The 217,204-nt window shown below is 46.8% G+C and overlaps 9 protein-coding genes and 1 long non-coding RNA gene across 29 annotated transcripts; 4 read left to right on the plus strand and 6 right to left on the minus strand.

Annotated features, from left to right (window-relative positions):
• Positions 1–2,002: 2,002 nt before the first annotated feature.
• Positions 2,003–10,642, minus strand: LOC118217562. The gene is made up of 6 exons (XR_004763224.1): positions 10,618–10,642; positions 7,238–7,423; positions 6,675–6,771; positions 6,338–6,399; positions 3,586–3,796; positions 2,003–2,726 (listed from the first exon to the last, which is right to left on the minus strand). It is a non-coding gene; the product is annotated as an uncharacterized LOC118217562 (long non-coding RNA).
• Positions 10,643–16,670: 6,028 nt separating this feature from the next.
• On the minus strand, positions 16,671–37,919 carry pkdcca (protein kinase domain containing, cytoplasmic a). The gene is made up of 7 exons (XM_035399432.1): positions 37,143–37,919; positions 28,285–28,407; positions 24,493–24,761; positions 24,234–24,313; positions 23,072–23,179; positions 18,010–18,183; positions 16,671–17,131 (listed from the first exon to the last, which is right to left on the minus strand). Exons 1-7 carry the CDS (start codon positions 37,917–37,919, stop codon positions 17,046–17,048), a joined length of 1,617 nt encoding a protein of 538 aa, XP_035255323.1. The 3' UTR covers positions 16,671–17,045.
• Positions 37,920–89,342: 51,423 nt separating this feature from the next.
• On the minus strand, positions 89,343–103,164 carry LOC118218179 (BRD4-interacting chromatin-remodeling complex-associated protein-like). 2 transcript variants are annotated; one of them, XM_035400640.1, is made up of 13 exons: positions 102,953–103,164; positions 99,379–99,427; positions 98,830–98,875; positions 98,490–98,538; positions 97,189–97,254; positions 95,569–97,092; positions 95,272–95,353; positions 94,998–95,077; positions 94,805–94,854; positions 94,402–94,547; positions 94,211–94,305; positions 93,913–94,015; positions 89,343–92,737 (listed from the first exon to the last, which is right to left on the minus strand). In XM_035400640.1, the coding sequence occupies exons 3-13, from the start codon at positions 98,868–98,870 to the stop codon at positions 92,250–92,252; spliced, it is 2,724 nt and encodes a 907-aa protein (XP_035256531.1). In that variant the 5' UTR covers positions 98,871–98,875; positions 99,379–99,427; positions 102,953–103,164; the 3' UTR covers positions 89,343–92,249. The 2 variants fall into 2 exon arrangements, with proteins under 2 accessions (XP_035256531.1, XP_035256532.1); XM_035400641.1 differs by lacking the exon at positions 102,953–103,164 and adding an exon at positions 101,643–102,937.
• A 3,161-nt stretch (positions 103,165–106,325) lies between these two features.
• Positions 106,326–107,936, plus strand: LOC118218496 (tubulin-specific chaperone C-like). The gene has a single exon (XM_035401183.1). The coding sequence runs from the start codon at positions 106,450–106,452 to the stop codon at positions 107,518–107,520; it is 1,071 nt and encodes a 356-aa protein (XP_035257074.1). The 5' UTR covers positions 106,326–106,449; the 3' UTR covers positions 107,521–107,936.
• Positions 107,937–108,202: 266 nt separating this feature from the next.
• prph2b (peripherin 2b (retinal degeneration, slow)) lies at positions 108,203–116,985 on the plus strand. The gene is made up of 3 exons (XM_035401184.1): positions 108,203–111,088; positions 113,252–113,498; positions 115,392–116,985. Exons 1-3 carry the CDS (start codon positions 110,508–110,510, stop codon positions 115,599–115,601), a joined length of 1,038 nt encoding a protein of 345 aa, XP_035257075.1. The 5' UTR covers positions 108,203–110,507; the 3' UTR covers positions 115,602–116,985.
• A 3,566-nt stretch (positions 116,986–120,551) lies between these two features.
• ubr2 (ubiquitin protein ligase E3 component n-recognin 2) lies at positions 120,552–151,438 on the minus strand. 3 transcript variants are annotated; one of them, XM_035399864.1, is made up of 47 exons: positions 151,289–151,438; positions 146,644–146,903; positions 145,716–145,794; positions 144,365–144,475; positions 143,335–143,465; positions 142,794–142,932; positions 142,231–142,293; positions 141,383–141,503; positions 141,013–141,120; positions 140,828–140,916; positions 139,965–140,063; positions 139,246–139,409; positions 138,549–138,648; positions 138,060–138,188; positions 137,549–137,732; positions 137,194–137,255; positions 136,895–137,005; positions 136,683–136,748; positions 136,477–136,599; positions 136,253–136,316; positions 135,899–136,023; positions 135,461–135,513; positions 135,265–135,367; positions 134,834–134,882; positions 133,719–133,873; positions 131,779–131,881; positions 131,373–131,482; positions 130,681–130,761; positions 130,398–130,579; positions 129,512–129,711; positions 128,861–128,954; positions 128,328–128,486; positions 126,751–126,842; positions 126,535–126,613; positions 125,531–125,679; positions 125,308–125,363; positions 124,925–125,021; positions 124,768–124,835; positions 124,393–124,528; positions 124,191–124,287; positions 123,973–124,103; positions 123,655–123,763; positions 122,921–122,977; positions 122,559–122,636; positions 122,240–122,410; positions 121,737–121,838; positions 120,552–121,417 (listed from the first exon to the last, which is right to left on the minus strand). In XM_035399864.1, the coding sequence occupies exons 1-47, from the start codon at positions 151,376–151,378 to the stop codon at positions 121,276–121,278; spliced, it is 5,271 nt and encodes a 1,756-aa protein (XP_035255755.1). In that variant the 5' UTR covers positions 151,379–151,438; the 3' UTR covers positions 120,552–121,275. The 3 variants fall into 3 exon arrangements, with proteins under 3 accessions (XP_035255755.1, XP_035255756.1, XP_035255754.1); XM_035399865.1 differs by having other exon boundaries at positions 123,655–123,766; positions 130,353–130,579; XM_035399863.1 differs by lacking the exons at positions 120,552–121,417; positions 121,737–121,838; positions 122,240–122,410; ... (13 more) ...; positions 128,861–128,954; positions 129,512–129,711 and adding an exon at positions 129,955–130,172 and having other exon boundaries at positions 130,285–130,579.
• A 5-nt stretch (positions 151,439–151,443) lies between these two features.
• Positions 151,444–159,089, plus strand: si:ch211-250c4.5 (coiled-coil domain-containing protein 110). 7 transcript variants are annotated; one of them, XM_035399870.1, is made up of 5 exons: positions 151,444–151,717; positions 152,375–153,269; positions 155,088–155,211; positions 156,046–158,030; positions 158,546–159,089. In XM_035399870.1, the coding sequence occupies exons 4-5, from the start codon at positions 156,143–156,145 to the stop codon at positions 158,602–158,604; spliced, it is 1,947 nt and encodes a 648-aa protein (XP_035255761.1). In that variant the 5' UTR covers positions 151,444–151,717; positions 152,375–153,269; positions 155,088–155,211; positions 156,046–156,142; the 3' UTR covers positions 158,605–159,089. The 7 variants fall into 7 exon arrangements, with proteins under 7 accessions (XP_035255761.1, XP_035255764.1, XP_035255763.1 ...); XM_035399873.1 differs by having other exon boundaries at positions 153,108–153,269; XM_035399872.1 differs by lacking the exon at positions 151,444–151,717 and having other exon boundaries at positions 152,108–152,472; positions 152,951–153,269.
• A 1,205-nt stretch (positions 159,090–160,294) lies between these two features.
• Positions 160,295–170,904, minus strand: hells (helicase, lymphoid specific). 3 transcript variants are annotated; one of them, XM_035399868.1, is made up of 23 exons: positions 170,545–170,904; positions 169,847–169,947; positions 169,602–169,756; positions 169,312–169,434; positions 169,148–169,201; positions 168,878–168,902; positions 168,699–168,760; positions 168,519–168,560; positions 167,853–168,074; positions 167,258–167,440; positions 166,636–166,779; positions 166,037–166,233; positions 165,356–165,452; positions 165,000–165,164; positions 164,696–164,853; positions 164,025–164,169; positions 163,611–163,694; positions 163,008–163,127; positions 162,674–162,790; positions 162,304–162,463; positions 161,653–161,752; positions 161,430–161,503; positions 160,295–161,022 (listed from the first exon to the last, which is right to left on the minus strand). In XM_035399868.1, the coding sequence occupies exons 1-23, from the start codon at positions 170,550–170,552 to the stop codon at positions 160,934–160,936; spliced, it is 2,625 nt and encodes an 874-aa protein (XP_035255759.1). In that variant the 5' UTR covers positions 170,553–170,904; the 3' UTR covers positions 160,295–160,933. The 3 variants fall into 3 exon arrangements, with proteins under 3 accessions (XP_035255759.1, XP_035255757.1, XP_035255758.1); XM_035399866.1 differs by having other exon boundaries at positions 168,878–168,905; positions 170,545–170,903; XM_035399867.1 differs by having other exon boundaries at positions 164,025–164,166; positions 168,878–168,905; positions 170,545–170,902.
• A 4,262-nt stretch (positions 170,905–175,166) lies between these two features.
• On the minus strand, positions 175,167–181,624 carry egln1a (egl-9 family hypoxia-inducible factor 1a). 3 transcript variants are annotated; one of them, XM_035399502.1, is made up of 5 exons: positions 180,423–181,613; positions 178,113–178,232; positions 176,388–176,524; positions 176,232–176,299; positions 175,167–175,890 (listed from the first exon to the last, which is right to left on the minus strand). In XM_035399502.1, exons 1-5 carry the CDS (start codon positions 181,104–181,106, stop codon positions 175,832–175,834), a joined length of 1,068 nt encoding a protein of 355 aa, XP_035255393.1. In that variant the 5' UTR covers positions 181,107–181,613; the 3' UTR covers positions 175,167–175,831. The 3 variants fall into 3 exon arrangements, 2 of the variants coding, with proteins under 2 accessions (XP_035255393.1, XP_035255394.1); XR_004763231.1 differs by lacking the exons at positions 175,167–175,890; positions 176,232–176,299 and adding an exon at positions 176,791–177,001 and having other exon boundaries at positions 176,390–176,524; positions 180,423–181,624; XM_035399503.1 differs by lacking the exons at positions 175,167–175,890; positions 176,232–176,299 and having other exon boundaries at positions 176,394–177,001; positions 180,423–181,624.
• A 1,799-nt stretch (positions 181,625–183,423) lies between these two features.
• Positions 183,424–211,973, plus strand: disc1 (DISC1 scaffold protein). Of its 7 annotated transcripts, none has more exons than XR_004763381.1 (14): positions 183,424–184,179; positions 188,074–189,002; positions 189,596–189,665; positions 192,720–192,876; positions 193,104–193,221; positions 193,799–194,022; positions 194,794–194,848; positions 195,333–195,435; positions 196,364–196,552; positions 204,245–204,305; positions 205,145–205,370; positions 206,199–206,241; positions 206,865–206,903; positions 209,063–209,146. XR_004763381.1 is itself a non-coding variant. In XM_035400650.1 (14 exons), the coding sequence occupies exons 1-14, from the start codon at positions 184,086–184,088 to the stop codon at positions 210,452–210,454; spliced, it is 2,532 nt and encodes an 843-aa protein (XP_035256541.1). In that variant the 5' UTR covers positions 183,428–184,085; the 3' UTR covers positions 210,455–211,973. The 7 variants fall into 7 exon arrangements, 6 of the variants coding, with proteins under 6 accessions (XP_035256541.1, XP_035256542.1, XP_035256539.1 ...); XM_035400650.1 differs by lacking the exon at positions 206,199–206,241 and adding an exon at positions 210,311–211,973 and having other exon boundaries at positions 183,428–184,179; positions 209,063–209,185; XM_035400651.1 differs by lacking the exon at positions 206,199–206,241 and adding an exon at positions 210,309–211,973 and having other exon boundaries at positions 183,430–184,179; positions 194,794–194,821; positions 209,063–209,189.
• Positions 211,974–217,204: the final 5,231 nt, after the last annotated feature.

The following is a 217,204-nucleotide window of genomic DNA, read 5'->3' on the forward strand; positions in this document are numbered from 1 at the left end:
GTAGCAGACTGTGGGCCCGTATTGAGCCGTTCCTGTTGGGATGGGAGAACTGGCCGTGCCGGTCTCTCCAGCGCCGTAAATCACGCACCGCCCTCCCGCTCCGGGACGCGGAGGACCTCTCAGCGCGCACTTTCCAGCGGCCATCCCTCACACTCCCCCTCCACCGTTTCTTACCGCACACTTTCAGACCGACCGCTCTCTCCAAAAAAAGAGGTCACTGTGATTGGCTGGGCCCTCAAGAATTAGTTCAGCCAGACCGTCCTGTCTAGAACCTTCTCTCTAGAGAACACCGCAGCTGCGTTTCAACAGATTACGTCCTGAGAGTTTGGGACTTGTAATATAGCAACAGTGACAATGCGACTGAAAGAAGGCAATAAGGTACTGTCAGCTGACACCATTGTCCTAGCTGGCCCTCACAGTCATTTCTGAATCTTTTTTTTCCGCACATGCTTGAACTTTAAGATCACACCTTTGAGTCACCCCTGTGTTATTTCTGGCTCGTTCTCCCAGCAGGCTTTGCAAATTTGCACCAGCACTGATGTCAGTGACGTCCCTGTCAATGTTTAACGCTCTTAACTCACAGAGTGCCCCGCAGTTATCCTGGAGCAGGTCTGGCATACAGGAGCCCCCACACCACAGGCTGCTAACAAGCCCGGTCTGAAAGGGGGTGGGGGGGGGGGGGGGGGAGCTGGCAGTCCACTCGATTTCACCAAAGGTAGCAACTAACAGCGCTGCAGATGTCCGTGTAATCTCAGATGGGGGGTGAGGAGGGGGGTGAAGGGGTGGGGGGGGGGGGTGGGGGGGGGGTTGGTGAATGCCTCTCACATAGCCTGAGCGCTTAACAGGACAGAAAGCTAGATGAGGTTAAACAGATGTCTCCTGAAAAAAAAAAAACACTCTGCACCACCCTGCACCTCGGCCCTGCTCGTATGACAGCTCAGCTCTTCCTGAATAAACCGTGTGACCTCCAGTGGACTGGAGAGTGTTGGGGTGGAGGTGGCGGTTACCTGGGTACTCCTGCCCACTGGGAGAGCCGGTGCTTCATGGTGAGGTCAGAGGGACGGGTGCAGAGGTATAGGAAGGTGTAGGGGGCTGAGGGATCACTTCCTTCCTTGTCCTCCATGTACTTCCTGTTTCCTGTGGCCTAGTGACATCCCTCTTCCAGGACTTTAGAGATTACATAAAGCATTTTTTGTTTTTTTGTTTTTTGTTCTTTTTAAAAATATTTCTCTCCAAAGATCATGAGCCAGCGGTATGTGACAGCTTTAAGATAATAACAGAAAATATTATGTCCTGAACTAATGAAATACTTAAAAGTTTTAAACTCTGCCATGATAGCACTGCTGACATTTTTTTGCACACACAAATACACTTCATTTGAACTTTTTTTTGTCTGACTCTCTCTCTCTCCCTTTCCCATCCTCACTCCCTCTCTCCCTCAGTGTGTAACCATTTTTTGATAGATCTGTACACTGAAGTCTCCGACGGCCTTGCATATAAATCAGGGAGCATCAGTCTCTTCGAAGCTGAGCAAATATTAAGACAGGTCTTTGGCAGTGAGGTGCTGCCGGCAGCACTGGAATCTGGGTGGGAGGTGCTGAGGATTGCTATGGATGGCACGGCTCTGGTGCAACTGGAAAATGTACATTTGACGTTTTATAATGGGGTGTTGAAGTGCAGTGCTTTCCCTGCACAGCCCGCCAGTGTGAACCTTCTGTGCCTCTCTCAGGCTGTCTGGTGGAGCTCACGCTGCAGGCCAGCGCTCTTCAACTTTATCATCCTTAGTCAGTCTTCTTTTTAGAAATGCTGTGTGCAGGCCATGCATTTCCCACATACTACAGTACATATGAAGCTATGTGTACTATAAATATTATGTATCGTACTATGTGCAATGTATGCAAAGCAGTTACTTTTTATTCTGTTACTAGTGGGAGGTATGCTGACACTGTACAGATGCAGACATAATTTAAAGTGTTTTATTTGTTGGAATAATATTTTATTCTTCTCATTGGACATAGGGCCAGGAGTATGGCTGCGGTGGCTTGCATTTAGCCCTTGCTGTTGGCGTTCTCCACCTTGGAGCTCTATGCTGTATGTGAACTCTCTGGTGTAGCTCTTTGCTGTGGATTCTCCATGCATATGAGCTCTCCAGTGCAGCTCCACCCTGTGAACTGTCCTAGTCTCTGAATTATCTTGCACAGATCCACAATGGGGACTCTTTTGGTTTCTGAGCTTGCTGGTGCAACTCCAAACTATGGAAACAGTCTGCTCCTGAGCTCTATGGTGCAGCTCCACAGTGGGAACTGTCAGTCTCTGAGCCGTCTGGTGCAGCTCCACACTAAGGAAACTGTCTGCCCCTGAGCTGTCTGGTGCAGCACCACACAACAGAAACTCTCTGTCTCTGAGCTCTCTGGTGCAGCTCCACTCTATGAACACTCTGCCCTTGAGCTCTTTGGCATAGCTCTATACTGGGGAGCAGGTGGAAGCCATAATGTCATAAGGAGTACATGTGTCAGGGCTATACAGAACTACATCAGCCCCTTGGCACCTCCGGGCTTACACAAATGTGGACAAATGTTTGCTCTAACTTTTCCAACATTCTGGGAATGTTCTGAGAACCAGAAATTGTCAGCTGCATGAAATCTCCAAAACCGGAGCTGCCTCCCGGTCGGTAACAGTTAGGTAATGGAACCTTCTCTGCATTCTGGAGCTTTGTGACGGGACACCTGTAAGGAATAAGGTAGACTGAGCGAGGAGCTGATTGCTTTCACAGTAAACACAAAGCAGCGACACGGCAAGCTGTGCTGTTGCTGAGGCTGTGTTTTCAAGGTGTTGAAGATTGGCTTATTTTTATTTACGTTTACTGTCAGCCAGTCTCCTAAGCCCATATGGGTTACACACATGCACACACACACACACACACGCCCACGCTCGCATGCAAGCAGGCACGCATGCACACACACACATGCATGCACATGCACACATGCACACTCACAAGCATGCATATGCACGCAACACACATATGCACGCAACACACTCACACACATACACACACGCCCAAGCACACAAACACACATGCATGTGCACACATACACTCACACACTCACACACACAAGCACTTCCTCGACTGAAATATGATGTATACGCAGAGATTAATGCTAAGTACTTTGTGTAAGCTAGCGTGATGTAAGTTGATATACACTGTAGCGCTTATGGTTGCTAGAACATTCCTCCTGTTTCCTCTTACAGTTCTGCTTCGGGAAATCAGCTGTGAAATCAGGTAAAGCTGCCCTGGTGAATATAATTTTAAAGTCTGTGTAATATATGGAAGAATATACCATACTAAACATAAAATAGAATTAATCAATGCAAACAAAAAATTATTTTAAAATGTAACATTTGTTTTTCATATATAACTCTTGATTCTCAACAAATGCTACATTTTGCACAACACACGAAAAAAGCAAATTCATAAATTACAAATATTCCTAATATATATCTATGTGATTAATAGTATAATAATAATAATAATAATAATAATAATAATAATAATAATAATAACACACACACACACACTGCACTCACAGTTACGCACAGCTAGCCCACAGTGCTGCAGTTGCTGGTGTCTGGGAGAACAGAAGAGTGTGTTTCCAGGCTGCAGCTCGGGCTGAAACAGGCGTCAGAGGAGGCTGGCGGCACCGGCAGCGCCCCTCGCCGTATTTTACCGTCTCATCGAACCGCTCGTCCGTCAAGGGCGCGGCGGCCGCGGCGAGAGGCCTCAGACACCCCCGCCAACCTGCGGGTCAGGAGCCGTAAGCTCTGGGGTCCGCTCAAATAAACACTGCAAATACGCAGTGGACCACCGCGTGACGCGCTGTTAGGGCTATCGCACTGGGCCAGTGCTGCGTGTCCAGCAGTGCGTTTAACACAGTGAAACACAGTGAAACAATGGGATCAGCCCCCCCCCCCCACCACACCACACCACACCACAACCCCCAGCAGCGCCTTGCCCATCATAACACATGATTCAGACTCACGTGAGGGGGGGTGCTTTGTGTGTACTGTATTGTCCTGATAGAGTGGTCTGCAGCTTGGCTGAGCAGTTAGGGGTTAGTGTGTGTGTGTGTGTGTGTGTGTGTGTATACATGTTTGCATATGTGTGTGTATGCGTGTGTGTGTGTGTGTGTGTGTGTGTGTGTGGAGGGGGGAGTTCACACTGAGCGGCACAAAAAGAGATTATGAAGAATCCACTGGTGGAGAATGGAGCTGTTTCATGTCTTTGGCGAGCGTCCTGAATGGGGACTGGTGGGTGGGGGCGGGGGGCTGAGGGGACCCTGGGGCGGGATGTGCGGGGCCTTTGAAAGCCGGCGGTAATGGGGAATTTCACGCCTGCTGTTTGGGAGCTGAGTTCAGGCCCTGCCTGTGAAAGAGCCTGTCTGTGTGAACAGCATGTCCTGCCAGGGGGAAATGACCTCGTTGGGGGTGGGGGGGCGGGGGGGGGGGGGGGGGGGGGGGGGGGGGGGGGGGGGGGGGGGGGGGGGGGGGGGGGGGGGGGTGACATCACCATGGCGACAGAGCCTGCACCGGGGGTACTGCAACTGCTCTGGACTCTTGGGTATGCTACTGTCCCTCAAACCCCTAATGTCTCTTTGTGTAGGACCCCCTGCTACCCCGTCTACAGCCCCAATACCCCCCCTTCACTGATCTGTATCCCCCGAATCCGTCACCCATAATTCCAAGCATTCCTGCCTCCAGGCAAAGTTTTGCATCTGGAAGCCAGCGATCCAAGCTGCCCATGGCATCGCACCTCTGCAGCATAAACAAGAATACACTGCTTTTATAGTGCATCTTTTTTTCAGTTTAAAATCGCAGATTCCATTTTCTCCCAGGATCCCAGTGCAACAAGAGAAGACTGAAACCGCTTCACATATTCACATATTCAGGTTCAGGTATTCAGCTTGCATTCAGCCAGGGCATCTGTATCTGCAGAGCAGATTTAACTCTGATGTAGTACATTTGATACCTCTTGGACTTTGAGTTAAATCCGCACTGAACATATTTATGCATATAAAATTGTAAATTCTGCATCATACAGTAAGAAATAGTAATAAACCCAAGTCAGGTTTTGCTCTGAATGACTGAATGACTTGCTGTGACTTATCAAGAGGTCAGAGGTGTCGTGAGTTGGTATTTTTCTCCTGTTGGTCAGTAAATGAGGGGCTGTGGTACAGTTACCGGGGGGAACCTCAGGGGGTGGGGGGGTATTGTGGGATGTGTTTATAGAGCAGGGGTGCATCTCTCATTAGTGTCGCACCCTCTGCAATGGGGAAGCCTTCCCTTCGAGACAAAGGGGAAAAAATGCTGCGTGCGTCTTTTACATTATAATTGTTTATTTTGCACTGCAATAAGTTAGCATTTTTTGCGTATTTTTGCCCCACCCCATGACTAATGCATGACTTGATGCAGAGGTTGAGTTTGATACCATAATATGCGGTCTTTCTGTTATTGTTGTGTCTCTCTTGCTATTGACCAGCCACTCATCAGTCCATCTCTGCAATCAATTTCATCAGACCATCAAAAGCAATCATATGCAACATAAAGTTCAATAACACAGTCATTTACTGCATCGACACAGCACGATGAAGACAGGTGTTCCCCCAACTCCCCAGTCCCCCACCCCCACCCTCCCCCTCCCACATATACAGACATTATTTTCTTGTCAGGAGGTCAGGATCTCATTTTAAAACCAACTGCACATCTGCAAGGCGTTCTGTGATCCCGCCATCACCACCCAGGCCGATCAGCCCCAGTGTCGGAGATTGACTGCACTCCATCTCTCCCTTTCCACTGCTTATTCATTCATTCATTCATTCACCACTCTGCTGAAACCGGCTCCCCCTCCCTCCTCCTCCCTCCCTCCTCCCCCTCCTCCTTCTTCCTCCCCCCCCCCCCCCCCCCCCCCCCGGCCTGGAGGCAGGCAGGTAGGGATCCTTAATCCCTTAACTTCCACATGCAAGTTTTTGGATAAAGTGGCATGACAGGGAGGGGGGGGGGATCAAATGGGGGCTCACCTAAACGCTTGCCCCCCCCCCCCTTCTTTCAGCCCTGCCCGCTTGTGTGAGCACAATGCCGTCCCCCCCGGCCCCACAAAGGCAGCCAGTGAAGGAGCGCTGGCCCCAAATCAGTAGCACAGGTTGAGAATTAAGAGCAGGTACTGAAACACAAGCCCCAGGATTAACCCCCTCGGCCCCTCCTCGGCTCCACCACATCAAAGGCGCTGAGAGCAGCGAGAGTTCCCCTGCGATCAGTCTTTATTATTCTAATGATGTTTTCTTACCTGCTGCGCCCAGTCCCGTCAAAGGTGTTTGGCCACTGACACAGGAAACCGGAGTTGTGTTTCTGCGGAGGAGGCAGGCCAGAAAGAGATTAGGGTTTTTTTTCCAGTTTAGAAACAAAATAATGCTGCCACCTTCAAAATGGGAGAATAAATTATACTTGAATAAGACTTTATTACATAGGTCTCCATACATTTTCCATAGATTCATAGATTTTTTTAAATGACATACAAATTCAGGAGTGGCGTCGTGGTTAGAGAAATACAAGACTTTCTGAAAGGACTTGAGTTTATTGTGAGTTTATTGAGTTGCTGGGTGAGGTGATTGTTGATACTTTACCTGGCACAGGTGTGCGCAGGAATATTTGTTCCTGGTGATTTCCTGTTTGCTTAGCCTGCGTGCAGAAAGCCCTCCTGCTGCAGGTGTGCGATTGATACTAAGGCACAAGGGAGAGAGGGAGGGATAGAGGAATAAAGAGAAAGAGAGAGGGAGGGAGAGAGAAACAGAGAAAGAGAGAGAGAGAGAAAATATCTGTTCTCTACATCTCCACTTTCCAGTAAAAAGCAGGGTGGGGGTGACCTCAGCGGTCTCAGCCCTGCAAGGAGAAATGCAACGAAGCGAGATACAGGGCGTGGATAGACATGGAGCTGAAAGGGTTAACCGTGCTGGATGGGACAGCTGCCACTGGGACATGCTCTCCCCAATCTGGGCCCAAACCTGGCTGCCCAACCGGCCCTCAGCCTCAGCCGCTCGTCCACATTCCCCTGATAACGGGAGCCAGATAGCGGGAGCGGGGCAGCAGGGGTGGGAGGTCGGTCACTGTTCCGGTCGCAGGGCGGAGGGGGTCATCGCACGGCCCCTTTTTCTTTTTGGAGCGCCTGGGGGGTCGTGGGTTATCTCACCTGTCGGCCCTGACGGATGGGACGCTGCGCTCCGTCTGGCCGGGGCATGGGTAAGACACATGTAAGACGAAATGTTCCCAGTCGTATGACAACAAAGCCGATGTTTCGAGATAAGCATCCCTGACACATGCACCCCCAGGTCAGGAGACAAAGCGGTCTGCTGGACACCGCATTCTGCAGCGCTATCTGGGTGTAATAAGGGACATGGCAATTAGGCCTCAGAGCACAGGCTCTGTCATTTCAAGCAGTCCATTACATTACCTTTCAATTTGTAATGGTTTAAACATGCAGATAATTTAAGAAATGCAATTTGTTTTAAGCCGGAATGTTTCTCTGTCTGTGACTGTAAATGTCGCTTCCTTGGGTTCTGAGATCTACAGGTAGGGAGCAAAAAGATGGAAATGCCATTTTTACCATGTAAAATACTAATAGTGTGTTGAACCACCACATGTGGCTAGAATGTCCTTTATACACTGAGTCTAGAATAATGCACAGCTCCATGAGAAAGTCTAAAAAATTGCGGGGAAATGTGTGATTCAGATGAAAATACACCATCTTGCTCTGTTCGAGCTCTGTTTACAGCCCAGAAGTCATATAAAATCTCTGAGGCGACTGCAGTGAAACACACAAAAACACACAGGCCCCCCCGCACCCCCGCCCCCCCCCCAAAAACAAAATATGCATGCAACACCTCAACCAACCGCACACACATACACAGTCACACAGACAAACAAACAAACAAACACACACACACACAAACACACACACACAATGGTGCACGCTCATTGTGAGCCTGAATCAGGATATGGCCTTGCGATAACAAACAGCCAGGCTGTGCACTCGACGGCCTCTCTGCTGCACGCTGCTTGTCTTTGTCCACCCACCGGCTGGCACAGCGGGTAGATCGGGCCCAGATAGCCCACCCCCTGGGTGGCATGGCCGCAGGGCGGAAAGTAAGATGTGCCCGCCCATGCCCACATTGCTCTCTGATTGCTTCCTTGTTCGATTGCAGTTTCCCATCAGATGTTTTAGATGAGATAACGCCCAGGGATCTATTCGGTATGTGCGTTTCTAAAACATTCCTCCAACTCTTTGTGTTTTTTTGAGGCTTTGAGACTTGTTTATCTGATGCAAGTCCTCTAAATATTTTTGTTCTCATTGCAAGGAATATATAACAAAAATACCCAAAGTCATGCAGTGCAAATTATATGGGACGGTTATAGTCCTGGCATTGTTCCTGTCTGTCTCTTGGTCTGTCTGTCCTGTTCACTGCTGTCGGAATTCCTGTGAATCTGCATGTCTTGAAATGGGTCTGCTCCGTTAAAGAAAAACATCTCAGCCAACTCACTATTTCACTGATCAACAATCCCAAAATCCACATCTCAAACCTGAATAAAAGAGCCATTACTAAGCCATTACTAAAATGTCTTAATATTTCATATTTTAAAATACCGTCCTCCAATTTTCTAGAAGGAAATCTTTTTGTTATTTTTCTCTTTTTGCAAACATGCAGGCAACTGTAGGAACTGCGTGGTGCGGTATTGCCTCTCTCAGCATGGACTTTCTTTTTTAACTGGAACCACATCAGATTTCTCATGTTCGCGCACATTTTATGCGGAGGGCTTCCACTGGGGAGAGGGTAGAGCCATGTAAGAGGATCTGATCTGTCTCAGCCGCGTGCTCCAATGCCCTGCTTTCTGTGGCAGCTCACCAGCAGAATGGTTCAATACCGCCTGCCTTTAAGAGGCCGTCCCTGCGCATCTCTGAGTCTCTGCACTCACAGCTCTCTGCACCTCCGCTGACACGGCGTCTCTCCTTCCCACAGGGACCGAGAAAAAGAGAGGGAGACAGAGAAAAAGAGAGGGAGAGAGAGACAGAGAGAAAAAGACATGCTGCACAGATGAGCAGTGCATCTTATCTGTTGAACTTGAAAAATATTAAAAAGTTATCGTAAATAATTAAATGCTTTCAACAGTATTTTTTCCCTGCTATTTGAAATAGTTTTTTATAGAACGCTTTTATATAAATTTGACTATTTGCTTTATGAACTTCATGCCAAAAAAACATGTTTAAAAGAGAAAGAGAGACAGGTGCTGACAAAGTAAGACAGGGAGGCGTTGAAAGAGGAGAGAGGCGGAGTGAGATGAGGCATTGAGAGAGACAGAGAGACAGAGAGACAGAAACAGAGACAGATCTGAGCCACCGTTTTCTCGGTCTCTACGGCGACCCGTTTTGCGCCACGCTTGTTATGGGGTATTTAGCTTGGCGCCTCCTGGGCACAGGACTTAGCGGTGAAACACCAGGAGCTGCTGCCCGTCTCGTCTCTCCGGAGTGATGTCAGGACGGGGCCTGGGAGAACTCTCACACTGACGTCACTTTCCCCCCCGCCTGCCTTCTGCCTTCCTCAGGGTATCAGATCTGCCCGTTGAAAGCTTTGCTTCTTTTTTAAAAAAAACAAAGGCAGTTCATGGGATTTGGACATTGCGCTTGAATGGCGCCAAAGAATGCCAAATAAAAATCGACGGTTCTGTCTAATTTTACCGCCGGTTTCCTGACCATTTGCGTTTGCCATAGGCTTATTTGTGTTCCGCTTCACACACCCAGTTCTCTGGTAAACTACAGTAATACTGACACTCTGGAGACTGAAACACTAAAGGACAGACGACTGTACACTGAAGACACCAAAGACGATGACAAAGACAAACACACCAGACACTGACACACTAAAAACACTGGCCCATTGATAGAGCAGAAACGCTGACACACTTAACCTGCAGTGGATGCAAGGTCAGAGTTTTACTGCTTTATCAGCATCCCCATATCTTTAATGTCGCTCAGCGTCCTTCTGTTATCAATGAGCCAGAGTCTAGGGTTTATCAGCACTGTAGACAATGCCACATTTACACACTGAAACACCACAAACACTGATGCAGTAAATACACTGAGGCACCACAGTCCGCCATTACACAGCAAGGACAGGAAAGGCCCTGTCTGAGGGACCAAAGATACACGGTAGAAGTCGTAAAGCGTTTCTGTGTGTCTAGTGTTACACTACGCACGGCATCATAGTTTTCACTGAACATTTTTCTGACGTGTACTAGATAACCTTACTCTAAAGACACAGAAATATCACACTACAGATATGGATAAACTAGACACAGACATTCATTTCTATTCTGAATTTAGTTCTGTTGCTCTGTCAGGAGCAAAGAGCCATAAATGGACTAAAAAAGGGGAAGGCTAACTGTAGTATGTACTGCAAAAAAAAATCCCAGTCTTCACTAAATCAACATTAGCTTATTTCAGCTCACAAGCTGACAAAACAAGTACAAAAACAAAAGCACCCAGGTGCGCTAAAAGAAAAGGAAAACCACAGAAACCTGTGCAGCCTTTCTGCTCTCTCTCTCCTCTGAAAAAGATGGAAAGGGCAGCAGGCCCAAGCGCTTATAAAGAGGTGAAGTTAATTTGGGTCTATTGGCTTCACCTTGAAAGCACTAATCAACCCACCATGGCACAATGCAGAACACCTTGGCCGCCACCCACAATCCTTTTGACTACATGAGATATCCTTTAGTATCAATTAGTGATAAGAGCGCAAATTGAGTTTGAAAAAAGGATTGAATGCCTCTCCTAAATAGCCAAATACCATTTTTTCAGCTGAATTACAGCCACAGCAGAAACAGAAGAACATGGGACGAAATGTGTGATGTGTCACAAGTTGTAAATGAGTAATCTCAGAATGTACGAATGCATTAATATTCATTCAGACACATTGCATGTTACAATCTAAACAGCACAAGTGAGCCAAGGATCAAACTGAGGAAAATCAATGTATTGTCTGACCTGTTGAGTATGTGTATTAACAAGCATTAATGGAGAAGAAAGACCATACGAAAAATTTGTTTTTTGACGCTTTTTTGTATTAGCATGCGAGCTCAGTAACCTGATGAAAACAGAGATTTGTGCAGTACGCAGTCACATTCCCAGTTTTTTCTACTCTGGATCTGGCCCACATACAGCAGAAGAATTAATGTAATTACATGTGTATTTTCACTTTTAGCCTTTCGCAAAACAAAGTTTTCACCTGATAAAATTTTTTTTTTTTTAATCCACCTTGTGTGGCTTATCAGGGTTTTTCCCTCCGCGCTTCTGGCCTAGTGTGGCATCTGTCCCGGTGCTGGCACCCGTCCCTGCCAGCTGCTGAATGCGCGCTCCCTCCCTAATTGTGTGCGCCACAGGCCTGTGCTTTGGGGGCTGTCCAGCCGCCCAGTTGCTCCACGCTCAGGCTAGGCGCTGACAGACCTCTGTTAACACAGCACAACAGCGGCTCAGATAGCACATGTCTCATCTTTACACCGACCGCCTGACAGCCAGACATGACACAGGCATACTGGGACCGGTGCCACGTTCCCATTGGTGCAGAGCCAGGCATGACCCCCCCTCCCCTCCCCCCCCTCCCTCCAGAGGCCCTCTCTTCTTATTGGTGCCAGGGTATGAGGGGTAGGGCTGCTTGCGGGTTTTCAAACCACTGCTCTCCAAACAAGTCAGAAGATATCGTTAGCCAGCCGAGCCAAAACCCAAGGCGTCCAGCCAAGTGAACGATTTGCAATCTCCAGGGGCAGGGACATCACATTCTCTTGCGGCCAGAACCTCAAGATGGTGGCGAGCCGACTTCAGGAAGCGGCGGCGCGTTCTCATTGGACGGGCTCGCTCCGTTAGATCGCGTGCTGCCCAGAGAGGCTTGCAGACAAAGGGGCTGCCATTTTTGGGCGCTGGAGCCGTCCCCCAGGGACGAGCAGAGGCTGGTACAGACAGAGCATTTATCTCTGCGAGCAGATAAAGGCTGAGCGATGGGAGCTGTGTGAAGACCTGGCATTCTCAACGCCCTGCAAAATAAACAGCCGAATGAATAAAACTGCAAAAATGCATGTGAATGAACAGCAGGTGACTTGTGCGAGAGAAATGTATATGTGTGCTGTTTTTTTCCCAGGAGTGAAGTTCAGATCTCACATCAGCCTCTTCCCTCTACCTATCTCTCTCCCTCTCTCACTCTCTCTACCCCCACAGAACCCCAGGACCTTTCCGCAGAGTAGCTTGGAATCCAGGTGATTGCACTGTCTCTGAAGTGGGGTGAGAGAGGAGGGCTTTGCTGGGGTAGTCTGGCCCCTGTGAGATCGTCTTGTTGGGGTAAGTGGACAAAGGCTGGCCTTTCTCTCAGGCGTTTCCAGGTACGATGACGCCCCGCCCACTCCCCACCCCCCTCGCTGGTGCGATGCGCATATTAAATAACATGTCCAGACATTTATATATAGTCGCTGTAGACAATCACAACCATTGTGCTCTTTTATTGGGATCAGGAGACAGAGAGAGAGAGTGTGAGAGAGAGAGAGAGGGAGGGAGGGAGAGGCAGAGAGAGGGAAAAAGAGACAGGGAGAGGAGAAGGGAGGGAAAGGCAGAGAGAGAGAAAAGACTGAAATGAAGTGCATTTGTGGCTCCTGTGGAGGCAGACAATGCTCACAGTGTTATCTGTTGCCCAGGGACGAGTGCCCCGGGCCTGTTTGGGCCAATTCACCCACAGAGACACTGTGGTCATATTGAGGGGTACAGACGTGACACACCCAGAAAATATGCCGGCTGCCTCTGTCAGTGACAGTGTCACCCCTGCGGCCCCAAACCCAGCCAGATTCTGACCACATGCATTCACACACACACACACACACACACAAACACACACACACTGAATAGATCACAAACAGACCCATCCTTGCTGAACACTACTGCTCTGCAGGTTGTAGGTAATTCCACCCCTTGCCTGAAGACAATAACAGAGGTAAAACTGACCCCCCCTCCAATTGTGAATAGTCATGTGATAACAATCAGCCCATCCACCCCCCACCATTCCCCACCCCACACACCACCAGCCCAGTCTCTGCAATGACCCCTGGAGGACCACCCTTCTTGGAGTTGATTGACATTACTTCTACAAATTTGATCAGGAGTTAATTGCCAGAGACATTCCAACACTCTCTGGACAGCAGACACTAGATTTCAGTGTTCTCTGATTCTATGAATCATCCACTATAGGGCAGCACTGTGAGTATGTGTGCCTATGCCAGTACTTGGATAGCATTTTTTTTGGGGGGGGGGGGGGGCTGGTGCTACTATATGGTCTTGCCATATGATGTGCAGCAGTGACCTGTATGAACAAATAAAATTACCTTCTTCCTCATGGAATTTTATTGTGATTGGTTCAAATCAGTGAATCATTGATCGCCAAACACAGTATGGAAAGAAAGCCACAGGAGGTCTCTGCCTTTAAAAGAGTGTCCAACCCAGTTCACCTAATGCAGTTACACTATTGAAAAAAATTAATGCATTCCTCTGGAAGACAGTAGGAAGCTGTGGTGTGGGAGGTGGAGAATGTTGGTGGGCGGAGCAAGTTGAAAGAGGGCGGAGTTAAGAGTGAGGGAGGCGTGTGTGAGAGAGGCACAGTGTGGGTGGACTCAGGTGTCACGCCCCCGCACAAGGACAGCTGTCTGGCTCTCATTAGTAGTGTAGGGCCTCAATTCACAGTGTACAGCAAACCCCTCCAACACACACACGCACACACCATGTACGCTGCACCTCAGGAAACCCCATAATCCCAGTGCCAATGAAACACAGATGCTGTCCCTCACACAAGAGGAGTCCCCCCCATAAGCCTCCCCATTCTCACCTCCTATTTCCTCTGAACTTTCTCTTAGCTTTTTCTTTAATTTTTCTTTGAACTATTTTTTACTTTGGCTCCAGCAGCATGTCTTCTCTCTTCTCTGTCCTCCTCTCTGTCATACACACACATACACACTGTTTTTGGCGTGCTGGTTGAAGGCCGGTTCCTTTCTTGCTTCTTTCCACAGCGGTCAGCTCTGCAGGATTCAGACAAAGCCCACTGCCCTCCACGAGAAGAACATTCTAGAAACAAGCCTCATATGGCCAACAGCTGCTAGTCAGCCAAAGAGCCGCTACAAGTCCAGGTCAGCGGTCATCTTCCGGCGAGTTTTTCGACCGTGACCGCACCTCCGGCTCCGGCTCCACCCTGAGCTGCAGCTCTGAGCGTCGAAGCGCTCTAATTGTGCCTGGGCCGATGCTGAAAAGCGCTGAGACTCAGCGGAGCTTGGAGCAGGGAGCCATGGACGCTCAGTCAGACATCTTGGGTGGACATCTGCGATCGGGTCCCACCAAATTTCTGCTATATCGGCACCAGAGCGATGGGACCATTCACAAACCAGTACTACCAACAGAAGTTGAAGGGTGTGTGTGTGTGTGTTCTTTCTTGAATCCCTTTGCCCTTTTAAGAATGTCGCCATGCAGAAAACCTTTCCCACAGACCCACACTTTAACATACAGCCCCCCACCCCCCACCACCACCATATAAGCAGCTCACTCACACAGCTGCGTGGAGCTAGTTAGTCAGGGTTCAAAGGTCAGAGGCCGCCCTGCTCAGTGTTCCGCCGTGCCTGGGCAGCCAATGAGGCAGGACCTCCGGACACGCAGACTTCATTAAGCTAAGGTAAAAGCAGGGAAGCATACCAATGGGCCAGGATTCCCTCATTAAAACACTGCTCCCTGCTACATAAAAGACTACTGGGCTTCTGTGTCCATCCCTCATCGTAGACCAGAGGGCTCCTCAGCCACGCCCCCAGTCCCACCCCCCTAATCCACCCTGTGGCTTTTTTAAGCAGTGAACCCGCGCAGACTCAGATGGGCTCGTAGTCATGTCAACATTGAGCCCACCGCTTCACTCTCAAAATAGTTCCAAGATTATAAAATTGTGTTTGGTTTAAAAACACATGCACTCTCTCTCACTGTTTCTCTCTCTCACTCTCTGCTGATTTTAACACCCACAGCTACATTTGATTCCTGTGCTTGCCATGTTTGCGTGGGTTGGTGGGTTGGCTTCAGCTCACTGCACTGACAGAGACTGGGGGTGTGTGAGATGAGCCCAGGTTCGAGGATAACAGCGCCCTGACACTGTAAGGGCAAGAAATAAAACAACACTGTTAGTCCTCCAACAGAGCTCACTGGCTGACCAATCACAATCATTCTAATTGACCAATCAGCCTTACAACTTTGTGTTTGTGTGACTATAAACACACAAACACACACACATACACACACACACACACACACACACACACACACACACACACACACACACACACACACACACACATACACACACACACACACACACACACACACACACACAGACACGTATAGAGACATAAAATGTCAGGTAAGAGCAGCTGAACATGCTGCATGGCTCTTTTATTTTTACATATAAAAATATTCATCTCATCATCGTCAACGACATTATATACAGCAAATATTGACAGAGGCAACAACAGACATGTTCACATGTTTATCACGTTATTTTAGTTTTGCTGAATTCATTTTTAGCTTTAGCGTTTTTTTCTTCGCCATTTGCTTTCACTGAAAGCAAAAACTGGTGACATGGTCTGTCGCCAAGCCTAACACTCATGTCATGTTTCCTTTGGAAACTTCCAGAATCAATGAGTTCCTTCATTCACTGGTTGGTGTCCTGCCCCAGAGAACAAAACCAGGACGGGTGAACGTAGGAGGAGTAGGGCCACCCCATAGCAGCACAGTCTCCTCCAAAACCATTTCCCTTCATCCTCTCCTCTTTTCAAAATCCCCCCTTTTAGCTCAAGGTGTTTGCCCAGTACAGCCTCACAAGAGGAACACAAAGCTAAACATCCAGAAACAAACACAATGGCTAAACCATCAAAATCACAATCGCGATTAAAGATCTTGCTAACAAAACCAATTCCACCATAAAAAGATTATGTTTAAGATTAAGACTAAGAAATTGTGACTGTCCAAGAAAAAGGGACATCACAATTGAGCCTGGACCCTGTGACACATTAGAGAAAGTGCTGAGGTGCTGAGACAGAGGGAAGGAAAGAAAGGGAGAGAGAGAGGGAGACAGAAAGACAGATGGAGAAAAAAGAGGGAAAGAGAGAGGGCAATTCAATAGAAAAAAAAACCTTCTACAACTACACAGCCCAGACCCGGGCAGCTAGGGATCACATGACCAGAGCTGAAGGAGGAGGAGAAAAGGGAAATGGGCGTGGCCAGAGGGACCACCCCACTTATGACAGACACCGCGACCCGGAAAGAGTGCTGCTCTGGGACCGATGTTGAAGAGGACCACGTCATTAAATGCGGGAATCCCCTCCCCCTCTCTATCTGGGAGAACTGAGGTCACCTCAGTGCTGCCAGCAGCGTCCAAGTGCCACACCCACCTCTTTCCCCCTAATCCCTCCCCTCCCCCCCAACCCATAACCCGTCCCCCCAACCCCAAACCCCTCCCCTAACCCCCAACCCCTCCCCCCCAACCCCAATCCCCTCCCCTAACCCACAACCCCTCCCCCCAACCTCCAGCACCTCCTTAGGCAAGCACACGGAGGCGCTCACTAAACTGATACAACAATAAGAGCACAGATATCAACCAACACAAACAACAATAATAACATCAATGGTCACATTTTCATCAGATTGGGCATTATTGCACATTGAAGAGCCTTGTTTTGGTTCAGTTTCGAGCCCTGGATGGAGGGGTGCGGAGGGGGTACAACTAGTGCAAGAAAGTCCCTCTGTCCCTCCGTCCCTCCATCCCTCTGTCCCTCTGTCCTGTGTCTCCGGGTCGGTCCTCTGCCCGACGTCCCTCCTGGTGTATCAGGGGGGGTTTGCATCCCAAAAGTGTTCTGTTGATTCTCCCAGAACCCCAGCATCTTTGGGACCGTGCTCAGCTGTTGACCCGCACGAACGTGACCTTCCCCGGGGAGGGGGACAGGCTGGCTGCGCCCGTCTTGAAAAACACAAGCTGGTGGCCTGTGGGGAAATCAGGAGAGGATAACTGTCAATCAAAACAGCCGACAATAACGGGGTGAACAAAACAAGGTCCACGCACCCCCTAAAATATCCCCACAGTTATAACAATAACTGACAAGCCAGCTGCTAAATACTGAAATACCCTCCCGCCTCCCTTCACCAAGAACCCTTCTGACATCTCAGCAGCTCTGAATAGCTTTGTCAGTTTCCGTGGCCAAAGTACAACCTTATAAAACAAAGGATTTAGGGCTAAATCGGCTTTACGAGGAGAAAGGGACAGGACATGCACGAGAGAATGAGCTGAGAGAGGAAGAGACAAAGAGGGAGAAAGAAAGAAAGGGAGAGAGAGAGGGAGAGAGACAGAGGAGGGAAGAAAGGAAGGAGGGGGAGGGCGAGGACAGAGAGCAGGAATGTGAAAGTGGCTTAGGTCTAGACGGGCTTGTTTCAATAAAGATTAGCGATTGGTGTGCTGAAGTCTTCCTTTCAGTCTGGTCTTTAATGAAGTGTCTGTGCGGTGAGCAGTGGAGGGTGGGGGGGGGGGGGGGGTAGAGAGGGCGGAGGGGAGGGGGGTGAGGAGAGACAAGCGCAGGAAGGCAGTTATTACTGCCGCCGTCCCTCTGCACAGAAGCCGTGTGATCAGTGACCTGTCTGTCAGTACCTGTTCCCAGAGCCACCAGCTCACACTCAGTACTGAAGTATACACTCGCATGCACACATACACTCACACACACACACACACACACACACATACGTACCCACATACACATTAATCCACACACTCAAAAACACGCACTCTCACACATACACACACACATTCTCACACACATGCACATGACACCTATAACACACTATCTGCACACAGGCGCCAGGCAGCTGACCTGTCCAGGTGGTCTGATTGGTCATCACGAAGGCGCGGCACTGGGCGTGGCTTTCGCACACGCTCATGGCCTCGCGGACGCTGAAGACGGACAGCATGCAGCCCTCGTGCTGATAGGACGGCCAGCAGCGGTAGTTCTCGCCGCTAATGGAGATGTCCGCCATCCGCTTGAACTCTGTCAGGAGACAAGGACGACACGCGTTAAGTCACAAAGCACCCAGGGCTGATCTAGGATCAGTTCAGCATTTCAGCTCATAGGAGATAAGGGCAGGACACGGAAGGGGGAGCCTGATCCAAGATCAGAATTCCCACACTGAGACGCTTTATGGATATGGCCACTGGAGAGGAGAGAAGAGAGAAGAGGAGCGGAGAGGAGAGGAGAGGAGAAGGGAAGGAGAGGTGAGGAGAGAAGAGAAGAGAAAGAGAGGAGAGGAGGTGAGAACAGAGAAGAGGAGAGGAGAGTACAGTATAGAGCAGGGGAGAGGAGGATTGAAAAAGGGGGAGAATAAGGAGTGAAAGGAGGTTGCAGTTGAGAGACAATGGCAAGTGAATTTACACTGAAAGACCACATTCAATAAAAAACCCTTTTCCTTAGAGGACAGATGCACGACAGCGTGCACGTGTCCATGCGCTGTGTTTTGGGTGCTCATGCACCGAAACGCGCCGCTGTGTTAGAGCGTGTCGCTGCACACTGCGCTCAGAGCGAGAGTAAGAGCGCAAGCGAGCACATCCATTGTTGCCTGTTTTCTTTGTCCGCCCGCACAGAGCTGCAATCGCGCATTTTTTCACGCGCCACCAGTTAATGAGCAAACAACATCATCCTTGTTTCAGCGAATACGGGCCACTCCCCTTGTTTGTGTGATTTTGGGCGGCGGCCAGGGTGCTGTAGTGGTTCAGAGCTATGAGAAGGGGAGATTCCGTGGGTCCCACTGTCTGAGCGGATGGGAAACAGTGCCGGCTTTATTGGATTTAGGAGACGGGAGATACCCCGTTGGGGAATCCCTACTGTTACACTCAGGGCCATGTAGTACCTTGTGTTTTATTACTGCACACTCATGAACTGGCACAAGCAGGGTACAGAGCTGCTAGGACAATGCGCGTGTGTGTGTACGTGCGTTCATGTGTCTCAGTATAGTGTTAATTTACACATAGAGAAACTAATGCTTATAGGAGTCTGATAGGAATCAAATGTACTGTAAGATAGAAGAATATACTATAACACTAAATATTTTAAAGTGTTTGTGTGTGAGTGTGTGTGTGAGTGTGAGAGTGTGTGCGTGTGTGTGTGTGCGTGTGTGCGTGCGTGCGTGCGTGTGTGAGTGTGAGTGTATGTGTGTGTGTGTGTGTGAGTGTATGTGTGTGTGCGTGCGTGCGTGTGTGTGAGTGTGAGTGTATGTGTGTGTGTGTGTGTGTGTGTTGGGGGATGGTGGGGTACACGTGCACTACAAGCTCCAGTATTGTCTCTCCAGTGGGTGGGACGGGCGGGGGGCTCATTGTGTTTCTGACAGGAGGAGTGCCGATTAGCTAATTCAAGCCCGAATTGTTCATGTCGCGTGATTCCTCCAGTCACGGCTCTATCCCCCACCCCTCCCACACCCCGCCCCCCCTCCCACACCCCCACGCCCCCCACGCCCCCCACGCCCCATTCTCCTCCCCAACTCAGTTTAACACACATTGTAAACAGCACACATCGTGACCCCGCCACAATACATTCCTCTGTCTCCAGGCAACAGTGGCCAAAGGCAGCCAGACTGAACAGGAGTGAAAGATAAAGAGAGAGAGAGAAAGATGTGAAGGGGCTGAACGGAGGAGACTCCCATTCGGGCGAACTAAAGGAACCTCCAGCCTCCCCCTGCCTTCCCAACCTCCCCATTCACCTCTTCCGCCACGGCCCTTTCCGCCATTCAACTCTCAGCGCCGTACAGGCCCCAGAATACAACCTGGCGCTGTCTCTAAGAGAGAGCCAACCGCTTCAGACAAACAAACAGCAGGTACAGAGGGAGGAGAGGTGAAAAGCAGCGCTTTTAAAATAAATCTGAAAACCACATCCGTATGTAGCCTATTGCAACATTAAAACCAGCAGAGGTACTGAGGTCCTGGCCTACGCAGTCTGGTTTGAATTGTGAGAGACGGCGACGGGGCTGTGTTTTTCCACCTCTCTGATTGGATGTTCTGCGGGGACATGTGGACGTGGTTTGCTTCCTTTGCAGCTTAGTGTAATAGTAAAACAATGGCAATTTCATCAACCGCAACAGAGCCCCCCTCCGCCCCCCTCCGCCCGCCCCCCAGCCCTGTTATTCTAGCCCAGTTCTGAGGAGTTTTCCTGCTTCAGCAGTTTGACTTGTCCCCAGTTTCCACAACTGTAATCACAAGCTGCCCAGTGCGTGTGCATAAACTGTTTTTGTAAAGCAAGTAACATAATGTTTGTGTGCTTTTTGTATGTTTTTGTGTGCGTGTGTTTGAGTGTGTGCGCGTGTGTGCGTGTGAGAGAGAGAGAGAGAGTCTGTGTGTACAGAACAGTTCTGAAGAACGCCTAAAAATGTCACATGGTTAAATAAAATGATCCCTTTGTCTTTGGAATACAAGTAAGTGCGTGACTTTTTCATCGTGAATATCCATCTGTAATCTTGTAACACAGATTGCCAACACTGCACAGCCCAAAGTCTCTTGTGATGATGGGACAAAGGAGAAAGGGAGCCCTTCATAGCTCCTCATAGCTCCTCCTGGCCCTCAATAGCCCTTCATAGCCCTTCATAGCCCTTCATAGTTCCTCATAGCCTCTCTCTCACACAGGAAGTCCCAGCCTCTGACCGTGACTCACCGGGGGTCCGCCCACCGAGCGCCCAGGTGCGGGCCTCATTCAGGGACACGCGCTGCTGACCTCAGAGAGCCGGCTGATTTAGCGGGGCGGCGGCGTGTACACCGGAGGAGCGGGACGCCCGGGCCCTCCGGAGGACCGCGGCGGGATTTCCTGTCCGCGGTGAGGAGCCGGGCCCCGCGAGGCGCAGACAGGGGGGCAGCGCCAGCACACGAGCAGGACCGTTAGATGGTTTATGGCGGTAATGAACGCTTTACGGCCCTTTCCCTTTCTGCAACGGCCCGTCTCACAGCGGAGCGGCGGGGCCGGGGCCGGGGCCGGGGCCCCTCGCTCAAACGCGCTCGCAGCCGCGGTGACTCACGCGCTCTCCCGACCGCTCAGCGGTCATGTGACTGAGGGGAGGCATTCCGGAGGGTGAAAGCGCCCGAGCGTTGCTCTCATCGTAACGTGACAGACCGCTCCGCTGCTCCTGCTCCTAGTGAGAAACCGGCCTGCTGCTCTCAGTGCTTCACCTCACCCCACTCCTCTTCCTCGCTGCTGATATTAACCGCCCCACTGCTCTCCCTCATTCAGAGAAACCACCTCACAGCTCCTCTGCCTCACTAAGAGCATCTGGACCAGCGCTCCTTCATCCCACAATCCTCCCTTTTTCCCCCCTTTCCTACACAGAGAGAGGGCACCTCTCGCTCCACCTTTCTCATCCTCGAAGCAAAACTGTGGCTCTTCTCTTCTCTATTGCAAAAAGAAGCAGAAGGAACAGGCTCATTTCTACTCTGATTAAGTCAAACCGCTCTGCTGCAGTCATCGCAGTGCTCATTGCTGCACTTAAGCACGATGAAACACCCGCCCACTGCTTCATCCTTTCACTGAGGAAACCTCATCGCACTTCCGCTAAGAGAAACCAGCCAACTGCTCCCATCCTTCTCAGAGAGACTGGCTCTGAACTCCTCTTACAAAATAACCGGGAAAACCGCCGAAACCCACCCACTCGTCCCAACCCCACGCGGTCTGCCGTCTGAGCAGGGGCTCACACAGGCCGAGGGGAACGAACACAGATGCGGGTGCTTTTCGTGAGAAGACCCGGCTGGCAGCAGCGCACGGCTCGGGAAAGGGTTAACCAGGCACAGATGGCTCCTGGGCCCAACGTCCTCATCAGTCAACAACTGTCTGCGTGTGTCTTACACAGCCATCAGAGCGAGGCGAGGAGAGATGGAGAGAGAGAGGGAGAGAGAAGGAGAGAGGGAGTGAGGAGAGGAGCTGAGAAACCCAGGGAGGGTAACAGGGAGAGAAAGTGAATTTGTGAGAGACGGTGGGGGGGGGGGGGGGGGCGATGAGAGTGGGTGGGGTGGAACATCAGAAGGATTCTGCAGCATATCAATGGAGACTCATCCAGCTACCCCCCCCCCCCCCCCACTCCCTGTTATATAAATTTTAATCTTTATAATCACATTTCATTTCTCCTATCAGCACATCAGAGAAACACAACCCTGACAGGCCTCAGGCAAGTCTATTAACAAAGACACAAAGATACTAAGCACCCATATAAGGGTCCAAAGCTTCGAAGCGGATTCAACAGCGCGCAGAGCTTGGAGCTTCACGTGAGAACTGCTGTTTGTGTGTGTGTGCATCTGTGTGAGTGTGCAAGCATTTGTGTACTTGTATGCATGTGTGCACATGTGTGTCTGTACATGCTTGCCTGTGTGTGTGTAGGGTGAGCATGGAAGAGCATGTGTGTGCATGTATGCGTGTGTGTGTGTGTGTGTGTGTGTGTGTGTGTGCGTATGTGTGTGTGTGTCTGTGTGTATGCATGTGAGCATGGATGAGCATGTGTGTGTGTGTGTGTGTGTGTGTGTGCGTGTAGGGGAGTTCTCTACAGTGTGCAGTTATGTAACAGTACTTAGTGCTACCAGCCAGCAGAGGAATTTGGGATGTGATCTTAAGCATAATCATTTCAAAATGTGAGCTGGCATATGGACACACGGGAACACTGGGGTGCGATATGCTTATGTAACACCCCGTGAAGAGAAGGACTGTGCCTGTGTGTTAAGCTACTACTACTATTACCTACTAATGCCCTTACTAATATCATTTTCATTGATAGTTCTAAAACTGGATATTTACCTGTACATAAATTACACAACCATACAAAACCATGCCTCCACCAAAGCTCAGCTGATGGACCACAGAGGGAAGAGAAGCTGTGTTGATAGAGGTGACAGTGCAGAACAGGTGAAGGTGCTCTTACCAGCTTTGTGGGGCTGTGTGCTGTTCTGCAGGTACAGGCCATTCTTGTACAGATGCAGCACCTTCTCCAGTTGGACGAGGGTCTCGTCCACCCCCCAGACCAGCTCACCTTAAAACAAACAACATACCGTTATTGCAACGACACGGTCATTGCAACATATCCCACAACATACTTAACACAACAATGTGTGAATCGTACACACAACAACAGCAATAGAGACAGAACAATACACATGACAACGCTCAGACACAACAACAGCTTACTAGCACAACAGCGCAGGCACAGCGACCTGTCAACAATACAAGACAGACACAACAATACAACATTTACACAAAGACAAACAATCATGATAATGTGCCTTACATAATGAGACGTAAAAATAATGTTTTGTTGCTGTAGCACGCAGTTTGTCACGGCACACCCGCCCCCCCCCCCTCCTCAGATATCAGACTGAGACCGCTCACAGTGGGAGGAGCTGAGGTGACAACAGTGTTTCGTTTTTTTTGCCCATGATTTAGGGGCGAGGTGGGGGGGGGGGAGGGGGGGAGATTGTGGGCTTTTAATGACATTTTTTGGGGACAGGAGTTGATGGGGGGTGGGGAGGGGGGGGGGGGGGGGCAATGGGAACGCTGTGTGCGAGCCACCTTGAGAGGGCCAGATATAATCACAACCCCCCCCCGCCCCAGCCCGCTTCTTCACGGCCTGTTGTACCGCAGAAAAACAGATTTCAAACACCGCCTGACATACCATCACAGATGAACATGGAGATAGCACAACAAGCAGAGGGAGGAGGAAAGGGAGGGAGGGAGGCAGAGACAGTGAAAAGGAGGAAGAATGAAATGAGAGAGAGCAGGAAAAAACTGAAAAAACAGGAAGAAGACGGAAGCATGAGGCAGAGACACAGAAAAAGCCACACGGTATATATATGGAATGTGAGAAACAGTGAGAGAGACAGAGAGAGGGAGGGAGCGGAAATGAGAGTGTGAGCAATAAGGAAGGAGAGAAGACTGAAGGGAGAAGGCAGTTGGGAATGAGTCACAGTGTGGCGAAAACCCATCCGGCTTGGACAGGCCATACAGTGTGCAGAGGATGCAGCAGAACTCAGTATCACACATATACTGTGCCTTTGGCTGGGGGGAGGGGCCAGGTGCTGCACACTCACCTGTGGAGTTCACTATCTTGTCCAATAGCGGTCTCAGGGCCGGTGGGGCACTGTGAGGCAGCAGGTAGGTAAAGAAGAACCTGCAAACCAGTACAGGTGTATCACCACTCAGCCAAACAGTGAGCATGTACATCATATAAATATGCATCATATAAATGTGCAAGTGTGTTCATGTGTATGCACTCATGCATGCACGCACGTGTGCAAATGCATAGATTTCTACTATGACATGCACACGCACATATATCTATGCTGTTACCTGTAGGCGTTGTAGAGGTTCCTCTTCTCGTTCATGCCGGAGCAGCGCCCCCTGCTGCAGGGGAGGGTGAAGTTGCGCGCGGGGAACTCCATGACGCAGTCGGCGGGGGCGGAGCAGGGCGTCTCCTCGGCGCTGGCGTCGTCCAGGTCGGTCACCTTCAGCTCGCCGTGCACCAGCACGAACTGGCGCGGCCGGAAGTCCAGCAGCGTGACCGAGCCCAGCGGCGAGTGCGCCAGGTAGTGCAGCAGCCTCACCAGGCTCAGGCAGATCTGCAGAGAGCAGGGCATCCTGGGTAAACACGGGGCTCCTGTTTTAGGGCCCCTCGGGGACCACACTTTGGGGACTTGCGTCATTATTCAATTACTTCATTGAATTTAAATCCATTTCCGGGACTGACCGAACTGAAAAAGGTTCTCTAGAGAGGACAGAGAAAAACAGAGGGAGAGATGAAGGCAGAATATGGGAAGAATATTTTTTAGCAATGAGGAGGAGGGTGAGAAGAGAAGAGAAGAGAAGAGAAGAGAAGAAGAGATGATAACAGAGATAATAATGGAGAAATCCCAGTAATTCTTGGGAGGAAGGGAGATAAGTCCAGCTTTTCCACATCCTCAGTCTCCCTAGCAACCTAGCAACGTCTGGACACCCCCCCCTCCTCCCCACCCTGAACACTCCCCTGCAGCCACACTCTTTTTCTGACACCCATGCCCCATGACCCACCCCCCGCCTCCATCCTAAATCTGGCCTCCTGCCTAACTCAATTCCTCACCACCCCAATTCAGCAAGACCAGGTTGCCTTTGTCACGGTGATTGTGTGCGGAGTGAACAAGTTGACTGAGAGGAGCACCCCCCCCTCGCCCGCCCCCCTACCCCCCTACCCCCCCCCCCCCCCACCCATGACAGCACTTAGCAGACCACTCCTGTGTGTGTGAGGCCCAGGGATTAGGCCTCTCCCTTTGTGCCCAAGGGGCGAGAGGGGGGCTCCAAGGGGGTCGGAGACCCAGCGCGCTGACAATAACGACTATCCGCAGCCCCCGAGAACAGAGAGAGCTGGGGGGGGGGGGGTGGAACCAAACACGGCTCGCTCCTTTCAGCCGCACAAAAGCCGCCTTTAATGTACTTGGAATTAAGAGCGACTTGGAAAGGTCAGAAGATTGAGCGGTGGGGGGCACCAGGATGGGTGAGGGGGGGGGGAGGGTGGTGCAGGGTGCGCTCTGAGTCCCTTCCCGGCCTGGCTAGGTGCTGTCGGAGCAGTTGAAAGCAGGAGCGGTTTTCTTTTCTTTTTTCCCTCCACCGCACACCGCAAATACATTAAAAGCCACAGCCGCCAGCTGCACAATCTCTGCTGAGTCTGTGAAGAAGTCAAAATAGGCTGTCTTAAAGTATTAATTATAATGAAATGCTCCTGGAAGCACCCAGATCTATACACACGCACTCTCCCTCTCTCACAAACACACACACACACATACTCACTCACTCTCTCTCTCTCTCTCTCTCTCTCTCTCTCACACACACACACACGCACACACACATACTCTCTCCCACACACACACACACACACGCACACACACATACTCTCTCCCACACACACACACACACGCACACACACACACTCTCTCTCACACACACACACACACACACACGCACACACACACGCACACACACGCACACACACACGCACACGCGCGGCTGGCTGGGCTGGGGGAGAGAGAGCGGCAGTGGGGCGTGGCAGCTCGCTGGGTTCTGGCGAGTATAAAAGCGTTCGTCAGCGCTCGCAGGAAATGGCTGCAGACCTAAATGGGCTGTTTGAGATTCACTGGATTTACGGCGTCCCGTCCCCCGAGTCCATTAACGCCTCATATGAATTGCAAATGTTGGAAAAGCGTTTGTGGAGCGTTCCCCCGAATTGTAAGGCAGAGGGGGGAAGCGGCGGGGGCCCCGGCACAAAACCCGTCACAGGAGACCTACCGACAGACCGACAGACTGACAGACTGACAGACCGACAGACCGACAGACCGACAGACCGACAGACCGACAGACCGACAGACCGACAGACCGACAGACCGACAGACTGACAGACCGACAGACCGACAGACCGACAGACTGATAGGCCACGACAGGCGGGGAGGCGGAGAACCCACTCCCCGACACGACCACAATCACAGCCAGCTCGTGCACTGACTGAGCTCATAATGCTCACGGAACATTCCAGCAATGTTGCCCTGCTGCCCACACAACACTGGGCCAGAGGGAGGATGCGATGAGTTACCTGCAAATTTATCTGGTCTGGAGCAGAGCTGCCTCACACAGGGGAGGCTTTCCAGCTGTTTTTGCCAAAAGCTTTTTTTAAATTTTTTATTTCCTGAAGGATCTCTAAATCAGTGTGTGGACTGAAAGGACATTTACTGAGGCATTTAGGGAAAGTAAGTGATTTTTATGAGCAAGTGAAAGCAATTTAAAAATTTCTGCTCTACATTACGAACAGCAACAATGCCTTGGAAATCTCCTGGAAATAGGACAGACATGCATGTATAAAAAAGGCTGTAATTCGTAAATGGATCACTTGATGTATGTAAATACCCACAAATTAAATTTGACAGCCTGCATTTTAACCGCATATTCAATGTTTCATTTCAAATCCAATGTGCTGGAGTACAGAGCCAAAAGAACAAAACTGTGTCACCGCCCCAATACTTTCAGAGTAAACTGTACATATAAATTAATTATATCTGTGCCTTTTAGACTTTTAGCCCAGAACAGCCAGTTACCCTGTCTCACTGGGCCCAGAACAGCCAGCTGCCCTGTGTCACAGAGCCCAGAGCCCAGAACAGCCAGTTACCCTGTGTCACTGAGCCCAGAACAGCCAGTTACCCTGTCACAGAGCCCAAAATAGCCAGTTACCCTGTGTCACAGAGCCCAGAACAGCCAGTTACCCTGTGTCACTGAGCTCAGAATAGCCAGTTGCCCCGTGTCACTGTGCCCAGAACAGCCAGTTGCCCCATGTCACTGAGCCCAGAACAGCCAGTTACCCTGTGTCACTGAGCCCAGAACAGCCAGTTACCCTGTCACAGAGCCCAGAACAGCCAGCTGCCCTGTGTCTGTCATCCTGTTGATTTGTGCGCTGGAGTGACCGCTTCCTGCACGGGCAGGACGGTCCCCAGCCACAGGAAGCAATAGGAAATAATTACAGAGGCTGCGGCTGCGATAGCGATCGGCGGCCCCGGCACTGAGCAGCGCTTCGACGGACAGGAAGCTCCTCGGGGTCATGCGCTCAGCGACAGGAAGTTCTGGTGGAATCTCCCAGTGCTCGCCCCACCCCCATCTGCCTCACTCAGACAGGCCCCGCCAGGCCCAACTTCCCTGGGCCTCCCTGCCCGCCCGCTATCTGAGGGGCTCAGTGTTAATTCAGCAGCCTCTTCCCCATCCTTACGGGGTATTTAGGGGCTATGAGCTCTGTGGAGTACACCAGCTATGAGCACAAGCAAAACTTCCAGCACATTTAAAGAGCTGCAGCAGGGTCCCTCTGCCTGCGATTGCACTAAAACTGCCATGTCTTTGAAGCGTATAATTCAGGGGGCAGTTCAAAAGTGAAACACAAGACTCAGAGACTACAGGAAAAGAAATACTAAATTAAATACTAAAGAAAATAAAGAGGCACGATACGTTAGAGACGTGTGAAGGGAATTAGAAGGAAAGGAAAGACTATACAGCAAGCTATGACACTATGTGTCGGGAATGACAGGGGGGTGACAGATGGAGCGTCAGAACCGCGCGTCCGAGACCCCGCCCACTCACCCGGAAGCGCTCCTCCCAGGACGTCTGCAGCAGCTGAATCATCTCCAGCGGGCTGCCCAGCTCGGTGATGGCGGTCACCGTGTCGCGGATGTCGTTGCTGTCCTGGTAGCAGTAGCCGAAGAGCTGCGGGCCGAAAGGAGGACGGCTCGTTAGGCGCAGGTTATTCAATTTGTTAGGGCAGCCGCACACACCCGCTGGCTCTGACCGCTGAGTCACCCCTTTTTTTTTTTTTTTTTGACGGTGGAAAGTTGCAGCTAACCGCCTGTGACAAAGCGCAGAACATGTTCTTTCCGATCGCGTTTTATGAATATTGTTTTTTCGAAAGCGTTTGAAGCCACCTGTGACGGCAGCCCTCTGGAGACGCTTTTTCCAGCGACGTCACCTCTCCGAACGTCACACCAGGTCTGCCACTCGGCTCTCACTAACGTTTCCTAAAGCTCGTTTCTGCCAAAGTAGCGACTCGGGATGAAGTGCCACGAAATTGGAGCAGTAAGAAAAGCAAAACCAACCTGCACTGTAACAGCTTTTAACTACAAATCCAGAATTCACTACACCCTAAATAAAATAAAGACACTGTATTCTACATTTTTTTCTACCTTACTTTTTTTTTTATATATAAAAAGAGGTTATTTTTTCCACTCTTTTCTCCATAGCAGTGTTACACTGTACTAGTAATACTAAGCAGGCCACAGTGCTATGAGCATTCTGACTGCACTCTATAAAGTATCAACTGATACATTCATTTATTTTACTATCTACCATGTATCACACAATTCTGACATGACAGAAGTCAAGAATAATAACAGGCCAATAAAATCACATAGTAGTTGTAACTGTAGTAGTAGTAGACTTAAATGAGAAATACAATGGGCCTGTGAAACATACTCAAACGTCAAGCAATTTCAAAATGTAAAAAAACAAATCGATATGTTTTCATTAATGCGTGGAAATGAACTGTTAAAACATTTTTTAGGTTTTGGAGAAGGAAAGATTTAGAAGCAGCCGGTAATGTTTTTATGGACGGGGTCTTGGCGCATAACGAGGTGGCGCAGGCCGAGCCGCGCTTCCTGATCTTTATGGACTGCGGCAGCAGAGAGAGCTGGCAGCAGAGGCGCTCCTAACGGAGAGGAGTTTAGCAGGAGCGCAGGCCTGGCTTTTGAGCGGCGGGACAACCAGGACTGCAAACCATGCGAGAGGCGGCCTACGCGCAGGTCGCGGCGTAGTCCCTCGGCGACGGCTATGTGACACATGCTGTGTATAGGAACAGCATTCCCCAGAATGCTTTGCCCAGCCTATGGTTGGTTTGACCGCAAGAGGTTTCTTTGGCATTTGTATATGCCTGACTTGGGACTCCTGCGTGTACGTTTGAACACAGAACCTCCCTCCACAAGTCAGCAGTGGGAGAAAACATATTCTCATATGATCGTGACTGCGCCAACGCCGGCCGCCATCCCTGATTTGCTGGCTGCTCTCAGGGCTCTTCAGTGAGATAAGACCCGCACAGGTGCCAGGAAGAGATCTGTCTGCTCTGAATTCGATGCCAACTTGTTTGTCTTCAGGTCTGCGCTCAGTGAATTCTCTGTCCTGTCTCAACATAATAGGTGAAGTTCCTAATCCATGGGGATTTTTATCTTCTTATCTGCTTTATCTTATCTTCATTATTTAAACTCACAGTTTTAATTTTTGTTTTAGGAAAAAAACAAGCAAATAAAATACTAGGTGCTGTTTTTTGAGGTGGACTGAATTGATGTGTCAGGTTCTAAACTTCAGCGGTGACAGTTTCTCTCATCAAATCATCAAGACAGTTAAATCCCACCCTATTCTACTTCAAATAAAGGTGTGTTCATTAGTGTTTTAAGAGAGAGGAAGAAGAAAAAAAATAATTTCAGCCCGAAATTATTAAACTGCAGGAGGTGAAGTAAGTGCGAAAACAAACTTTTCATGAAGCAAACAGACCCTACAGGGCGATCAATTGGCAGTATTTCCTTTTCTACAGGGGAGTGAAAGAGGGAAAGAGGGAAAGAAGGAGAGAGTGAGTCAGCAGAGTAGTGCCAGAGACAGGGAGGAGAGAGAGGACGTGGAATAAACGCCAGACCTGAGAAGAGAGAGTAGAGAGAGGACAGAATGTGATGAGGTTGGAGTAGAGAGAGGCTGGAGTAGGGTATGGGTGGAGTAGAGAGAGGTTGGAGTAGAGACAGGCCAGAACAGAGAGAGGCTGGAGTAGAGACAGGCCAGAACAGAGAGAGGCTGGAGTAGAGACAGGCCAGAACAGAGAGAGGTTGGAGTAGAGACAGGCCAGAACAGAGAAAGGCTGGAGTAGAGACAGGCCAGAACAGAGAGAGGCTGGAGTAGAGACAGGCCAGAACAGAGAGAGGTTGGAGTAGAGACAGGCCAGAACAGAGAGAGGTTGGAGTAGAGACAGGCCAGAACAGAGAGAGGCTGGAGTAGAGACAGGCCAGAACAGAGAGAGGTTGGAGTAGAGACAGGCCAGAACAGAGAGAGGCTGGAGTAGAAAGACGCTGGAGTACAGTAAGGTCAGAGTACACTGAGACTGGAACACACAGAGTCCAGAGTAGAGAGTGGCCACAGGGCAGTAAGGTCAGAGCACTGTGAGGCAGGAGCTGGCACCTTGGCTCTGTAGACAAGGCAGTCACAGACTGGCGGGGCACAGCGAAACGCCCCGTCGGTACCCTGCCCAATCATCTGCACCGCGCTGTCTGACGCACTAACAAACCAGCACTGTACGAGACCGTTTCTGTGTCACTCACTATTAATGTGTAAACAAACTGAGGGGCCGGGCAGAGCCGGCTGTTCCCGCCGCCACACTTTTTTAATGAGGACGCCCTGGCCTCAAATCAAAATGAGCACAGAGACCGACACGCTTGTTCAGTTTCTCAACAAAAAAAAAAAAAGAGGAAAAATTCAGACGTCTACTGGCGGGACTGTGTACACTAGGGATGGGGTGGGAGGGTGTGTTGGTGGGGGAGGGGGCTGGCGTGCCAAGGGAGGAAGAAGGGGTTTAGGGGGTGGAGGGTTAGGGTCACGGCAGGACTGACCGAAAGGCTAAATAAAAGCTTATCTATAAGATAAATGCATGGGCTTTGTTAGCGCCTCTGAAGTTGAAGGTAATGCAGTATTATGTTTGCTGGGGGTTCCAGGTGTGTGTGTGTGTGTGTGTGTGTGTGTGTGTGTGTGTGTTCCCCATTAATGTCCCAAGCTCACACTTCACTAGATAAACTGTGCTGTGCCTGAAGTCTACACAGCAAAATGGTCAGTGCAAAAACCAACGCTGAAAGAGCACTTTTAACTCTAATAGAGTACATTTGGTCCCCATTACCCTCATATTGAGTTGATTTAATGCTGAGACTTTTACTGTATGTGTGGATACGACTCCACTGCAAAGCAAGGACTTTTTCTTGGATTTATGTTGCCTCATTGACATCATTTGTCTTTGGCAATATATCATTTCTTCAATAAAAATTTCAAACATTAAATGGAGCTGACCTTGTGTTTAAAGGGTATAAGAAAATTACTTCTGAACCAAAAATCACAACTGTCTTTAACAGGGAATAGAGTTTGATGAACAGACTTCATTCAAAGCATTAATTTGGCATTGTTTTTATTAATAAAACTGCAAAAATATGAAGTGGCTGAGGCATGATGAAAGACTGAGCTGACCGCGGGAGCACAGGCAGCCAGCCCGCTGGTGAGACACTGCGAAAAAATGTCCTCTCACCTAACACGGTTAGCACTGTGTCTGCGTCCGCTATTTTCCGATGGTTCTGCAGCAGGGGCTGGGAGTGCAAAAGCAGAAGCCAGACGGAGGAAGGGAGAAACGGAGAGAACAGCGGGCAGATCGCACACTACCCCAACCCTGCAACTGCTGCACTCACGGAACCGAACACCCGTTCCAGCACAGAAAAAGAGGAAGAGGGAAAAGCAAGCTCGCGCGCTGCGGAAAACACTGGCACGCAAAGGCACAAACGTCTGTCTCTAACTGAAAATAATCTCGCATCTAAAAAGAAGTTTCAACAAACAGTAAATATGCTCTATACAGTAAAATGCTCAGCACTAATTTAACCATTACTGAGTTCACGCAAGTACAAGATTGAACTCTTACAAATACAGTATAAACTGTATTAATGTAACCAAGTGTCTGTTCTTTGTTAGCAATATAGAGCACAGCACGTACATTATTTATTAGTTTAGGTTGGGCAGATGCTGCCAGAATATCCACGCATGCTAATATAGACTCATTCCAAATAGGGGGAAAAGAAGTAATTTGTTGGGGGGGTGGTCTATACAGTTGTGGAGGTGGAGGTGCGAGGGACTCCTGCAAAGGGGCCCGTAGAGTCTGAGCGAGTTTAATCAGGAACTGGGACACGGGAAACGAGAAGAGAACTCCACATTTCTCTCTGCTTCCTTCCAGCGGGGAGGGGGGGGGGGGTAAAGTGTTACCCTGTCTTAATTGCGCCCGCAGGTTGACTCTGACCCCCACTCCCTCCACGACTCCCCCCTCACCCCCCCACACACATGCCACCCAGTTTCTCATTAACACGACCTGGTCACTCATTTCCAGACCTGATGGTGGGCTCTACTAAAAGGCCAAAGGAGGAGGAAACTGTTTAAGCAATGTCATCTGTTAATGTAAATAGAGTCATGATATATGGTCATAATCAGAGGACCATTTCTGTTGTGCTGCCCGCCGCCCCCCCCCCCCCCACCCCTTCATCCCCCCCCCCCCAAACACCACCACCACCACCGTGAAGGCCTTGGCCCCCCACTCCCACCTCTCCGAACACTCTGGGCAGAGGCCGAGAAGCCTTTCCCTATCTCCCGCTCTGATCTGCTCATATCCGTCTTGTTCACACTCAGGCTAACAGTGAGGAGGGCAAGGGCAAGCCACACAGAGCAGTGCGCTGCGCAGAGACACGTGTTCACACACAGCCCCCCACCCCCAAAACACTCCCAGAGCCCCAAGCACACCCCCCCCCCTCAGACCACCAATATCAATCACGGCTATTTATACAGCAGGTGTGCCCCTCGCCTCGCTGGTCTGCAACGTTGCCCCCTCCTCTGCAGCACCAGGACGCGGCCCACTGCAGCCACAGGGCCCCCGAGCATCATCGTCCTCATCACCAATCAGGTGAATGACAATGTGCTTTTGACAGCATTTTGATCTCTAATGAATATGACCGAAATTCTCACTTGCAGAAAAACATAAAAGGTAATGTTGTGCAATAATTTAAATGGTTAATTAAGCAGTGCGATGTAACATTGTGATCTCCAATGACTGAAATTCAGATTGGTAAATTTTTTTGTATAAATAAATAAAATATGTATATATAGAATTCTGTGTCTGAGGGAACACACATTCACTCTTGACCCCAGGTCAGTTTGTTCCCACAAAAGTACAATTTTGTTTCCATTATATATATATATATATATATATATATATAAATATATATGCGTGTATGTGTGTGCGTGTTTGTGTGCGTGTGTTTGTATGCCGTTGTAACTGTACTTACTGGAGTCTTTGTTCAAGTAAAGTGAGAAGGATTGAGTTCAATTAATTGTGACCAAGTGCTTTCAGCATGCACCTAAACAAAGACTATAAGCAGACGCTACAGTTTCTATATGTACCAGTAGATTAAATGGGAAGGCAGTAAGTATTTTATTCGGCAGCAATTTGCCTCCATTACAAAAAATATTCCACTGTTACTATAAATCACCTCATGTCACGTTAATGGAATACACACATGCAAAGAGCCCAAACATAACAAGTATCTCTAATTCAGCGCGTGAGCGCATGCATTTGGCAGAGTGTTGCATCTCTTGCAGGCCACTTTCATATATGCGCTATGTAAAAGCCGTACGATGCGCAGACAGGCGGTTCTGAGTGGAAGGAACGCGGTTGTCACCCTTGACCCCTGGTCAGCCTGCTCCCACACATTTTCACAATGATGAGTATTTTTGCCAAGGATTGTTTTGGTTGTAAAGTCGTCGTAAGGACAACAAAAGCACTGCCAGCAAGCAACATAATTATAGAGCCGTTTCGGCCGCAGAATAACTAGAAATAATCGGAGCGAGAGGGGACCTGCTGGACAAATATGCCCCCTTATTTCCCCGAACCTTTAATCCAACCCTTTCAAAAGCATGTAAAGAACTAGCCTACGCTTTCAGTCCTGGGAAAAAATACATGACTTTGTCGGGAAAAGTTAACGGTTGAAACCGTGAAACGCTAAAAGGGAAATTCAAACTGTCTTCCATTGAATAGTCCACATATTTTTTTCTTAATGTTTTTCTTATATTTTAGTTAGTTTCATATAGTCATCAGTGTCATACAGTCATAAAAAAATCCACGGTTGACAAGTCCTGATTAATGAAAACCTGCAATGTATGGCCATATAACCGATCTAAACTGTTTACATGTAACAATTTCGGTTATATTAAAATTGAAAATAAATATGCACCATGCAAGCCGTGTTTTTATTTTTGATTTACTAATGCAGCTGTTAGTATTATTTTAATGTTTAATGTATGTTCCATTTTACTTAAATCGGGGTAGAGGGGATACGAATATAGGTCCTATTTTTAAGCAGCAAGTATTCATATTAAAGAACACAATAATTTTAATTCAATCTACACCTTTGTAGCATTAGCCTATATATTTGTTTATACAAGTTATTATCTAGACGAGATCAATATATACTAAAATAAAATATTTAGATGAAAGTAGAAGAGGATGCAACGATTTCATAATGTTTAGGAAATTCTCTTCTGTAGCTTCTTTAATTCCGTCAATCTATCTTTGCCATGAAATAGAATACGCGTACAATTTTGCAGCTTCACTCCCTTAATAAGTTTACCAACTTTTGGGGCTACTCGGTTGAGATATACACCCATACACTAAATATAATTATTTTTGACTAACCTTAGTTTTAATAAAGTCATCTAGCTTGTAAAATTCAGAATAAAATACAGACATTTCTCATTATGAGCAAATTATTTAAAGGTTTCCTCATAAGGCTATTCAGTTAAACTTAAAATTTGTAGGCTATATTAATTTGAAACAAAAACTAAAAATGAGAAACTTATAAAATAATTTAAGGCAATCTAATTTATGTCATGTTCCTTGATTTCTCATTATGTAGGCTATATAATTGAATCCGCTGCCTAAATTAATCATACATCCAGTGAAACTCGTCGGATGGTTGCTATATATTCAAATATATTTCTGTTGAAAAAAAATCAAGTTGTCAAATTTTAAAATGGTATGTTAGCCCATTTGTCAGGATTAAACACTACAATATGCCTATATACGTAGCCTAGATCTCATAACACACCATCAATAACTTATAAGTAGCCTATTATTATTTTAGTTTCGTTCTGAGAAGCATGTAGCTTTTAACACGTCCAACAGACATTTCACAAGCGCTCAGGGAACAAAAATTTTACAGGCACCGGTCGTCTTCTTGTCCATCCTTCAATTACATGCAGAATGGCTGAGTTTCGTACGTCCGCATTTTTAAAAGCTGTCGACCGGTTTGCTTTGTTTGAACATCTTAATTGGGTTCCTGTTATGTTGGCCTCAAGCTGTGCAGATACCGCATGAATTCATCCTGGCCTGAGCTGCCACTTCAATTTAACGGTCACTTCTTGTCTGTGTTTTTCTCGTGTGACCCCTGTTTAAAATATCACCAGGTCCCCAAATTTAAATGGACATTTGTTTAGAAAAGCAACACGGCTTGTCTGTCGGTGTTTCTGATTCCTTTTTTGGAAAAAGTCCAAAATTCATGCCATTAATTTTACAGCCTTGTATCGTCCTTCTCGTGGCGGGTTTAGATTGTTATAGGCCCACGTAAGTTATAAAATCGAAAGCTTTGAAGAAAATGTGATCATGTAAATATAGCCTATTGTTCTAAGTGTGTGTATGCTTACTGATTAAAATCGATATATTAGGCTACTAAACTATGGCCATTTTATACAGTTTCTTAAATGCTTAATTGGCGCGCTGTTTTAATATAGGTCTATTGGCCCAAAAATGGATTAAAGAAAAGGTTGTGAGATTTTAAGAAAATCGCTTTCCCCAGTTGTTTACAAGAGTTGATTACGAGTTCCCAAAGGATTTGGCTGCTACAGAACTTCCCCCAAGCAAATAAACACGAGACGGAGCAGAGCTGAGAGCTTTGCCCGGGGCAGCATAGCGGCTCGCGCTCACCATCCGGGAAGCCTCAGATGATCTGTCTAAATTCTGAATTGCAGTGGGGAGAAAACAAAGGACATGGGGCATATCATGTAATAAGCCTGAAATAACGTTAACGCTTGCAATGAAACAAATATTTAATTTAAAACAAATAGAATTACATACTAAATTTGCTCTGAAGAAACTGTAACCTCGCATTTCTCATAGGCAGTTATCCTACGCATCGATCACTATTTCTTTTTTCAGTCCTTTTAACACTCTTGAATACACCTCGGCCCAACGTGTTAAACCTTTGTGTTAATTTTGACACGCACAGGGTAAATTTTCACACCGTCTATTGACTCTTTTTCAGTCATTAAGCAAAATGTGATTTATGATAGTTCTTATTCTAAAGTGATTGGGAAACGTGGAAATAGCTTAAGAGACACAAGCTGCATTTGGTAGACTGGGTAATTGTCATCTTCAAAGCTCTTAAATGTGTGTTAACGATGAATGATTGAGTTCTAGTCTACTTAAATACTCAGAGTGAAACACAGCCCAGTATGTAAGATGAAATAGGATTAGAATATTCTATAACCTGGTGAGTATGTTAGAACGTCACTTATTTAGCATAGGATTAATACAGCGGACATATTTACTTGATTGAAATTACCTTCAGAATGTTAGGGTGTTGCAATCGTTCCATCAGTGTCATTTCTTTGATAATCTTGAAAGATGCGAGTCTGTAGCAGTCTGCAGTTGAGCCATATTTCTTCACACAATTTTCCATGTCGTGCCCACCGAAATCCACGGATTTTAGAGCCACCGAAAGGGTGTTGTTCACGGCTGCCTTATACACTGCCTTGGTGTAGCCGGAGCCGAGATACTGCACATCGGTCACATTGTCTATACTGCTGCAACCAAGCATCTGTGTGCCGTTAATGGTCCTTGTATTCATGGCAAAATCTTTCCTGGATTTCGTGTACAGAGATTCTGAAGGCGAGAGCCGATGGTGAGAATCCATATATTGGTTGCTTATTCTCTCCGTCCCTTTATTTGACTCCCAATTGTTCCTCTGTGCCAGATCCATAAGCTTCCTCCGCTCCAGCGGTCGAACAGGGTTTCCAGTTCCCAACCAGGACGACTGCTGCTGGCGATACCGGAGCACCTCGTCGTATCTCTCTCGGATCTGCAGCTGGAGGTCGAGGCGCCGCCGGCTGCTGGTCGTGGGCTCGCTGTTCAGTTCGACTAGGGCTGCAGCGCCTGAGTCTCTGACGTGAAGCTTAGAGCCGTCCAAGACGCGCTGCCGCTGTTCGTGGTAGAATCGATGCACCCTGTCGCCGTGATTCTGGTGATGGTCAAACCCCGGGATAAACAATAAATTCATCAACGTGCCCAAAAAGAAAGACAAACAGAATCCAGCCGCTACAGCGATCTTTCTACGCTTCATTGTAACCAGATTTGTTAATAGCAGAAATATCTTTGTTTTCTTTTCCACTTCCCAACAACCACTGCTGCAGCTGTATAGGAACTCTATAGCCACAATGAGCAGTGGTCTGCAAATGAAATCGGTCTCTGACAGCAATATGGTATCCCGGCGTGTCGAATGATGTAGAAAATGCAGTGCTCAGGTCTTCATCTTGTAACTATAATTGAAGCAACCACGCAGGTTTAGGATCCACCCCATATAAGGCTGATCATGATGACACTTGCCTCCGCTAACTGCGATCCCCACAATGCTACTACTTGATCTGTGTACATAAAGGGGGGCTTCACTCGCGCTGAGAGCACATAGCAGGGGTGACGTCAGATGACTGACCGTTTAAGATGGGCTCCAAACTGCAAACACTGTAGTTCTTTAACTTGTTCGGCGCTGATACTTACGTAGCTACTTATGAGCGAAGGCGCACCATCTAAAGAACCACATTTCCCGGCGTACAAAGCGAATCCCTCCCTTGTGTGGACACAGTGGTTTAGCTAACCAGCAGTGCTGGGGCGGTGCTTAGTGTTGCTCGGAACTGGCGTTTCTTGTACTAACCTTGTAGCCTAGGCTATACGCGGTGCGTTTGCTTCAAGGAATGCAACAAAGTAGCCCACACCTTTTCACCAGCTAGCTCTTTGCCGGTAAATGTAGGCTATGTATTAATGTATTAATGGACTGGAATATTAGAGCAGTTCCATTGGCCAGTGTATTTAATATATTTTCTACCCTATGTGGATGTAACATACTTTATTTAAAATGGGCTGTGTAAGGTCATTTCTAATAAAAATATAAAATAAATACGCTAATCAATTCAATACATTTTATTGCAAAGCCATACACCATTCTGCATAGCCTACAGGCTTAGGCAATATCTGAAATATTCTTGAAATAGCCCTTCCCATATGTATTTCTTTTTATATAAGAGCGTAAACCGTGAATAGATAATTAATGCAATAGAAAACGTTATTTTTTTAGGTTTTCAATAATTGTTACACTTTCGAATTTCTTTAAGACTTCAACTCATATTTAAAACAGAGCGAGAAGTCTCGATTCTTTGCAAACTACAAGTCTCTATTTCTTGGAGAGAAAATGTGTGTAATTATGTCTCTAGAGTCGATGAACTCTAACTTTAAATTAAAAGCAGACATTCAAAAAATAATTAAATAATAGCGTCAGAAAAGCTTTGTTAAACTGGGCCGAGATAAGGAACACTGGAATCTCACGTTATCCACCACCCTCTCCCCAAATTAATCCCATCGTGTTTGTCTGTAAATACAGTGAAATGCAGTTTGTCCAGAAACCTTTCTTTGCCTATCGGATAGTTCGCGTGTGACTGAAATACAATGTAGGCTACAGTTATTTTTAATAACAATGCACCTAATAGTAATCATTTATTATTTAAGTGTGACAATGATATATTAATTATTTCAAATTGAATCGAGTCTTATACAGCAAGCGTCCTCTGGGATCATTGGCTAACAAATCACTAGGCTGACGCGGGGAGCCCCGAATCCTGCTGGAACTGTGAATTGTGGGGCTAAATGCCAATGACATGGCTATCCATCAAGCCCACATTACCATGCTGTTAGCAACTAATTAACAAATACAATCAACCTGGAAACTGGACAAACAAAGCCGAGACAGCGGGACGCAGCCGCAAGGCGGCCGGGGGCGGGAGAGGAAGCCGCTGGGATGGATTTATATGAGGGAGCGAGGATCAACACTCGCTTAACTGCAATAATTAAGGCGGAGAGGCGTTTGGCGAAATAAACAGCAGAGTGTCGAAACTGAAGTTTAGCACTATTCAAGCACACGCAGACGACAAGCCACGCAAATATCTTGAGGAAACCGGAAAATTATATATTATTTGATTGTCCCGAGTGTTGGTTTGGTTGACGTAATAAAACTATTCCCGATGGGATTTCAAACAAATTTCTAAATTAATTTTACTTTAGATAATTCAAGACATGCACTCTATTTTAGTTTATGTAATTGCATATTTCAGATACCAGCCTATCGAAAAGAAATTGTAGTCATAAAAGAATATCCATTAGCCAATCTGTATTTTTGTTATTATCAATTTAGACCTTCAACCTACAGAAAATGAATTGTCCTTTATTGACAGCATATTATTTAATGTTATATTATAGTAATCTAATAGCATGCCTGGGCAGCTCATCTATTGCAATTTCATACCTTAGAAAATCGTTCAGCAACGTGAACTAAATGCTTGGCCTAAAATAATGAAAATTACGCGATGGATTCCTTTAAAATTAATAATAGAGACCTAGCTGGTCACACAGATGGAGAAATATGTTTTGTGTCCTCACACATCGTTATCATATCTGGAGAAGTTCGTGCCACTTTTAAATGTTCTTTATGACCTCTCAAATACCAGTCAGTATAGTTCAGTCCTTGAAAAACGTGGTAGTGAGATGCACGAGAAGACCCTCGGCTGTAGTACTGCTGTACTGATCTTGCTGTTGACATGATTTGTTTCAGATGTCTTATGTAGTTAATACTTTTAGGTTTTTATGTCACGTATCTATATAATGTCTGATTTACCTACAAATTATTTTAGACGAAATTGCAAGTGTTAATTTTATTTAATAATTTACATTTCTTTAAACCTTGGGTGTAATGCCGCGTTAATTAACATTTAACATTACAATGGCAAATGAGTCAGAATGGCAACGTCATTTATTCTGCCTGCATAATAGCCTAGTCATTCACAGTTTACAAATTAACAAAAGACTTGTAACGCTGCGTTCGTTGTTTATTCAACATAGCCTCAGAAAGCTTATAATGAAGTAAGGATGATTTAAAAAAAGAGTGACGTAATTTACTTTAGATATACATAGATTGTTCATGGAAGCGCAACGTCTGAAGCCATGCTGACCAAGCTGAGCTGCCTGGATTTTTACCGTGGCCAAAATTGAGTTCTTGGGTGTTTATAGCATTGAACCTAGATAAATAAGAGATTATTTTACCCTCGTAAACCTGTCTACGACTTGTTTGATGGTCATTTAAAGGAATATATTGTCGGACAGCACATTGCTTTGTGTCTCCTAATGACTGCAAATACAGACGAAGCTCGACTGAAATTTGATTCTAATGAGAGTAGAACCCAAATTACAAAAGCAGGACGGTCGTACATAGTATTATAACATTTTTTTCGGAAAAATTGTTTTATCATATTTCCCAGCGTGCATTTAAATAGTCTTTAGATATAGTAGGTCGTTTGCATCACCTTGCTTGGGGCGGACCGCTCGATGGGGGGCGCCTCGGGGGTGCAAACACACATTAATCCTGGTTAAATAAGTTAATTTTCCAGGGGATTCCGTCTGACAATAGAGTAAATATTGTGTTCTTTGGAGCACTGCGATGGAAGCCGCTGGTTCCCCCTAAGCGCCGCTTTACATGTGAATCGTGGTGCAGCAGCCTGATGGAGCGGCCGAAGGATTAGCGCGCAGCGGCGCAGGAATGTTTGGCCTTCACTGACCCATTGTGACGGCCACTGCTCACATCCTTACGGAGTTAATCCGTTTCCGTGCTATTTCACGAGTATCATTTATCTTAAGATATTTCAAACAACGCCTGAATTAAATGTTCGCAATAAATTAGTGTTTTATAATGCAATGCAATGCATTTTTAAATTCAGTTTGACACTTAATGTAAGCCACCTTTACCTTGCTTGATAAATTGTACATTTGAAAACGGTCATTGCCAACTAAACCTGGGAAGGGTGAAAAGAATGCATAGACTGCATGAGCCTGGTTTTTGAAACCATGTGACTCATTGGAGAAACATTACTTTCCTGTTGTTTCTCTGTGTTGGGCCACGTTTCACAAGACCCATGTGTGGATCAAATGCTGGAGAGGAGGTGATGTGCAGTAAAGCTGCTGCCATTGCTGTGCCTGGAAATTAGGCGTGAGCACCAGGACCCCTTCTTTAGATCTCCTGTCTCTTGGTCTGATTCTATCCCAGAAACAAGCAGGAATCTAATGACTTGAACTGTTTAACTCCGGTTTACTTGAGGATTAAACTCTTCAACAGACTTTAAGAATGAATAACTAAATAGGCCACCACACAATAAGGTCTTTCTGCAGAATAAAAAGTTGATAGGCATCCATTTGATCTCTTTCTTACTGTTTTTTCTGTCTCCGTCGGTCTTGTTCGCTCTCTTCACAAACACATAACTTTCCCCTGACCCCCTGACTGTGGCAGGATGAAGTGTCTACAATGAGAAATGTTTTGCCTACATGTTGCAATGATGTGATAGACTGACTGTAGCTTAAAAAAAATAAATAAGTCTGACAAATAGAGAGACTTTGACAACTTGTTGGATCCTATCAGTGAAGTTTTCTTTAACAAAAAAAAAAAAATTTGTCTTGTGATTGTCCAAAAACAAAATGTTTTTTGGCTGGGCTTCTTGTCCATCTGTATACTAAATCTTGTTTCCTGAAATTTGCCACATTTTAAACATGTGGATACTTCTGATGGTGAACTTTTAATGCTACTTCTACTGTCAAAATCAACTCGTTTCCACTTGATTTTATGGCACAGTGTTCCCTTCCCCCAGCACCCAGTTTAGATAATGTCTGAATTCTCCCGTTAGGAGTTGTAACCTAGTATTAGCTACAATAATGGAAAATTTCGGAGGGAAGTCAAGTCTATCGTTTATTATGACATTGAAAAGAGGTGAATGGAGCAGCCTGGCCTCTAGAGGGTTGGACCCAAAGGAGAGAGGGAGGGAGAAAAAGAGGGGGGGGGGGGGGCGGTGTTATTGCCGGGCAGCTCTCAGTCACACTTTGCGAGTTTACGAGCCTCAGACTGCAGTGTGGATGTGACCTTGGAACAAGCACCCGCTTTGCAGGGGCACTTTAGCGTTTTGTCCGAGCCCTGGGTCCAGCCAGAGAGGCTGAGTGGTTATTTACCACAACTGCGCTCTGGCAGCGTTATCACGTTATCAGTCTCCCGTTAAACAAGGAGGTAATGGCCGATGCTTATCTCAGCCTGTGTGCAAGTGCAGACTTTATAAACGCGGCGCTCTCGCGGGTGCACACAAAGATAACGAGCGTTGGCTTTAGGGGAGATTTCCCACCCCCCGCAAAATTTTAACACAGATTTTTTACGTCATTACTTCATTTCCCCAAAGTGGGCCACCGTGAGCCCATCCAACCAGTAACTACTCCATGACTTTGGGGGAAGTGCAGACTAGCAGATGCACTGATTTGCACAGCCACTCCACCTGGAGGGCTGGGCATCACGTGTCCAAATGGATCTTTGGCAGCTGATTGACTCTCTGTTCTAATATGAGATGGGGAATACCCTGCCTAACCACACCCTCCCTGAGCAACACTGTGTACCCCAGCCCAGGGGCAGAGCTAAGGCGGTACAGTATAACAGGGAAAGTTTTCCCAGGCACTAGCAAGTCCAGGGGCCCCTAGACGTGGGGTGTGTATCCATGCGTATGTTTGCCTCCGTGCACATGTGCAGGGGGCCCCTCTCTCATATACTTTTTCACAAACAATTTCTAGATCCATCCCTGCCCGGTCTATTATCTCTATTATTAATTTTAAAGATGGGGAGGGGGGTTTTGGCTGGTGAAAATGCAGACTGGCTAGTGACTTTGGGAAAACCACTAGCCACAGTGACTGGAGGGCCAAAACGTTGATGTCAAGCTCCGCATATATCCCTCCCAGATGATAGTTCTGGCCTCAGTACTCTTGCACCTGGACACCAGAAACACCCTTCTGGAGGGTCTTCCTGCCAGTGTAACCCAACCTCCCCAAATCTTCCAGGCTTTGCTGTGTTGTCCCATTACCCATCCTGCTACATTCGGTCTACTTGCGTATGTTATTTTCTCTTTGCGCTGTACTCTGAAATTGCATGCGCTTGTGAATCGGTAAATCACCTGGTTTCAGGGTGGTCAGCCAAGAGGATGAACATCTGTATAAATATGCAGCAACAAGTCACCTGGAAGATTTTCAGTAGCCTCTCATGTCTTTCATGTGATTGGCTGTGTGCCAGCAGCCCTGACCAATGTTTTCACCAGTTGGTCAGTATCAGCAGTTCCTCCCATGTTGCTCTTATGAGAGCTACAAGAATGTGGTGAGATTTATTTTTGTGTTTTTATATTTGTTGTGATGGAAGAAGGCTGCCGGTGTTCTGGCTTTCTGATTATATCTGTTAGGCAAACTTTTCAATATGAAGAGGTGCCTCTGACCCCCTCCAGCATGTCCTTCGTGGTTTTGCCACCGACAGCATGTGGAGCAGTGTCCCCTGTGTTCCAGATCCTTGCGACATCAGCATTTCGTCACTCGCCTGTGTTTAGCACCCCTGTGCGAGAGTGAGAGCGCCGGGCCATTTCATTTGTCGCTGTTTACTCTGAGCTGGAGGTCAGAGGTCAAGGGGAGACATTTCACTGCTGGCAAACAGCACAAGGCCGCAGAACCTGGTTAGCCTGGTCAAGCGACTGCCAGTCCCCATTCCCGAAGCTGATGGCTGGCTTACCCGACAGACCTGTTCTTCCCTTTGAGCAATCACACCAAAGCGCATTACACTTCATAGAAACATGCTCAGTCCTGAACAAATCAAATCGAACAAAGATGTCTGACCTCATAGTAAATTAATAACGGTACCAGCAGACTGTTCCAACAGATCTTCAAGAGCCAACTCGAGGTGATTGCACTGCGCCCCAATGAATTACAAAATTTGGACAGTCAGCAGCAGAAAAGTGTTTTACTTGGACTACTAACACTTTGTAACAGTATCAAAAATAGCAGCATTTCAATAATGTTTTTTTTTGTTGCCATTTCCATAATAAATAAGTAGATCAGAATGAGAAGCACAGGCCCTTCAGCCCATCAAAGCACCGTGTCTACCATCCCAAAGGGACTCTGCTTCTGCCAAACGACCCGGAACGCTATTCCACACATTCACAACTCTCTCTGTGAACAAACGCTTCATGCTGCCTGTACCAAAATTCATTTCAGGCAATGCCCTCTTTCTCTTCTGACAAAACTCCAAATTAAATATCTGCACTAATCCCTGTTATTATTCCATTTTGAAAAATCTGAAACCTCCGTCAAATCCCCCGCTTATTCTCCTTTTGCTGAGCCCGAAAAGTTTTTTGTGTATCAAGTCCTTGTTTACAACTTCTGAATTTGATATCTACATGCAGTTTTGTTGCACTTCTTTGTGCTTTAAAAAAAAAACATTACAGTAAGCAAACCCAACAAGCTACACTGTGCTTTATGAAAAGCTAGTTTAACTGTGCACCTACAACAATTCCTTTCACTTTCGCCTGTGACTGTCAAATTAAACTTTCCTTCCCTGCAGTGGGCTGTTGAGTGATGACACAAGTGTGAACACACTTCCTTCCTTGCAGTCAGAAGTCTTTCTTTTGTTTCCGGATGAGTGCGCCGACTGAACCATTGTTTCTTTAACTGTGGGTCAAGACTCACCGGTCAGTTGTAGGAACAAACCGAAGTGAGTCATCAGATAAAAATGAAAATAATAATCCGCGGCATATAATGCACTTGTTATTTGCACTGCATTTGCTATAGTTTGCATTAAAGTTCTTAAACTATGTTTTCCAGGGGGGTAAATTCCCTTTTAAAAAGTTTTTTTTTTTCCCCCCGCACACTACTCATGAAACAGTCTATGAATGAGAGGCATTGAGCATGCATGTAAAGTAGATACACTCTTAAACTATGCTTAGCTATAACGTATTATTCCGTCACTAGCAGGATGTATGCCGACACTGTGCAGATTCGGATTTGGGACATAGGGAATAATTTTGCGCTGAATAATAATGTTTCTTCTTCTCCTCAGTGATCAAAGGGCCAGGAGCACAGCTATGGCGGGTTGCCTTTCTGGCCTCAGATGAATAGCCCTGGTCCACATTCAGTTGCTTTGACATTACAGTTTATTAAAAACACTTGAATTCCATATCTGAACACATGTTAGGCTACTTTTTATTAAGGGGTGGGTCAGAGAAAATACATTGGCTCAAGAAGTGGGTCCTGGGGGTTCAGGAAGTTTAGTGGGGGGTGGGGGCTGTGTACTAAATGGCAGTGATAATGATAGTATAATAATAATAATAAATATTAAGAAATATTCTTTAATCATCTTTAATTATTCAACCATGCCCTTACAGAGGAGTATCTGGTTTTAGCTAACCTTCAGTGGAAAAGCATTCTGGGTGATCGTGAAAGTGACGAAGAGCAGGCCATCACGTTTGGACAGAACATCTGAAAGGAGCAGCAGTCGGTACATTTGCGCACACGTGCCACCGTACCTTTCCTGATTGCCATAATGTATTGATAATATATTACACTCCAATGCACTGCAGTACATTCCATTTGTGGGAATGCTCTCTTGAGCCTGAACAGCAGAGAGCCCTTTTGGTCTGGAGGGTGCCTGAACACTATGTACACCTGAACGCTGAAGGACACCGTTCGGCGTACTGTGCGGATGAGGAGCTCGTACCCACGAGCCGGGACAGGGTGGTGGAGGGGTGGGGCACAGATGGTACCAATCAGCGATGTCTAATAAACACGATCCAAAGGCCGACTCAGGTCAGTGTATCTATATGGCATATCATTTCATACAGGCAGCCAGGGGGAAAATCAGTTCCACCCCCCTCCCAAACCACCCGCCTCTCTATTGCAGCTTTATCTGGCTGCTCAAAAAACATTGGAGAAGAGAGAAGATGGTGATACTGCTGCCCCCCTCTCCCCCCCCCCACACCACACACACACACACACAAAAAGCCCTGTTGCCACCCTCCCTGCTGATTCTGCCCTGCTGAATTACAGCTGTCATCCTCCTGAACGTGCTGCAACTTCTGACTGGCTGATTGCTCGCTTGTTTAATGTGTCAATCACCAGAAAACCGCAAGACCGCCCGCCCTCTCTCCCTCCCTCTCTCTCCCCCTCTCCTTCTCCCTCTCTCCTACCCTCCCTCCTCCTTCTCACTCCCATCTTCCCTCCTCTCACTTCTGAGGAGTGCCGGACTGACGGTTTGTGCAATGCACAGGACCGTGTGCAAAGCCTATTAAACAACATGGCCGCTGCACGGGAGAAACCGCCACCCTCCCCGCCGCGTCTGTACCGCTCACAGACACATACCCGCCATCTCCGGGTGTGAGAACAGCCCGCGTCTCTCTCCCGACGGAGGAGCTGCATCCATCAACAAACAGCTTCTATATTTCAGAGTGAGAATGGAGCGTGGCGGGGGGGGGGGGGGGGGGGGAGATAATCTCTCATCCTGTCAGCGTTAGCAGCGGTGAATGGGCAGGAGGGGGAGTTTAGGGTAAGGAGACGGGCAAACAAGGGTTCGGCCGCAAGTATAAGGAGCAGAGCACACAGGCACTAGCGGTAAGCTGATTGGTAAACAGACCTGGTCATTTGAAGGCAGAATAGGAGAGCGCACGGAGGCTGGGTGGAGACGGAGGGGACGGATGGGGGGGAGGGGGGTTTGGGGCTGATGTCATGTCAGGAGTTAAGCGCGGAGGCAAACAGACAGGAGCAGCCCCTGAGCCGCAGGCCCGGAGAAGCGATCAGCAGGAGAAACCTCATCCTGGCGACGAGAGACGTGCGTGTCTGCACTTACCGCAGCCAGACGCAGCCAATCGCCTGGCCCTGCCGGGAGCGCCATGGCAACCGGGACCCCTGTCACTCACGGTACAGGACGGGACGGGACGGGACGGGGTGGGGGGGGCGGGGGGGGGGGGGGGGGGTCAGGCTGAGGGGGCGGGGGGAACCTAATCCGCTGAGATGCTCTGAGGCGGGACCAGTGGAGCAGGCGTCTGGAGTGGGTCGCTCACAATGGGGCGCTTCAAATTTTGAGAACGGGCCGTTCCACCTGAGGGGGCAGAGAGAGGAGCACATTGTCACAGACGCAGTTTGGGGGGGGGGGGGGCACAGGTACTGAAAGAGAGGGGCCTCGGGAAGGAGTGGAGAAGAGGAGTGCAGCTATAGGAGGAGGAGAGAGAGGGAATAGGGAATGAAGATAGATGGAAAGAAGGGGTGCAGGTTCAATGAAAATTGGGGGGGCACAGGTAGAAAGAAAGGTAAGTTGTAGTCTGCACAGGATACTCCTCACTGCAGGTAGCAGGGCTCACAGTTTCCCTCTCTGCGTGGGACTGGTAGGGCAGCAGATTCTGAAGGGGAAGGAGGACCCCTAGTCCCGGAGCAGGCTGACAGAAAGAGGCTCTGTGTTTGGGAGGTCAACTAGATCGCACAGGTGCAGGGCTGAGCTGGGGGGGGGGGCTGTATCTACCACGCCTTTCTCCGCCTCTGCACCACCCTCTGTCTTGATTATTGGAAAGGAATCCCTGATCAAAATTTCCCTGAGAAAACAGAGAATTCCAAGAGGACCACACTCCTTATGAGCTAAGTCACATCACTGAGAAGGAATTCCCCCTCCCAACCCCTGACCTCCGACCTCTGACCTACCTCAGTGGCAGCATTACAGCATTAACTGCTGACCAGCCCCATCAGGAGTCTTTGTGTCTGGAAAAGCAGATATTGAGCCGTAATGAAAGTGAAAGTGTTCCGTTTACCAGGGAGCAGATGAAGATAGACAGGTGATGAGGGAATGGCAGTTAGAGATAAAGGAGGACATGAAGAGAGAGACGAGGAGCAAGAAAGAAGGGCACGGAGGAGAGAAAGAATGTGGGAAAAAGACAGAGAGAAAGGGAGAGTGTAAGAGAGAGACAGAGAGAGACACGTGGGAGAGGGATAGAGAGACAGAGAGGGAGAGAAAGGGAAGGAGAGAGACAGAGAGAGTGAGAGAGAGGAGAGAGTGAGAGAGACAGGGAGTGAGAGGGAGAAAGGGAGAGAGAGGAGAGAGAGAGAGAGAGATGGGGAGCAAAGGAGAGAGAGAGGGGGAGCGAGGGAGAGGGAGAGGGGGGAGCGAAGGAGAGAGACAGAGAGAGACAGAGAGGCAGTAAGTGTGAATGTGGGTGACAGAGATGAATGGTCACAGCTGAAGGAGGTCTGAGGCCCCAGAGGGGCGGTGGTGCCGGCCGCTCGCTGTCGCCCACACCCGGGCAGCAGCAGAGTGAAATTACACGCCCTGTCTGAGCGCCGCGCAGCGCCTCGCTGGGCGCCGTGACGGATGGCCGGGCCCCGCGCGGGGGGGGGGCTCGCCCGCCTGGGCGACGGCAAACCCCCGTACGCACCCCACTCCCCCACCCGCCGTCACCCCGTGGGAAATTTCACACGCTTAGTCACGACACGGCGCGGTGCTAAAGAGGCTGCTCGTTTCGATCGGAGGGCGGGGCCTACGCGATGCAGCGATTAGCCGCTAATTCAGCTCGTCACAACAAGAACAGCCGTCTGCTCTCAACAACATTTCACTTTTCACTCATTTTTCCTTTATTTATTCAGGTGTCCAACTGATAATCTATTATTGTTCAAATAATCTGTTAGCCAGGAGATAACTAACAATTGCACAATATGAAACATAATACAGCGCAGCATCAAACCAAAACACACGAAACAGCGGGACTCGTGACGAGCCGGCCACTAGCACCTTATATAAGCAAGAACTTTCTCAGGTTTCAGTTAGCAGTGAACATTTCTGGAGAAACTTCCATAACCGTGCAACACAGCCGCTAAAAGCAGTTTGCCAAACTCAGAGGAAGGGTGAGGTAGTGACAGCAAAGACTGCCACGGCCGGGAACGCACGGCGAGGGAAACACGCGGCGTGTCTCGCTTCCAGCTGATCCCAGAACAGCCCCGGTGACGTTCACGTGGCGGTGGGATCAGTAACGGGGGATCAGCAGGGGGCCGGGATGCAGCGAGTGAGTGCGTGTGTGCGTGCGTGCGTGCGTGTGTGGTGGGGTTGCAGTTTGAAACACACAACTGTGTCTCGCGGTGGGACTGCGTAAGGGTTGATGCTGTACATCACAAGTCCCGTCGTACATTCGCATCAAACGACGCTGTAAGATGAAACTGAAATAGGTTGTTCGTGTGGGCTTTGCACTTCTCTCCTTTACAGATATATATGTGGATCATTAGAATTGGTTTCATCTGTCTGGGAAGAACACAAAAAATTGGTCTTTATGTTTTTTATTTATTCACTGGCCGTTTTTCTTAAGTATGCATGAATTCTCACTGCAACGACGACGCATTTTTTCACTTGGGTTGGTCATGGGGAAAGACAGTTCCAGGAACCCCTTAGATAGAGGGGCAATCAAGAGCTCCTGATCCAAATTATGGTCCAGTTTTCTCCTCATCTCCCTTAACCCAATATGAAAGCTGTTGCATCAAGCTGACAGGAAGTCCAGTTCATCTTTGATCAGTTGCTATTGAGTTCTGGCCACATAAAAAGGCTCTCATTTACCTTGAAGGAATAATATGATTCTCTCTGCCTGTGTTCTGGATTAAGAGTCTGATTACAGTTTCACGTCTCCTTAGTTCTGGCCCAGGACGTAATCCTACATGAAGCATTTCCCTGAGTTTCAGCAAAGACTTCTAAATCTCTGCAAATTTTGAGCGCCCTGCTGAGTCTATGCCAGAAAAAATGGGGCCACGATCAACGAGTGTGTGTGTGTGTGTATATATATGCATGCCCCCTATTTTTTTTTGTTTTTTTAAAGAGTGTATGTGTGTGCTTACTTGTAGTATGTGAGGAGGAAGGCTTTGCTCCAGGATTGTCCTCACACACACAGACTCCTCTGGCCAACCAGGTGACTGCAGTGTGCCTGCGCAAACTGCGTATGAAGCATGCGGCTCCGACACAATCACTGCGCAGCACAGCCCAAGGGCTGAAATTAAACAGCAGCTCGGAAGGAGAACACGTTAGGCTGCGCCTTGTGGAAATTGTAGGGGACAATACAGTGATGACTCAAACAAACTTGCTAATATAACTGCCCATTCCTAATCGGGAAGGGGGAACGGGGGGGGGGGGGGGCAGGTTAAACGGAAAATAAAAAGAAAATATTAATAAATTAATTTTAACAAGCATCTGAGTTTCTGTGTTGTTCTTCAGACCCGGTCTGGAGGATAATTTTTCACATCATGTTTTCTTTACAATTCTATCCTTCATTCCACCAAGTTGGAGGGCCTGCGTTTTCCCTCTGCGCCCCACTGGGGCTCTGGAATGGCGGGGTACCCCTGCGAGATTTGGGGGAAGGAGGAAGTTTGGGAGAGTTCTTTCAGCGGCCGGACACATGTGGCGAGGCCAGAGCGCTCGGAGGAAACTAAACAAACAGGTTGTCAAGCGTCTCCCCGCGGTGAAATATGGTCTCGTTGCGTTTCTAGAATCGGGCTTGTAATCTTTCACAATAAGGGGAGGAGGGGGTCAGCAGGGTCAGGCCAGAAGGCTGAACGGTGGGCAAGAGACAAGGAGAAAAACGGGCACTGCGATGGTAAGATGGAAAGTTGTATTAGTCATGCATTTGTTTTAACAGTGGAGTGCGTACGCTGTAACTTTTAGAGGGGAGTAACAGAGGGGTGTTAAACTGTATGAGTGAATACTCTCAGATTGTAGGAGTTAGATGGACAGGGAGAGGTGTCCTGTGTGGGACCGTAGAAGAGAGAGGAATGCATAGTATTAAATGCTGGAGTTAGAAGAAAAGCATTCATTTTTAGACTATAGGAGTATAGGAGGACTTTCAGAAGACAAAGCCATAAAATATTATGCTATTGTGGATGTTCTGCTCTCTCTGACTCCCCTCTCTTTGTGTAACAAGGTGTTCTGAATTCCAAATTCGACAATCTGAACAGTTTTAACGTTATTACGTTATTCACAACCACAGCCGTGCCTGCCTGTTATCAGCCACGGTTTCTCTCCCCGAGGCACTGAGGAGCGGAGCAGTTTGCTCCCGATACGTCTTCTGAAGAGAAGAGTTCTGCGGCCCTGCGGCACCCCACTAAGCGAGCGATTAATTACAGCTCTACCGCTCTGTGGAAACGGATTTACTGGTGTAGCACATGATTTACTCCCAATAAAAAGTTTCTAAAAGGAGCTCGGTGATTCAATGCCTACGTGCGCTCGCATGAGAAGAAGTGTGTTTACTGACGCTAGCGGTGTCTGAGACGGAGCGCGCAGCATCGATTTGAGCGAATGGAAGCTAAAGGCAGCGTTTTTGGCGTGGTGTTCCAGGGCGAGAGCGGGGAGCAGGGAGCGGGGAGCGGGGGGCGGGGAGCAGGGAGCGGTCACGCGCGCCAGCGGATGCGCCGCGTGGCAGGGGCGCACGGGAGCTCCCGGGAGGAGGAGGCGCGGCGGCTGCCCCGCGGCGCGGCGTTCCCCAAGCAGTCGCGCGGAACGGGAACATTCCTCGGGCGCTCAGGAAGAGGAGCGCTCGCCGCGTAAACACCTGGCGGTAATTTACGGCCGCTGCGGCCCTCCACCCCGCGGCCCCCCGCTCCCGTTTCTCACCTCCCCGCCGCCCCCGGTCCGTCGCCGCGCTCCCGCGGTGGGCCAGGGCACGCTCGTTAAAACGTTCCCCCCAGAGGCTGCCCCCCCCCCACCCCGCAGTGTGGGAAACCGTGCCAGTTTGGCCTGATGTATGCCGTTTACCTAAAACCTGGCCCCTCTGGCAAACAGGGGAACAGCTGAAGTAGAGAACGCTCGCCCACGCACTCTCGCACACGCACGTTCTCACACACAAGAGCGCACACAAACACATGCATGCATACACATACACTTCATCATGTTTATTAGCACTGCAAACACTTGAGTAGAGACGGTCAAACAGACAAGACAGCGTAAAGCAAACAGACATTAATCTCAGACACCGGGTCCAGACTGCCCTCTTGAAAATTATAACAATACATATCTGTCACGTATAGGCTAGACATAGTGCTCAAACACACACACACATGTGCATGCATATAGGCACAGTGTTCATTTTGCTACCAGTGGTCAATACAAATATTTGGGAACATATATGTATTACAGTTGACAAAAATGGCCATTTGTTTACATCACATTTTAGTCATAACTTAATTTGTAAATAGATGACAGTGCTCTTCTTCCTATATATACACACGTGTTAATGCTGTGCAACAAGAATTGTAACTTAACACACTGTAATGTACACAAAAAATTGCATAGGGAATGTGTACTGTAGCCTACCTGTACCGTAAAGTGTGACTCTTAATTTAGGAACATTTTGTTCCCTTCAGGGGTCCAGTGCCCGAGTGATCTACAGGAGAAAATACTTTTCAGTACTTCTGGTCATTTATAAAACAGTTGGGTAATCTGATTTACGTTTCCATTTTTATCTTATTTTGGAACTAACGTGATCTAATGAAATCATACGATCCGTCAGACTTTAACACATTGCTGCGGAATAAGCAAAACAGTTGATAGTCATTTGTGACATTCATAGATTGAATTTATTTTTTTACAAATTTTGTTGAACAGCTGGCTAGCTGCTCTACACTATCATAACTCCCAATTACGTAGATACGTGAGTTATCTAAGAAACTAACTGACTTCCCGTCCGAGTAAATAAATGGCTATATATACATTTTTTCGCCACACTGGATGTTGCACTCACCCGCGAAATGCTACAAACACATAAAGCAACAGTTAAATGTGGCTAGCAATGCTACTGTAGCTATCTCGTGAATGTTTGTTTCACGAGATACCTTGTTTGTTTGTTACGTACTGTAACCATTTTATACAGTCTATGACTGTAACACAACGCGTTCACTTACCGCTTCAAAGATAGGAGAGAACCTGCAGATGCTTCGCCAGATTGGTCGTGTTCCCCCAGTTTTTAAGTGCAGGTAACACTGACCCCAGAGCCCAGACTAACTGTGCAAAGTTTTATTCTTTGTTTTTGACATCTCTAAATATTTCCAATTTTTTATTGCTGAGTTCCTTCCAAGCAGGGATATCAATTTAATCGACAGCGACAATGTGTGATTCGAAGCGAACAAAAATGTAGGGTACGTACGATCATTCAATGGATAATTGAATCCACGTGGGAAATTAACCCAATGGCCATTACCTATTTTTGCCTGCAGTTTAGTGCGTGCTTAATACATTGGCAAAACTAATTTGAAAACCAAATTGGATGTTAAAAATAGACATTTGTTTCTCCTCATATTTTCAACATTTTGCCACTGAATTATTTTTTTTACCGTTCCAATTGAGTCAATCAGAGTCTTTCTCGTTTTTTTGATTCTCACTGAAAAACCTCTATTGCTAACTAATATGTGACAACCTGTGAATGCTATAGCTTACAAAAATAAAAACTGCTTGATTGGCTGATTCACCGTGTTACTTCCCTGTCCCATCATTACACATCCAAGGTCGAAAGAAAGTGACATGGCTTGGGGGGTGGGGGGGGGTGGGGCGGGGGGGGGGGGGGGGGGGGGGGCTGGGGGTATATTGAATGTGTGTGTGCGTGCATACATGCCTGCATGTGTGCACATGTTTAATGTACTCAAATGTTATATACATAAGCAGCTAATACTAGGAGTCACTGATGCTGATGAGGGTGGAAGGTCAGAAATGTAATCAGCACATTATATGGGGGGTAAGCATGCAGAGGTGAAGGGTCATTAGGATTTTTGTGTATGCTTGTTTGGGGTGCGTTTCAGCACTTAAGTGCTTTGTTTAAGTCATTAATTAGGTACAGAGTCCACACACCTTGTTGCCAAGGCTTAAACTGGCTGCTGAAAGAAATCTGTGAAAACCTGCAGACCCTGTGGCCCTCCAGTCCTGGTTTCCTCCCCCTCCCTCTCCTCTATGACAGCAGTTTTAGGAGTTTTAGGGGGTCAAGCCAGGGTCTCTCTTTGGGGTCAGGCCTTCAGGAAGTGGGGCTCAGAGCAGAACCCCCATACCTGTAGTTTGTTCGGGCTGGAGGGGTCAAAGGGCATGGGCAACACAACAGGAAGGCACTTGGCTTTGACTGACAGATACAAAGAGTTTCTTGTAATCTGCACAAACGGCCATGCCCAAAAGCCTTAAGCATACAACAGACAGACTTACCTTCCCCTGTGACCGTACTGCCCAGTGTGTGTGTGTCTGTGTGTGTGTATGTGCATGTGTGTGTATGCGTTCATGCATGCATGCATGCATGCGTGTGTGTGTGTGTGCGCATATGCTTGTGCCTGTGTGTACATGTGTGTGTGCATGCGTGTGTGTGCATGCCTGCATGTGTGTCTGTGAGAGAGAGAAAGAGAAACAATGTGTGTGTGTGAGAGAGATAGATACTGTGTTTGTGTGAGTGTGTGAGTGTGTGAGAGAGGGAGAGAAAGAGAGGGAAAGTGTGTGTGTGCGAGAGAGAGAGAGAGACTGTGTGTGTGTGCGTGGAGAAGGGCAGTATGCACATACATATAAAAGGACAGTTGCTGAGGAGGAGGTCATGCGGGGCTCTGGTTTTTAAAGCTGATGGATTCCTGTGTGCAGCTCCTGGAAGCCTCTCCACAGAGCGCTCTTTAATGGCTGTGGCTCCTGTGGAACTCGCCAGCAAAGCGTTTTACTCAGAGCCTGGAAACCCTGGTAAAGCTATCAGGGGGAGCGCTGGCACCAGATCTTGCTAACTGGACTGCCTTAAATATGAGAGCAACAGGAGAAACCAGACACCTCCTGAACACACCACAGCACTGCTCTGCTCCCGTAGGTCCACATCACATTATAACATAGGCTGCATCCACACACATACCCACGTACACACAGACACACACCCTCCACAGAGAGTGCATCCACACACATACCCACATACACACAGACACACACCCTCCACAGAGAGTGCATCCACACACATACCCACGTACACACAGACACACACCCTCCACAAAGAGTGCATCCACACACATACCCACGTACACACAGACACACACCCTCCACAGAGTGTGCATCCACACACATACCCACGTACACACAGACACACACCATCCACAGAGGATACTTCCACACACATACCCACGTACACACAAGGGTGCATCCACACACACACACACATACACACAGACACACACCCTCCACAGAGGGTGCTTCCACAGTTATATCCACATATACTCAGACACACACAAGTGCACACGCGCACACACACACTCACCAACACAACCTCCACAGAATGCCAAACTGCTTACACACACACTCATACAAATACACCCTACACAGACTGCCACGCTACCGCTACTTCCAAACACACAGACTCACACATACAAACGCACAAATGCTCTACACACTGTCGAAGTCTCTGATCACACACACACACACACACACACGCACATTCCCAGTTCATAATCCTCTCATATCTCAGCCTCCCCAGGCTCTCCCTGCATCTGCTCATGCTTTTGATACAGTACATTTATCAAGGCTGCGGAGCGCTTCTCATGCGAGCAGAAATGCGGTGGGTAAACTGGTTAGCTACATATCCTTTCATAGTTCCTCATTCGTTACACTTCAAAGCCCTGAGCGCATGACCCTCAGAGACAGACAGCGGTTTTTCACACTGCTTATCGTCTGCCAAGCAATATGCTCCTGGTAACCGAATCAGAGGGAAGGGGATCCCTGGCCACTCTACCCCCACCCACCCCCCACACTCCCCCCACCCCATACAGATGCAAGGGCGGTAAGCCGCCAGGGGGACCCGGCAGACGGGTAACAAATTCAACCAAAATTTTGCACAAACTGAGAAGGAACAGTACCAAACTTTTTATTGATGGAGGCTAGGAGTATGTGTAGTGGGGTGGAGGAGATTGACAGAGAAAGACAGGCCACTGTGGTCATGCCTCCAGTTGTTTCCTACAGGCCAAACAACAAGGAGGTCTGCGTGTCATGACTGGACTGGCATTTACATGGTAGCAATACTTTATACCATTAGCATTTAAATCCCTGTTGTATTACAAATGCCTTTGAACATTTTCCTACACTAGCGTGACAGATTGAATACTCAGCATTTGCTTCCTTTTAATGAAAGCCCAGGGATTAACAGAAATTCTGGATTTATGTTTTAAATGGTCTCTTATATCTTCGCATTCTGTTGAAATTGAAAAAGAATGCACATCTGTGAGGTCGACTCATCAGTTTTCCGTTAATTTGTCAGTGGTAAATTTTCCCAGAGTTCGGGGAATTGCATTATCTTCTTACTGATAACATCTGACACTCAGTTCTGTGGAGCCTCCAGTTTCCAAGCCGAACAGATGAATCAGCACGCAAGACTGGATGACAATGTCTCTGTCTGGCTTTACCACTGAAAAGCTGGAGCTGTGTGTGTGTGTGTGCATGTGTATGTGAGTGTATGTGTGTGTGTGCACGTGTGCATGCATGCTTGTGCGTGTGTATGCATACACTTCTGAAAGAGAGTCTGTGTTTTGTGCATGTTTGTATGTGTTGTATATCTTGATGACACCAGATCCCTTGGCCCTGTAATATCTGCCCATGGCTTGTCCTATCATTCCTATGCCGACGACACGCAACTCTTTCTCTCCTTCTCCCCATCGGACACACAGGTCCCCGCCCGCATCTCCGCTTGCCTGAGGGACATACAGAGCTGGATGGACAATCACCACCTGAAGCTCAACCCGGGAAAGACGGAGCTAATCTTTATTCCTGCTCTATCCTCTCCCCTCCTCGACTTTTCCATTTCCTTAGGGGACACCGTAGTGACATCATCACCCTGCGCCAAGAATCTCGGAGTGATGATGGACAACAGGCTGTCCCTCTCCAACAACATTGCAGCAGTAACCCGGGCATGCAGATTTTTCCTATACAACATCCGCAGAATCCGCCCCTTTCTCACCACCTACTCAACCCAGCTCCTGGTCCAAGCAATGGTTCTATCCCGCCTGGACTACTGCAACTCTCTTCTGGCTGGACTACCGGCATCTGCCACCAGACCCCTGCAGCTCATTCAGAATGCTGCGGCTCGTCTGGTCTTCAACCTCCCCAGACACTCCCACGTAACTCCCCTGCTCACTACCCTCCACTGGCTGCCTGTTATAGCTCGCATCAAATTCAAAACATTGGTTCTAGCATACCAGGCAGTCAAGGGATCAGCCCCAGCATACCTTCAAAAGATATTCAAACCCTACATGCCAGCCAGATCCCTCCGTTCTGCTACCTCAGGACGCCTAGCACCTCCCCCTCTTCGCACCTGCACTTCCAGAACACGTCTCCTCTCTGTTCTGGCCCCACGATGGTGGAATGACCTCCCTGTGGAGGTCAGAACAGCTGAGACTGTGACCCATTTCAAACGACGACTGAAGACCCACCTCTTCAGGCTGCACCTCTCCCATCCCTTCCCCCCCTGTAAATGACTAAACTTAGGGTTGTAACTAGGCAGCTGTTTAATAGGTGACTTAGTTGATGCGCCAGTCTTAACGACTACTTGTATTTTTATTTATTTTTATTTTTCCATAGATTGCGTTGTTGCCGTTCTCGTTGTTAGTGTTAATCAGTTTAACCACCAGGGTCCAGGTTGAACTATGCGGTTGTTCCCTGTACTTGGACCGGTACTTCTCTCTAGGGGTTTCGTCATACTTGTTCCTGGTTATGGTTATACACTTTGTTGTACGTCGCTCTGGATAAGAGCGTCTGCCAAATGCCTGTAATGTAATGTAATGATGAAGACGTAGGCTGTTTAGTGTCACAGGGTCAGTCATGTTTTTCCACAGACTTTGCTCTCTTCCTGCCTAAAGATTGACTTCCCGTTGAAAATCCCCCCGTTATTAAAACATTATTAAATTAGTGACTGTCTGGTCCAAGCCTCACACCCCTGCCTGCTTTTTGGGGAACCAAGGAGTGTCATGCACCTTGAAAAAACAAAAGACTAAAGGGTGATTCAGTACCTCTATTCTATGCCTCATTGCCATTTAATTTTTATCTCTCTCTCCATCCTCTCCACCAATAGTTTTACTAAGATGGCAAACTGAGATTGGGTCGGCTGCAGCGGGGGTAGTCCAGACGAGGCAATCAGGTTTGGAGTTTAACTCACTGGCCTGCCTATTTAAATCTCCCGGACATCTGGAGGACATGCCGCTGACTGTGGAGTCGTTATTGGATCGTTCTGCTGCTCTGAGGTACTAACCGCTTTCTCTCTGGGTCAAAATGAAACACGTAAGACATTACATTCAGCTTAGCGGCGCTCAGCGCCTTGAGGATGGCTAACTTGGTAGCTGTTCAAAATAAGACAAACACAAGCTGGTTTTACGGCCCTGCAGTCCATTAGATCTCGTATCTGTCAGAAGGGAGTAAAGAAAATACGGTTAATGATATTTAACGCTAAACGTAATCCCAATTTTACAAGATGAAAAAAAAAAGAAAAACCATTAACATTGAAGGTGCTGGCTGATGCTTTTCGCCTGTCGTGAACTCTAACAAGCCGGCTTGCTGGCTTTCTAAATCAAATCAGAATAACGGGTTTCAGACCGGGCTCTGACCTAAACACATCCCTGGTTCCTCTCTAGAAGAGGGGGGGGGGGGGGGGTGAGCTCAGCTCTCTCTCCTCCTCGGTCTGCCGTGTTTTTGCCGCTCGTCTGTCGGCCTGCCGCTGTCGGCTGAAGCGTTTTGGCAGACAGCAGACAGCCTGACACAGCTCGGGTGTTTTGGGCCCATTGGCTGACTAGAACAAAGAAGAGGGCTCCCTGTCACTCTTTTTTCCCACAGTCTGAATTTCCTCACCGCTCACAGAGCCGCAAATCAGTGGGTTCCCCGCTCCGTGGATGCAAATTTCATTTGTTGGCAAAAAATACATAAATGTTTTCAAAATTGCTCCCATTTTCCATTCTCAAAGAACAAAGGAGAAAGCTTTTGGGGTTTGTTTTGCGCTCGCGTTAAAGGGTGTTTCCATCGCCGACTCCGGTCGGTTCACCCTGGTTCTAATTTGACTTTGTTTTCCGAGGCCCTGATCTCTTGGCTGAGGGTGGAGAGGAGATGAGCGTGTGAAAGTCATCCGCAGTGGGGAATCTGTTTACCCCCCCCACCGCCCCCACCCCGTCCTGTTCATCGGAGGGTGGCGTGAGGCCACGCGGCAGGGACGGACGGACCCTCGTTTGAACCATCACAGCAGGCTTCTGTCCAGCATGACGACGCCCTTCGACCTCCCGACCTCTGACTCCCGCATTTCTGGCCTGACCTCTCCAGGGCGGAAAATTCAGCCAGTCCCGTTTCATCTTCGCAAAGTCCCCCTCCCCCCCCCATTTTAAATGCAATGACTCAAAACAGGAAACAGCAACCCTAATTCAGCCAATTAATGTTGAATCATTCAACTCTTTTTCTTTTTCTACAAATTAAAGATTTAAAATTAATTATTCATATATATATATATATATATATTCATATATATTCAATACAACCACTATGTAAAAAATAGTATTTGCAGGCTTTCCAGGGCCCGCTCAGTTTCCTGCATTGTGTTTGGCAGCGTAAAGTGAAGTCAGCTGTTGCTTATGGGGCGACCCATACCCAGACTTCACAGCTGCAGTCCTGGCTGTGTAATCAGCTCTGATAATTAACAGTGATAATGAAGACTGCAGTAGGGCTAATTACAGCCAGCGAAACTGTACCCCCGCGGCACGATGGACAGCGCCAGGGGCTCTGCCCTTAACGTTGCGCTGTCCCGACCGCAAGCATCTCTCCCTGATACACAAACCGCCGAGACCTGGCAGTCTCCACAGCACTGTCGCGTGCGGTGCCTGACCCCAGCGAGGATTATTGGATTTTAAAGGACAAATTTACCCCATTTGCCCCATTTCGTAAAATGCATATGTTCTTACTTATGCTTATTGTGGTAATAGACATGAAATACAGCTTGATTTGTTTTCATAAGCTTTGAATCAGACCTTTTTTTACAATTCTCTTGTGCTCTGCAAAAACTGATTCTCCAATTTGGGACTGTAATACAGTTCCAGTTTAGCTGGGGTGGCAGTGTAGCATGCTCCAAGGTTGTCGGGTTGATTCCCAGGCTACCGTTCTAGCCTTGAGCTAGGTGCTTAACCTGAGCTGCTTCAGTAAATAGCCAGCTCTATAAAGGGATAGTACATACAGAACCTAAACTGTGTAAGATGGCCTGGATAACAGCTTGTGCTGAATGCCTAAAATGTAAATGTTAGTGTTTCACCAACTGCTCAAAGACATCTTTACAATAGTCTTTGGACTAAACTACGGGAACTAGGGGACCACAGACATGGCTGTGTACAGTGTCTTTTGAGATAAAGTTTCAGAAGATATAAACATTGTATTGATTAGCTGATTTGCTTAATTGCTGAGAAAAAATACCCTCACATTTATATGTTTGATTCTGAAACCACAATAACAATGTTCTCTCCAAGCGAATCGATTCCAATGTATGTACCGTACAGAGAGTTCTTCCTAAGTATGTCATCATGAGTAATTTGTTTAACTTTTAGGAGCATGATCTTATATTGTAGGCCATTACACATATTCTAATCAGGGGGTTTGTATTATTCCTTGTGAAAATTACATTTTTTGGTTTTGGTTGAATTTGTTTTTTAATACAAATGAGTACTTGTTGTCTCCACTCTCACTCACACAAAACCAACCACTGCACTGGCCAATGAAAAGGGCCTGTTCACTGACACACCCCAGTGGGCCTGAAGTCTATGACGTACTGTGCTGGGTCTGTCTTAGACTTTACCTAGACATAACATCCTCTGTGTTGAATTTAGTGACTTCAAATGGCATTGATACTCGAGTCACAGTTATACAATGAAACGGAGAGAGGGAGAAACATAGTTCACATGGCACACACTCATTTTGCGAAGCTGCTTGTGTATAGGTGAGAGAGCCTCCCGTGACCCAGCAGCCCCCTCTCTCATTCCCCTAGCCCCTCCCATTTGTGGGCGTGGCTGCAGCTTGACTTACGCCAGGTTGGGCTGTAGGACGCCGCTCTAAAATGGCTGCAGCTTGCATTTCATTTCCTCCCATGTGCAATGAACGGAGCAGCAGCGCAGCTCCCACACACAGTAATATGGCTGTGATGTAATCGATTTTCTAGCTAGGCCTAGCGCTGTGGTTCTAAGCCTTGTTATACGCATTTGCTCGTAAGGCTCTCTGGATAATATCATCAGCCAAATGCCAAATGTAAATGTATTGCAGGAGGGCTTTTGATCTGGAATCAGTCATGATTCACCCAGTCTCGGAGCCTGTTCCCGGATGGGGGCCGGACTGAAGGGAGAGAGAGAGAGAGCCCAGGTCAGCGCCGCACTTAACTCGGCCTTTGAAAGACAACAGGCCCTGATTGGATTACACCTGTTGGGCGGTTAAGCAAAGAATCAAAGCACTTTCCTCCTGGCCCTCCACCACCCCCACCCCCCCCCCCCCACCCCACCCCCAATATGGGGCGTGGCCCCCGGGGCTGTTTTGCACAAATCCGAGGGGCTGCTTTCACTCAGCTGTGGGGTCGGTGAGCTAACTTTTGATTCAGCGGCTGGAATTTCGGGATGTGAAGGGAGCAGAAAGGGTGTCCAGCACCTCAAGAGGACCGGGCCTCCTGTTCCTTGACATTCCTGCTCCAACAGCTCTCCACATCACAGTCTTGTGCTCCTATTCTATAACAGCAATGCATCCTCCTTCCTTTACTCTCTTAACCTACATTGATCAAATAGGAGACCTGTAAGACTAGCATTGGGCGTGTTTTAACTTTTAATAATAGATTACAGTGGAATAATTCGCTCAGGTAATTTCAGCAATAGCACACTGGAGGGGGAAAAAATACGTCAGAATAGACAGTCCCTAACACATACACAGATCACAGTTCTGTACAGGGAACTGTCTTCATGGATAGCGCTCCCCAAATCCCCCATCGTTTAATCTTGTCTTTTTTTCTTGCTCTCGAAGCCTGTTGGACACATGTACTGTCTGAGTGTCATGTTACAATACAGCACTGGCTACAGAGGATCTGCAATTATGTTCAAATTCCCGTCCCATCTTCCCCCTATTTCGGCTTCAAAGATCAGCCAAACATTGTTCTCTCAGTCTGAAATAGGGCCAATTACCATTCCTTTTTGTCTGCTACATCAATCATATATTATGCCATGACTTAAAAGGACATTTCTTTACTTTCATAACATTATAAATTTGTTATTCAATATAAATTAATATTAAATTAATTTTTCATTTTATTAATATTAAGTTAGTGTGATGACTGCATAATAATCCAATAACATTGGAAGTCCTGTAACAAGCCGCGGCTGTTTTTGATAGATGTCCCCGCATATCAAGTTATTTATAAGTTACTATATATAGCTATATTAATAGCTTCTTCTTAATTTGCTGTATGTGTAAAAAAAAAAATTTGAAAACTTTTAAGAGTGGCTGGATCTGTTTCTGTGCTCATGTAATTTGGAAATGCATGGTTCCCGGGAAATGGTTGAGGAGTCTTCAGAGTGATGTGGTATTTTGTAACCCCCCCCTTCCCCACACACACACACCCATTTAGTCTATGTGCTGCTCCTCTGAGCCATCTGTGGAGCCCATCTGGATTTCTTCTCTGTTTCTTTTTTCTTCTTTCTTCTTTTCTTTTTTCTTTGTGGTTTCTGTAACCTCCAATCTTTCAAACTTCCCAGGGAAGGTTACAAATGAGTCTCATCAGACGTATTTAGCCTCGGTTTATGGTTTTGTTTTCCAATGAATATCTTCAACACTGAGTATCAATTTGGGGCAGAACATGTGATGAAAGCAGAGGTGAACGGTCAGACATTGAACAGAACAAGTGGGCATGTTTCACTGTGGAGGTTTGGTAAATGAACGGATCACATCTAGCTTACCCTATGATGTTTTGGCCATAAAAAATGTGGTCCCTCGCCACTGACTGTTCCATGGCTTAGCCAATGAGCTACACCAGGGTACCCCTTTTTACTGTGTAAGAGGTTGGTAAAGTGTTATCTTAACACGATTCGGCGCGTGAGCTGGTCACTGGTATCTTTCTCTGCCAGGCTTGGTTGGTGAGCTGGACTCCTCAGACCGAGATAGGGTCTGGTCGGTCAATCTCTTCTGGATACAAGAGTTTTGGTTAGTGAAGCAGTCACTCTAGTCAGGGGGGTCACCGAAACAGGGCACTGGGTTTGTGTAAGTCCCCCAGTGACATCCCTCCTCCCTGTTCTTTAATGCATCTGCCATGACAGTGTGTAGACACCCTAGTGCTGTTCCTCAGATATCCAGTTACCCTCTCTCTGCTTCTTTGCGCTGAAATAAAACAGTGCCACCCCGGCTAAGACTAAACATTTCAAGAATGTTGGGGAACATTCCAGTTACATTGTCGTTTACTTGTGAGATAACACTGTGATGAGAACGTTCTTACAACACATTTATTTTTCCCAACGAGTTCTGTCGACGTCGCAGAAAAAAATGTTAGAGGCACGTTCCATGCATACCACTGGCAGTGTCCGCTAATGGTTATTATTTAGCCATGAGAAAAAGCATAGAGGATGCATTTCAGATACATGTTCGGAATGTTCTGAATATCAGTATTGAACTGTTAGATCTGATTAACCTGACTAATGTTCATTATAAAATTAACATCCACCATTTAGCATAAATAACAAAACTGGATAACATTCAAAGGCCATTTCCTGCAATGTTCCTTGAGACTTAAAAACTATGTTCAAGGGACAACCAACTGTATAATCTTGGTATGTTCACCCAACTTCTCTGGCAAATAAGCATCGACTGGGATAGTCTTAATGAGCCACTAAGATGTGAACACAGTAAGTGGTGGCTTGCCTTACCATTTATCATGTGTATCTAATAAAATCATAAAAATAAATGTTGGATGTCTATGGCCATCACAAATCCAGCCATGAGGCCAATCATGGTCCTTCCCTGAGTTTCTATTTTCTCCTTGTGGGGTCTAATAGCACGCCCTTTGAGGGCTAGAGTGGCGTATGCGATCCTCCATAACCCCCAGTGTGAGTATCACCCCCATCGCCCAGTTTGGGGAAGGATACCAGTGCTGGGAATATGAGTGAGAAGGGGGACACAGAGCAGATGGGGGGGTAAAGAGGTCACTTCTACGCTCCTAGGAAAACGAGGTAATGAAACGCGATCTCATCCTTCCAGGTCCCGGGTGGTCCAGCAGACCTGTCTGCCACACGGGTTACTGACTGTGTGCGTGTGTGTGTGTGTGTGTGTGCGTGTGCATGTATGTGTGTGTATGTGCGCACATGTACGAGACAAAGGAATGTGCATGAAAGGTTTTGCCACTGTTCAGCCCTGTGCTGCATATAAGTATTAACAACAAAGAGTAGGAGGGTCAAATATCGGCCATTTCCACAGTGGCACAGATCAATATTGGATCATTTTTAGAAGCCCTGTTCTCAGATTTCACTGTAATGTGACCCGACTCCAGGCACTTAACCAGATTGGCTTGTTTGCCAAATTTAAAAAAGCATTTTTTTTGTTTAATTTGAGTGGCCCTGAAATTTGCATAAAAAACTCTTGACATTCATTGACTAAAAAGGACATATTGCTATGCTAACTTCAAATGACTTCAGCTATTGGCTGTCTAATCTTGAATTTTTTAAATATTATTATTATTATTATTATTATTATTATTATTATTATTATTATTATTAATTCTGTCTATTTATTATAATTTCTTGTGACATATATGATGTGTGTTTATATACAGTATATGTGGTGTGTGTGTGTGTGTGTGTGTGTGTGCATGCATGTATGTGCGTGCAGGTATGTGTGTGTGTGTGTGTGTGCGTGTATATGTGTGTGTGTATCTGTGTGTGCGTGTGCATGTGCGTGTGATTCTCTGTGTTCCACCCACCATCCTGCTGGGACCAGTCTCTAAAAGGGTTTAATTACAGCTATTAAAGCTGAAGACATTAGTGAGTGCCGCACTGCTTTATAGCTTCATAAACACTTTATTTTGTGGTATCCACCTGCGGTTAGATGCTAAGCGGAGATTCCAAAGTGTCAGGGAGGAAGACCCAGGAGAGGGGGTCTGCCGCACCCCAGCGCCCACAGAGTGAGCCCCTCCACCCCTCTGGTCCAATCCCAACACTTGACATGGCCGCTGACCTCTGACCCAAAGGTCAGCCAATCTGTTTGTCTCAGACTGTCAGGAGTCTGTCTCCGCGGGTGACGGACAGGCATCACTTTAATCTCTTGCCCCCAGGGCTGAACGGGGAGGGTGAGGGCGTATTCAGTAGGGGTATTAATGAGCCAATCCGAGAGAGGAAGAGGAGTGGTTACATGGGTCATGGCTCCACCCTGCCCTGCCACAGGCCCCTTCTTCTCCTTGGCTCCGCCTTGCTGTACAGAGAGCCTTGCAGCTAGAAAAATAAATGTGATGTGTGTGTGTGCACATGAGCATATTTTTATGATTTGGAAGTGTGTGGAGCACTGTCCTCACTGTGTTTTTGCATTTGTGTGTGTGTTTGTGTGTGGTGTGTGGAGGGAAGCATTGTACTCACTGTGTGTGAAGGTGTGCCAGTGTATATGCGCTTGGTTGTGTCTGTACGTGGGCTGTGCTCAGTGGGCAAGCATGCATCTGTGTGTATGTGTGTGTGTGTGTGTGTGTGTGTGTGTGCGTGTGTCCTCAGCCTTTTCTGCCAGACTGGACTCTGTCTGGCTCTAACTCTCTGACTTTTAGCATAACATTTTACAGACTACTAGAACAGCTTATTGAATTTCATTAGCTGCCTTGGCTGCGAGGAGGCGTGTGTTATAGCCGTGCCCCGTTTCCATTAGCTTCGCCCGGCTATGTTTGACTGGCGTGCTCAAACCGCGCAAAGACGGCGATTTGTTCTTCAGGGCGTCTGTCTTCATTTCACTTTGTCTCGATCCGAACCGCCGGGCTGACCCAGGAAGTGTTCCTGCCTTCAGGGGTTAAGTGTCCCTGGCGTTACCCCGACGCCATCGTCTACACCTCGCGGGCTGTCCGAAAGCTGCGGCGACGAAGGACGAAATGATTTCGGGATTTGCGTTTTCAAACCGTAGATGGTAGCGCTGATGACAGAAGCATGACTAATGGCTGAAAAATTGCCCCCCCCTTTTTGTTTCTGGAACCCCCCAGTTCCAGCCTCACCGCTATCCTGCTTCTTTGCAAAAATAAGAAGAAGGTTTGTTTTGAAAGTCTGCTTTTCATGACTGCCAATTTCTGAACAACCCTTTTTCTATTCTAATCCTCAGGTTCTGTTCCAAAACATGCACTGATTTAAGATTTTTTAATGTAAATATTATCTTATTTGATGGCTATTAAGAACTAGTAAGCCAGCAATTCAATAGAAGAAGCTTACTACTGCAGGATACTTCAGGCTCTGAACCATATTACTGTGGATCAGACAGACTGAAAGTTTCCATTTCTCAGCTGAGGAGAAGCAAACTGTATCGTATGCCTTTGACCAGTGAAAAAAAAACCAAACTGATATTTTATTAACCTCTCAAAAAATGTGATTTCAAAGCCAGAAAGCTAGAAAAGGACCAAATGGAAAAACAAGGGAGTCATGAGACTCGACACTCAGATTTGCCACTGAAAGAAAGTCCTGTGGGTTGTTTTTTTTAAAAGGCTTGTAAAAAGCGAGAGAGCGCCTCTCCTGCAGGAAACGGAATTTTCCGTTATTGTTTAATTTCACACACTGTTGCCTCCCTTTTCCAAGCCTCAGGCACTTCCTGCAACCTGCTTTGGCTACGTTCCGCCTGGAACAGTGTGCTCAGGTGGTCCCGCGGTAAGCAGGGAGACTTCCCCTACAACTGGACAGTGTGCCTGAATGGATTTGTGAAGGCCAGTGGTGCATTATGGGGCTTCTACCAGCTGGCCAACTGTCTGTGTTTCCTTTCTGCCAGTAGGCCTCACCTTCACCTGCACCCCTGTAATGCCAGTGCACCCCCTCCCTTTCTCTTACACCCCTCTTCTGACCCTATATGCCCTCACCTTCACATACACCTCTCTCCTGCTCCTACACCCTATGCCCTGTTTCACCCCTCTCTTCTGCCCCATTACTCACTGCATGCGCTCGCTCCATCTGGGCCATGCAGCCTCTCTCACCCTTCCTTTCCTATTGCCCCCTGCCCCCTTCCCCTCACCCTGTCTGTCCCCTCTCCCCTCTCTATTCATCCTTCCTTCTCTGTAACTGCTCACTCTATCCCCAGAATACACTCTTCCCCGAATCTGCACTGTCTCTCTGTCTCTCTCTTCTGCCACTGCGCTCCCTCACTCCTGCCCTCCGTGCTCCCTCTCTCCTGCCCCTGGACCCTGCTCTCTGATGTGGGAGGTGCAGGTTTCCGGGCGGATGGACTCAGCAGGGTCTGGTTCTTCGAAGGCTGGCCTGGCTATCGTAGCCCTGTGGCGGGAGGTTTCAAAGAGGCCTAACGAGCTCCTCTTCTCCATCTCTCTCTGGTCCCTTCCCTCCCTTCTCTCCTTTTTTCTCCCCGAAGCCGCCATGGCCGCAGGGGTGTGTGCGTTCAATCGTAATAGGACCTCAGGCAGAGCTGGCTCACAGGCATGGTCGCAGTGTGTGTGTGTGTGTGTGTGTGTACATGAATGTGTGTGTGAGAGTGTGCGTAAAATCCCCTTCCTCTTCCCCAGCCCTATAATGGAATCCAAATTAGATTTTAGTTGTACCCTACTGGTTTTTATTTTCCCCCACAAACAGTGAGGAGTCTTTTTCCCCTGCTACTGCTGTCCACCTCTGTAACAATTTCCTCCTGTTCGTTATTCAACCACACCACCACTTACATTCTCCAAATAAATTATAATGCAAAAAATGACTTTTGTCCCCATACATTTCTGAAGTGGTCTGTATACTTAAAATTCCAAATAATATTAGATTTCATGGCCAGCAGTTGTTGTCCTGCGGAATTCTTTGTAATCCCACCGCCACTGAATTTTCCATCGCGGTAATTTAGGCAGCCGCTCCGATAAGTTCATTTCCTTCCCTGAGATACACGAAGGCTCCAGTGATCCTGCGGGCCCGTTAAACATTGTCTTTAGGGTTTAGATTTAGTGTGTGAATGAGCGGCTGACGGCCGCTCTGTTCTCCTGATACTCTCACCTTGATGAATCACACATGACCCTCTTAAAAGGAGCTGGTGTGGGATGAGATTTACAGGGCTGATTTAGAGCACAGGGACCACTGATGTCCCTCATTACAGCTCTACTCAAGCAACCCCCCCCCCCCCCACACAGACAGTCTCCTCTGCCCCCCCCCCCCCCTTGGCTCTCTCCTCTACTGTCAAACAGACACCCCTCCTTACCTCTTTGCTGCTCTTAGCGGGGAGTCCGACCCTAAAGTCACAGGGGTTAGCATCTGTCTGGGTGTAGCTATTATTTCAGTGAATGATCGGATCTCGGGTCTCAGAGGGAGAGATTTCAAGTCAAAGAAAGGGAAACATTTTAGGGCTCAAAGGTGCCCTTTTTTTCACTGGATCAATTAGACCAGCAAGAAAGACATCTGCCATCGTTAGTCCTGGACACCACATGCCCAGAGTCTGCAAGCATCATGCATGAGGCTCGCGCTCACACATTTTACAGGAAGTCATCGTGCATAGCTTTTCAGTGACAACACAGGCAACACTGATATTTCTTCTAACTGAAAGTAAGTGAAAATGCGATAATTTTATATGCAAATGTGCGAGGGAAAAACCCCTATATCCCTGCCCCCACCCCAAGTTATATTCAGTGCGGATGGCACCGCTAGACTACATCTTGATAGTTCACCACACAGGCTGGTAATATGACCAGGAAACGCCACAGATGGAGGAAGATGCAGCGAACACCTAGAGCCTTAATCACTGCTCACCTCCACTCCCATAACATCAGAACCAACGAGTCTCTGTGCCCACGCTGCTCGTATGTTTACTAAACTACAGCTGGCTTGGAAGGAACAAGACTTAAATGGGGACTTACATGTTTCTCAGACAGTAGCCCCCCCCCCCCCCCCCCCCCCCCCCCCCCCCCCCCCCCCCCCCCCCCCCAAATGCATCCCAGTAAGAGCGGGGCCTGCTGAGGGCGAGAGGGCCTGCTCTCTGAGGTGTCAGGGCCGCCCGTTCAGGCCGTTACTCACAGCCTTTATTCCCCCCCCACAGAGGGGCGCCTGTGCGGGACGTCCCGACGGAGAGAGGAGACGGGAGTGGGGCGCAGCACAGCCAGGCCACTGTGATCCCGCTCTCCATAAACACGGCGGCCAGGTCAGCGCAGTTTGCTCAAGCTATTTCCACCTCCGGGTGCCAAGACACGTAACCAATTCTCTGATATTAACGGCCGCCCCAGTTGCCAGTTTTTTCTGGAAAGTTTATTTGAGGGCTGTGGGGGCGGATTCACCCGCAGACGGCAGGGAGGGAGAGGGAGGGTAGAGGGGGATTTGGGATGCCATGGCTTGTGGGGGGTGGACTAATGGTGTTAGGTGGAAACCCGGGGGCACAGTTAGCTCGCAGTCGGAGCTGTGAGGGTATCTGGGTGGCTGTGGGTGTAAAGACTGGGGCTCATATAGACATAGTGTGGCCTCCTCCAGAGTGGACTGAACTCCGGGAATGTTCCGGTACTGTAGCGTGGGTGCTGGGTGTAGAAGGTGGTGTAAAGCTAAGGCGGTATAACGGGGGAGTACAGGGGTGGGTTTTTTGGGGATGCGATGCCGGTGCAGGTATGGTGCTGAGGATAGACTATAAGCGGCCCTATGTGTGAGAGGGGCCCTGCTGCCCCCAGCGCACGGCACCACCCGCAGCCCTCCCGCCGCCCCCTCCCCTGGTGATTTATCGACAGCAAGTAGTAAAAACAATTTTATTAAAGGGCAGAATGTTTGGTGAAGAGAAAGGGAGCAAAAAAGGTACGCTAATTTATGGGATAATTAGGCCCGTAGCTGCAGGCGCACTGCCAAGAAGCTACAGCCCCCTCCCACCCCCACAGCCACGTTCTCAAAACACCCCCCACACCACCTCCCTGCTCTTTCCCCGCCCTGTGGCCACCCCTAATAGGTTTCCAAATGAGAAACGACCAGGAGGTTATAGCTGGCACAGAGAGGAACATAGCTCCATAGCTCGCTAATGCTGTAGACTTACAGCCACATCAACTGTGTCCCATTCAAGTGTAGCCATAATGTTTCCTCAGCATACCATACCATTACCATTACCACACACACACATGCATATGCACATACACACACACACACACACACACTCACTTACAGGATTAGTAATCCTGGTGGAATTCTACATTGAAAAATTGAGTACGCATATTAATATGCATTACTGCCACAGTAAATTTAGCTGTCACTTGTTAATGCACCATTGAATGAAAGACTTATTTATACTGCAGTCTTTTTTAAGCCCTGCCTTGTGAATCGGACTAGAACAGACTCTGTGTGATTTCACAGAAAATGTTTTGTTGCATATTTCATAAAGACAACTGTGGGGCTTCAGTCATAAATTGTGGGAAACGAATGAATGATGCTCAGAGCTCTCTCACAGTCATGGGACAGTCACAGATCTCCCAGAGCGCTGGTGGGAAAAACCAATCAAACAAAAACCAGAAACCCCAAAACAGAAACTAAACAAACACGTAACTCAACTGTACAAACAAAAGTACCAGTGACAAAGAAGATGGCATCCACAGAAGGGTCTATGTGTATGGATATGGATGAATGTGTGGTTCACAACCAGGACTCAAAGATGAGACTATCCAGAGGCAGTTTCTCCCCTAGTTTCACCCAACCCTGGGCCTGTTTGTTTACTGTCTGACTGAGTTTCCCTCCTCTTTAAAGATTCTAATTTTACATCTGTGCAAATTAATGTCTGAACTCACTGTAAAATTAGGTCTGCTCTCTCATATGAGTCCCAGCATGAATTCAGGTGCAGTTATATCTGAGTCTGCTTCACTGTAAAAAAAAGTTTTACGTGTTTTATGCACCACTGTTTTTCACGCCTGTGTTTTACACACCAGTGTTGTGCACATCAAAGGTTTACACACCAGTGTTTTATGCACCATTGGTGTACACACCAGTGTCTTATGCACCATTGGTGTACACACCAGTGTCTTATGTACTAGTGCTTTACAGACCGCACATTTCAGAGCAGCAGCCCCCTTCTCAGGAGCCTGGCTGGTTTGGAGTAGACTGACCAAAATAAACCAAAAAATCCACAGGATAAATCTGCCCCAGAGCTTTGTGTGTATGTGTGTGTGCCTGTGCATGGGAGTGTGCGTGCGTGCATGCTTGTGTGTGTGTGTGTGGGGGGGAGTATTTAGATGAGTAAATGCGAGTCTGTAAATATGTATATATTTCATTGAAGGCTGTTAATTTATGCACTCAACCACTAAAGTCAGTCTCCTCAGCAATCTTTTTTTCTCTCTTCCACCGCCTATATTCTTTCTTTCTGCGGCAAATGCTGCTCTTAACACATTTACAGAGAGAGAGAGAGAGAGAGAGAGAGAAAAAGAGAGAGAGCAGAGAGAAAGAGAGAGAGAGAGAAAGCAGAGTGAGAGAGTACAGAGAGAAGGAGAGTTTTTCACCAGTTGGACCACATGAAAGCATTCTACCCTGCACTCTGGGACTCCTCCACATGAAAGAAGGCTGTACATTCTGCCCGTCTCTTCGAGAACGAGCAGGGATTGACGTCCTGTTTGTGTTTTCAGAAACAATCAGTGTTCCCATGGAAGCGATGCTGGTCCCATGTCCCGCATCTCTCTGCAGTGGTGTTCGCCCTCCTGACGGGGCTGCTGGGGTCCCAGCCGGAAAAAATAATACTGCAAGCAGGGTCTTATATTCGGAAAGGAATTTCATTAAGGTCAGAATAACCAACTGTTATGACTTAATATTCCTGTTCTGGAAAATAGAAGCCGTCAGTTTTATTGCCTTAAGCCAAAATGACAGGGTGCTTTTGTTCTTTGGATCACTGTTTGAGTGATTGTTTTGCTATTATATTATAAAGGCATGAGCAAATATGAATTAGAAAATAGTTTCCTTTTTACAGTTTTTACATTTCCATCAATTTCAGGTTCCATTAATTACGCAGTAATAGAGAGTGGCGTTTTCTGGCTGACATTTCTGTCTTGGAAGAGCTCAATGCTGCACGGCTGGCCATGAGACAACTGGGCTTTCCGGATGGTTCTGCAAGGTTTGTTGATCATCGCCAAGCATTAGTTTCACAGTTGTGGGCGTGTGTGTTGGTGTGACTATGCCTTCAGCGTGGCTCTCTCCCTGCCAAAACGTTTAATGTAAAATCAATTCAGATTGAGCACCTTTAATCCACTGCGGACTCATTTAAACACTGTATGAGTTGAATTAACACTGTCCAGTGTAGTATGTGGCGGAAGCAGGGTCAGGGTAATAGAGTGGGGTATGGGAGGCTGGGGGGCGAGCGTCACATGGGAGCGGCCCAGGGCAGAAACCCCAGCTCCCTTCGGGCTCGTTCAGTGCATCCCTCCTGGTTTATGGAGTGTGAGTTCAGCACTGGCTCACATGTGTGTCACACATGACTCTGATGTAATCTTTTCATCGGGCAGAAAGAGCTCTGGATCTCATTTGCAGGCTCTTTCAGCCGAGGTGCTCCAGGAAAGTGTCGCTCCGTGATCTGCTCCTGCTCCTTACGCAAGGTGTCCTGTAATCCCCTCTGCCTCTCAATAAGAGCTGCGTTCAGCTCATCCTTCTGATCCTAGCTGTTCTGTGTTCACCTCATCCTTCTGATCTTAGCTGTTCTGTGATCAGCTCATTCTCCTGATCTTAGCTGTTCTGTGTTCAGCTCATCCTCCTGATCTTAGCTGTTGTGTTCAGCTCATCGTTCTGATCTTAGCTATTCTGTGTTCAGCTCATCATTCTGTTCTTTGCGGTTCTGTGCTCAGCTCATCCTCCTGATCTTGGCTGTTCGGTGATCCACTCTCACTCCTAACCGACGTTGCTCTCTGGTCAACTTATTGTCCAAATGAGGGGTGGGCAGTTCCATTTCCAGTGGGCACGTGTGTATGCAGGTTTTTGTTTCAAACAATTTCCCTGGCTTAGTCAGCTAATTAGCAGTAAAATGTTTTATGTAGCGACACAATACAGGTCTTTAGCTGTCATTCGTGAGCTTGTTAATTTATCTGAAATGGAAGCTCGTATACTCTGGCACAATCCAGGGTGACATCAAGCCAGATATCCATTACAAAAAGACTCAGGCTTCTCACCTCAAAGTGACACGCCTCAAAAGGTGTCAGACATTAATCTGGCAGCTGACATGTGAATTGTACACCGCCGCTCTTACTGATGCTGAAACATATCTGCTCCGTATGGCCCTGGGTGGTTTTGGCAAACAGGTGGTGTTTGACATGAATAAGCTGGGAGGTCACAAGCCCAAAGATGCTGCTCAGGCTTCAGCTCACGTCGAGACGTATTTAATTGTGACTGATGTATATGAGCCCTGTAAAACCTCTTCAGGTCCCCCCCCTTTCTCCACCACCCACGGCTTGGCTCATATGAGCGGGTTGTGGTTCGAAATGATTGGGCAGCATAAATTCACCCTGGCAACACTCACCCACTCAGCCTTACATCTCAGTCTGATCCCGGCAGAGTGAATGTACGTCATTCATCACCACACGGCCCTGTCTCTAAAGCACCCCTTAAGGGTTAAAGCCCTGCCTCTAACTCATCTAGTGTGTGACTCACCTTGTAGGCCTGTCTGCATTTCACCTTGCCTGTTACTCAACTTATGGCCCTGTTTGTATGGTAGCTTGTCTGTAACTCACCATGAGACCCAGTCTGTAACTTACTCTGTCAGTAACTCACAGTGAGACCGAGTCTGTAATTCACCCTGAGGCCCTGTCTGTACTTCAGCCTGTATCCCCGCCCGTACCTCAGCCTGTCTGTAACTCACTGTAAGGTCCTGTCTGTAATTCAGCCTGTATCCCTGTATCCCGCAGCCTGTCTGTAACTCATTGTAAGGCCCTGTCTGTAATTCAGCCTGTATACCTGTATCCCGCAGCCTGTCTGTAACTCACTGTAAGGTCCTGTCTGTAATTCAGCCTGTATCCCTGTCCATACCTCAGCTTGTCTGTAACTCACTGTAAGGCCCTGTCTGTAATTCAGCCTGTATCCCTGTACCCCGCAGCCTGTCTGTAACTCATTGTAAGGCCCTGTCTGTAATTTAGCCTGTATACCTGCATCCCGCAGCCTGTCTGTAACTCATTGTAAGGTCCTGTCTGTAACTCAGCCTGTATCCCTGTCCGTAATGCCTGCTGGCTGTAACTGACCCTGCGGTCCATACTGCAGCTCACTCGGAGGCCTTGTGTTTCATGCAGCCCTCCCTCCAGAGCTCCGCCCCTCCCTCTGTACCCTCCACAACCCTCCCTCATATCACTCTTATTTTTTTTGGCTCTTAGATGACAGGAGCTATTGACATCAGAAGATGATCTAATCCCCTCACAGTGGCCAAGGCAGATGAAAGAAAGGAAAACATTTTTACATGTTAAATTATGTTTCTATTTATTTATTTCACCATGAATTGGGCAGCTGTACTAAACCTGCTTTTCTATTAATCATTTGAATTATTTCTCAGTGGTTCTGTAAGACTGAGCGCACTGTTTGAGCATTCGCTAGTCTGCGGCAGCTTGGAAAGCTGGATTCCATGTTTTTTATGCAGGGATTGAATGATGAGCCGGTGCCTGAGACAAATGATTGCCTGTCCTGTTAACTGCTTCCAGACAAGTAGCCTGACTCCCGTTACCTGGCAACCTGGGAGTCTGGTACCTGGAGTGGACAGCAGAATCACAGGGCACTGTTTGGAACCAGTACTAAGTACTAAGTATACGTGTGTGTGTCTGTGTGCATGTGTGTGTGTGTGTGTGTGAGAGTGTGTAAGAGAGAGAGAGAGAGGGCAAGTCTTATATGTGTTCCGCAGCGACAACATTTTTCTGCTTTAGTACACAGGAAAATGACTGTTTCAATGATTCAATATGCCTATTTGAACGATTCCTATCTTGTGGCATACAAGTGCACTCTATGTCTCTAGCTGTCCTACTGTGTGTCCCTGCGTGTCTGTGGACAGATAATGGGAAATCCTCATTCTCCAGAGATGCACTGCTCCAGAAGAGAGGTACAGGTCGCCCTTCATTCAACAAAGAGAAGCATTGTGCGGGCGGTGTGAACGGCGAGCACTCACTCAGAAAGGGCGGGACTGACACCCCCCTCCCGCCGCCACCCCCCCCCCCCAGCCCTCTCCACTGCCCCTGTCGCCCCTCTCTTTTATTCCCTCCGCTTTCTGTCAGTTCAGCAGTTGAGTTAAAATCCGAGCGGTCTCCAGGGAATCGGCGTGTTTGCTTTTCTGGGATCAGTTAAAATCATGCATGTAATAAGGAGAAAATAGCTTTTAAGCCGGCCTGTAGGAAACAGTGCCCGGCGAGCAGCGGTATTACTCCTTATTAAATACAGACGGGGAGCAGAGGAGGACAGTGCCGCAATGGGGCGGGGGGCTCGAGTGGGGGGGCAGGGGTGGGGAGGAGCGGGTGGGAATTCAGGGGGGACCTCTCTGCAGGTTTAGTGCTCTTTCTCTCTCTCTCTTTCTCTTTCTCTCTCTTTCTCTCACTCACGCACACTCTCTCTCTGACTCCCTGTTGGTCTGGCTCTCTTTCTCTCCTCCTTTCTCTTTCTTTCCTCGCACACTCTCACCACTACTAAAATAAGGCTCTTCTCTGTGTTAAATCCCCCTGTCTCTGTTCTTCTTCTATAGCACTTGCACTTAAAAGAGTTTCTACTCTTTCTTTTTCTTTTTCTTTTTCTTTTGGGGGGGGGGCAAGGGGGCAGGAGACTTTGGCTGCAAAACAAAATGATTTGCAGTCAGCATAAAGGCTGTGCTTCAGTCCCTAGTGTGAGAATTTTTTCCCCTTTTAAATAAAGCAGTATTTAAAACAGACAAACACGGTTTGGCAGTGTCAGAACCTGATAGGTCAGCATGCGAGTGGTTGGGCGGGGCCCGGTCCCCGCTGGAGGGCTGTGGGGCGGGGTTCCGGCTGTTGCCGCTGGCCTGTGTCCCGTGCGGAAAATGGAAAGTGACTGTGGGGGCCTTTCGCAGAACCAGAACTCCCGTCCCGACCTGGACACAGCTGGAGCACAGATGTGCTCTCCGGCAAGTGCCTGACACGCGGAGAGAGACTCCGTCTCAAGAACAATGAAACAAAAACCGCACACTGACGCTACGCCATCCAACCGTTCCGTAGGCTCTTTACAAAATGGGACCGGTACGTCTTTTTCACAACCAGTCTCATTTTTAATGTTCTGTTCTCTTGCAGGCCCATTTTAAGTGTGAATTTGTCCTGAGTTTGCTGAGCACCTGTCCTCATGTTTATGTTTGTTGTTTGCTGACACATGCCTGTACCTTAGAACTGTGTATACGCTAGTGTCCTCCAACAAGACTCCAAGAGGTCTTTCTCCCTCCACATTTACTTTTGCATTTAGTGGACAAAAACCCAGAATTACATTGACAACTGTGTGTTTGCGAATGTGTGTCTTTGTGTGCGTTCATGTGAGTTTGTGTGTGTGTGTGCATGTCTGAAGCTGGAAGTTTTTTAGAAGAAATTCAGTTCCTTGCTCAAGGATATAACAGCAATGCCCCACCTAGGAAAGAAAAACTGCAGCCTCTGAATTTCAGGCTTGTTCCCTGAACATTATGCTACACGTTATGCTACACCTCCCCTTCCCCTCGGGTTGGGCAGGGCAAAGGTCTGGAGCTACGAAATACCAATACGCAAGGTGCAGGAGGACCAACTCTGTCAAGTCTGATAAAGTTCCACACTCTCCCATCCCCCTTTTACACTCTCCACTACTCAAATTTAGACTAGTTACACTAAAAACAATTGACTGGCCATTGGGGTTACACAGCTGTACACAATTCCAAACCTTGCGGGTACATTCACAATAGCTGCTCTCCCTCCTCTGCTTGAGTGACCCCTTAAAGACCGGCACCACCCTCCCAACCGAGCAGGCGGCTTGTCAGGCCTGTGCTGGTGTCGAAATCTTGACGAACGCAGAAAAAAAAGGACGGGCCCTTTTGCCTTCCAGTTTATAGGATAACTCAAACAGGCTTTGGCATTTTGGAACACTGGTCTGTAAGGCAATTGCAGACCGCTCTGCTGGTTCCGCTCTGATTGCACTGCGCCGTGCCCAATGGCGGCCAGCGTGGCGGGTGGGTGGGCGGAGTTTGCAGGCATCTGTTAGGTCACCCTTAATGGGGCCTTTAAGCAGACGCCAGCGAGGTGATTATTGAGCCCATAAAGATAACGGCCCGGCGGCGTGTAATAACATCTCCCCGGCGTGACTGACAGCGTAATGGCATTTCGGCTGATGGGGGAGCGCTCCAATGGGAGCTTTGTGCTCCTCAGAATGCCCTCACTGTTAGAAGCCCTAATGAAGAGGGACTGACAGTGGCCCCCACCAAACTCCATTGCCCAACAGCTGCACAATGTATCTGAATCACAGAAAGGTCGCGGACATGACCTCAGAATCCACTCCATGATCGCGACTGGCCAACATGCTTTCAACGGCATGGTTCCTCTCCTACCAACAACTACTGTCCAGCTCACACTCATGCTCACTCTCACACAACCACACACACACATGCGCCCGCGTACACACACACACACACACACGTAATAATCAAAAATAATCAAAGAAAGCAGGTTCAGGAAGAGCTAGCATCCCTCAGCTTCAAACAGGCCTTAAATGAGCAGAGTGTAACTCATAGTTTTTTTTTTTCATTTCTATCAGATGAATAAGTATTGCTTTTCACAACTGAGGGTGCATGATTTTTTTTAACTTGTTCTTGAAAGCATTTCCTCACTTGCCCATTAGGAGTGCTCTATTGTATTTTACAAAGTTCTGATCACCCTCAGTTAATGTCTGTATTTTACTGAGCTGCAGCAGAACCATGTAACAGCTGAACAGCTCGGCTAGCTGTGATGTTTCTAAACCACGCTGCATGTGTGTGCATGCACTGCGTCTGTTCTGAAGATGCTGTGTGTGCAGAGGAGAGGATAAGAACTCTGCATTACTGGTCATGTGTTCCTGTGGAATGCCTCGGTGCTGAGATAAGACCCCTCTCCCCTGCTGGTTATTAGTGTTTAATGGAGAGCAGAGGTCAGCTTGGGGTCGCCAATGCATCATCAAAATGTGCCCTTGTCCTGCAGCTGTCACAAAGAGCTCTTTCTTCCTTTTATTACAGCAGCACCACACACATACACACACACATACACACACACATACATGCACACATATGCGCATATACACACATACACACACGTGCATATACACACACACGCATACACATGCATACACACGTGCATATACACACACACATGCATGCATACACACACATGCACATGCACATACACACACTAACACACACAAGCGCACACACAGACGCGTGCGTGTGTTCGCATATTGAGGTAGCGGACAGATGGAAGGTCGTTGCGTGCGTGTAACTGATAGAAATCACGTTGCTGACGCAGTGCCGCGAAGATCAGCCAGAGTAAGCACTGTTGGTGGAAATGATTTATTTTAATATGCGGAGCTGAACGGAACTTGGCATGGCAGGCCTGAGAGCTTTCTTTGATTAAAATGAGGAAGAGAAAGAGAGTCATTTAGTGCAGCATGGGAGCGTCTTTCAGCAGGATCTCATATCCAGAAGCTGAGACACCAGCGAGGCTGTCACCCTCACACCCCCTCATATAAGAGCCAGGGCCATCACAGACCAGGGATTCATTACAGAGAGCATGCGGACATTCTTACACAAACATACACACACACGCATGCACACACCCACTTACACACGCATACATACGCGCACACACACATCCACACACATACATGCGCACACACACACATGCGCGCATACACACACATCCACACACCCACATACACACGTATACATGCACACACACACACATCCACACACATACATGCGCATACACACACATCCACACACCCTCATACACACGCATACATGCACACACACATGCACAAATCACCACAGCAATGCTCAGACATCTAGTGTAAAGCCTTCCCAGAAAACAGGAGGCTGTTATAGCAGCAAAGGGGGGACTAACTCCATATTAATGCCCATAATTTTGGAAGAGATGCTGGATGTCAGGTGTCCACATACTTTTTGGCCATGTAGTGTACATACTCATGTCTAAAAGTCCACCTGAAAAGAGGCCCACACATTAATGTGCAAGCACTTCCACATACATACCCCCACACACACACATATTTAGGCAGGGCAGGGGGTTAGAGGTCACACCCTGGACCAGGATGGCACCGTAGGCAAAAATAGGTAACTCACCAAGGCTGCTGACACACAGCTGTTAGGTTCAGGGACTGTTAAGGATTTTTGTGATGTCATATTCACTGTATGACTGAGGGTCAGATGACGCCGCGAAGAACAAAATTACCAATCACAAAACTGGAAAAATAAGGTGACCAATCAAACAAACCTGTGAGAGCCCTGGGTGTCTGTGTGTATGTACATACACATGCATGCATACACGTGCAAGATTGTGGGCGAATGTTCCAGGCTCTCGCGTCTGTGCAGATGACAACCTCCAGGGAAGAGGCCCTCTGTGACTGTGGCAACACACAGGCCAGCATTACTGCAAGTCACCAACAGAGGGAACTCTATCTGACTCTCTTGCAGACACCCACTGTGTTCAAAAGCACATCACAAATTCAGACCACTGGCTACCTGGCCCTGAAGGGCTAAAGTAACAGTCACAGTAATATCTGGTAATTATAACACTGAGGGTTAATGCTTTATCTGGTTCTTTTTCAGGTGTGAATACAGCCATTTTCATCAGCATTTACTATCCATACATGAGCAGTGCAACCCTCAGAAGATGGACTGTGATGAGTCACCGGAAGGGAGAGCACCCCATTGGGCCAAAGCTACGTCCAACTCTCTTATCCCCCTACTCACTTGCCCTGTTTCTCTGTCCTCTTAGCTCTGTGGAGGCTGAGCACTGGTGGAATTATGGAAAGTTGACAGAGAACATGAGTAAGGACTCATAGGTGGATCGGCTTCCAAGGCCTCTTTTGGCAGAACTCAAGATTTGCCAAACACCCCCCTCCCCCCCAATCCTTAAATTTCCCTTTCAACCACAAACACAGCGGCCCAATAATAACACAATTCTGGCGACACGTCAAGAGCAACAACATATTATTGATTTGAAATGAGAGAGGGGGGTGTGATCTAATCTAAATCTAATTAGATTTGGGTCCTTCCACTGTCTCCTTTCTGTAAGACCCGTCTGTGTCCGCCTCCCCCGCGCCGCCGTCCGGCGGACGGGCCGCGTGAGGCACTCGCTGAGAGGAAACTCGAAGTGACAGATCGCTTTCACAATGAACTGGGGAGGTACTGTCTCAGCGCCCCGAGGGGGACATCCTTAAACGCGTGTGCTTTAAGCTCAGGCCTCCTGGTCCAAGCCCGCTGGTACATGGTCAAATGTTCCAGTTTCAGTGGGGGGGGGGGGGGGCTTTGAAGTACCGAACAAGCAAGAGTGGGTCTGGGCCCCTGCCTGAAACAGCAGGGACTAAACCCACTGAGTTAGTTAGTGTGTGTGTGTGTGTGTGTATGTGTGCGCATATGCTCATATATAGCATGTGTGTGTATGTGCTTGTGTGTATATATGAATGTCTGTATGCGTGTATGCGCGTGTGTGCATGTGCGTGTGTGAGAGGTGTGTGTTTGTACATGCGTCTGAGGCGGAGTATGCACTCTGTCCTCACAGCTGAATTGCTAAGGGAGTCTGGAATGTTCTATAGAGATGTTATTGCAGCTGGAGGAGAATAGCAGGAGACAGCGGAGCAGGAGAGCAGCAGACCCCCAGATCAGCGCCACGGTAACTGTGCAGGAAAACCTGAGAAAGTGAACGCCATTTAACCCGCGCAACTGGCAAAGGCCTCCCATCAGTCCTGCAATCTCACCTCAAGTCCTCCTCATTTTTAAGTGTTTTTACTATGTCACTTTAATTTAAGCTATACTTTCCACCCTTCTACAATATATGTGATGACCTTGTAATGTGCACAAGTTCTTGATGTCTCTCTCTCTCTCTTGCAACTCCCCCTTGGAGTTCTGATCAGAGGTCAGACGGAACACCTGCTGGGACCACATTCCAAATCCACCGTGCAAGACTGCACATAAATGCAGAAAACACAGAATCTGACAGAACCGTGCAGAACTAGCCAGCTGAGCCAGAACCATGCAGAACTAGCCAGCTGAGACAGAACCGTGCAGAACTAGCCACCTGAGACAAATCCGTGCAGAACTAGCCAGCTGAGACAGAACCATGCAGAACTAGCCAGCTGAGCTTTGGCCCGGTGTCAGTGTTAGTCTGATATCTCTGTTACCCCAGAAAGTGAGAGTCCTGTGTCTTATAAAATCTGTGATCCGTTTTGCAGGGATGTGGAAGTTTGAAAGACATTTATATATCTGCAGTATGAGCACCAGTTTAATGATCTTGTTAGAGAGAAATGCTGGCACAAATTGATGTGCAATCCACCCCCACGTTTCTCTCTCTCTCTCTCAGTAAAATGTTTTACATGGCAGAATCCCAAAAGTTGTTGAGTTGCACAGACAGTACAATCACAAAGAACAAAGAACAGTTCACATGAATTGCTTTACACACTCACCTTTAGCCTGAAAAAAATGAATTTCAACTCATTTTGGCAAAATCCCACAATCAGCAACAACTTATGGGAAGTGGGCTTGTCTGGAACATCATAGATGAGGAATGTGTTCCTCAGTCTTCTCAGTTCTTCTGGTATCATTCCCCCAAAACTGCTACACTTCCTTTGTCTGTAATCAGAGACAAGTCATTGAGTCTGGCATATCACTGTTTAATAAAATATTAATTTATATTCATAAGATTACAACTGTTCTTGAATTACTGAATCAGTGCTCTTTCAGCCTCAGGACTCTTTTCTAGGTTATCTTCATTTTTATCAGCCTAATGTGTCAAATATGTTGTCCAAATGGATAGCTGATTATGCTAACTGTTGCTGTGCGACATTTAATTCTAACTCTTTTTGCTACATGTACTGACTCACAAGAGAGAAATTCATCTTTTTCTAAGGCCTTTCTAATTATTTACACTTTTCAAATTCATTTTTAGATTTAATTTGGCAAGTCACTTCGGTTAAGACCATCTGCTAAGTACAGTAAATGCAAAACTGTGCAATGCAAATATTATTTCCTTGGATAACTAACTACATATACAATATACAACTACAACGGAACTTACCTCTATAATAGCTATATGAACTAGTGATGGGAGGGTGCTTTCAATGACTGACTTTTCTTAACTAAAAAGAAGGTTTTTCTTTCTCCAGAAAAACACCGTAACTGGCTCAAATCATTGAATCATTTATAGTTCTGCCCTCTCACAGGTTAATGAAGTTTCACTACCCCCTCATTAGTATGAGTCTATCAAGAAGCATTGTCTGAAGGTTGTATGCTGAGAGAACGAGCAATTGTTTAACAGCAACACACGTTCTGTCCCCTCGGTGTCCTTCCCCTTGACCCCTTTGGGTCAACACCTGTCAGTCATTCCAGCCAATCAACTGCCTGGGAGCATGAGGTCAGGGGTCGGCACTGTTTATCTGTTTCTTGTAGAGAAGGACAGGCAGAGTGACAAGCCCACCACCCTGAGGGATGCAGGGGGAGATGTACTCACTGCTCCAGTTCTCCTGGGGCCACCAGGTCTCCATGTTAGGGTCAAACAGTGGAGAGATGTGAGCTCCCTGAAGCCCAGTGGCCATCAGACCTCCACATTCGTGGGCTTCCTTCTGGACTAACGTAAACCTAGCCTGGCTCCAAGAGGAAACAAACGTGTTTGAAGAACATGCCAAGCATTTAAACATCGAGCTTGCGAATGGGTGGGCTGGGTGTGTGCCTGGCACGTCCAAATAAGCACTGTCTCTTAAATAACAACCTTTGAGAGAGAAAGAAAGAGAGAGTGAGAAAGAACGAAAAGAAAGAGAGAGAGACAGAGAGTATTAATAGCCCTGAACCGAATTTCATGCACAGTTCACACTCAGCCTTTTGGCTGAGCAGAGTCACTCCGGCAGAGCAGAATCACTCTAAATTCTGTCATCTTCCTACATCATTTTCTATTTCATCCAAACCCCCACAGCCCGGAGAACACTCTCTCATTCTCATTCCCTCTGAACTGGCCCCTAATTTTCACCCCTGAAATCACCCCACCCCGCCCCCCCCCCCCCCCCCCCCCCCATGGCCTGGTTACTATCCAGCACACAAACCTTTCGTTTGTTTTTCCTGGAGACAAATTTTCCTCAATTGACGCAATTCTATTGATTAAATAATAGCTGGCTTCCTCTCGTCAGGCTGGGGTCTCTGGCGTTTTGATGTCTGTGAAGGAGGCGAGAGAGAGTGTTCGTCAGGCCCACAGACAGCTCTTCAGCTTCCAGGATCAAGGGCTGACAGCAAATGGACTTCTTTCTCCCTTCATTTTAAATGTCATTTCCATTTGTGGTGATTTAAAAGTGCACGTCACATCTTCAACAAATAAAACCAGTCTAGTAACGCATTACAGTGTGTAAGTAAGGTAAGAAACAACAGGTAAGGCAGCACAGGGAAGTCATGTAAAGCAGCGCAGGTAAAACAGACCAGGAAAGTAAATTAATATAGTCTATATATATTAGTCAAGGCACTAAAAGATCACACACATAAATAGCCCAGGTCAAACATAGCAGTTAAGACAGAGTTAAATCATTACAAATCAGTGCAGTGCTGCCGGTGTATAGATTACCTTAATCATCTGTGTGCTGAAATGCATGCTGATGGTTCTCTGGATCTGTTCGACTAATTTTTTCAAATGGAACAGGGATTAGTCTGAATCATGTCTTACGTTCTGCTCAGGTTCCGGTTCTGACTGAGGCAGTAATTCACCTTCTGAAGTCACTCTGAAATGCGCTTCACCCTCCTCCACCCTTCCCTCTCTAATCTAGCACCACCTGCTGCTCATTCCCTCCTTCATGAGCGATGGAGCAGCGACGCGGCGCTAACTAACCTGCGTCTCGAACGCGTGGACGTGGGGACGGTCGCGCTGGCGCGTGACAACAGAGGCCGGGAGGACCTGAGAGTGACCCTTGGCTGAGGGGGTGAGAGAAAGGGGAGAACGAGCAGGAGAAGCAGGAGGAAGAGGTGCGTTTCTGCAGTGACCTCGACTGCCAGCTTGTAAAAATAAATCACACATCTGTTTCAGATGAGGCTCTGACATATTAATGCCTTTATGCTTGTTATGAAATTCTTGTAATGCAACCATCACCCCGATTCCTCCCCCAGTCTGAATTCTGAGCGGGTGATCCTAACCCCCCCTCCCCCCTGACCTGCCCTCTGCACTGTTTTTGCCTCTGATCTGTCTTTTGTCCCAAGTCTCCACTATTCTTCCTGTCCTTCTCAGATTTTATCCACTTCATGTCTTATTCTCTAGAATGTTATACTGCTGTAAAAATCTGAGAGCCAGGAATGAGCATTATTCTCCTTGTTTTCTGTCTCATACAGTATGTGACCTCTGACTGCTTCCTTCCTGCTGCATTATGCACAGCCCAGATGTTTATTCCAGCAGCCCCACACACCTCAACACCCCCAACTACACCCACCCTACAGTCCTACACCTCCGCCCACCTCCCAACTACACCCAATCTACAGTCCAGCATCCCCACCTACCTCACCAATACCCCCCCAACTATATCCAACCCACAGGCCTACACCTCCACCCACCTTCCAACTACACCCAATCTACAGTCCACCCAATCTACCTCACCACCACCCTCCCAACTACACCCACCCTACAATCAAACACCACCACCCACTTCACTACCACCCTCCAAAACTACACCCACCTAACCTTCAACATACACTTAGGCAGCGGCAGTTCCAGCTGAGGACCAGGGTCCTGCAGGTCCCGGAGTGGCCCTCTTTCAAAGAGCGGCTGGTTTACACCAGGAACACCAGGTGAAGCAACTTCCTGCCAGTAATAACGTTTTCAATTAAACAATCAAAAGCTGAGGCAGAATGAAAAGCAGCAGACCCCTCCAGGCTGCGGACCCCCACTCAGAGATGAATGGGCCTTAAAGCCTTCTAACGATCCCGTTCGGTGAAGACGGCCACATTTCCGCCATCTCCACACAGGAGAACAGGAGGACGCTTCAGACCCAGTATAAACATCCAGCCCAGAAGAGCCATTTGTTAACTGTGCATTCTGTCCCAGTGTGTCACTCACCGAACGGCCAGGTAAGGACTTCCTGTTGAAACTGTGGTCTGCGTCAGTTCATTTCCAGAGCGGCAGTGTAAATCATGGTGAGACCTGGACCATGGGCAGTACCACACCCAAAATCATTAAGCTTTAACAGGGGAATATTAACAGGGAATATTCTCTACCTGCAACTCAAATCTCCCAAATTTATTGAAATTTTCTGTCCAAGCGCAAATAGAGCAGTGCTGTTCTTGATAGTTGAGACTAGAGCCCGTCGGCATGTCACAGAAATCCATATCCAAATCCGGATAATTCACAGATTCTCTTTTTTTTCATTTACAGAGTGCATTTCACAAAAAATAAAGGTTACTATACCTAGTTGAATCCTAATGAAACTCCTAGTACTCATACACGGTAAGATACCGTACAAGCAAGGAGACAGGTTTGAGAGATGCAGAGCCCTCAGGGCTTTAAGGAAGTAAGATTGATATTAATGAATAAAAGATCGTTATGAAAAAAGCACATTGTCATTTCCTGCGTAACGCGCTCCACACAAACACACGTACACGCTCACGCACACACACACACACACACATGCACACACTGTTCTCTGCGGGCTAGGAGCACAGCGCTCACATGTGGTTTGAGTTTAAAAGCCATCAAACTGAAACAAATAAGAGAATGGAGGGAGGCTGCCTTCTTTGAAGTGTACAGTGATCCAAATGAAAGCCTTAATTAGCCACAGACAATTGCAATCTACTGTTTATTTGCAAGGGTGAAAGGAGTGTGCGTGAGTGGGGTGGGGGGAGGAGGTGGGGGGGGGTTGCCAAAGGTAGAACTAGCCGGAGGCCCACTTTCAGATTGGCCATGTGGAACAAAGTGCGTTTCCCTCACAATGAACTCAAACTACCCCTGTCCCACAGCACAGGGGGGAATCTCCGCCTGCCAGCACAACCTGCATCCCGGCTCGACCCCCACAGTTCCGCTCGTGAGTCGGCCTTCGAGCCCTACCAAAATGGTACGGGGAACCAGGATGTACCCCATATGATGGGCTGACCACTCAGGTGCCAGTCTCTCTTTGTCACCTGGGCTGTGGTGCCCAATCATGTGCCATGGAGGGCCGAGGGTATGCAGGTCCTACCAATCACTACACCCGATTTCACTAATGAACACACCTTCAGCCAGAGATGTGTACCTGCGTATCAATCCTGACTCACGAAGACGGTACATCTGCGCACACAACCCTGTTGATCCTGATTCCTCAGGACTTCTAATGCGCAAATCAACACCATTTAAATTAAATCTTCCACTTGCTACATTCAATAATATCCCAGAATATCACTTCCCATTTAGCCAATTCTAAGGTATGGGGAATTATTGGTTCTGGGTTCTGTATTACTCAAAAGGTGTTTTTTATGACAACAGTAGTTTATAGAGGTAGGGTGATATATTAAGAATTCATTTTAAAAACAAGAAATTATTTAAATTTATGGTTACAATTGGCAATTAGCACTTCATACGTAGCCTCTTGGGTAATTTATTGCTCTGGTAATTATCGCTATATCTTCCTGGGTGAAAAATGAAGTTTCCTTTTACTCGTTCATTAAAATATTATTTGTTATTGCCTAGCTGATTGCATTACTTGTACAGTATACTAATTTATATATCTCACTGCATTCGCAGTTGTCCCTTCACTACCTGCATTTTTTCCATACTTTACCAAAGGATGGCAGTGGTGATGTTTTCATGCATTTTAAAGACCTGACCACCAGATGGCATCAGTAACACTTCACGCATACTGTCAGCAGGTCAACTACAGATGCAGTCTAGTATTAGAAATTCTGAGCAGCAGTGTGTAATACCCACATACCTTTCATAGGAGAATAAAATTTACATATATATAAGTGTGTGTGTGTATGTGTGTGTGTGTACATACAAACACACATTCATACATATCTATTTAGGGTCATATAATCTGGCAGTGTTTTACAAACACAAATGGTTTGTGTGTCTAAACTTGATATTATCTAATCAATTAGCTGCAATACAAAGTATCTTTCCTCCAGCTGAGGGCACAGTTGCCTCCTGCCACTCTGATGTCTGTACACTGGCACTGGACCATGTGCAGCCTCCAGGCGTTACCCAGGTGAGGAAGGAGGTGGTGGAACTGCACTGTTGCCAGGCAAAACCATTGCGTGCCACTGGGCAGGGTATCACCCGTTGCTTCTCTAAATGGTTGGGACATTAATGCTATCCAATCCCTTAGCCACCCTAATCCTGTCACATGACCCCAGTGTACTAATAACAGTGATGATGGAAACCGGTATGGCCTAAGACACCCCTCAACACCAGTGATTCCTTCTACTACAACCACCTTGACCAGTTAATTATGAATGACTGCTTCCCATAATTCAACATTCAGAATCAAGACTATGAGGATGTTGGCAAAGACTTCGAGCCATTAACAGGGAAGGGAGCATTTGGGTGAGGTGGGCACGGTAACAGAAGGAATGCCTGGTCCCCATGTTCTGGTATCAAATTCTGACTGTGCCATAGCATCACCCAAGGAGGAAGTGATTTTCTCGGTGGTGAGATGACTTTATCCCTTTGCTCACCGGTGACCCCCGCTGGTCAAGCAGGTGCCAGCGGTCTGCTTTCTCAAGCTGCACATGAAGTTTCTTCCTCCAGCTAATGTCTGTGAGAACTCAACGTGTGGAAGAGGCTGACATTTGGCATCACGCTCGTTGTCGTCTGCTCTCTCCAGAATGGATAGTAGGGAACGCAGTAGCAAGGGTAACTTCTGAATACGGTCTGTCATTTAAAACTGGGAGAAGAGGGTATTTCATTAATCAGACCACATAAACAGGATCCTGCAAAATTAGAAAACTACCAGTGCTACTTCACCAGTACATCAGGTTTAACTCACCTTGAATTGTGAAGATGAAAGGGGAAAAGGAGTTTCCCTTGACTCTTTAGGACAAAATTTTTTTGAATATTCAGTCAGGACCAAAAGGTTTGGTGCCAGTCAGGATTGAAAAAAAAACAATACAAAAATGACAGAGGAAAAAAAATTACAACTCCAATTCTTTTAGCAGTAGCAAATGGGCTGATGGCAGATCACCAAGTGACAGCTCACCCCAACTACCAGTCAATTGCTATGGAAACGACATAAATCCGACCTTTCGCCTGTCCTGAGTTCACTCTGTATAAGCAATGGAATCAAATCTTTGTATCCTGTAAATTACGTAACAGAAAGAGAGTTTCAGTCATTTTCCTTTTTTTTTATTAATATGATGTTGTCAACAGCAGACACTAAGAAACACACACCTGCTTCTTCAGGTAACGGTGCAGGTCTCTCACAAACAGAGGACAGAGTTAAACAAAGAACACAGGATTCTGCAAGTCTTTGGCTGTATTTGAAAATCATTTTAATATTTTTGTCTTTTTTTTCCTCTTTGTATTAGATGTTGTCTTGTCTGAACACCTGCACTAATCAAAAGTAAAAACAAAGTGACAATATACTTCAGCTTTTTTTCCTCTCCTTTCCTTTTTTTGTTGCAACACTTTGTAGACAACATAATAAAAATAACTGCCATTTTTGGTTTTCCTTTTTCTACAAAAAATTATAAATATTTTGTGTTTTTTCTTCACATTTATACAAAAAAACTATACAAAATCAAGTTTTGCGCAAGACTGATATTATACAAATGTAAGAGAGAGGGAGAAAACAGGAAATGAAAACCAGAGCGATGGTGAGATAACTGAGACAGACAGATGAGAGCTACTCACTGCTGAACCCGCTCCTCTAAGGCCACACTCCTTCACTACCACAAAGCAAACAAGGAACAAATGAGGAAAAGCCTTCCGTGCTCTCGCACGCTCTCTCCTAAGGCAAGGATGCTCTTGGAACTGCGGGCACTGGGGACTTTCTCTGTGTTTACACGTTACAGCCACGGACGTTAAGGTTCAGTCATTTTTGGTTGGACTGCGCAAAGGCATGTGTGTAGTGTTTTTAAGGAGAAAGACAAGGGAACCAAACAGTTCAAGCAAGACACATGCTAGTTTCTAACAAGGAATAACAATGGATGTTCGTACAAGTGCACGCACACGCACACGCACACACACACACGCACACACAGGTACAAATCACCTATAATCTACTGACAATGTCAACTTCAAATGTATTCTACCCATAATCCATTTTTAACTCTCAGCTCTGACAACGTGAATCACTTCTGATACCCCCTCTGTCCTCCTATGATGCATGCAGTACACTTCTGATACGCCTGTTCTGTCAGACAGTACACCACTACAGACACCCCTGAATTTCACTGAAAAACTGCATCACTATGGACATTTCAAACCCTCACTGACAGCTCAAAACACTACAGACACCCCTGAATGTCACTGATATCTTGTATCACTACTGATACTCCTGATTCTCACTGCTTGTATCACTACTGACACACCTGAATCACACTGACTGCTTGTATCACTACCGGCACTCCTGAACTGCACTGACTGCATGTATCACTACTGACACCCCTGAATCTCTAAAAACTTCTCACACAACTGACAACACTGAATCTAACTGCTTCAGACACTAAAGACATTTTTTAATTTCACTGAATGTTTGTATCTATTGGCTGTTGAAAACTATCAATAAAGTCCTGTGATCAATGTTGACACAAAACAGAAAAGAAAAACACAAATCTATTTCCCGACAGGGAGTGTTTTCAGCACACTCAGCAGTACGTATGATGGTTACATCGTGTAAAGCTTGAGCCGACGTGATTACCTTGTTTCTGTAAAGCACTAGTTTATGATAATTACCTCGTTTTATTCTCGTTCCTTTTGTTTAATGGTTACCCAGAGCCATCGTCACATCTGTTTATCGCAATGCTGGCGGTTTTAAATCAGAAGCCTGCATGGGCATCAGAGGAGAGACAGATCAGTAAGGCAAGCCTTTCTACCTGCAGTTCCTGCTCTTTCCTCAGGGCTGCCCCCTGCAGGAGTACGGGGGAAGTGCATATGTAGTGTTCAGGGTTATGATCCAATATTCACACATTCATGCAGCCAAGTCACTTGACCGTACAGAGACCGGGTACTGACTACAACTAGATGACTGTGTACCTACTTCACACATTAAACAAAAACTGTCATTGTAAAACACACACACACACACATAAACACACACACACACGCATACACACACACACACAAACTAGCGGAGGCAAGCCAATACACATTAGAGGCCCAACAGGAACCATTCCTAAACTCAGCAGCTGCATATAACAACATGTACAACTACAAAATTCATAAAAAATGAAAAAAATAAAATCTAACATACATTAACATGAATGTGCAATATCATACCTCAATCTGAGTTTAATTTCCCCCCACACTCAGGGAACATGTATGTACATGTGTGTGTGCCCGTGCGTGTCAGCGTGTGTGTGCGTGTGCGTATGAGTGTGTGTGTGAGTATGAGTGTGTATGAGTGTATGTGTGTGCGTGTGTGTGCATGCATGTGTGCGCATGCGTATGAGTGTCTGAGGGTGTATTTGGGGGGACGTGAGGGTCACATACCTGTAAGGTACAAAACAAAATATTTAAAATTGAGAAGAAAAAAATTATTACCAACAAATTAAAAAAATGTGACAATAAACCAGCATATAAAAGAATCAAAGAACCGCACTCCTGTGCATGGCTGACTTGGTCAGGTTGACTCCTGTCAGACAGGAAGATAGACAGACAGACAGACAGACAGACAGACAGACACAACAGAATGTTTAAACGATCGCCGCGCGATATGGGGGAAAGGCGGACACGCCCACACACGCTCACACACATCGGACGTGCAGAACGCCCCCGCTGGCTCGTGTGTGGCGCGGGGCGTGTCCAGCGGGTCACAGCAGGGGACGCGCTAAACCGGTTATGAGATTACCGCCATCGCCGCGGCCGGGGCCAAGCCTGCTGCTCCACCTCCCGCTGTGGGAGCGGCTGGGCGGGACTAACCCTGGGGCGGGAGTGAGGCGGGGAGGGGTAGCGCCGCCTCCTCCTCTTCCACATCCCTCTCCCAGAGTCGCCAGTCATGCTGGTGAGACGAAAATGAGAACTGGACGAGAATCGAACGAGAAACGGAAGGGGAATTTTAAACCCCGCGCTGCCGCCTAGCATTCCAGTATGCTATTGACAGCGGCCTCCAGCACGGAGTCTGTGTCGGCTAACAGCGGTTGGCTGTAGTCTGAGGGGGCGGGCTTGGCAGGGCCCTGGCCCGGGGCGGGGGGGTTGCGGGGGGCACTGCTCGGTGGGGGAGGCAGAAGGGCGGGGTTGGGGTTGGCACTGAGGGAACGGCCTTGGGTCCTCTTCAGCTGCAGGATGCTCTTGATGGCGGTCTCCAGGTGCTCGTTGAGGGATACCTCAGGCTGCTCTCCCCCTGGGTCCTTGGACCCCGGCTGCGGCTCTGTCCTGAGGGAGGGGTCGGCCCCGCCCATCACGCTCCCCTCCCAGCCCCGCCCCACACAGGCCGAGTCTCTGCCGTGAGGGTCCCTACTGGCCGGACTGAGCTGGATGGGGGCGCCCTGCTCTCCCTGCACCTCCCTGGTGAGGGCCGTGTCCATGGGCTTCGGCAGGCAGCAGAAATCCTCCAGGAAACCGTCTGAGAGAGGGGAAGTGACATCATAACCATGTAACTGCTGTACCAACATTTATATCATAACTTTGTGCCATTCAATATCTCTCAATCATATAGAAATCACATTTGCCCTTCTCTGTAACCATCTGATATATAATAATAATACACTGCATATCTGTCACGCCTTTCATCCAGTTGTCTCAAAGTGCCTTGAAGTAAAGGGGAGGACCTCCACTCAAGCACCACTAGGGGTGCCATTTCCTGGTTAATCCTAGCATAATTCAATTAAGGGGCACCTGATGACAGAACAAGCATCATCTGATAAGAGCCACTTTCCATCCAGGACAAAGAGTGAAATCCAATCCCTGCATAGCCTGCAAATCATGGGACGTGTCATGTGATCTTTGAAAGGTCTTGACTGAGAGGTAGAGGAGGCTGCCCGCTGTTTGATCTCATTAGCGCTGTTTTGATTGATTGGCCCTGACTAAAATCCCAAAATGCCCTCCAGAGAGTCATTCTCGAGTGTCTGTGCATACAGTACTAACATCAGAGCTCCCACTCAAATCAAGATTTATATTTCCCATGACTTTGCAATGGTGCTTTAAGGACAAATCAATCAAGTTTTTATTACTGCTGCCTCAACAGTCAAATTCCTGAGGTCAGGCTGCGTTCAAGATAAAACGGAGTGAAAACCACTGCTGGCGCACGCTTTCAGAACCTCAAAGCAGTCAAGGCCAGTCACTGAAAGGTTTTGGAAAACAGATGAATGTAAATGCCAGTGAGACAGTGAATTTGTTAGCAAAGCCAGAACACTAACCAACATGGCTAGACTTCAGAGTAAATGACAAGTGAAACAGCTAGAAAGATTGCCCTTCTTCCAGCAGGCTGGGGAACAGCGAAACACAGACTCCCTTTCAATGAAACTGCCATTTCAGGATCCATGACGAAAACATCTGGGCTACTAAACAGGAGGCCAGTTTGGAATATAATTCATTATTATATAGGAACACCTTCATTCAAACCTCCTATAGGTTCTATCAAAGGGGGATGTCTGGATAACTTTATACCCATCTAGTGTTAAAATTCTGCTAATGCTTTCACTCTGGCATGGCAGTTTTCTTACTTGACTTCTACAGCACAGATGATGCTGAGGGGAGGAGTGCCACCTAGCCCCACCCCTGCCCCGCCCCCTCTCTCACCTGGATCCACCAGCGCCAGCCGTCTGTCCTGCGTCAAGTTACTCCGCTCCTCTTGGTTGAACGTCCTGTCAATCATCACCATCTCTGATGAGGGGCTGGTGCGCTGGAGAGACAAGACAGGGGTTCAAGACCTGCAGCAGCTGTTAGCTCGTCAAACGGAGGGCATGCTTTTGGGGTAAGATGACCACAACACTGCAGCCCGACCATTTTTTAAAACACAGCTGCTCCAGTCTCTTCAAGAGGACCGTTCCAGAGCCTTGGTGCCTCAGTGAGCCGGTTCCGAGCCTGTGGGACTCACCTCAGCGTCCACCAGCAGGAGGCGCCGGTATTTGTTCAGCATGGCTTCCGTTCTCTTCAGGACCTGTGTGGCCACAGCTTCAAATTCCTCGTCCACTGCAGGAAAAGAAAACGATGTCGCATAAGAGCCCCGTATCCATGGTTGCGGGTCACCCTGTGGAGGAGGCGAAGTGGAGGCTCCTGGGAGGCTACCTCTCTGGAAGTCATCGTCAGAGGGCAGGGGTCCCTGGAAAACGTGGTAGGGCAGCAACCTCCGGACGGTGTCGTCTGGTGAGGAGAAGGGCGACCTGCTTCCCGACAAAACCCCGGCCTGGTCCTGCTTCAGCTGCTGGAGCACCCTGTAAGAACACCACTGGAGTCACACCCGCACTCACAATCATACTCATACTGCACCTGATAAATACACGTCTCAGCCATGTGTGTGCTAATGCTAATGTCAGGTATGACGGTGATGTAAAGGACAGGACTATGACTAGAAGGACAGGGAAGTTAAACTGTGTTAGAGGGATGTATGTATGACCACAGATTGGCGTGTTACAAGGGCGTGTGTATGATGTGACCAGATTTGTGGCAGTTGGAAAACTCAGACACTCACAGTCCTCCTTTAGTGAGCTGTTGAGGGGCAGGTCGTTTCAGTTGTGTCATCTGTGGGAGGAGGAGGGGAAAATGAGCATTGTCAAACAGTCCACTGCACACTCGCTAGAATTACGCTCATGCATGGACAGATTGTCTGCTGCGTGGCACGTTGATTGCTTCTCCATGGAGCTTGTGTTGCATGAGATCCTTACCTGTGCATTTGGCACTTGTGGGGACCCCACTTGGTTTGGCAGGCACACTACAGTTTCCAGGCCTATAGAGGGTTTCCCAGCTATTCAGTAAACCAAGGAGAATGTGAGTCAATTTATGAACGCTGACAGTATGAAACCATGTCAAACACACACATGCATACACACATGCAACACTCAAACCAAGCTTAATTACTTCCACATAAACACACACATCATGTTAAATGCAGATATAGCAAACAAACACACACAGACAATCTATCCAAGAAAGTCTCACCCTTGCTTCCCAGCAGGTTGACCAACTGTGCTTGTGTTTGCAGCTGTGGTTGTTTGGGGGCCGGTGACAAAGAGTGGGAGACCTGTGAGAAAAAAGTGATGAAAGTAAGGGAAGAAAAGAATTACACAGGAGGGAGGGAGAGGACAAAGCCAACATTGACCATTCTCCATGATATAGCATCAAACTGAGTGCCCTCTGGACAAACTCTGAAGTTGTGAGTATAACACTCCTGCATAAAGCAAGCCCCAACCTGTTTAAATAGAACAGGCAGGTACTGAAACCTCCAATGGGGCCCACCTGGGTCTGAAGGTAGGACTGCGTCTCAAATTGAGGCTCACTGGTCCCTTGTGTCCCAGTGTGGGCACCATCCTGTGCCAGAGGGACCAGGAAGTGGTGTCCCAAGTTTACAGAGACCTGCTGCTGGCCTTGGAGTCCCAGGACCCCTCCGCTCTGCCCCCCCTGGGGCTGAGGGGTGTACCCCGCAACCAGGCCACCGTCTGAGGAGTTGACCAGGGTGTAACCGCTCTGGACAGGGGTGGGGGCCAGAGGGGTGCTGCTGGTGAACCCTGGCTGGTTTTTGGGGCGCGCCCCCATTGCCTGGGACACCTGCACCAATGCCGGAGATGCCTGTCCCAGCTGGCCGCTCACCACTGCCTGATTCACGATGAGCTGCCCGCTGGTCGCAAAGTTCTGCCCGGAGACCAGCTGAACGGCCGCGCTCTGATTGGTCAGGAAAGTCCCAGAGTAGGCGGTGTTTGTAGAGGCAGGGTCACCAGTTCCTTGTAGCTGCGTATGCAGTACCTGGCCGTTGAGGGCCTGGAGGGCCTGTGTGGTCGTGCCGGGGGTGAGGGCCAGGGACGAGGGCAGCAGGTACTGCCCTGGGGGCAGACTGCCCTGCTGCTGCTGTTGCTGCCCCAGGGGAGAGTGTATCATGATGCTGCCAGAGTGGTTGACCACCTGTGGGCCAGAGGTGGGCTTAGGCAGAGAAGGCTGATTCACAATGTTAACAGTCATCTGCTGGGGAGCCTGTGTGGAGCTGCCAGTGGTGTATGGGCTGCTGGTGGGCGGGGCATTGAGCGGCTGTTGGCCCAGCCCACTGATGTTGTATACCGTCTGCCCCCCAAGCTGAAGGGGTTTGGGTTGGATTGGCTTGACCAGCATCTGGGGGGAGGGGCCTCTCTGGATGATGATGTTCTGCAGAGGAACAGGTGTCCCGCAGCCCTTGAAGGGCATGGACACCTGCCCCCCAGTGGCGGGGTTGAATACGGCGCCCTGCGCGGCCCCAGCCTGAGCCGCCTGTCTCTGGACCAACACGCCGCCCCCCAGGCCGGGCGAAGCTGAACCCCCCGGCCTCAGCAGGATCTGGGGGGGCTCAAGGCTGTTGATGGTCATCATGGAGGGGGGGCCGTTGAAAGAGCCCAGAATCTGGATGTGTCCAGCGGAGCCGTTCTGCAGAGGTTGGGCCGCAGCCTGCTGGATGAAACCCTGGGGCGGAACCCCGGGAAAGGGCCCGCTCGCTGGGGCCTGCAGGACGGGCATGCCCCCGAACCCCCCGGAGACCAGCTGCTGGGGGAAGGGCGCGGTGGGGGGCGGAGATTCCAGCAGAGCCTCCTGGGCCAGAGTCTGCTCCGTGATGTCTGCCTCCTGCAGGGACTTCTGGAGGATGTCGAACGGCTGCTCCTCCCCTAGCTCCCCCCTGGAGGGCGATGTCCCGCTAAGATCACCCTCGATGAACTGGAGGCTTCCAGGGAGAGGAAGCCCCGCCCCTCCAGCTGCACCCATATGATTGGTGCCATCCTTCAGAGCAGAGCTGGAGTCTCCCTGCACAGGTGGAGACAAGTAAATGTGGGTTTCCATGGATATGGGTCAGAAACAGACTGGATTCATCATATCAAGTGAACAGAGTTAAATTCTCACAGTGCTGCTGGTATAAAAGGAGTTGGCCGATCCGAAGGCTGCATTGGCCACGTCACCCTCATTGATCTGAAAAATTGCAGTTGTTAAGCATGGCCCACCAGACAATCTATACGAATGTTTTCTGCACACCACCAACCACCAACCACCTACCCTAGATTAGCATCCAACAACAGACATAAAATGGGTAGTATTAATTGTGGGGGGACGAATATACAAAACTAGCCTTACAGTGTTCAACCCAAATTAATGAAGTTTTAATTCATGCAACATAAATATGGAATATGTTACAAATAGCCGCTTACTTGCCTGAAGTAAGTGGACAAGTAAGTCAACGGACCACTGTAGGCACTCTAACTGTAGTAATTGGTACGCTACAAAAGGAATGCAACCAATTGTACCAGTTCACCAAATGAAATCACTCGGGTTGATGCAATTATGTTCTCTTGAATTGAAAGTCCTTCTGCATTCCAGCAGCTGCCAAATGACTGTACTGTGAATGACTAATTGAAGAGCTTGTTGGAACAAAGGTTCAAGTCTCTAAGAAAAGGGCTGTGTGTATAGATTTTTGTACTAGCTCAGCACTAAACCATCTGACTTATCTAATCAAGGTCTTGACTGAAGACCACGATCAGTTCATTAGTTGTGCTGCAGTTCTGGATAAGAATAAAATCTTGAACCCGCACTGGCTGTTTTCAGATAAAACTGCACATGGCTGTGTTAACTGAATGATTAATGGGGATGATTAAGAAATTGCAATACACTGACTGCTTAAAAAGTAGCTTCAAGAAAGTCCTTTATCAACCACTTTGTATTGGAGAACAGAACTGCAGGTTAAAAAAGACATCAAGGACAGATACAACCATATTTGCGGTGTATACTGTAACAACTACTTTCAATATGATAGTGCCAAAAAGATGGCATAAAATGAGGTAGCAATTGCAATGAATTTCGTATTGCTATTTTCACAGCAGTTTTTTCTATTGGATATATGACCAAACTTTCCATTCCACAACTCTTTTTCCAAGTCAGAATTCACACCAGGATGGAGAAAACATCCTGGTACAGTCAATAAGACAGGAACAACAGAAAGTACACAGAAAGGAGACAGAAGGTGTGGACAGCGTTAAAGCTGTGGGGTAATATCTCAGAAGGCCCTTGCTATTGTACTGCGCAAGACCTGTCATGTCATTTGAAACTTTCCAGACAAAAACTGGACAACCACGCGAGTAAATAAACAAGTGGCAGGCAAAACTTTAACCTCATGCATGAGGGGGTCTGCACTGAAGCAGTGGGAGGCTTACCGATTTGCTGCTGGAGCCATAAAGATAATCATTCAACGCCTGCACGTCTCTGCAGGACAGATATCAGGAGATTAGGTCGGGGCAATTCAGGGTGTGAAGGCAATTCAGGGTGAGTGAAGTTCAAGATGACAGCCGACAATAAAGACTATAACAACAGGGAAGGGGGAGTCAGTGTGAAGGAGTGCTCTATTCATACCCAGATCTCTATCTTTACAAACATTCCCTGCAAAACAGCCCAGGTGAATATGTAGGCCTATGCATAATTCAATTCAGGTATTTTTTTCAACAGAAAATGAAAACAATCCCTGAAAAAGCCATCAGGAGGTACATGGCCACTTACCCTATTATATCTAGAAGACGGCGATCATCTTCATCGTCCATGACCGCTACATGTTCAACATACAAGAGCGATCAGAGGAGAGGCTTCAGTCGGCAACAATGACATTTTGCTCTAACAGCACACTTAAAAACAACCCTTAAAATGCAAGGAGTATTGCACAACATAATCCCGCTCTTTATTTCTCATTCATTTTCTTTTTAAATGTATTACAGCCACAATTTATGAATTACTAATCCACAAAATCCCCATTGAATTCCAAAAACTGAAAGGCCTTACTTTGGTGATGACCCTGCATAATTTATTCAAGAATTTATGGAAATATGAAACATGTTGAGTGGCAGTGATGTGCTGTGGAAAACTTTTGCACTTACTGTACGCCGCTTTGGATCTGCCAAATAAATGTAATGTAAAATGACATGTTGCTAAAAACTAAAAAAAAAAAAAAGGTACTTCCTCTATGTCACTGCTTGGGGCCCACCTGGCTCTATTCTTGAATTATGAACGTAACATCAAAATCCAAACAATCAACACAGAGAAAGGGGCACTCACGGGTTTCCGCTGGTGACCATGGGGTCGGTCACTTAGCGCCTTTGATTTCCTATGCAGAGAAAGAGAGAGGAGCAGGAACAGGGGTGACTACAAAAGACTGGAAACATTTCCAGCAAAAAAACTGGATTTGAACACTTGTTCTAGTGAATACAATGTGTTCAACTTGAAAATCACCACGCAAGTTTTCAAAATCTCCTATCTGACCGGTAGGCTGGGGTTCAAATATGACCCAGAAACCAAATCTAGGTGATCTACAGCATCATGATCACGTTGGTCTTTACATAAAAAAACTAAAGAATTTTACAGTAAGGGCCATACGGAAAATAGTTATAATGCTATTTTATGAAACATGAGCACATCAGGACAACTCATAACATGGCCTGGAACCACTTACTCACTCAACTGACTCAATTTTATGACTCTCCTCATTTTAAAAAATGTTTTGCATTCAATGTTTTTTGCATTTGCATTCACAGGTCCACCTATCATTGTTGCAGGTTGGGGTTTTTGTGTCTCGTTGAGCAGGTTTTGCTGAATTAACAGTACAGTAGTCACTCTCTCAAAAATTCATATAGAGAAATCTGGGGACATGTCTGTGTAGCACTACGGGAAGCAGGTTTCTTTATCAGGTAAAACCACAAAAAAAATTTAAACAGATGATATAATCTAATACAATTCCACTTCACAATCTACTAAGACGGAACAGGAAGTCAGATGCATATTTGTGCATACAACTGTGTAACTCTGTAGTTGGCCTATATAGCCTATCTTTAACGTGGGTAAAGTGAAGGTTTAACATAAGCTAAAGAGATCAAATATTACATACCATGCATCATTTTTGAAGTGTAATTCTTCTAACATTAAACTGTTGGCCAAGCACATTCTGTGCATACATGCTTGGGAAGCACTACAGAGTAGTAATGGTGAAAGCATGGGTATAGAGTAATTGTCAGTGCTGAAGAGTAAGGTAGTGGTAAGTGCTTATCATAGCCTCTGGGCTTTGCACTAGATGGCTATGTGCTATGAAATCATGCATGTGAATTATTAACAGATGGGATATTTTTTATAGTGTGGGCGAGGCCTGTTTTGTTTACTATGCGTCACCCTATTGAACAGAGTGACAGTGGAAATGTCCCTCCAGTCTACAGGTGAGTGTGACAGTAGTGGTCGTGTAAACTCCTGAGCAGCACCATATACAGACAGACATGGACACTGGATTATGGCACCACTGGAATTTCCTGTACCAAAAAGACCACTCCACAATGGCAAATGCAGGCACACTTTTGACTGAAATGGTTAACACCAGGACTTTGTGTTGAACAGGCTTTGTAAAATGTCCACTTAAAAAGAGTTGCATTCATTTTAATTAAGTACATGAATTATTTTAGTCCAACACTGTTTTCAGAGGATTCTGTAGCCAGTGGGTTCACTGTAGTTTTTGAAATAATAAAACAAATTGAGACATTAGAAACACCATATCAAGGATTCTTATGCATGTGAACAAACAGTACGTATGTACAAAAGGGGTGCGCATAAATCTAAATAAAACTTCGTGAAACGCTCAGGTACATGTGTAATCAAGTATAATCTGTCGTTAAACTAGGGTTAAACTACAGTTGACTACAGCTGCCACTTTTTCCGGCTTCCCAAAAACCATTCGAGAGAAATGCAGTCAGGTTCATGACGGCACTCATCGTTCATCGATAAAATGGCGGCTCCAGCATACAACTGCGCCACACACTCTGGCGCTGTGCCAGACACAATAACCTCTGACTGCTTTTCGTTTTCGTTAATATATAATGCATTACAACATGTATATCTTGATAGGCTGTATGCTGTCGCATTCTAACGACAAGTGCAATACACTTTCACATATTATTAAACATTAATCAAAAGGCCCCAAATACCTGAAGACTGAAAGCAGCTTACCATGGGTAATATTTTGCCATGATATGGTATGTGTAATGTTAGCTCTATATTTTAATGGCGTCATTTAAATATAGCAAAAACAACATTCCACAATACAGCAATGTCGTCCAGTTACAGGAAAACGAACGACGTGGCATTGCCGATTGAACTTAAATACACGAAGCAACGGCTGAAGTACCTTACACAAAAACAATTATTGAATCTAAAACTGGCTTGTAGATTTCTGCCTGATTATCCTACGCGCCATTATGTAGAACTTAAAAAAAACTCAAAGATGTTATTTTACATTTTTATTAAAGAAAATAAAAGCAAAGTACAAAATTACGTTTACAAACCTCTGACATTATGAAAAGGTGCTCACAATGTTTGACGGCAGAAAGCCATACTTGGTCTTATACGGACAGGTCCATTTTACAACATCGGTCTAACAAACAACCACATCAGTAGGCAAGATAACATATGGGCAAAATATAGAAATTAAACAAAATGCAAAGACTGTTGTTATAATATAACAAACACTTCCAAGTCCAACGAAAGGAAAGCCAATGGATTTTGCTGGCTGTTCGCTAAAGTGCTAGCTAGTGTGTACTACAAAGTGAGAAAGAAGGGACTAGATTTGGATAAAATAAATATCGTTAACTGTACTGTACTCAGTTCCCTTTCCTAACTCAACGCGAGATAGTAAGCTAACCGAGAGAGGGTGTGGAAAATACACACAGGAGAGGGGGGGAAACAACTAATTTTAAACCAATTCAATCACACGGAGTCACTGAAATATTTTGTTACTCGGTTTGCTTCGCATCAGCAGAAACTCACTCCTCAGTCTCTCTCGACGCTTTCCGACCGAGCAAGCAAGCGTTAGATTGAAAATCTATTATCCTGTCTTTGTAGTGTATAGCAGCCGTAATGCATGGCTATTTTAATGTCCAAAAATAGACTGAAATGACAGATAATGGAGCTCGAAAGCAAAACGCTTTTCTTCCCCCCTCTCACTCGCTCGATTGCTTTCCGCGGAGCAGGACATACGGGCTTCCAATTCGCTCTTTTCTTTCGCATTTCCTTCCAGTGTAACTGCGCGCAGCCGACGCTTCGATCGTTGTCGTCTTGATTTGCTTTATTTAAGCCTCGGTAACTGCGAGATTTAAATGAAGAAATCCTGGCGGCCATTTGAAAGCGCAAAGCCTGCTAGCAGCTAGTTAGCTCTCTTTGTATGCTCCCTGGCCCTTAAACGAGGCTAATGTAATGTATTCTTTCGCGTGATTTATTTGGAGCCCTCGGGTTTCACTTCATCGTCCCTAAATAGACTTAAATAATGGACAGCCATAAATATTTATTTAAATTTGCATAACATCAAGACCGATTAAAAGAGGCAAGCCCTTGTTCCTGTCTCACCCCTCTCCTTGAAACCTAATATCTCCGTTTGGCAACTTTTAATTTGCTCCCCCCTCTCCTCCTCCTCCTCCTCCTCTCCCTTGCTCACTCTTATAGCTAGCTATATATTTTTCTCTCTCTCCTTTTTCTCAGATAGATTTTTACCCTCGCTCACTCTCTTCCCTCCCCGAAGGAAGGGGAGGAAGGAGGTTGTGTGTTTTTTTCCTTGAAATTTTTATCACAAAATTATAATACACTCAAAGGGGAAACTCACCGTCATGAAAAAGCAGTGCCTTGTCAACGGGGTTTCCTCGCCATCACATCAGGGGCCAGCGGGGCAGTGCCGCTCCTGCAGAAAGCAGCAACTGCAAGCGTGCAGCCCCGAGGAAACTACCACTAGTATTGCACACACATAGTACACCGTGCACATAAAGAATGAAGGGAAATTGTTAAAGCTATGCACACTGAAAGAAGTATACTTTAACAATTAATGGACTCTAATTCCCCAATAAGTGACATACGTGTTGTTTAATGTAGCTGTCACTGCTGAATTCCTCAAAACCTAACATGCAAACTTGAATCTACTGAAACACAAAGAGGTTGAGGTGCTGAGAAATGGCTAGCCATGTCAGTCAAAAAAAAAAAAGAACATGATTCTGTTACAGTAACGTGATTGGACATGTAGACAAAAATTATATTCATGAAATAATAGGCTGCGTGTGTTAATCTAACCACATAATGATTTCTGTGGGGGATGCTAATGTTCCATTTGAGACTGTTTTTCCTCCAGAATTTAATTATTGAAGTCACAGAAAACAATTAAAACAAAATCATAATATAAAACTCATCCTCATGCCAAGTCTTTCATCCACTATTACCCAAATTTCCATTCATACAGTAACAATATATAAATAATCATATCATCACAACATATTTCTATCTCTATTATGTCATCGCCCAGTTCATTGTTCATGCCTTACTGGTATGACATCATCTAATCTATGTACATTTGGAGGTCCCACACAATGGTATCACTCACTATGCTATCCATACAAAGACATTAGATAAGCTTTCAGATATACTGTGACTCTCTCTTCTTGTGTGTACAACAGTACAAACATGAACAGGCGAGGCCTCCATCATCACACTGTCCGATCCCAAACTTAATTATAAAACCCTCAAAGAGAAACTGATTAGAGGGTACAGGTTGAATCAAAATAAAATAGCCCACTGGGAGAGTTTTATGTAGATGCCTAAAATGCATCCCTTACTGGTGATAAATTAGCTATTAAAAACACCAAATAAAATGTCCAAAGCCCATTACTAAGCCGGTACTGTACGGGTTGATATATTGTATAATGGCAATTCATTTACAGCTGTAAAATACTTCTCTGAAAAAAGACTTCATTTAATTAATTTGTGTTTAATTACTTTGCAAATTCAGCACTAATGATTAGGAAAATATTTTATCTTGCATATGATGAAACCATAACAGTGAGTAATTATTGTTTGTTAGATGTACAAATGATGACCAATTTTGACAGCCAGGGGAACAGTGATTTCGTTCTCCTTAGCATACTGATTGTTTTCTCTCTCACACATCTCTTAATGATTCTTTGCTGTTCATTTACCAGTAATGGCAGTCAGGCCCATGAATGTCTTCCCAGTGACTGGTACTGTGATCTCAGAAACAGGCCCCTTCCAGCAGAAATCAATCTCTGAGTTCTGGGAAGGTTTAGAATCCACTGCATACAATTCGGATCATGGCATCTGTATGAATTTAGAACTTCATTTGTACTGTTTGTAATGGTGTGTGTGCCCTGCGATTGACTGGTGACCTGTACAGGGTGTGTTCCTGCCTCTCACCCAGTGCATTCTGGGATGGGCTCTGGCACCTCCCACGACCCTGACCAGGAGTAAGCTGGTATAGATAATGAATGGATGGATCTTTACTGTCAGTACTGTGCTGAGATCTTTGATTGCATACTTTAACTGTGTTTCAGTATTATAACCACAAATAAAAATTATTTGTGAGTTTTGTATCCAATGGGGTAAATATTCCCCTATGTGAATTGCGGTGTAGATCAATTGTTCTGGTAGTTTACTTACGTTCAGAGGACTGTAAGAATCAAATACCAAGTAGCCGTTACTGTATATCTTGGGGTAAAAAAATAGGATGTGTTTGCCACAGTAAAACTTTTTTTTAAATCACTGCATATTTGTTGATTGTATAATATGATAGTTGTAATTGGTAGACTTGATAGATGCAATGTTTTCATGAATGATTGTCTTAGGCTTTTTCCACAACTTTAAATGCACAGTTCTTATCAGCTGGAAGGCATTACCTTGTCTATTATCTGCAACTGTGGGAGATGTCCTCTTTCAAAAAATTTGAGTGCCAGAACCCCCAAACTCGATGGTGTTCTGTGTCCCTTCTAAAGTCACCCATTGATTACCAAAGAAAGACAGATATTGGCTGTCCACTTGAAAAATATATTATTCTTTCTCTCTCGCTTTTGCACCATCTCTGTGTGAGCACTCTGTCCAGGTGGGGTGTGTGTACGGATGTGTGTGTATAGGCATACTTTTGAGTAATACAAATCCTGTTTGAAATGGTCTATTTTTGTTCAGCTTGGGACTGACTAAGCTTTTTTATTGGGGTCAACTATTCTTACTTTCGTTATGTACAGATTTGTGGGAAAACTAAATAATAAAAATACAAACTGAAACTGGAAAATGTTTCCCCACCTTATTGTTTTAAAATTTGCACTGCAAAAATTGTGTAAATACATATTTTTGGCAATTCTGTTTTAATGTGAAATTATTTTCTATATCATTCAACATTATATACTGCTGCCATTGTTTTACCAAAAAGAGTGTTTGAAAGATATTTTAATCACGATGAGATTTTCTGGTGAAATAAAATAAAATGAAGCCTTGCAGTATTATTGCGCAGGGTAGCTACCTCACAGATTTGAAACAAGTGACGAAGGCTATTTGTGACTCAGACTGTGGTGGGTTCAACTCGTGGGTGTGTTAAAGAGTATTAGCGCAATCCTTCACATTGAATATCATCCAGCATGGTCTAAAGTCCAAACACTCAGTTCTTGCCGTTTTTGGTAAAGGGTTTGATTGGTTTCATGCTTTCTTGCTTCTACATATGAGAAACTGTACATAAGAAACCTTTTTTAACTTTTAACAGTTTCATCAGAAACTTGTCCTACTGAATATATGTACATTGACATTGTGACACAAGTTTCACTTTAAGGTTGTGCACAATGCGCACTATCGCCCGCCCAGCCTTGAGCATAGTTTTATTAGTGCCGTTCAGATTTAGTTCCAAGCGTTTGGCTGATATACCTGATGCAATACCAGCTCCCGTGTTTAGGTCATTGAAAATAATTTTGATGGCAGCTCACATTTCACTCCATGTGAACTAATAATTTAATTATTTTTTGGCTGACAATGCTGTAATTGTTATTATAAAAATTAGGCATTTTAATTTGAAATTGCCACTCCCTATCAAAAACAAATGTTTGTATTTCTTTAAGGGTTCGAATACGTAGGATTCAGGATACGAGGTTGTACTCATGGAAGACCAATGGGGAGAGAGTATGCTCGAACAAGGGCAAATCACGTGTCCAATCACAAACGAGTTTGTTAGATAACGGTGAAATAACGATTTCGCGTTGGTTCACTTCTGGAAAAAACTGGAAAGAGCATCTTTAAAATTCTGTACTGATATAGCTGTAGCGAAAAGCGTACATTGAAATGGACGCGGCTACTGATTCAGGCAATGCGAACTGTTCGGAAAATGCGGATGTACGGTCCTGCGCTGCGGTTAAAATTCCTGAAAGACTGTTGAAGAGGGACCTGGAGAGACAAGAAGCAGTGGAGCGCCGCAAAGAGGAGAAAGAAAGCCAGGCCGTCACGGAGGAGAAAGGCGATTTCTTCTCCAGGACATTCAACTCTGAAAAGGCGGAAATTCAAGATCTTATGTCTGGTTGTTCAGAATTGGATCGCGACAAAGCTTCTGAAATTTTAGAGGAGGTGACACTTAAAATACAGCAGCTTCAAAAGTTCCTAAATGACAGCGTAGTTTTCCTGCCCCAGTATGAATTGAGGCAAGCACAGGCTTCGCTACAGACGCTGCAGAGCACGTTAGCTGAGAAAAGAGACCAGGTTCTGCCTAAGAAGAAATTTGCCTTCCGATCACGAGTTACAGCAACACACAAAGCTCAGGACATTCCGGTTTCTACGCCCAGTTCTCAATGTTCCAAGTCAGAGAGTGATCGTCAGAGCATCGAAAGCGGTGGCCCTAATGTTGATGGTAACATTAGCGCACAGCAGTGTGGGTTGGCTAACGCTGACTCGCAGGTTTTGACCATGGGAGCGGAGGAGATCCGACAGCGGGACGTGCTGCTGACCCACTTGTCGAATTGCAAAGTGAGACTTCTCGGGACCCCGAGCACCCTGCACATCAAACACATCCGTAACTCGGAGATCCTGTGTGGGCCAGTGTCTAGTTCTATCTTTGTTGATAATGTCTCGGGCTGTACCTTTGCATTCCCCTGTCAGCAATTGCGAACACATCACACGACCGACACTCAGGTGTATCTGCACGTCACCAGCCGGGCCATCATCGAAGATTGCAGTGGCGTGAGCTTCGCTCCGTTCAATTGGAGTTACCCCGGAATCGACGCTGACTTCGAGGTGTCCGGGCTGGACAGGGGAAGAAACAACTGGACTCTTGTGGACGACTTTAACTGGCTGGCCGCTGACACACCATCACCGAACTGGACACTTATTCCCGAATCAGAGAGGAGATCCGACTGGGACTAAGAGATTAAGATGAAAGCAAAGGGATCCTAATTGAAAGTAAATTGAGATTATTTAAGAATATATTTCACTCCTTAAAAATGTCTTCTATTTCACTGTATGTACCAAAAAAAAAAAAAAAAAAAAAAAAACACTGAAATTGAACTATACCTTCAACACCCCCTCTCGTGTACCCGCAAATGCCTTCTTATAACGTCACATTCCGCGAGGAAAAAGACTGTCAATGTTCTGGTGTTCAAGTTTCAAACACCAAGTAATAAATAACTGACCCAAATATTTGTTGTGCCTGACAGACAAAAACCCATTCTTAATAAGCATTTATAAATTCACTGTAAACATAGATGGTATTTGACCACAGTAATTAAACAATGTATCACAGCCTGAACCCACAATTTAATAAACGCAAATTGTACAACCAATGTATTCTCTGTATTCGACTATATGATATTACAGCTTGGTTTAGCATGTCAGTTCACTCATATAACATGTACTCAAGTATTGTAATTGTAATGGCTGTTGCATTTTGGTAAAATAAAGTACATGTACAATAGGCCCCTTGTTTGGATGCTCAGTATTGCATGACCTTGTTGAGTTAAAAAATGACATTGTTAAATGTTTCCTTTTAAGAGACAACCAAGTATGGCATGAAAATCTTAGGAAGAAAATGCAAAGTGACTACTTTTCTACCTTTGGCAGTTATCTTTTAATCCATAGGTGGTCAACTGGCTACCTGAATTCTCAATGGTTATGAGGAATGGAAAATACAGTTTAAACATTTAGCAGTTAAAACAAAACAAATGAATATATGTGTTCCAAGTTGCACATTCACAATTTTTGCACTGTGTTATGATTAAGTTTCAATGATTAATGGACTAGAATATATACCTACATTTTTGTTTTTGGTGCATTAAAACAGTTTTTCCAAAAGTATTCAATTAGTTGTGAACCCTATCATTCATTATGGGGAGTAAATGGAGATTATCCATCTCATAGTACTTTGTCATTAATTCTGCAGTTGCTTTAGAGTTAGGGTTAGGCCAAATCTGGTTGTCCCGTCTAAAGACAAGTTGTAATTTCCACCCTTGAAAAATACTAACACAAGAGCTGCCTCCAAACACTCACACACACAATTATGTGTAATACTCCATACATACAGTGCCCTCCAAAAGTATGGTCACTAGACAAATTTGTTATGTTTGCTATATGGTTAAGGCATCCGGATTTGAGACTGAAAAGACAAATATGAATCAAAATTATAGACAATCAGCTTTTATTTTGTGGTATTTGCATGGGTAAGTTTTACCATTTTACAGAAACACCTATTTTTGTTTTGAGCCCCCCATTGTTGCACTGTATGTGTAACAAGCACGGAACCGTCCAGACCCACGGCGCAATTCACTTCCGCATTTTAGCTGGTACCACCTGTGCGTGCGTCCTACTAAACGAAGCACCACCTGCGCATGCGTCCCACAAAACGTCCCTCAAAGGTCGTCCGTAAGTGAGTGACCACAATTTGCCATGCATAACCCACGGCAGCAGTTCCTGCGTGCCGTGGGGAAAAGACAAACAGCCCTGAAACAATAAAATACACTAAAACTACAGAACTATAAGCGTGTTCAACCCCATGGTCCATAATCTGAATGTAATTCATGTGGAGTATTGAAATTGCAGATGAAATGTAATGTGAGCTTGTAAATTGGTAATCCAGGTCAGTGTTAAGACATCTCATTTGAATTCACTGTCATCAACATTCCATTTTGCAAAGTTGTTCCCTTTGGAGTGTGAGTATCTTAACTTTTTTGTCAGTTTTATTCTTACAATACTGCAAAATGCTTACTTCCTTTTCTCACTCCAAAACTACAGCAAGACTGGCTAAAGTGCTTTCACTGATCATAGGAATTGGGACTAAAGGAGTGAAATATATTATCAAAACTTAATTTAGCGAGTAATGTTGGCAACCTAGAGCTTTAACTGTGCATAGCACTGTTGTGTTTCAGGCTAAATTTTTGAGGATAATCTGTAAACTGATTTGGCTGCACTGGCTTTTCCATGCCTAGATTTCAATTATATCTGTTTTCTACATATTCTCCCACCCCGGGGTAAACTTTAAAGAGCCAAGGGTCAGACCAGAATTGGTTTTGTTCACTGGGTAGGATAGAGTGGAATATCTTTGGTAGATGAAATGAAAAAGGGTGAAGCCAAATATCACCATCCACCTTAATTATAGGTACTCCAACTTCACCAGATAGCCTAAATTGTTCAGGGCTGAATGAGGGTGTGCAAATGGTCAATGGGAGATGAAGAGTTTAGGGAGGAGTGGGAATTAGCGGTATCACCACTCTACTCTAGTATATAATGGGTCCCCTCCATTTATTTTTTTTCTTCTCTCTACCTGCCACTGTCTTGACGTGTGAACAGAATATGTGGCCTTAAGTCCATATTCAGGAACCCTTTACCTGGCCAGTTCAGCACAAGGAGTTTGACACTGAAGCACCAAACCAATTACACAGTAAGACAGGAGATTAGAGGCAGGGATTTTCCTCAAATGGGATCAGGCCGATTAGCGGGTTTAGGATGACGTACTGCAACTTCGATTTGATCGCTCAGATCGGCAGCAAGCCGCCTCCCTTTGCAGGAAAAGAACCAGAAGAAAATGGTTGTGTAGCCTGCGATCCCACCTGTTTGTGCTAATTTATGTGGAAAAAAATTATCTTTTTTGGTGACCAAGGCCCCAGTCACCTACGCTATGGGTTTTCCTGACATTTGGGTGGTCAGAATGGGTGTGAAGAGGAAGACCCTCACAAAAGTACCTTCTGCAGCTCCCTTCGGGAACGGATTACAAATTTTTGTCTGAGGTTCTCTTTTTGTGCCGTTGCGTTTTTAAAAATTGTTGCTGAAAAAAAAAACGAACAGATATTTATTTACTTTGAACTGTAAATCTCTGTTTCTTATTTTGTGTGTGATTTGGGCAGGAGACATTTGGAGCAAAAATGGTGCTCATGAAAGTGAAATTCGACCTGAAGAAGCGAGTGAAGCTAGCCCAGGGGCTGTGGCTCATGTACTGGCTAGCCGTGATGGCTGGCGTGCTGATCTTCAGCATGGGGCTCTTCTTTAAGATCGAGCTGCGCAAGCGGAGCGAGATGATGGACAATAACGAGAGCCACTTTGTCCCCAACCTGCTGATCCTGGTGGGTCTGCTGGCCTGCGGGGTCAACGCCTTCGGCGGGAAGGTCTGCCACGACTCCCTGGATGCCACCAAGTTCGGCAAATGGAAGCCCATGATCAAGCACTTCCTGTGTGGCTGCATCCTCTTCAACGTGCTCCTCTTCATCACGGCGCTCCTCTGCTTCTGCCTGCGCCTGTCGCTCCAGTCCACGCTGGCCGAGGGGCTGAAGAATGGCATGAAGTACTACAAGGACACGGACACGCCCGGGCGCTGCTTCATGAAGAAGACCCTGGACATGATGCAGATCGAGTTCCGCTGCTGCGGGAACAACAACTACAAGGACTGGTTTGAGATCCAGTGGATCAGCAACCGCTACCTGGACTTCAGCTCCAGTGAGGTGAAAGAGTGAGTATTCCCTGTCCTCTTGTAGTCTCTTCTGATGCAGACATACCTATGGAGTGAAAATTGTGTCCAGGTAAAAGGCAAACCGCAGCACAGGAAAGCAGCTCCAAGAACAGCACTGGTTCAGTCACGTATTGCCTAGGTCCTGATCCAAACTTGGGTTTAGTACCAAAACCCTTTTACTTTACAATAGAAACAGAGGATGGCCATGAGCTGACATAATGCAAAGTATTGTGGGACAAAGGGCATGTGTGAGATATATGTAGAGCTGTTAACTGTTCATAGAATTAACTACAGATTATTAATAACACACTCATGAATAGAGGTATGTCAGTATGGCTTGAATGTGTTGGAGCAATCTGGCTCAAATTGGAGAGTCAAACCTGATGTCCTCCCCATTCTATGCCTATGGTTGCAAGGGTAATGGGGGTTTTACATGAGAAGTCAAATGTGAGGGCTTGAAGGCAAGAGAATATGAGTATCAGAAGGTTGACTGGTGTTAGGAAATACTGGGCTTTCGGATCGCAATAAGTTTGTAAGTGACAACAGCAAACTGTAATAATGTTTGTATCTGCTCAGTCTCTTGATACCTATGAACCATGTTTACAGGAGCCTACTTGAACATGTGAGTCAATATCTTGACCTACATTTGGATAATTGTTCATCGTTTAGGCTATTTAAGTAAATCTCAGATTAATTATCTTTTACATTAACAATATACAACTATAGAAAAGTGGAGAGGTTGTTGGTAGGTCACGTGGAATGGAGGGCAGTGCACTGTAATTGGGTTATGAGGCAGTTGTTAGCTAGGGGAGGGGGTGGTGTAATTGGGTTGGGTGCAGTCCAGTATTATTGGGGTAGAGGGCTTGGGCAATGGAAGCCTTAGGGATAACAGTAGCAGTGCAAGTGAGCTGGGTGGTAACTGTGGGAAGAATCTGGTTCGTGAGCCAGGTTCTGATTAGTGGATAATCCTTCTGGATCTCATTTCCACGTCCTTGACAGCTTACTGTCTCCACCAATCATAACAAGACCTCAATGAGCTGCCAGTAATAGGCATTTGCCCTGAAGACACTGATAGCCGGAACGCTAATGTCCTTGTGACCACACAATCATTATGATTCAATAACAATGTAGTCTATGTATCTACTGACAGATACAAAATGTCACATTGTACTATTTAGAAAATTCTATGTTGGAAGTTGTTCCATAGTATTTCTGTGAATGGCCTGTATTTTTTCCTCATAATGACAGTTTGATAGATTCAGTGATCACCAAAATTAACTTGATGCAATGTGCATTTTAAGAGAAAAAAAAACTTGGAATTTTGAGTTACAGACAAATGTTGATTGAATCAAGGCCTGTGAATGTGTGTGTGTGTGTGTGTGTGTGTGTGTGGTCTTTGCATATGTGTGCATGTTCATCTTTGTGTGTCAATGTGCAGGAGTTCAAATTGAGGGGAATATGTGCGTGTATGAGAGGAGCGAGAAAGAGGGAGTGAAAGAAAAGGGGCGGGGTTGGGGGGGTACAGGGGCGGATATTGATAATTCCAGAAGACAGAAGACCATGACCATCATCCGTGCCCCTGTCACTCTCACTCACGAGTGATCCTGTCAGGTGGATATTCCCATAAAACCGCATTAGCGCCGCCTGCCCCATTCCTGTCACTCATATAAGTCTCCCTAGCAACCTACCAGCCAGCTGTTACACCGAAGAGCCTATTAATGTAACCTATCCCCAAAATTTATAACAAACACTATACGGGAAAACAGAAACAGAATTGTGTAGTTACTCTGCGGTGTAGCCAATCACCGGTGAGATAAGCGAGTTTGACCCTCACTGAAATTTGCAACCGGTGCAAGGTTTGTCATCCTCTTACGAGGCACTCCTCCCTTTGAGGTGAAGAGGACATTTTTCTAAAAAAACTGAAACCTGACAATCACTACCACCACACATATGCGTCCAAAAAAACCACAATTGGATTTTGACGGAATTGTGCGTTGAACATTGTTTGTAGACGACTATGTTGTTCACTTTGACTGCTTGTCTGGCCAAATGGGCCTCTGACATATTGGTTCCCCGACTTTAGCACCCTACAGACGTGTTCTTGCGTATTGGCATGTTCCGTGTTCTGAGCATTTGGGTACGTGTCTTCTGTGTGTCTCTCAGTCGTGTCTTGAGTAACGTGGAGGGGAAGTTCCTGATGGACGGAGTCCCGTTCAGCTGCTGTAACCCCAACTCCCCTCGGCCCTGCATCCAGTTCCAGCTCACCAACAACTCCGCCCACTATGACTACGACCACCACACCGAGGAGCTCAACATCTTCACGCGCGGTTGCCGAGATGCCCTGCTGTCCTACTATGGGGGCATGATGAACAGCATTGGGGCACTGGTGCTGCTTTTCACCGTCCTGCAGGTGAGAACCAAACAGGAAGCTGGGTGGGTCTCTCTTCACCGTTCATGATTCAACAATGATTCCTGAAGAGCTTGAGACCTCTGGAGGCCTATTAAAAAGCTTCTCAGATACAACTAATTAAGTGTTTATTTGATTGACACAGTTGAGAGTTGTTAAGTCTTTAATGGCTTGACACAACCAAGAGCTACAGACAACTTAGATAGTCACAGCTGCTCCTCATGTCCTAAGAGTCTGGACCAGATTGCTGCCTACTGTCTCTCCGTTCCAGTTTCTGGATTGTACAGCATGACAGGAGCTGCTCTCTCAGTGAAATATGAGAACACCCAACGTCCAACCGAGCATACATGAAAGAGGGTGATGAGAATGACTACTGAATGCCAGGCTATGCGGAGATGTGTGGGCAGAGGCAGTATTGACCTCACAGGCAGTCCTCTGCAGGGCTGATATATGAATGGTTCTCTTAATGAGCCTCAAGCATTAGTGCTCCTCTCCTGGGCATCCTTCCTTTTCACCGTTGAAAAGAACCTCTGACCTCCTGGGCCTCAGTGCTGAGTCTGGGCTTTGCACTGAACTGTAAGAGCAGACTGTTAGTAACTGAGACTCAGAACACACCTTCCTTTTAGAAATACAGAGCTCCATATAAGGTAATTCTGCTGCCCCCTACAGTCTGCTGTGGTCGCTGTGCTGTAAGGAAGAGATCGGCAACCAATATAAACCCCCTAAGAAAGACATGGGGTAAAGGGTGAGGGGCACCAAGGAGTGGGTAATAGAAGACCATGGGTCCAGGTGGGGTTGGCAGTGGTTAGTCTGGGGGGCTATGCACTTTAACTTTGCGTCTTAATGCAATACTGGAACAAATGACACATGCTGAAGCTGTGCCACTTCCCCGTCTGGCACTAGGGATCCAAACAGACACACATCTGACTCTTGATATGGTGGTCGTTGTGTCAGCAATGTCACGGCTCTAAAACTTTACCTTCCCATCCCACACAGACAATTTGCCCCTTTATATGAGAGATTTGGGCAATGCAAACCCTCACACAGTCACACGTTCATATCAAAGAGTGGGCAGGAGTCACACACTCACCGCTTCTGAACACATGAAGGTCAGATTGGGGTTTGGTCTGAACCTTGTGCTAAAACCAACCAATCAAGGTGCTATTAGGGCCTCTTAAGTTTAATTTGTGCTGATTACAGCAGACACATCAGCTAATGAAACCTTCATCCTGAAATAGTTTGGCTGATGCAAGTGCAGCATTGATGTGACACAGGGTAATCAGAGCAAGCCCAGGCTCCAAGGATCACCATTTCCCTGAGGAGTTAATCTTCACAAGAACGGACATCTGACAAACAGGATCTTTAAACAGTGTTACAGAATGGGATTCTAGTGACTCTGTACCAGGCATTGAGACTGGGGACCAAGGTGTTGATGGCTGAATCTACTGAGAGATATGACTTATTGAAACAACAGTCCTGTTTCTGATTGTAGTTGAAGAGCGATTAGGATTACGTTAAGGGAATGTTAAATTTAGAGAATGTATGCAGCAACCAATGACACTTCGCAGTCAATAGTTTTGAGGTTCCTAAAACTGGGAGAGATTTGCAGAGAACAAAGAAATGAGATGTTAGAGCTCAATGGCATTTGTGAAGTTCTTACTCAAGCATAGCAGTGACAGTCGTGCTGTTAGTACAAAACTCTAGTGGAAGTGAAAATTTGACATAGTAATTTATCTAGGAAATGTACAGGTTCATTCATGAATACAGGCGTGTCAGCATGTCAAAACCTACTAATGGGAACTGTTCCATAATGCTATGAGCTGAGAGGCTTGTCTAGAAGGGGCTGATCAAAGCATCAATGCGGTCAGTAATGCAGTTTATTCCTCTGGCCTCCAGGTGGCAGTAACAGTGGGGTTGAAGTACCTGGGCACAGCACTGGAAACCATTTCAAACCCTGAAGACCCGGAGTGTGAGAGTGAGGGCTGGCTGCTGGAGAAGAGCGTGAAGGAGACCCTCAAAGGCTACATGGAGAAAATCAAATTACTCTCGGGCAAGGTGGAGGATGGGGCAGGGGGGGAGGCGCAGGGCGTTGCCACGGTGAGCTGAGTGGGTCCCACCCACTTTGATTGAGACCACTCCCTCCCATAGGAGCAAAAGAGAGAGCAAAATCCTCTCCCACACCACTCCAACTATCAACAGTGAATAAAAGTACTTCACATGGAAAACAAAGAACAACCAAACATATGAGAAAACATTTATCCATACAACTGTATATATACTGACATAATTTTTAAAAGTATATTTCTCAAAAAAGCCCAGCTCTTAGAAATTTGTACATGTTAAGCTTTTCATATGAAAATAATCCCCCAGCCTCCCCTTTGCCACACCCCCTGCTTTGCATAATAGGGTTGTATATAACAGTACAAGCCTAATAACACCCCATCCTTTTATTTTGTTAAAAATGTTTTCCTTCTACTTTTATACAAAAAAGTCTTTATCCTATTATATCTTTTTATAAGTTGGATATATAACCCGATGGATACACAAGCCATGCTCCATGAGTGTATGTGTGTGTGAGATGAAGAAAATGCATAGTAAAGGACCTTACTGACCTTTCACTGTTGGGCATTGGTCAGAACAGGGGGATGGTGACACTGATGTTTTAACGAGGTCTCCAAGGTGCGTCCTCAGGTCCAAATGATCGAAAGTCCCAGGCTAATTCCTTTTGGACAGAGGCTAGGAATGCGGAGGGTGACAGAAACATACCCATGATCTGAGGCAGCTGTCGAACCCGAGTTCTCGCAGTCTCCCAGTAGCCACAGATTCCGTGACCCTGTGCGGATTGACATCTCAGCCAGTCCCAGGAGCGGGCGGAAACGTCGAGCTTTCGCGCACATCTCTGCACACTTGAAAACACGTGCTCTTCTCACACACACATACACATGGCGTGGTGCTGTCATCGGGTTATGCATCTGCTGGATGTAAGAGGCAGGTTAACACAACGCGTGTGCGGCCTTAAGGGGCTGCTGTCAGACTGGCGTTCAGCTGTGTTCTGGGGACGGGCTAAAAGTTGAGTTTACAGAGAGGTAGTTTAACCATCACCCCGGCACGAGTACGTAGATGCTAACAGTTTAATTTTCCAGATTGTGTGAAAAATAAACAGAAGATTGTAATGTTGCTAAAACTTAAAATAAGTTATAATGTCCTGTATGACTTTTTCTCCTTACTTCCACTGTAATTTTGACAGGTAAACCCTTGTCTGTAAATTTTGACTTTGGTTGAACAGTAATGTCTGTTTTGTGGGCCAGGTGGAGCTGACAGCCTCTCCACCTTGTAAGATAAGCAATGTATAAAGGGATCCCCGAGCGCACATCCTGTCTTGCATGACCAGAGCGAGTTCGCTGTTAGCATGTCAGCTGCTTCTGCATAGGCTCCATATTAATAGCATCGTTTGTCAATAAAGCAACACAAGACGGCACTCCTGTAAAAACAAATTTAATCAGAAGTAATTCCAGTTTGACAGGCTGCACGGTGGAGCACTATGTGACACCACCACCCCTCGTCCTCACCTTGTTCCGCTTTTATAAATGTGGGGGCTCCCAGAATGCATGTGGAGCGAGACCCCTATCCAAGGGTGACCCGGAGGGGTGTGTTGAGGGCTGGGGAGGAAGACGTTGGTATTGGCAGCTACACTTCCACGGGACCAGTGGGGTGAGAGCTAACCGAATCCTCCATTTCACACCCGAAGCAGGGCGGTGCCACGTGCCTGCCAGGGGTCATCAAGGGGCGAGGGGCGGGGCTACTGGTTCACATGCCCTTTGGCACTCCTGTGCATTCTCACCAAGCCAGCAATCAGAGTTGCTTCCTAATAACAAAGGGCTGAGACTATTGAGAAACTGTTATTGTACTTATAAAAAAAAAAAACTATGTAAACTATTTGTTAATATAGATTATTTTTTTCTAATGTCATAGCTAATCTTTAAAAAAAAATGTAAATAGTTCACAATTTCAGCAACAAGTTGGTTTCTGTGTCTGGTGTAGATGGTCTCCTTGTATATCTGAATAAAGGTTTAGTCATGTGTGATGTCTACTCTAGAACTGTGGTCTTTTTAAGCGGGCGGTGAAGACACTAACGAGCAGACAGGCTGTGATGCCTTGCCCGTTTTCCAAGGCTTAAACAAAGCGGAGAGAGGTCTGGCATTCCACCAAAACTCAGCACGCAAAGCAAGACACCCCCAGGCAGTGCATCCGATATTTGGTAGGCCCACTTCGTAACGGTTTGCTGAACCTGGTGAAATCCCACAACAGAGGGCCTTTCCATCCGGTGGGAAGCGTAACACGGCAGGGCTGGGAGAGCCACGCAGAAGAGTGGGAAGATGGGGCCCTCGGAGGTTGAGGACATGGGAAACGGGACACAGAGGGCCGTTGAGGGAGACGGTAAGACCCCGCTCTCTCTCTCGCCCGATGCGACCAGTGAGCTTTACATGAGTCCTCCTCTCCCTGGCATATAGCATATTAACACGCATGTATGGTAAAAACACACCGGCTGCACTACTGCAGACCTCCAGCTGCATTTGTGGGCGTGTGCTTGCACTACGCGTTAAGATACAGCAGCCTTATAGCAGGAACAGGCTCCACAGCACGGCTCTTTACTGCTGTGATTTTAATGCTGGTTTGGGCTGTGATTCGTAGTCTGAGCAGTAACGTGAAGTGTGAGTTCCTATTTTTATTTTTTATATTTTGTGTTTCAACTTCAAAACTAGCTGTAGCGGTACTGAGGAGCCGGTAAAGTCAGAGCACCAGAAGGAGCAGTAGACGGTACATGAAGGTGGGCAGACTCTGTCCTGAAGACAAGTGAGACTTCCAAAAAAAAAAAGGTTCATTTGGAGAGTGCAGGAAAGCAAGGTGACAAACAGGAGCAGAAGGTACAAGGCCCAGGTAGAGGCTAAGGAGGACAGCCTGGAACATTCTGTGGCCCAAAGCACATAAACAGTGTCTGAGGAGATAAGCCTCGGGGATTAGCAGATTAGCCTCGGTCAGGTGACACACCTCAGCGCAGGTGAGGGTACATCCTGTGGAACCCTCGTTTATCACTTGTGTCACTAAATCCAGTGACAACAGAATCTTCCACACTGCAGAGCACCTGTTAAGAGTGCTGAAAGACTAAATCTATACGTACAGTGGAAATGACCGTACTCTGGCTATCTTTCACACGCACAATCCGTGACCGATACGGGTAAACATGTGGCTTTGTCTCAGTACCCTGGACTCAAACTTGGAACTCGTCAGGTCTGAAGGTAACACTCATCCCCCACTCACCCGATAAAGGTCTTGGGACACGGGCAGCCACACTGTCCTGCTTGGCCGCTGGCCTAATCCTCTTTCATAGGTGACCCTGTGGGGCGTGCTGGCCACTGTGCTGGGGGGGTGGGGGGCACTGGGGACTGCTGCGCAAAGCAAGAGTTATTATGGGCTGCTGCGTAACCAGGTCACACACAGCTCAGCGCCCATATACATATATCCATGTGTACATAGGCACACAGCATATATACAGATATATACACACCTATATATAGGCAGTGCGTGTGTGTATATATGCATACAAGCATGTACACACGGCATAACATGCCCAACAGACTTCTGAACCTCTTGGTTTTTAATGCATTTATTTAATTATTTGTTTTACAATATAGTACAATGTACCCATTTATACAAGAATTCACATATTAACAAGTCTGTTCATTACATGTGATGATAATGGATCCTCAATACTGGAAGCGTGCCACAGAAAGGTGGGGGGGGGGGGGTTGTTACCAGAAAATATTTACTGGAAATCCTTCAGATACAGAGCTACAAATGAGTGTGGTGTGTGTGTATGTCTGTCTGTGTGTATATGTGTGTGTGTGTGTGTGTGTGTCTGTGTGTCTCAGTGTGTGTGTGTGTGTGTGTGTGTGTGTGTGTGCACGTGTCTATTTCTCCGTGTATATGTGTGTTTATGTTTGTCTGAGTGTGCGTGTTTGTGTGTGTAAACTGTATTTGTATGTAAATACAATAAATGTATGTAAACAAATCTTTGTATTTGATGTTTTATCCTGGCTAGGCACACTGCCCCTACAGCCTGAGGGACCCAAGGATAGAACCTTGTGTGTAAGCAGTGACATCACTGCAAGTAGCCAATTAAAGCACTGAGGGCTGACTACTATGGACACAAAACCAAAAACCAAAAGCCCAAAAAAATTCTAAATAGGATATAATGGGATATTTCTCTGCTTCCTGGAGCAGAAATCAGCATACATGCTAAGTCCACAAAATACAAAACAACAAGCAAACCAACAGGAGCACATTAAATTAATTCATGTTTCCAAACCAGACACCCCCCCCCCCCCACCCCTCGTTTCTGTGCGGGATATAAGAGTTCATTTAAATAACAAGTGTTATGAAACATAAAAAGAAACTACAAAAACGGCAAACGCCCAAATCTAAATACATTCAGGAAACACATGCACGCACGCACGCACGCACGCACACGCACACACACACACACACAAGTGGAAATGACTCGAAGATAAACATCCTTTCATTCAAGGCTGTCCATTATCAGAGTACTGTACATGAGGGAGCGGTTCCGGATGGGGGGTGGGGAGGGCAACCATCGCTTCAATCTCCCGAACCATACAAACACAAACACACACACACCTCACAGAAAAAAGACATGCATCCGCCAGGTAGATGCAGATACAAAAGACACAATCACCCCATCTCTCTCAAACATGCATGCGCACTCACACACACACACACACACACACAATCTCCAGGAGTCTTTACCTTGGCTTATTTTCACTGTCATGTATGTGGGGTTTCTTAAAGACATGCGGCTCACTGTTAAAGCGCAGTGTGTGTGTGTGTGTGTGCGTGTGTGTGCGTGTGTGTGTGTGTGTGTGTGTGTGTGTGTGTGCGTGTGTGCGTGTGTGTGCGTGTGTGTGCGTGTGTGTGTGTGCGTGTGTGTGTGCGTGTGCGTGTGTGTGTGTGTGTGTGCGTGTGTGTGTGTGTGTGCGTGCGTGTGTGTGTGCGTGTGTGTGTGTGTGTGCGTGTGTGTGTGTGTGTGCGTGTGTGCGTGTGTGTGTGGAGGAGGCGATCCTACACCAAGCTGGACTCACCAGATACAAAACACTCTTCTGAGATCACAGTGTGGAGAAGTTCCTGCAGCCAGCAGGCACTACTGTCATTCCATCCAAATCAGGCTTCCACACACACACACAGAAATTTGTGCTTGCCCAAAAATCTCAGGTATCGTCTCATTTAAAACAGCGGTTAATAACTCAGAACTTAAGCCATTTATCCTAGAAATAACTTAAGTAATATATATACATATATATATATATACATATATATATATATATATATATATATATATATATATATATATGAATAAAGAGAAATGAAATGGTATTGTTCAGAAGTGCTCTTCTGAGTATTCGTGTAGCATTGGAGCTGGTCACTTGCACAGCCCAATGCCTGTCTAAGTCCTTTATATGTTTAAATGAGGAAATAAAAAGAAATGCAATGCTGCATGAAATAATAGCAAAAAGAAAAAGTAAACTACATGCATTAATCCCCTCTCAGAAAGACTGAGGCAGGGAGGGGCACAGAGCTAGGGTCACATTGCCAAAAAACCACCTTCTGTCCCGTGTGTGGGACAACTAGTCTGAGAGCAAGACCATCCAATCACTGGCCAGGCCAGGGCTGCTGGGCGTGGCCTTAGGGCTGGGCCAGCGTGACATCACAAGTGCTGCCAGTCGATGCCCACCAGTGTCTGGTTGGCCTCCTGGGCGTGGCCGATCTCCTCTGTGATGCTGTGCTGGCGCCAGAGCTTCTGAATTTTCCGGTACCTCAGCCGACAGAGGCGAAGGGGATTCCCCCGTCTGAGAGAGAGAGAGAGAGAGAGAGAGAGGGGAAGAGTGTGTGCGTGAGACAGATGGAGAGATAGGGAGAGAGAGGCAGAGAGAAAAAGAGTGCACATGGGAGAGAGAGGGAGAGATACAGAGATAGGGAGAGAGATGGCTGAACACTGCAGTACACACAGAGAAGCGTAACACTAGAATAAAGGAGAAAATGCTGAACCCTGCAAAACACAGAACAGCTGAACACTACACAACTAAATCTACTGAAAATTGAGAACTGGCCAAACAGGAAGTGAGAGTAACAGGGCGGATCCTACAGAAAACAGGAAGAGGAGCTAACCTGAGGCCCTGGTCAGTCTCGCCGTAGTCATCCAGATAAGGAGGGGCGTAGAAACAGCCTTTCGTCTTCCCAGCCAGGAACAGCACCTGACTCTCTCTGACCCTGGAGCAGCGACACACCCACGCACAGTCAGTCAATCACATGTGCAAGCACAACACGTACAACTACGCTGTGCCAAGCCAGGGGACTTCTGTTCACCAGTCACATGCCCAATATCACAATCACCTCGCCAAACATGGGACAGGGAAGACGGTGGATGGGTTTCTCAGACAGGGCAGGTTGTGAAAGGGTTTCTGGGATAGGGGAGGTTGTGATAGCGTTTCTGGGATATGGGAGGTTGTGATAGCGTTTCTGGGATAGGGGAGGTTGTGATAGCGTTTCTGGGATAGGGAAGGTGGTTGAGGGGTTTCTGGATTAGGGGAGGAGGTGGAGGGGTTGCTGGGATACGGGAGGTTGTGGTAGGGTTTCTGGGATATGAGGAAGCCGAGCCAGGCGAGGGTTACCTGAGGAAGATGCCGACTCCGGCTCCACAGGCGAAGGTGTGTGCGGTGCAGGCCCCCACGTCCTCGCCCTCCAGCTCTGTCTGGCAGCAGTAGCTCTGGGAGCAGAGCATGGCACCGCACACCAGGCACAGGGTGGGGGCGCGCGACTTATCCCCCCCAGACTTGGGGCACCTGGGCAGGGGCACAGGACAGCACTCAGCACCTTCACCGCAACCGCACCAACACCAACCTGTCGCTGCCATCGACGCCAGCGCGATTTCCTCTGTACAGTACATTACATTACAGAGCTATACAGAGGACTGAGGTCTGAGAGGCTCACGTGAAGCTGGAGGCCTGATTGATGAGGGCGCTGTAGTCGTCTGGCAGGTCGATCAAACGGTTGGACTCCCGGGGAAAGCTAGCGGTGGAGATAACAAAAAAAAAAAAACCTGGTCAGTCCCCAACCAAAACAAAAATTTAAAAAAGAGCAAGCGCCAGTGCAGCTCATCTACAGCCTGTGCAAGGCAGGTTTCTTTAGGAGCAACAGTACTTAAGATGAACTGTTTATGCTAACAAGGTTACACTGGCAATGGGCTGCTTGCCTCTTGTTTGGTTCAGGGATATTCAAAGACCTTGAGAAAGCTGCAGGTTTCTGGTTGTGTTCAGGGTCAAAGCCAGGGGGGTGGAGGGAAGAGAACTCACCTCACGAGAGGGCTGCTTCCTTGGAGGGACTCCCGCACACCTGGGTGTGAGCACCACCTGCAGGAGAGGGGGACACAGTGCACACATTCAATAAGACCACTCCTATAACAGACAGCAGTTTATTTTAGGCACTCCAATCTCAGTTGCGTGTGTTGCAGCCAGCATGGGGATTAGACTCAGGAGAGAGGATCCAGGGGCAGGGCTGGGAGAGCATTAATACTGCGGGAGAGGAGAGGGGGGTGGGGCAGCCTGGAGGTCAGTTTGAGAGCAGAGGGCACAGAAAGGACAGTGTAGTGTAATGGAATGGGGTTAGTCCCAGAGCACAGTGTAGTGTAGTGTAATGGAATGGGGTTAGTCCCAGAGCACAGTGTAGTGTAATGGAATGGGGTTAGTCCCAGAGCACAGTGTAGTGTAATGGAATGGGGTTAGTCCCATGGTACAGTGTAATGTAATGGAATGGGGTTAGTCCCAGGGTACAGTGTAATGTAATGGAATGGGGTTAGTCCCAGGGTACAGTGTAATGTAATGGAATGGAATGGGGTTAGTCCCAGGGTACAGTGCAATGTAATGGAATGGGGTTAGTCCCAGAGCACAGTGTAGTGTAATGGAATGGGGTTAGTCCCAGGGTACAGTGTAATGTAATGGAACGGGGTTAGTCCCAGGGTACAGTGTAATGTAATGGAATGGAGTTGCAGAATAAGATGAGCACAGCGTAATGGAGCAGAAGGGGGTACCGTTGTAACAGTGGGTCCAGCAGGTCTCTGTGGTTCTGGTAGAGCGGTAGCAGGTTAGGGGGCAGGCAGAGATATACACACAGCTGCTCCAAATGATATGGACCCACAGCTACTAATACAGAGAGAGAGACAGAGAATTAACACCTCAGAACTGTCAGAGGGTGACTGTGTGTGAGCGATTTCAATGTGTAAATGAGAGTCTGTCGATACGTTCATTAACATGAATGAGTGCGTCACAGGAGTGGGTGGGAGTCCAAACGTGTGTGTGTATGCGAGTGTGCCTGCATGGTGAGTGTGTGTGGGCACGCGGGGACTCACCGCGCAGCTCCGGGGGTGTGGGCACCCCGTTGAGGTGGTGGAAGAAGAGCGCGGCGGCCCTGAGGTAGGGCAGGATACCCGCCCTCACACAGTGCCACAGGTGCCAGCCCGAGCCCACCTCACGCAGGCCACTGCCAACAAGCACAAGGTGACTTACACACACGCCGGGTCCTGCTAAAACACTGCTACGGTCACTGTGGGGACACTGCCACTCTTACCTGCCCAGGTGAGTCCTGAGAAGGTTATAGAGGTGGCACACTCCCTCCTCCACTTCATCGTCTACGCCCCCACTCTCCTGTTCCATGGTCGTTTCCGCTGTGGACACACACACACACACACACAAACCCCAAACAGTGACTAACAGTTCTTCCACAGCGCGCTTTTATGTCCAGCACTCAACGTGACGGCGCTCTCCCTCACCTGGCACGGACGTGAGCAGGATCTGGACGATGTGCGCCACGGTAACCAGGTGAAAGAGGTGCAGCTGGACCGCGTCCACACTGAGACCTGAGGAGTCCTGACAGTGAACAGAGCGGTAGGACAGGACCAGACTCACCTGAGACAAGGACAGGAAGAAAACAAAACACAGAGGGAAATAAAACAGTTACTACTGTAACACCACATATTTCAGGAAATGTGTCATATTTGTATGCGTGATAAAACGTGTTAAGAAAGTCAGGGATGATCACGAATAGTATCTGATAACGAATAACAGCAGCTGGTCGTGAAAAGCCAAGCTGAGGGAATCACAGCAGCAGCCACACACGGGCATTTCTGTGGAACTGGCGGCCTCACCAGCAGGTGGAACATGTCCACATCCAGGATACTGGGAGAGCTCTCCACCTGCGGGTCTGGAACCAGCGCTGTGGGAACACAAGGCTCTGCATCAGCACACCGGCTCTTGCGTGCAGTGAAGCATACTTAACAGAACTTCCCCGGCTATGAGGCTCACCTGCTAACAGTCTGATGAAGTGGCCCTGCACAGAGGGCAGAGAGGAGGCCGTCCAGCAGGCTGACCCAAACCTGGCCAGAGACCTCAGGCAGTCCTCCTGCAGACACACAGGACCAACAGCACTCTAAGAGCTGCAGACACTTACAGAACAATAACTGACCTGTACACTAGGCCTACTGCTCAACCAACTCTTCTGCCTCTCCTTTCTCCTTCTCTCCATTCCTAATTCCTTTCTTCTCTCTCTATCAGTCTTCAATCAGCTCCATTCTTCTCTTTGATACCCCGCTCTATCCGCATTCTCTACAGCCCTGTTCCCCACTCCCATTATAAGATACTTCCTGCTTGACTTATCCCCAAACAGGAAGTGATGTGGGCAAGGTTACCTGTCTGCAGGGCAAGCTCCCAAACAAAGGCTTCTCCTCATCCACCAGTAGTCGCTCTGAAACACACAGGAACATAATATAAGTAATAGTTTACATAATTTAAGTGAGCCAATGTGAGTTTCCCAAGCAACAGATTCCTAGCAACTGAGGGGGGGGTTAAGAGGGTTAAGCAGCGTTTGATTGGACTGTGCGTGAAAAGGGTGGAGTAAGGGCTGAAACTCACCGATGGATTGGATGGTATAGGCACAGCTGCCCCAGCACATGATGGGGACTCGGGGGTCCTGCTCATTGGGATGCACTTTAAGGCCAAATTTGTAGGTCGCTGTTCCGAACGTGGTCAGCATCTCCTTGATAGTGGCGGAATAAGGATTTCTGCAGGACAGAGTTTGGAATAAACAACTCATGAGGGAGACCGTGTGAGACTGTATGAGACAGAGGGAGACTGTGTGAGACTGAGGGAGACTGTATGAGACAGAGGGAGACTGTGTGAGACAGAGGGAGACTGTGTGAGACAGTGGGAGACTGTATGAGACAGAGGGAGACTGTGTGAGACTGTATGAGACTGTGTGAGACTGTATGAGACTGAGAGAGACTGTGTGAGACTGTATGAGACTGGGGGAGACTGTGTGAGACTGTATGAGACATGAGGGAGACTGAGTGAGACAGGGAGAATGTGAGATTGTGTGAGACTGAGAGAGACTGTGTGAGACTGAGGGAGACTGTGTGAGACTGTATGAGACAGAGGGAGACTGTATGAGACAGAGGGAGACTGTGTGAGACAGAGGGAGGCTATGTGAGACTGAGGGAGACTGTATCAGACAGAGGGAGACTGTGAGATTGTGTGAGACTGAGGGAGACTGTGTGAGACTGAGGGAGACTGTGTGAGACTATGTGAGACTGTGTGAGACTGTGTGAGACTGTATGAGACTGTATGAGACTGTATGAGACAGAGGGAGACTGTGTGAGACTGAGAGAGACTGTGTGAGACTGTGTGAGACTGTATGAGACTGTATGAGACAGAGGGAGACTGTGTGAGACTGAGAGAGACTGTGTGAGACTGTGTGAGACTGTATGAGACTGTATGAGACAGAGGGAGACTGTGTGAGACAGAGGGAGACTGTATGAGACAGAGGGAGACTGTGTGAGACAGAGGGAGACTGTATGAGACAGAGGGAGACTGAGTAACAGTGAGTAGTGTCCTATCCAGGCTCACTAGGGAGGACTCACTTAGGAGTCTGGTCAGGTCTGAAGCCCTCTGGAAGAGCACAGTCCTCCAGCTGCTCACCATCCTCTACAGCTCCAGCACCTGAAAGCAGAAGCATTACCACCAGGGTGCACACACAGAAACGCTTATGCGCTCACTTGAACGCACACACACACTCCTGACAAAAGAAGTGCCTTTAGTTCTGTTGTAGTTCCTTTTATTTAAGCTCAGATACTCACTGGTTGGCTTGAGTTTCCTGTGGGCAGAGTGGAGGGCTTTGACCTGCTGACCTACGGTCTTCAGCCACTGTCCCAGGCCTGGCTGCTCACAGCTAGAGAGAGGGGGGGGGGAGAGAGAGAGAGAGAGAGAGAGAGAGAGAGAGAGAGGGGGTTAGTGAACACTACTGCCCCCTGCTGTTCACCGAGAGATGCAACCGGCAGAACGGAAATTGTGGTACACAATACAGTCTCTGATACACTGAATGCCTACCTCAGTTATTTAAGATCAACAGGAACATTAATTCCTTATTATGGGTCTATAAGAAGCAAAATAATATCAATGCACCTCCATCACAAAACAATTTCACAACAAAAAACAACACACAAATCAGCCTTTCATTTAGCAGTTATAAGAAGGAATTGCGCACCACAACCTGCATATAAAAGCAGTTCTTAGCAAGAGGATTAAGAAACAGAGTCTTAGCGGAGGTGACATTAATGCTTTCTGAAAAGCCGCAGGACCTGCATAAAGCGAGAGTGGTGTTAGCCTTATCCACGGGGGAAAGGGCTGGTAGAGGGCTGGTAGGCTTTCTGGAACAGGATTACTGGGGTGTATCTGGGCAAATGCTGGCCAGAGGTTGCTGCAGGGTCGAGGGAGGATTACGCCATTACGCTAGGCCTTCACTGGGAACCGGGTGGGAAAGGCCGTGCTCTCCCCTCACTTGCAAAATATTCCAAATCCACGCTCACACATGGGTAGGTTTTATTTATTTTTTGTTCGTTTATTTTCGGTTGGTTTAGTTTTCATGCCTCAGAATGAACTATGATTAAACATGCCACTTCAGCAAATCTGCCCCTTTAACCACAGCTGGTTTCTGAAATGAATGTTTTTTTCAAGCAGACAGAAAAAAAAACAAAACTCTAAGCAGCCCTTTCGCATAATTCGTATTGATACGGATAATAGGAAAACTATGGGAAAACACTTGACGACGTCGGGACACACTGATGGCTTTCTGGCAGCGGCGACCCACACAGGGTTTCCCCTCAGCGCTGTACAGGCTGGGCGCCATTCCCAGAATATTCCACAAGGGCCAGTGTGCGTTCTGTTCCTGTCACAAGCCATTACCCTGGCATCGCTGGCCCTGTCATTCCAACAGTGCGAGAGAATTACAGTGGCGCATGTACGGAATTACACTCAACTGAAACATGACAGCATCAGGCGCTCAGGAAGTCTTCAGCTACCAGCCATCATTTCATGAGTGCTTTTTATTATCATGTAAGTGTTTTCGTTTTAAAAAAGCCAAAGAAAAGAAGAGAATTACTGAAATTAAGGAATTAAGAAGCAAGACTGACGGTGTTCTGGCATGGAGTTTTCAAACAGCAAAGAGAGGCCGAGGTCACGCGAAACCGAAACGCTGCGACACGCTGCGAGTGACTCGCTGATCTGAACCAATCACGGTGCGCCGCTGCGGAGAGGAAGGACTCAGAAAGGCCACAGGCTGGCAGGGAGCGTAGCTCCGCCCATCTGAGGCGAGCGAAGCCTCCCTCCGCCAGTAGTTTTCAGGGTAAGGTGTGGGGCGGGGTTTTTTCGGGGTTACCTGCTGGGGCCCTTGGACAGGGGCAGGAGGGGGATGACCGTGTTGCTGAGGCACTCGCACAGGGGGCAGAGGAACTCGCCGTTCTCCACGTCGTAGCTGGTGTGCACGCGCAGCCGCTGCTGCCTCCGCTGCTCCTTGGCCTGCACCGCCTCAAAGTACCTGCAGACGCGCGACACGTCACCCGCAGCGACCAATCATCAACCTCAACGCCGTTTCTGAGAGAGCCACGCGACTCATTTCAGTCCATTCTGCACCAATGTACCTGCCGTCCTCCTGTCTGTGTGTCTGTCTGTCTGTGTGTCTGTCTGTCTGTCCCTCTCCTACTGTTCCTGTGTTCTACAGCACAGCTGTAAGTGTCTAGCTGTCTCTCCATCCTCAGGTCTCTTTGTCCAACCATCTCTGCTCTCCAGCACGCATCAAAAGCGTTTTCCCCCCCCACAGTTCTGTCTGTCTGTCTGTCTCTCTCTCTCTCTCTCTCGGTCGGTCTGTCTGTCTGTCTGTCCGTCCGTCCGTCCGTCCCCGGTCATGCTCACCTCTGCCAGCAGTGGGAGTGCATGATGTGGCCGCAGCTGCCCGTGTGCGTCCCAAAGGACAGGTCAGGGTGCATGAAGAGCGGGTCGTAGTTCTCTGCAGCGTGGAGACACAGACAGGCGTAAGAGCCCACAGACCCGCCGCAGTGGAGACACAGACAGGCGTAAGAGCCCACAGACCCGCCGCAGCGGAGACACAGACAGGCGTAAGAGCCCACAGACCCGCCGCAGCGGACACACAGACAGGCGTAAGAGCCCACAGACCCGCCGCAGCGGAGACACAGACAGGCGTAAGAGCCCACAGACCCGCCGCAGCGGACACACAGACAGGCGTAAGAGCCCACAGACCCGCCGCAGCGGAGACACAGACAGGCGTAAGAGCCCACAGACCCGCCGCAGCGGACACACAGACAGGCGTAAGAGCCCACAGACCCGCCGCAGCGGAGACACAGACAGGCGTAAGAGCCCACAGACCCGCCGCAGCGGAGACGCAGACAGGCGTAAGAGCCCACAGACCCGCCGCAGCGGAGACACAGACAGGCGTAAGAGCCCACAGACCCGCCGCAGTGGAGACACAGACATCACGAGAAGCCCCGCGCGCAGCGAAGGGAGCGAGCCGTGCAGAGCGCGGCGGCGCGGCGGAGGCCTGCTCACCCGGGTCGTGGGGGGGTCTCCGGCGGTTTTTGGCCATGACGGTGGAGCGCTGGACGAAGGCGGCCAGCACCATGGCGCGCCCGTCCGCGCGCACCTCCTGCTCCTCCTGGCACAGGATGCAGGTGACCATCTGACGCTTCTCGCTCACGCACGAGCGCCGCGGGCCCACACACACCAGAGCCTCATCGGGGGAGACGGGGCTGCGGGGGAGAGGACACACACACCGCTCAATCCAGGCTACAGGGGGAGGACACACACACCGCTCAATCCAGGCTACGGGGGAGAGGACACACACACCGCTCAATCCAGGCTATCCAGGCTACAGGGGAGAGGACACACACACCGCTCAATCCGGGCTACAGGGGGAGGACACACACACCGCTCAATCCAGGCTACAGGGGGGAGGACACACACACACCGCTCAATCCAGGCTACAGGGGGGAGGACACACAGACCACTCAATCCAGACGAGAGGGCTGAAGCAGTGTACGAGTACATAACTGAGACTGGCGGGGAGGTACCTGTGCACCAAGTGAGCATATAACCTGTGCAGCAGGTGTGCAGATACCTGAGCTGTAAGTGAGCAGATGAACTGTGCAACAGGTGTGCGGGTACCTGTCCAGCAGGTATGTAGGTACTTGTGTTCCAGGTGTGTGGGTACCTGTACTACAGGTATGTGGGTACCTGTGCTGCAGGTGATGGTACCTATGCAACAGGTGTGCAGGTACCTGTACTACAGGTATGCAAGTACCTGTCCTGCAAGGTGTGGGTACCTGTACTACAGGTATGCAGGTACCTGTCCTGCAAGGTGTGGGTACCTGTACTACAGGTATGCAGGTACCTGTCCTGCAAGGTGTGGGTACCTATGTTGCAGGTGTGCAGGTACCTGGGATCCAGAGAGGAGGAGGTAGAGGCCTCCAGCTCCTCCAGACTCTGCTGGAAGAGCTCCTTGTTCTCGTTGATGAAGTGGCGCTGCATCTCGCACATCTGGGCCATGATCTTCTCCCTGCGCAGACGAGCCATCTCCGCCTTCCGCTTGCGCTCCGCCTTGTCCTTATCCCGCAGGGTCTGCAGGGGGCGCCATCGCGCAGTCACACACCACTGCACTCTCGGTACACACAGCCAACGCGCACACGCACAACATCGAGCCGGCTTCCCCCAGATCTCACCTCCTCCTGACTCTGACCCCCGCTGTCTGACACGGGGCTGGTGGCCGTGCGCTTCCGCATTGTCTTAATGCCGCTCACGGTCTGCAGGGGTCGACAAAACGCAGCATTCAGAACATTCCACAATACACCGTGGTTACTTAAATGCAGCCTTACACAAAACAGTGGATTTAAAATGCAATATGCCATTTTCTAATTAGACAGCATATACAAACTTACAATTTGTTTTTCCATTGAAACTGTGTGAAACCCAGAATACATCTCCACTGATAAACTCCCCTGATGTCCACAAATTAAGTCTGCACAAATTAAGCTTCTTTACAGTTCTACCTGGGGAAGGGAGGATACACATTTCAGTGCTACAGATTTCAACCTCTGCTGCCCTCTGGTGTCTACAATAGGTACTGAAGTTTTCTTTATCAGGGATTACCTAGTGTTCGGCCAATCATATGGAGAGCAAAACCTTTTGATTGGTCAAAACATGTCAGACTGACAGCCCAGTATAGATTCACCTGTTATGAGGTTCTCAACACCTCATTCTCCCATCACTATGGTCTTCAGTGCGAGCACATGGTAGCTAAACATACAAGTCGTAAAAAAAACTCAGGGCGTTCACAATGTGAAGACCTGCACCTCTGGCTGAGGATGAGGATGATAATGATGGTGATGATGATGGTGAGGAGGTCTGGGCGTACCTTGAGGATCCAGCGGATCATGTCTTTATGCACCTCCAGGTGAGGGGCGTTCTGCAGGGTCTCCAGAAGGGCCAGGATGCTGGGAGGGTTACTGGGGGCTTCTCCTGGTCCTGAAAGGGACCAGATTAACAGAGGTATGTACACTCACTCATACACACTCACACACTCACACACTCTCACACTCTCACACTCTCACCTTAATCTAAAAGGATGAGAATCAAATCTTAGGTGAGATCCCATACTTAAGCGTGGATGTGATGTGACAGATTATCAAGGATAGAGAGATGCTTGTATTCCCTATTAAAACACTTGCAGGGCTGATTTGATAATTGAAATAAATGTCAGGCTGTTCCAGGGCCTGTGCTCATGCACACTGCGCTCCTGCAGGCTGAGCTGTGGGACTCACGGGAGATCCTGAGGGTGAAGTTGAAGGTGACGTCGTTGTCCTCACTGCTGCTCTCTATCTGCTGCTGCTCCTCCAGCAGGGCCATGCCTATCAGGTGCAGCACCTGAGCGCAGAGAGGCAGTTCAGTTACAACAAGCACACAAGTACATGTATACACACAGACATCCAATCAGACACAAACGCATGCATATACACACACACGCACTCCTTCTGTCTCTCACGCACACGCGCGCACACATACTCTCCCTCTCTCTCTCTCTCTCACACACACACACAAACGCATAAACTTTCACATATACACACAGACATTCCAATTAGCGCGCGCACACACACACACACACACACAAATGCATACATATACATACACACAGACATTCCACTTACCACACGCATACGCATACATACTGTATATAGACATTCCAGTTACAACACACACACAAACGCATATATTTACACATATATACACACAGACATACCAATTAACACTAGAGACTGACATGTACACACAGGCACAAACACACTACACTGGGCTGGGCAGATGCCTACTCCATGCATCACACAAAGTGCATGTTCAAGAATGACTGACAGGCGATGACACTGTGAGGGGGTGAGAGGGGGATGCCTTATTGTACTTATATATGATCAAAATTGATATTAATTATTGTTATAGTTTATAATTATTATTTATTACACACAATTTTAGATTTAAATAAACAATATAAGAACACCAGGAACAGTGTTCTCCTTTCTCAAAGTCTGCCGATATACAATTCAATGCGCCAGTCCTTCGTCAGCAAAAGCCCGAGCATACAAAAAACAAAAATGAGGTATAGACCCAGTAATAACTCCGGGTAAATTCTACATAAAAACATTTTGAAATTATTTGACAATTAACGAGGAAAGTCTGAGCAGAGTTGTGCATTCGTCTCCAGTGTTCTCTAAGATAGACTGTACAACTAAAACATTCAGAAGTGCATTCAGATTGGTAAGTAAAAAGTTAAATGTTGGCAGAGTATTTCAGACTTTTTTTTATGTTAGCTTTGAGTTCATTGTGAATTGCAAACATAAGTGAACAATTTGAAAGCAGCACATGTAGAAAATGAATATCAGATGTGGAAATGCGTTTGGCAGATTGCCTGAGATGAACGTTACCTCAGATGATGGTTGGCTTAGAGACTTCTGTTCATTCACTGCTCAAAGATGCAGACTCCGGAAAAATTTCATTTGAGGTAAATCATTAGCTAATGAAAATAATTACGATTCTAAAACAAATTTAGGCCGGACAGAAGTAATGTGTCCTGTACTGTTAGTCAGTACATTATTACTGGGCATTTTTTGCCAAATGCAGAGCAACCAATTCCAGCTCCGGCAGACCACAGTGCAAAAAAAAGGCTGCTATTCTTTTTTTCAAATGCAGATAAAAGAGATGTAGGCTACAGAACAGAACTAAAGTAATTTAACGCTGAAGCTACACTGAAAACGAGTAGGTACAGATATAAATGCAGGCTAAAACCACAGTTTTCTTGTATCCAGTTTAGAAACCTACGGCTTGCATCACAATCTCTCAAACCATAGCCGATCACAGTCACGCATCGTTGACAGGCTGATGCATCGCCCATCGGTCCAATCTGAACATTACACCCACATAATCACACAAACACACACACACATACACACAAACACACATACATACACATACACACAAACACATACATATATACATACACACAAACATATCCTCATGAATACACACATGCTCAAGCATGCACATGCACACACACACAGACACACACACACACACACACACATATATACACATACACACAAACACATCCTCAAAAATACACACATGCTCAAGCATGCACACACACATACACACATCCTCATAAACACACGCACGCACGCACGCACACACACCCTTCCCTCCCCCTCTCACTCACCCTCTGCAGCATGGACTCAGACCAGTGCCCCCCGATGGGCTCCACGGCCCACTGCAGCACAAGTCCCAGCATGCCCAGCAGCACGTCACACTGCAGCAGGTTCACCAGGCTGGCGAACAGCGGGCAGAACGGGGGCAGCACGGGCGGGGGCAGAGCTGCAACAGACACACTGAGTGACTACTCTACACAGACACAGTTATACCTGAGACACCTGCACACACACTAAGTAACTACTCTACACAAACACAGGTACACCTGATACACCTACATACACCCAGAGTAACTACTCTACACAGACACAGATACACCTGATACACCTACACACACAGTGAGTAACTATTATACACTCATACAGGTACACCTGATACACATACACACACACTGAGTAACTATCCAACACAGACACGGTTACACCTGATACAGCTGCACACACACTAAGTAACTACTCTACACAAACACAGGTACACCTGATACACCTACATACACCCAGAGTAACTACTCTACACAAACACAGGTACACCTGATACACCTACATACACCCAGAGTAACTACTCTACACAGACAGATACACCTGATACACCTACACACACAGTGAGTAACTATTATACACTCATACAGGTACACCTGATACACATACACACACACTGAGTAACTATCCAACACAGACACGGTTACACCTGATACAGCTGCACACACACACACTGAATACAGTGCCGTGAACACATTTAGAAAATTATCATTTAATTTATTAAATGAAAAACATTCAAAAACCCATATCACCCATGTGAAAAGGTGCCTGCTTAGTTACTCAATTAACCAATGAATCAAATGGAATTGATAATTAGATTCAGCTGATTGAACACAGTCAGGCTTTATGGCAGGTACATACACTAGAAAATAAACACCTTCTCAACACATCCATCCACTACACCCACACAACAAACCTCTATGGCCAACACACCACGATAACATCCCAAAAACCCATCTTACGCTCCACACGGTTAACCTCTTCTGGCCTTGCCATTGGATCTGGCCGAGCACAACCTCTGCAGGCATTCATACACACGCTTACTCTCCTGCTTTCCCCTCTGAGCGTGTCAGGTGCTAATGCGTACCTGAGTCCTCTCCATTCTGTCTCTTCATCTTCCTCTGGGCCTCCTCTGCCTGTGCGACACACACAAGCCCGGTTTATATCAATCAATAACTCCTCCAATCAAACACAACAGACAAATGAAATTTCATTTGTATCATGTATGTATTTTGTTTATTTGTTAGGATCCCCATTAGCTGTGCCCTAAAGCACAGCTAGTCTTCCCAGGGTCCATATGAAATGTATTTTAACATGAGCATAACACATAAAAACATGTAAACACTAAGAAAGGCCACAATACTCACTTAAACATCCCTCTACCCCTCCTTTTACAGTCATTATCAAACAATGATACTCTCTGAATGCCTCAAATGGTTTGTGTAAAAAAGAGGACGGGAGGCTCTGTAATTGACACCCTTGATTGGTTAAAAAGAAGCGGAGGGTGGGGATTCACACCTTTGATTGGTCGGCGCGGGAGTAGTGGTAGAAGTAGAGGTTGAACTGCTTGGCGCACTCGGGCCTCAGCTCGTACAGACCCCTGCCCGTCACCCCCGGCTTCCTGTGACACAGACACCGGAAGGTTACTGCCGTCGCCCGGGGCAACAAGAAGGAAAAGCAGACTCAGACACGCGGAGAGGGAGGGGAAACTTACTTGAAGGAGGCGACAGAGTCAATCACCCTCTCCATCCCCGTCTCCTTGTTCTCCTGAAGAGAAAGCCAGACAGTCGTGTCCAAACAGGCACCAACAGGAATTTGATTTTTCATAACCGTTCATTCTGCTGTTCTGCAGCTCGCTACCAAGTGGTAGACAAGTCACACAGAAGGACACTATTCATTTATAACAGGTTAAACAGTCTTCTATAACATGAATATTTTTACATGGCAAACACTGCTAAAGTGTAATGGGAAACAGAGACTCTCATTTGTAAAGTTTCAGTATATTAAAATATAAAAAAAATAGTATAATTTTGGTATTTTCCATTTATAAATCTTGACTAGGTTAAAAGGGTCTTTGATTCCCTGTGTCTCCATGACGACACTAGAGACCACAGTGTAAGGCAGACAGGTGGGAGACGGGCAGGTCACTCACGTTCTCAGGCAGAGCTTTGACCAGCTCGCTGTGAGCCATGGGCCTGATGCACAGCTGGTGAATAATCTCCCGCTTGATCTCCTCAGTCCCCTGCACCTGGCCAATCCCAGGGGAGAAGCGCTCTCCTGAAAAACACACAGGCGTCATGCCATCTGTAGGTAAGCACGCATACACACGCATCACGCCATCTGTGTGCACGCACGCATACACACACACACATGCAATACTTCACCTGTACAGTGCACGCACACACACACACGCAGTACTTCCCCAGTACAGTGTGCACGTATGCGTGCATGCGCGCGCACACACGCACACACACAACATCTGTATGGCACAGAAAAACAAACTTACCCACAACCATCATGACCAGGTGCAGCATCTCCTCTATCAGTGTGTTATTCTGCTGGAGCAAATCCTGAGGGAGGATAATTCAGTCAGACACACAAACACAAGCTAAACTCTACTCCAAATCGACAGCCTTCAATCTCCCATATTCCAAACTAATGGGGACACCTACACACACACAGAGCATGCACACAGCTGAGCAGCCAGCAGAGGGCGCTTTGGGGCAGCACCTTATTGGAGTTCTCTCTGTTGTATCTCTTCTTGCAGTCGATCGAGCTGAAGATGTGGTAGAGCTCGAATCGGCTGAGTACGATCATCAGGAAGTGGTTGGGGTCCATCATGGACGCTCCGGCCTGGAGGACACAGACAGTAGTTGGTTGAACTGGGTTTGCCTTCATGTGATTATTACACAACCCTGCTGGAGCACCCCACTCACCTGCAGCATGATCAGGTCTTTATCGAACATCTCCACCCTGCACTTCACATTGTGGTAGTAGTAAATCTGTAACAAAGGGCACAGGTGATACCAGCCTTTAGAGGACAGTCAGAAATGGTCAGGACATCCTGCTATCCACCAGACATGGGCACGTACAATGTCTTTGCAGTACTAAAGAAACAAATACACAGTGCATGGCTATCACGGCTCACCTGATTGACCAATGAAAAGCCATTTCTCCTCCACATCCCAGCATGCACCTGGGCACAGAGGACCAGGCAGCGCAGAGGGTGCTCTATCAACATGGGGGGGCTCAGCTCACTCTGTGGAGAGGAGGAGAGGGTCTCACTGTGACATTCTGACAAACCGAAAGAAACACCACGATACACGGGGGGGGGGAGACAGGGAGGGCAAGGGGCGGAGACAAGGAGGGCAAGGGGAGGAGCCATGGAGAGCAGGAGGAAGAGACAAATGGAAGGGGGAGGAGACAGAGGTGCAGAGGTGTTCTCACCAGGGGCAGCTGTTCGGGGAATCTGTAGGCAACCTCGGTTTTACTGAGGAGAACGTGCAAACCTGAGGAGACAAACAAACGTCACTCTTTCCAGTGCAGTGACCACACCCGAACACTCACCAGGTCAGAATCATAAAAGCAGTGCCTGCCACAAACCGAAACAGCTCTACTCAATGTAAAAGGCAGGGGTCATGAACATGGGCCCAGGAATATGTAGGCCCAGGTTACAGGCTGTGAGATCACTCATTCACCAGATCGACATCAGAACACGGGGCTCAGAGCGGAGCTGGGCTTCAGCCAGAAGCTTCCGGAATACGCGTCACCACAGTGAAGAGCAGTAACGAACAGCAGCTACCTGCGAGCAGGCGGGACACGGGCAGGTGGATGCTGACTTTCTCCTGGGACACGCAGTAGCGGATGGTGTCCACCGAGTGTCCGCACATGCTCAGTGTGATGGGCTGCTCTCCGTCGGTGAAGCCGCTGTGGCAGTGCGTCAGCGCGGTCAGGCACTTCTTGTAGGCCTCCACCAGCACCTTCTCCTGAGAACACGCAGAGCGAAAACAGTCAGGGACTCAGACCTATAACTGACCCGTTACTGACCTGAGTACAGGAAAGTGGCTGGTTTTTAGGGGGGGGGTGTACTTGAATGGGGTGTTTTTTGTGTGTGCGTACGTGTGTGCAAAGTGCGCAGATGTGTTAAAGTGTGTATGTATGAATGAATGTGCGTGTAAATGTGTTAGTGTGTATCTGTGTGAGTGAATGTAGGCAAGTTAGTGTGTATCTGTGTGAGTGAATGTGTGCGAGTTAGCATGTATCTGTGTGAGTGAATGTGTATGTTAGCATGTGTTAGTGTGCGTGTGACTCACGTCTGTTGCACACCACTCCTGCATCATGGAGATGATGTGCGTGAGCTTCATCTGTAGGGTGAAGGCCGCCTCCCACTCCGGCTCCATCTCGATGTGCTGTCCCACCTGCCGCACCACCGGGTCCATACCCTGGGAGACACAACCAGAACCAGAACCGGAACCGCGTCAGCCTCTGTATAAGTACACTAACCTCCCCAATATATAAAAACACACTACCCTGCCTTAGGGTCAATCACAGTTCAATTAAATTAATAAATCTGTCAATTTATTTTCTAAAACAAATCTCTAAAATTCCTTTTCAGTTCATCTCAATCCCAAACTCAGCAAATTCAGCAAATGCAAATTTCAATTCAGTGTTCCTCCCACCAAAAATTCCTTCAATTCTTTCCTTAAATCAACTCAAATTGTAGTATGAATTCACCAGATGAGGTGAATTCACACTAATCCTCGAACACAGCAGTCCTCTCCCTGTATTCCTCAGTGGCTCACCTGCATGCACTTCAGCAGCTCCAGGAAGGAGTCCAACCCTTCCAGAAACTTCTCCCTGAGTTTATCAGTCCATTCTGACGGCCGACTGATGAGAACATACCTGTGCACACACACGGAGATTCTGTGTTTAAAGGCACAGACCTCACACAGACAAACAGACACACACACACACACACACAAGCTTGCATGCACAGGTGCACACACAGTTTTCCATTTAAGCTTGTACAAATAGACACAGCTGCTCTGCTCAATTCTGGACTCACATTCAAAACTCTTCAAACCTACAGACACACATACTCACACCCAACACGTTTTAAACAAATATCATATTTGTGGGGAAACACTTAACTTCCTACAATGTACACCTAACAATACTATTTAAAGATAGCGCCTCAGCTTGGTTCCTCAGGCACCAACTTGTCCACAAATGAGTAACTCTTTATTCGGCCATCCAATCATCGTCCATTATAGCTGCCTTAAAAAATCCAGCCCTCTCCACCTTAGCCGATATGTGTCAGCATTCTGGCACAAAATGGCTGCCACGCAGGTGAGGGTTGAGGAAAGCGATACACCCAAGCAGCCCTTTGAGACCCCTGAAAGGCGCAATGCTACACGAATGCCTGGTGTTCACGCGTGAAACAGGCCGCTGGGCGAGGGACGGACACCGCAGCCGAACAGCTCCCGCAGGCGCTCTTACTTGAGGTCCCCGATGAGGCTCTGCACGCGGCGGAACTTGAAGGCCTGCTGCGCGGTGTAGCGCTCAAACTGGAAGCGGCCCTGCAGGTCGCGGTGGCGCAGGTGGTCCACGAAGGTGCGGATGATGGTGGTCATCAGGTTCTCCTCCACGATCAGCATGCGAGCCTGGCGGGTGGGGCGAGGGGTCAAGGGTCAGAGTTCAGCCTCTCGTGGGGAGTTAAGAATTCACCCTCCCACAGGGGTCAGAGTTCACTCTGTCACAGGGATCGGGGGTCACCCTCTCACTGCAATCAAGCGGGAGGGACTCTCAGAGGCAATCAAGTCTCATTAGAAAGCTCCAAACCCGGGTGCTGAAAAACATCACTAAAGGTTGAATCAAATCAGAGGAGCACACAGGAGCCATGCCAGCTATTCAGGTTAAACGGCTGAGGAAGCTGGTCACAAAAGAGAGAAACAGGTCAGTGTGTGGACTACAGCCGTTCCCTGGGTATCTCCACAGCGCGGGGTGAGGAGAATGGTATGTTATGTCATGCCTGGGACTTCAGCCAAGCACTCCAGCTCTTCGTTAGCTTCCGCCTTCTCAACGTTTCCTCACAGACAAACAGAGGATACCGTTAGCTACTGCGTCAGTTCACACCCAGAGACGCGTCGGTCTGGCGGGAAGGGCGGCGTCCTCCCCGGCTCCCGCTCGCAGGCTCTCACGCGCGCGCGCGTACTCACCAGGGAAGGCACGGTGAACATTTGCACCGACAGGTCCGTGATGGAGTACTCCCTGTCGTGGTCGTCTTTCACATAGTCGCTCTGCAAGCGCTCATAATTCTAATGGGGGAAGCAGAGGAAGAGGACAGAGAGTGTGTATGCGTGTGTGGGGTGACTGAGTACTCACCACTGTGGGGACCGTGAAGATCTGGACAGACAGAGAGGTCACTGACACTACACGCTCGTGATCATCCTCCATAAAATCTGTCTGAAGGCGCCGGTAATTCTAAACAACAAGGACGACATTCGTCTCCAGGTCAAAGGCCGGCTGCCGCCCACCCAGCGTCCTTCTCTCAGCCAACCTCTGACCCTTGACCTCACCCGCTCCCCATCCCCCCTCGCCACCCCTCCCCAAAGCCTCAGGGGCTGCCGTGAGCGGCCACGCCCTCCGGAAAAGGAAAGCGAGCCGTACGGGCGATTTCAGGTCAGCTGATCAGATGGCGGTGAGTCTGGGGTTTTGCACAGCAGTCAGACTGCAGCACATCAGACAAACAGGGGGGCGTAAGCCAGGGATATGGGGGCACAGCAGGGACCAGGCCGCGCACTACCCCCCCTCCAACCCCGCCCCGCACCTTTCATAGCAAAACAAGCGGCCATCGAGGCTTAGCATGCAGCCAAGTCACCGCACGCTAACAAATGTAATTCATTTTCCCCTTTAAAAAGGATAAATCTCACAATTTTACTGTCTCAATACTACGCTGCTACTCTCAACAGTTAAGCTCTAATCAATAAAGATTGGGCCTATTCAATGATTTTTTAGCATGCTAATGGTGTCTTTCACACAGTACCTCCGCACACACATGAAAGAGCAGGAGGGGACTCACTTTTGCAAACTGGATGGCGAAAAGCTTCTTGTACTTGGGGTCCATGAGGAGGCTGCTCATGAACAGCTGGTGGTAGACGTTCCGCGCGGCTGGGGAAACACAGCACACAGCGTGTCACTTCCTGTCCGACTGCGCTACAGAGGCCGCTTTCCTACCTTCCGCGTGTCGGAGGCCCGCACTCTCACCTTTCCACATCTTAGAGTCGCACAGCATGAGGGTGTCGACCAGCGAAGAGTACTCGCCTTCCGGGCCTTTCTGAAGGCCCACCTGACAGAGTATCCTCCTCAGTGCATCTGGTGGAGAGAGAGAGACACACATGCATGCGCACACGCATACACACACGCAACTGGACTGTCAGTTGGGATATATGCAGGCGCATATTCACAGACTCACTCACATACACACTAAGTAAAAGATAATAGCTCTGTGCTATGTGTTTCTTACAGTATTTGCAGAGTAATTCAGAGTTTTATTAATAGAACACAGAGATGAGAGCTGATTAGGAGGGGCAGGAAGTGGCAGGGTAAACAGGAAGTGAGCAGCAGAGGAGCTGACCTGAGTAGCTGATGATGTGGCCCAGCCAGACGAGAGCTTTGAGCGCGAAGCACTGGTGAGCCACCACTGAGGAGTGCATCACCTGCACACGCAGGGGCTTGGACTGCCGACTGGTGTTCCTCTGCGCTCACACACATGCGCGCATACACAAACACATACACACACAAGAACAACCGCACAAACACACACATACACGCACAAGCACAACCACATACACACACACATGCGCAAGCACAACCACACATACACACACACGCACAACCACATACACACACACACATGCGCAAGCACAACCACATACACACACACAAACACATACACACGTGCAAGCACAACCACATACACACACACGTGTAAGCACAACCACATACACACAAACACATACATGGGCAAGCACAACCACAAACGCACACGCACAAGCACAAAAGCATGCACAGACAGACAGACAGACAGACAAACACACACACACACACACACACACACACTGTTAGCAAACTGATCATAAAGGGCCATCAAGGTGGCAGAATACACATTAGTCTTTCGCCCATCCCTTGAATAGCTAAATTCAAATTATTCAATGAAGTAAGTATAGCTCAGACTTGACGGTGGTGAAGTAGAAAATGTGTAGAATAATTGTTACTCTGTATAAAAGCATAATAAACCTGTGAAAGTGGATGGATAAGTTCAATAAAGCTAAAATTACCATTTTCTTGAACTTTTCAATCTTGAGCGGATGACCGGAAAAACTAAATCTACAACTATAACCGCGATCGCTCATTCAATAGTGTTATAGGATTATAGGGTATCTGACATCAAAATTAGCCCATTTGTTTTTAAAGCACACTCACCACAATAACTGACTTGGCTTGCTCACAGAACTGAAAGTCCCCGTAACGCACCGATTTCCGCCCCTGGAAGAACACACACACGCGCGCGCATACACACACACACACACACACACACACACACACACACAAGCACACACACACACAAGCATATTAGCAAAAGCAATGATAATTCTGCATACCTTCACAACTCTGTGCTTTGATGGAGGATTATGTGTGCTCATGCACTGTTCACACACTTGACACGGACATTGAGAAGTAGCTATGAGGCAGGTATATTTGTCATGGTTCTAAAAGAAATCTAGCGTGGAAGTAAATTTAAAGTGTGGAGCAGCTCTGTGACAAGCCATTTACAGCTGTAAAATCTGACATTCATGGATGCACGTTCACTATACCCAGAAGCCAGGGACTGAGACTTAACGATTTATGTACAGTACACACCGTGGTATGACTACAGCAGCAGAATTCACTGCATTTCAACTATATAGATGCTTGAGCCTGGATATGCAACGATATGGCCGCCTGTGTATACGCACACACACACGCGCGCGCACACAGTGACTCACATCTCTGTCCACTGTGGTGGCGAAGCTGACAGCCTCTTTCTGGGTGCAGCTGACGGCTTTCTGCAGGGTGTAGATGACCTGTTCGTAGGTGTGCACCTCGTCGTTAAACAGCATGCAGTAGTACGTGTCCCCTCGCTCCCTGAAAGCAAGACAATCGACAGAATCAGTCAACATCACAGGAGAGTACCACACTCCTGGGCTTCTTACCAAACATAAGCAATGCCGAAAAAAATGGCTTTTCAGGCACTTTATTGGACCCTTAGTATAACTAGCATGCCAATACCCGCCTGGGAAATAACTTATAATAAGACCGAACTATTCATTGATGGCGTGTGACAAATTGACATTTTCAGTGATAAAGTGATCAGCTGCACTGGGCCAAACTCCACAGCTTCCGCAAAAAGGGATGAATACGGCTGCTAGCGTACATGCTAATGCACGCTAACGCAAAGGACAGCCGTCGTAGCCCAGAACGCTAGGGTACGCGCAACCTTTCTCTGGATTACGGAGGGCGCAGATGAAGTCGGCAGCGTGTACGTACGGCGGCTCCAGGCCTGGCGGCAGCTCGTCCTCCTTCTCCCAGGTGAGCATGTCGACGGCGTACTTCAGCACGATGGAGAACACGTTGTAGGTGCGCGCGATCATGTCAGCGGACAGGTGAGCCAGAGGGTCCTGCAACACAAACACCCGGGTGAGTCTCCGGGAGCTACATCGTCCAGTCGCCTAGGTGATTGGCCCTAACCCAATCGCAACGTTTCCAGTCAATCAGCCAATCACTGCATTGGCTCAAGGTACATTACACTAAGCCCCGTTATAATACAAAGGCCCCTTTTGCTCTCACCCTGCCTGAAATTTGCTGTAACATCATAAATTGTGCAGAACGTTCTGAATGCCAGCGCAGTATAAATGACAACTCCTCCAATTCAATTAGGAAAGGTCTGACGTGGCTGTTAATAAATGTAATGCATACTTCTGCATTATGCTATTGCTATTCTGTGCTGTTTAGCCTCAGGCTTTATTGCGTTACTTAAAGTGTTGCTGTACTTTGTCCCTGCGGGTTTTCTCCTGCAACCCTATAAAGGACATGAACTTCCTGTATCCTGACGTGACTCTCTGTAAGGCTGTCCTTCTATAACCTGCATCCTGCAAGTCCTGTTTGCCAAGTGAATAATAATGCCATCCCTAAAAATACCGCTACTAATAATGACGCAGTCCCTAAAAACGTCAGCCAATCAGACTGTGTCAACCAACCTCCAATCGGGCAGAGGGGTATTTGGGGTCTTTTGCCACTATGGTTGTCATTACTAAGACATAGGAAAATGTTAGTTACAACTGAAACAGTCCTAAGCCTTCCCCTGAGCTATATTTCATCCTATTATCCAGTACTACGGCTTTTATTTACTCTGTCCTAACGCAGTTGGACTGCGTATCATAAGTTGCTCTGGATAAGGGTGTACCATAGGCGATGGAAAGCAGATGTAATTGGTTCACTAGCTGTGCGTGGTGTGATGGTCTGAGGGGTAAGACCCAGGTACGGGGTTCTGCTGAGCTGAGAGCGGCCCCTGGCTCACCTCCTGCGAGGCGTCGCTGATGTTGGGCTCGTGTTTCTGACAGTAAGGGCCCTTCTTCCAGGCCTCTGTATCTCCACAGTCACAGAAGCCCCCTCCCCCAGAGGTCGTCATCTGCACAACAGACAAAGGATTCTGGAATATTCCCCCCGCAGTCTCGAGTGCACATGTATACACACACACACACACACACACACAGACACACACACGCACGCATGAACGCACACACGCGCACACACACACGCACAACGCATGCACACGTACACACACACACACACGCGCACACACACAGACACACACGCGCACGCATGAACGTACACAAGCACACACACACGCACACACACACGCACAACGCATGCACACCTACACACACACGTCCACGCACACAAACACGCACAACGGACGCACACGTACACACACACAGAAAATGACATCCCCAACACAGACAACGAGAAACAAAATAGTTTACTCTAAATACAGAACACACAGGAAAGTAGATTCACAGGATGTATTAAAACGATTTACCAGACACAGAAAAGAAACAAAGGCAAATTTCAGAAAAGGGCAGAAAATGTGGCCACATAAACATCAAAAATAAATGTATAGAGTAGCGTGTGCTAACTGAAACACATAACGTACGTTTCTGGACCTTTTCAGACGCTGCTTAAATCATAATTATATCTAGCACAGCCATTTGTTCTGAGCATCTGTTCTGAGTAAAGGGATGCTGTTTTGTTCAAAGCAGAGAACTGAAGCAGTGACAGTATGAAAGAAACGGCAGGTGCGTCTGTAAGGTCCCACAGTATAACTGCGATCCTGAGAATGAAGGACTGGCCCTCCTGGACGCAGCGCAGGATTGGCTGATTAGCCTGATCCAGCAGGGATTCTACAGAGCAGCTGAGCTCCCGTACACTACAGATCAGCAGCACTCAGACACAAGTGGGCCTGGACGCCTGCGTGTTCCCAGCACTCAGACTGCTGAGCGGGGGCGGGGGCAGGCCTGCGGCTGGAGAAAGCGCTTGTTCCTGGCTCCTCATACTTTGAGTGGTCGGACTGAGCACGCTCAGTACTGAGAGACAAGCTAAGGCCGCACTCGCCATTCTCTACAAACGGGATGTGTGTGTGTGTGTGTGTGTGTGCGTGCATGTGTACAAGTGTGTGTGCGTGCATGCGTGTGTGCACGTGCGTGCGTGTGTGTACATGTGTGTACGAGTGTGTGTGTGCGTGCGTGTACGAGTGTATGTACGTGCGTGTGTGTACATGTGTGTACGAGTTTGAGTGTGCGTGCGTGTATGCACGTGCGTGTGTGTACGTGTGTACGAGTGTGTGTGTGCGTGCGTGTCGGGGTTCCTACCCTGTAGCGGTGCTCTTTATGTACACTTCCCAAGAAACACTGCATACAGAGCACACAGGTTGGATCAGCTGCACATTCCCTGGAGGTGAAAGAGAAAGAATAACAGACTGAAAAATGGAGGGAGGGTGAGCACACAATGTACAGTCAGTACAGTACAGTGAGAGAAGCATGGAGAAATGTTCACTGCAGAGCGGTCAACCACAATGGGAACAGCCACCCCCGTTGTCATGGCAGCACTGCAGCGTGGTTCTAAGCTCTGCATCACCATGGCATTGACCTCTGAAGGCCAAGGGACAGATCTGCTCCTCCTGACCCCGTTCACCTAATCCCCAGACACCAACTGTGCGGCTGAGTCTCACTGGGTCAGCGCAGTAGAGCTTGTCTTGTGTTCTGGCTAAAGAAGATTACCAAGTCATCTGCAGCTTTGACCTAGAAGACTGAACGTTAGATCTAGGCAGTCAAATACCATGTATGCAAATGCTTTCATGCGCATTTTCATAGAAAGAAATGAAGCGCCAACAGGCTCGTCTCAACATGCGTCATACCGTCCTATGCCTCACATCATCACAAACACTGAACCACGAGGAACATGGCAACACAGGCCAGGACTGAACAGTAAATGCAAATCTCACTTTCTTGCTTCATGTACGCAGCAGTGACTGTTGACTCAATGCCTATATCCATGCGACACCCATAGGTATGACATTGTAGGTTTGTGGGGGACACGTGCATGGGTGTGTGTACGGGAGTACAAAGGGTGGGTGTGGGCATGTGGGGACAGTGTGCGTGGCCCGTGTGTGCGTGAGCGCACGTGTGTGTGGGAACAGTGTGTGCACAGGGGCAGGTGGGGGCATGTGGGGACAATGTGTGCAGCCTGTGTGTGTGTGTGTGTGTACGTGAGTGCGTGCACAAAAGAAGCTCCTCATACCTGCAGGAGTAGGTGGGCTCTCCCACCTTGAAGACATGGCCGCACAGCTGGGAGGGCTGGTTGCTCTGCTCCAACTTGGCCAGGCCGGTGGACGGATCCTCCCCACACAGGTACCACTCCAGCGGGGCCTGCAGGAGCAGCTGGGCCAGGAGCTCCTCGCTCTGAGGGTTCAGGTTGGGCCCCAGGCAGTAGATTTTGGGCACATAACAGGCCAGATGCTGGTAGACCTCCTTAGGGAGGTCGGTCACTTGGAGCCATTTCTATAAGCAGAGGAGACATGACAGCAGTTACCTTTCTGTTGTCCAGGTTACAAAGTTCACCCGCAATAATTATTTATGACATCTTCAAGCATTCATTTTTGGTTCACTAGCCCTAATTACACAACAACTAACAAAATACCCTGAAACCCGCCTGCTACTTGTATTGCTTTAAGTAGCAGACAGGTCTGAAGGTACTTAGATGACTGTGCACAAGCCCTGCTCCTTGGCTCTAGATAAAAGCATCTGCTAAGTTCCTCAATGTAATGTAAATGATAGCCAAACTCTTGCATTGCATCTGCGTATGCTTAATGGACCAAATGGGCTTGGTTAGTGAGCCCCTTGATGGATTCCTACCTTGGCAGGGTAAATAAAATGACATCAGCCCGCAATATGACAAATCCCAGCCAAGGGAGGGGAGGGGAGTCGTGGAGAAAGGATAATATTACACAGTGGCAGCAGTGCAAAAAACACCATGAGTAAAAACAGAATGAGACTGAATTTTCATTTGAATTTCCGTTCCCTTTACCACTAAAGGCATGTTACCGCCACCTTAACCACTAGTGTGAACTGCTTATGAACTAAGTAAACAAGAAAAGCAATGGATGCATGACTGCAAACAAAAACTTTCAGCATCTCCAAACAGCAAAACCACACAACAGCAATACTGCGTGTGGCACGGGATAAGGGTCTATCAATGCAGAATTAAAGCCGCAAGTCAAACAGTGCTTTCACATTATTATAGTCTCCTGATATTAAAAGAATAATTCCCTTTGTATATGCAACCTTGAACGTTTGTGATGTAATGATTTTCTGACTGTGCCTAAAAGAGACCACAGGCTGAAGTCATAATTTCTGGCTTCTGCTTTCGTGTTATTCTAAAGCCAGCAGGCACGGTGCACACCCTGCCTAACATTCCACACACTAGCAGTGACATTCCAGACGCCCTGCATGCTCACAGGACCCGGTGTTCCAGGCACTATGCAAATGCTCACCGATATCTGCATACCTGCCAGTCCTAATCAGGATTCCTGAGGAATACCTGAAATATCAGTACACCTGATGGAATCTTCTTCAGAAATATAAAAAACCAAATAACCAAAAAACAAAAAAGGCAGCAATAAGGAAATCCTGGGGCTGATATTGCTAATAACATATATATTGATAACAAAGTATTATAAGTAAGATATTTGTCTGCTAGCATCACTGTGGCACTGACACAAATCAATCAGGCTAACCTAGCAGCAGAAAGACTTGCCAAGTACACCTTTTTGGATTGTGCCTTAACAGTAGGCCAGAAGCGTCCAAGATTGAGGGTTCAATCATTTCTTCCATACACTGCACTTCTGAATTTCCAAAGTAAGAAAGGAGCAGTTGACACAGACAGCCGTTCCAGGACCGATAATCACCTGTACAATTTGGACTTCAACTATTTCAGTTTATTACCTCAATTGTAACCTGCTCAAACCATTTTATTTACTACGACAGATCCCTTATTACATTTCTGTTACATCCATTCTACCACTACTTTACACCAGGCTGGGCAGTGGAGGATGGGCACCCCCTCTATAGCTGGGTTCCTCCCAGATTTCTTCCCATCAGGTAGTTTTTTCTCACCAGCGTTTGAGGGTTTTTCTCCTGACCGGGAGTTTTTTTTTTTTTTTTTTTACCTCATGGGCTTACTATTTGGGGGCTCAGGCATGGTTTTTGCTCTTTTACTGCTACTCTGTAAAGCATCTTTGTGACAGTTTTCTGTAAAAAGCTTTACAAAAATAAAATTGAGGGGATTGATTTGATTGGACTTGTCATTATTGCATGTGTAAATGTGAAGCAGTCCGGTGGAAGTTAATGACAAGCTCCCGCCTATGCACGCGCTCAGCCAACCTCAGCATGCAGCATGCACGCCTGGTTTCAGGGGGTGTCCAGTTTCTGCAGTATTTAAGGCTGCCCAAACAGGGATGGGGGGGATCCAACCACACCCCCCTAAACATGAGGCCAGCCCAGCGCCCCCCACCTCCCCCAACCCCCCCCTCCCCACCCTGGCCCCCTTCCTCACCCTGCTACCTTATACTGGCACAGGTGTAACACACAACAGCAAACAAAGGGCCAAACACAGCGGGACAATAGCTCACCATGTGGCACATGCAGCTGTATTAGCATGAGTCCCACCATTAAAACAATTCCAGTCCACCGATTCGTCTTCACCCACAGCCCCCGGGAAACACTAGCTATCGGTTTCCTTAATAAGTGACCTTCATGAACAGCGCTTGGCTAATTACCCACACCAACACGCTGTTTGTAGACTGTTATACACGTAGCCTGCAAGCTGTCAAACAATCCCCTCCCCCCACCACCCTCTCCCCCCACATACAATGCGCAATGTTCAAGGAGCTCACCAAAGGAGCGCTATTCAGATACAGGCAATTTGAGTGCAAACAATGAAAAAGGTAGCCATGGTTCAACAAGCACCCACAGGGTTAGCACCTGTGCGGGGGGGGGGGGGGGGGGGGATGACCTTTGTCTTGTTAAATATGTGACAGCTTTTGTGTGATTTGCGTTATCAAATGTCATTCAGAAGCAAAGTGAAAGTCTGCTCGACTGTGTGAATAGATCTAAAATCAATATTGCCAAATAGGCCTGCTCTCTTTTTGTAAGACTAAGCCTACCCCACACACACAGAGTAGCATTTTCTCAAGAGTTCCAGCTAAAACTCCCATGGGCCACCTGCCACGCAGACCAGCTAGCTTACTGCCCCGACACATATTTTAAGACATGCTCTAGCCTAAGCACACTTTAGGAGCTGAAAGGAGGAATTCATTAAACTCTGGCCTCTACAGAGAGAGCGCAAGCCCACTGCTCAGCTCTACAAGCAAATGCACATGAGTATGAAGAAGTATGAAACAGATAGCGTTAACATTTACATGTATTAATCCAACAAATGTTCTGTGACTTGCAGAATGCCGCAGGCAAAAAAGCAAGATAAACACCCATGTAGATACAAAATTGTGCCATCTCTGTGACCCAGTAGAAATGAAGTATCACTGTATAAAGCAGTGGTTTGACAAACATATTTTCACAAAACAGGCGAGAAATTCATTTAAAACTAGAGCAGTCCTGAGCGACTCACATCTTATATCCTTCCATAATTAACAGGCAGAGGGACTTTTTATACACCGCAGTCAAGGGTTTTATCTTTGCATGGGTGCAAAGCTAGACTGACACAGTTGATCAAACCACAAAAATGCACGACCCAACATACCCATGCCCTCAAATAAAATGAGCATTGTAGCCAGCAAATTACACAAACTACAATGACCTAATAACCTGGATTTAATCGTGAACTTTGATGCTGGCCTCCATAATAAGCAGTTAATTACCTAAGACACTCGAGCTAACTTCATGCTGAGCCACTTTTGGACAAGTTAACGTTACTGTACCGTAGCTTGATAGCCTTAGTAACCGCAACTCACACACGATCCTCGATTTCGTTAAATAACAATCGACTACCGTAGTGTAGACGTAGTGTTGTTTATCCTTTTTTATTATGTACCAACATTTAGTTAATAATGCACCAACGCCCAAAATAACAGGCATTTATCAAGACATAATGTTATTAGAAATAAAATTCGGACTGTTTATAAGTCTACTGAAACGTAATTTTTCACACCTGGTCTTTACCATCCTTCAGGTATTGCGCTAATGTTGGCTAGCTAGCCATCAATATCATCTACAGAACTTGTCGGTGTTGACGAATTTCCAAAATAAATCAGACAGTACAGGAGCTTTCATTTTCCGTCGTTCACTTTTACGAATGTATTCCTATCACGAATAGGTAACATTAGGTGGGTTGCTAGTGGTCGTGTCGTCGTAGTAACACAGCATGCTAGCTAGATAGCTACATCATTGTTACGGCTTTGTTGATTTTGCCATTGGGGATTGTCAGCTAGCTATGACAACAACTGTTTAATTCCAGTGGTGCCAGTAGCATATCTGGCGAGCTAGCTAGTACAAATAAACAAGTACAGCCACGTAGATAGCCATCAGCTGAATAGTTAACGTTCATGTTTCCCACCTAGCTGTTGAATAACTAGTTAGTAGAGAACATCAACAGTTGACGTTCTGTCATCTCAGAAAAAGGTTAGATAATTTTCAGACTTCTATGAAATGAAAAGCATTGTAGTCCTTATTTTATCGCGGCCACCTAACGTCAGCTAGTGATATTTTTCGTTGGCTAGCTGCTACACAGCGAAAAGGGCCGCGAATACGAAAACAAGTCAAATTGAGAAAATTATGAATATTCATCGTGTTGCATAAGTTTGATATTTTCCTATTTCCTTGGTATCACACACCAGACCCCCGTATTATGAATATTAATACTGTCGCATTACCAAAGCGGTGTCCTTGGCAGAGAAATCCAGGAATTCGCTAGCGTTACACAGAGCGGACGGTACTTCGCGATCCGATTCGGCCGCCGCCATCTTCACTTACTCTAGCTAGCAGACTGGTGCAGGAAGCGGAAATCAGCCGTTCGCCGAACATCCGTGAAAGCAAGGAAACTTTTCAGCTGAGTAATGGGAAGCATTTAGCTGTTGCTTTGAAAGGGTATCAATCGAATGGTTTGCATTACCTCATTGCGTGCTCATGCTGGGAAATAGTGTGTGTCCTTTCATCTTTATTTGTCCTTTTCATGCTTTAATTTTTACAGGATAATGATTTGGAAATCAACACTAGTTTTTTCACTGTTATAAATATTTAATCAAGTTAAATGATGCCAACGTAGCACCCAGGAGGAAGGCAGTAGTACTGTACAGGTTAAGGTTAGTGTAATTTTACCTCTAAATGTGTATTTGGCTTAGAAAGGCATCCAATGCCTTTCATTTGAAGAAAAATATAATAAAGCAGAAGATTGAGAAATGCTTACCTATGAGCTCAAAATTCACAGGTCTAACCAGTCAAGGCTTTGACCCTTTATTGAAAATAACCCAATTTATCTGCAGGAGAAACTTGGTGGACGTGTTATAAGCATTTTTGTGCAAAATGGTTGCTGTGCATCACGCATGGAGACAAGAAACCTGATCATACATAAATGCTCCTACTTAAAGGTGCTTTATAAATAAAAGTTCTGAGCAGTTGGTGTCTCTGCAGCCTAGCCACCTGCTATCAAATGGTTACCATAATAATATTTGCCATACATCATTGATCCATAATTGCATAGGAAAGCCCAGAATTTCCTTGCCTGTCTGCTGGGCCCTTCCCCACAGAGCTCTATGACTCACTGTGTGTCTCTGTATCCCACTGTGTTGATCTGAGTTCAGGGGATAATTTTATAGTTTCCTGGGGTTTTCTAGTTTTGGTGAAATGTTAGATCTACCTAAGTTAAATGTGGTTATAGGATGTGTAACCTGCCAGACATGGTTCATTTAAATGTAAAGGTCTAAAACACATCATTTATGAAATATGATGATTTTCCTAAGACTTTTTCAGCCCATTACATTGAGGAACACTTGTGCCCCACTTGGAAACCACCTTCCTTTCCCCTGTCCCAGGAATATTGTGTAACCTTCTGAATTTGGTAGGTTGACCTGAGTAGTATTGGTTGGTATATTAAGAACACTACAGTTTTGGCATTCACCGTTTCTACACCTGTTACATGCCTGAGGCCATGACAGATTTGCTGTGAATTTATGTCGAACCTGTTGAGCTGTAACTAAGGTCACCTCTGCTATCACTCAGAGCAACCCAATTTCAGAATCTCCACATAGACCAAAAAGTTGTATTTCTTCATTTTTAGGTAAATGAAGCAGTATAAATGTAATATAATTTTCTAGTGAATTCTCCCTCATCTGGTAATACATCTCCTAATTGAAAACATTGAAACACTCTTTTATCCTTACTGTCTTGAACATTTTAAACACATAGCAATAGCACCATGATGTGAAAACAAATGATAGAGTGATCCATTGAGCCAGTTAAACTGGGGGGATGGTTAGATAGCCATTTTTTCCAGGAAATTAGGAATCCCTCTTTCCCACCCCTTTTTCACTCTGCAGTCCACCAGCTGAGCTGCGCAGTCTTAGTGTCCAGAGGAGTACACTTCATTAGCAGCCAGCTCCGGCAGAGTGCAGGTGTCTACAGGTGATCGGTGCTGCTGGTGCAGCATGAGACGCAGGCACCGCTGCTGACTGAACCCAGCCCCTCACTCGACAGGTCCTGCAAAGGCTGCCTTGTATGGAGCGTAAAAACAGTGCAATGGGTCCAGCAGAAGCTACAGAGATACAGGCCTGTGATTGACAGCTTGTCCTAATCAGGGGTGGGCCTCGTCGGAACCAGTGGAGAAAGCCATAACGGAAAAAGGAGCAGTCTGATATTGTGAGTAAATGTGAAAGAGGTTTCCTGTGAGGTCAGTCGTCTGTTCTACAGTCTGCACTATTACTGTTGAGCCAACAAGCAGCAGTGTGGGGTCCACAACTGTTTAATATTAATTAAGCTGTAAACTATTGGCCACTAGAAATTAGTGGAAAGTACCTATGCGCTGGGACTGACAGGAGAAGAAGGCTGCCTTTGTTTCCCAGGTGCAGCGTCTGGTGTGTCTGTGTTATTACTGGGTTGGGTTGCCCCTGACCTTGAGAGAAGCTAAAGTAGGGCATAAAAACAAACTCCTGGAGCTGGAACAGTCCCGGAGAAAGACACCACAGGAAGTCCTGCCGAGCCCCGCTTATTTTTCCACATGGAATGTCTGCCAAACCATGTGACTGTGGGAATGCCTCTCAGGTAAAGAGGCTGGGTTGGCACTGGAGTACTGGAGTCACCCCCTCCGTCTGTCGCTTGCTGTTTTACTTGTCTGTAGAGATCAAGCAGAAGTGGATGTAGGAGTGACTGAGAGGAGACGGGTGGGGGGATTTGGAGGATGCTGTGATAGACACAGGATGCGGTGTGTCTCTACATGTGTGGGTGTGTGTTTTATAAGGAGATGCAGAGACAGGAAGACAGATAAAGAAGAAAGGAAAGAGTTACCAAGACATTACATTACATTTATTTGTGCTTATGCTTTTATCCATAGCAACGTAAAAAAGTGCATGAAGAAGGAGTGAGACAAACTGATAGGGAGATCACTGGCAGTACAGAGTGATCTGACAGCAGTAGAATTCCTCTTCTTTATTATTATTATTATTATTATTATTATTATTATTATTAAATCCGCAGCAAAATGTGCATCTTAAATATGCACTTAAGCTAGTGTTCCAGAAGGAAACATTTTTGCTCAAATGTAAGTTTCAACACTTTGTGGTTAGTAGGGGCAGTTAGAAATACTTGTGTACAGACGGAAGTGGTTGTTGATACTACATTGCCACCCAGTGGTATAAAGTAGAAGGACGGTAGTTACAAATGTAACAGGAATGCAGGTTATGACTTTTCACATGACGTTGTAGAGAAAGTGTGGCTGAAATTTTGCATGAAGCTCAGAACGAACACACACACACACACACACACACATACATATATATATATATATATATACTGTATATAGAAAACAGTATTCATCCTGAAATGTACTATAAAGCAAAAATAATTCTAGAATTCCTTCTTATCTTGTGGCCACTTAGTTTTTCAGAGACAAAACATTTTTTGGGAAATTAAGAGAAAATGGCAATAAGAAAAACCTGCAGTGTGTCAGGATAATTGTTAGAACTTCAACAATGTTAACTGATCAACAGATTGGCTGTAAGAGAAGCCAGCATACCAGTCTGAGAACTCCTGTACTACAGTTCATCGTGCATGAAAAGCAGGGACATCCTACTGACCAAAATCCTCCCTCTCTGGGTGACACTATTAGTGTGGTCCCCGACTGGGGGGCATGTCGCTACAATGAAACCCTGTGCTTTATCAGGATGAACCGCTTGTCAGCCCGTCTAACATTTCAGTATGCTTTAACCGAGATAATATTACAAACAGTCCCTCATTATGCATGCAAATGATTCACACTAAAAACAAAGCAAAACAAGAAAGAGCCGAGTCATTGAAGCGCAGCGTGAGTCGCAGTGCATTGTTCTGTCTGCTACGTAGCTATCTGCCACTGTTGAGACGCCAGTAGTCAGGAGGCTTTGAAAAAGTGTTTAAAAAAAAACAGTTAACAAGCCTTCAGCTTGTTTTCTCTTTCCATACCACTCCCCACTGCTCCTATTGTAGCCAGCTATGCTCCTGTTCCCATGGAGACTGCCATTTAAACAATATGGACAATGGAGTGCACTGCACAGTAGCCTGGTTGTGACTGCCAGGTCCGTTAGTGGAAAGCTGGAAGGCAGACAGTAAGGTAAGATCCGTGGAGAGCATTTGTTTTTTGTTTTTTAACTTACTTTGTGCTATGTTCAATTAAGAAAAAATTATGAAAATCCTCAGCATTAGAGGGAGCAGGGAAAAATTAATGGAATGTAAAAGTGAATGTATGATTTCAGCCTCTTTTGACACTGTTTCTTGGATAAAGCTGTCAAAAGGTGGAATAAAAATACTGTACATCAAATGAATGTATTAATTTAACTAAAAATGCAAAGTGTAAGGGATCTGGGAAGGACTTGCATTGATAAATCAAGAATGCACACAGTTGCTACATCCTTTAGAAGATCAGGGATATTTTATCCAAAGAGGATAAACAGGTAAATTTGCATATTCAGGTGAATCAATTGACACAAGTTGTCGAGTGAACTATTTGCGAGCTTGAACACTTGAGAGCATAACTGTCTGGCATGACACACTTCAAATGAATGAAAAAATATTCACAAGTTTCAAATCCATCCATCCATGTACTGGAACGCTGCCTTGGAAAGCAGCCTGTTTCTTCACTTTCTTAATCATCGTCATTACATTAAAGTTATCTAAAGCTATTTAGTGAGCAATTCGGTTCAATATAAGAGAAAAACATAAAAATAAATTTTCATTAAAGTAAGACTTAGCTTGTTAACTTAATAGTGCCTCACAAGTATTTCTGAGACCACAGGAATTTTACGGTGAAATATATAACCACCAAAAGATGCAGTGGCTTATAATTACAGTCTAGTCAAAATAATTTAAGCATCTAATGAATTGTGACCTCTCTGTGCCTTTTGCTCATACTGCTGTAATATTTTTCTTTCATCATTATTCCATGAAGGGTAATCTAGACCAGTAGCTGACCACCATCTTGGTCCAAATGCAACAGTAAAGAATAACCAAACAGAAGAACACTACCTGACCTTTGTCAAATCCAAATGACCCAAAGCTTCAATGAGAGCCTGGGCTCCTCCCTGCACGCCGGTGATCTTGGAGATGGAACCATCCTCATGTGGCACAAAACCATTCAGAGGCTTGCTTCTGAGGGGTCTGAAAGCATGCGCCCAAGGGAGTACTTCCACATTCGCACCATACTGCCCTCCAACTGCTGTGCTGTGGGACAGGGGAATGTTAATGAAGGCTTGTTAAGAATGCTCGGCAGTGTTTCGGAGAACGGTGGTTCAGAAAATTCCAGGCCGGAGGTGGCTTATGTTGCCATACCCTTAAACCCTAGTGTAGACCAGAGAAGTTCCCACAAGCAAGCTGCTGGGTTGATGCCAAAGGAGCTAGTTCAGCAAGGCACACTGAAGATGGGGGAGGCAGAGATGCACAGGATTTCAGAGCCTCAGACTGCAACTGCTATGCGTCTAGAGCACATCAATTTACTTCTCAACCAAATGCAGAGACCTGCACAGAGAAACAGGATTACAACTAGCACTCCTCTCCCCTCAAATGAATTAGATGAATCGGAGGAAGAGTTCAATGCCAGCGTTTTTTTCTCCAATTTCCAGCATACCATCAGGAGCGTGTCAAAGAACAGAGAGAAGCTGTTAAGAGAGTTGGAGTGTTCCGAGGGCAGAAGCTCCTCAGTGAGGCAAAACCACAAAGACGTCAACAAAGTGCTGGAGGAAAAGCTAAAACTTAAAGAGCTGGAGCTCCAGCAGATGGTTCAACTGCTGCTGATGATGCAACAGGACCTTGAAGAGGTAAGGGGACAGTCTGATCTCAAGGATACTGAAATAGCCTTGCTAGCCGAAAAGCTGAAACTTGAAGGAAAGCAACACAAGGAGAACACCGCCCGCTTTGATAACACCTGCAATTCTTTGAGGGGTAAGCTCCTAGCAAGCAAAGCTGACAACAAAACCTTTGTCAAGCAGCTCCGACAGCTTCTGGAGAAATATGAGAGGCTCAAAAAGCGTGCCTCTGCAGCCAAGAAGCAATCATATAACGATCGGGTTGACAAGGAGTGCGCTGAGAAAACTCTGAAGGATGCTAAACAAGAGCGGGAGAATTTAAACGCTGAGCAAAACCTTCTAAAAAAGAAGGAAGAGACAGCTCAGAGAGCTGTATCAGAGCTGATGGAAAAGTTGCGATCCATAGAGAATTACTGTGAAAAGAATGTCAAGGACAGAGGGAGACTGGAAGACGAGGCCTCCAAGATGAAAAAAGAAATGGAACATCTGAGGAATCAGCTTCAGAAGGCACAAAATGAGACTCTGAGACTTGTGAAAAGCATGTCGTCCATCGAGTCGGAAAAAGAGGCAGCCATAAAGCAGCTGCTGGAATCCAAAGAGCGAGTCAACATTATGGAACTGAAATTAGATGAGTACAGGGCTGAGAGGGAAACCAAAAGCCTTCAAATCAAAGAGATGAGGCGTGAAGCAAAAAGGAGCCAAGACAAGCTGCGGGCGGAACTGCTTCTGGTACAGGAGAATTACAAAGCCTGTGAAAAGATTGCTGAAAGTATGCAGGAAGAGATTGCAACCTTGTCAAAACTAGTGCTTGATCTAAAACAGGACAAACAGCTCCTGAAGGAAGAACTGGAAAACCTGCGCCAAGATAAGAAACAACTTGAGCACAAGAGCCAACAAGAAGGCAAGAGGCTCAAGGAGGTTATAACTTTACTGGGAAAGGAGAGAGACCTCCTCCAGATGGAGCTTGGAGACCTGAGAAAGGATTACTTAAACATGAGTGACCGCATTGCAGAAAGAATGGGCCAGCTAGGCCAGGATGAGACCCATATGTGCATTAATGAATGTATGTCTATTTATGAGGAGGCCAGACAGGATTGCCAAAGAGTCCAGCATACAGATGACAATGAGAATGGTAGGTACCCGAACATGGCCTCATCAGTCAGGGACAGAAATACCAGTCATGCACATATTTGTAAGAGCCCATGTTAGCCCAAAGGAAATATGAGGGCCTGGATTGATTCATAATTTAGCTTCCATAACCCTCCATTTTGCATTCCAGCAATTGGGATGATTTCAATGCAGAGTATCCAAAGAATAATCAAATTATTTAGTTTCACATGAAACAAATTAATATTCTGAAATCTGAATGTTTTTTTAAACCACTGGGCATGATAAGCAATCAATTTCCTACACTTTCATTGAAGATTAGTAAAGACAGAGGCAATGAATTTAACTGCAGTTACAGCAGCCATTTGCTGAGGTGTCTAAGCAAAGAGAAACTCAATATTCTTATCGCATTGAGGAAAAACAAAATCATACTTGATCATACATGAACAAGACCACTGAGGCAGTGAACAATAAATAAAACCCAATGAGATAAACATTGCTGCTAACTGACTGTTAACAGAGTTAACTTGCTTTCCCCAGTAATACGACAGATAAAGAAGAGACTGGAGGATGAAGAGGCCAGGTGCATCCAGGTGTGAGCCTGAACTTCAGATTCTCCTTTCTGTTTGGACAAATAACATGTATAGAAATCTGAATAACCAAAAAGGTTTTCAGGAATTTCAAGCCACTGATGCTAGCTTGTGTATGAATGTGTATGTAGTATGAATACATGCTATCCAGATTTGAATTTTTAGTCGACCATTAATGTCATTTCTCTTCTTTTGTAGTAAGTTTGCCAACCATTTGCTGAAATATTTATTTTTGAGTTTTTTTATTAAATGGCAAAATATTGCTAACATACAACACAACTAGTAAATACAATGATTTCATTTAACAAATATATGGCTATATAATTTTCAACATCAATAAAATTTTTTTTTTTTTTGCTTTAAAAATGATCTTATTCAAGGCCACATTAATGGTATAATTAACATGAAACAATACACTGCAATAACTATGGTAAATTTTTAAAGGATCAGGGCCAGGTCAGCCAAGTGGATTCTTAACTCTTTATGTTTGTTGTGCCAGTAAACCCCTTGAGCTGTATGTTCAGATAGTAGCTAGATAGTATTTCTTACCTGCATGGGAGCATTAGGACAACTAATAGAGAGGGAGTTAGTGACCCACTTGATACTTTTTCCTTAATGTCTTATTAGTATTCAGTATAACACCAATATAAAACTGTAGCCTCACTACCGAACAGTCACGGTCGCATAAAATCTGTGAAGAGTTTCAGTCATCAGTTGTCTTAATGGCTCAGTTGCTAGAAGTGCATTTAGTAAAAACACAACTGTAGGCTTATCCATCTCCCTGACTACCCTTGTCTCCAAATACAGTCCACTGCTATGGACTCCATGAACTGCCAAACATTAACAATACAAAAACGCAACACACTAATCAGTGTAGGTTTAAAAAATAAAAATTAAAAAATAGCTTAAAGGCTTTTGTGCTGCTATGGTGGAAGTTCTACTATATTAACAGTCAACAAAAGCAGTCCAGCATGGATAAAATCCAGTTATTTTCCTGCCTAAACACCCAGCCTACATTATGACATTGCGTAAGTTGGTAGTTAAGATCACCATATTGAGATTGCACAACCAGCAGGGGCAGCTGGAGTGGGAAGACAGCAGTCCTTGCCAACTGAACCCTCCCTAACCCTGGGCAATGCTATTCCAAACTAGGAGTGGGAAGACAGCAGTCCTTGCCAACTGAACCCTCCCTAACCCTGGGCAATGCTATTCTAAACTAAGTGTCACCCTGCCAGACTATTGGCCAGAGCTAGCACTGGCATGTTTGGGAACTGATCCTAGACTGTGAGGCTCATTTATGTGCAATAACAGCTTTTTTAAAATTATTTTACTTTTTGGTTCGAGTCAAATTAATAGTTTGCCCTGCACTAGTTCTTCCATCACTACCTATGGCATCAGTACCCTGAAATTGACATTTTTGGTACAAAATTTGAATGACATCAGTTCTCCCATTATTGCAACATCAAAAACAATGGGACTGCACTGTTTCTATGATTGGCCTTTTCATTTCCTATTTAAACTTTCCACGTTTTGTTTTTTTACACTTTTGCAGTAAGAAAACGGTTTGCAGCTGGCATGGGATCTAAAATTTACCTTCAATAACTGCTGAACGATCCCTCAGTTTCAGGTTTCACAAAGCAGAAGTGTAGTTTTGAACCGTTTAACACCGAACATTGCCATGAAGGCCAGCAGTCACAGGTTTTGTGCGTTTACCGTATTTATTAGTATTTTCAAAGTGACAACAGTAAGGTATAGAAAACAAACACAAATCAGGGTCTTTTCCACGTAGCTTCCTTATTTTAAAACAAAAAAGAAAACAGGACTAAGGCATATCAAGGCCCATGGAGACAGATGTTCTTATCTTTCTGCCAAAGACTGCTGTGAAAGCATAACATGTAAAAGTACTATGAGGAAAAGAGAACTAAAACCAACATTTGATTATTTACATACAACTGTGTTTTGCATATGCATAAAGTGGCGTTTCCAATATAGCTACTTGAACAGATTCTAATCACTAGGACGCAGTTTGACCTTTCGTCCTATGCAAACCTACAGCGTAGGCCCCATGTAGCTGAAACAGCATGTGTAGCATGACTACTGCAGGAAAAAAAGATCCTAAAACTCTAATGTGCGTTTAAAAATCAGGTCAATTATCACATGGAGGAATACATTTTTTCCTTATTAAACCCAAGTTTCAAAAACTGAACTCTAGTCCTAACTGTGCAGGCCTTTGAAGAAGGCAGCCACAATTCTGCCTTCCAAATCCACTCTGAGATACAGTAGGGTCGGGCTGTCACCGTAGAAACACGCTTTTTCAACAGAGCCGTTTCCTTCTGCCTCAGCCAAGGCTGATCTCGGTGGACTGTTTTTCCTCCAGCACCCGGAAGACCCCATCCTTCTCCTGCTTCCGGCTCTTTCTGGCTTGATCTGGAATGGGAAACACATTCAGTTCAAACCAGCTTCACAAACCAGCTTCACAACATTATCATGTCAAAATACAGAATCTTAACATGGGAGCTGTAGCAACGCTAATGGTACAGCACTACCCTGGATTATTCTGCATCAAGATGGATACCGTGAGATCAATATAAAGTGGGGCAGTTGGTGTTTAACCCAAAACAGTTTCTTTTTTTTAATGTAATGAAACATATCAATCTGACAGCAGCAATAATATGTACACCTACCAATATACTGTAAAGTGTTGAAATATCCATTATAATCTTGACAACACAGATCAATACATTGCAGTATGTTTAACTTTAAGGTAGGGAAAACTGGGTAGACAGAACAGAATCCTGCCATTGAGCCTGAAAGGAGCGTGCGCTTGTACACACCCAGCAGGTCACTGCGGTCCAGCAGGAACTCCAGGTCCCGGTCACTGATGACCTTGCCCCTGCTGCCTTTCACTCTGCAAAACAAAAAACAAACAAAAAAAAGTAAAAAGGGGGACAAGTTTAAAAATCCACAAGGGTAGCTGTTTATGTGATGGCACCTCAGCCACTGTCCCTGTGGGGCAAATAAATATTTGCACATTTACATGACAGAGGGACTCCTTACTTTTCATAATCTCTTGTCTTCAGCAGCTCCATCAGCTCAGAGAGGTCCATGCAGCCCCTAGACTGTTCCAACAGTTCAGCCTTTCCTCCCTTGAACTTATCTGAGAGGAGAGAAGAGCAATTACGAAGACTGACACACAAAAAAAAACACGCAACAAGCACAATTTAAACCCATCTATGCCACTTGCAACCTCGAGCAAAACCGATAGGTCAGCATAATACTGCACAAGACCCCCTATACTTTAAATGCTTGAAGACTGGATCAGCTGCCTAGTCAGTCACACCAGTCAAATATTTAAAAAACAGAGCAGTGATCAAGAAACCAATCATAACGTAAGAAACACTTGAATGTCAAGCTACTTCAAAACAACACAATGATTCCTAAAAAATGATCCACAAACAAACAATTCTTTAAAAGCAATTTAGTCATTTAGATTAGAAGATGCTTTTAGCCAAGTGACAAAGTGAATTTCACATGGTAAAAGGCAAACACCACAAGAGCTAAGGATACAGACATTTACCATTATATGTAAGCAATGTACAGTGCATCTCTTAACTGTTGTGGTGGTGAAAAAGCCTTTGCCAAGGGTGCAAGCCATCTCAATGGAGAATTGAACACAAGCAAGGTTTGTATTCCAAGGTTGTCACACACTTTTGTGGATGACCATCTTCTCCAGCTTCCTCTTGGCAGAAGCCCTGTCCAGGATTTTCTGGTCAATGGTGTTGGCAGTGATGAGGCGGTACACCAGCACAGGCTTGGTCTGCCCAATTCGGTGACACCTATCCTGGGCCTGCAGGTCTGCTTGAGGGTTCTGAACAAATTAACAAATAGGGTCAGCAGTCTCTCCAAGACAAACACCCTCCACGTTTTATTTCTCTGAAAAGTGCCATTAATCCTTTTGAATGGTGAAGGTTACATAAAGCAGCACTGACTTGATAAAGAGATACAAGATAACAGGATCACACATCTCTGAAGACAGCGGATTAACTTTCAGACAGGTAAGATGGAGGGAGACACGCACCCAGTCGCTATCATAGATTATGACCGTGTCAGCGGCTGTCAGGTTGATGCCCAGCCCCCCAGCTCGGGTGCTGAGGAGGAAGAGGAAGACGTTGTCGTCCGAGTTAAACCGCTGCATCTGAGAATGAGACGACAGGACAGAGGTCAGGCCCACAACACTGAAACACTCAAAATAACAGCAAATGAACAGGCTAAAGGACTGCGGCTGCTGCAGTGATGCTAAATGATTCACTTGTGCAGACTCATCCATATGGGAGATTGAGAATGAAGTTCCCCTTTAACTTCCAGATCCCAGAGGGTTGCTCCATGTTCCCAAAAGCTCAGACCCCACTCACATTCTCCTCTCTCTCTGTGTAAGACATGCTCCCGTCCAGGCGGCTGTACTCGTAGCCGCGCAGGTAGCAGTAGTCCATGAGGATGTCCAAGACTGAGGTCATCTGGCTGAAAATCAGCACCTGTCAAAACAGCATCACAAGGGGTCAGAGCACGTCAAACGCTGTGAGATGCAGCAGCCATACCTGGCTGAGCTAATGCTGCTTTTCCAGGGCCAATTCCAGGCTTTGGTGGTACTTTGATCACACCGAAGTGCCTTAAACCTGCGTCTTTAGTCCTCATTGGGCCAGCTGGGGTACAGGGGCAGGGTTAACACGTAGTTAATTATGAAATTATGGTATTAGCAAACATCTTTCAATGATAGTATGATAAGTCAATAAGCACTGTATGGGAGGGGTTTGAGTTGGCACCACCGACAGAAACAAATTTCGACCACCCTGTGAGTTTAGACACTAAGCATAGCTTAACCTGGCTGGCCCAACTGTGGTCAAAAATGCTAAATTAACAATTTACTACAATTCATTTACACCACCACAACCTCCCCACCCACTCTGTGTTCACTGGAAAAATGAAACTCCCGCAGGGTATTAGTGGTCAGTACTTACCTTGTGTCCCCTCTTCTTTAGCTCTGGGAGCATCCGGTCCAGCACCAGGAATTTTCCGGATGACTCAACTAACTTCTCATCAATCTGAAATCCACAGGGGAGGCACAGCCCATGCAATGACAGCACATGAACACAGATTAACTTCATTGTCCATTTTCATGTAAATTCCATTTGCTGTATCAAGGATGTGTACAACATACCAAAAAGTATAGTACAAAACAAAAAAAAAGCAATTAAACAACAGCCCCTCAACAAATCATCAACAATGCCACCTTAGACTTTTAAACTGGACCAACAGGTAGTTTAGGCCACACTGAAGTCAGGTTAACATGTCATGGTCAACTGGAACCACAACACAAAGTTTCCAGAAGTGTTTGTGGGGGTGCTGAGGGCGCGGCAGGCCTGTGCCCGTACCAGGAAGTCCTGTGTGGCGGGGTCCAGCGGGTACTCGATAAGGTAGGGGTGGTTACAGCACTTCCTCAGGAGCATCAGAATGTTCTGCAGCTTCAGGTTGATCTGGGCATCCATGTTGGTCTGCACACTGATAACAGGGGTACTGCTGGCAAGGAGAAAAGGGGGGGATATCTGAGAATTCACCTCTGATTTATGTGAAAAACTGACATCATCGGGATGCACTGAATTTGTAATGAGGTGTAAGCAATTGTCAGCCGATGTGTCTGTGAATGTTAGCAAGGGTAATGTCGGCCAGCTTTAGCTATGAGCAGTCGATTTCTCAAACTTTGTAGGAGCAGATACCAAAAACTCTCACCTGTATCTGAGTGATGGCAATATAAACCAAGTTGTATAAGGAATTGTTTTATAGCCACCTAGCCAGACAACCAACTTGACTAAGCTTGTGAATACCAACATAAACACCAGTGGCTTTTTCCACAATTCTTTTGTTTTTTTTTTGTAGGTATTGCCAATGCCCTGCCCATTTTTGGGTGGAGAAGATGAAATTTAGAAGGGAAACTAAAATATGACATGGACATGCCACACAGAAGAGTACAACTGATAACTCAAAATTGAAAATAAACTGCGGTTACAGCCCTGTGCCTCTGCATGGCGGCACGCGAGACACTGACCTTTCCTCCGGCTTATTCTTGGCCTCTTTCTGCAGTCTCTCCAGGTACTTCTCCAGGTCCCGATAGGAGTCGCCCGTGCTCTCGGTGTAGTTCACCGCCCTGGAGGCCCTGCGCTTCGGCCTCCCGCTGGCCGTGTACTCCACTGGGCGAGCATCCGCCTGAGAGCACAACGCCTTTCTCACAACCATGCGTCATCCGCCTGCCCACCCAATCACCGATTAACCAGCCCGCCCCCGCCCAACCACCAATTAACCAGCCCGCCCACCCACAAATCCCACCAGGCTATCAGGGAATCATAACTTACCTGTGCCTCCTGGCCCAGCATCTTGCTAATGGTTTTGTTGACCACGGCAGTGTAGAAGGACTCTTGTTTCGGGGTGAGGGGGGCGAAGACCACAATCTCTTTCTTTGGTGGTACTTCTAAGGTGACGTCAGTCTTCAGTCGCCTCAGCAAAAAGGGGGTCAGGATCTGGTACCCAAAATAAGCACAGCGTGAACTTCCTGCTGCAGCGGGCAGGAACCATGAGGCACAGCTCCACAGTCCTGCACAAGCTGGATACCTTCCCCCCATTCGTAACCTGCATTCAAAATCATCCATACAACTGAATGCTGGGACAGAAACAGTTTCAGGCTAACAGGACTTTTCTCCAGTCGGCTTACCTGGTGAAGCATGTGCAAGATGTTTTGCTCTCGTTCTTTGGCAACAATATTTTCAGCATCAGAGGTGAAGGTGCCGATGTCGAACCAGGACTCGAAGCTGCGGAGGATTAGAGAGTGAAGGTGAGAATGTGCACCAGGGAAAGGTTTCATACGAAGGGTCTCATGTACCCTCACAGCTGCCCTGATATTACAGTACGTCCCGCGTTTGGGAAGCTGTTGAATAAACTGCAGCACTGGAACTTCTCTTGAATCTCGACAGCCGTCAGCACACAAGGGTTTTTAAAAAATGGAAGAGCGTGCCAGAGATGGGGTCAATTCCACTTCAATTCATTCAATTCAAATAATGAACTGAAATTAAATTCATAAAAAAATATCCACAGAATGATGATTAATTTTCATTTCATGTACGGACTACATTAAAATTCAGTTGAACCCAACCCTACATGAATCACAAATCGTAATACCAGCATACTACTACCGTGACTCAAACAAAAGCCCTTTTGGTACAATTCCTGTATTTCACTAGCGTGTTCACCACACTTTGCAGCTACAGTGATACTTTAAATAATCTGCACACATGCAGCCTTTACTTTTCTATTATTTTTAGGCGCAACATTGCATGTACTCTAAGCTTTGATAACCATCTATCTTCGCATATTTAATGTTGGAAAGTTTTGGCACCTCTTGAGGTCATCGAAGACGTCGGGGAGCAGGAAGTTGAGCAGGGACCAGAGCTCGGACAGGTTGTTCTGGAGGGGGGTGCCGGTCAGCAGCAGCTTGTTGTCGGTGGGCAGGGTCTTCAGCTCCCGCACCAGGCGGCAGTTCAGGTTCTTTATCCTGTGGCCCTCGTCCACAATCAGGTACTTCCAGTGGAAATGCTGACGAGGACGGTTTGGGTCACCCACACATTCTCAATCTCCTTCAGATGCCGTGCATCACCAATTTTTTACAAAACTCGCTGAAGATGCATCTTATTATTAAATTAACACGGCAGAGTCAGACACCAGAGCTGAATGTCACGTCACTCTACCACGCGTCGTCACCTCTGCAGCTTCAGCTGGCGCGCGATTAGTCCCCATTGTTCATTCAGTGGGCTAACAGTATGCATGTTCTTGCAGCATGTCTGGCCCGAAGGGCGCAATTCAAAACCAACAGACCCGCCTCCATTATGCTAGCATATAAACTACAGATCTGATTTCTTTTAACACCACTTATTTCATGCATTCAGGGCATGGCTGTTCTCCAGTTGCCCTTGTGACGGACAGAAGAGCAGAGCTTACCTGCAGATACTTGCGGTCTCTCATGGCCATCTCGTAGGAGGTGACAACCACTGGGCACATTCCCAGGGGCCCTTGCGGTTTGCGGATGTTCCTGATCAGCTTTCCCCTCTCTAACTGGCTCCCGTGGTACAGCAGCACTGAAATCTGAGAATCAAAGTCAAAGGCTGTACGTCACAAAACCTGTACAGACTCACCCGCACCTCAGCTGCCAACGGTGAAGGGTGTCACATTGGTCACGGAAACTACACAGACTTATTTTTGGGAGGTAAATGGAGAAAATTATTATTATTACTACATAATACTACCCTGGTAACACTCAAAAGTGGATGAAGCCAATATGTGAGGACAGATTTTAATCAAACACAATGTTTTTTCTGTAGGATCAAAGTCTTGGTTTGCAAAGTCAGTGTTTGGGACTACAGCAGCTCCACAGTGTGTAGTTCAAAGTTTTGGAAGCTTAAGTATTTCTAACCGGATGACATCTGATTGGACAAAAGCCCAATATATTTCAAAACACACATGAAGGTTATAGCAGGCCGTCACCTTTAGCCCACTAAAGTGCCCCCCCCCTCCCCAGCATTAACCGATGCTGCATCCCCTCTCAGTGCCAGAGCTGGCTCACCTGTGGAGCAAAGCGCTTGAATTCACTGATCCAATTGGGCAGTGTGGACAAGGGGCCCACCACCAGGAAGGGCCCCCCCACCTTCTTCTCCAGCATCATGGCTACGTGGGCGATGCACTGGATGGTCTTCCCCAGGCCCATCTCGTCCGCCAGGATGCCATTGATCCCGTTCTCCCACAGCATCTGTGCACACGGAACACTGGGGTGATGTCACTTATCAGGGACTCATGCAATCAGCCCATAAGCATAATTGCTAAATATACACTGGACTACTGCTACCATGATGGTGCAATGTTCCATAGGTACTGGTGGGACTTGCATGTGTTGATCACCTGCATCCACAATTCGCTTTTCAACAAATAACTGATGGAACTACCACCTTCCCTCCAAAAACTATGCCATGTTTTAATTGTGATTTTATTCAATCTGATAAAGGAAAGTCCAAAACTCATTTGAAACTAATTCAAGTGGAGACCGGTCCAGGAAATTCCCATTAGCACAGAAGTTGATAAGGAAGTGCCTGCATCACTTTCTCAGTTAATTGGCCCCAGGTCTCCTACGTTCTCTGTTCAGGCCCCCGTTTGGTCCCACTCACCCGCAGCCATTCCATGCCCTCCACCTGGTACCATCTCATGATCCCGCCAGAGAAGAGTTTGGGCTGCTGAGCGGGAACCGGCTGACCGTTCACGGTCCTCACCGGGTCCAGCATGTGCTTAGCGCTGTCCCGCACCGCCTCAGACAGACGGCCCTTAATAGCGGAGTTAGAGTCGCTCATCTTCTCAATGTCTTCCAGAACACCCTTGCTAGTACTGGCTTCCTGTAAATATACAGCATTAAGACTTAAAATGAGACCATGCCCCAGTTTAGCACTGTTGTATTTCTTTGACTCTGCTATATATCAGTACTACAGTGTGATACTATGTGGTACTACGTATCACTACCATTGAGATACTGCGTAGTACTATCAGTGTAGATGTGAATTTTCCAGTGCTGCAGACCGGACTTTCCAGCAAATGAAATCGATAAGTTGGAAGACTGGTTTGTTGCAATTGCCATTTTGCATTTTTCGCCATATTGTTGATGCTCGGATTACCTTACAGTCAAAAATTTATTTTAATAAGACACTGCCCTTTCAAAACCCAGGGCAAGGCTTTCCGATTCTGAAGGCCATTTTCTTGAGTGTGGAAGCATGCATGAGGATGGTAAATCTATCCCGATGCAATCCAGAACTGAAAGTGGCATGCAGGGGAAAGGCATTTACCGGGTTCTCAGTCCTTTGTTTTTTGGCCTTCGACATAATTTCCTAGGAAATAAAAAAACACATGTTAAATTCCATCTTAGAGTATATACCTCAGAACATTACAATTTTAATAATTTAGCCTGTTAATTTTTTGCAACAACCTTCACTCAGGAAGTGCTGTTAGATTAAATAAAAGTCTACCTCTTTAGACATGATGTCTGCAATTTTGTAATCTTCCTCCCTTTCCCGTTTCTTCTTATCCACTGTAAGGGGAACACACAAGGCTTTATTTCCTAACATAAAGCAATGGCCAATCTTCAATACCCAACAAGGAGGCATTATTTACATATAAAAACCAGTATAGACGGTAAATGTCTTACCTCTCTCATTCTTTTTCTTGCTGACCTGCTGCAAAAAAATTCAGAGTGAAGCTGTCATTTGGTGCATATGGTCACTTGTCAGAGTAGCTAAGATCAATATGTAACACAAAGAAATGTGTTTGAGCAGCACGGCATGAACTATTTTTTTATAAACACCACGAATGTGTACAAATTTTCCCTACCGGACATGGCTTCAACCTTAATCGTTTTTGGAACCCATTAACGAGAACTAAAATTATACAATGTGAAAAGCCAAGCTAGTGCACTCACCTTTTCTTCAGTAGCCAAGGCCTTCTTTTCCAGTCTCTCTCTCCTTATTTTTTCCTAAAGTTAGCATTAAACGAGTGGAATTAGACAGAACTTGATGGTTTTTGACATTTGAATTATGTTTGAATTATGAAAGTGGTACTAGTGCATGCACGGCTGGGGCCTACCTCCTGTTGCTGTTGTTCCATCTTTGTAAGGAGGAATTTGGAGTAGATGTTACTCTTTTCCAACAAATGCTGAAGCCTCCTGAAGCGCATATCCTGAGTGTCTTTCCCCATGTTCTTCTGAGCCTTTGTATAATATAAAATAAAATTTATTATAACTTTGCAGAAAATGTATGCTATATGCTATAATGGACGATAGACAAAATTACTTTGATATTACGTCAACTCATGTACAAATATATTTTCATGAAATATCGAAAAACCATTCGTTATATTAACAACACCCAGCTTACCTTTTCCATCATCTCCTTATCCTTTCTCTCGCCTTCTTCCATAAGCTGTCTCTCTTCCTCCTCCATTTCCTTGGTAATCACAACTTCCATTTTTTCTTCTTTCTTTGTGATAACAAGTTCCTCGACTTCATCTTTCACGTTCATATTAGCAGAATCTGGAAGAGTGAAAAAATAACGTTTTGCTCTTATCCCCGGCAACGTCAAAAGATAACGGCTAGAAAGGTGAATTCGAGCCGTGCGCTCACCATTCCGTGAGATGGTCTTCTCCACCGTAGTACCCTGGGGCTCTTCAGACTCGTTCGGCTTTGGGCACTGAGGAGATATGCTCCGAGGTTCTTCTTTAACACTAAACGTATGTCGTAAACGAGGGAAAAGAAGTGTTCGTTAACTGTGCTCGTTCACTGAAACTTCAACATAGTTTAACCTTAGCAGTCGACTACGCGTTTTGGCTGGCTGTCTAGCTCGCGCGCCTTTTTATAATCTTTTGTAGCAGGTTGGCCGCTAGCTACATGCCAGCTACGTAGCAATATAGATAACGGCTACAGCACAATTACAACCAGAATATTGATTGTAGTACAAACGTTAGCCTGTTTGGTTAACCGCACATCCCCAGTTCTAACATTATGACCCGAAAAACCCGATACCCACACGCTAGAATTCCACAGGACCTACAGAAACACGTATTTGAGTAGGTCCTGTAAAATTCGAAACTTCATCCAATATCTTACAAATAGCCAGTAACTTCGAAATTGCAAATGCCATGCATAGCTACTTGCAAGCGACAAGCAAATGTATACTACATGCAATACTACATATTATATCGATATAGTTCACAGGCAATATAGCCAGCCATTTACCTAAGCTACCTGTGGTTAACCTGTTATTTAGCTATCATGCATTGACAAAGGACCCCAAAAAGTTTATTAATGTTCCACGAACTTACCAGTCCATATTTATTCCAAACGTCCAAAAAGCCGATTGAAGAAAATGGGCCGATATAATAATTACTTACAACCAAGTTGCTTAAACGTTCAAAGATTGCAAAAAGTCAGTCTTGGGATAACTAGGTGTTCAGACCCGTAAACACATATAAAAAAGACGTCAGTAGTAGTTCAGCTCCCCTCAGAACAGGGAAGTTTTCTCTATGCTAAAAAGTGCAAATATTAAACCAGTTATTGAAAAATTCTGTTGAAATTGTATCTAAGACCACAAAAATGTTAAACAGTCACACACACCGCGTGCATACGAATGACTGTAGCCAGGAAAGGAGAGGGTCGGGTCTCCAAGAGATTTCGCGCCAGTTTCGGAGCAACCAACATACAAAGTAGGGGTGGACAAAAGTCTTTGGTTGTTTATGTTCAAATTCCGAGAATAGGGAAATTACATCGACACGACATGATTGATTACACGTACGAGTAAATATACCGTATTATATATTATTCTAAATAAATGAGGAAATAGGAATGTGATAGGCCAAAAAAGCTCATTTCGGTACCCCTCCTGTATCCAATATCCAAATTCCGTCTCATTAATATTTCCCGCGAATACAAAGTTTTCTTTGATGTGGAATCGCTGGTTACCTGTACCTTCAGGGTGTGGAGATGTCATAAACCCTCCTAGCTATATTTTTCTGAATTTTAGTTCATAATGTAAGAAGCTGGTTACAATAGCCTACTTTATAGGATTTTTTAAAACATCATTTTATGAATAAATATTGTTTAATGAAACATATCTATGCCAAGAAAAGAGGCATAATCAGCTCCATATACTATCAGCAGGGTAATGACAAACTTTTTTAACCATATCGCTTAAATTCCTTACCGTTTTAGGCTATGTGCATGCCATTTTTGTTAACCACTTTTAATACTAGTTACACGTAGCTTTCTTTGTATCTCCGCATTAATCGTGGCATGTGGCCACGTGTAAGACAGATGGATAACAATTTTTACGGTCATTTCATCCATCCATCCATCCACTATCTACACCCGCTTATTCCTGGTGAGGGTCGCGGGAGTGTGCTGGAGTCTATTCCAACATGCAATGGGCAAGAGGCAGGAATGCACCCTGGACGGTTTGCCAGTCCTTCGCAGGGCAACGGTCATTTCAATGATTCACTAATGTATGTGACAGACTTTTTTTGTTTTGTTAATTGGACATTGACACGGCATTCACTGCAAAAGTAACCTAAAGGCACAGTGTTTCTGCGTTAAACTGAAGTACTCCGATATATAAATCGACGGTGGGGGGTCCGTTCAGTGTTACTAAATTCATATTCTATACAAATCAAGTAATTCTGTTTCGTGTGTCTCCAGTAGATGGCGACAAAAAGCAACCGTGGTGGAGACGATTTACTTAACCCTTAGATCATCAGCCTTTGATTGAACCTTCGAATTATGGAAGTTGTATACAATCCTTTTCGTTGCAGAGATATTAACAAACTTCCAACATCCAAAATTATATCTGTCCAACCATTGATAGATTGAAGTTTTGAAGTTAAAATTAGTAGGATAGGTTGAATTTTAGAAGTTTGATAATATCTCAGCAATGGAAAGGAGTATAGACTTGGGGACAAAGACATAAGTGCTCCTTCTGAAGTGCACCTGCAACTTCCAAGTCTCAAATCAAATCAAGCAGGTCTATTTTCTTTAAGGGCTGAGAAACATTACTTTCTGTCTGTATACATCTGATATTTGAAGTTACAGTTGCAATTTTTGGTGGGAAGCTTATGCAAATTGTATAAGACTGATGTATGCACATTTGAATTTGATGATATTTGTGACCTTTAGGGTTGGGGTGAAATTTGAGACGAGAGCTTTTAGAAGTGACCTATCTATATGTACTTGGTTTTGGACGTGAATTTTTGGCTTAGTTTTTGAATGTATGAAAGTTCACTTGTATTGTACTTGTTCAATTAACAAAGTTTTAAAACTTTTATTATGTATACAGTGTGACTTACAAATCAGTTTTGGCTGGGTTCTCTGTGAGGGCCCTGTAATGTCACAGGTAGCTAGGTTACCTGGGAGGGTCCTGTGATGTCACAGTTGGGCAGGTTTCTTGGGAGGGCCCTGTGGTGTCACAGCTCAGGGGGTTACCTGGGAGGTGTTGGTGATGTCAGTTGGGTGGGTTACGTGGGTGGGCCCTGTGATGTCACAGCTGGGTGAGTTCCCAAGCAGCAGGGCGCAATATTAAATATACATCAAAGGGATAGGGGCATGACAGAGGACAAAGCAGACATGTTACCTGTGCAACACCAGCACTACACAGTGCTTCTGAGGAACACCTGAGACATTGCTAAAGGCTCACAATAGAAACAATCATCAGGAACCACAATACTCATAACCACCTAGAGCTCCAATTACCTAGTCTGTAGGTAATCAGACCACAAGGTACAATTTAGTCAGGAAAATGGCAAGAATTGTTGGGCTGAATGGTCTTTCCTCATCATTATGTTGTTATGCTGTGTTATGCTGTTATGTTACATTATTACTGCAGTATATATACAGTTGTATAAATGGATGCAATGTAAATCCTATGTAAAAAAAAGTATTGGAAGTCTCTCTGGATAAGAGCACCTGCTAAATGCCTGTGATATAATGCCATGTATTCCTTTCCCTAGTGTCCCCAGTTCCTAGCTTTCTAGCCTTGAGTGAAAGCATCCTTGAACAAAAATCCAAAGAGGAAACCAGATGAAATGTCATCAGAAAATAAGAAATAGTTGAAAAAAGACATGCTCATTTGAAAATATGAACAGATGGTGCATGTCAGGGAAAACCTCAGATAAGAATATGGCAGAGTATGAGAAAGAGAGAGAAGGTTTGGGTAACAGGGCAAAACAGAGGAGTGTGTGAAGGTGCTGAGTAAAAGGGGTTCAGAGGAGACCTAATCCTTCCCTCTAAATACCACGCCTACAAACCCTGTCTCTCGCTGTTAAATAACAAACTCTCAAAAGCAGGCATTTCTGACCAAAAGTAAAGACAATGCGAACATGCTAACATGTCCTGTGTAGTAAATAAGAATGGAGTGAAAGGTCAGCAAGTCAGAGCCAAACCCACCTTCACAAACGTGAAGGGGAAGGGGAAGGGACGAAAGCTCATGAACTAAGCATTTCCACGGACATGTATGTATGCATGTATCTTATGTATGTTAAGTATACATGTATCTACTGTATGTACGTACTATGCATATATGTATGTATGTATGTATGCATGCGTGTGCATATGTATGCATGTACCTTATGTATGGATGCATGTATGTATGTATGTATGTATGTGTGTACGTACAAACATCCCTTCAGCCAGATCTGGAGTGATAAACGTTTAATGTTTCAGTGCTCCATTTGAGAAAGGCAAAATCATAAAATTAAATAATCAATTTTATTTTTGCCTGCTTTCCCTGCTTATTGCAATGATTTAAATCACAGAGCATCCTGGACTGGTAACTTAAAATTAACAATACATACACAGAGATTTTAAAGTCATCAAATACTATCTTGCCAGTTTTCTTTCCTCCCTAGACTGGTAAAAATGGTTATAAAAATGATGTAAATTAAAAACGGTCTTATATTTTATGAACAACCACAAGATGGCGCCGTTTTCCCCACAAGCATTGAAACTCAGAAAGTAACAGAATAATGGGACCTGAGTGACTACACACTGGGTTTAAAACAAGAGACACAAATTAGCAGCAGCTTCAGAAGTCCAATATTGCATTGCTGCAGGCCACAACAAATGAACCTGGACAGAAAAAGCTCTTCATTAAAATGGCCATCTAATATAAACCAGTTTGCACCCATCTGGTACAGCTAGCACTCTTATTAGCCCTTCAAAGGGAACCCCACCTGTTAAGACTTTCATGGCTTAAAATGTTATAAATGACAACATATTATTCTTAAATGAACCTTCTAATGCTGATGTAACAAAGGAACGGAGTTATAGAACACATTTTGAAAAAAAAAAAAAAAAAAACATTCCAAAAAACCTACTCTTCAAAGGGGAAACCCCATATGGATGTTTTAAAGCAGCATCAATACAACTGCAACATGCATTCAACAGGCAGTGAGCTGGACTTTTTTTTTTACAACTGCACCAGTTTCAGTGGGCATAAGAAATTACGCTTAAATGCTTTAGAGTGATAGGTAGCTGAATAACACATTGATACCTGTATATTCTTAATGGAGACTATTTTAATAGCAAAATAAAAACACAAACACATTTTCTGTGGATGTCAATAAATGGTAACTTGTTCATTTGTATTCAAACCCCTTTGAAGGCAGGTGACTTTTCCCTGGATTTAAACCTCAAGGGAAAAAGAGAACAGTGGATTGATGTGATTACTTACTGGGACAACAGCTTCCTCTCCGCAGGTCACATATTACTTATGAAGCTTACTACAAATCTTTATTGTGTTTTTTTTTACTTTTTGACATTTGAGACTTTTTGCCAGATACTTATTTCCCTCTGTTGGTGTTGCAGGCAACTCCACCCTCCCCAGGCCTATGAAGTGACAGTAATCCACACACTGTACATCTCCCCCCCCCCCCCCCCCCCACACTTTTGCCAACTCTTCCCCAACCCCCACACCTACCCCACTGCAATGACGGTTAAAGAAAACAACACCAACAACAACAAAATACTGATTACTTGGCAGGATTGAACGGCAAAGTAAAAAACCATGATATTATTGTAAATGTAGATCACTAAAGATAAGTAGGTGTTGGTTTCTGTTTAAGACTGTGGTGACCTGTGACCCCAGACAGCATTAGCCCAGGTGTGATCAAAGCTCCGCCTCTGCACCATGGTCACAAGCAACGGTTCCGTGTGGGGAAAAAAGCAGCTTATCCAGACAGCGTTACATCTGAACATCTGCCAAAACCCAAACACCTGGAAAACCGACTCCATCCAGATGTGTTAACTCCTCACACATGCACAGGAAAACTGTATCCTCTCTTCACAAGTCAAAGCAGGAAAGCAGGACCCAGGACTGTAAACACAGATGAACCAGGCGCTCCTCCTGTCCTGACTATCCGCAGGAGCAGAGTTCCCTCTATCCAGCCGTATCCAGCCGTACGGGAACCTTCATGGGAACAATGTTCATGTTGGAATGTGCCACAGCATTCCAGGTCACTCCAGGTCAGACGGTGGGCTGAGCGCATTCCACATGGCAGAGCTCCTGAACTACTCATCCGTACACTCCTTCATCGGATAGTTCATTCTCCAAGATGTTTCTGACAGTTAGTCGTTGGAATCCGAAGGTTTATTCAGGCTGATCTTCTCACCTTTTTCCCCAGGACCTGGGGAGGGGGGGGGGGTGTATAATATTCATGTAAGGCTCTACAGAGCTCCGATTTGCTCCAGAAAACTGATTTGTGCTAACTCAAAAAAACTATTTAGGAGTCCAGCTACTAATTGGCATGCATTAGTGTGTTCCTCAACTTATGAGCATATGTGATCCTTGGAAAAAAATATTAGCATAGAGGTATGTGCCCTGGTATGTGCAATTAAAAAATAACAATATTAGAATTTTTTTTTTTTTTCAAAAATATTTGACCGTATGCTGAAGGGTGAGACTCGCGGGTGTGACTTATTCGCGGGTGTAACTTACTCATGGGTGTAACTCGCCAGTGTAACTTACTCGTTAGGTACTTCTCCTTGGCCTTGGCTCTTTCATTGGCATCGAAATACCACACGGTTACAGCGTACCTGCGGAGAAGGAAAACCCCGTTCCAGAGACGATGGTCACAGAGATAATGGCGGCTCGGATGAAGGCTAGCGGCGACGGACGGCACACCTGGTGGCGTGGGCGGGCTGAACCTCGTGAGGGTTGCGTCTGTCGGACCAGAAGAGCAGCAGCCGGTCAAACCTGGGCTCGATATCGGCAAACTGGGCTCGGCCTTCCGGAAACACGCGCAGGAGACCCCCGTGCGCCTACGAACCAAAGCGAGAGCGGACAACAGCCGCCATTAAGGGGCACTGCACGTTACCATGGCAGCGATGGTGCACTCCTGTCAAGGAACTAGTCACAAGAGCATTCGATCAGAAACTGATAAATACAAGCAAGTGGATAAGTGGCTCAGTCAGTAAGGGAGCTCCTGATTGTCAGATTACAATGGTCAAATCTTTGGTTTTCTTTTGTGGGGGCTGCTAACCCTAAACCTTAATGTACCACACAGTGGTGGGAGGATGAGCCTCACCGTCTCCAGTACTGCCAGTACTGACTGTGGCCTGTAGCTCTATAGGGCGATATGCAATTGGATATTGCAGTGCCCAGGGGATGGGAAGGTTCAGTCAGATAGGGTATTGTGTTCCATCGCTATCTAGCGACCCCTGCTGGTCGATCGGGTGCCCACAGATTGCAGTCAAATCCACATATGAAAGGTCATCCTCCGATTCTGTAACTGTAGGCTGTAGGTGTGAAAAGAAGCAGCTGTAAACACAACTGGGTTCCTGCATGTAGGCAGCTGCGATTACAGACAACGGGCCACTCCAAATTGGCATGAAAATTGGACAAGTTCAGCCCCAATTTGGGCGCTAAATATTTATTTTTTTAATTTAAAAAAAAGCTTTTTTTTTAAAGGTGAGAAAATGTGTCCTAAAAGCCCCGAACAAAAACAAACCCACAGCCCTGTTTTACAGCATCTTCAACAGGCCGCGGAGGCAGAGGGGCTTATTAAATATCCTCACGTGTCATTAAACCCCCATTTAATCAATCTGGGCCTCAGCGTACAAGTGAGCCAGGCTTCCCAGGGCTTTGACATCATGTCGGGTCATAAATCTACATGCTGGGGGAAGACCAAACAGATGCTTGTGATCCTCTGCAGCCATTAACACCCTGAAACAGAATTAATGTCAGGGCGAGGGCACTTTAGCACACGTTAGCTTAATGACACAGCACTGCACAGAAATGCAGTAGTCGCTCAGTCATTAGTGTTCCTAATGAGCCAAACGGGGCCTCCCACATCCAACCCCATGGCACTGGAGTAACATCACACCTCTCTGTCTCTGTCACAGAGAGCAGGGGTGAAAGCCCCTTACTATATATCTTTAAGCATGTGACCTCCAGAGCTCCAATCACAGCTGTCCCCTTATCCATCAGGGGGTGCCACTGATCCTGTTCACTGTGAGCACCCCTGTCTGGGATCCACTACTGGAGGCCTGGAGCCTGTGAGTGTAGGACAGGGAACACCCCCTGATGATACACCAAAAAGCCATAGGAAAAGGTAACCCTGAAAAACCAACCTTTTTAAGAAGAAAGCGTAACATTCATGAATAATGGCAATTTGTTAAATTCTCCAAACCCCAAGACAGCGACTTGGCTACACCCCTCCACAGGACTCCGCGTGTTCATTAACGATAGTGTCCTGGTTTGGCCTCATCTCCAACACGTGTGATTTCCCCGCGATGCTATCCTCACTGTACTCGGGGAGAACAGTAATGATTTCCACTGCAGAATCACACAGCTGACCTTACATTCACTTACACAGGGCTTCCAAAGGCTCTCTGGTCATTTGCATACCTTGGCATCCCAGTTTTTATTTAGGTAATATATACACGTGACACATCTCCCATCCCCATTTGGATTATCCACATGGCGCACGTATCCTGTTCCGTTGCCAGGGTAACAGGCCACCATTGCCTGAAAAATAAATGAAGGATATTTAGAACACACAGAAGGGATAAATGTTAAAATATGCTGATAATACAGCACTGCACATTGTCAGCGTATTTGGGCTTCCTTTAACGGCTGACCATCTGCCAAATATAAGGACACGGGCACTGCCAGCCTCTAGAGTCTCAGACACGGGCACTGCCAGCTTCTAGAGTCTCAGACACAGGCACTGCCAGCTTCTAGAGTCTCAGACACAGGTAATGCCAGCTTCTAGAGTCTCAGACACAGGCACTGCCAGCCTCTAGAGTCTCAGACACAGGCACTGCCAGCTTCTAGAGTCTCAGACACAGGCACTGCCAGCCTCTAGAGTCTCAGACACGGGCACTGCCAGCCTCTAGAGTCTCAGACACAGGCACTACCAGCCTTTAGTCTCTCAGACACGGGCAATGCCAGCCTCTAGAGTCTCAGACACAGGCACTGCCAGCCCACAGAGTCAGAGACAGGTTGGACACAGTGTGTCGGGGGGGGGGGGGGGGGGGGGGGGGGGGGCATGTTATGGCTATATTAGCTGACAAATATGATCAGAGTTTTGGATCCCTGGTGCTCTGCGACATGCAAACCACTGAAACCACATCAAGATACAGAAAAGGCCAAAGACTCAAAACACGTCACTACAGCACTGCTTAAAACACCAACAAGGGTTTCAAAACCACCTTAAAACTCAAGAGTGAAACTCTGAGTTGAAACAACTGAGATAAAATCCACAGAGAATCTTCTCCTCTAACCACCAGACTGCAGCTCTATGAACACTAACATTTCTTATGCTCTTGCAGAATCTCGCGCTCAAACATGTACTGTACTACCAGCTACTTCACAATTTTCGAGTTCATGAAAAAGATTCATAACTTGAGTACAGGAAATTCATTAGACTTGAAGAGTGCATTTAATAAATCAAACGTGGGGCATCATCAACTAACAATGTTCGAGAAGAATAAACTTGCTCTGCAGTCTTGCAGTATGTTGATTCTACAGGTGAAAATAATGTGTAGTATCATGTTCTGATCAATAAATAAATTTTTATAGCGCTTACCCCACCTAAAGATATAATCTGTCAGCCCAACCAACAGCAACACATTGAAATACATTTTTCCATTAGAGACACCATTCGCTAAATTCACATTCCACCACGTAAAACAAAGAAATCCAGGGCAAACGTGAATCAAGATAATGCTGTAATATACCCAGTCTGGGAAAATATGGTTAGACAACATGTTTAAAATTGTAAAATTAAATTTCATATAAGAAATGGTTGGACTGCACACAAAATAAATGTGTTATGACCAGCGGTGAGCATATTAACACGTTTGGGACTTGAAAAAACATTGCAGGCCATTTTATTATCTGGAGCAATAATAACAGGCTTTAATATAAAATGGACAGACAGAAATAAAAAAGTATATTTTTCTAAGATGTCATTACGTTTACAATGTGACAGGATATTTGTCCTCTGCGGAACTGTATTATTTCCTGAGCCGTGATCACGGGGCATCTATAGCCACGATGATAATGCGAGTCAGGAAACTGGTGAAAGGGTAGAATGTATGCGTGTTTCACGCTTGAGTTACAAACAGGCGGTGGTGAGGCGTTTCCCTATTTGGAAATCGTGTGATGAGACTATTTAAACGCAATGTTTTTTATATTGAAAACATAGCCCTAGCCCTTTGCGCATATGATACGTGGTTACATCGTCGTGTTTAATCATAATGAAATATTCAAATTATCTTGCTAATCATTTTACAAGGCTAGATTTGAAACAAACCCCTCCAGTCTCAAGACCCCCCCCCCCCCCCCACAAAAAACAAACAAACAAACAAACAAAACAAAACAAAACAAAACAAAACAAAAATAAACTAAAAACTAAGTGACAGCGGGCACACAGAGATGTATGGGCTTGTCTTCCGGTAACCTTCTTTGCAAACAAACAAATAAATAAATAACTGACTTTTCCCAGCCCTCCCCTACCCACAGCCCCAAGAAACAACACTACGTGCGCTGCAGCATGGACTCATACTGACAGATAAACTGATTCCAAGCTGAGCCAGAAAGGTGAGACCAATTGTAGTAATAGCTTGCAGCGTTTTCGATGGATTTTCGCACAGTGATGCGAGAAACTCAATTTTACTTTTACATTTCTTACTAGACCACGCGGGGACTTACTTTTGTCCTTCCGTTAATTGTGTAGTTTCCCAGTTTGCCGTTACAGTGGCGGATCAGGTCGTCCACGCGGTTCAACAGAAAGCTGACGTTTTCACAACCAGGCTCTTTTCCGTCTATCCACGCTATTTTGTCTCCTCGTATGTCTTTCGCAGAATCACTTCTCGGACTGACCAGCTGCCCGTCGGTACATTTACCGGATTTGTGGAGAGCTATTACGTCCTCTAGAATGCACAGTCCGGTATCTTCTCCAAGAAAGTTGTCTACAACACATATGCCGTGCTTATTCATGCACGGAACAATATACTCCATGGCTAGTTTTTGCGGAGGAGACTTGTTCTGTTCCTTGGGTTTTCTGTTATCGTTTATGCCGGCTCCGGTTCGCTTCTCAGTGGTATCCGAGCTCTCCGAATATGTGCTAAAATCTCTCACTCTTTCTCTGCGCGAGGCGCTCAGAGACGCCGTGCTGTCAGTCTTCTGAACCTCTGATTCAGCTGGAGACATCGGCTGTGGACCGGTCAGTGGGGGAATGTTTGATGTTTCGGGCTGCTGGCAAATGCGTCTGTGCTTTTTCCAATCCTGTTTCTGGTGCTCCTTGCTGCAGTAGAAGGAGTTTCGGCACCTGCCGCACCTGAGCAAGTTCTCCATTTTCCCACAGAGCTCGCAATACTGGCGTACTCTGTCCATGTCCACGGCCCCTTGCTTTTCCACGGGTGCAGAGCAGCCGCTGCCCTTTAAGTCCAACGGGTTCCACGCGTCCAGCTGCTAAGTTTTGAAGTGATCCACCACCACCACCAACACCACAACAAGCCAAGCGCGAAACCAGTTTGTCCGCATCACGACCAAACCGTTTCATCATACGCGATAGGATAAGCTCTCCGTGCGTTAATGAGATATTCGATTCGGGCAATTCGGTCGCCGCATCTTGGGCAGTCTTTGGACATAAAAACGGTCATGACTCACGGCCACTTTGACAGAGCCGCATGGCGCCCTTCTCCACAAGAGCTCTGCACGTCCTCCGAACACACCCCGCCACTGACGTCAGTGTGCCGAGGGTAGGGCCGCTTGGAGCCCAGCAGTAAAGGGTAGTTCAGTTCGTTGCCTACGCTGTGTAGGCTCGCGAGCTGGCGGCTACGCCTTGCCTGGAGCCACGTTATTGCAAAATCGAGACACGCGGGCTGCGTTCACGTCAACTGAGTTGAGACTACATTTTAAACCCGAATCTGTAATCTGTAATCTACATTCCTTAACTCGAAGCACTTGACTACAGCTGGAATTAAACCTGTACAGTCACCTGTGTTTTTTTTAATGTAGCATTATCCCCAAATCAATATGTTAAAAACAAAAGGAAACTGCTCATCTCCTCAGGGGTTTGTGATGTGTTTGTGATGAAAGATTGAGGGAAAATGTTCACAATAGGTAACTCACTTAAAATCCCATCACATCCCATCTTTTTGTTACTTGCTGCATGCACACATTGTCTGTAAACTCAGTGATATGCACTATGGGACCAAAAGTATCTGGACACTCCTTGCTCTGGGCCTGGGGCGGGGTGAGGTATGAGGCATACAAATTGCCTGGACTCTGAAAGACCAAATCGTTTCTTATAATCTAGAACACCTGCATCTGAATGTCTACAACCTGAATGTCTGAATGTCTGCTTCCCTTGCGACCCTGTCCTGGTATAAGCAGTTTAGAGAATAGATGGTTGGATGAATGTACAGAAGTACCGCTTTAATCCATCGCCCTGTGATTTACTGAAGAAATTTGTACAGGCCTGCCATCTTATGGTGAAAATAAGCGCAACACTTTTTTTATTAACCAAGTTATTCTTATGTACTCTTTTTTAACTTCTTAAATTCTACACAGATTATGAAGAGTTCTTGCCTAGTTTCTAGTCCATCCAAAGAACAGATCAGAGCAAATGTCCATCTGTATGAGTAGATATATGGCTCTGACAGAAGACACTTTGAAAAAGTTTATCCAGCTAAAGACATTTAGAGACTCTTACACTGAAAGAAACCCGAGGATCTACACATACAGTAAAAATATGGGTCTGACTGAGTCTTCCTTCTCTCCATCCATCACAATAAGACCCAGGAACACTCAGAAAGACTCCCAATAAAAAAAAATTGTGTGGCTGGACAAAATCAGATATACATGATGAATTATTTTAAAGGCTGCACACTGCAATTGACTCCATCTTTACACATTCAGTGGATTAATTGCTTTGACAGACAGGTGACAGTGTACTAGTTATTGTCATTGTGATGTCTAGTTGATTATGGTCATGTGATCATTGTTATGGTCAGCTAATTGCACAGGCAACAATAAGAACAGCTGCGCTGAAATACAGTGAACTGTTGCTGCCCTCCTCGTCGCCGCGGAACTTGCTCGAGCACCAAGTTAAAGCGTCAATTCTTTGCTGTTTCTGACAGGATGCAGACTGACCGTCTATTCAGGAACTGTATACACTGACATGCGCAATTTCCTCCTGAGTCTGTGAATTTGGCAGTCTCCACCTTCCTTCTCTCCCCTGAAATAGCTGTCAGGCCGGTTATAGTGAAAGGTGAGAGAGTAAGAAAATTACTTGGACTGATTCAAAGGCAGCCTCGGAGGAGTGTGGGAATTCAGCAGCCATACACAGGCACGTAGATAAGATTTAGCCAAGGCAAGGCATAGTTGCAATGACATCACATAGCTATACGGCATTATTTACCCACAGTTTAAAATAAGTCAACATTGGTAATGCTGTATGAAAGTAATGCTTTGCTCATTACAACCATACGCTATTACAGCCATATTAATCCTAAGTAGGTTGTTTGGGCTATACTTTGACTGTTTTTCATCCACTCAGTCGCCTGTTGACTCGACTGCGGTTTACCCCACCCCATTATCCAGTTGCGGATACAAAACTGATATAACGAACGCATATTGTCAGTAGTCTGTATCAGAAACATCCCCTTTCCAGTACGGTTCATTATCTTTCAAATGGAACATTGTCATGCGCAATAGGGCCCAGATATCAACACTGCTCACGCGTGAAAGGCGTCTGCGTTCTGTCGGCGCGAGGAATCAGATTCCAGAGAATGTAGGAGGAACTCTGGCTTTCGCCGCAGCTGGACGCATAACGGAACGAACTGCAGAGCGGCTGTTCCCATGCATTCGTGTACGATACAGCCAACGCGTCAGAATATTTCACAGAAGTATTGACTGTGCCCGACGGGTCTCTTGCGCACCCAGGTTTTCTATGTATATACTTTAGATTTTTCGTTTTCTAGGGAAAATTGTTTTGTATAAAAGTATCCGGAAAGTGTTAGGCTATTGTAATAGGCTACGCTTTTTGTCTTGGGAGTTTTCAGGACTGAATCAGCTGCACACCGGGGAACAGAACAGAACCAGACCGTGAAGAAAATCGATCGATGATTAGAAATCGACGGACTTAACGATTCGCGTTATCGAACGAACAGCCACTCGGGGATGTGAAGGCTGCCTATCCGCAGGAGAAACACTTTCCCGAACGGAAATGACTTCATTTTGATAGCCCTCCTTGGCTGCATTTGCATGTGTGGTGTGAGATTTTTTAGGTACTTTTGAGGATGTTTGGTTTCATCACATATACGCTGTTTGGGAGCCGTATCTAAAGGCCTTTAGTTAATCCTCAGGATGTTTGCTGGACTGGTTCGTTTGGAATCCCAGGCCCGCTCCACGTCGAACACTGACAGTACCCACCTCCCGCTGGACTGGGCGATGGGAAGAGGTAATGCTTAGCGCTTTCTGTAGCGCTCAATGTGTCAAAAAGTAACTGAAGTCAAAGCTGCATAGTCGATAAAAAGGCATATAGCCCACCATTTGAACATGTATTACATCATGTAACAATCAAAACATCAATATAGTGTATAGATATATCCAGTTTGTAAAATAAAGACACAATTGGGGTTTAAACGAACACGGTAGCATTTTAGTCATGATAAATCTAGTTTGATGTATTCGCGGAAAACACACGTTAGCAAGGTTTCTAACCGGGCCATCAGTTTGTACGGTCAGCGTGTTAACTTTGTGGGTAAGAGACTCTAGATCACTCGTGATACCCTGAAATTAGCTCCATGCCGTTAAGAGCGTCATTACAGCTCCTGTCTGTTGTGTTTTGGTGATCATGAGGTTTGAATAATAATAATAATAGCCTAATAATAATGACATGGCAATTCTTTATTATTATTATTATTATTATTATTATTATTATTATTATTGTTGTTGTTGTTGTTGTTGTTATTATTGTCATCCTCGGGGTACGTTTAGGCCTACATGAAACACACTGTGACTAAATTACTTGTTTTCCTAATTTATAATGTTCAATGACAGCAGTAAAATGATGTTACGCCGATATTAATTTTTTTACTAAAAGTCATTCTTATTCTTAGTTGCAAATAACTATCAACGTGTGTTTTAATGCAGAGAAAGAAAGAGCCGCCAGTGTTAAGGCATTCCTTCACTGAAAAAAATAATTTCACATTTTAGAACTGCGCGTGCCCGTAACCCGTAACCTTGGTGGTCAGAGATTAATGCGATGCCGCAGCATGCGTCCTGGTGGCCCATTGTCTCCGCATCAGGCGGGGCACTCTGCTCGTCCTCTCCAAACGACCTGTTCCACTGATTAACTGGCACTATGGGCCTGTGGATAATACGGCCTGGGCTGCAACGGCAGTTATTTAAAAACCGTATTCCTGTGTCTTAATCCACAGGGTAACAGCATAAAATCTTTAAAGTTTTTCCTCTGAAACCTACTGCATTTAACAAGTTATTTCTTCTGACACTTGTCCTCAAGTAAATAATGCAAAAATGATAAATATTTAAGATTTCATTAAACTTTTATTTTCAGCATGCAGGCTGAAACTCTCCCTGGGATTGACATTTAAAGTGAATGTCACAGTGTACACTGTAAAGACTGCCGAGACTCTGAAACTGAGATTTGCAGGGTGCGTTTCCCCCTGAGAAAAACAGGGCAGGTCTAGCCTCTTTCCTCCTTTAGCCCTGAAGACTTTAATGTGGTCTGCCTTTCATTATTTCTATTAATAATGTATCTTCTTTCCTCTGTGTTACTGCCGCAGTCAGCGAGGAGTAAGCAAACATTTCGGGCACACAATAGAGGCTTCAGAAGAGCTGCTTTACTGTGGCGGCCCAGCTACTGAAACTGAACGAGAACTCCACAGCTGCGCCGCTCGTTCGCTAGCCCCAGCCGCTGTCTCACATCTGGGGCTGTTTAATCAGCTGAGGCCTCTTTATTTATACACACAGAGGCTCACACAACATACGCTTAAGCCGGGATAAAGGCCTCGCGCTGACACAAATAGTTCCTTTTGGGAAAAGTCTAGCTGGCTCCCTGTGAAAGCTTGGTTGTTTAAAATGAGGTTTCAAGTTTTAAAGAGATTTGCCTGAATTATGCTGAAATACATTCTCCTCGCTGAAACTTTTACTCTTAGTAAACATTGTTTTTGCTGTTGATTTGGTTGTCTATTATATCAAGTCTAGCATATGAAAATTGTGTGGTAGCTGTGTGTGTGTGTGTGTGTGTCTGTGTGGTAATCGTGTGCGTGCGTGTGTGTGTGTGTGTGTGTGTGTTTATGACTCTAGTTGCAGCTGCTCTGTTTCCCCTGTGGCATGACAGGAAGTGTGTGGCAGTCCATGAGGGCTCACAGAAAATAAAACGTGGACGGTAACAGGGCCCGAAGCATGTGCTGCTCTGTGGCTTTGGCATATGTCCCCGCAAGCTTCTCATAGGGCTGCAGAGGTATGGAGATTAATGGCAGTGTTACACCAAGTATAATCTGTGAGATGGAGCCCATCCTGATCTTAAGCCTGCGTGCAGACCTGTGCTTCTAGCTCTGACCTCCATGGAGTCTTTACCTCCAGAGATGAACACAGGATGGTTCAGCAAAAATCTGGCGTGATTTTCCGTAATAACAACAAGCGTAAATGACGGGTGTCATGTGTCACGCATCCTCTGAGATGCACGCAAAGAAACAGTGAAGCCACGCAGCTGATTCACTCCACTTCCTGTAAAACAGAGGGTAAAAAAGAGGAAGAGCCACTTTCACTTCCTGTGATGGCTTAAAGTCATTCGGCGGTGCTGCTTGGCCAAGCTCTCAGATGTGCTGAGGACGCTTAACGTGCCGCTCCGGGACGGTCTGATGACCTCGCAGACATGTGGCTTCTGAGGCTCTCTGTGACGCTGGGCTGAGGTCCCCGGGGCCCGTACAGCTGCTGGGGCCCCAGGGGCCTGGAGTGTAAAAACACACCCTTTAGCAAGCGACAGCTCCAGCTCCGAGTGGCCGTTTCCTGTGGACGCGTCTCAGTCTCTCTCTCGAGGTGGAGTAAGTATCGCTGCCAGATTGGGGCTTAAGAAATGAAGCATTTAAATGTTTTTTTTTTTTTTTTTTGCTTTGTTGAATTGAAAAGGGCTCTGAGATTGATGGGGTTTAACGGCCTTTAAGGTTAAAGGGTGTCCCAGTGTTCAGGCTGGCTTTTGTGGTGCTTACTTCTTTGTATTGATGTTGCACGCGCTAACCTGCAGTGCTTTGTGGGATTTTTTCGCGTTCCCCCTGGGGGACAAGGATTCAGACTCTGGGGCGGTAATGCGGCGTCAGTGATGTGGTCTGTTTCATGAAGCTCACAATGGGCTCCTGGACCATTTCCTTCCTCCTGAAAGGGAAAATGGCGGTAGGGTAACCTGAGCATGGCGCTGTGGTCTTCCCTTTCCCTCCGGAACAAAGCGGCGTTCACGTCGCACCACAGATGGTGTGTGTGGCTACCTGCCCGTGGCCATGGCTTTCTCTGGGTTAGTGTAAAAGGTACTTGTGTGGGTTAGTGTGAAAACCACTGTCTTGCTAGAAGGAAGTTACATGCATCCATCCATCCATTATCTATACTTGCTTATCCTGGTCAGAGTCACAAGGTGTGCTGAAGCCTATCCCAGCGTGCATTAGGTGAGAGGCGCAAATTCAATATAATAATAATAATAATAATATCATGCATTGCATATTGCCGCAAATCCCTAACAGAACCCAACAGCATAGCTGTTCCTGAGCACATTGCGATGTTAAGCCTGCTACCTAACACCATGGTCATTTCAGCCTGCCCAACACCATGGCAGTTTCAGCCTGCCCAACACCATGGTCATTTCAGCCTGCCCAACACCATGGCAGTTTCAGCCACGAGACTGTCGCTGCTAGCACAGCAGGACGGCCCCTGTCTGATTAGCTGGAGCAGGAGCCCCCCCAGGGTTCTCTTGTGTCCAGCACTGTGAAAGACAGCACTGTTTCCTCTGAAAGTGCTGGGGGTGGGGGAGGGGGGTCAGGAGAAAGGGCTTAACTGAAGCACACAGAGAGAGGCTGTTTTGGGCAGAGTCTGCGCCAAGGAACATGATCTGGGCCAGTCAGTCTGTCAGCCCATCATGAATTAATGAATTAAATGTTTAAAAATCACCGGTTTAAATGTTGGTTTCTTAATACATTGTGTAGGTGTGCAAGTGTGAGAGTGTGTTTGTGTACGTGTGTGTGTGTGTGTGTGTGTGTGTGTGTGAGTGAGAGAGAAAGTGAAACTGTAAGCTGTAAGAAGGTTCTAGATACACACTCACTCTGAGGGTTTTCTCCTTTAGCAGGTGCCTCAGGTGCAGCTCCAGGTGCAGCCCCGGGCGTGGTCTCCTCTGGGGGCGGCTCTCGCAGGAAGCTGGGCAGGAGGCCGGGGTATATGAGGGAGCAGGAGGAGGGCAGGAGGCCCCTGGTGAACCCCGCTCAGTGCGCCCCTCTGGACTCAGGCCGCGCCTCTCACCCTCCCCCTCCCTCCTCCACTGCATCCCAGGGGGGGCAGCACTACTGTCACAGCACCCCCTCAGTCTGCGACCCCGCCCCATCAGACAGGCCCCTCCCCCCCAGCAGTTCTGGCCCCACCCCTTCAGACAGACCCCTCCCCCAAAACGGCTCCAGCCCCACCCTTTCGGACAGGCCCCTCCCCCACAGCAGCTCTGGTTCCGCCCCATCACACAGGTCCCTCCCCCAAATCAGCTCCAGCCCCACCCCATTGCACAGGCCCCTCCCCCACAGCAGCCTCAGGTGTTCTCGGGGCGTGTCGCCCTGTGGGGCGGACTCTTTAGCGCCCTCTGCAGGGGACCAGTTCACCTCCAGCTTCAGCTTCATACGGCTGTCTCTGACCTCTGAGCCCACAACGGACTGCACCCCACCCTCGCCCAGCACATTAGGGTCTCCCCCAGGGGATCTAGGGCCGGGATCCGCCCTGCCTGAGCAGTCAGTCACCGCGGTAACGGATAAACCTGCGGACCCGGCGGGAGGGCAGTGGGTCAGTAGGGAGGGCAGGGGTGACCCAGCGGGGACCCCCGAATTGAAGGACCTCCTCCCAGACTCGGACTCCTGCTCCCTCTCAGTGGATTCCTCAGACTCGGCCTCGGCCTCCTCCGTCACCTCCGGGTACGAGAGCGCCACGCCCTGCGGGGACGGCTGGGACGCCCTGCTGAAGCGGTACGAGGGGATCCTGCAGGACTGCCTGCACAGCAACCGCAGAAACGCCCAGGTGAGCGTGCCTCTGAGACTGGTCACATGATCAGAGTCATCTGCTCGTCATGTGCAGGCTGTACCGCTCAGAGCGTGTTTGTTGCTGTTGAATGGAAGCTAGTTGTTAAATGCATTTGTTTCTGTCTATTTAAAGTTCTCCTGTATAATGGTGCCACACAGCAGCACAGTGGTACAGAGCAGCAGAGCGGTAGAGAGCAGCAGAGTGGTAGAGAGCAGCAGAGCGATAGAGAGCAGCAGAGTGGTTGAGAGCAGCAGAGTGGTAGAGAGCAGCAGAGCGATAGAGAGCAGCAGAGTGGTAGAGAGCAGCAGAGCGGTAGAGAGCAGCAGAGCGATAGAGAGCAGCAGAGTGGTAGAGAGCAGCAGAGCGATAGAGAGCAGCAGAGCGATAGAGAGCAGCAGAGTGGTAGAGAGCAGCAGAGCGATAGAGAGCAGCAGAGTGGTTGAGAGCTGCAGAGTGGTAGAGAGCAGCAGATTGGTAGAGAGCAGCAGAGCAGTACAGAGTGATACAGAGGGGTAAAGACTGATATAGAGCGGTACAGGGTGGACTGATACATACGTGGTGTGAGAGGTTTCCTGTGGGTTCTCCCCCAGATCGAGGCCATGATGTTGAAGCTGCAGAGGCTCCAGCAGAAGGCCGTCCTGGAAGATGATTATGACACAGGTAAGGGCACACCTGGCGCTCATTACCGCCACTTCATCACCTCCTCACCCCGCTTGGCCTGACCAGATCCCCCCAATCAGGCCTTTAGTGCAGCACAGAGCTGTCATCCTGTTAATAAAAGCAGCTTCATCAGCTCATCTGATCTTCTGAGACATTTTGAAACTAGTGTCATGTTCCCACTGGCCACGACAGTGATCAGTCGCAGTCGAATTGTACGTAGTTGTTCTTATAAGCTGAATATGTGGCAACAGCCCTGTTAAGCAATGACAGCACTTCCTCTGTCTGTTTCTAGTGTAGCAGACTTTAGGGCTGGCTTCCCTCTCTGCCTGTGAGCGGCGATCTCTTTCTGGGTTAGGGCGTTGGGTGTCCGGCGGCTCTTTTGGTTGGCGGGACAGAGAGGGGCTTGTGTGGAGGTTCAATGGCCCGTCTGTCCCGAGATCCCCTGGCGTGTCTTTCACGCGATCAGTCTTCGTTTGCGCACTTTCCCCGGGGACTGACGCCCCTTTCAGTCTCCACTGCTTCTCAAACGGGAACAGAAATAAATAGTTGATAATCTTTCTCTTATTCCACCTGACCAGTCCACTAAAATATGTTTCAGAAAACATTTAAGGCGAGAAATAGGCAATGCGGTTCCTAATCTTGTTAAATATTTGATCTGCAACACCTAGCTTTGAAAGGTTGAGTTTCATGAGCCAGAGCGAGATTCGTTGGATGCATTTGCGGAGGGCGGAGTACATTCTGTGCAAGTACAGAACCCGCGAATGTACCGAGCCACTCACAGAACTGCATCCATCATGCACTGTGAGCCTCTCCATAGAAAGGGAATAGAATGGAAATCCTGAATCAGCTCGTCAGTTTATAATCATCAGTCTGATCTCCCCAGTTTTGCTTCAAATATGCGGAGAATCCAGTGTCCTCCAAAAAACAAAGAATATGCTCAAGTTGTCCATTTTGGGCTACCTTTGATCTCCCATAGGGGGCACTGTTACACAGGAAATGGCCTGTGCAGTTCTTTTCTTCGAGTTTAATTAATTTATTTTTGGTCATCTGTACAAGAAAACATTTCAGTAGCAGAAATTATCAACGATATGTTGGCCTATAGATTTTTTAAATTTTTTTTTATTTAAAAGGCAAAACCAAAACATTCTGCCCAGTAACTTGTTACAATTTGGCTGCAAATTAAGATATTTTTTAACAAATTGAAAGCTGATTTGAACAGAACTACTATTTTAGCTGAATAAATGGGGATGCTGGACAGCTGCACATTGCTGCCCTCTAATGGACATGTGTGTAGTGGCAGGTCTTAACCTCCAGCAGGGCCGAATTCCAGCTGTGGGCCGCTCTTTCCCTCCTACGCTCACGTGACCACATTCCTGCTCCTTCTGCGGCCCAGATCTGCCTCTGCCAAGGGGCACACGGTCTGTCACAGAGGCTGGGCCCCGCTGTGAAGTCAAATGCATGTTAAACCCAGGAAGCAGTCTGCCCGTATGAGTTTACTGCAGGAGATAAGCACTTTTTCAGCTCGGAAGATGTTTTTTCCCCCCTCATCCAAACTTGTCTCACGGCTAAACTGGTAATGGACCCTTCCTGCCAGCCCTTCCTGCACCAGCCCATCAGTGATTGATTTTGTGTGTGTGTGTGTGCGTGTGCGTGTGTGTGTGTGCGTGTGTGTGCGTGCATGTTTGTGTGTGTATGTATGCTTGTATGTGTATGTGTATGTGTGTATGTTTGCGTCTGTGTGTGTGTGTGCGTGTGCTTGTGCGTGTGTGTGTGTGCGTGTGTGTGTGTGTGCGTGTGTGTGCGTGTGCTTGTGTGTGTGTGCGTGCGTGCATGTTTGTGTGTGTATGTATGCTTGTATGTGTACGTGTATGTGTGTATGTTTGTGTCTGTATGTGTGCGTCCGTGCGTGTGTGTGTGTGCGTATGTGTGTGTGCGTGTGCTTGTGTGTGTGTGTATGTGCGTGTGCATGTGTGTGCTTGTGTGTGCGTGTGTGTGTGTGTGCGTATGTGTGTGTGCGTGTGCATGTGTGTGCTTGTGTGTGCGTGTGTGTGCGCGTATGTGCGTGTGCTTGTGTGTGCGTATGTGTGTGTGCTGGGCCTTCTGACCCCAGGCTGACCCGGTCAGAAGCTTTTCCTGTTCCCATCCCCCCGACCCCCCCCCCCCCCCTCCCAGATTCCTGAACTTCTTACAGTGTGAGGCACGGTATTTCCAGGACAATTAGGTCCTGTTTCAGGCTCAAAGGCCTGTCGGATTTTAGCCCGTCATTCTGGAGGAAGTAGAGTATTGCTGGAAAATGAGCGTGTGCAGGACTAACGCCTGCAGCTATCCCACCAGCTACCATGGTGAAATGCACCATGAAATCAGTAACATCTACCCTTCAGTAATGGCATTTTAAATAACATTTTACTTGTGAAATCATTATGGAAGAGTGTAGAACATTTTATGAATTATGTGACTTCATCTCTTGACCAGCATGTCCTGTTTAATTTGCCTCTCTTGTGTTCCGACTGTCTGAACGATCTGCTTCATCGGCCTGAACAGCAGCTCAGTAGGTCAGCTCATTGGCCTAAATTTAAGGTGCAGTCTTCACTCTGGCCTCTGCCTGCCACAAGAGTTTCTGTTTTACCTGAAAAGCAGGTGTGTAAGTCTATGTGTGAGACAGAGTTCCTGAGGGGTCTCAGTGTATAAGTCTGTGTGTCAGATGCTGACAGAGTTCCTGAGAGGTCTCAGTGTGTGAGTCTGTGTGGGAGACAGGTCCTGAGGGGTCTTAGTGTGCGAGTCTGTATGAGATGCTGTTGCTGAGGGGTCTCAGTGTGTGAGATGCTGTTGCTGAGGGGTCTCAGTGTGTGAGATGCTGTTCCTGAGGGGTCTCAGTGTGTGAGTCTGTGTGTGAGATGCTGTTGCTGAGGTCTCCCAGTGTGTGACATGCTGTTGCTGAGGTCTCCCAGTGTGTGACATGCTGTTGCTGAGGTACCTCAGTGTGTGACATGCTGTTCCTGAGGTCTCTCAGTGTGTGACATGCTGTTGCTGAGGTACCTCTGTCTGCTTCTCCAGCGGAGCACTTTGGGCAGAAGCTGGAGGAGTTACGGCAGGAGAAGAGCGTGCTGCAGCTGGGCCTGCCCTCCAGGCACCCCGCCGTGTCCCACTTCCTGCAGCGGCTCCGGGTGGGGGTGAGCGCCGCCCTGCAGGAAAGGGCGGGAAGCCACAGCGGGTGAGCGGGGTTGGGCGGGACCTTTACAGAACTGCTTGTACACGTCGGGATTTGAGCTTTGGGCCCAATCAGCTAGCACGCTAACATGGATGCAGGTTTGAGCTGATATTCAGCCCTGAGCTGGATACTTAATTTTGCATTGCAGCTTAACATCAGAGTCAGCTGTCAGTCAGAAGTAGCACTGTGCGCTGATCGTGCTGTGTTTGCGCTGTTTTTGGGGAGAACAGAGAGAGGCAGGAGTTGGCAGCAGAGGAGAGGGGGCAGGGGTCGCCCCAGGACAAGGACCTCTCCCAGGACCCCAGGAAGAGGAGAGAACACCTGCTTCAGGAGAAGAAACGTGTCCAGGTAATGCGGTCACGGCCATAATGGACTGTAGGTGCACCAAAATCTCAGCTCAATACGGACCTCGGTTTGATACATTGTTGGTACCGCAGAAGAAAATTAAATGAGAACTGTTAAAATCTCTTCATTTATTATGAAAATGTAAACAGTGGCCACAACTGGCCATAATTCCATGCTGAACAAAATTTACATGAAGTAATTGACTCAAAGTCTTGAATTTAAGTTTGCATAAAAAAAGATCCACACGTGTGTTAAAAGACTCTGCCTCGAACCATAAGTCCCGTAATGAGTGTGCTCCCCAACACCGTGTCCCAGAGTGTGCTCCCCAACACCGTGTTCCAGAGTGTGCTCCCCAACACCGTGTCCCAGAGTGTGCTCCCCAACACCGTGTCCCAGAGTGTGCTCCCCAACACCGTGTCCCAGAGTGTGCTCCCCAACACCGTGTCCCAGAGTGTGCTCCCCAACACCGTGTCCCAGAGTGTGCTCCCCAACACCGTGTTCCAGAGCGATGCTACCTCCTGAAGTAACGCTCCTGCTTCTGAGAGCTTCGTTGCCGATAACGACGGTTTCCCATGCGCAGGAGGAGATGCAGGCGCTGCGCCGCAGGCTGCAGGAGCTGCAGGGGCGCAGTCAGCGGCTGGAGGAGGAGCTCCTGCAGGAGGAGCAGCTGGAGGAGGGTGTGGGACCCGCCCTGCGCAGCTGCAGCCCCGCCCAGCTGCAGGAGCTCAGCCGGGTGCTGGACGACCTGGTCACCTCCGAACACCGCGCCCACATCTGCAGCCAGCTGCCCCCCCTCCTCCTCAGGTCAGAGTGCCCCCCCTCCGCCCCCCCGGCCTCCTCCTCAGGTCAGACTTCCCCCCCTCCTCCTCAGGTCAGAGCCCCCCCCCTCCCCCCCCCCCCCCCCCCCCCTCCTCCTCAGGTCAGAGTGCCCCCCCCCTCCGACCCCCCCCCGTTCCTCAGGTCCTTCCCGAGCTCAACACTGCCACCCCCGCCCCCCTAGCTGGCACCCAGGCCCACACCCATCAGGTCAGAGCACACCCAGCTGGCCCCCAAGGCCCTTCCCCCCTCCCTGCCCAGCGGCCTGGCTTCATTTCAGTGGCAGAGATGCTGGTTTACTCACAGCTCCTGTGAAGGAGGGCAATCATGCATTAGCTCTATTGAAGTACGTCATGCCCGGCGCCTTCTATAGTTACTGATAAGCAGTGATTGCGTTAATGTAGTTTTATTTCTGAAAAGTGACTGAAATGACACAACATGCCCAGATGCTGAGGTCTTCACTGTGAGTGGAAATAGACTTTCTGTTCTGCGTTCCCTCCCGCTCATGAGCACAGTCAGGGGTGATTCTGTGCTGAGGATGAAAGATTCGCTCTCCAGGAAACAGGTGCTGCTGAGCGGGGGTTCCTGCGAGATGAAACAGAATAATTTAGACTAAACAGTGTACATACAGTCAGTTAGACTGTGTAACCTGGGAAGCAAACCGTCCCATCCTGTCCCCCCCCACCCTCAGGTACAGTGGGTAACTTTCTCCCCCAGCACTGGAAACTGATGTATTCTATCCCTGTATTTTAACTGCAGACTCGTGGAGCAGGAAGCAGCACTGAAGGCCAGTATCAAAGAGACCAGCGCTAAAGTAAGATACACGCATGTGATATTCAATGACTTTCATTTTCCCTGAAATCTGCTCTTTACTTACAAAAAACCCCTTACTTTCATTTCCCCAGTACACTGACTGATACGTATGTATCCAGGAACAATAAAAAGGATTGTTTATTTAGATTCAAACTGCACCTTTTGAGTCTCTTGTTTGTTGAGACGGATGAAACACGCTCTCCTCCCCGTCCCCACCTGCAGATTGCCCCACCCTTACCCCAGGTGTGTACGGCTCTGCTTTGATGTTTTTAGGTCAACTGTGTGTGGAGCCATCTCTATGTCTCAATCAGTCCGCCTCTAACCCACTGCTCCATAGCCACCATACCCATCCTGTTCTACTATACAAATATGAATGATCACTGAACGTTTCCTCTGAAGGTATGGAGAGGTAAGGAACACAGTGGGTATGATTTGATTGGAGGTCCTGTTTGAGTGACAGCTTTGTGGGCGGGGTCTCTGTGCAGGTGCTGATGAGTCAGAGACTGGGCGGCGGCCTGCAGAGGAAGGTCAGCGCCAGCGAGACGCAGCTGCTGGCCCTGCATGAGGCCAAACTGGCTGCCATCTCAGGTAGGCCTGCCCCGCCCAGCCCTAACCTGCCCCATCCTAACCTGCCCAGCACTGCCCTAACCTGCCCCACCCTGTCCTAACCTGCCCAGCACTGCCCCAACCTGCCCTGCCCTGCCCTAACCTGCCCAACACCTCCCTAACCTGCCCCGCCCTGTCCTAACCTGCCCAGCACTGTTCTGACCTGCCCTAACTTGCCCAGCACTGCCTCGCCCTAACCTGCCCTAACCTACCCTAACCTACCAAATACTGCCCTAACCTGCCCCGCCCCACCCTGCCCTAACCTGCCCCGTCCTGTTCTAACCTGCCCAGCACTGCCCAAACCTGCCCCGCCCTGTCCTAAACTGCCGTGCCCTGCCCTGCCCTAACCTACCCAGCACTGCCTCGCCCTAACCTGGACTCTGAGGCCTGTGTGTGTGCCACTGCAGGGAGTGTTTTGAGCCTGAGTGTATGTGTGTCTGTGCCGCTGCAGGGAGTGTTTTGAGCCTGAGTGTATGTGTGTCTGTGCCGCTGCAGGGAGTGTTTTGAGCCTGAGTGTATGTGTGTCTGTGCCGCTGCAGGGAGTGTTTTGAGCCTGAGTGCGTGTCTGTGCCACTGCAGGGAGTGTTTTGAGCCTGAGTGCGTGTGTGTGCAGCTGCAGGGCGTGTCTGGTCCCTGAGTGTGTGTGTCTGTGCCGCTGCAGGGAGTGTTTTGAGCCTGAGTGCATGTGTGTCTGTGCTGCTGCAGGGAGTGATTGGACCCTGAGTGCCTGTGTGTCTGTACTGCAGGGAGTGATTGGACCCTGAGTGCCTGTGTGTCTGTACTGCAGGGAGTGATTGGACCCTGAGTGCCTGTGTGTCTGTACTGCAGGGAGTGATTGGACCCTGAGTGCCTGTGTGTCTGTACTGCAGGGAGTGATTGGACCCTGAGTGCCTGTGTGTCTGTACTGCAGGGAGTGACTTCTCCAGTGCCCGGGAGCTGAAGGTGGAGCTGAAGGCGCTGTGCGGGGAGCGGGAGCGGCTGGAGAGCCTGGCGAGGAGGCTGCAGGCGCTGAGCTCGGCGAGCAGCAGGGAGCTGGCCAGGATGAAGAGCGAGCACGGCCTGCTGCAGCACGACCTGCAGCACCGACGCGCCCAATACGGTGAGACGCACCGGGACGTCCCGACTGGGCTGGGGCGGGGGGGACTGTGGTGCTATTTGAGTGGGAGGTGGGCGGTGGGGTGTGGCATGGGGGGATGGGGGTGTGGTGCTGTGTGGACGGGGGGGAGAGGGGAGGGGGGTGCGTGGTGCTGTGGGGGATGGGGAGTGAGGAGTGAGGGGTGGGGGGTGGGGAGGTGGGGTGTGGCATGGGGGGATGGGGGTGTGTGCTGTGTGGACGGGGGGGGGGGGGGAGGGGGGAGGGGGCAGGTGTGGTGCTGTGGGGGATGGGGAGTGAGGAGTGGGGGGTGGGGAGGTGGGGTGAGGCATGGAGGGGGGGGGGGCGTGGTGCTGTGTGGACGGGGAGTGAGGAGTGAGGAGTGGGGAGGTGGGGTGTGGCATGGGGAGCGTGGGCACGTTGTTCACTTTGGCACACAGCTCACCTGAATCACTAAGTGCAAATCAAATGAACAGATTCCTGACATGGATGGTGAACAGCCTTTCCCTTTTCCACACTGTCAAGCTTATATAGATAATGGGAGTTTTATAATGAACACGTCAGGTACATGGTGATGCTTATCTTAGCTTATCTTTTAGTGATTCACTCTCAGAATACCATCCTCCTCAAATCACACGTCTCGTTGCAGTTAATTGCCGTTTTGTGAAGGTCATTCTTAAAGCAGCCTATCGAAGGTGCCAGACTCTCTTGGGGGCTGGGAGGAGGGAGGTGCTAATTCTCCCCCCTCCCCATCCGTCCCGTGTCTGCACTGTCTGTTAATGATTCGTTCATTTGTGAGGGATCGGGGCCATCTTTCCTTACGCTTAGTCAGACGCTTATCGGTCATGATTATCACTTGAAGGCTTTTTCATTGTTTGATGTGTGGCCTAAAAACAGGTCCGAGGGACAGAAGTGGCCACTAGGGTTTCATCACAGACCAGTCCTTCTTTGAAATTAAACCAGACAGTTTTTTGCTTTTGCTGTGCTGTGTGTGTCTGGGTGCACAAGTGACGGTCAATTTAACCCCAGCCACACCACTGCTGTGACAGTGATTGCTGTGATTCTTCCTGGAGGTGAGTGGAGTGGCAGTGAAATGGTTTGTGAAGCCAGTATCTCTGTCTCAAAGCTGTCCCTGTGTCAGGCATGGGGACTATTATTTAGCTATTATTTGTCTTGTTGATGGTTTGATATGTAGTTTACTTTCAAATCTGATTTAGTTACCGGGTTCAAACAGCCACCTTCAGTGCAGCTCTGTGCTTTCACTTCCATAGTGAATGCACAAGGGGGCGCCGTTTCTTCAGGATGTGAGAAACCCATACTCCGTTTCACTCTCACACGCACAGATTTTTTACGGACACACATTTTTTACAGACTGTGATTCAAGCTTTTCTCGCTCTCCACAGTGCCAAATAAATGCTGTAAATTATCACTCAGCTTCAGTGAAACATTCTGTTTGAAACTGCATAATGATGTAAAGATTTTTCATTGCGGTAGGAAAGGCAGGGACGTGTTCAATTTAAGCCCAGCCACGGCACTGCTGTGACAGCCAGGGAGCGGTTCTGACCCATGGAGCATGTCACTGTGTGGAGAGCATGAGCTTTGTTTGACTACACCCCCCAGGTGCCCTGTGTCTCATACCGTTCAGGAAGAGACACATGAATGTGATGGTGCCCTTAGATTCCAGACCCCCGCCCTCGTTTCCACAGAAACCCCAGCCTCTTGATCCTTCTGACAAGGGGTTGAATTGTTGCCACTGGCAACAAGAATAAACCCTGATGGGTAATTATTGTAATTTCATGTGTTTAATTCTCAAAAAATGTGAGATGAATTCAGGGCGCGTGTGTGTGTGTGTGTGTGCATGCACATGCATGCAGGTGTGTGTGTGTGTGTGTATACACTGGAGTGTGTTTGTGTGTATGTGCACTGGTGTGTGTATGTGTGTATACATGTACATGCATGCAGGTGTGTGTGCATGTGTGTGTGTGTGTGCATGTACATGCATGTGTGCGTTAGGTGCAGTAGCTGGTAAATTATAGGTTATGGGTGGTGTTAAGTGTCCACTGAGGGCGAGTTCAGTACAGCTTGCATGATATCACAATGGCTCTCTGACACATAAAGGGCACATTGTGTTCCTGTCCCCACAGGGAAGCGTAGTGTGACACGCACACCGATACACACACACACGTGCGTGCGCGCACACATGTACACACAGACACACACATGCATACAAACACACACACACACACATGTACACACAGACACACACATGCATACAAACACACACACACACGCACACATAGACAAACACGCATCCAAACCAGAATGGTGCTCTTGAGTTTGGAATCATCAAAAAAAAAGCTTTGATATCGGTTGTCTTTCGGGTGATCTTTGCTAGTGCCAACTGCTTTCTACACATCAAGTCACCCATAATAATAATCCTGACCAATGCAGATCATTGTTGTTTTAGTGGAGATTATTGTTGTCTTAGTGTAAAATCTTTATATTTTCATCCTGAGCTCTTGCTACTGATTCTAGTTCAGAGTAAATTATTAAAAGAAAATCCAAAAACCAATTTATTAGTGTAATTCACAGACAATTAACAGCTTGTCTCCTTAGAGCCCTTAAGCATTAGTACAATCTCAGCCAATCAACCACAGGTCCTTTTTAGCAGAGGGATAATGACTCAATGTCAGAAGAGAGATAATGGACTCACTGTGCCCAGATGGATAATGTACTCACCGTGCCCAGAGGGGTAATGGACTCACTGTCAGCAAAGGGATAATGGACTTACTGTCAGCAGAGAGATAATGGACTCACTGTCAACAGAGAGGTAATGGACTCACTGTGCCCAGAGGGATAATGTACTCACTGTGCCCAGAGGGATAATGGACTCACAGTCAGCAGAGAGAGATAATGGACTTACTGTCTGCAGAGAGATAATGGACTTACTGTCAGAAGAGAGATAATGTACTGACTTTCAGAAGAGAGATAATTGATCCACTGTCAGCAGAGGGGTAATGGAGTCACCATCAGCAGAGAGATAATGGACTCACTGTCAGCAGAGGGATAATGGAATTACTGTCAGAAGAGAGATAATGTACTGACTTTCAGAAGAGAGATAATATACTCACTGTCAGAAGAGAGATAATTGATATCCACTGTCAGCAGAGGGGTAATGGAGTCACCATCAGCAGAGAGATAATAGACTCACTGTCAGCAGAGGCATAATGGAATTACTGTCAGAAGAGAGATAATGTACTGACTTTCAGAAGAGAGATAATATACTCACTGTCAGAAGAGAGATAATGGATCCACTGTCAGCAGAGGGAAAATGGAGTCACTGTCAGCAGAGGGAAAATGGAGTCACTGTCAGCGGAGGGATAACGGACTTACTGTCAGCAGAGGGATAATGGACTTACTGTCAGCAGTTTGTCAGAGCTTCTCCATAGTGGCTTATCCTCTCCTGCTCACCCACAGTATCGACATTAACACATTCTCACATCACAATGGCTCTGTCAGCACCAATACCCATCATGCCGTGCACCCTTGGCTGGACTAGCCGCTGGGGCTCTTGACCCAGAATGCCCTGAGAAGGAGAAAATGAGTAAATGAATGAAGCACTGGTCAGCTCCTCGCTAAAGTTCCAATTCATTATTTTACTTAATGGGAACTTAGTTTCTGCATAATAGCATAGCATAATGAATGTTAATATCCTATAAGGAGAGCATTGACATTTTTTTATTTTTCCAGCTTGGAGAATATCAGACAAAAATCTAGGTTAAAACATGGCAGTTACATCACAGTTATTTGGCAGACGGTTTTATCCGCAGTGGCTGTTGATATCATGTGTCCTTTTTACATTTGCACTTCAGCAGGTGCTATAATCCAGAATGGTTTACACAGCACATATTTTATCGTATTTGATTTGATTCTCCATGTGAATGGATGCTTTGCCAGGCTGTGGTGCACAGCCAGTGGACTTCAGTGCGAGTGCTAATGAAAATGAGAAGAAGCTGACGCTTCGGGACAGGTGGAGGTACAGCTTTCTTACCGCCACAGCGTACACGTCCTGGGGAACCTGTACAGAACGTTCCGGTACAGAGCGGCGGTGCGGTCCCAGCTCGGAGCAGAACCGCGGGGTTGTGAATGTGGAATATGGGAGCAGCGTTTATTAGAACCTGCGTTTATTAGAACCTGTCACTCAACCCGCCTTTCTGGATCCTTTGTGTCAGCAGCCAGCAATCTGTCTTTTACAGACACGCCCACCCAAAGCTCACATTTATCCTGCTTTTTAATCTGCTAATCCACTGGTGCATTTTGGAGTGTTATTATTATTATTAATATTATTAAGGTGAAGTACTCTGCTCAAGGGTACAGAAGAATGGGATTCAAACCTGCATCCCTCACTGCACACTCCTCACCACAATGTGCATTTATCCTCGGTGAATGCTGACACATCAGACTTCGGTTGCATACTCAGATCTTCCAGAATGAAGCTCTTGTGTTACCCAGCTGTGGGCTCTCTGGCCTTGAATAGTCTGTATGGAAGCGGGTGGTAATGAAGCTCGTTCATATCCGTCTGCATTTGTTTTTTCATATTTTTACTTCCGTTTGTTTTTATGGATTCCTGAATTTTGGCTGCACTTTTGCGAACTCATATTTTGACAGATTATTGAGTGTTTCGCTGTCAGATTCAAGTCCCCTTGGTAACACTGACATCTCCTAGCAGCAGGGTAACCATGGCAGCAAATTGGGCAGCACTCACTTTCCCTCCCGTTCCTGTCTGTCTTTGTTAACGAGCAAACAGCAGAGTTCTGAAAGCATTAATCACGCTGAGCTCTTTAACTAGATTACCCCATACAGTTCCCCTCCATCCTTTAGTAAAAGTGGCATCTCTCTTTTTCTCTCCCTTCTCACTCCCCCTCTCCTCTCTCTCTTTTTTTCTTAGTATGGGAACCTCAAGGGTCCTATGAATCATATGATGCCTTTATTTTGGCAAGATTTTCGTTTAAATGTGTCTTTAGATTTCTGCTGTATTTTCGTGCATATTTAACAGCTTATGTGTTATTTTTGAATGTGCTGAGGTTTGATAGTGTTTCTGAGGTTTAAATGGCTGATCTCATTCGCCCTGGCTCAATTCAGTAATAACTCCAATCACAAGTTTGACCCTCAGGAGCTGCCATAGCTCAGTACATACAAGATATACATCTAACATAATGCTGTGGTCTCTGAACAGGACACGACCCCACCTCAACACTAGTCATCTTTTAGTTAAGCCTCCATTCATCCACACAGGGGACACGGTTCTCTCTTGTAGCCTAATTTCAGAGGGTAGTGCTGGGTGTGGGTTCAGGCTGTGCCTGAGTGGGCCTCCAGGGGTGGTGGCTGTGGAGGAGAATTCAGTCCACTGAAGCTCCGGTTCGGTTCCTTTATTAAACCTGACGCCCCGTATCTTTATTTATGAGCCGTCCTGTGAGTCAGGGCTGAGAAGCACAGCGCCAGAAGGCCGTGAGTGCGTGTGGATCCCCGCTGTGCCAGAGGTGGGGTGGGCGGGGCAGGGGGGAGAAAGAGAGAGAGAGACTGAGTGAGTGACTGAGTGAGACAGAGAGAGAGTGAGAGTGAGAGAGAGGGACTGAGAGTGAGAGAGTGTGGATTGAGAAGGTTGATCGTAAGAAAGCAGCTGCCTTCTGTCACACACACTGTCACTCACACACACTATCATACTCTCAGATACAAGTGCAAAATGGGTGTGAGAGAAAATAGAAGTGTGTTTGACAGAGTTTGAAATGGAAGGCAGTTTGAATTCTCAGTTCCTGATTGGCTAACAGCTTTTTCTCAGACAAAGCCCGACCCCTCTTAGCAGCACCTTGAGTGTCCTGAACGGAGAGAGAGACCTCTAATGCAGCTTTAAAAGTTCTCCATCATATCCAGTCTGTATGTGCCACTAAGTGCATGACCCAGTCTGTTAATTTCTATTTCACTGGATCGCACATACCCCTTCCAAACTGTACCCACCCCCACCATACTTACACCCTATCAGGCCAGACATGTACCCACAATGCACAGGAACCTACACTACACCACACACACACACACACACACAAACACACACATGCAAACACACTATCATTATTCCTTGAAATATTGTCCGAGTGGGATCATTTCAGTCTGTAGAAGGAAACTTCCATAAATTATTCCTACCTTGGTGCCACTGAAAACACCATTTACAGTAATTTCGGTTGACCGCTTCTCTCATTTGCCAGCTTTAAATATTTTATAAGCTCTCGATTTCTGAGTTTAATTATTTTGTGCAAGTTGTGCTTTATTAGCTGTGTCTCCTGAGTGAGTGCCTTAACTCAGCAGGTTATATGAAGGACACAGTCTCTGGCTTCCGGTAATGGAGACTGTGGTCATTTAGAAGCTATTTAATGCTTCTTATTGCATCATTTCAACCTCAGCAAAGAGAGCGACCTCACACGCTGTTTGAGCGGTTTGTTCCTTCAGACCAGTACATTTGTCCGTTTGATGATTAGAGTGTCTGGGATTTACTTTCTCATTGGCTTTCGTCAGCCGTTAAATTAGATTATCATTAGAACCAACCGTTAAAATCTCCTTAAACTTATTTTAATTTTCCATTTTATCGGTTTCGTTTTGGGGAATTATTTAAGTGTCTCTTGATGTGGTTAATGGCTCTCTTTTGAATGTTGTTTTCTAGAAGGCTCAACTGCAGTACTGAGTCTGATTTTATTAAATCTGGCTCAGTGTCACTTCAGCGTTTTTCCACCGTCCGTCAGAGATTTTACGCCGGCCAGAACACCAGGCTGGGTGGCTGAGTGGGACCGAGCCTCGCGTGGTTCTGTTTGAGGCCGCAGTGCGCGAGAGTCACACCGAGTCTGCGTTGTGAAACCTCGGTCTCCCTGCTGACTCCTGATCACAGTCTGTGCATGCTGCAGCCATTCAGACATGTGCTGTGGTAATTAGTCCCCTGGAAAGGTCTGCCTCTTCTCAGCCAAGATGCTCCAGTGTGACAGTGAGGAGAGCTTTGCGGAGATGGTGGAGACCAAGCGACAGCTCTGATATAAACTTAGCAAACTGCGCCAATTAGAGTGGGGGAACTTTTTTGCAACAAAAAAAAAAAAACATTCAAAAAATGTTTAAAAAAAAAATTTTTTTTGGGGGATCCTGGTGTCATCATCTGCAGGCCCTGAACTCATGTTTCATAATTAGCTAATTAGCACCTCTAATTAGCACCTCCATCTCTGCCCCGGCCACTTCCCGTCTCTGGCGCTGAGGATTGTGGGGCTGCATAGTGAATAGCGCTGAGCATGATGCGGGGGGAGGTGCGGAGCAGGAAGTGTGCGAAGCTGATGCTGATTGGTCAGTCTGGGTTTGGTCCTTCCCACAGTGCTGTGCTGTAACAGTTTTCAGCGCTGCCTGGAAAGGTGTGTTGCTCCTGCTGTGAGGTGAGAGGTACCTTTAGGTCTTATTAGCCCGGGCAAACATGCTGAGCCTTCATTCACTCCCCTGCTAAAGCTGTTGTCCTGGGTCGCTTTTGTTGTTTTGAACTTCGTGAGCGCACCGAATCTGCAGATTGAGATGGTTTGTTAGCTGTGGTCATGCACAGTCTCTTTGGTTTGTTGCAGCCATGGTCATGCACAGACTCTTTACATGACCGGTGGTTGTTTTCCTCCTTCACAGAGAGCATGCAGAGGGAGAATACCTTGAAGTACATCGAGCTGCTGGAGGACAAGCTGCACAGGTGAGTGACGCACGCAAAAGGCAGCATGCAGACTGTACAGGTGAGAAAGAGCGCCCCCTACAGTCCAGCCCATGCATCCTGCTGCTCGCCCCAGAACCCACAGTTCATTTTACATTGCGTCCAAGCCTCGGCTTTTCAGGACATCTTCCAGTGTGATGCTGCTGAAATCTGATTGGAGGAGCAGAATGATGGGCATCTCCAGTGCGATGCTTGAAAAGGAGGGGGAGGGACAGACGGTGTGGTGTGGGTGCCTGTGAAAAGGCTGGTCTCCGTGGAGACCAGCGGTGTTAAAAAGCAATTATCTCCGCCTTTTTATAGACTTACAGACTGACTGAAATGGGGCAGGGGGCTCATGTTCGCCTGAAAATTTGGCATTGACAGGAAGGGATGGGGTTCTGCTGGGGGGGTAGTGATCTGTGGAAGGGAGGGCTCCCAAAATAAACTAACTGCAATCTGTGTCTGGGACAGAGGTGATAGCACACTAACTCATCCTTATGTAACGTTATTTTTCTTTCTCTCAGAGCAAGACCACAGAAGACAAATACAAATATGCCTATATATATATATATATATATATATATATATATAGACAATTACAGACTATATATACATAAATAAATAAATATATATAGAGTCTATATAATATTTTTAATTTCATTCCATTTAAGTACAATTGTACCCAGCATTTAATTAATTTCTAGCATGTGAACGTTGCTGTGTTTTACTCAGGGTGTGGGATGAGACCCCTGGGACTGGACAGCACTTAAATTGTCTTTACTGGGAGTACTGACTGTGATGTCACAGATTCTCCTCTCTCTCTCCCCCCCTCCTCCCCGTAGCTGTGGAAACTCCCTGCTGGAGCGCGTTTGGGAGGCAGATTTGGAGGTGTGCCACCTCCTGGTCCGCGCGCCCAGCTCCTGCAGGTCTGTCGGGGTGGAGGCCCCGCCCACTCAGGACCCGCCCCCAGAGCCACACCCAAAGCAGGGGCAGGACTGCGCTATGCTGACGGCCCTCGGGGGGCGCTGGTGCACAGAGACTGGCCTGCAGCACTCAGAGTTCACCAAGGTGAGGCACGCGCGTTTCAAAAATCGCATTTATGCACGACAGTGTTAACACGCCTCTCTGTTTTAATAATCACATTTACAGGCGGAACGATGTTAACACACGCCTCCCTGTTTTAATAATCGCATTTACAGGCGGAACGATGTGAACACACGCCTCTCTGTTTTAATGATCACATTTACACACAGAACGGTGTGAATATGCTCCTCTTTGTTTTAATTATCACATTTACACACGGAACGATGTTACCACACGCCTCTCTGTTTTAATAATCACATTTACACATGGTATGGTGTTTACATCGTCTCCCTTTTGATAATCACATTAACGCACAGTCGTGCTCACATAATTTATTGGACACGAGCGTGCCTTAATTGAAATTTAATTGAATTACAGAGGCGTAGGAGATTCCAGCTGAGTGAACTGAGCGTTATCATGTGTTTTAATCCCTGTGTCAGTTGCACTTTGCTTACATTTCTGATGGCTCCTTTTCCTGAACACAAACACAAAACTTTACTGGCACTGCCACAAAGGAACTGCTCTGTACACTTCTTTTTGTTTTAGACTTTGGTTTTATCCATCTCTGTCCCTCCCATCTCTCTCTCTCTCTACTGCTCACTGTCCTGGTCCTGTGTGTTTTTCACGTTGTGTGGGTCTCTTTAAACTTCCATATACTGCACTAACCTTTACTGGTCTTCTCTCTTCAACAAGTAACAGGCCTTCGTCCTGCATGTTTTCTCTCCCGTTCATCCTCTCCCTTCCCCCATCCCTCTCTTTCTCTCTCTCTCTATCTCTCTCTCCTCTCTCTTTCTCTCTACGGCCTCGCTGAAGACTGGCTTCTCTTTCTAGCTTCTTCTTCTTCAGCCTGGTGGAGGTGAGCGAAGGCCCATGTATCCTGCTTTCTCATTCTGATTTATTTTGCCGTGCCACAGGCAGCTCTAGACACACACGTCAAAAAGAAAACTGAGCCAAGACATTCCTTTCCTAAAAGTTAAAATGCCTTTATTAGGTCGACATAGCTATCAAAAAGGCTAAAGCAACGCCTACACACTGCGGCCACATGTAAGGCCTCCATCGCGGTTGTGCACATTCCGGAATTGATACGTACATGATTTGTGTATGAACTTGCTAAGGCTCAGAATACAGAGAACTCTGATAAATGAGGCTTATTATGAGTCTGCTTGATATGCTAATGCAACAAATTTGTTCCACAATATTTTAATTAAAAAAATAATCCAAGTGAAAACTAATTTCTTTCTGGTGATGTGTGATGTACTTTTGCCTATAGCCATAAACAATGTGATAGCCACCAGGTAGTAATTATTTACAGCATAAGAAACAGCTTATTTCAGTACAGCGGGAATACAGAGAGTATAATTGCACTATTGTTTGCAATTTGTCATTTATTTACAAAAATGATTTAGAATTTAATAATAAATAAGGTTGATAATTGTTTTTCAGGGTTTAACGATCGTGTTTTTCATTTTGTTTTGACAGAAATTAGAAGAGTTTCTTTTCTGCATGGAAGACAGTCAGGTAAGGTCTAATATCTCTCTGTGTTGTGTTGGTTATACTTGGTTTGCTGCTGTCGTTAAGCTTATCTGTTAATGAAGCCGCTGCCACTGCTGGCATGCCTGGAAGCCATTAGGAGTCAATGACTCAGGAGCTCCCATGATCCTTTGCCAATGCCTGACCTCAGACTCGGTGCACAGTGGATAATGGATAATTAGTAGCCTCCCAATCACATGCCTGTTGTGCTAGAATACCTTTTGATGGTTCACATCTCACTCATTTCGTTTTCAATATTTAATATGTTGCCAGTATTCCTTTGCTTTAATCTTTGAATGTTTTTTTTAAATTATAATTTTTGTTGTTGTGAAGTCTGGATGATTTAAAAAAACTGATGCAAGACAAAAGATGCATGTGGACTGGGTGTAGGAGTTAAGATGTGTCATGCTGTAAGATTCCATTATCTAGAAAAATTAAGTAAAATTATTCCCCCGTGTACTCTTGCCAAAACCCCCCCAAAGACTGGGGACCAAAGCAAAGCTTTTTCTGCAGGGGTGGGTGCATGTTCATTGTTTTAATGGCCCAGGGGACTGCCCTCCAGCCTGCAGTGCTATCCTGTTGAGCCACAGACAGAGCGATGCTCGCCTAAAAATAACTTCAGCAGCACCAAATACCCTCACCTGGGCTCACCGTGAAGCAGGGTATCTGCCCCCATTCCTGCAGGGCTCCCTGCCCCCCCTCTCTTCTGGGGTGAAATGGGTCTCTAAGTGCAGGGGGGTTGTTGCTAAATTGGCGGCACTTTAAAGCAAAAAAAAAAAAAAAAAGTGTCACAGCTCCGCCCCTCTTTTAGTTTCCATAGCGCCCGTGCCCTGTATAAACACCCATTGGTTTATTTTCTTAAGCATGCACTGATTTCTGTATCATTTCTCCCGGGTTTATTTCTGTAGTTATTTCTGGAGGATGTAGCACTTGGGGTGGCCAGATTGGTGTGACACGCCCTTTAATCAGTACAACAGCTGGAGAGAGAAATTCATGTGGACTGTTTGTGGTTCTGTGGAACGTGTATTATACCTCCACTGTCTTGTGTTTGTGTGTACAGTTTTTGTTTTAGACAAAATTGGATAAAAATACACAAAACACCTTTTCCTCACTGATTTAGGACACATCACCCCGGCCTTACACCACAAATGAGTTTTTTAAATTTATTTGTTTATTGTTTTTTTACTTGAATCAATTTATAGAACAAACAGAATAAGCAAACAAAGACAAAGAATTCTACTGAAAACCTGGCTGTGGCAGTAAACTGGTGAAGGATGGTAATGTTTATGAGTCAGGACAGTATCACCCCTATCGCCACGGAAACGCTGATGTCGTACTTCTCTGAATAACCCCCATTATGGTCTATTATCATTTCAAGGCTGTTTGAAGGCCACTTCTCCAATTCACCATTGAATCTGCAAAATTACCTCCTTTTAGAGAAGGCTGTCAAAGTTTCTGTTATTGTCTTGAATTGACCTAAATTTTTCTTGCTGAAAAGACCAAAAACTTAAGGAGTGAATCTTAAAATATTATTTTCTATTTTGTTCTGTTCTGTTTTTCTCAGGTTCTGTGCAAAATGAAAAAGGGAGTGTTATATTTTGTTGCATTATACTTGAGTGTTACATTTTGTAGTCGACTGAAAAATACAAACTTTTGAATTCTGGAGCGAAGGCAGCATCTGACCTTCAGAAAATGAAGTCTTTGTAAAGTACTGAGTCAGATCAGTGTTTCTGTGCCTTGTGTGTGTGTGAGAGCGTGTGTGTGTGTGTGTTTGTGTGCAAAATCACTGTGGAGAGTGAGGAAACTAGGGCAGCTCCCCTTACCCATCCACCCGTCTTTACAGCAAGAGAAGGCTCACTGGAAGCTTAATTAGAGTGCGCTTGTAAGTGCAATACCAAAAACACAAGCTGAAAATGAGAGATTTGAGAAGAAGATTAAGAAGAGAACTCCAAGAGTTTTAATTATCCTGTTTTGGTTGCTACTCCTGCTCCTGTAAACCTATTAAACGTACTTACAGTACATACTTAATATTGCAAGTCACTCCAGACGAGACCATCTGATAAGTGGACGTGGTGTAAATACAAAGTTTGGTTGGCATGGAGATGGGGACTTAGCTACTAGGTGTCTGGCTGTTGTTTCCTGTACAGGACCCATGTGACGTGGCTGCAGAGGTCACGGAGGTCACAGAACAGTGTGAGCTGATTGGCCGCAGACTGGAGTCACTGGAGGAACAGCTGCAGACTGCCATTTTGGACCGGGACCCTACCCTGGTGCATATCCTTATATTACACTCAGCATATAACATGCACTGCCCATATACTTATATTACACTCAACATATTACATGCACTGCCCATATACTTATATTACACTCAGCATATAACATGCACTGCCCATATACTTATATTACACTCAGCATATAACATGCACTGCCCATATACTTATATTACACTCAGCATATTACATGCACTGCCCATATACTTACATTACACTCAACATATAGATTGAATATACTGTCTAATTTAATCAAGCTCCATTTAAAGTGAACATAACAGTTGTCTATTATGACCTGTAAGGTGTGTGTGTGTGTGTGCGTGCATGTGTGTGTGTGAGAGAGTGTGTGTGTGTCTGTGAGTGTGTGTTTGTGTGTGCGTGCGTGCGTGCGTGCAGGTGCGTGGCCGCACACTTGTTGAGGCTCGGACAGTCTGGCTGTTAATTTGATCTGCTGAAAAGGATATAAGTTTCATTATCTCTTATGATGTAGCGTGGTCCCTGCTCCATAATGCATGGGTGGTGGGGAAGTGAGCTTTAACAGCTGATTAATTATAAATGAGGAGAGATGAATGAGCCAGCGGACCATCTGCTGAGTAACACATCCCTTTGATTAGCCACTTAAACTGGACGCCCGCACTATTCATTTCAGTCTCCAAGCAGGTTAAACCGTCTCCCTTGATTGGCATGTCTGTATCCCTCAGTGGAAGATTCTGAATTATTTATCCTGGATAGTTTGTTTGGCCCATTGCCAGCTCTAAATATAATGGTGTAGATATGACGGAGTTCTTCATGAAGGATTTCCATGGTTTTTAAAAAATTTTTTTGTGAAAAAAGTTTTTAAAAAATGCCCACTCTGCTCTAAAGATACAGGAAACTATCCAAATGCCAGTGCTGACGGCAGAATAATGTCAATAATATAAATGAGGCCAGAGTCACATGGTTCAGTACCTTTTGTTCCCACAAGCACAATCCATCTTACCGTTTTGCTGCGATGTTCTGCAGGGAAGAGTCCTTGAAAGTCATACATTTGTGGTTAAACGTGGTTGAGTCATGGTTGCATCATGGTTGCGTCACGGTTGCGTCACAGAGAGAATGAATGCGTCCTTGACTCCTCCTGCACAGTCTCTAGAGGAGGAGGTCCAGGAGGTGAAAGCCACGCTGCAGGCCATGCAGAGACACCTGGAGGAGGAAGAGGAGGATGACTTGGAGGAAAGGGAGGGAGAGGAAGATGAGGACCACTACTTCAGTGACAGCTGGACAATTTAACGCTCGGCGAACTCCCCCGCCTTTCCCCACATCTTCCACGCCCTGCAGGAGCTGGGCCGGCGTCCCCTTCCTGTCCTGAACCCGCCGAAAACGAGTGGAGCGGGACTATCTCTGAGCTCCTGCAGACACACCCACAGCAGCTCCTTAAATCCACTAAACACTCCCCTGATGGGGCTCCTCTCTGCGCTGTGGGGATCCCCGTCTTCAGCTGTGGGAACTCCCAGAATTCCTCTTCAGTCTTTCCGCATGGTCACGCTCAAGCACAAGGTGCATCCGTTACCATCTGTCAGAAGACAGCATCAGTGCTTTTTGGGTCCGATTTAGAAATACAGCAACACACCGTAGCAAACACAAAACACAGGAAACTCATCCTTATAACGCAGGGAATATTTCCACTCAACACTGGGGAAAAAAAGCACTCAACACAGGAAACGCATCCACACAATGCAGGAAACACGTCCACACAACATACATCCACACAACACAGGAAACACGTCCACAGCAAGAGAGGAAACACGTCAACACAACACAGGAAACACGTCCACAGCAAGCGAGGAAACACGTCCACACAACACAGGAAACACGTCCACATACTGTAGCATAGGCCTATGGGGAAGGGTTTGACCACACTAGCCCCACCCCAGGGAGGGAGGGGCTATGAGCGCTTGTGGAGTACTCAGAATAATTAGGCTTTTTGAGTTCTCGCTGAATTACTAATACTGAAATAACTATAATAACATTAATGGAGGAGATTGTTCATCCACACACTTGACTCCAACACCCTCCAGGGACCTAACATGTCTTTGCATAACTATTTTGTGTGAAACTGTTCTTTTAGGATACAGGATAAACATTCCTTGCAGGGACAATTTGTTACTTTTTGGAGCATGTACAATGTAGCATTGTCTTTGTTTTTTTTGTTGTTTGTTTTTTAAAGAGAAGTTTATATATGACAATTGCATTACATGCAATATAATATTTTCTATCACTTTTATTGTTATTTATGTGGGATGCTGCAGATTTTCTTAAGCTGATATGACACTTTATCCTTCCATGACCCCCCTTGTCATTGCTGACTGGGATGCAGAGTGGTTACCATGGCACCTATTGTGGGTATGGGAGTGGTTACAGTGAGCCCCATTCTGGGATGTGATTGGTCCATGGTCCTGGGGGTGGTCCCGCTCGGCCCTCTTGAGAGGCATGTGCAGGTATGTTTGTGTACCTGTCTGAAAGGGAGGTGCCACTTAGCTCAGATTATTCTGATCTGCTGTTCTGTTTGACTGTACGAGTCTTGTTAAGCGTGTGAATGTATCCAGGCACTTTGTGTGTTTAAGGAAGGAAAACCTGCAGCCCTGCAGGTAAAACCACTCCTTTAAGGTTTGTGTGCTGCAGTAACTTTGATACTGTATCCTAACTGCTGTGTCTCTTTTTACTGCATTTATGTTTTTAATCCTTTGCATTTTATTTCATATTTATTCATTTTCTGTTATTCTTACTAAATATATACCATGCAACACTTGATGGGCTTCTATATGAATTTTTGGATTACTCAGCACACACAGGTAACAGTGGTGATGTTGTAACAGCACACACAGGTAACAGTGGGGCACCTGTAACAGCACACACAGGTAACAGTGGGGCACCTGTAACAGCACACACAGGTAACACAGTATAGTCACTGTAACAGCACACACGGGTAACAGTGGAGCTGCTGTAACAGCACACACAGGTAACAGTGGAGCAGCTGTAGGTCTTTGCTGCTGATCTTCATCAATAAATTGAGATCCTGCACCTGCGCTTCTGGGAGCGGAGATACGGCTCATTCAATTTCCGCCCGACCCAGCCAGCGCGGCCGAACGCAAATGAGATGCATCCTGGGAAATAACAATATGAGACTCTCCCAGGAGGAGGTCATGGGTTGGGGGGGGGGGGGGTGTTGGGCTGCTTCATGTAAGAAAGAGAGAGTTTGTTTGTTTAGCAGACCTGTCTGTGATGCAGGCAATTTTTCTGCCTCAGCCCAAGGGAACAGAATTGTGTTTAATATCACTCATCAAATTTAACAGAATTGTTTAATATCACTTGCCGAATTTATTTGAGCCTTCAATGAGCTGTCAAATGCATTTGGGGTAGGGTGACAAATGTACATATTCCCTAAATAATATCTGAGGATGTAGTCTCACTGCTTCTCAAAAGTGTTCCAGTATTTCCAGATCTTGGGTTGAGCTGACAAACTCAGAATAGAGCAGAATGCAGCAGCCTCTTATATTTACAGCTTTCTGCTCATAGATGAGTAATGCCATACTGCCCAGTGCATTAGCTGTGTTAGCATGCAATACATTACTGTTCACTTCATTAGCAGCATTAGCATCTAATACATTGCTGTTCAGCACATTAGCAATGTTAGCATGTAATAATGTACAGTGCATAAACAGGGCTAGCACGTAATGCATTACTGTTGAGAGTATTAGCAGTGGCACACACTTGCAGCACGCAGTGGCCATAGTGGAAAGTGTGTTCTCCAGGCGTGACTGAACGCTGTGACCACACGGTCATTGCACACGCCACACTGATGCCAAAGGACGCCGTCAGGCGTGTTTGGGATGTTGGCGAGAAATCACAGATGGCTCGAGCTCCCAGTACAGCAGGAATTAAAAGTGAACCCTCCCCCCCCCAAGCGAAGCTGATGATCCAGTCCATATTAACATACCTGGGGATCAGTGCTGCCCACTACTCTTGGGTGAGACTCCGCCCCTTCTTTCTCCTCATCCCCCTCAGAGTGATTTCTGCAGAACAACACGGGCAATTTTCACAAATTATCCTTAAATGATCGTACCTGCTTTGCTCACAGCTTTAGTGTGGTCAGTCTGTCAATAATAGATCCAAATATTCAGATGACTGCAACATGTCAACACACACTCTCTCTCTCTCTCACACACACACACACACACTCTCTCTCTCACTCTCTCCATCAGATAATCTGATAAAACAGATGTATTATGATAATGTGTCATATATTCACAGAACATTCAGGAGGCATGATGTTATCAGAGACAGGCTGACTCCATCCTTCGCTTAGAAAGATGGCTGCCGTGCAGGCTGAGGAAATGTGTCCTTTCATGGCAGCTGAAGAGCGTGAGCTCTCTTTCTCTGGGGTTCCTCAGGGCTACGTTCAGGGACCTGTTGCTGATCCACATTTGCATTCTCAGCCTGAGGTCAGATGGGTTCGCAGGAGAGGAGACGTGACCGCCTTCTCTTCTGCTGTCTCTCCATGTCTGGAGCCTCAAGCACTGGAGAATGAGGCAAAAGGGATGGAAAATACATATTCACATTTTTATCTTCGGTTTGAAAGATAATTCTCTGTTTTGCTGAAAAGGAAATGGACATAATTTACAAAATATTACAAAGGGTTGGCAGCGAAGCAGAATTTTCATTTTTAAAGTGTATTCAAGAGACTGATGGCAACAGTAGAATATGGCAGCACCTCTACCTCAGGTTTCATATCACGTCCTCTGCTTTAAATATTCAGGAGAGCTCATTCTGCCTTGTGATATTATTAAACGCACATAAATACTCACACACATACACACACATACACACTCTCTCTCTCTCTCCCTCTCACACACACATTATCTCACATACACAGACACACACTCTCTCTTTCCACACATACACACACAACCACATACACACACTCACTCTCTGGGGGTTGAGAGGACCCCAGTACAGATGAAACAGGAAGCAGTTGTTAATGATGCAGGAAGTGGACATGAAAGCTGTCTTTGAGCTTCTCTAATGCCCGTCAGCACACAGTGACCCTGGAACCTGGTCTCCCTTTCGCAGGGGCCTCTGAAGGCAAGCAACACAAAGCACAAAGCACTTATTTTGTCCTGTGTTTATTTGTTGTGATATTAAATTCTGCTCCACCAGCTGAAACTCTGCTCATTGTGACTTTTCAGCTTCATGGCCAAAAAAGTAATTCATTTCTGAAGAAATGCTGTTCCACAGAAGGGATAAGGAAACAGATCCATTATTCTGTAACACTGTAATTAACTCTGTGCAACCAAACCCAGGTACCTGTGAGAGCACGCTGGTGCAGCAGAAATGCTCAGCTCTTACAAAGAAAATCCATCTCTCTCATCTGTGGCCACAATATTGTAAACTCCTTCAGACTCTTAAACGTTCTTCTCCTGTTTAGTTAGAATTCTGCTATTCGGCGATGATCCCAACATTGTTTTAATCGATTCTGTATGTATAGGTCCTAACAGGATGTGATCTACTGAGCACATCACTTCCTGTCTGAAACAGAACAATGGGTTTAGGGTTCAGTGAGGGTGTTGGGGAGGTGAGGTGGTGGCCAGGTGAACGGACAGGTGTGTTGTTGAGGCACAATGAGAGGGGCACTCTACACCCCTCAGTGCCCCATCGCAGAATCTCTCTGCAGGGACACCAGAATGAACGTCACACTCCACTGAGACCTGGATAACGGAAATAAAACGAGCTTCTCCTCTCCTCTGTCGCAGGCAGCCACCGTTAATCAACATTTTCATTTGCACTTGCATCGGAGCTCCCATGAGCGACAACAGCCTTCTCAAATCTCTAATGATTTCATCCAGGGGGAACAAAAAAACCTGCTTTCTCTAATCTGATCATTTTTAAACAGAAGCTAATTTGCCACCTGAATAAGGAAGAGAAACGGACTCCTGTCTGAGAGGCTGAAGTGTGAGAAAGGAAGGCAGTATCAATATGTAAAAGCCAGATTTTAATGCAATTTCTCTGTCCCCCACTGCAGAGAGACCCCCATCCACACATGTCCAATCAAACAGCATAGCAGCACTTATGAGAACGGCTGGTCTGCACTGCAAGTAATACTCATATTGTGAGTCTGTGAACATCACTCCAGATAACACAAAATGCCCACACAATCTGTGTCACAGAACTGAGTTCTTACTGTAGTTCTCTAAAGAGCTACAGAAATTCAGTGTGATACAGGGGCACAGTATCCACACACACACACACACACACACACACACACACGCACACACGCACACACGCACACACGCACACACGCACACACGCACACACGCACACACGCACACACGCACACACAGAGAATTAAAATACCCAGAGTTTAAAACCCCATGCTGGTACCTCTTTATCAAAGTAAAGCAGGGCTGAGCAGCTTGGTAGGCTAGCTCTGCTCATCAGCAGGAGCTGAAACATGCTGTCTTAACCAGGTGTGCGCCGCTGATTTCAGAGTCACACCTGTAATCAATGAATTGTTCGCGGCTGGCTCAGGCTGGCTTCAATCTCCAACCCTACAGGCCTCCCACAGGAAGTTCTCTCAGTGTTCAGGATGTTGAGCTGAACAGTACAAAAACACCTACTTCTCATTTCAAAACATTTCAGTCACGATTTTTTGAAGACATTTCAAGCTTTCATAAACCTCATAATTGTATTAATTTCAGACCTGACAGTACACTGCTCAATTCAATTACACTACACACAGGTCATATGCGAATGGCTGCCGGTCGAGGTGTTGTATAAACTATTGGAATTAAAGACCCGCTTTATTCAATCAACAGACAAGATGTGGTTTTCTCTATTATAAAACCCCCTGAGACTTACACCAGCAATTCTTCATGGAGCAGGGGGTTTAGCAGATAGCTGATAGAGAGAGAAGGCAGTTATGAAATGACCATCTATCCCGTGTGGATGTTCATACTGTGGTCAACTGTTGAGAGAAAATGGAGGCTGCCCAGGATCAAGCTTTCAGGGGAGAACAGAATGACACAAAAATCAGACATTTTCTCAGGCTGTTTCCAGGGGCACGCTGGGGGGTTGATCAAGAATAATAAAAACAGACCACCCCTGCCTCTATTACTGCACCTGGCCAGCCAGCCAGCCAGCCAGCCAGCCCCACAAAAAAATCACAGCTCCCCAAACTAAATGTTGTCAAACAGCAGAAAACGGGTAATTGCAACTCCACTCAGCATGCAATGTGTGTGTGTGTGTGTGTGTGCGATCATTCAGACATATGCGATAATTATATATCTGAGCAGTAGGAAGGTCAGATTGTAGAAGTGCATGCTGGGAGATGCTGGTTGATGTGGACAAGCTGCAGATTCCACATGGTAGAGTCGCAGCCGAAAGATCAAGGGCTAATAAGAATGAAGGCCAAATAGTCAGACCTGAATGAATGAATGGATGGATGAATAGATGGATGGCAGATGTACAGTAACCAGCAGTGCTCTGGGAGAAGCTGTGTCCCCCAAGTCTTTCACGGAAGGAAAACGCACCCAGTGGCACAAACTGCCTGGCAACAGCTGCAGAGGCTGACCTAAATAAGGAAACTGTGTATCATCCAAGCCGCTGTGTCATACAGGACTAATTCAGCCACAGCCAGCCGCACTGTGACTGCTCTCATACAGCACTAATTCAGCTGCACTGTGACTGCTCTCATACAGCACTAATTCAGCCGCACTGTGACTGCTCTCATACAGCACTAATTCAGCCGCACTGTGACTGCTCTCATACAGCACTAATTCAGCCGCACTGTGACTGCTCTCATACAGCACTAATTCAGCTGCACTGTGACTGCTCTCATTCAGGACTAATTCAGCCGCACTGTGACTGCTCTCATACAGCACTAATTCAGCCGCACTGTGACTGCTCTCATACAGCACTAATTCAGCTGCACTGTGACTGCTCTCATTCAGGACTAATTCAGCCGCACTGTGACTGCTCTCATAC

This window comes from Anguilla anguilla, chromosome 18 (assembly GCF_013347855.1).
Source record: "Anguilla anguilla isolate fAngAng1 chromosome 18, fAngAng1.pri, whole genome shotgun sequence".
In the NCBI taxonomy this organism is placed as follows: Eukaryota; Metazoa; Chordata; class Actinopteri; order Anguilliformes; family Anguillidae; genus Anguilla; species Anguilla anguilla.

Coding starts and splice junctions, on each gene's coding strand:
- disc1 (XM_035400648.1), top strand. CDS start 184,086: ATGTTTGCTGGACTGGTTCGTTTGGAATCCCAGGCCCGCTCCACGTCG. Junction 184,180..188,073: donor GGACTGGGCGATGGGAAGAG/GTAATGCTTAGC, acceptor TTTCTCCTTTAG/CAGGTGCCTCAGGTGCAGCT. Junction 189,666..192,719: donor GGAAGATGATTATGACACAG/GTAAGGGCACAC, acceptor CTGCTTCTCCAG/CGGAGCACTTTGGGCAGAAG.
- pkdcca (XM_035399432.1), bottom strand. CDS start 37,919: ATGAAGCGTAGAAAGATCGCTGTAGCGGCTGGATTCTGTTTGTCTTTC. Junction 24,314..24,492: donor AACCTCTACAACGCCTACAG/GTAACAGCATAG, acceptor ACTGGTTTGCAG/GTTCTTCTTTACCTACCTGC. Junction 17,132..18,009: donor CAATCAGACCACCTGGACAG/GTCAGCTGCCTG, acceptor ATTTCCCCACAG/GCCACCAGCTTGTGTTTTTC.
- egln1a (XM_035399502.1), bottom strand. CDS start 181,106: ATGGACAGAGTACGCCAGTATTGCGAGCTCTGTGGGAAAATGGAGAAC. Junction 178,233..180,422: donor CAATTAACGGAAGGACAAAA/GTAAGTCCCCGC, acceptor TTTATTTTTCAG/GCAATGGTGGCCTGTTACCC. Junction 176,300..176,387: donor CAGCCCGCCCACGCCACCAG/GTGTGCCGTCCG, acceptor CCTTCTCCGCAG/GTACGCTGTAACCGTGTGGT.
- ubr2 (XM_035399865.1), bottom strand. CDS start 151,378: ATGGCGGCGGCCGAATCGGATCGCGAAGTACCGTCCGCTCTGTGTAAC. Junction 131,483..131,778: donor CTTCACCCTCAGGATCTCCC/GTGAGTCCCACA, acceptor GGTCCCTTTCAG/GACCAGGAGAAGCCCCCAGT. Junction 130,762..131,372: donor TGATCCGCTGGATCCTCAAG/GTACGCCCAGAC, acceptor CGACCCCTGCAG/ACCGTGAGCGGCATTAAGAC.
- LOC118218496 (XM_035401183.1), top strand. CDS start 106,450: ATGGACGCGGCTACTGATTCAGGCAATGCGAACTGTTCGGAAAATGCG.
- si:ch211-250c4.5 (XM_035399870.1), top strand. CDS start 156,143: ATGACCCAAAGCTTCAATGAGAGCCTGGGCTCCTCCCTGCACGCCGGT. Junction 158,031..158,545: donor TACAGATGACAATGAGAATG/GTAGGTACCCGA, acceptor TGCTTTCCCCAG/TAATACGACAGATAAAGAAG.
- prph2b (XM_035401184.1), top strand. CDS start 110,508: ATGGTGCTCATGAAAGTGAAATTCGACCTGAAGAAGCGAGTGAAGCTA. Junction 111,089..113,251: donor AGCTCCAGTGAGGTGAAAGA/GTGAGTATTCCC, acceptor TGTGTCTCTCAG/TCGTGTCTTGAGTAACGTGG. Junction 113,499..115,391: donor TGCTTTTCACCGTCCTGCAG/GTGAGAACCAAA, acceptor TCTGGCCTCCAG/GTGGCAGTAACAGTGGGGTT.
- LOC118218179 (XM_035400640.1), bottom strand. CDS start 98,870: ATGGACGATGAAGATGATCGCCGTCTTCTAGATATAATAGG. Junction 97,255..98,489: donor ATGGCTCCAGCAGCAAATCG/GTAAGCCTCCCA, acceptor GCAATTTTTCAG/ATCAATGAGGGTGACGTGGC. Junction 94,855..94,997: donor CACAAGTGCCAAATGCACAG/GTAAGGATCTCA, acceptor CTCCTCCCACAG/ATGACACAACTGAAACGACC.
- hells (XM_035399866.1), bottom strand. Junction 168,761..168,877: donor CAAGAAAAAGAATGAGAGAG/GTAAGACATTTA, acceptor TTCCCCTTACAG/TGGATAAGAAGAAACGGGAA. Junction 167,441..167,852: donor AGGGCATGGAATGGCTGCGG/GTGAGTGGGACC, acceptor CCGTGTGCACAG/ATGCTGTGGGAGAACGGGAT.